The sequence below is a fragment of the Copadichromis virginalis genome, linkage group LG17, assembly GCF_057382275.1.
Source record: "Copadichromis virginalis isolate Kocher_CV1m ecotype Utaka linkage group LG17, C_Virginalis_male_GT1.1, whole genome shotgun sequence".
Lineage (NCBI taxonomy): Eukaryota > Metazoa > Chordata > Actinopteri > Cichliformes > Cichlidae > Copadichromis > Copadichromis virginalis.
The window spans coordinates 14,206,795-14,461,631 of record NC_140634.1 but is presented as its reverse complement, the minus strand read 5'-3'; the positions used below and the strand labels follow the sequence as shown (position 1 = coordinate 14,461,631).

At 40.3% G+C, this 254,837-nt stretch overlaps 5 protein-coding genes, 2 long non-coding RNA genes and 1 other non-coding gene across 14 annotated transcripts in view; 3 read left to right on the top strand and 5 right to left on the bottom strand.

The window, feature by feature from the left end:
• Positions 1-29,262: 29,262 nt before the first annotated feature.
• On the bottom strand, positions 29,263-29,564 carry LOC146689112 (uncharacterized). The gene is made up of 2 exons (XR_014916175.1): positions 29,528-29,564; positions 29,263-29,444 (listed from the first exon to the last, which is right to left on the bottom strand). It is a non-coding gene; the product is annotated as an uncharacterized LOC146689112 (long non-coding RNA).
• A 4,815-nt stretch (positions 29,565-34,379) lies between these two features.
• Positions 34,380-34,681, bottom strand: LOC146689111 (uncharacterized). Its single transcript, XR_014916182.1, has 2 exons — positions 34,645-34,681; positions 34,380-34,561 (listed from the first exon to the last, which is right to left on the bottom strand). It is a non-coding gene; the product is annotated as an uncharacterized LOC146689111 (long non-coding RNA).
• Positions 34,682-37,727: 3,046 nt separating this feature from the next.
• Positions 37,728-77,687, top strand: adcyap1r1b (adenylate cyclase activating polypeptide 1b (pituitary) receptor type I). 3 transcript variants are annotated; one of them, XM_085437677.1, is made up of 15 exons: positions 37,728-38,091; positions 40,360-40,428; positions 60,162-60,298; positions 65,295-65,391; positions 68,071-68,184; positions 68,296-68,399; positions 68,500-68,597; positions 69,363-69,495; positions 69,614-69,767; positions 69,849-69,909; positions 69,996-70,065; positions 70,149-70,240; positions 71,186-71,315; positions 72,013-72,054; positions 73,089-77,687. In XM_085437677.1, the coding sequence occupies exons 3-15, from the start codon at positions 60,242-60,244 to the stop codon at positions 73,479-73,481; spliced, it is 1,545 nt and encodes a 514-aa protein (XP_085293803.1). In that variant the 5' UTR covers positions 37,728-38,091; positions 40,360-40,428; positions 60,162-60,241; the 3' UTR covers positions 73,482-77,687. The 3 variants fall into 3 exon arrangements, with proteins under 3 accessions (XP_085293803.1, XP_085293802.1, XP_085293804.1); XM_085437676.1 differs by lacking the exon at positions 40,360-40,428; XM_085437678.1 differs by lacking the exon at positions 40,360-40,428 and having other exon boundaries at positions 73,102-73,354.
• Positions 41,380-43,909, top strand: LOC146689110 (uncharacterized). The gene is made up of 2 exons (XM_085437568.1): positions 41,380-41,705; positions 42,058-43,909. The coding sequence occupies exon 2, from the start codon at positions 42,062-42,064 to the stop codon at positions 43,907-43,909; it is 1,848 nt and encodes a 615-aa protein (XP_085293694.1). The 5' UTR covers positions 41,380-41,705; positions 42,058-42,061.
• Positions 77,688-78,853: 1,166 nt separating the features above from the next.
• On the bottom strand, positions 78,854-154,737 carry ghrhrb (growth hormone releasing hormone receptor b). Its single transcript, XM_085437679.1, has 13 exons — positions 154,443-154,737; positions 140,170-140,278; positions 109,920-110,030; positions 101,505-101,605; positions 98,353-98,450; positions 98,095-98,227; positions 91,363-91,516; positions 91,170-91,230; positions 89,588-89,657; positions 84,414-84,505; positions 84,169-84,298; positions 84,025-84,066; positions 78,854-82,311 (listed from the first exon to the last, which is right to left on the bottom strand). Exons 1-13 carry the CDS (start codon positions 154,542-154,544, stop codon positions 82,105-82,107), a joined length of 1,410 nt encoding a protein of 469 aa, XP_085293805.1. The 5' UTR covers positions 154,545-154,737; the 3' UTR covers positions 78,854-82,104.
• LOC146689108 (5S ribosomal RNA) lies at positions 134,304-134,422 on the bottom strand. Its single transcript, XR_014916228.1, has one exon. It is a non-coding gene; the product is annotated as a 5S ribosomal RNA (ribosomal RNA).
• Positions 154,738-183,131: 28,394 nt separating the features above from the next.
• cyldl (cylindromatosis (turban tumor syndrome), like) lies at positions 183,132-194,917 on the bottom strand. 4 transcript variants are annotated; one of them, XM_085437601.1, is made up of 15 exons: positions 194,735-194,917; positions 192,337-192,807; positions 190,861-191,118; positions 189,808-189,886; positions 189,556-189,731; positions 189,277-189,439; positions 188,297-188,438; positions 187,756-187,866; positions 187,585-187,676; positions 187,431-187,494; positions 187,189-187,321; positions 186,731-186,839; positions 186,540-186,658; positions 184,170-184,383; positions 183,132-184,084 (listed from the first exon to the last, which is right to left on the bottom strand). In XM_085437601.1, exons 2-15 carry the CDS (start codon positions 192,772-192,774, stop codon positions 183,900-183,902), a joined length of 2,283 nt encoding a protein of 760 aa, XP_085293727.1. In that variant the 5' UTR covers positions 192,775-192,807; positions 194,735-194,917; the 3' UTR covers positions 183,132-183,899. The 4 variants fall into 4 exon arrangements, with proteins under 4 accessions (XP_085293727.1, XP_085293726.1, XP_085293728.1 ...); XM_085437600.1 differs by having other exon boundaries at positions 194,761-194,917; XM_085437602.1 differs by lacking the exon at positions 194,735-194,917 and adding an exon at positions 193,547-193,601.
• The window catches only part of zc3h3 (zinc finger CCCH-type containing 3), an 81,841-nt gene continuing 21,159 nt past the window's right edge, over positions 194,156-254,837 (top strand). For both annotated transcript variants that reach the window (XM_085437598.1, XM_085437597.1), the window contains exons 1-5: positions 194,156-194,246; positions 196,744-198,112; positions 198,918-199,087; positions 240,237-240,387; positions 252,432-252,595. In XM_085437598.1, the coding sequence (XP_085293724.1) occupies positions 194,201-194,246; positions 196,744-198,112; positions 198,918-199,087; positions 240,237-240,387; positions 252,432-252,595 (1,900 nt within the window). In that variant the 5' untranslated portion in view covers positions 194,156-194,200. The remainder of the gene's footprint in view (positions 194,247-196,743; positions 198,113-198,917; positions 199,088-240,236; positions 240,388-252,431; positions 252,596-254,837) is intronic.

Below are 254,837 nucleotides of genomic sequence, written 5' to 3'. Positions count from 1 at the left end.
CAATATAGTTCGAGTTGAAAATCCTTCATGTCTAACATGTTCATTAGACCCAGGAATGTTGACTGTGCAATGACCTATATCTGATAACATTAAGACCACTCTTTGGCATTCAAATTTGTGTTGAATCTTAAGCACATTAATCAATTAAAGAATTCAGGATAGGCTGTTGTCAAGATACATGTTGCTAAAATGGTTGCGCAGTTAACCCTGTTTCCTCTCGACTCTGCTATCTGATAAAAATGTCTTGAAAAATAAGGTGTAAGATAGCGTCAACAAAATGGACAACTAAGTTCCCTAAACACAATGAGACAGGAACATGATTTACTGTATATAAGTCCAATGCATTTTAACATGTTAATACAAATAAACAAACAATTTCATAACATAATTATCTATCAAATCAAAGCTGTTGTGTCAAAAGCAAATGTCTCATTGGCTTACTTTACTGGAACGATATGATCAGTATTTGTTCCTTTGTGAGAGACTGTCTGTAAGGAAACAACATCAACATTGGCTTATCTGTGTTGTAGATTTTACCACACCACAGACAGACTGACCAGACAAAACTGTTCTGGTGAACCACAGCCTACTTTTATCTGGCGAGATAACATTGATGAGCCAACATTATCTGCTATCCTGTTGATCTGAACTTAAGCTGACCCAGGTCAACAGTCGGGGTTTTTTTTTGTAAATATTGTATGGTTTTAGGTATAGCTGTGCAATAATGAGGCTATAAGGCTTTGCTTGTTTGTTTTTTCCTCATATTTACAAACAAGCAATATCTAAGTTCAATCACTGATAATATATGATTATATGCTACAGACTTTATGTGATGGATTTTTCTTTCGATGACAGCTCCTCAGTCCTGTGACTTTGCTGAAAGTCATCTAATTACATGCAAGTGATTTAAATGTATATCGCTTTTCCTCTGTCATTTAGACTCATAGTCTACCCTGTCACATTCCTGCCCCCCACCCCCCCAGTGAGCAACATGGTTTGCAGGCGTGTGTGTGATCTGAATTTCAACATCAGTGTCTGTCTTCGAACAAGATTTCTTGTTTTCTCTCCCCTTGACTCCTCCCCTGAAATCAAACAATGCGATAACATCAGTCAATGGATTTCTAATCACAACAATGCATTGCGCAAGACACGCTTGCTGTAAAAACAGAGTTAATTCTGTCCTTGCAACTGCGACATACACACGCTCCCTTAAGATTATGTAATGCACTGTGTGGCACACATAGTACATATCAAACTCATCAGTAGATTTTCACTGCAGACCGAGTCCTCCTCCTGCTGCTGCTGTCATGGGAACAAAAGCTTAGTCTGAATTGTTTTTGGTTTCCAGGCTTATGAAACCTTGAATGCTTGCTGTTAATTTATCTCTGCTCTTACCTGGTCTTATCACAGTCATTTCACCTTAAGAGGTATTTAAAGCAAACATGCCAATATGTTATTATTGCTCCTGGGTAGTAAATAACACAATATAACTTAAAAATAGGATAAAAAAGAAGCTCATTTAAATTCTTTTGACATAAATAACCACAGACTAGTTCACAATTTAGTAAATTTAATCCTCAGTTTTTCTTAATGACAGATGCAATTTAGAAATGGAAAAAGAAAACCTTTCAAATGCTGTGCTATGTGTATTGTACAAATATTTTCAATGATTCCTGGCTGAATAGGTTGGGAGATTGTGAACTGATTGCAGTAAAATTCATAATACAGTTTTTCTTTGCTGGCAATTCGTAACATGGAAAGAATACATGGTGATGACGTGCAGCGAGAGACTACAATTGTGGTTAAGTTCATGTAAGGTCATTTTGAGGCTGTTATGGATGCAGTTAGGATTAAAATATATGATTATTTTGAAATTACGCTGGTGTATTTATATATACAAAACGACTGTTTAAAATTAGAACACATAATTGATCAAGGGATTCCATGCACTTTTGATTAAAAAAAAAAACTTGCATGGATTAAGAAGGAAAGCGTTAAGGAGGTAAGTATCTGGGTGTTTGCCTCATTTATGAATTTCAAAATGCATATTTGGAGTTGAGCAATACAAAAATGAGAACATTTCTTAAAGCAAACTGTAACATACCTGCAGGTGTTGTACATTTTCCTATTCCATCATTTTCAGATGGAGCGCACCACATCATTATTCACTTGTGGTTGTTCTATACTTTTCAGAGGCCCTCAGTTCTGCCTTATTGTCCTCTGTGTTTAGGAACCAGAGTGCACTGCTGACAGGAGCATTCACACAATTCTTGCCTCAATGTATTTACAGTGGCAAGTATACCTACATTAGTCAAGTGAAAGAGCAAATGATAAAATATTAAACTGAATTTATAAATAGATTCCAAAGTCCCTCAGACCTGTTCTAGATCTCTGCCTATTTGACCATCTTGATAAGACTTTCACTGTATGCTATATTCCTCACATCTAACTGCTCACATTAAATATGCTCTTGTTTCTCTGTCTCTCTCTCTCTCTGTCTGTGTCTTTGGTGTGTTTGAATAACACTGAAATTAGTTGAAATTAGTTGTCATTTCGTGATTGTCCCGGCCACATGTTTTAATGTCCTGTATTTCTTAAACAGTAAGTGTTGTTTGCACCCCCCACTAAATTTCCTGCAAACATTTCACCATTTGACTTCAGCATACCCAGAACTTTGACGGAGGTGAGATATCTAACAAGCCAGATGGTTCTGCACTCTCTTGGAAGAGACTATGATTCCAAGCTGACCAGTGGAAGTGAACTTCATAATCCAGCACCAGACAATTAGCCCTCCTTCACCTCCTTGACAGGTCTAAATTGATGGACTTCCCACAGTTCTGAGTAAAAGACTTCCTGCCTCCTCTGTCCACTGCTTCCTGAAAGTGGTTTTAAAAAGAGTTTTGAAAGGTTCAAAATTTCTGAAGTCTTGCTAAAATGAAGCTAAGACCCATTTATTGATGATACAACTTGGTTTTTACCAACAGAGTATTACCAAAAAATTAATCACCTAAGTTTCTTGTCATAAAATGTGGAAAATGCCGTCAGACATAAAACAACAAGTCCTTTGGCTCTATTAACCACACTCTGACAAATGTGTTTTTTATAGAAAACCCAACGTATGGACATCAAGACTCATCCATCTATCCATGTTCTTGTGCTCATGCAGATTTTGTAAATTATACTTAATTTAAAAAGTCTCAAGAGTCATGTTTCCTATAGAGGAAAAATAATAATCACATCAGGACTAATCAAAACTGTGATATATTCTGATCACCATCAGTTATTAATATTAATTCAAGAAGATGGTCATAGCTAGCCAATGTTAGATATTTTACTGGGTTTTGTGTGTGGGATATGTGGACCACACAGTATTGCAGATTTTAAACGTGTAGCAGTGAGAAAAGCAAACATTCTCTCTGTTCTAATTGAAATGCGTGTCAGTGGGGCCTCTTTGTCTATGCTGTTTCAGTCTACCATGCAGCTTCAACAAGCCCCACAGAGAGTAGGTACAGTAGCAGTAAAGCAATCAACTAGACTGGAGCTCAGGGCTTGAAAGGCACATCATCATATGGAACAGCATCGTCACTGGGGTGTGAAATCAAAGCTACACTCAACAAAAATATAAACGCAACACCTTTGTTACTGCTCCCATTCCCCATGGGATGGACGTAGAGACCTAAAATTCATTCCAGATACACAATATAACCATCCCTCCCAAACAGTGGTCACAAATCAGTCCAAATGTGTGGTAGTAGGCACATCTGCTATATTGAGATAATCCATCCCACCTCACAGGTGTGCCACATCAGGATGCTGATCTGACATCATGAGTAGTGCACAGGTGTACCTCAGACTGCCCACAACAAAAGGCCACCCTGGAATGTGCAGTTTTTTGCGCTATTGGGGGTCTGGGGACCCAGAACCGGTCAGTATCTGGTGTGACCACCATTTGCCTCATGCAGTGCAACACATCGTCGCATGGAGTCTATCAGATTGTCAATTGTGGCCTGTGGAATGTTGGTCCACTCCACTTCAATGGCTGTGCGAGGTTGTTGGATATTCGTGGGAACTGGTACATACTGTCGTATACGCCGGTCAAGCACATCCCGAACATGCTCAATGGGTGACATGTCTGGTGAGTATGCTGGCCATGCAAGAACTGGGACATTCTCAGCTGCCATCTGCCCTGAACAATGTGAACCATGATTCATCCGTGAAGCGCACACCTCTCCAACGTGCCAGACGCCATCGAATGTGAGCATTTGCCCACACAAGTCTGTTACGGCGACGAGCTGGAGTCAGGTCAAGACCCCGATGAGGACGACGGGCATGCAGTTGAGCGTCCCTGAGACGGTTTCTGACAGTTTGTGCAGAAATTGTTTGGTTGTGCAAACCAATTGTTCCAGCAGCTGTCTGGGTGGCTGGTCTCAGACGATCTTGGAGGTGAACCTGCTGGATGTGGAGGTCCTGGGCTGGTATGGTTACACGAGGTCTGCGGTTGTGAGGCCGGTTGGATTTGCTGCCATATTCTCTGAAACGCCTGTGGAGACGGCTTATGGTTGAGAAATGAACATTCAATGCACGGGCGACAGATCTGGTTGACATTCCTGCTGTCAGCATGCCAATTGCACGCTCCCTCATTGCTTGTGGCATCTGTGGCATTTTGCTGTGAGACAAAACTGCACATTCCAGGGTGGCCTTTTGTTGTGGGCAGTCTGAGGTACACCTGTGCACTACTCATGATGTCAGATCAGCATCCTGATGTGGCACACCTGTGAGGTGGGATGGATTATCTCAATATAGCAGATGTGCCCACTACCACACATTTGGACTGATTTGTGACCACTGTTTGGGAGGGATGGTTATATTGTGTATCTGGAATGAATTTTAGGTCTCTACGTCCATCCCATGGGGAATGGGAGCAGTAACAAAGGTGTTGCGTTTATATTTTTGTTGAGTGTATGTTGATTCTTCTGTTTAAGCGAGAAGAATTTCAGCGAGTAGTGAGTGCCCTTTAGTAATTCACTGGATCATTTTATTTTAGTCACTCTTCATACAGAAAACAGAACATATGTATGCAGAAAAAATAAAAACACTCTGCATGATAGCCTCCCTGACAAGTGTATTAAACATTATCTGGATGCTACTGTCACATGATCAGACTCTTTATCCTGACCTATGTGTTTAGCCTGTCGCTTTTTTAAAACTTCTCTCTCTCCACCTGGGATTCTTAAATATTAATAATGTATATTATAATTATGTTAGTTTGAAATTTTCTCTCTGTTCATTTGCAACTTTGTTTATAGTTAGATTCCTTTCACGTCACCAATCTCTCTCCCACTTTATTCTGTTTCACCAGAATGACTCGTCACTGCAGCATCTCCTTAATTTAATTTGCACTCGTCCCTGACCTCTCAGCTTTCTTTTGCCGCTCTAGTCTATGTTCACTGAAGGCACTTTACATTTAAGTGTCATGTCTGAAATTCATGTTCTCAGCCACGGGGCTTTGAGCTTGGTCTGTCCCTGCCGACGGACAGCACAGCCAATTTCATTAATCAAACAATCCACGAGAAAATGACCCCAGCCCAGAGGTACCTGAGTGAGAGGAGACGGTATCGAAACATAAACTGAGTACAACCGACTCAACTCAGACAAAATGACCATTTCTTTTCGTATAAAACTCTAAATTAGACTCTTTGTAATTATGAATCATTCAGTTAATCATAAGCCTTTGGTAGATATTTTAGAAATTGCACCCTTTGTTTCAACATATGCTTCGCACTCATTATTGTACTATTAAATATAATTATTAGTCATGTCAAAGAGACATTTCTTTGCACTTTAAGATTCAATTCTTACATATTGTAAGTGTGGCACATGCTGTAGACACTATTTTGAGGACGTGGAACACGACAAGCCACAATCCTCCTCAAACCTGTTGTTTATTGAAATGCCAGCGAGTCAACATGCACTACCTGACATTTCCAGTGGCCGGTTCAGAGCATGTGGAGAGGAGGTTACAGCAGTGTCATCTTTCATGTAAAGTGGCCTTTGATGACCAAGGAAAGGCTGTGGATTTACAGCCATAGTGTTCACAGCGAGAGAGCTCATCCATTTTCTCTGACCAAGCATGACTCTTGAGAAACCTTTTGTGTGTTAGAGATCAATTTCTATCCTGTCATTAAAGAGTTTCTACTTAAACACGGCTCAGTGTCTTGTTGTATTAGTTTATCCTGTTACAGCTTTTGCACATTTAATCTCATTGATAGTATTTTATAACGATAATGGTCACAAATCTCTCCTAACTGACTTACAAGACAGAAAGACTGAAAGCATTCTGCACAGTCCATTATTCCAATGAGATCAGAACAAAGACAAAGTCAAAACAAGACAGCGCAGGCAGCCTCTGCAACCAAGCAGACTGACAGATTATGTGTTTCATAATGTGCTGCATGTGATTTGAAGGAAATGTACCAGGAAGTTTAAGTTTGCATTAATGGATCAGTCACACTAAAGCATAAATAGGAAAAATCTGTTATTGTCTGGGGAGTGTACAAATGTTTGTTTTGCAATTTGCAAATTATTGCAAGTAGATGTGGTGAGCAACAGTTTTTTTTTTTTTTTACTTTATTTTGCCACATTCTATTGCAAGGGGAGTGCACAGATCACATGATGGGAGGCAATCTGTCTTCTACTGTCTGTGCTGATGAGTGTGAAGCATTTTTGATGTATCTTTTTGGAGCAGGGGACTCAACTTGTAATATGGATATATATAAAATAAAATTGCTGAGCACCAATGTCATTTTGCAATTTAGTTATCATCCTGTGAATTTCTGTTTAATGTGGTTTCAGACAGACGGCAACTGATTTGTGACTTTCACAATCACAATTAATCATAATTAATTGGAATATTAACACAAACATATTGCATGTAATTGCCTTCTCGCGTAGTCTAACAGCACACTAACATCTCATTGCTGTTTTATGAATGTCTTGATGCCAAAGAGGCTTTGAAGATGGCAACTAACTGCACGTGGTTGTACACTTCTCCATCTGTAAAATGAGCATCTCAAAAGCAACAAGAACGCATGTTCATTGCACACAGTTAAAATGATTTTTGGTGTTTTCCCTAGTGTGACTGTGGCATTATCTATAGATAGCTGTGATGTGCTGTGTTTTTTTTTTAAAATTACATACATATTTGAATATTAGACATCATGCACCATTATTTCCTGAATGAGATACTAACTGATCCAGACATTCTAAAGATTACTTGGCCTTAAGTCTGTTTGGACTAGAGTTTAGAGAACTGGTGCATCACCTGAGGATGAGCTTCTTAGGGCAAATGGTTAGATCCTTTGTTGTTAGCAGTGCAGGACTGTTTTGTGCCTCGGGTTTCTCATTGGCTCACACTCTTATGCAGCCATAGCACGCACATGAATGAGAGGCGGAAGGCGATTGTAGTTCCTATTAACTGGGCATTGCTGACTATCCCACTAATTGCTGAGTTTACTTTTGTCTGTATATCATATTTACGATTAAAAATAAAAAAATAAATAAAAAAAGATTAATCAAGTTGAATATTGATTGCTTTTCATATGGGAATTGATCCTGCAACATGAAATTTTGTATTGGAGGCATCGATATTTCAGGATCGCTCTGCACATCACTACCCCTCAGTCAGTGAGTGAGATGGTAGACAGTGGTGAAGAGGAGAGTTTGAGAGTGTCACAAAAACGCATAAATATGACTGACACCTGTAAACGAAGCAGCATCTGGCTAAGAGCAGAACCTGCATCAGCCCATCCAAGCTGAATGTCAACTTCCCATCACTACTACGCAACACAGAAATACCTTAAACCTGTGTCTTATTAGCCAGCAGCGGTATAACTACTATAGTTACAAAGACGTCCAGCTTTATATAAGTTTATTACTGCCTGTTCCTTGGTTTCTCAATCAGAACCTAAGATGGTGGCAAAACTGCTCTGCTCAAGACTTCAAAGGTAAAACTTAAATAACCAATGGACAAAGTCCATTTTTATATACATTATATTACTGATAAAAAATGTCTTCATTGAAGAGTTTCTGTCATACAGGTCCTGATGCATATATTCCAGATTGCTGGAGGTGATACTCAGGATGTAAGGCCACATCAATCTAAATGAAGATGGTAAATACAGCTGTACCTATCCTATATTGTTGTGACCATTACGGGGACATCAATCAAAAACACCAGGCCATTAAATGTCAGGGGACCAAGGTCATAGCATTCTTTAACCTTTGTCAGATGGTTCGCATGACAACAATAACTGAAATAAACAGGAATTCAACACACAACCTAGACCTAGACTCATGTAGACACTGAGTGGAATTCCAGGTGTGCCATTGGTATGCAGTGTGTTTGGTTTGGTGAGGTGTGCTCACTTTAGCCCATTACAGTGGGGAATGAGACACAGGCATCACCCATCATTACTGTAATTGGTTAAATTGTGGCTACACATACAAGTATTGCTCTCCACCTGCTGCCAATTTAAAAAGAACATCTGATGGATTAAAAAACCCCCCAGCATTTTAAATAAAAGTGTAAGTGGTAGAAGCATATGTTTATGTTCCACCTCCTAGAATGATAAACTTTGACAGCGTGTGCACTAGAAAAATGTGCTCCAGTATAACCCCAAAATACGACTAAAAAGTTAAAGGAACAACTTAAACATTTTTAACTTTGAGTTTCTGGTGTGATTTTGAGTACAGCCCTCAAAGAGTGGATGATTTTAGTTAACACTGTTCCTTTGTTTTTTTCTTTTGTTCTCAACAAATTAACAACAGTGTATTATAAATATAGACTATTGTATAATTGTGTAATTATATACAATTATAATTTTTGAATAACTGTCAATGTGTATTTTAAGCTATTAATTACTATTATGTTACATATACGATGCTGACACAGGAGAACATGAAAGATAATAACAATTTAAAAACACGACTGAAGGAGACCATACATAATACAGGAATCATTAAAAAAGTAAAACATTCCTCTTTATGTTTACTTAATATTTTAGTGCTTCTACCACAAACAACATAGGCTTCTGACATTATAGGAAAGAGAGAAAAAAACATAGAAAGTTTGATATGCTCCTTTGAAAATCAAAACATTAGCCAACAGACCAAGACTACAAACCTACACAGTCAATATAGCTTTTGCACTTAAGAAAAAAATCAAAGCAGAACATTTCTGCATGCATTTAACTAAAGTAAACAATCAGTTTAGTGCATACACACACTCACTACTTCACACTTTTCCTCCCACTTGTAGGGCTTCTCACCCATTGTGAGAAGTATGGGATCAGAACGATGCCACCTTGAAATGAAACTGAAAAAAAGAAATTGTGGGATATATTGTGGGACAAAACACGCAATAAGAGGCTCGCACTGGGATTCCGACCCGCATGTATTTGCATACAAGTGCTGACCAAGCTGCCATCTTTCTCTCATCCCGTCTTTCAATGGCTGCTTCAATTTCAGCTTGACCCTCTAAACCGCAGGTAAGTAATCATTTTTTGTCATCTTTCCTTGCTGTCGCTCTGGACTGGACATTAGTTTAGTTTTTTTTAGCTACATCTGGTGAAGTTGTGGTAAAATGCTGGTATTAGCCTATTCATCGTAGCAAGCTAGCCTAAAGCTAATATTTGCTAAATTTAGGGATACCCGTGTCTCTTTAGGAGTTGGAGGCCGTTGTTTTAGGAGCGGCACAAGATCTCATCAACAGGCAGTGTTGGGGAGTAACGTAATACATGCACCGGCATTACGTATTTAAAATACAAAATATGAGTAAATGTATCCGTTACAGTTACCGTTCAATAGATGATATTGAGAATACAGTTACTTTGTTGAAATAAATGGATTACATGGCGGTATCTTCCTGTTTCATATGCAAGGCCAGACCTACCCAAAGTGTGGGGCCCGCCCCCTGGGGGGGGGGGGGGGGGGGGGGCGCAGATCCATTGCAGGGGGGGCCCGGCATGAAAAGGGAAAAAAACCAAAAAACAAAGCTTGTACACTGCTAGCACGGGGCGCCCACACAAACGCAAAGCAGGAGATGAAGCATCGCTGAATATGTTTCCAAACCAACTTCATTCTAAGCCAAAGAGTAGAAAATATAGTGAAGCATGTCTGCCCTTTGGTTTCACCTGCACAAGTGCCGAGGTAGGTCTCCCCTGCAGAATTGGTTGTCCCTTCGTCGGGAGCAGCGCTGGGCTCTCCAAATCACGGACAAACAGTATCCCACATTCTTGATTTTTAGTTCACAAATACTTGTTGTAATGACTAACTACTCCTGACATTTTGGAGATGTTAGCTTGTTATACAGTAAAGTTACAGCGGGATACAAATACAGCTGGCTGATCCTGCCACGATTTGTTCCCTCGGTTCAAATCACGGACAAACAGTATCCCACAGTTGTTTAAGTTTTTAAACCCATTTTGCACAGAGAGGCATTTTTTGAAAAATGTATTGATATCAATGTATTGATGTTGAATATTATTACACAGGAAAAAAAACAACTACATGTAAAATAATCACACTGTGACGCCTCTGCCTTTCTAAATGGAGGGACAGTAACTGCGTGTGTAAATGTAAGCGTGTAAAACCTGAAGATAGAGACACTGTTACTGTTAATCTGACTATCTGCCATTCTGCAATTCATCTCATGTAAACAATAACGTGGCGCACAGCGTGACGTGAAAAAAGGCACCTATCGTTGACGTTGCGTGACAAACTCCATATTCCTTGTCCACACATAAAGGCAAAAAATGAGTTTTAAAAGATCTCCGTTTTCGGTGATTCCATACGACGTTTACGTGTGGACGAAACAGCTGTGTTTTCAAAATCACCGTGTACGTGCAGACGCAGCGTAAAAGAGTTAGTAGTTTATTTTCTTACTACCTGCAGATTACTTTTATTTGCTTAATTGTTTACTAAATGTTTGAGGTGGGAAATAAACTGCAATGGAGCAAAATATGGGTGTGTGTGGTTGGAGGATGTGTGTGTGTGTGTGTGCACGTGCGAGGGAGGGGGGGCAAATATTTTTCTTGTAAAACAAAGGGGGGCCCAGCAAAAAAAGTTTGGGAACCACTGTGTTAGGCTATGGTCTCTCTATTTTTGGTAATTCCACACCGGTGGAAACCCAAACAATGCACGCAATAAGAGGCTCTAAAAATTATTATACAAAAATGATTTAATATGAAGGCAATAGCAGAGTGTTACATGCATCACCCTAAACAATGTAGCCTGATGGGCAGTGTAGTCCATGCTGCAGGGAGAATGGACTGCCATACCCGTTATGTGTCTGTGAGCGAGGGAGGGAGAGAAAGGAAAAGTAGGAGCTGTCACGGGGCAGAAACGGGGAGCTGGAAGCATGTAAATATAATAATAACCACTGCAGCCAAAAAGAGTGCCTGACGAGCCCAGCTGTAAGTAAGCTATTAAGACTCGACTGTACACTGTGTTATTCCGAAACAGTAAGTTCCTTTCAACGCCTCTCTCTGTCTCCCTCTAGCAAAGCTGACCCAGACAACAAAGTAAAGCTAGTTTTCAGCCCAACACGGACCCGACGTATTAGCCAGAGGTCCCTTTACTATGGTTCGGAGCCGCGGACCTGTTTTATATACGCATGGAATAGTTTTCTATACGAGATCGCTGCAAAAAGTGCAGCTTTACTTAATGTCCACCTACTGTTACTCATTTATATTAAGATTTAAACATCTAGTTGGTATTGGTATGGCGAGTAGCCTTCAGTAATAGTAATAAATCACACAGCAGTTGTAAAGTATTCAGAATACATTTCTTCTATAATCTTTGGTGGAATACATTTTAAAAGTAACCTTCCCAACACTGTCAACAGGTTAGCACCTCATACCACAGTGCATCAAAGCAGTCTCATGAGCGCTGGGAAGGACGAGCCCAGAGCCCAAAACAGACAGTGCAGGAGATGACAAGGTTACTAATTGTATGGTGAAAATTATACTTTTAGGTATCTTGATTGGCAAAAGAAAAGTAAATACAAAATATTTTTCTCACATATAGGACATTTCCAAGATTTTTTTTCAAAACTTCTTCAATTTCTTTCATTACAGCTGTCCTGTGCCAGATGTTCTGTTGACCCACAGTGAGAGGCATCATTTCAGAAACACCAGGAAGACTGAAACTCATCGCCGGGATCAAGCAGGGCTCGTGATCTTCACCAGCAGCTCCCTCACAAGAAGGATAAACCCAGCATTTCATGAACACTGATGGAGACCTTTGCTTTGTGTAATGTTAGAAGTACTCAGATAATCCTCAGAGGGTCTGGACTTTTACATAATATAATAGCTTTAAGTCCTGTAGAAAGTTAAATATATGTTGTGCTCTCTGGTTACTCTGGTATGAATGACTCTGAATTACTTTATGATAAATAACACACTATTGTCAAAAAACAGTGAAAGAATTCCAGATCACAAGTTTTTAGTTCAAATACAAGTAACAACCTTAAAAACAAAATTAATTTCAATTAATTGTTTTTCACTATCATTTTTTTTTCAGTTTCAATACAAGATTTTTCAGTACATTTATTTCAGTTACAATATTTTTTTTTGGTTTCATTTCAAGGTGGGATCGTTCTGATCCGATACAAAGAGGTTAAGAATCTGTAGTGTTCTCATCTCTCATCTGCTCTGGATTGATTTTATGTAGCGTTCCAAGAGGAGAGCGAGATAATGAGATCACAGCATGCATTTTTCATGGACAGGGTGGAAGTGCAACAGTCACGGTTCCGAATCTACATTTCAAATAAAACTGCCGCCCACGTCCCTCGCAGAAGAACCTTTGCCTCCGAAAATGAACTTATCCTTCAGCGTTCGGCCTCCAAAGTGAAGACAGTGATCTTTGCCAATGGCAGGACAAAGGCTGGAAGAGACAATGCTGAGAAACTAAGAAAATCCTTGTTTTTCTTTAAAATGGCTTGATTCGTAACATACAGGACAGAAAAGAAAAGATGTGACGCCAGTGCTAGCATGAGGAATGCAGATCTGACAATGCTTTATCCTCTAGAATGTAATGATCTAAATCCTTAACTAAGAACATGGGAATGTAATCCTCAGAGAGCCAATGATCAACATTTTGCCGGTGAAATAGTTTCATTTGTCTGTTTCTGAGGATCAGTTTAGACTATTCAAACAGAGAGTTCTAACCTGTAAGCTGCCATCTGTAGGCAGCCTAAAAATTGACTTGCCGACATTTCCTCTTGCTGTGTGACAGTGCAAAGGAGACACACAATAACAGTGATTACATTCTGATAAAGGCAGTAATTTCATTGCAGTGGGCAAGGGCTGCTTTGTGTGTCGGAGCAGAGAGCATGTTTCAAAATCATCAGATGCCTTGATCTAAAGGTACGTCTCAGCACAGAGACACAGAGTGTGGAATCAGTCAAAGTTCACACAATTCTGCTTGTAGGCTTCACACTCCTCTCATGTAAGGATCTCAGCCAAACTGAAGCCTTTTACCCTTTTCAGTAAAAATGGGGAAACACAGTGATAGCTGCTTCTCCTTGTCCATGTTTGCTGTGTACAAGAATACATGACAGCTGCTGAAGGATTTATGAGGTTTTTTACCTTTAGAGCTCCGGCAGTTGCTGAGCACTGATATAGTGCTTTATTTATCAGTTATTTCATATACATACACAACATATTTAAACTATTTTTTGTATTTTTCTTCACATCTCTCTGATGGTTCTGATGAAAAACTTGACAGGACCAACAAGAAACAACCAAAAATGTCGATTTCTATTTACATTTTTTGCAGTGGTTTATCACAGTAAGATTGATGAAATTGTAACAAGAAGAAACATCCTTTCATATAAGTAAAAGTAATTGTTTTTTAAAGAATCTGTGGTGGACTGTTACCATTACAGCTACATGTGCTGAAATGAATTTCCCAGCTTCTCATTTGCTTTGCTTATTCCCCCCCTCTTCTTTTTTTTTTTTTTTTTTTTTTACAGAGATCATGATATTCTGGTCTCATATATCCTGAGTGATGGCTGACACATTTGTCTGTGCATTGCAAATTGCATATGGACATATTTTAAAAGCTAGAGTTTATAAGAATAGTAAATTACACAGGGATTAAATAGCTGAGAAAACAAACACACACACACACACTGACAAATTAACTCTGGTGCCACGCGTTTCTCATTTCTCACTCTGGCCTGTCAAGCTGGGAGATCAGCTCTTAATGGAAATGTTGACTGTTTTATTTAAGTGCCAAATGCTCTTCTCTTTGTTTGGACTGTTAATGTCTAACTCTTCACTCCGCTTTGCTCTGACAATGTCTATGAAAGGTTTTCTCTTTTCTTTTAATCCAGTGTTTTAGCTTGTTTCCCATTATTATGGTGTATTGGCTTTCTTCAAGTCACAGCATGAAGATGCACCAGATCTACACCCTAAGCAATTAAGAGTTATGGCCATACCAGTGAGGCAGACTTTGACCAGTACAGGGAGTGCAGAATTATTAGGGAAATGAGTATTTTGTCCACATCATCCTCTTCATGCATGTTGTCTTACTCCAAGCTGTATAGGCTCGAAAGCCTACTACCAATTAAGCATATTAGGTGATGTGCATCTCTGTAATGAGAAGGGGTGTGGTCTAATGACATCAACACCCTATATCAGGTGTGCATAATTATTAGGCAACGTCCTTTCCTTTGGCAAAATGGGTCAAAAGAAGGACTTGACAGGCTCAGAAAAGTCAAAAATAGTGAGATATCTTGCAGAGGGATGCAGCAGTCTCAAAATTGCAAAGCTTCTGAAGCGTGATCATCGAACAATCAAGCGTTTCATTCAAAATAGTCAACAGGGTCGCAAGAAGCGTGTGGAAAAACCAAGGCGTCAAATAACTGCCCATGAACTGAGAAAAGTCAAGCGTGCAGCTGCCAAGATGCCACTTGCCACCAGTTTGGCCATATTTCAGAGCTGCAACATCACTGGAGTGCCCAAAAGCACAAGGTGTGCAATACTCAGAGACATGGCCAAGGTAAGAAAGGCTGAAAGACGACCACCACTGAACAAGACACACAAGCTGAAACGTCAAGACTGGGCCAAGAAATATCTCAAGACTGATTTTTCTAAGGTTTTATGGACTGATGACATGAGAGTGAGTCTTGATGGGCCAGATGGATGGGCCCGTGGCTGGATTGGTAAAGGGCAGAGAGCTCCAGTCCGACTCAGACGCCAGCAAGGTGGAGGTGGAGTACTGGTTTGGGCTGGTATCATCAAAGATGAGCTCGTGGGGCCTTTTCGGGTTGAGGATGGAGTCAAGCTCAACTCCCAGTCCTACTGCCAGTTTCTGGAAGACACCTTCTTCAAGCAGTGGTACAGGAAGAAGTCTGCATCCTTCAAGAAAAACATGATTTTCATGCAGGACAATGCTCCATCACACGCGTCCAAGTATTCCACAGCGTGTGTCATGGTCCTGGGCCATGTGGGCCCAGTATTCGCAGTTTTGTGTGTTTTGTATTTCATTCCCTAGTCATGCCTTGGATTATTTAGTTAAGATGGTCCTTATTTGATTACCTCCTGTGTGCCCCTGTGTATCTGTGAGCCCTCGTCTCTCCTTGTGTTTATTTCTATGTTTTCCCAGCCCGTTATGTCTGTGTTCTCCCCGTGCTCTCTCTCCTCCTGTTTGAACCTCTGTACTTCCTGTTTTACTTTGACAGTCTCCCGTCAGTGTTGTTTACTCCTGCCATGTCTTGTTATGTTCATCTGTGTCAGCTGTGTTCCCATGTGTGGCCACTTCCCCTGATCATCCCTCTTGTGTATTTAGTCTCTGTGTTTCATGTAGTCTGTGTCGCGTCGTCTGTGTTACCACCCCCTGTGTTCCGGATCTCCAGCCATAGCTTTTCCTTAGTTTATGTCCAGTTTAGGTTTCTGTTTGAACTATTACTCTTATGCTGCCCTCACTCTGTTTTGTTCCTTTCATCAGCCAGAATAAAAGGCTCGCTTTTGTTTTACTCTACTCCTGCATCCTCGCTTGTGTTCGCTCCTGGGTCCACCACAGCGTGGCTGGCAAAAAAGGGTATAAAAGAAGAAAAACTAATGACATGGCCTCCTCGTTCACCTGATCTGGACCCCATTGAGAACCTGTGGTCCATCATCAAATGTGAGATTTACAAGGAGGGCAAACAGTACACCTCTCTGAACAGTGTCTGGGAGGCTGTGGTTGCTGCTGCACGCAATGTTGATGGTGAACAGATCCAAACACTGACAGAATCCATGGATGGCAGGCTTTTGAGTGTCCTTGCAAAGAAAGGTGGCTATATTGGTCGCTGATTTGTTTTTGTTTTGTTTTTGAATGTCAGAAATGTATATTTGTGAATGTGGAGATGTTATATTGGTTTCACTGGTAAAAATAAATAATTGAAATGGGTATATATTTGTTTTTTGTTAAGTTGCCTAATAATTATGCCCAGTACTAGTCACCTGCACACACAGATATCCCCCTAAAATAGCTAAAACTAAAAACAAACTAAAAACTACTTCCAAAAACATTCAGCTTTGATATTAATGAGTTTTTTGGGTTCATTGAGAACATGGTTGTTGTTCAATAATAAAAATATATTCCTCAAAAATACAACTTGCCTAATAATTCTGCACTCCCTGTAGACTCTAATCCTTGAGTGAAGGTGAATGTGAGATCATGCGTTCATGGAAATGCTGACTGTGTTACATATCACGAAAGTGTTGCAGTAAAGGTATCCCATATGGAAAAGATATATATAAATTTTATAAAGTTTGTATCTGTCTTGTGTGAAACTTGTATGAAAAGCATATAAGAGTGAAAACAGATATAAGATCCCTCGAAAAATTATATAATGAAACTTGTATGTTTTGGATACTTACTAAAACAATATATGAAAGTAATGAGAAAGTGGCCACTTTCATGAGTAAATCATGTAAGCCTTATATGATTTACTCATGAAAGTGGCCACTTTCATGAGTAATCACATATAAGTTTATACTATTTCTTTTCCATATGGGATATATTGTCATGTACTAGCAACTTGAGTTGATGGTGAGTGATAAGTTTTTGAAGTAGCATTTGTAGTTCACTCCATCCTCAATAACCTCTGTGCACAATGCACCTCAGCGTTGCTAACTTTCTGCGGAGTCAATTGCTACAAATTTCAAAAAATTGAGTCCAAATCTTGTGACTCATTTTACAGTGGCTATGCTTATCCTATACATTGGGCATTGTAATACCCAGACCGTATCAAACTATTAGGTTATCTCAGACTGCCCATCTGAAGTCAATGGGTTGATTCAAACAGAATTAAGCATACATTATACAGCTTGTCCCTTTCAACCAATACTTGTTCCATAAACTGCCCAACAGAGTGGTTTTTGTGTTTTTTGTTATATTTTTTGGGGGGTAAGACTTTAAGCACCATTTGGGTGCTTACAAAGTGGTTTTACACAATAATATAGTGCAGCCCTTCTTCAGCTTCAGTTGACATATCTTCACCACAGTGCTTAGAGATTCAAATAAGTGTTAGAAACAATACTTATTTCTTTAAATTCTGTTAATATCTTATTTTAACTTCAAAAGATTTTAAACTCTTTGCAAAGTCTGAGTTTTACAACAAGTATATAAAGATGAAACTGAAGATGAAAAATGGGAAGTGTCTTCTTACTACGGATGCCATTCTCAGGATATTTTCTTTCTATCTACCATAAATAAATTGCTGTTGTGTTTAATCTGAGTGACTGGTATAATCAGGAGTTCAATCTAGTTGGTTTAAATTTGTGAATGTGTTGCACACTGTTCCAAAAAATAGTAATGTCAAATGATTTTACTGTGTAGTTTACAGTTGTGTACTGTTTTTCTAAAATATCATTACATAAGTAGACTGTGATCTGACACGTCAAATGTAAAATAACATAGCATCACTGTAAATGTAATAAAACACAATTTACTTGTTTGTTAAATATATTTTGTTGTACATATGCATATTTAGATCGTAAAAATACATCCAGAAATGGCTCCCATCATGCCTTGGGACATGTGCTGCTGTTTAGATGTTCTTGTTTTATTGTTTATGGTTATGTTACTTTTAACTGTTATCTTGAATGTTGTGTTTACGCCGTGGTGCAGCGTCACTGACAGTTGTTGTTTTGTAGAGAGAGTGCTGTACCAAGAGTGACTTCTGTTGTGCTGTTGTTGAACCTTGAGGCACATTGTAGCACAGCAAGTGTTTTAATAAGGAACTCCCCCTACCAGCTTGGGGTTAAATAACAAGCTCAATACCTCTCTGTGAGCTTCTTTGTTAAGATTTCTCTGCATGCCACAATGTAAAACATTGCACGGACACGCTGTGCTAATTATATATTTTGAAAAAGAAATGTAGAGGTAGGAATTGCAATTAATATAAATAACATGATGCTAAGCATCGGCCAATGAATGTGAACTAACAACAAGGTCGCGGGTAACGCTGCAACCGTAAAAAAAACCCCTAATATGAAGGTATTTTACTGTGCATTTTACAGTAATGTTCTGTTCTTCTAGAATATCATTAAAGTTATGTAAATAGACTTTGACTTCACATTTTGAATGTAAATTAACGTTAAATCACTGTAATGTAATACAACATAATTGTCATGATTATTAAATGTATCTGTCTGTACATATGCATATTTAGATTGTTAAAATACATTCACAAATGTATCACGATTTCACAAATATCTGTCCGTTATTTGAAAGATTGAACTGTTGAATTCAAATGTAATGCTATGGAAAAGTATATAACATGATCCCTATAAGCTTGTGTTACATCACATAAGTATTATTATCGTTGCTAGTTAGGGCGATCGTGGCTCAAGAGTTGGCAGTTCGCCTTGTGATCAGAAGATTGCTGGTTCGCCCCCCGGCTCGGACACTCTCCGTCGTTGTGTCCGTGGTCAAGACTCTTCACCTACTAGTGATGGCCAAAGGGGCCGATGGTGCGATATGGCAGCCTCGCCTCTGTCCTAGGGCATGCAATCAATTATTATTTAAACCAACTGTTAACTGTATATTTCTGTACATTTACGTATTATGATTCATATTTCCACATTCAGTGACCTTGTTTATAGGTAATTTCATTGTTTGATCGCGTAAAAATGTTCCTAATTTAATGTCTAAAAGCACTTGGAAAAGGCAGAATCCCATGTCAAATTAGTGCAACAAACTCTATTTTCATTACTGGAAATAACCGTATTTTTATGGGACAGTTATTTTCTGTTATTTCACGGTCGTATTTTGGCGCCCCAGCTGCCAGAATATTACCGTTGTTTTAGGATGTTTTTTTTAACAGTGCATATAATCTTTTGTCTTGTATAACCACTACAAAAATGATGAACCTTGTATGTTAAAACTGGCCTACTGGAGCAATCTGGAGATATTTGTTGGGTTCACCTGTTGCTGGCTGTATTTTATTACATTTGGGGACAAAAAAAGTTTGTCTTGTCAGGTTTGATAATTATTGTACAGTACCCCTCCTGTTTAGCTGGGCACAGTCACCCTGTTTTTCCCCTCCTTTGCACTGTGCAAACTTGTCCAAAGCCAGTTACCCACCACACACTGAGGAAAATGAAAGCCAACTAAAGTTTAGGACTTTTTTCAATGAGCCCAAAACACAAGAGATACAGGCAAGGAATTATGGGTAAAGGACTAAATAATAATGGGGGGAAAGTATTTGATTTGTTAATTTTCATTTTGAATCACTGTGTATGCTTGTTCACTGGGAAGGATTGCATGTTTCTGACAAGTACCACCATGCAGCAAGACTGCTCATTAGAGTCTCCATGGCAATTGGGGGAGTGAGGAGGAAGAGTGGGGAGGCTTGTGAGGACCCATGCGGAGATCTCCATTGATCTGGACGAGACTAGCTGGAGAGGATGATTCACTCACTCGCTCAAAAAAGAAAACAAGACCACAGAGTGGTGAGAGATTATAAGCACAGCCCGGAGAACATTCTTTAAAGAAAACAGAGCCATGACTTTCTCAAATTCACACTTCAAATCACAGCTTTGTAACTGAAGACCTGACTGTGAAAGAGCCTGCTAATGAGACCGAAGGGCCATTTTATTAACACACTGGGTCAGTGTTCTTGTGCCATCCATACACAAGTTTATATGCATAAAGACAAAAAGTATCATTAGCAGCTATATTTTTAACAGGGACTTGACTATCAAATCACAAGATGTAAGACTTCATGAATAGACACAAGCCTCCCAAAACTATTCACTTGTCTGTCTCAGCCTCTACATCTTCTTGTTATTGAATTTTAAATCCTTCTCATCATATTCATGGTCTTGAATAATGAGTCCCCGTCATATTTTGAAGAAATCATTGTACTTCAGGTGAAACCAAACCATCCCTTGATACAATGTGCACTGGATGCTGGGAGCTTCCCATGATGCACTGTCTTTTCTCTACTCCCTCTTTTCACTCTTCATTCAATCATGAGCTATTATTAATCTCTGACTCTCTTCCACAGTGTGTCTTTTGTCCTGTCTCCCTCCCCTCACCCAAAATCCAATGCAGTAGATGGCCGCCCCTCCCTGAGCCTGGTTCTACTGGATGTGTCTTCCAGTTAAAAGAGTGTTTTTCCTTCCCACTGTTGCCAAGTGCTTGCTCATAGGAGCTTATCTGATTGTTGGGATTTTCTCAGTGTTATTGTAGGGTCTTTAGCTTAAAATATAAAGTGATTTGAGACAACTGTGTGTGTGATTTGGTGCTACATAAACAAAATAGATTTGAACTGAAAATTTTGTTGAAAATTGTCATCTCAAACCTTCTCTTGGCTCAGGTTTTGGTTTCCATTTTTGGTGTCTTCTTTCTGACACATGATAGCATTTATCTCTGCTAATCATCGACCCTATGTGTTTTTATTCTGAACAATTCAACTCCCATTTTCCATGTGCTAATGTATTTATATTTGCTTAACTACACTTCTACAGGAAGCTATGAGGTAGTTCAACTTCACTATCCCACCAAAATGTGGTAGGAATTCATCTATTAATTTATTTTTATTTTCACTTCTGTCCAATGTTGTAGCAATACTGCATATCATTTTTCCTTTAAAAATACCTGTCTGTTAACCTTGGTGTCATCCTAGACAGCTTACTGTTCTATAAATCTCACATCAATGATCTCACCCATTCTGCCTATTTCCATCTATGCAACAACATCCTTCTTTTTCCACCCAGTCTGCATCAATTCTTGTTCGTAGGCTCGGTACCGCTCACATTGACTATTGTGCTTCTCTCTTGCATGGTCTCCCTCAAAAATGACCTCCAAAAATGACCTCCGTAAGCTTCAACTGGTTCAAAACTCTGCTGCTCGCATTATTATCAGTAACCCCTCCACCAGCACATCACCCCTCTCCTTCAGGAATTTCACTGGCTTTCACTGGCTCACCCAGTTTAAATCTCAACTCAAAACATTTAAGTCTGCATATTCACTGTGATCGTATTGTTCATTTTATCTTGTGCACTTTTAAATAAAATGTATTATTTATTTATTTATTTTTTAAGGTTTCTCCCAACTAAACACTGGACCTTGGATAGATCATGTCTATATTTATCTGTTGGTCCAGCACCAATTCTGGACATCTATACGATATCCAAACTAGAAGCCTGCTCCATCTTGGAGATGTCTGCTGATCACTCTTCAACTGTCCAAAAATGACTAATGAACAACATCACCCTGTGCAGTGGTTAAACTTCGGAACCAAATATCATGTGTCCAGACTAACTAGCTGACCGATGTGTTGTTGAAAGTTTCTGGTTGTCTTGATAACCCTACCTTTACCACTCTCATTGGTAATACAGTGATCCTTCGCTATAACATGGTTCACCTTTCGTTGCCTCGCTGTTTCGTGGATTTTTTTTGTGCAATTTTGCATGCTTTTTGTTTGTTTGTTTGTTTTTTACAGCGCATTGTGTTCTGCATCCTGGTTGGCTGTAGACCATTGTCAATCAATCTCCTCCTTGTCGTATCTCCTGTCCAGCACAGAATGCGTTCATTTTGTCAAATTTACATAAATCTTCGATCGCTAGCAGTGTGACTCTGCAGTGCTGTACTGTATGTTTGTAAGTTTTCTCCCCAACAAACACAACAAGGTCGACAAAACGTTTTGCACCGTCAAAGACACCTGCAGTAGCAACAAAAAGGCAGAGGAAGATGCTAAACATTGCACAAAAAGTTGGACTTCTGGACATGCTAAAGGAAAGTAGAAGTTACTGTATTTTTCAGATTACAAGGCTCATTAAGTGAAACAAAACAGTCAGATATGTCAAACTTTACTCAAATCATTCTTCTTGCTTCTTCTACTTCCATACCATTGATCCATTAATGTTTAATTCTCTGGCAGCTGCTCTATTCTCATGTTCTGGACCTGAAAACAGGCTTTGATCTTTGGTTTCATTCTATAATACTGGACTTATTTTTTTCTATGAAGGCTTGAGGGTATTTAAACAAGAGATAAAGGTGTGAAAATGTTCATACCTGTCTGAGAAAAGTGTATAAAGTGTGTAGTGAGGGGTTTTACAGCCTTAAAACATCTATAATAATTGTAAAAAATAAAGCTGGCTACTTCGCTTTTACCTATCGTGAGTTATTTTTAGAACATAACTCCCTTGATTAACGAGGGACCACTGTAACTGAAATTGTGGAAAGTTTATTTTGGGTCACGTTTCTGCATGTTGCAAATAGTGTGGCTGTGAGGCTATAAAATTGACTTTAAAGTTTAAGACATCTTAAACAATCACAAGTCATCAGTGGTTCAGAACAGTGAGAGAACTGCATGGATGCAGTTAAAGCTTTTCTCAGTATTAGCATCAACAATGCGTGCTCTTGTAATCACAAGTCAAACTAAGCATATATCACACTAAACAAATAGCAGTATGTGCATCATGCCTTTAGAAAATATTGCATGTGAGCGATGATGTTAATGATAATTGGCCTACTAATATACTAAAGAATTTGAAAAAAAAAGTGATAATGATAATGATGCATCATTAATGGTATAAGTTTTCTTTTTTATATAGCAAGCCAATGTTACATTAACTGTTTCCTACACTTGTATCCATTTCTATTTAAGAGTTTAAGTGGAAGTACGTGGAAGAATGATCAAATATTTTGCTTTCTCATGGCCCATATGGAAACAATTAAAGAGATGCATCAATTCTTTTGGGAGAAGGCCATAAAATGAACACATACTACTACTACTACTACTACTACTAATAATAATAATAATAATAGTTATAGACAAACAACAGAGGCAATCGGAGAAATGTATGAAGTACGCAGAGATTACCAGTTTTACTTAAGAGGATAAGTTATCTTTTGGTCGGAAATCTAAATTGTTTAGTTAAAAAAATATGTAAGAATGTCGGTTCCTGGCCATTTTCCAAAAACAGGGCACAACAGAAAACAGTTTTGGAAACACTGCTCTGGAATGACTCTCTCCAGAGGCACTCACTTATGTAGGTCTTTTATTCACATTGTTATTTAAAGGATTGGATATCAAGAAAGCATTATGTCTAGAATGAATATACCCAATGTAATAAAATACCTTTCTTCACAGGATCATATTATAATAACTTTAGGATCTTGGTCAAATAATTATTTTATACATTTATTAGCGTGAGAATGAAAGCATAGCAAACAGAGACAGAGAGACAGGCGAGGACACTGAAGGAATTTTGCTGAAAGCTGCCTGGCCTTAAATGCCTCTGATCTTTTCAGCGTGGGAAACGGACATGTTGGAGATATTTCTTCCCAGACCTTCATAAATAACGGTGGATTATAACGCTCTATTTTTGTTCCATTTCTCTCTCCTTCTTCTTAGAGCTTCTCGTCAGACTCCCTTTCAGGCAGAAACTCTGTTGCTATGGTGATTTCAATCGCTGTTATTGCTACAGCATGATGAGGGGGATATGCTGGTGGAGCGGGAGATGCAATATATTTATATTCTCGAGCATTTACAAGCAGATGTCTCAGCCAGCATTTATTCTTCTGCTCTCTCTATAATTGCAACATTCCAGATCAGACATCAACACTGCAGGATGTAGAAATGAATAGGTAAAAAGAATATTAACCTATTCTCTAAGACATGAATTCATAAAACACTGGCCCTGCAACAAACTGTGGCAACCACTGTTGGGGTTGGTGAATTACTCAAAAAAAGAAATTACACATTACTCGTTACTTTTCTTAAAATACAGTAAGCTACTTAATTATTCACCAGAGAAAGTAATTTGTTACATTACTTGCTACATTACTTGTTACTAGGGATGGGTATCGTTTAGGTTTTATCCGATACCGGTGCCAAATCGGTACTTTTGAAACGGTGCCGGTGCTCAAACGGTGCTCAAACCGGTTCTTAAAGAATGGAGAACACAAAATTGGTCCAAAAACCTCTCATATTCAGCTGTTTTTTTGTAAAAAGATAACAATGTTAGCCTTTTCTGCAGCTATGGGGCATATATGGTATCACTCTTAGCTGGAAGCAGTGCTTAAACAATGGAAAAAATACAAACTTTGTCCAAAAACCTCTCATGTTTAGCTGTTTTCCCCTTTTTCTTTGGTCATTTTAGCCTTTTTGGCCAGGGTGAAGGGAGCATCTGCCATCAAACAATAAGGCAGCCGCATGTAGCTATGATGATGTTTGTCATAGCTACATGCTTGATGTTTGCTAGTTCACCTTACATGCATTAATGTAATAACGTGGTTAGCCTACTCAACATAAATTACACACGAACAACATTAAGCTACTCACGCAGAGAAGAACGGCTGCTGCTGCCATCCAATAAGGCGCATTTCTCAGCTTTAAAAAAAAAAAACGCTATGCGTCGCCAGGTGTTTCATCGGATTCGAGGTGTTACTTCCTTTGACAGTATCACAGTATCAGCTTAAAGCACTTGTTGCAGGCTGCTGAGTTTGCATATTTTGCTGTGAAGTACAGCCAGACTTCTGACCGCTTCGCCTTGGGCATTTTTAATCTGTAGCTCTGCATAAAAGAACGTACGTACCTGGACCCGCCTACTATCCTCGGAAACGTAAAATGATTGGCTAGAAGTGTATCACAGCTCAGGAAAAAAAAGCACTGAAATAAAGCACCGAAATGTGCGCTGCTTTTCGGTCTGGTTACTACCGTTTATGTCAGAACCGGTGCCATCATGGCACCGGACACCGGTACCCATCCCTACTTGTTACATACTTTGACCGGAAATGCATTGTCTCATAATACCACATATCAAAAAATAATAGCTTTATTTTAGGCTTTACTTATCAATACAAAGCAAAGTTGACAACCAGCCAAAAGAGGCTTCAAAGTGTTCACCTCAACGATTCTGCTTTAGAAACATGAAAAGGTACAAAATTCCACCCAAGATTCTACAAAGTTGACTGTTGTTGTGTTAGCAACACAATGCAGTTGTTTCTGTCCTGGATACAGTTTTGCTTCTTGCCATTCTGCTCTCATCCTTTTGTGTAATAAAAAGAAGTAATTTCCATATCCACTCTATAGACTGTGCCACTATTTTCCTCCTCTGACATCTGAACTGAAATCTGCTGATTGTGGTGCTAGTGCAAGTGGAATTAATAAGTGGAACCGATAAGCAAGCAGACTAACAAAACCAAAGAATTGAACTAGTGGGAACTGTTTTCTACAAGAACTGGTTCTTGATTCCCATCCCTACACACCAGTCAACAATTATGTCCCAAATACCCCCTTCCCAAGATAAGGACAAAATTTGTGATGCTATTCTACATGCACATAACTACGTGAGAAAGTGATTTTACTATTACTAAAGTGATATTATTAAAATATGTGATCAATACATAGAATAAGGGAATTTGCCACTTGTCACACTTGTAACAAAAAGTAATTAGCCATCAAGACACTCTGGCCCTTTGTTTCAGCCAACCCCTCATTGTCACAAGGTGTGGGGTAGGTTGGCCCTGTAGTTATCAATGAGGTTTCACAAAGAAAAATGTAATAAAAAAACAACAACAACTATTTCTTTTTTTCAGATCAGAGAAACCATACGATGCTTAAAGAATACAATATTATCAACATTACTCTGACTTGGTCTCTGTTTTAAGTCTTGATGCTTGCTCGATAATACAGTTATGGAAAGTTTCTGAGGTCTCCATTTTCAAGTTTCTAATCTTGATCTAGAAACCCTGTACCTCACTTACAAGTCACTTATGACAAATGCATACGCCTGGATTGCCAGGGGTATGATCTTTGCAAGATAAGTTTGTTAGAAGACACATGGAAGCCATACTTCCTTGGGCTGGCTGTTGGTTTATGGCTCAAAACAAACCATTCTGACCACTGAGACAACCATCCCCAAAAGTAAAGGAAAAGGCTGATCCGTGACACTGTGCACTGATTTACTGATGTAATAGTGGCTCTTTTAATTTAGAGAGGTCAATAAATGGGTACATGGGGTGTTTGTTCTTCTTGTGGATGTGTGTGACCTTTGGGTTTGCAGAAAGGTATGAGGTCAATTCAGTAGCTTCCAGCTGAAGGAAGCCTTGTGATTGATCCAAATCTCACTAGCTCTGTCTCCATAATTTTATCACCAGCATGAGTATAAGTAGATTTGTTTCTCTGAGCAAACCAGCTCTTCCCTTCTCCTCTTTATATTACATCACACTGCAGTGATGGAGTTTTATCAGTTCTTTATACTGTACAATGCTGCATTCCTCTTGCTCTAAACGATTTCATTCCTCTTTGGAAACTCACAACCACCTTTCTGTTTACACATATTGAAATAGCCGCTACCAAATTTTTCCCACCCCAGCATCCTGACTTACCCCCAACATCCAGCAGCACTCCACATCCCCTTGCAATGAAGTGGCCCAGTTTCCATGGCAACCCCATACACCAGCATATTATTCCCCTTTCAGAACTCAAAAGAGGATCAATTAGTGATGATGTCATTGCGTCAAGAGAAACACTCAAATCCCGATTTCGATTGCCTGAGAGCAGCCAGTCCCAGCCTGTGTGTGTGTGAGAGAGAGAGGGGTTTTAATGGTACATAGTAATTTAAGTGTAAATAACGGTTAAAAAAATAAAAAATAAAAAGCAAGGTTAGATTCTTCTCCTTGCAGCTCAGGCTGGAAGATGAAGGCAGACTTGGGGTGCCTGAGTCACCACCACTACACACTGTGTGGGAGGCCTGGATGGCAGCAGAATGGAGAACAGGAGCAGAATGAAATCCACTGATTATCAGCATGAGGGTTAGATGAAAACGAGACATGGAACGAAGTAGGAAGCAACATGTCAGGTGCAAGTATCACATTTCTCCTCAAGGAAAAAGTAGCACAAAAATGTGCTCCACGTCAACTAGTGACCTTGCTCTGCCATTTTTCTGATAGTACAAATTGATAAAATAACTCCCATCATAATTTTATAACTCTGCTGCAGCTCTCGCACCTTTTTCTTTCCAACACAAGAACAGAGAATACTGAGGAGATCTTTGGTGAGTTCATTGCACCAGTGAAACCAATAAGCCATGCTAACAGTGCGTGATTCCAGGTTATACATATATTTTTTATTTCTCTCTTGAACTGGATTTGGGTTTGGACTCTTTCTTTTTCCAGTGGACTGACATTTCTGCTTGTTTTTCCATTTTTTGGCAGATGAGCAGAGTTTTACAACAACTGCACTGGGCAAGCCAGTAAACTTGAACAAATATACTTTTAGAGACACTCTTCTAAAGGCTCACTGTGGTGGAGGTGGGGTCTCTGGCTCTGCTACAGTGGAGGGGTGGTGAAGTGGGCTTGAGGGGCAGTGCCAGGGTGGCTGGCAGGGCAGCTGCTGCCACTCAGTAATCAGACTCTCCCTTTTCAGTGATGCTGGGGCTTGAGAGAGGAGCTGAGTGTGGACTGGAGAAGCAGCTGAAAAGAATTCCTAATGTCAGGAAAAAGGAAAAAATATTGTGGCAATAAACACCACAAAACTGTCACCAGAGGCTACGTAGGGTCTATTCATTTCACACTCCCCCTTCTACCTCCAAATGTCATTAGTAAGGAAACTGGATTCCCAAAGGCGTACATAACTGTGTTTTGCAAAATGGATTGGATATTGATTGTGATGTGCAAATGTAGTCAGCGTCAGGCTTCTAGCTTTTTGATTTTTTTCAATAATTAAGTCTGTCTCTAATCATTGCCAAATAGAGGAATGTTTGTGCTGTGGCAAGGTACAACATTTGACCGTCACATGGTTAAAAGCAAAGCATAGAGTGTGATCATGAGACTGATCCCCACACTGTTCCACAAACTTATTAAACTGAGGTCAGTCCATCCCTTATAGCAAAGGCAACCTACTGCTTACAAGGCTCATCTGGTTCTTTTGCTGCATGCAGCTTACGAGCCACAGGTTAGAATTAGAGTTAACCATACATATATACTTTTTTTGTTAGTTTTCACTAGCAGTCAAAAACTAATGTGTACACTTATGTCTGCATTTTTATTTTGTTAAATACGAACAAAATTATTGCAGAAGCTCCCGTGTGTCTGGCCAGACAGAGAATACCAATGTGTTTGGCAGAAAATGTCTCTTTTGATGTTGAATATTGCAAAGGCCTGCCTTAAAGGGTGTGCAAGGCAGGAGCTAATCACAGCCTCAATTCTATGGATTTGCTCACCCATTCAAACATAAGTGTCAAAGACTGGTTGAAGAAAAAGAAAATGTGCCATCTGTGCAGCAAGTACAGTCGTGAAATTTCCTCACTACAAAATATTCCACAGTCAACTGTTAGTGTTATTATATCTGTGGAGGAGTGCGGTCTGTGGGTCCGCTACAGAGGGAGGGGTGGTGAAATAAGTTCAGAGGGCAGTGTCTGGCAGAGCAGCTGGGACCAATTCCCTAATCATGCTCTGCCTATTTCAGTTACGCCAGGACTGGGGACAGAGGAAGAGCTGAGATGGAGAACAATTTTTGTTGTGTAATCACACTGAAAATAATCCATCACTTCCCTGCAAACACCGGCTCTGCTTGTGTGTATATGTGTGTGTGTGTGTGTGTGTGTGTTGTATTATGTCTGTAACACAATTGTGTTACAGTAACAAAGTGGAAGCAATTGGGAACGACAGAAAAGCAGCCATGATGTCAGGCGCAGTGGCCCGTGGACATGGGATGGACTCAAGCGCAGATTCAAAACCGGAGGCCAGGGGTGAGGTGTAACGAAAAGAGACTTTATTTTTACAATGCTCAGAGGCTAACAGAAAGTGCAGACTAGAATCAATGAACATAAACTAGATGTCTGAGGCGAGAGAAAAATACTGTGGTGAAAACTAGATGGCAGGGATAACTGGGTGCAGGTACTGGGCAGGGAAAACTGTGGCGGGCCCGGGCACTGAAACAGAGGACAGAGCAGTCAGGGGAATCCCACAGAGGGTTGCGAGTGAATCTAAAAAATAGTACACTGAGCTGTCTTACAAGCTTGCAGGTGGGGGTTGCGTGGAGGGGGGAGGCACGAGAGGTCCAGGTGGGTGCTGCATGCAAGGCAGGGAGGCAGGCAGGAGAAAATGGCAGCTCCAAAACGGAGAGGGATTACCGGTGGCAGCAAACTGGTATCCAGGAGAGCTTGGTAGGTGGTTTTCAGAGGCTGACGAAAAAAACAGAGATACGGTTAATACACACGATTAGTCACCAAGGAACGGACATGAGGCCGAGAACTGACTAAAGTTGGCAGATAATCTGGCGAAGACCAGTTGAGTGCGCCGGTCATAAATACTGCTGGTCCGATTGCCATCAGGTGAGGAACAACAAAGACTCCACCCAGTGGGGAGGAGCTGATGCTGTGGAAAACCACCCAGACCACGACACTACCCCCCCATCAAGGGTCGACCCCCGGCGACCGAGCCACCCGCGGCCTGCGTCGAGTCCCGTAAAAAGCAGAAAGCAAAGCAGGATCCAAAATCAAGGAACGAGACACCCAGGACCGCTCCTCAGGCCCATAACCCTCCCAGTCCACCAAGAACTGCTGGACCCGTCCCCGCCGACGGACGTCCAGAATGCGCCGGACCGCGAAGGCAGGATGCCCATCCACGAGCCGGGCGGGAGGAGGGGGAGCGGAAGGAGGGCACAACGGACTCACGACCACCAGCTTGACCTGGGAGACGTGGAAGGTCGGGTGAATGCGCAGCGAGGAAGGCAGCTTCAACCGCAGCGCAGAAGGGCTGAGGACCCGCTCCACCTCGAAGGGTCCAATGAAACGCGGGGCCAGCTTACGGGATGCCACCTTGAGGGGAACGTCCTTAGCAGACAACCACACTTTCCGCCCAGGGGAGTAGGCAGGGGCTGCCCTGCGGCGACGGTCCGCGTACAGGCACTGGCGAGCAACGGACCGGCACAACGACCGACGGGTCAACCTCCACGCCCGCTGACAACGTCGGAGATGGTGTTGGACCGAGGGAACCTCGAGGTCGGCCTCCTGGTCGGGGAAGAGGGGCGGCTGGTAACCTATGGAGGCCTCGAAAGGCGAGAGGCCAGTAGCAGAAGACGTAAGCGAATTGTGAGCGTATTCTGCCCACGGCAGCAACGAGGACCATGAGGCGGGGTTGGAGGCAGCGACACAACGGAGGGTGGCCTCCAGTTCCTGGTTGAGCCGTTCGGCCTGCCCATTCGTCTGTGGATGAAATCCTGAGCTCAAGCAGGGTTTAGCCCCGAGAGCGGTGCAGAACGACCTCCACACTCGCGAAATGAACTGAGGGCCCCTATCTGACACGATCTCGCAAGGTATGCCGTGGAGTCTGAAGACCTGCTCAGTCATAATCTTGGCTGTCTCCGTTGCAGTGGGGAGTTTGTTTAGGGCAATGAAGTGTGCAGCTTTGGAGAATCTATCCACCACAGTGAGAATCGTGGTTTTACCTGAGGAGACGGTAAGGCCAGTGACAAAATCCAACGCAATGTGAGACCAGGGGCGATGAGGTATAGTGAGGGGTCGTAAAAGTCCAGCTGGGCGTAGTGAGCTCGATTTGTTACGTGCGCAGACAGGACAGGCAGCTACATATTCTTTGACGTCTTTATCAATAGTCTCCCACCAGAAATACCTTTTAAGGAGTGAGCCTGTTCTCCCCCCACCCGGATGGCAAGAAAATTTGCCCTTGTGGACCCAATCGATCACCTTAGGGCGAGCCACGGTGGGGACATAGCGTCGGTTCGGAGGGCCCGTGCCGGGGTCTGGCTCAGTCTCCAGCGCACGGCGGATGTCCTCCTCCACATCCCAGGCGACAGAACCGATCCTGACTCCTGCCGGCAAGATGGTGGGTGCATCAGACGGGTCACACACAGGGTCGAACTGGCGGGACAGAGCATCCGGCTTGGTGTTGCGGGTGCCTGGTCGGTAAGAGATGGAAAAGTTAAATCGAGTAAAGAATAGGGACCATCGAGCTTGGCGCGAGTTGAGCCTTTTGGCTGTGCGTAAATAGGTTAAGTTCTTATGGTCAGTCCAAATAGTGAATGGATGCTCTGCTCCCTCAAGTAAATGCCGCCATTCCTCCAGCGCTAGCTTTACAGCAAGCAACTCCCTGTCTCCAACGTCATAATTCCTCTCCGCAGGTGAGAGGCGGCGGGAGAAAAAGGCGCAGGGCTGAAGCTTAGCAGATGAACCTGAACGCTGGGACAACACCGCCCCGACCCCAACGCCTGACGCGTCTACTTCCACGACAAAAGGTTTACTATGATCGGGATGGATTAAGACCGGCGCAGAGGTAAACAGCTCTTTCAACCGGGAGAAGGCGGCGTCGGCCTCTGGACTCCAATGGTAAGGAAGCTTAGAGGAAGTTAGACGAGTTAGGGGAGCGGCTACTTGACTGTAATTCCTGATGAAGCGGCGGTAGAAGTTCGCGAAGCCCAAAAACCCTTGTAAGTGTTTTCGTGAGGTAGGTAGTGGCCACTCCGCTACTGCCTTCACTTTAGCCGGATCTGTCTTCACCTGCCCCCCTGCAAGAATGTAACCCAGGAATGACACAGATGGTGCATGGAATTCGCATTTCTCGGCTTTGACATATAATTTGTTCTCCAACAACTGCTGGAGTACGGCCCGGACATGGATTCTGTGTTCCTTGAGGTCCTTGGAAAAAATCAGGATGTCATCGAGGTAAACGAAGACAAAACGATCCAGAAAATCCCTAAGGACATCATTCACTAGGGTTTGGAAAACTGCAGGTGCATTAGTGAGGCCAAATGGCATGACTAAATACTCGAAATGTCCTAAGTGTGTGTTAAACGCAGTCTTCCACTCATCCCCCTCCCTGATTCTGACTAGGTGATATGCGTTCCTGAGATCCAGTTTGGTAAAAATGGTGGCCCCATGGAGGGGCTCAAAAGCGGAGCTGATGAGTGGTAATGGGTATTTGTTTTTAACTGTGATGTCATTAAGGGGCCGAAAGTCGATGCATGGACGGAGTGTGCCATCCTTCTTACCCACGAAGAAGAAGCCAGCACCCACGGGGGAAGTCGATGGTCTGATGAGTCCAGCCGCCAGTGAGTCTCCGATGTATTTTTCCATGGCAGCCCGTTCAGGGCGTGACAAGTTGTAGAGACGGCTGGAAGGTAACGTGGAGCCGGAAAACAAGGTAATGGCACAATCGTAAGGGCGATGGGGTGGTAGGGACAGTGCCTTGTCTTTGTTAAAAACTTCTGATATGTCATGATATTCGGGGGGAACCGCAGAGAGGTCAGGGGTGCAGTTCTCCTTGCTAGAGGGCTCAGTGGCCCCAGGTGGGGCAGCTGAGACGAGACAGTTGGCATGACAATATGGGCTCCAACTCACGACCCTCTGTCCCACCCAATCCAGGTGAGGATTATGATGTCTTAGCCATGGGAAACCTAAAATTATGGGCGTGTCAGGGGATTGTGAGGTGTAAAAGATCAGTGTTTCTCTGTGGTTGCCGGAAGTGATCAAGGTAACCGGTGCAGTGCGATGAGTAATGTAAGAAAAGACCTGATCGTTTAATGCCCTAACTGGAATAGACGGAGTTAACTCAAAAAGAGGGATCTGAAGCTGTTCAGCAAATCCCCTGTCGATCAAACTCTGCTCGGCCCCTGAATCAACCAGCGCTGATGAGACGTGGGCTCCCTGACCGAGTAAGAGTGTCACAGAAAGCAAAAATCGGGGCTTGGCGTTAACCCTGGTACCGCCCACCCATATCCCCGGACCTACCGGCGGGCGGTCTCTTTTCCCTTCTTAGGGCAGGAAGAAATCAAATGCTCACCGGAGCCACAATAAAAGCAAGAACGTGAACGGCGGCGCCTCTCTCTCTCCTCCACCGTCAGCTGGTAACGCCCGATCTGCATGGGTTCCGGTTCCGGTTCACCACCCCCGGTGCCAGCAATGGGAGTGGACGGCTGAACCGGAAGCGGTGGCGGGGGAGAAACGACCGGAGATGACCGCCGCAAGGACCGACGGGAACTGTAGTCCCTCTCCCACTCTCTCTCCCGCAACCTGCTGTCAATGCGAAGTGTGAGGGAAACCAACTCCTCAAAAGTAGCGGGCTCATCCCGGGAGGCCAGGTGGTCCTTCATCTCATCGTTGAGAGAGAGCAAATACACCCCATGCAGAGCCCGATCAGACCAGCCCGCCTCGGCGGCGGCGATGCGGAAATCGATTAGGAAGTCCGCAATGCTCCGCCGTCCCTGGCGAAGATGCAACAGCCTCCGCGCCGAACTGCATTCAGAGGTCGGGTGAGCGAAAGTTTTCTTAAACTCTCTCAAAAAGTCATCATAATGACAAGTCGGTAACGGATGTCTAGCTAGATAAGCCTCTGCCCATGTAAGGGCGCGATCGCGCAGTTTCCCGACTAAATAAGAAATCCGCACAGTATCAGAAACAAACGAGCGGGGTGAGCGACCGAACGCTAGCTCGCACTGAAGGAGGAAACCGCTGCATCCCCCCCGGCCGCCAGAAAAGGGTTCCGGCTCCGGGGAGGCGGCATCGCGGAACATCGGCGTCTGCAGAGGCTCAGAATCCGCAGCGGGCTGAGGCGGCGGCGGCGCGGGTACCGGTGCCGACGTACTGGGAATGGGTTCGGGTTCAGGGGCAGTGGCTGACTGAAGGTTCTGAACCGCGGATTGCATCTTCTCTTGCTCGTCAGTGAGTGAGTTAACCTTCGCCAGGAGAAACTGGAGCGCGTCCTCGTGAGTACCAAGAATGGCGCCCTGTTTCGAGACGGCAGTCCGGATTTGATCCGCTGAGTCCATATACTGGCCAGATTATACTGTCAGGCGCAGTGGCCCGTGGACATGGGATGGACTCACGCGCAGATTCAAAACCGGAGGCCAGGGGTGAGGTGTAACGAAAAGAGACTTTATTTTTACAATGCTCAGAGGCTAACAGAAAGTGCAGACTAGAATCAATGAACATAAACTAGATGTCTGAGGCGAGAGAAAAATACTGTGGTGAAAACTAGATGGCAGGGATAACTGGGTGCAGGTACTGGGCAGGGAAAACTGTGGCGGGCCCGGGCACTGAAACAGAGGACAGAGCAGTCAGGGGAATCCCACAGAGGGTTGCGAGTGAATCTAAAAAATAGTACACTGAGCTGTCTTACAAGCTTGCAGGTGGGGGTTGCGTGGAGGGGGGAGGCACGAGAGGTCCAGGTGGGTGCTGCATGCAAGGCAGGGAGGCAGGCAGGAGAAAATGGCAGCTCCAAAACGGAGAGGGATTACCGGTGGCAGCAAACTGGTATCCAGGAGAGCTTGGTAGGTGGTTTTCAGAGGCTGACGAAAAAAACAGAGATACGGTTAATACACACGATTAGTCACCAAGGAACGGACGTGAGGCCGAGAACTGACTAAAGTTGGCAGATAATCTGGCGAAGACCAGTTGAGTGCGCCGGTCATAAATACTGCTGGTCCGATTGCCATCAGGTGAGGAACAATAAAGACTCCACCCAGTGGGGAGGAGCTGATGCTGTGGAAAACCACCCAGACCACGACACATGAAGTGGTAGGCCACCTATAATCACAGAGCAGGGTCAGCAATGCTCAGGTGCATAGTACACAGAGGTCAAGAACTTTCTGCAGAGTTCATTGCCAGATACCTCCAAACTTCCTGTAGCCTTGAGATTAGCAAAAGAACAGTGCATACTCAAAATGTGCTCATCTAATGCAGCACAGATAACATCTTGGAGAAGCTCACAGCAGTCGTGAGTACTCAGACTATGCTCTTTGAACGCAAAATTGATAACATCTCGTAGAAGCTCACAGCTCTCCAACATTTAGATCGTAGTTTCTTAGTTTCAGTAAAAGAAATGTAATTTTTCACTGTACCAAAACATTTTGGACGATTTCATGCTTCCAACTGTATGTGAAAAGTTTGGGGAGGGGTCTTCCTTTTCCAACATGACTGCCCACCAGTGGACAAAGCAAGGCCCATAAAGACCTGGGTAAGTGAGTTTGGTGTGGAAGAACTTGACTGGCCTGCACAGAGTCCTGACCTCAAGCCAACAGAACAACTTTGAGATGGATTAGAGCAGAGATGGCCAGCCATGCCTTGCCATTCTCCAAGAATGTATATCACCTATCTCCAGCTTCTTGATTAAGGTAACAAGGTGAAGCAGAGTGGTGGGCGTATACCAAGGTCCAAGGTTTTCCACTTCCTGGATGTGCTGCTTGACCTAGGCCTGCAGTACCGTGCCTCCAGCTGCTTCCAGTCATCTGTTTCTGGTGCATTGTGGACAGCTCTGCCACCATCTGTGTCAGTGCTTGCAATGGCTGTTATAGGCTGTGAGTCCAATATTTTTTTCTGCTGTTTGGTAGTGTTGGGCACCAGTGCAGTATTTCTGTGTCATTGTGGGTTCCCTAACACAGACAGTCAGACACAACACTTTTGTTATACTTTTATTTATTACATTACACACTATCTTTAATGATTTTTTTAGACAATGCACAGTTCACTCAGTGTTATCCGTTGTTGCAGCTTCCCTGGCTGCCAGTCCAAGTGGATGTTGCACACCTCAGTTCTGGTGCACTACTACATGAATAGAAGTAATTAGACAATAGCTGGAAGCTGTGCCTTCCTTTGTCTCCTAGCAATGCCCCCTGTTCCTCTGTTCCACCCCTCCCCTTTAGCTGAGGCAAAACCACACCCTGCAACCAATAAATTAAAAAACAAAACAAAACAGAAAGATCCTCTTTAAATTTTGGCTTAAGAGAGGAGGTTTTGCAATCATCATCTGTTGCAGCAACCATTCTTTAGACACTGAGGCCTCAGAGGTGTGTGTCTTGTGTGGAATTTGCTTCCTCCGTCTCATTATGTCTCATTTTTCGAGCCTATCTCTCCTTGTTATAATGAGAGTGTATATAGTCTATCTGTCTCTCTCTGTTTATTTTTCCTTCGTCCTTTATGTCTTTGTGAACCCCAGCCTTATATCTTCCCACTCTGACGTCCCCAACAAATCTGTATCTCGTGGCTTTTCTTTGTGTTTTTGATTCACTTACTCAGTTCCATGTTTGCTGTAACATTTTGGACTATCAGCATTAAATGCTCATTTTGAGTTCGACTCCTGCCTTCTGTCCTTTTGGGTTCAGAATTACCAGCTCACACAGCCAATACATAACCTAATGTGGGAAAGGTCAACAAACATACAAAAAAGACATGTTTATTCTGTTTATAATTGAGGTGGTCCTTCCGAAATAACCACAGCATACTCATCTATATGTGTGGAGTTGTATCTAAATAAAATGCAAAACAGGTAAATCACCTTCACAGAGTGTGCAGTGCACAATCAGTATCAGAGAGGATTAACAGGGTAATAAGGCACAGAGAATGCCAGTCAGACACTGACGAGGGTGGGAAAAGAACAAAAGAGGGAAATAAAAACAGAGAAAATTATATGAAGAACAGGTCTTCAATTAAAACAGGAATCAAACTGAAAGAGGTGCCAAGAAAAAGCTGATAAGGCAAACTGAGAAACACACAAAAAATGGGAGAAGCCATTAAAAGCTACTGCCATTGTCTTTGCCAGTGTTCATCAAATGACTATCGTAATGCCACACCACCTCCTCCCAGTAAACACACCTTATAATCTTGGAATGGGAGGCATAATTAGCCTGTTGCAGGAAAGGCAGCCAGTTACATATAATATAAAATGTCTTGAGCAGCTTTAAACACATAGTGTACTAACACACAGTGTCTAAAATCATCTTACAGATTTTATGACGATTTCTCAAAAAATTAAGAGGATAGACTTTCCAAGATAATTTCCTGCAGACATTTTATAACGTGCAGATTTGTAAATGGACTTTATTAGCACAGCTGCTCACCTGCATCACACTTTGATACATTTATATTGAAATGGTCACGGTCGCTGTCCGGGGTTCTGATCTCTTTTGTTTGAGCTCTTTGATCCGTTCTGATGCCTCAGGAATAACACACACACACACACACACACACACACACACACACACACACACACACACACACACACACACACACACACTTTCTTCATGTTCCACCACATCTCTGTGTCTCTGTGTAGAATCAGATGAGACTAGATAATTTAACACACCCCGTTTATTCACATCCATCATGTAGAATTGGATTTCAGCTTCCTTGCGCGCATGTGTGAGAGTGTTTGTGCATGGATAAGAGAGAGGGAGAGAGAGAGAGAGAGTGAGAGAGAGAGGGAAGGGGGGGTTGATAGCGAGTGGACTAGTTGAAATGCGCGGCACATTCTTATGTGGAAGACGAGACGAGCAGGCAGCAGTCCTTGGGCCAAGCGACATATCAGCACTTAACAACCGAACAATCTCCACGCACGGCACGGGAAACCTCGTTTCATTCCTTAATCTCTGCCGCAAAAGCAAAATTACCGCATTCTTCCAAGCGGTAATTCTGCAACAAACCCAAACTGCATACCGGCTGGAAGTTGCATCGCCTGGAGCCACCGGGGAATCTTGTATCTTTACAGCTCCGCCAGGCTTGATTTGTCTCCTGTGGTGTGCGCGAAGGGGCCGCGGCGCAGGAGTTCTATTTGGAGCAAATTGATAAAATGGTAAGATTTGCGGGGGGAATCCACGAATCACATTTTAAGTGGTTAAACCTGCATGTAAAGGGAGGAGAATGGAAGTGAGCGTGCCGGGATCTTGCGGCATGTGTCGGATGATCTCAGTGAGGAGGTTGCTTCCTATCAGTGGCTGCCGGCAGCGCGCAGTTTGCACACTGCAAAGGAGAAGGACCATCACTAAGCAATGAATATGAGAAAACAGAAAGACAGGATATTGGAGCAGAAAAGCACCTATGTACAAAATAGCGCATTGTCTATATATTCGTCTGTGAACATGAGGAGTCTTTAATATATTCTGATTAAGTAATTCTTAAAATCAGAATATATTTATATATATTTAAAATCAGAATAATATGCATGAGCTCTTTTATGGATAAAAGAGTTATCCAGTCCTTCCTCTGTTATTAGAGTATTCAGTTCAATTACTCAAAGATAAGATTAATATTATCATCTATTCCATAATTTGGCACACACACATACAAATATATATATATACACACACGCACACATGCATATGCACATGTGTGTGTGTTTCTGTCTGTCTGAAATCCAGGCCTTTGGGTAAATGCTGTGTGTGACCTTGTAATGCAGCCTGCTGTCGCTGAATAACAATTGCGGCTTCTCTTCTTTCTTTGCCTGGCTGGTTTGGGAGGGTTAAAGCTACACTGAAAAAGCTATTCAGTCCCAGCCGCCTACATCTACACGTCTGTTGTGTCTGAATGATGGCAGAAGATGTGTTTTCTCTCAGAACTTGTGTTTCTTAATGATGGGGGGAAATATGTGTGCATGCAAGTCTGCGTCCCTCTGTTCCGATGACATTATAAAATGCTGTTGAGTTATTTATTTACATCTCGGAATGCTCAGCTGCAGCATCATTCATAAGACTCGCCACAAATGCGATAAGTAATGCTCTGTTTTTCTATCTGAACATGCGTGAGAACTGTTTAAATATCTGAGTTGGTTCATCCCAAAGAAAAAGTGTGTATGCAGTTCTAATTTGTTTAAATTTACAGGTCACATACAGCTCAGCATATCAGAGAAACCACAGAATCCTGTTTAGATTTGCTTGACCTAAGAGTAACAAACATTCCCATAATACCTCGTGCAGGAAAGTGAGGAGACATTTAGAGTGTAACAGCACAAGTAGGACCAGAGAGCTTTTCTGTCCTTTAGATCTCAGTGATGCTGACATTTAAATGACCCAATTAGCCTTGTTGTGTTGACTGGCCTGATCAGCAGAGGAAAGAGAAGAAAAAGTCAGGCCGGAGAAGGAGAAGATATTAGGCATCAGGCCCAGTCTCAGCAAGGCAGCCTTGTAACACACCCAGTGTCATGCATGAGCAAGTGTCATTTATAGTTGTATTGAGGCGATCCAGTTCCCATGCAAAAGGGTGAACACAATAAAAAGTAATGTTAGTTTTGAAATACTTGCCACATCCATGTCTGCAATTAATGGTTGAACTGAATGGCAAAGAGAGCACATTTTAATGGCTACACCATCCGATCAAATAGGAGTTTTCTGGATGTGATGTGCATCATTTAATGCACACAAAATCCACAAAATTTTACATTTGAACTTTATAAATTTGACCAAATATGGAGCTGCCAGCAGAGTTCTTCATATTAGTACATATCATTCTGGACGGTAATTGTTGATGTCACTTTAAACAGATTATGAAGAATGGGGGAGGCTTGGGGGTCTGCATTTAGGGGACACATTGAGTAAGGGTTCTGGCAATTCTCCCCAATAAATTTCGAGTATTGGAGACTTATCTTTTCTGCATTGTGGTTTAATTTATCTAAAAGAAAATAATTTAAAAAAAAAATGTAACCAGGATATGCTGTTGAAATTAAAGGCCTTTCACAATGAAGACCTGGTTATGGTAGCAGCCATACATACACAAAATATTTTAAAATGTAATGTAAATTTCAAGATCTAGATCATGATGTATACGAATGTCCACCACTAAAAAAAAACTGCCTTTAAAAAACATGTAAGTCTCCTTCACTGGGGTCCTTATCATTTTATTTATGCCTATATGCTAAATTCACCAGTTGTTAGAAACATCATATTAAAAGTTTTGCAAGTTATTTCAAGTCCAAGGTGCAAAGTAAGAAAATAGTGTTTTACCTAGACCTGTCAAAACCCTTGGTGTAACTGTTTAAAGGAGTGTAGCTGATAACTGGAACTGTGACAGAGAAAGGCACACTGAAAGTTTATCCACTATCGTCTTTTTGTTTTCTATGTGTTGTCAGTGATGGCCAACCCACCAAATCATAAGGAATGCAAGGGCACAACTGACACTAGACTCAGTAAAGACAGTGGTATGTATATACACTCTATCAAAATAATTAATCACAGGAAGAAAAATATTATACAGTGAGGTTTCCTGGCATTCTTGATCACTTTTAAATATTAATTGTTAATTTCCCTCATTGGATGTTCTCCCTGCAGAATACAGATACATAAAAGCCTGATTTACCTTTCTGTCCTCTTTTGTGTTTGCCTGGTTTTAGACATGAGCGTAACAAATTGGCACTTCTGTCTAATATCAGGCTGATTTGTTTGGGGAAGTGACCTGCCTGAATGTGCCTGAATGTCTTAATCAATTAACTTATAAACCTCTCAGTTTTGACTGTGGTTACTATTTTGGGGGATTTTTTTGATCATTCTTAGGACTCATGTACATCTCTAGCCACAACACTTGGGCTATAAACTCCAAAAACAGAAATCTACAACTTTCCAAGATAAAATAAACTTTATTAGTCCAAAAGTTGGGAAATTCACATTGTTACAGCAGCAGAAAAAATGTTTTATAGTGCAGTGGTTGTGTGTTAATAACAGCAGGTATTGAGTATTGTACATTGAGATATGTACAGCCTCCAGTGTTTGCATATGCGGTGTGTTTTCACGTGTACATTCACTGCTTAGTTGGTATTTAGACATTTGTCCTTATCCCACTTCCTTCTGGCTCATCCATGGTTATATAACTGCAGTTACAGTCATCACAAAAAATGTAGTGGCTGTATTCAATGAGATTCTTTTGTGTTTTTATTTTTGGTATGCAGGGGTTGCTCTAAATATTGGGAGGTGATCTTTCCAGCTCCCCAAAACGACACATGTGCTTTGCAGTTCAATTCAATTCAAGTTTGTTAATGCTCCAGGAACCTGTAACTGTAAATGACACTGAAGTAGGGTTGCAAAATTCCCGGAATTTTCAAAGATGGAATCTTTCCATGGGAATAAACGGGAATTAACGGGAATTAACGGGAATTTATGGGAATAAACGGGAATTTATGGGAATAAAGTGGGAATTTTCAAAATTGAAGGTTGGCTCTTCTTAGGGAACTTAAATATAGTTGAGGAAAGTATATTTTAGCATAATATTGACAAAAACAAACAAATGCAATTCAAATACACTTGAATATCCATGCCATTCCTTAATCACATGTACAGAGCACAAGCTTGCTGCATGGCTATTGAGACCACCTACTGGCACTGTGCATGCCTCCATCACATGTACACATGGACCACACTTTTGAGCCTGAAGGACAAAGAGTATTAAAGGCACACATTTGAGCCTGTGGACTTAACAAGTGAGGTAAGTTTTGATGATATTATGGGAAAATATATTCATTAAATGTTTAAATTGTGAATATCACATAAAATGTATTAATCTGGTAGATAGCAATCTGATAAGATGCTAAATAAAATGCTAGCATCTGATAAGATGCTAAATAAAATGCTAGCATCTGTTAGATGCTAAATAAGCCATAGTTAGTATAACATAAAGAAGATGCTAGCTTCCTCATTTGGTTGTTTTGTTTTGAAGATCATTCCAGTTGTTTAGCTAGCCTTACTATTTATATCTGTTTATTATCATATTGCAATTGTATTATTACGATCTCTTGCATTGCATTAGCATTTTTACAAGCTCTTGTTTTATTTTACAGAAAAATGCCACGTGCGCTATCTGATGTGTGGAGACATTTTACACCAGCTAATGTACAAGGGAAATCTGTATATATGTGTAAGTATTATGATAAGACGTACGTGAAGAATGCCACAAAAATGCAGCAGCACATTGCAAAGTGCAAAAAAATTCCTCAAGGCCCAACACATGCAGCAGCCAGGAATTCCACTCAAGGGGAAAATGAATCTGTTTCAGCTGTATCAGAGTCAGATACCCACTCATCAGCTCCTGGTCCCTCTGGCATCAGAGGATTCTTTGATTTTATGGATGACACTAGCCAGAAAAACGCAGATGAGTGTTTCGCTCGTGCAATCTATGCAGCTGGCTCACCCCTGATGCTGACATCCAATGTGTACTGGAAGAGATTTTTGAATGTTCTCCGACCAGCATACATTCCCCCAACCAGACATGCATTGTCTACTCATCTACTGGATGAAGAGTTCAGTCGAGTTCAAGCAAAGGTGAAACAGACCATTGACCAAGCTGACTGTATTTCAGTCATCTCTGATGGATGGTCCAATATCAGGGGACAAGGAATTATTAACTACATAATCACCACTCCTCAGCCTGTGTTCTACAAGAGTGTAGACACAAAGGAAAACAGACACACAGGCCAATACATTGCAGATGAGCTAAAAGTGATCATCAATGACCTTGGACCAGATAAGGTTTTTGCACTGGTCACTGACAATGCAGCCAACATGAAGGTTGCCTGGGCACATGTGGAGGAGACCTACCCTCATATAACTACTATTGGCTGTGCAGCCCATACACTAAACCTTCTCCTAAAAGACATAATGGCACTAAAAACAATGGACACTCTGAATAAGAGAGTGAAGCAAGTTCTGAAATATGTTAAAGGCAAACAAGTAACTTCCGCTACATTTCTGTCAAAGCAAAAGGAAAAGAACAAGAGTACTACACTGAAGCTTCCCAGCATAACGCGATGGGGTGGTGTTGTTATCATGTTTGACAGCCTTCTGGAGGGAAAGGAGTCTCTGCAAGAGATGGCCATATCCCAGTCTGTAGGCATCGACAGTGACATCAAGAAGGTCATCTTGGATGATGTGTTCTGGGAAAGAGTATCTAGCAGTCAGAAAATCCTCAAACCTATTGCAGCAGCAATAGCGAAGATAGAGGGGGATGGTGCCATCTTGTCAGATGTCCAGTGCCTTTTTGCAGAACTCAAAGAAGAAATCCAGACAATTCTGCCCACTTCCCTACTACTGAAAGCAGAGGAAACGGCTGTGGTCAAGTCATTGGAACAGCGGAGGGAGTTCTGCATGAAGCCAGTGCATGCAGCAGCATACATGCTGGACCCCAAATATGACAAGGGCATACTTTCCGGGAAAGAGATCAACGGTGCCTATGCGGTCATTACAGCCATGTCTGACCACCTGGGTCTCGATAAAGGCAAAGTTCTAGGCAGTTTGGCAAAGTATCGAACAAAGCAAGGCCTTTGGAAAGGGGATGGAATATGGCAGTCATGCCAGCACATATCTGCAGCCACCTGGTGGAAGGGACTATGTGAATCTGAGGCCCTTGCACCTGTAGCCTCCATCCTCCTCCAAATCCCACCATCATCAGCCGCCTCCGAGCGCAACTGGTCACTGTTTGGGAACACCCACACAAAGGTTCGCAACAGGCTCACAAATGTGAGAGTGGAAAAGCTGGTCGGCATTCGGGCAAACCTACGGCTCTTTGAGCCTGACACAGAGCCATCCTCAACAAAGCTGGAAAGTGACACTGAAGAGGAAGACTCAGAGTTGGATGCTGAGGAAGTGGACATGTTGTTGGATGATGATGAGGTCCAGGAAGAGTCTATTGACTGAGCAAAAATGAGAAAAGAGGATTGCTTGAAGGAAGATTTGAATGTTTAATGGGACGTTTTGGAGGATAAGTGGCATTTTTCATTTAACCTTTTGAATGGGACTTTGTGGAGATTTTTGGACAGGGGGCATTTTTGAATGAGCGGGGTTAGGGGATGGTAATATTGAACTCAACATTTCTGTTTTTATTCATCCATGAAACAAGTTATTGAAACGTGTTCTATTCTACTGTACTTACAAATAAATCTGTTTAAATATCTGTTGAAAACATTTTGCATGGAGGTTTTCTTATGATTTCTGTTTATATTTATGCTTGGAAATAATATATTCCCAGTTAGTTCTCCTAAATTCCCATTAATTTCCATAATTCCCATTATTTCCATGGACAGTTTCCAATATGGAATATTTCCAAAATTCCCAAGCTTAACTTACCATGGAAATTTACCGGAAACTTTTCGGAAATTTACCGGAAATTTTCCGCCCCTTTGCAACCCTACACTGAAGTAATGTTACTATTTCAATACAATATGTTGAGCATAGCATTATTCCAGGCAGGCCGCAAAGCTCAGCCACTATTACAGGAGATCAGCTGATTTTGTTTTACACATCCAATTGTCTGTTTCACATAAGGCGTTAGCTGTATGTCCCCAGTTGCTGCAAATCTGCAACTCACCACCCCATCTCTCTTTCTGTGCCTAACCTTTTAAAACCGGAACCAATGAAATAACTGCCAGAAATCTTTAATTTTTGATAATACAGTGTTTGTTGAACTTTTAGACAATGTAGATATATAAATTTTAATCTACATATATGATTTTAAATTTTTCTGTGTTTGCAATTTAGTCATTACAATGTGTCATGCAATTTATATCATTTTTGAGGGTAAAAAAAGTCACACTGATGATGTAGAAGTCTCAAAAACTCACAACACACATGTATTAAATATGATACACTTGGCTTTAAAGGGCTAAATATTGTATCTGGTGTCACTGTTTACTCTGAGCTGGGCTTTTGCTGCTCCACTCCATGTCTCCAGCATTCCCAGTATGGATGTGGAATCGTGAGGCGGTGTGTACAGTGAACAGACCCATACCAGGAAATGCAAGTTGCTAGAGGTGCAAATATCACTACGATCTTTTGACTGGTGAACAGTCTTTGACCAGCATCAGGCTCGTGGGTGGCCAAGGCTCATTGATCCACATGGGTAATGAAGGCAGGGCCATGTGGTCTGATTCAACAGACGAGCTACTGTAGCTCAAATTGCTTAAAAAATTAATGCTGGTTCTGCTAGAAAGCTGTCAGAATATACAGTACTTACCAGTTTGTTACGTGTGGGGCTGCATGGCTGCAGACCAGTAAAGGAGCCCATGGTGACCCTTGTCCACTGCCAAAAGCACCAACAATGGGCCTGACTGTCAGAACTGTTCCACGGAGCAATGGAAGAAAGTGACCTGCGCCACTAGGCCAGCACACACCCTCTCTGCCATCTTTGTGATGGCAGAGAGGGTGTTCTTCTGTTGAAAACCTGGCACTAGGATGCACTATGGCCAGTGGCGGCAGTGTGATGCTTCAGTTCAATTCAATTCAGTTTTTTTAATATAGTGCCAAATATCCACAACAGTTGCTCCAAGGTGCTTTGAGAATTTAAGAGGAAAAGACCCTAAAATAATAAAAGAGAACAGAGAGAACCCCAACAATCATATAGCCCTACAAGGACTTTGGCGACAGTGGGAAGGAAAAACTGTCATGGCTGTGTGCAGGCAGGCAGGGAGGAAGGACCCAGAATGCATGACTCACTGAGGAAAAGTTGAACTCAAAATAAACAGCTTTATTGCGGGTTGCAGACTGAACAGAAGACTAACTATACTGAGGGAAAATAAACTAACAGGCAGGCAAAACAGGTACTGGAACACACAGCAAAACCTGAGGGTGAGCAGACATTAACGACACGACAGAGAGCAAAGGAAAACACAGGGCTTATATACACTGGGGAGTAACCAGGGAATGGGAAACAGGAGGGAGACACAGCTGGGAGAAATTAGACTAACCAGACAGGGGAGAAGTAAAACAGAACACACTGACATCAGACTGGGACTATCAAAATAAAACACAAAACAAATCACAAAGACGCAGACTTGACACTGAGAGGCAGTGGCGGTCCTAGCCTGTTTGGCGCCCTGGGCGAACACTCCCCCCCACCACACACACACATATATGAAGAGAGAGAGAGTGTGCATTGTATGCAAACGGCTACCAAACAGCCATCATAATTCGTCATACAATGAGAACAGGACAAATCAACAATTGACTAATTAATATTAAAATCTGTAACATAATGTATTGTTTGGAGTTTAGTCTGTTACTGTTACTATTTTTACCATTTCTCCTTGGAGCAACTGTAACCCGCATAACTTCCTTAGGGATTAATAAATTATTCTGATTCTGATTGTTTCAGGATGACCTGCCATTATCCAATGACACATCTGCTTACCTGCATCTTTTGCTCGTTTTACATAACCTAATAGACCTACACCTTAGCTCACAGATTCACTTTGTGTAGGGTTTATTTCTGGGATTTCACACAACCCAGGATTCAAATCATGAATACATAATGGGCTTGGATTTACATCATTATGAATGAAATGTGCTCTATTTGGAAGCAGCCGGCCCCCCTCCACGAAAGTGGAGGGGGGGCAGACTGTGTGTGAGACTTTAAATCATCAAACTGTAAATTATAAATTTTAAATTGATCCCTTTACCCCGAGTCCTAAAGTGTATATTTATTTTCTTACTCTTCTTATATTTATTGTTTGTTTACTTGCACTGCTGTAACTGGAGCCTTGTGTCTCGTCTCTCTGGACTGTATGTAGCGGAGATGACAATAAAGTTTACTTTGACTCCAGCAGCGAGCAGGCGCACCGAGGGCTCTCGCGCTCACTTTTCGCATATAGAATTTCGAAAAAACATCGGTGCAAATTATAAGTCTGCATGATTTTTCTTTTTCTTTTTTCTTTTCTTTTGCAAGTTGGTTATTAGATGCCGCTCTAGCCAGCCAGAGAATCCCCCATCGCCCCGCCCTCTCCTCCCTGTGCCGCAAGCAGCAGGCGCACCTCGCAAACGGAGGGCGCCCTTACTCCCAGCAAATGGGCGATAGAAAACCGATCGGTGCCTATGACATTCCTACTATGCGCTGGCATGACGTCGGGGCAGCATGAGAATGAGCTATTTTTTTATTTTTTTATTTTTAGCCGATGCCCGTGATGTCGCCTCCCACCACGATGCCGCCCCAGGCAACCGCCTGTGTCGCCCGTATCAAAAACCGCTACTGCTGAGAGGCAGTCTGAAAGAATATAACACATGGAACCCAGGGACGACAGAGACTTAAAGAAGAATTAACATCAAACTAAACTCATGACCAGAACCAAACTGAAACATTGATTTATAATACTCATCAAAACAGGATAGCTAAAGAATCAGACATAAATCATAATACAGAAAAACACCAAAACATAAGAAACAGAAAATGCTGTGACAAAAACTTCCTTTTAACAACAAGAAATGACCAGCAGAACCAGGCTCAGGAGGGACGGCCATCTGCTGCGAACCAAGGTTTTCTCCTGAAAAACCTTGTATATACCTTGTGGATGTTACTTTGACATGCACCACCTACCTCAGCATAGCTGTAGACCATTACGGCCTTTCATGGAAACAGTATTCCCTGATGGCTGTGGCCTCTTTCAACAGGATAATGCTCCTACCATAGCAAAAATCATTCATGAGTGATTTGAGGAACAAATTGTTGGATTTATTGACCTGATCTTCAATCCAGTCGATCTCAATCCAACCAAGCATCTGTGGGATGTGCTGGACAAACAAGTCCAATTCATAGAGGCCCCATCTTGCAAATTACAAGGTTTAAAGGATGTGTTGCTAACATCTTGATGCCAGATAACCACAGCTCTCCTTCAGGGTTGTTTTGGCAGAAATCAACTTCAATATTAGGCATTCTGTCATAATATTATGCCTGTTATGAATTATGCCACACAGGAACCAATCAAATGCAAGGTAAATAGCTTTCTCTCTGTCTCATTGTGTTCACAATATTGTAATTTGAAAGTAATGTAATGTACTGGCTCCTAAAACACACCTGCCTACAGCCAGGTTTTTGTAGCCATGAAAATTGGCAATACAGTCTGTGACACTCACAGAGAATCTGGCTGTTTAATGACTCTTAGCTGTGGTGCATTTTGAGGATGTTTTAATGTTATTTAAACTGTTACTTTCTTTTGCGCTTTAAAAAGCCATTGCCTCGGCCTTGTGACTGCATAATTCCCAACAGAATTGTGGGAAAAATGGGACATAATAGGAGCGAGAAACCAGGCCAGTTTTCATACTGTCTTTTCTTCTTTGTCTCCCACTCTCCATCCCTCTCTCTGTAATGCGTGAACCTCTCTCTCTATCTCCAAAATAATGAAGACTAAGTCATGTCTGCGTATATTAATTCCTCCCATAATTCCTTGGGCTAAATATAGAGCCAGAGACTTGAGTGACTTAGTGAGATATTCAGTGGGAATTAGACAGTCCGGTGGTGGATTAACACATGAGATAATTAATCTTGAACCACAAAAAGAACATTTCATTTTTCTGAAAAGAGGAGTAAGCACCTCCTTGATTAGAGATAGAAAGAGAAGAATAGTTTTGGTTTGAGGTTCTCTCAGTGAGTAGAGGGGGATAAGCCAGTGCATGCCTCTTCTCCCGGCTACAACAGCTGTCAAGCTTGACCAGAACACATCCTGGGGGGCTAGACTGCTCTAACTAAAATCAAAGGAGGCTCACGCTTTTTGCAATCCTGCTTTTTCCTCCCTGTCTCTTTTCCTTCTAATGATACATCTCATCACTGAGAAAGTGTCTCTCGGCACCGCAGCAGTGTTACAGGTGAGTGATCATTAGGATATCCTTGCTTCTCCTTTTCCTTATGCCGGAGCGAACCAATTCCTCTTCTCCCGAGTGAATAGTTTTTCTCAGCACCCACATATTCATAATGCAGCTCTTTTTCGCCAGCCTGCTCCCCTCTTACTTTCTCCATCCCTTCTTTGCTTATTCTCAGTCTCTTGGGTGAAACTTTACACGAATGTTTATTCAAAGTACAGACCGCAGTCTCCACATTGTGTGTATGTTTAGTTTAGAGAGTGACTGTGCCTCTGTGTTCATAAGTGTGTGCTTTTTTTAATTAGGTATGTGCTCTTTAAACGAAGCATCAAACATTACACACATCCAGGCTGACACTGTTCAACATGAAAGCCGCTGAGACTCATTAGGACACTGATTACAGCTTGGGGAGGAGAATTCTGAGCAGCTGCTGAGCTTACAGGCAAACACCCACACACACTCATGCATTCTCATTTTATGTGTGTTCATGGGTAACAATATGTTTGTTTTTAAGTAGGACCAGTTTGGTTATTATTTAAACAAATGTTTGTGAGTTGATCACAGTTTGGTGCTATATAGAGATTGATAGTGCTAATAGATATAGTCAATTGGCTATGTGATCGTGTGAGATTGTGCCCTCTCTAGACTCCCTGCTGGCCACTGCCCACAATTTCCTGAGTTCCCCAGTGTTATCTTTCATGTGATGTTTGGATGCACAGGAAGAATGTGCACAAATTTCTATCAGGAGAGTTTCTATAGATAACTTCACAATGAATTACTGCTTTCAATTCTTGTTTCTTCTGTTGGGTATTGGACAGCAGTATGTCTCCCTTCATTAATCGCAGCTATTGCTCCTTTGCTCCTTTGCCCCTGGCTTTCTGCTTCAGTTGCTACCACAGTTGCACTGTGTGGAAATATTGTAAATCAAATTAATTTGATCGTTAATCACACAGTTAAAATGTTTTCCAGTAATCATCTTGCAAACATTTAGATCCAAGAGTTCAAGAATGAATATTAATGCTGTCTGCTTCCACTGCTTTTCAGATTTCTGTTTTCCTTTGCTCTTATTCAAAGTTTTTAATTTATTTTGTTTCTGTGAATCACTTTGTAACTTTTAGGTGAAACATTATAAACATTCTGTCATGAACTTATAGCTGTCCTTTCCAACTACGCTACTTATGTATTTGTGATTATTGACCACACCATTGAAAATGGTTCCAGATGGTCTTTAGGTGTTTTTGTAGATTGGAAATGTGTGGTTGGCCACAGCCATGTTGATTGATCATATATACTCACAGTTACATATATACAAACACAGTACATATGTAACTACAGTATATGACTATGGCAGTGTACTGACCAGGAGATGAGTACACTGTGGTCATAAAGGGATGGAAATAGTCATCAACAGTACTTGGGTAGTACTCAGTTTGTACTAAGGAGCCCAAAACGTCCCTAGAAAAAATACCCCACATTATTAGGCAGGATGGATCCATGATTTCATGTATTTTATGCAAGGGAAGATGTTTCCAATCTTTTATTGTCCAGTTTTAGTCAACCCATGTATTTTGCTTTTAGGTAATGGAAGGGGAAACCCGGTATGGACTTCTATTGCTGTAGCCCATCTGTGTCAAATGTTGCCTTTCTATCATTTTGAAGAAGTCTGGCTATTCTTTTCTGGCCTGGAGATTTGTGAAATTTGTGTCTCCATTATTAACACCATTATTACAGACTAACTTGTCAGCATTTATTTTAGACATATTCAAGCAGAAATGTTGCCATTAACCATTTTTGAACTACGGGTTGATTCTGTTCAACAGTACAGTCATTGCTCTCTGATGGGAAGAAGCAAAAACACTCCTTCCTCCCACGCATGATCATGTTTGTACTGAGAAACTGTAGGTCTGTTCCTCTATGGGTCACTCTATTTGTGGGAAAGAGGGGGTGGGGGTTATCTAAATGAATGGAGTTGTTGCTGTATGAGGCAAGGAGGTGCTGCAACAACTCTGTGCTTAAATAGGATTTTAACCATTCATAAAGGAATAAATGAGGAACTCAATATGCAGAAATCATTTTTGCTATTTTTATATTTGTATTTATGTTTTTATACTGTTGAGCTCATTTATGCAAGCCACAAATAAATCAACATATCTACAATTATACAGGGAGTGCAGAATTATTAGGCAAGTTGTTTTTTTGAGGAATAATTTTATTATTGAACAACAACCATGTTCTCAATGAACCCAAAAAACTCATTAATATCAAAGCTGAATGTTTTTGGAAGTAGTTTTTAGTTTGTTTTTAGTTTTAGCTATTTTAGGGGGATATCTGTGTGTGCAGGTGACTATTACTGTGCATAATTATTAGGCAACTTAACAAAAAACAAATATATACCCATTTCAATTATTTATTTTTACCAGTGAAACCAATATAACATCTCCACATTCACAAATATACATTTCTGACATTCAAAAACAAAACAAAAACAAATCAGCGACCAATATAGCCACCTTTCTTTGCAAGGACACTCAAAAGCCTGCCATCCATGGATTCTGTCAGTGTTTTGATCTGTTCACCATCAACATTGCGTGCAGCAGCAACCACAGCCTCCCAGACACTGTTCAGAGAGGTGTACTGTTTTCCCTCCTTGTAAATCTCACATTTGATGATGGACCACAGGTTCTCAATGGGGTTCAGATCAGGTGAACAAGGAGGCCATGTCATTAGTTTTTCTTCTTTTATACCCTTTCTTGCCAGCCATGCTGTGGAGTACTTGGACGCGTGTGATGGAGCATTGTCCTGCATGAAAATCATGTTTTTCTTGAAGGATGCAGACTTCTTCCTGTACCACTGCTTGAAGAAGGTGTCTTCCAGAAACTGGCAGTAGGACTGGGAGTTGAGCTTGACTCCATCCTCAACCCAAAAAGGCCCCACAAGCTCATCTTTGATGATACCAGCCCAAACCAGTACTCCACCTCCACCTTGCTGGCGTCTGAGTCGGACTGGAGCTCTCTGCCCTTTACCAATCCAGCCACGGGCCCATCCATCTGGCCCATCAAGACTCACTCTCATTTCATCAGTCCATAAAACCTTAGAAAAATCAGTCTTGAGATATTTCTTGGCCCAGTCTTGACGTTTCAGCTTGTGTGTCTTGTTCAGTGGTGGTCGTCTTTCAGCCTTTCTTACCTTGGCCATGTCTCTGAGTATTGCACACCTTGTGCTTTTGGGCACTCCAGTGATGTTGCAGCTCTGAAATATGGCCAAACTGGTGGCAAGTGGCATCTTGGCAGCTGCACGCTTGACTTTTCTCAGTTCATGGGCAGTTATTTTGCGCCTTGGTTTTTCCACACGCTTCTTGCGACCCTGTTGACTATTTTGAATGAAACGCTTGATTGTTCGATGATCACGCTTCAGAAGCTTTGCAATTTTGAGACTGCTGCATCCCTCTACAAGATATCTCACTATTTTTGACTTTTCTGAGCCTGTCAAGTCCTTCTTTTGACCCATTTTGCCAAAGGAAAGGACGTTGCCTAATAATTATGCACACCTGATATAGGGTGTTGATGTCATTAGACCACACCCCTTCTCATTACAGAGATGCACATCACCTAATATGCTTAATTGGTAGTAGGCTTTCGAGCCTATACAGCTTGGAGTAAGACAACATGCATGAAGAGGATGATGTGGACAAAATACTCATTTGCCTAATAATTCTGCACTCCCTGTACTAGGATGTGACTTAATACAAGTCCAAGTGTAAGAAACGTTGGAGTAGCAAGTGTGGAAGCAAGTTCCTGAGTGTGTTTGATGTCCTTTGTGATTGATAGGACAGTCTGACTTAAAACAAATAAACAAAAAATATAGACCAGAGATGCTGCTGACAGAAGGCTTTAATAGGGAACACGCCCACCGTTGTTCCAGTACTGAGGTGAAATGTAGGTCATATCTGGAGTCTTGTAAGTCAAGATGGCACCAGAATTTCCTGCATATCTCAATAATAATAATAATGATAATAATAATAATAATCAGTTTCATTTCTTAAACTACGGTTTATGATGTCAGAGGTTCGAAGCAGCGTCGGAAACACAACATGCTGATGGTGTACCAGCGCTCATGTCTATACTCCTGATTGTGGAGGAAAACCTTTGCTGCACAGAGTGGGACCTGTTGTTGCCACACTTAGACAATTTCCATGCGTACATGAATAAAGCAAAAACTCATCCATGAAACCGCAACTAATAAATCAGCAGACGTGATAAAACACTGCTTTCCTGGTGTTTAATTTCAAATCAACTGAAAAGAAAGACCAAGACGAGCGTATCAACTGCACTCGATGGAGCTGGCCTCAGGCAGTTCAGAGTGGGAGGTGTTGACAGTTCCGGGTGCCTAGTTGGAGTACTGGAGTATGGTTACACTGGCAGCAATCTAAATATTTACTCTATCTCTCATTCACTGAAACTGAAGCATGATTTAGGTTCAATGTTATGTATCAAATCACAAACATTTTTAATGTGCAGTGCGTTTGCTGTTTACAAAATCTCCCTAAATAGCCACACACATGGAGATAGGAGGATATTTGAGATGCTGTAAATGTTGGCTTTTTCCCACTGAGTTTTAGTTTCTGGTTTCATGGACTGCATTGGCGGGGCATACAATATGTTCACAAGGTGTGTTCAGACTGTATGCAGTCTGAGAGACAGACCTATCAAGTCTCTAGTATAATGAATTTCAGCTGAGCTTGAGTTACTTTATCTAAGTTTTTCTAAACTGATGGGACCGTAAAGGAAAGCGTTCTTTAAAAAAAGAAAGATTGTAGGTGCTTTCCTAAACAATCCAGTGTCATGGAAATGAAACTGAAGTGTTAGGTTTTTGTTTTTGTTTTTTTTTGTTTTTTTCTCTACACCTTGGTAATATATCATCAATGCTGTGATGCATGGTGTTGTGTAAAATAAATGAATTCATGGGAGATTGTGCTTTAGCACTTACCATGAAAGCTTTTCTAAGGAAGAGCATTAGAAGTGATTGAGGTGGCTTTGGCAATGAAGCAACTCCCATTCATGTTGAGTCTTGTCTGATGTGTGTGTGTCCTTCTTACTTTAAACTGCAAGTGAAGGTAGTGTTTGTGTGGCTGTGGTCTAACAGCAGGACTTGAAAACCGACTGATTTTAGGCTTTAATGATTCTGCTGTTTCTACTACGTTTTTTGGTGTTTATTGTCTAAGAGATAAATAGAAGCACATTAGAAAACTTAAGGGGCACTATTTACAGTGGAGCTCAAGAAGGAGCAGAAAGAGGTCCCAGGGCCACGTGGTCCACTTTAGATCCAAACTCAGCAGCTCTCTCAGCGGTTGCTCTTGACAACAGCAGAAGGAGGAGCTTGTGCTGGCAGGGCTTTGGTAGAGTAGGAATGCCAAGCTGCCAAGTTCTCCCTGTGGGATGATGCCCCAGGCCCAGTCCTGATACTTGGCTTTGTTCATGCAAGCCCTCTAAGCCTGCTGCGTCACGGTGCATCCATGAGGGCTCACACATGCATACACAAGAGCTCTTTACACGGACACAACCTGACCTGCTGGTTCATGTACAGTTTGAATACTCAGTCATTTGATAGCAAGATAGTGACTTTGTAATGGTTCACAACTGATGCTGTAGGGGAAATAATATTCTTTTCTTGGTTTTCAAACTGCATTTCCCTATGAACTCAAAACAAATATTCTGAACATATTTATGTTCTCTCCTTCAGCACAGATGAAAGGATGTTCGGTGTTTTTTTCTCAAAACATTGCGTTATTTGTGTTAATAATTAATTTTCTGCTTGTGAGTTGCAGATTCAAGATTTTTAAACTATGTCTTTAATGAAGGCCTACCGTACAGTCCACTGTAATGTCTCTTGCTTGGTCTCCAGTACTTGGAATGAAAACGTCCATCACTTAAGCTGTGCTGGCAGACTGAGTCTCTTCTGCACAGCATTCACGATACAAGAGTTCTTCTCTATGATAATAAATCTGAAAATAGAACTGACTGACAAAACTGTGCTGAATATGGATGAGTGAAAACCTGAGTCGGCAATTTAAATCCCACATTAACAACATTTGACGTACTGTAGAGATAATTATTTTCAAATTGAAAATATATATATATATATATCAAAATATTTAGAGCGCTATTGCTCTTTGTGTTGCAATGCAGTGAGACTAAAGATATCATGTGGTTCAAGCAGGTTTTGTCCCTACAGCAAGATAAGCGTGTTATGTTCAACATTTTCAAATTGATCCTCAGTGTAAGGTAAGGAAGAAAATTTACTGAATGATACTTTATTTTTTCTAAGAGAAGAAATGGTCTGTTTGATGAAAACGACTCTTCACCAACTGAGAGAATTTATCTGAGAGCTTTGTCTGAGAACGCAGTGACACAGCCATGGGTCTTTTGGGCATTCTTAACAACAATAAAGCTGTAAAAACATACCCCCTTTCTCATTCCCCACATCTTCAGTTCTCATCTTTCTGACTTATATCTTACTCTCAAGAGACATGAGTAGGGAGGAGTCCAGGCAATAGGAACTATGTGAAGCACCCTCGCCTTGCAGTCTCATTTTAAAATGCCGGTTTAATACGACATGTGGCACGACTGCAATAATAATTCCTTCCCCAACTACTGCTGCTCAAATATAAGTGACATTACTTTTTACAAATTCAGAACATGGTGTAATGTTACAAGATTTACCTTTTTAATATTGCACACACACACAAACTGTGATGGGCAAAAGATTTTTATCATCATAAGTAACTAATGAGATTGCAAGACTAGGCTGACCAACCTGTGCAATCCCTGGATTGATTACAAGAAGGCCTATGACTCAATGCCCCACACCTGGATCCTGGAATGCCTAGAACTATACAAGATCAACAGGACCCTAAGAGCCTTAATCAGGAACTCAATGGGGATGTGCCATAAAACACTAGAGGCCAACTTCAAGCCCATAGCACAAATCACCATCAAGTGTGGAATCTACCAAGGAGATGCTCTGACCCCACTGCTGTTCTGCATAGGCCTTAACCGCCTCAGTGATGCGATTCACATTCTTATATACGCACCTAATCAACGTCGTTGACAGGTTATGACAGCGTTCTTATGTGCCGGCACCGGTGTTTTAGCTAGCAAAGTGGCGTGGCTGATGTGGAGTGAAGCCACATTAATGACAACGTGTACAACCATTGGAGATGTGAGCAGGACAGTTGATGAAAAAAGTTTCAGTTTCAGTTTCAATTTTATTTCTATAGCACATTTAAAAGACCCAGGTACATCAAAGTGCTTCACAGACAAGGCGCATTTGTGGGGTTACAGCAGTAAAGGAGCAGGAAAATACAGTTATCAGCAAAAGAAAATACAGTTTTAAGATGGTGACGTGGAAACAAGCACGGACCGGGGAAAAGTTAAAAACTAAGTTGTTAGGAAGGCAAGCTTAAACAGGTGGGTTTTAAAACGTGATTTAAAGGATTGGATGGATTCCGACGCACGGACATCAATCGGCAAGCTGTTCCAGAGTTTTGGTGCGGTAAAAGCAAAAGCACGATCCCCTACTCTTCCGTCAAGACATTGGTTGCATTAAGAGCCCCTGGTTAGAGGATCTGAGTGCTCTCGTGGGGATGTATAGGTCAAGGAGGTCGATTAAGTAGCTGGGTGCCTGGTTATTTAAAATTGTAAAAGTGTATAAAAGGATTTTAAAAAACATACGGGGAGCCAATGAAGGTTGGCGAGGGTGGGTGTGATATGGTCATGTCTTCTGGTGCCGCTTAAAAGGCGTGCTGCGGCATTCTGGACTAGTTGCAGGCGTTGGATGAGGGAAAGTTGGAGGCCTAAATAAAGAGAGTGTGGACTTTATACCAGTTTTTAATAGGCCACGTAAAACTGGAGTTATGATAAAAAAAAAATATGCAATGCTTGGTTTTTTTCCTATCATTGTTTATATTTACTGTGGGAAGAAACAGTAAAAACGGCGTTTTATAAGGAAAACGCTCAAAAGCACTCTCCGCCTGTGAGCAAAAACAGCCCCCCTCCCAACTCCCCCAGCCTTTCCTATTGGTGGAAAAATGTACCATGTGGACCAATCAAAAAATGATATGGCAACATGGCATTTAGTTGTTTAGGAAAGAGGGAAGTTTTAGGAGTGACGGCGGTGTTTTGAGATGTGAGAGATTTGCGATGTTTAGCGCAAATCTTGTGTAGTTAGTGTGTAGTGTAGTCAATAGTTTTGTTGTGTGTGTCAGAACAATGAGGCGACTGCTGAATGTTACAGGTGTTACAGGAGTGATACATCTCCTGTTGTCAGGCCTGCAGGTATCAGGCTGTTGTTCTTCTTTATCTCATAGTGGACAGAAATTTTTTTTTGGAGTGGCACAAATAATTTGTGTGGCATCAGATGATGCAGAGCAGCTGAATGTTCTGTAAATAGTTTGAAATGTTTATTTAAAAAACCGCCTTGGCTGCATTTTTAGGTAAATAGCTGAAAAAAACGTTGTTGTTTGCAAAACTCAGTTACTTTATTGAAGAAGTGACTATATAATTAATTGCCCAACATTGGTCATTATATACTGTATTTTGCAGACAAAGAGTTACAGGACTCTCTGCCAGACCACAGACTCATAATACAAGTCAGAACTCTATAAAAGAAAAAAGAAAAAAAACAAGAAAGTTGTGTTTTCAAAATTGCAGTTCAAGTTATTTTTTACTTCCAATAGTGTTAACATACTACACAGGTCCTGAACAAGATTTGTTTTTAATTTTCATTGTAAGTGTGCTAAAGCAGTTAATTAAAAGTAGTCTAACATAAATGTAAATGCTGTAATTTGCTTATTTTAATAAACCATGTAACTTGGATAGATTCGATGCTGGCGTGCACACGTCTGCTGTTGCTCACAGTGGTTCAAGAGACCGCTCAGGGAGTTTGTGTTTTCGCTCAGACACATGAAAAATTAGAGGGAACATTGGTTACAAGTACCATGGGATCCCACAGGCAAATGGGAACAATGAAGAGGCAGGTAGGAAAGGTGCAACCACCAAGTACCAGGCAAGTCCTGAGGAGTCAGCTGAATGGCAAGAACAAGATCTGGGCTATAAACACTTTGGCCCTGCCCATTATCAGGTACCCTGCTGGGGTAATAGGCTGGCCAAAGGAGGAGATAGAAGCTGCTGACATCAATACAAGAAAGCTCCTGACCATGCATGGAGGGTTTCACCCCAAGTCCAGCTCTCTGAGGCTGCATGCTAAGTGGAAGGAAGGAGGCCGGGGACTGGTGGCCGTCAGCACCACGGTCCAGGATGAGGTAGCGAACATCCATGAATAAATCAGGAAGATGGCCCTAACGGACTCAGTGAATACCTCAGGCAGCAGAAACCCAAGAAAGAGGAGCTAGAAGAGGCACCATCATGGATGGACAGGCCCCTGCATGGTATGTACGACCGGCAGATAGAGGAGGTGGCTGATATCCAGAAATCCTATCAGTGGATGGACAGCTGGACTGAAAGACAGCACAGAGGCACTCATCATGGCAGCACAGGAACAAGCTCTGAGCACAAGATCCATAGAGGCTGGGGTCTATCACACCAGGCAAGACGCCAGGTGCAGGCTGTGTAAAGATGCTCCTGAGACCATCCAGCACATAACAGCAGGGTGCAAGATGCTAGCAGGCAAGGCATACATGGAACACCATAACCAAGTGGCCGGCATAGTGTACTGAAACATCTGTGCCAAGTATGGCCTGGAAATCCTGAGGTCAAAATGGGAGAATGACCGAGCTAAGATCCTGTGGGACTTCCAGATACAGACGGACAAAATGGTGGTGGCTAACCAACTGGACATAGTGGTGGTAGACAAACAGACGAGGACGGCTGTAGCGATAGATCTAGCGGTTCCGAATGACAGCAACATCAGGAAGAAAGAACACAAGGAACTTGAGAAATACCAAGGGCTGAGCGAAGAGCTGGAGAAGATGTGGAGGGTGAAGGTAACAGTGGTCCCCGTGGTAATCGGAGCACTAGGTGCGGTGACTCCCAAGCTAGGCGAGTGGCTCCAGCAGATCCCGGGAACAACATCGGAGATCTCTGTCCAGAAGAGCGCAGTCCTAGGAACAGCTAAGATACTGCGCAGGACCCTCAAGCTCCCAGGCCTCTGGTAGAGGACCCGAGCTTGAAGGATTGACTGCCCGGGAAGGGAATTTTTTGTTTTGTTTTGCTAAATTTGCAAGAAATTCTTCCAAGAAATTTGCAAGAATCTCAATTTGTGTGTAGAACTTTGAGATGAAAAATTAATTTAATCCACATTGAAATAGGGCTCAGGTTACATGGACGCTGAACAAGTGAACTACTGTGAATACTTTCTGGATTCACTGTAATCCTTCATACATGCATTATCTGACAAGCCGTCTTCAATTCAAATTACCATTCAATCCAGGGATAAATTCATCAGAGGATAGAGGATATGAGGAGGCACAAATTAGTGAAATGGGGAACACCTTACTATCACTTGTCTTGTTTCCTTTCAACAAACAAAAAATCACAGCCATAAACTCTATATTTCCTTTATTCTTGGCATACACATTAGAAATGTGCAGTGAAGTGAAATCACTTTAGTTCCTCGACTCACAGTGCATTGTGCACATGCAATACTGCCTTTGTAAAAACATAATGGTTGTAAAACATAATGGTCAGAGGGTCAGAGGGCCCGGTGGCGCCAGTGTTCGGCAGCCTCGCCTCTGTCAGTGCGCCCCAGGGTGGCTGTGGCTACAATGTAGCTTGCCATCACCAGTGTGTGTGTGAATGGGTGGATGACTGGTTGTGTAAAGCGCTTTGGGGTCCTTAGGGACTAGTAAAGCGCTATACAAATACAGGCCATAATGGACCTTAACACTAAAACAAGTCCAGATATCGAGGATTTATTTTAAAGTAAAAACCTAAACCCTTGACTCCTGCATCCTGCATGGTATCCTTTGGGTCTTTTACTTTGTGTGGGGTCTTTTGCTGCTATGGATTAGGTCCATTTGTCAGTTTTTTTCTGTTCTCATGCTAATTCTCTCTACCAGTGGACAGTGCCTCGAGGCATGAGGTCAGTGGCTTTTTTCATGTCGGTGAAAATGATGTCTTAGGGTGTGGTCTTTACAGTTAGCAGATCTCAGTTTTATTCAGAGGTTTTAGAAAGGTCTTTCTACCACTCATCAAAGCAATGTTCTATTGAAAGCAATCATATAAAACTATGCTAAGTGTCTGTCTATAACTACTAATGAGATGTAATGTAGACATGCTGTTTCATACTTTTCCACACTTGTGATTTTCAGATCCCAAGGTGAGGTGACATCCCATCACGTTTAGTGCTGGATCTTTTTTTGTAGAGGAAACTCCTAAGAAGTAAAAAAAAATGTCTGGTGCAAAGATCAATTCACTGACCCTCACCCTACTCTTCCTTATGCCCTCGGTAAGTGTTATTTCTTTACTCATGTCTTATAAATGGGTTTATGAAAACGTGTGCAGCAAGGATAACTGTTCATGTCAAAGTGCTTCTGAAACATTCTGTTTGCAGCAGGTGGAGATTCACTTCAGCAGTGTTTGCATATTAGATTGATTTTCACACACTTGTACACTAATTTACTTAGAATAACCATATGGAGTATCTGCATCAATAATTCATTGATCAGCATGTGACAGGAATAATGGATAAAGATGTATCCTCATCATTTATTCATGGATTGTTCAGCATTATTCCAGCCTGTTAACGGTGTGAGGAAAGAATGGCCTCTCCTGTCAAGGGACACAGAAGACAGTAGTTAATATTTACAAATCGTCACTATGTATGTAATCACTCATACCCACATACACACAAAATGAATGGTGTTTGAATTCAAAGGTGTTTGAAGGAAGGGAAATAAATGGAGAGCTTACAGTCTTTAGTCGTGCTAGTAGTCCGTGCTGCAGGGAGAATGGACTGCTATACCTGTTATGTGTCTGTGAGCGAAGGAGGGAGAAAAAGGAGAGTGGAAAAGTACAAGCTGTCACGGGGCAGAAACGGGAGCTGGAAGCATGTAAATATAATAATAACCACTGCAGCCAAAAACAGTGCCTGACGAGCCCAGCTGTAAGAAAGCTTTTAAGACTCAACTGTACACTGTGTTCGTGTTTTCCTCTGAAACAATAAGTTCCGTTGGAGCCTTTCAACGCCTCTCTCTGTCTCTCACTAGCAAAGTTGACCCAGACAACAAAGTAAAGCTAGTTTTTGGCTACGAGCCCGACACAGAACCTGACGTATTAGCCAGAGGTCCCTTTACGGTTTTACACCTTTACGGTTCGGAGCTGCGGACCTGTTTTATATAGGAGCGGAATAGTTTTCTATACGAGATCACTGAAAAAAGTGCAGCCTCACCTAATGTCCACCCTGTTACTCATTTTATATTAAGATTTAAAAATCTAGTTGGCATTGCTATGACGAATAACCTTCAGTAAAAGCAATAAATCACACAGCAATAGTACATTCATGTAGTTGTAAAAAGCATGGTAATATATTAAGTAATCCAAAGTATTCAGAATACGTTACTCTCATTGACAACACGTTACAAAATACATTTTGGGGCATGTATTCTGTAATCTGTACTGGAATACATTTTAAAAGTAACCTTCCCAGCACTGGGTATATGTGAGCACTTGGCAACAGTGGGAAGGAAAAACACACTTTTAACAGGACCGGGGTCATGGAGGGCCAGTCATTTGCCAGAACTAGTTGGTGGTGAGGGGAGGATGATGGGACAAAACACAGACTCAACAGGCCTTGTATCCTGTATCATGATAAAGCTACTACCTTGTGTGGATATCCAAAATAATTTACAATTGTTACAAAATTACCAAGTATGTGTTTAAAGTTATTTGAAGTTCTTTCAAACTAAACTTTGCAACTTTGTAAACATAAACCAGTGTTATGTTATTGGTACTGTTAGAATTATATAATAATGTACTGGCCAATGTTGTTTTGCTAACATATATATGCTTTTAAATAATATATATTTCAATTTGTCTGTTAAAACTATCATAACTGTAATAACTCTCTTGCCAGATATACCAACTTTATTTATGGTCCCCTTTCCTTTAATTCTAAATCATACATTTGCAATCTTCAGTAACCGTTGTCTTATGACTTGATTGTTTTGCTAGTGTGTATGTTTTGTAATGATAGCTACTGCTAAGCTCAGTTTAATATCAGTCTGTTTCAAATATTTTATTAAGAAACATGTACAATGCAAGTGAAAACTTTTAGATTGAATATAGTGCTTCAGTTGTACAAGTCAGTCAGTGAACGATGCTGCATATACCCACACAAACCAGTGCTAACCAAAAACGAGGAAATTTATTTAGCATCTTGTTCTGTATAACAGAAGACAGAGCAATGGTTGCCAAGTCTGTTCAAAACCCTTCATCTGGCACTAAGGACATATGGAATACAAATACAGGATTTAGAAAGTGTCTGACCTTCAAAGAAATCTCTCCTTGTCAACGTGTTTTTCTGCTGGAGCTGGTAAAAGAATGGAGACACTCCCTGGATGACAACCCCAATTCCCAAAAAGTTGCAATTCCGTGTAAAGTGAAAATAAAAACTGAATAAAATGAATTTGCAAAACTTATAAACCCATATTTTATTCACAATAGCACACAGAAAACGTATGAAAAATGTCTAAACTGAGAAAATGTGAGGGAGGTATTTAGGTGTGTTTAATAAATAAATAATATTTAATAATTATTTAATAAAGAATAAAAATCTCTTTGGTTAATTTAAAATAAATAAAATAAGTAATCTGTAAAATAGGGATTTAAAACAAATCCCTATTTATCCCTTCCCCCCCCCCAATTATTTAGTTTTTTGATGGGAAAAACCTGTAAACTAGTTCAACTTCATTCTGAGCTGTTGTAAGATTCACATAACAATCTACTGAAATAAGAATAAAAACCCACGATCAAGTTTAGTCAGACAAGCAACATACTAATATTTGATGCTGATCTGATGCAGTGTGACCAAGGGCAGACAGATATGATATAACCACAGGAGGTTACAGAGCAGAGACATAAACAGAGGAAGCCGAATACACTGTATGTCTTTGCCTCTCAAGCCACTTATCATTTTAATACCTCTGCTTCCTATGACTTAGTCTCATATGCACTTAGAGAGCAGTCCCAAAGTCTAAAATCGAAAATCTAAAAGCAGAATGTGGAACTCGTCAGGGTGGATGTTTTTCTACACCTCAGAGTTTAATAAAATTCACAGCCCACATTTCAATCACGTCCCTACTGCAAGCCAATGCAGTCAGTTTAATGTCTACATGAATGAAAATAAAAACATCATATTTTAGTTAGATGCTAAATCTAAAACACAGAGAATCAACAATTGTTATCCAATTGTGTGATTTATCAATACACAAAGGTTTGCTATATTTAGCAACAGCTGAAATGTATCTGTAGCCAAAATGCCCAATACAAGTGTTTCCATTTGTTTTACTGGAATAGATCTCTACTTTTGATTAATGGATGTAATTTTCAGCAACTTTAATCTGAGTTAAACAGACACTAATTGAAACACATGAGTGGATGTTCTTGACATTTTAACCAAGTGGTTTCAATTTCCTTTACTTGAAATGTACTTTAGTTTACAAATCTATCTATATAGTAAATGATTTTTGACCGAATCTATAAATCACAAAGCCTGATTATCCAAATTACTGGGATAATTATATTTATTGGCTCATTAGTCCATTGTACATCATCTCATAATTACAAGATAAGGTCTGAAAATTTTGTGGGTGTACATGCAGTGCACTATTAGTACTTACATCATCAAAAATGAAGCATATGCTTAAGTTCAATGAGGAAGATCTTTAATCACTCATCTGCCTTCTGTCCCTGCTTTTCTGTGTACATGTCTACTGCTTTCCCACACTGTCAGTCTCAACACTGACGTCATTACTCTAGTCCAGTCATCTTCTTGCAAGCCTTCTTCGAGCCTGTCAGCCTCCACTTTACATGATTTAAATTTGTGCTCTCCGTCGTTCTCCCTTTCAGGCTGTCATTCGTGCAACCCACCTCCTTCCCATCTCCACCTCACAGACACCTCAGTCAGAGCTCCATCCAAACCTCAGTCTTCATCTTCACCACCAATCTCTAGACTCCACAGAGTACTGTCCTAAATCCTATCACTGCTGGGATTCCATACTGCCATGATGGGTCATCGGAGTCTAATTGCCAAATAAATTCATTTCTATCTATCTCTATCTCAATAAATCATGTTGGGTTCTTCCAAGTGATCTCTCCTTATTTAACTTGGTTTCATTAATATTCACATACTGCAAATCACCAACACTCTTCTTTCAAGTCATCATTTACCATTTGAAAGCTTAAACAGTGTTTACTTGCCTCTGTCCTGATGTCTGAATACCTGCAAACCAGTGACTCATGAACATTCAAATGCAAGTTAGCTCTAATTATTACATCCATGTACACCTGTGTATATATCTGAGAAATCCCCATCTTCATTTTCAGTCAAGGTCAAAGAATTGTATTTTTAATAGGCTTACAGTTTGTTTTCAGAATCGTCCTACTGACAAGTGACAGTTTGTTCCTTCTGATTAAAGAACACCAGCTTCAGCTTTGCTCTATAGACATGATGGCCTGAAAAGGATGCAATCAAACAATGGACAAGCTGTATAAAGGAAAGGTTTAAGATACATGAAACTGAAAATTATTTCAAACCAATTATGCTACCTGGTAAATTAAGCTACAACATTTTTAAAAAATAATATTTATGTTAAATCATTACATCAAATAATAAATATTTATTAACAAACTGCACTCAGTGTATGCCAGATGTTTGAAGCTTATCCATGTTATTCAGCAGATTAATATTCCTCTTGAAGCTAACACGTGGAGTCTCCTGGACTGACGCCAGCACAGAGACATGTTCATACCTTGATCCTCACCATAGGGGCTGTAAATGATGTGCCCCTGGTCATAACCTCCATGTCTGCAGTCGTAGCCATGCAGTCATCCGTGTCTGGATGTCTGGAGAGCACAATTATAAACTTCATGTCTGTGGTTCAGAACAGATGGGACTAAAGCTTGGCAACGTGTGGTGTGAAAAAGGCTCATCTTTCCTGACTTGTTTTCATTGGAATAATGTCGTCCTGTGGGTCAGTTAGAATGGAGAGAGAGCCAGCAGCTCTGAAATGATTAGTTTAATTGGTTGGGATTTCAGACAGATCCCAGGACTTAGACCTCTCCCACAGTAGATTGAAGCACATGAGTGGCTAATGAAGCAACCAAGCACTTTGCCTTTGAATCTTTTCTATGTGCTCTTTAGCTGCTTGACTCTCTCTCTCTCACTCACACACACACTCTCTGTATGTGTGTGTGTCCCTGTGTGGGTGTGTATTGTCTTCTAGATTTCAAGCCAACAGGTCCCCTCTAACTGTGTGATCAAGATGGAGCAGGAGAAATGCATGGAAATGATGGCCTTGGATTCCAACAATCAAGAATTTGGTGAGTCTTTGTTGCCTTCATGATAAACTTGTATTAAAACAGAAGCATCTTTGGATTCTTCGTGCTAATGAGCTGGTGATAACTCCACAAACTGTAGATGACTCACCTGATCCTTGGAAAATGTTTTTTAAAAAACGAACCTCACAGTTCATAGCCTCTGTGCTTGATTTGAAGCATCGGATAACTAATGAGGCCACAGGAAGACTGTATTTTTGGAGCAAGGGCACGTGCTTTAGTTGTTAGTGTCTTGTGATGATGATTCTGAAAATGAAAGTTGATCGGTGAGTGACAGCTGTCTCTCTGGCTGATTAGATGATGAATGAAGGGAATATTAAAACTATGGGCAACTTGTGTCAGTTCTCCTTTGTGACCTTAGTTTCTGACTTAACTCTCACTGTCAGAAACTAACGGCGAACTGTTCCATATTCAACAACCCTTTGTCATATATATCCAGCCTTGCCTTTTATTTTGTCTCCACAGACCTTTAATAAAAAAAACATTTGTTATGTGTTGTTAAAAACTTTTTTGTGGTGCTAGAATTTAGATAATCTTACAGAGTAAACTAACATTAGCTACTTAAATACTTTCCAACTATTGTGCAACCATTCCCATATGGAAAAGAAATAGTAAAAACTTATATGATTCACTCATTAAAGTGGCCACTTTCTCATTACTTTCATATGTTGTTTTAGTAAGTATCCAAAACATACAAGTTTAATTTATATAATTTTTCAAGGGTTCTTGTATCTGTTTTCACTCTTGTATGCTTTTCATACAAGTTTCACACAAGACAAACTTTATAAGATTTATATATATCTTTTTCATGTGGGTTGTGGGAGTCTAGCAGTTGTTTTTGGTGTTTGCGTGTATAGATTTTAAATTGTAATATCATGGTTTCTTGGCATATTACAAACATTTCAGCAGTAGTTGAATTTGAGAAACAAAACATGTTCACTTTTTGGGACAAATTCACTGTCAAATACAAAGAGTCGGTTTAACAGACACACATATATAACCATATCATTAACGTATATGTGCACCAATTTTTTACAACTGCAGGTTTAATAATCTCTGACAGGAAAGCTCACTGATTAAAGCAGTGCTTAGACTACGTTGTTAGATCCTGATTCACCCCCCATTTCCTAATGGTCTGTGCTGTCTGTCTACTAGTCTGCAGAATGTATTGTTAAATCTAGGGCAGGAAGATGTTTTTGACATTCCTGGACTGTTAACCTACTGCCTTCTAGCAAATGTTAATTCAACTGGTCTTTAGGTAGACTTAGTCCATATAAATTTTTTCAACCCTTCCTACACTACCCAGATGATGTTTCATTTCATTAGCTGCATGTGATGGCACTAGAAATCATAGAAATAATTCAGTATTTCAAGTATTTCACTGATTAAAATAACAGATTACTTTGGAACATGTTACACCCATGAAGAAGAAACCTCTGGCAGAACTGGCCTAAGGGAGGGGCAGCACAGAAGAAAATCACTCGGGCAATTGAAACACACAAAGAAATGGCAATTGCACTGAACTGAGATGAGCTAGAAGCTGTTGTCATCATGAAATTGGCTTCAAAACACAAAAGCAAACTATGTAACCAGTACCACAGAACTTCAGACCAGTGCTAATATTAAAACTTTAATGATAATATAAGCATGGAATATAGAGCCCATTGTACTATTTGCAAAAAACAGTCACAACAACCACTAACAACAATGTCCTAAAAACAGAATTTAAACCTGATGTACCACTTTACATGCTTTCTGCAGGCATCTCTCCATTTCTAACTCAAGGTCTGTTTTAAGTGAGCTTTAGACATTCAAAATGCAACACTAAATTAACACTAAAAGGAGAGCATCTGGAGCAGAAGTTGAATGGCTGAGTTGATTGATTGATTATAATTCAAGCCAGGGTGTCGTTGTGCAGTTGCTCTGTTTAAAGAACCGTTCTTTATGTTGGTTCACTGCCCACTGTTCACTTTGAGGGGGCAGTGGAACACATGGGGACCAATTACTTAACATTTACTCACTGAGCTTCATTAGTTTGTGAATACCTTTTTTAAAAAGCACATTTTGCGGGGTTTAAATCGAGAGTTTAATTGAAATAAGTCTGTTTTTGTAGAACTTCCCTAATTGCAATGGGACAAATCATGGAACAGTATATATATATATATATATATATATGCTGGACACAGCTTTTTAGTGTTTTTCGTTAGAATGTTTGACATCAAACACACCACATCATCAAATTAGGGCATACCTCACCAATGTAACTACACAACAAATTATTAGTTATAGTTAAAGCTAAAATATCCAGTTGTTTTCCAGTTATCCTTTAAAACTGTGTCTAATTTAGAGTGACATGTAAATACACTCAAACAGAATAACAAATTAAAAGGTTACAAATCTATGAGACTTGCTCCTTGATTTCTGATGCAAACCGATCCCTGTATAAAAGTGTTGTAGAAAAAGATGCAACAGCAAAGACTATTTTTTACTACTATCATCATGTAGTAGTCTGATAATTGATTTATTTAGTCCAAAGACCAATTAGATGGAAACAAAGAAAAGGTACCTGGTCAAAATGTAATTTGATATAGTAGCAGTGATATGAAATGAACATATGGCTTTTTGGACTTGAGCACTGAGCTTTTCTCCCCGTCGTGTCCCCAGATTGCCCGTGGTTTTGGGACAATCTGACATGTTGGCAGCCTGCCAGGCTCGGGGAGGTGGTTGAGGTCAACTGTCCTGAACTCTTCTCTCAGTTTATGAGTGAAGAAGACTACGGTCTGTTTCTATACATTTATCTTTATATTTCAGACAGCTCTACTGCTGTAGAATTACATTGGTGTGTTTGGCGTGTTTACTGTAAGTAAGTAAAGGGCTCTGTGTCTGCAGAATTGGGAAAGGTTAGCCGCAATTGCACTCAGTTTGGTTGGTCGGAGCCCTTTCCCCACTATCTTGATGCCTGCCTGTACGAGGAAGGAAACAGCACCCACCCTGTGAGTTAAACAGCACCTCAGCATCTGCAACTGTGTCTAATGCACAGTTGTATTTGACATTTTCTACATGAAATGCTCTGTGTCTCTATCACCATTGTAGGACATGTATTACGTGTCAGTGAAAGCTCTGTACACTGTGGGCTACAGCACCTCTCTGGTCTCTCTAACCACAGCCATGGTCATCCTGTGCAGGTTCAGGTGAGAAATACTGTACGTCTTATAGGAGATAAGACTGACTTTAAACCAGATGAAATGCATCTGCTACAAGATCAAAACCACTGACAGGTGAAGTAAAGAGTACTAAGGACCTCGTCTTTGTAATGGAATCTTTCTGTGCCATTTATGAGTCAGCCTGTGGATGCTCAGTTTATGAAGTTGGTACAAATTGTTAGTGTGAGGATCTGACAGACTTGACTGTATATAAAAGATACGGCATCCATAAACTCCACAGGTTAAACACGCAGATACCTGCCAATAGGTCTTTATTATCGCACTACAATAAACACTGAAATTTCACTCACCAACACTGAAGCACAAACTATTTGAGTAGTCTGTTCTGCTTAGCAGTCCATATTAATTATCAGATAATGCCATTAAAATGTTTCCAAATACAGCAGAGAGGTCCAGTTCAGTGGTTCACAGTCAAAATGGCCACGCCCCTAACTTCAGATTTAGAAAAACCCAAATTGGTCATATTACTGGTATTACCTTTTGGACATTTTCCTATGGAAGTCTCTGGAGACTGATATGCTTTTGGAGCCAGCCTCAAGTGGCTATGGACACTAATTAATGTGGCAGAAGTAGTAGTACTTATGCTTCTAACACTGGTATCCTGTCTATGTGTTAACAGTGAATCAGTGTTTTGCAGAACAGCACTTGTGTGTGTTTATCAGGGAAAAGAAAATATTAGTTACAAAATAATCAATTTTTATCCAGAGTGTTCACATTTATTCCTTCACACAGGAAGCTGCACTGTACCAGGAACTTCATCCACATGAACCTCTTTGTGTCATTCATCTTAAGAGCTATTTCTGTCTTCATCAAAGACGGCGTGTTGTATGCAAAAGAGGACAGCGAGCACTGCTTCATACACACTGTGAGTAAAACAAGCTGCACATGTGCCAGTAAAGCAGGCTGTACTCATGCTGGTGATGGTTTGTGGCACCTTTGCTGACACTCTCTTGCACGTTGCTTTTATCTGTCTTTTCTTGAAGCTGGAGTGTCGAGCGGTGATGATATTCTTCCACTACTGTGTTCTTTCTAACTACTTCTGGCTCTTCATCGAGGGTCTGTATCTCTTCACGTTACTAGTGGAGACCTTCTTCCCTGAGAAAAGATACTTCTATTGGTACATCATAATAGGCTGGGGTGAGATGTCTTACATGCCATGCTGTCGTTGTATTCATATTTCCAAATGTCATGTTGTTTACTTGGTGATGTTGGTTTCAGGGACCCCGACGGTGTGTGTGACCATCTGGGCAGTGCTGAGGCTGCACTTTGATGATATAGGGTGAGTTATGAATAACACTGTAAGTAGAGTCTCATGTTTTTGTTGCATATGTGCTGAACATTTCATTTTATCATCTGCACTCTTAGCTGCTGGGACATGAATGACCATGCTGCCATCTGGTGGGTGATAAAAGGACCCGTGCTGGCTTCAATTATGGTGAGAAGCCAGGATGCAAAAACACAGTCTTTCTTTTGTCAAGTATATTTGTATTACTTTTATACAACTGGTTTATTCTACAGGTTAACTTTGTGCTGTTCATTGGCATCATCATCATCCTGGTTCAGAAGTTACAATCTCCAGATATTGGTGGAAATGAATCCAGTATTTACCTGTAAGTACTTGACATTAACATAAAGTTTCTTATTAGATGAGTTAAGATGTAAATGCATTTTGTTTTGAATGTGTTTAATATCTTATTTGTGTATTTAACATAATTTTATACCATTTTGTGATCAGTGCTAAAACATAACAAGTGTTTCATTGTGTAATTAATTAACAACAAGTACTTTTTACCCAATAAGGAGAGCGTTTCTCCCTATCTATAAGTTTTGGAACTGTCATGCAGTTTGCTTCACTGTTAATGAAAACACATTATTAGCACATTATTATTAGCATTTACTTTTAAAAAATTGAGGTATTTTGGAGACAAATTCAGTATTTCTGCATCTTAAAACTTTAACTTTGTCTTTCCATTTTTGTAGAACATATTTCACTTTTTACTTGACTACATTTAGTCACCTCACTATATACAATAGTAACCCCAGTGTCACAGACCCATTTGTGGATAGATCTGAATACATATGGATGACTATGTAGTCCAGCTGTCCATCCTTACATTTCAGGGGCACTGGAGCTTTGAGCAGTCTATCACAGGGCTATCACCATTCACACTCACATTCATGCCTACAGTCAATGTAACATGCATGCCTTTGCACTGTGGGAGGAAGCTGGAGCCTTGTGGGAGCTTGGGTTAAGCTCCATGATTCCTGGAACCCTATTATTTATTCTCCAAGTTAAAGTTCTGATTTGCCAGCTTTTTCAGAGCTCACGCTGATCTGATTGTGGGGGAAAGTGTTTAGTTATAGATATATAAGTTACAGATATGTTACTGACTGAATTTAAAACCTTGAAACCTTGAAATGGCATATTTATCCTCATGGATATATGCCCTACTGTAAATTTAGTCTTCTGTGTATGAGGACTGACACATTGGTAGAACAGCTCTCTCATTGTGATGGTGATGATGATGAGTGTGTTTCATGCGTTTGCTTTACAGGAGGTTGGCACGCTCCACTCTGCTGCTGATTCCTCTGTTCGGGATCCACTACACTGTGTTCGCCTTCTCTCCTGAGAATGTCAGCAAGAGGGAACGTCTGGTATTTGAGCTTGGGCTCGGATCCTTCCAGGTAATTATTTCTCCTGCATAGCCTAATGTAGGCAAGGATAATGCCTGTGTGAACTATTTTCAGAAAAAAACTTTCAGTCTATATTGTGGCAGTGCATCAGTTTCTTTCTACTCTTTGATCTGTTTTTATAGCTGTTGTTGTTGTTGTTTATGATCTGTATTTATAGGGAGACAACATCCTTAATATTAGCACAGAACCTCTGCCCACCCCCTATTCAAACTTTTTCTTTATGGGTGGCAGCCAGTCAGAATAAATTTGACTTAAAGAAAGTGAGAAGGAAGCTAAAACAACTTGTTTCACACAGAGGGTGAACTGAGGGGATGCTTCAAGGCCCAGTAAGATAATTAATAATAATTAATAATTTGAAGTCTTAAGTTACAAAATTCTGATCTAGTAGTGTCAAAGAATTAAAATCTGGAGCTGGAAATGAGCAAAGTAGGTCTAAACATTTTTTTACATTTATTTTCAAATCCAAAGTCAAAATTTAGAACATTTTGCTAGCAACATTTATAAACCTCCACTAGAAGGCAGCATCTTGCAGCGTGACTTATTCACCCTGCATATTCAGCCATCCATCCTGAGCTGAAACTGCCACATTAATGGTTAAAGTCAAGCAGAAGGATTCTTGACTGCATCGTGTTCACTTTAGATGAGTTAGTCTCTTTGTCTCATGCTCTGACTTTCTGTGTTTCTTCAGGGCTTTGTGGTGGCCGTCCTCTACTGCTTCCTGAATGGAGAGGTAAGTCTTTTTTATAGCAAGCTATCACCACAACACATTGGTGTTATTAAAGTACTTTATAACAGCACATAATCTCTCAATCCAAATATTTATACATGAGATCTGAGGTTTGAGTTATGAATCTCTGCATTGAACAGAAATGCACTTTATTTTTGGGGTCTCCACCAGATATTTCCTAATTAAGTCAATATTTAAAGAATTCAATTTGAAGTGAAAAAAATATCATTTACAGTCAAAACATTTTTACTATTAATATTCTTATTTTTTTAAATGAATTATGTCACCTTTCTGCAGCACACCATGGTCTGTCTAGAGTTTGATGCCAATCAAAATGCTCTTACACAAACACTTTGCAGTTCTGAAAACTACATAAATAAAGGATAAAAAAAGGAACATATAAATTTTAAAAAGTATTAAATAAAAAAGGACAGTAATAATAAAGTTTGATAAATAAATGACATGACATAATGGTAAACCAACAGCAGGTAAACACTGTGTGTTAGAGGAGAATAAATAGATGAAGTCTACAACATAATGTAGCAACACAGTGTAACAGCTAATGTGGCAGCAACACTATGACCCAGTGTAGAAAAATGTTGTACTGAACAATATTTTTTAATTGTAACTTTATCATTATTAATTAGTTCATGAAGAGACTTTTCCCTAGCTATGAATTGTGAAAGTGAGCACTGACCTCAGCAGAAAACATTGTCTCAGCGTGCCCTTATAATTTTAAAGATGTTGTGTGTCTTACATACACTTTCTTCAGTTTAACAGGTTGTAAAAAATACGAGGGGTAAAGGGAGTCTGGCACATTCGCATTTTCATCCCTTTAGTAGAAACTTTTTTTTGGAGCTCAGCACTTTCTTAGAATAGAATGCATGACTAATTTAACTGTGTGTAGATGTAAAACCATGAGACTGCATTTTCTGGTACAAGAAAATGACTGTTTACAGTCCACTCAGAAATGTAGAGCCTGAAGGCACTGAGCTTGTCTCTTTCCAGCGAGGTCCATTAATAATGACCTTGTGAAGTATATCCCTCAAGGTGCAATCGGAGATCAAGAGGAAATGGCGCAGCTGGACGGTGAACAGGTACTTTGCTGTGGACCTGAAGCACCGGCATCCTTCGTTGGCGAGCAGTGGGGTGAACGGGGGGACGCAGCTGTCCATCCTCAGCAAGAGCAGCTCACAGATCCGCATGTCCAGCCTGCAGGCCGAGACTCCAGCCACCTGAGCAGCGCTCTCGGGGACGCCAAGTCTGATGACGACACTGCCGCCTCCGGACCTGATGCCACCAAACCTACAATCCTCCCAATGACCAGCCTCACCAACCCGTTCCTCAATCCCTACCCCAACCCGTACCCCGATGAAATCATGATGGAAACCCAACTCACCTCCAGCGACCCAGAACAGCCACTTGTCTGAGTCCACATCCAATGAAATATGACCAAACAGGTCATGACAGGTGAATTGAATGACACATTCAGGTGCAGCCTGTAGGTTCACTCTCCCGTTCTGGAACCCCACTAAAAAGGCATGTGTGCCGGCTCTCTCTGTATATATTGTATTGGTGTTCAGAATTGTCTGGTGTTGCAGTATTTGCTTTGCAACACAGAGGGACCAAATAGCTCTACAATACAGTATGTATCCCATCACACTGATCATTCCAGTCTGTCTGAGGACACTTTGGTCTTCAGGTTTCACACTTTTCTCAAGATACATTTTAGATGACTTTACACTTAATTCCTTAATTAATCTCCTAGCGCCTGTGCCATGGAAAGTGATTTAACTGAAGAAAGTAAACACTGGTGACTCTGATGTAAATATTTTACTGGGACACGCCGCTGGATTTAAATATGAAGATTAGTTTCCTATTAGCTTGTACAAACTGTTGTCCTCCGTGTCCGACGCTTATCTCAACTGGGACTTTGGATTTTTTAACAAAACGATTGTGTTACACACTGTGGAGATGTGTGAAAGATGAGGTTGAAAAAATAATAAAATAAATAAATATTAATAATAATTTGTGTCACATGGAAGTGAAGCCTGCCCCAATCTGAGCATGTAAATTAAGGATAAGTGCTGCTGCTACTCCAGTTTATTCTGGTGTGGGTCCCTAACCCTAAACACCAGGAGTAATCTTTTAAAAGAAGCTGTATATTTAATACCCTGAACATGGAGGAAAGTTTCTCTTTTTCAGCCTCTTTATCAGTGTTAATGACTGAATCAGGGACTCTAAAGCAAACCTGGCCAGTTTCATTGGCATCATACTCGCATTCAAAACAATCCCTCTTTGTCTCCTCTGTTTCGGTGCATATAAAACACTGAAAAAGCCATCCTCTTTTTTTCTATCAATGACTGCAGCACCCGCGATGCACAAACAGTGACTGTGTGTAAGCTTAGTATTATCATTCGCAGCCTCAGCTGTGACAGATTTAAAACAATATAAAGGTAGTTGAAGACAACTTCTGTCACAGAAAATTTTCACCAATCAGTATTTACTAGATTATTATATGGACATATTTCTGTGTAATATGCCATTAAAGTTAAAAATATGTATCATGTTGATCTTCAGATGTGTCCACAGTGCTAAGGTTTGCAAATGCGACCACAAACAGGCCTTTTTTTTAATCTCTAGAAAGTCTAAGAAGAGGACACTGATGTAGTCAGCAGGTCTGTAGTTTTAACAGCCGATAGTACAGAAAATGTCAATGAAAATGAGCACACGACTGAAATGTCATGAGTTCAGTTGCTTGCATGAAACTGCATTTATTGTCCACGTGGGTTGTTTGTGAGAATTCAGTGTTTTTTGGATGTTGTTTTTTCTTTTTCTTAGGGTTATTAGTGTTTATCAGGCTGCTGTGGAGCTAATGTACTACATGTATCTCCTCCACAGCCTATTGCACGAGGAAACTGTATAAAACTATAATGGTCTAAGTGGAGATATAGACCATGAGAAACATCACAGCACTTCTTTTTCGGGCTAAAACCTTTGTATTTTTCTCCTTACAGAGGACCATTTGAAAAATCTGTTTGAATTATTTTGATTAATGAGGTTTTCTCCTCGCTTGGAACAGCTCTTTGTTACTGATGCTGTATGTGCTCATTCTGCTTAAAGACAAGTACGCTGAGATGGATGTTACTTATACCAAGATGGTAATTTTCTCATTCCAAAGACAAATGAATCGGCTCTTCAGTGAGTATTTGCACGGCCGTATCTGTTTGCGATGCTCAAGTTTGCATTGCAACTGATGTCACTGCAGATTTTTCCTTTTGGTCTGACTCAGCTATCCTCTAAAACCCCATGTTTGACTCTACTTTGTGTCTCCTAAAGTGCCTTTAAGCACAAAATAAGTATTTTGACTTCTGTTGATGAGTTCAAATAAAAGGAGATTTGTCTTTTCTTTTTGAAAAACTAAACTGCAAAGTAAAGGGTTTTACAAAGTGCTTTTACAATGCTTCACACTAATTTTAACCCCGGAGGCCTTCAAAGTCCTTAAAGCATGTTTAAGGAGACACAGAGAACATGACCAGTTAGTGTTGTCAGTAAAGCAGTGCTACAGTATAATGGCTTCTAAATATAGCGGCCATTGTACAGTGCAGCACAACATCACGTCTACACACTAATAAATGGTTAATTTAGTGGGCCGTTTTGGGGTTGTTGTTTTTTTTTCTGTTTTTTTTTTTTTTTTTTTGCTTAATGGCAGAAATATGAGAAAAAGTTCTCATGAGCCAGTAAAGAAAGGGGTTAATGATTTTTCTTTTTGATTTGTTGTTGGGGGATTTGCAAAAAATAAGACAGTTTTCTTCATTACAGGAGATAAACTCTTATCTATTAAATATGAAAGACAGACACGACCTTTAAAACTCAAAAACTGATTAAATTCTTTGATTAGCATAATGCATTTTTGCTAAGTATGTCACACATTATTTATGACCGATAACAAAAGAAAACCACATCTCCTCAGTTCAGCATGTTATCATAGTTTGAGCTGTTTTCCATATCGGCTGTTTGAATTTACACCATAAATATCATTCTGGTGATTTACAGGTAAGAAGATGCCTTATATTAAACCCCAAAAGTTAAAAATAATAATAACTTGGACTTGGACTAAAATCACTTAAACAGATATTTTAAAGTAAAGATAACATTGTCCTAAACAAATGTATGTTAAGGTTAAATGCTTTGGCTCATTTGAAAGTATGACTAAAAAAAAGTAGACATCTAGGTTATATATATTCATGCGTAGTCTTGTTAATGTTAAGAGGTTACAACTACAGGCAGTGGTTCTCTTAATAAACATAGAAATTCTCTACATGATATTAAAATGTAGCCAATAAATTCACATAGATACTATTTGTAACTGTAAGAGTGTCATTTTCCCCCCTAAACTTAAGGCGTCTTTGGACCTGCAAATATTCACATTTTCTGGGAGTTCAGATGAGTCAAAAGCAAAGAGAGAAAAGAAGGGCTGACCAGAAACTGTGTTGTCCTGCTAATCTGCTATGTATGCATTTAGTCTGAGCTAAAACAATACCAGTGCAGATGCAACAGCAGCCATAGGGGGGTCATACAGGGAAAGGGCTGGTCAATCACCACCTCTGCTCTGGTTCACTTGGGGTCTTCAGTTGAGCTCATCACAAACATTTTGACAATCTCACCAGTCCAGTTTTAAACCATATATTTATGATTTCCTTTAATGTTAAAATTAAAGTTAGAGCCTTATATTGCCAGTACTATGTTGATGTCAAACAAAGATGTTGCTGTTACTATAGGAACCTGTTGTTTTTGACAATGAAGTAGTTAGTTAAAGTGTTTGAAAGGTGTGTAATCAACCTTTGTGACTAAATAAACTGCAGTGTAAATGTGCAAGACAGAAACAAGCTGCTAGTGTACCTTGCAAAAAGTTTTTGTGGTTCAAAGTAAATAGCTGTCATTCAAAAACTGCGCTGTGATTGTTTTCATATTTTTATTTTTAGTAAATGGTGATTGTGTTTGCTAAAAGTATAAAGCCTCCTGTAATGCCTCTGTACTCTAATCGGCTGATGCATGCGCTTTAAAACGTTTTGATCTCATTTGACCAGCAGACGTAATCACAGGGGAGGGTCGTGCTTCCATGCCATTAAGGGAATCTGAGCTGTGTCCTTGTTTTAAATCCCTCCGACGAGTGGGTGAAGCAATTAATAAGCTAGAACACAGATATTGGGTTTCAACTGTGAATGCTTTATCAGATTGTAGTTTAAGTCCCATCATGACCCATTAAATACTTTTCCTTTGAATGTTAATGTTCACAAACATGAGGAAAGGTACAGTGCCATAAAAACTGCTGGGTTGTTTTTTTTGTATAGCATGACAACAAAGTTGATTTCTAATGAATTTCTTTTTTGACATATGCTGTCTCTTCAATTGTTTTATTGTACTGATTGCTATGGGGCTCATCATAGATTCAGATTGCTGAATGTAAAATTAACTTCAAGATCTCTGCTATGAGTCTGCTCCTGTCTGCTCATCAGCTCCTTTTTATTTGATCTCTCTTTTTTTTTTGGGGGGGGGGGGGGGTGCACATTAGAAGGGTTTTTTTGTACATCATGTAAATATCAACAATAAATGTTTTTAACTTGTTGTTTCAATGTTGTTTGTTAATGCTGTTTTGTATTTCAAAGATGTAAATCTTTGAAATACTATTATTATTTTTTAAAAGACTGCTGTTCATATAACAACTGAGCACTCTAGGATTTAATCAGGGCAACATCCAGAGGGGTCAGAGGGTGGCACCAGCCCTCTTTTATGGAGTTTTTTATACATTACCCAACATTTCCTGTAGGATTAGTATTTAGGGCCAAAGACACCACCAAAATTATACTTAATAATATTTCAGGGAGGTCCATTGTCATCAAAAGAATAATATTTCTTTCTGCACATTTACTACATGTTTATATTTAGTAGTATGACTCTGTTTGTTACACGACATTAAGCAGCAAGCAAGTATAAGATATACTACAATAGTCCCCTGAGATGAGTATTGTGGTTAATAGGTGCTATTTAAAAAAAAAAAAATGAAATGAAGTACAGTTGAAATAATTTGCTCTTCATTATCAGTTGGACGTGTAAACGAATATCAGCTGAGCCATCAGCTGATGTGAGCTGACACTCAGTCCAGCTGATCTACTGGGCCTGCGGCAGAGCTTCACTTTGTGAACTAATGCTATGCTTGATTAAAAGCCAGCCGTATGCTTATGTATCTCCTCCCTGTAGAAGCAAAGACCAAAGCAGAAACTTGCACACATGTAGTAAACTGGAACCTGCATGAGAAACATTCACATCACACTTATAAGTAAAATGGGGGGGGGCATTGTCCAATTCCTACAATGTAAATGAAAACAATCTAAACTGCAAGGTCCACACAACATACATAGCTTTTTTTCCCTCATTACAATAAAAATTAACTTCCTAATTATACAATTTTCAACAGAGCAACACATTTATCACATAGCTCAGCAAAAGCCAAAAGCATGTGGTACAGTATCACAGTCTTACTGGATTACACAGAGTTTGGATGCAAACCTACAGTCCAGCTGAACTGCTGGGAAACATCGAGCTATACCGCATGAGAAAAGGCACTATCCTGGTAAGTAGCTGATTAAGGTTATATGTCTTTCATGGACAACACTTGAAATGTATACACATGTACATATCTGTGTATGCAGTATGCAGTCTACATACATGCGTAATTCCTATTGTGTCAAAAGACAGAGTGATACCACATCAGTACTCAGTTAACATGGTAAAAGCAGCCTATCAATCAAAATTCTTTATTAGAGGAAAGAGGTTCTGGATCAGTGTTGGCATTAGCATTAGCTTAGTAATTAGTAACTAGACTTATCTGAACCTATGCTAATAAATAGGAACATGTACACAAACACTTCTTTTTCATTTTCAACATTTTGTAATATTACAGTATATAAGAATAAAAGTAAGTTACATGTATGTACAGTATGATACAAAAAATGCTGAATGTACACTGTATGTATAATTGTAGGGTCTACCTTACAATATAAAGCGCCTTGAGGCGTCGGTTGTGCTTTGGTGCTGTATAAACAAAACTGAATATAACTGAATAAACATCAACTTGGGAATTTTAAACATTTTAACTATCTTTTATTTACTATGATAAGAAGGTCATTTAATGTGGTGGTTGTACAAATCTGTAAGTCGAACTGCAAGATCATAAAATATATGTAAACTCTATTTGAAGTCTATTTACATTCACACAGAGACATTAAAACAATAATTTCACAATAAATAGATTTTACAGTGTAGTGCTCCAGATGTGCACAAGTGCACTGTGCAATGTGTAATGTGTATCGGCCTGTCTCTCTGAAACTTGATTACAATACAATACCCAACATTCAACATGCCATTAATCACTGTTCACTAGAGCTCTTAAATGCCACAGTGAACATGTATGTGGGACCTTTTAGACTTTTCTTTTACATCCCGTTTAATCACAGACATAATTTAAGTTGAAGGTACCAAAAAAACCAAAAAACAACAAAAAATCATCTGATTGAGGATCTATTTTATATTCAAAAAATTATTTTTTTTTAATAATTTTGAGACTGAGAAATTGTACCCCTACAAAATCTGCTTCCATGAATTTTTAGGGAACACATGTTTAGGTCCTCTTCTGATCTGTGGGCAAGGAACTCTTTATTTGTATTTAGTACATGAAAAACTAGCCTCAGGTCTAGAGGTGTCAAAAGTGTCTGCAACTAGAGTAGTGTCTTTTGTGAACATTTCCCCAGAGTTTTCATTTTTACAAGCAGCACCGCATGTCATGTGTAACAGCAAATATAACTGGCTATGACTAAATTGGGAACGTGAAGCTGCTGAGGGAGCAAGTGTTTTTTACTGCCAAGAAAAAAGACTCTAACATTAGCCAGAGCTCTGTAATCAGCTACTATCAGTGTTAGCTTGCTAGTCTGGTTACTAAGTTGCATCTAAATTTCAATGTGATGATTATTGTTGGATAGTTTAAATCAAAATGAAAAATCTGAACAGCTGCCTAATGTCTTCTGAGAAAGTGGCCAGTGTTTTAAGTCTTAATAAAATTTGAATTTATGTATCCTTGTACGATTGTGATGGGAACATTAGGGAACATTGGGGAACAGCAGTGTTCGGTAGTTGCATGCTGGCTTATTGTATTTAAACATAATAAATAAAATCACTTTTTAAAATAATTTCAGGCTGTACTTCAATACAGAAATCCTTTGTGTCTCTTACTTAATCTGTCATCACCAGAGACTGTATATAAGACATGTACACAGCCACCACAACAACACCCACTGGTTACTGAAGTCCTATTAAGCTTCAAGTTGAGCAATTTTACTGTTGCCATCTTGATGTTTCACTGACGACTTAGCTCAGAAATGAAATCAAGGATACCAGTGACTGACAAGCCGCTTCCAGAATAAGTCTTTTTTCTGACGCTGACAATGACAAACTTGAACAAAATTAACTTTATATTTTAATCATTGTGAGCTGAAACTACCGAGTCAGTGCATAAAGTGCCCCAAGAGGGAGCTAATTTATTTATTATTGTAAAGTCTACATTAAAATATATTAACCACCTTAGGTGATAAATAAAACTGAATTGAATTGAATTGAATTAAGCGTCATTCTCTCAAGACTTTTTGCAACCAGAGGAGTTGCCCCCTACTGGCCGTGAAAAATCCCAAATGTAAGGCACTTTTGCACTGGCATCACTTTTATACCCCAAAGCTATGTCCAGCATTTATATATAGTTTATAACTATCTAGTCTAATTAACATGTGTTATTGTTTACTTCAGCAGTGATTTAAAAACTAACTATTGTATGTACAGGGCTTTGGTAAAGTCTGGAGACTGAGAAAGAAAACTTATTCATGAGCTGTGCTCACCTTAGAATTAGCAAACAGAAGAATATTTAGTAAAAAGTACATGGTCGTTTCATCCTTACCCTGTTTTCATCTTCTTTTCTGTCTCTCACTAACCTGTTTTAAAAACTACGTATGCTCTGTATATCTGTTTTATTTTATTTTATTTTATTCTGCTTTTCCTTTTTTTCATATACTAAACTGTTACAGTGTTGAATGGTCACAACGAGGTCACTGGCTGCAGAAGTAATCTACAACATAAGTGAGAGGAGATCTCCCAAATATGATCATCTGCTGTTAGGGGAGAACCAATCAGATAAAAGGAGGAAGGAGCTTGTTTCAAACAGTGGATGGACAGCACTAAAGCCCAGTATAAAACAATAAGGATTGTTTTGAACTGTCATGCAAAGCTATTCTAGTATTCTCCAAATATAAAATTATGGAGCTAGAAATGAGCGTAACAGGATCAGTTTAATTCATGTTTTCTAATCAATAAATAGATTTATCAATACTGGACAACCACTAACAACTAAGCAAAAAGGAGTGATACAATTTTCAGAATTTTAGAAAGGTTTAAAATTGATTCTCCTGTAATTATACATTTAAAACTGTCTGTCTGGTGCCTGCTTGAGACAACAATGAATACATATGTATTTATTTATTTTTGCCCATTTCCTTTTAAGAGCAGGTTGGAAGAAAATAATGAGAATGAAAGCTAAATACTAAAACAGTCACCCACAAAACTGAGCAGTTCAAGACATGGTTTTGTGATAAACAAGGCAAGAAAAAAATTTGGTGGTTGTGAGTAAGATGTGGAGGAGGGGCCCCGGAGCATAAAAACAAAATCTGAAAAAAACAAAAAACAAATGACCTCTTGTTCTGCCAACATGATATCTAGTGTCATCATGGAGAAAGGTTTAATGTGAAATGATGTATAGGATGTTATGAATTAATGAGCTGAACTCAAATTAGACTTAGTGTACGGTAAGCCTACAAATCCCACACTTCTAAAAAAAAAATGTAGCATACAAATTAGGAGGTACCTTAAACGTTCAACAATCAGGCTCTGTGATTTAGTCTCTGCTAACCAGGCAGGTGTAGAAAAGGACAACTACGTGCTGTCGGCTGTTTTTCACACAGCCGAGACGTTGCTGTGTGTGACGGTATTGGTGAGGGCGTGTGTCTCAGAGCCTGGCTTATCTTTTGGGCTAGATTTGTCCAGGACAGATATCTGAGTGATTGTGCTGCTTTCAGTGAACAGGGTGCGCCGTCGTTTACTGTAGCTCAGGTAACTCTGAGTCTGCCACTTCCAAAACCTCTTCTTGAGCTCAGCCTGCACCTGAAATCAAGATGGAAAACATACATTCCAAATAACTGTTTTTAGAAGCAGGAAATACACAATGTACCTGCATGAAGCTTTCCAAGTGTTTTTTTCTCTACCATATAAAAGAGAACTAAACTAAACCAATTTTAGCCTTTCCAGTATGCACATTTTGTTAAATATGCCTCATCTAGTAAGAGATAGTAAAACAAAAAGTAATTATTTCAAAACACTACAAGTCTTTCTTGTTGCTACTCAGGTGCTTTAATCTGATTAGTGCTTTTCTAAGCACGATGATTAAATGGCATCTCTAAATAGTTCTCATTGTTCAGGTGCCTATAGATTGTGAGGTTCCTGACATCTTATTAGTTTATTCAATTCCCTTCAGTTTTATTTATACAACACAACAGTTACAGTAATTGTAATATAGTGACATTTTATGTAATACAGCAGAGAATCCCTTGAGTGGCACTTGGAAAGGAAGAAATTAAGCTTGTGCATTCAACAATCTGTAATCAGTCTTCCTCCTGCTTTCGCTGATGTAAGGCTGCTTTTCTGTTCTTTACATCCCTGCTTTTCTACACTGTCAAATTCAAATTCAAATTCAAATTTTATTTGTCACGTACACAGTCATACACAGTACGATATGCAGTGAAATGCTTAGACAACTGCTCGTGACCTAAAGAAAGAAAAAAAGGAAAAGGCTATGAATAAGATAGGAAATAAATATGAAAAATTTAAAAGGGTAAATTTAACTAACTCAAACTCAGTACTGTTATCATTACTCTACTCCAATCATCTTCTTGCCTGCCTTCTTTGGACCAATCAGCCTCCATGTTGCATAGTTTAAAGGATCAACCTTCATTTTCACCACCACCAGCGTCTAGATTCCCAGGGGTCCTGTCCTAAATCCTGTCACTGCCATGATGGGCCACCGGAGTCTGTTGGCCAAATACATTCATCTCTTTATCTCAATAGGATTGGAAGAATTGAACATTATCATGTTCAATTCTTCCAAGTGATCCAAGTGATCTTTGTTTATTGAACTCTGGCAGAACTAGGTTTGGGGGGTGGTAGTTATTGACTGCGACAGGCTGTCGGGGGGAAGGGCAAAAAGAAGCAAAAAATGGAGCACATAGAGAGATTGTGCTGGTAATTCCACTAAAAGCTAGATTCCTTCAGGATTGACTTGATATTGATTCCACCAACCCTACTTCAGAATACTGAATCTTTGATAAACTTTCTACGACCGTGGCACAGGGGGTTGGGAATCGCATCTGTAACCGGAAGGTCGCCGGTTCGATCCCTGGGCTCTCTGTCCTGGTCGTTGTGTCCTTGGGCAAGACACTTTACCCTACTTGCCTACTGGTGTTGGCCAGAGGGGCCGATGGCACGATATGGCAGCCTCGCTTCTGTCAGTCTGCCCCAGGGCAGCTGTGGCTACAACTGTAGCTGCCTCCACCAGTGTATGAATGTGAGAGTGAATGAATAGTGATATTTTGGGTGCCTAGAAAAGCGCTATATAAATCCAATCCATTATTATTATTATTACATTTAATTAAGGTTGCCGTACTGCAGCACTGTTTTGTGTATTTTATCTTTGATTTGCATCATCTGTGCAGTTTTATGAACCTTTTAAATGAAAGAAAAATCTACAGTCAGACTATATATGACTATGAAATAGTCGAGGCATTACATCTCCTAATGTTGTTTAGTATTTACTTTACTTACCTCACCATTCAAGAAACAGTAGAGCAGTGCCACCACAAAGCCCTTGAGAGTAGAGAAATAGTATTCAAAAGTATTACTTATGCTTTCATGACACATATTTATTCTTTTTTACCTTTATATGTTGATGTGTATTTTCGGTTCTACCTGGAAGGAACCCACACCGAGCTCTATGAAGATGCGTGCCTCTGTCCCTGTGTTTTCTGGCAGGAAGGCAAACACCATGTAATGCATCCCGAACAGTGGGATGAGCAGCAGCGTGGACTTCGCCAGCCTCCTGCACACACACATGCAAAACACAGACACATTCTACACATGCAGATTCACAATCCCTTGTGACTTTATATTTGTTGTTTATGCATTCACACGCAGCAGCATTTATTCTGTCTCACTTGAAGTGACTGGTATCATTGCCACCAACACCAGGAGACCTAAGCTTCTGGACCAGAATACGGATTACGTTGATGAAGATCATGAAGTTCACCTACATGAAACAAGTGGGAAGCACCAAATTAGTAATCTGTCAGAATATTGTTAACATTTAACTAGAGATGGAACATTTGGCTCTTAGGCTGAAGCTTGTTTCACTCTGTTGAAGCAGACTGGTCCAAAACACTGTGTTGAGGCTTGAATCAAACCTCTGTGACCATATGACAGATAATGCTTGAGGCTTCATACGTCACAGTGGAACACTGGAAGTGAGGTGATGGGTTCAACTCTTTAACATTGTTTCATTTGTTTTAGGGAAATGCAAAATGTTTGGTGTACCTTCCCTGCTTTGTAGTGTTGCAACAGATCTTTTGTGGCATTAAAAGTTGCCAAAAACCTTCAATCATACCTCCAAAACACTGATGTTGAAATACTTATCATCTTACTTCACAGTACAAACCTGTCATAACAATTTAACCCTTGTATGGTGTTTGGGTCTGTGAGACCCGTGTTCAGTTTTTTCAAAAGAAAAATTAAACAATTATTTTTTCACGTGTAAATGTGTTGTGTCTTTCCACTCACTCCACTTGATTATAACTGATTTATTTATAACATTTTATATAAAAGAAAAACGAGAAGCACATTAATTCATAAATGTGATCTAACAAAGGTAAAGGGAAAAAATTAACCATGTTTGCTGTTCATATGTCTTGTAATTGGGATGAAGTAAACATCTGTTGAGTAATTTAACATAAAATTGTTTGATAGTGTTAATTTGGAAAGCCAAAACTCTAGCGGGTCCACCAGACCCATGAACACTGGCTGAGTAACAAAAATACGAACACCACACAAGGGTTAAATGATGTTTTAAGTAGCCTGATAACAGGACGACACATTAAACACTAGATTTGCCAGGTGGGATCATCCTGACTATTTCCATCTAATTTCTTTTTGAATTTTAAAAAAGATCAATTATTGATTGATTATTGGTTTTAACAACTCATACTTACTTTGTTATGTCTAAAAACTTTGATATGTTTATTATGCCTGTAGCCAGCAGAAGTTATCAAGGGGTTAGCCTGTAAAAAAAATACCTGTTTTACCAGCATCTTCATAACTCTGCCTTTTACCTATTGTGCGAGCTACATTATAATCAATCTAGTCCCTTTAAGCCACTTCACAGTGGCATAATTATTGTAATTTCTGCTGCCTTTGAGGACAGATTTCTTTTGAAAAAGACATTTTTAATTCCATTAAGCATTTACTGGATTACATCTTGAGGGACTAGCTCGAATAACACCTTTGAGCGCAAATTCGATCACATCTTGGGGAAGTGCACTGCGGTCGTGAGTTCTCAGAACCTGCTCTTTGAGCAAAAAGAATGACAACATCACGGAACGTAAGTTTGGATAACATCATAGAAAGCTCAAGGCTCTCCAACAGGAGATTGAGAGACCAGTGTTGGACTGTTAGAACAGCTTTGAAATTCATATGAGTTGTTCGCACTAAAGTAAAAAGCACCATCACTTCATGTGGATACCCTCTCTGCGCCAGCTGCAGTTGCAAGGCTGGAGCCGAACAAAAAACACCCTGATAACGACTGTGTTTAGACTGTTCCTTCCCATTCCATGCAAGGCCACCTGGGTTGGCTGGAAGACTGTTTACTTAGCCTGGCAGGGCGAAGGACACTGTCTCAGCTGAACTCTGGACACACACACACATACATATACACTGATATGCACACACTCATCCCCCCTCCCTTTCCAAACGCCTTCGACGCTTATTCCCTTCCGATGCTGATGGTGGATCATGGAGACCAGCGCAAAGGGTGCAGGCCCGGATGTACTGTCTAAGTCGGCTGTCTCTCACCTTTTACCCACCCCTGTTGCTTGTCATGTGTTTCTTTGGCGTATTTAGAGTTTTTTTCATGTGCTATGTGCAGAGGTGTTTTTTTCTGTTCTCAAACTGATCTCCCTGTTGGAGCTCAGTCTGAGGGGAGTTATTTTTTTTCTGCTTATCTTTCCTCATGTGGTGCATTTTCCATTGTTATACCTCTCTGACCTGTCTTCCCCATGTGATGTTTGTGTAATGTATGTATGGTCAGAAGGGTAAGTCGGCGCTGGCAAAGGTTGGCAGCCTTAACCCAATTTCCTTCGGGGTCAACCTTCAGGATCAATAAAGTTTTATTGAATTGAATTGAATTGAATTATACCTGGATAAACAAAGAATATTAAAAAACTGACTTTGCCTAAATTGATTGCAGCTTCTACCCTGTGAGAGGAATGCTCTTTCACCTCAAAATGACTCAATATCATTCATGAGAGGATGTTTGACGGGTTTGATAAGTAATAAATAAGTAATTTACAACAGTTAAATGCAGGAAATCATGTTTTTGTACTACCCATTCAGGCCTGCAGTAGCCTAATTATTAATCTTTTATCTAATTACAACCTCTTATATATATATATATTTAAAAAAAAATCTTGTGAGTCTTTATGTCAAAATGTCTCTGAACAGTAAGTTTTGCTAGTCAACCCAGCATCCTGGAAAAGTGGTGTTGCATTAATTCCTACGGGTTAAAATGACTCCATCGTGGTTCCAGTGTTAAACATTTTATTAGCAACTTGACATTTCAAAATGTTGTAGCACTTTCATGTGTGGTCAATAATTCTTAGAAGGAAGATGCTGCTGAACGACACAGGAAATCATTCCTGGCCGTCTCCCTGCAGAACTCCTCCATCGAATACACTGTAAACACAGCAATAGTTACACCCTTTTTGCATATGCTCTTTTCTACTCTGTAATATTCTTGTCAATATTCTTGATATCTATTTATAACCACCCCTGTTAATCCTTGATATTTATAATTGAGTGATTTTTATATATTGGTGCTATTTCTTAAATTTGCAAAATCTGTAACATATTGTATTGTTTAAATAGTTTAGTCTGTTACTGTTACTGTCTTGGAGCAACTGTAACCCACACAATTTCCCTATGGATTAATAAAGTATTCTGATTCTTAAGATTTAATTTATCTCTTTTGTTTTGGAACTGGAATCACTGAATTGTGTGAATCATTTGGAAATTTGTGGCTGTTATAATTGCACATGAGCACTAGATGTAGACAGATACTAGTAGTATCTGCCTTTGAGACTTTGAAGCTTTGCCTGTTTTTTCAGTACAATCAGGAAGAAGCCTCAAAGTTTCACAGCGCTTCATCCACCCGTCTCTACATGGATGTATTATTCCTTAGTATTTTCTGTTTTAAGTGTTTAGTTCAAGTTATTCTGTTTTACACTCATATAAATGCCCCTAGATTTAGTTCATTCATGTGTCAGGATTTCCTCATTTAGCTATCATTCTCTCTTCCTGTTTTATTTTGGTAGCTGTACTTGTCTGTAGTGGTTTGCATTTACTGTTACATTCCCTGCTGTCTGGTTGTCTTGATTGTCTGCACCTGTTTTTCCCAGCTGTATCCCCTTTCCCTGATTGTCCTTCTGTGTATACATAGCGCTGTCTTCTTATTGGTCCTTTCTGTCAGTGTCTGTTATTCTCTCCTGCATATTTCTTGCCAGTTCTGGATTTTGTTTATTCTCCCAGTGAATTTGTTGCTTCTCAGCTAAAGTAAAGGCTTGTTTGCCTGTCTTCATATGTCTGCATTTTAGTCAAAAACGTTGAAATTTATGACAAAACATTGGCACTAAACATGGACCCAGAAGATCTCTGGGGAGATATGAGGATCTTTAGGATTTCCTCCCCAGTTTAAAAATCTATGGACAAGCCTCTCTCAGTGGGTTTGTCAGCTAGTAGGAATAATTTCCAGCTGTCCTAAAATGCTGCAGTCTCGAACAGTTTCAAGCATGTGTATCTCCATGACCCAGATGGAAAGACAATTGTAGTCAATTAATCCCATCCGGCCTTATTTACCAGAGTTCAATTCAGTCTCATCCCTTACATACCCTCAACTGCTGCTCCAGACAGCCAGCCCCACTGCAGACACCAAGCTGCCACTCACCAGTCTCAGCTCCAGCTGTTTCCCATTCACACAAGAGCAACCAAATAATGAAACATTTCTGCTGAATATCCCAGATGCACCACCTTTGGACACTGTAGAGCAGGGGTCCCCAATCCCAGTCCACGAGGACCGGTGTCCCTGCAGGTTTTAGATCTAACCCTGGGTCAACACACCTGAATCACATGATTAGTTCATTACCAGGCCTCTGGAGAACTTCAAGACATGTTGAGGAGGTCATTTAGCCATTTAAATCAGCTGTGATGGATCAAGGACACACCTAAAACCTGCAGGGATACCGGCCCTCGTGGACTGGAATTGGGGACCCCTGCTGTAGAGTCTTTCATTGACAACTGTTTGGTTTCTGGATCAAGATTTACTGTTTATCACCAATTATGATGGCCAAAATCCATTTTTGTGAGGAAGTTGACACTTACTGAGTTTAAGGTCATTGGTAAAATTGCAAAATACATGTATGAGTGGTTTGAATTTGACTTTCATGGAGCGATCTAAAAATAGCAATGCTGGAAACGGTAAAAGAGAGACCAAAAAAGCCACTGCACGAGCAGATGCCCTTAAAGAAGTCGAAAAATAATCAAGTAAGATTTTAGTGACTGCGCATGTGCAAGGAGAGGTTTGGAATCTAGACGTGATTCCCTTCAGTGGCAAGTCAAGGGCAAATTATATGAGTAAGAATTGAGAATTTGTACCCCCACTGTAAACACACATATACACACACCAACATATGATGCAATAAACTGAAACAAGTACCACAGTGTAAAGGCACTTTATAACACTGCAGAGAGAAAAAGTTATAATATGAACATATAATATAATAAATTCTAGAGTCAGGAGGGATATGAGAGCTGTAATAATAGTCTTAATGAAACAAACATAACACAATAGCAGGAAAACCAGAGAGATTCTGATTTAGTCATTTCTGTTGACCTTCTGTGCATTGACCAGGTAGAATATGACTCAACTCTCCCTGACTTGTTATTGTCGCTCCTAGTGTGAAGACAAGATAAGTGTCTGCAATAGCAGCCACAGAGTCAAAATGCAGGACTGTGCCAAGATTGAGGACTCTGATAATCCAGCAATGGCTCCCACTTTTACTGTACTCACCAGTAGTGATGCCGTTATTGGAGCTTTTATGATCCACCAGATAAAGGCCACATCTGTGTCATCCCAGCACCTGAGACACACAACAGGCAGAAATGTGTGTTACCACTGGCTTACAAGGCTGTTTATAGTATCTTTGAACAATCAACAATATATATTAAGCTTAAAACCAATAGTAATAAGCTAATACATTTTTAGTACTGTGCAAATATCTTGAGCCACTCCACATTTCTTCATAGTTTGCTTCCAAGGAACCAGATTTTCTTATAATAATGTCATTTGTGAAGGTGGTATTGACTGCAGTCCTGGCCATCTTCAAAATATTTTTTTTTGTTTGTTAAGCCACTTCCTACTAACATGAATCATACAGGTATAAAAATACACATAATTTATGGGAAGAACTAGTGTTGTGTTTACATATAACAGACAACTTTGCAAAAATCAATGTTATATTACAAATGGAGAGACAGACACCCTATTTGCTTTTTTACACTATCCACAGTGTGTCTTTTGTCCCGTTTTAACCTCCTCAACCCAACCTATTGCTGCAGATGGCTCTCCCTCCCTGAGCCTGGTTTTAGCAGAGATTCAATAATGTTAGGAGGGAGTTTTTCCTTCCTACTGTCACAAAGTGTTTGCTTGTGTCATCTGATTGTTGGGTTTTCTCTGTATCGTTGTAGGGTTTTTACCTTGCAATATAAAGTACATTTAGTCAACTGGTGTTGTGACTTGGTGCTATATAAATAAAACTGAATTGAATTAAACCTTAGATAAGCTTCCCCTTTAGATAATTTGTTACTAGCCTGACACAGGATGTGAGAAAAGCATCAGCCCCTTCAGTTGAGCCATCTGCTGTTAACTGAAGATTCACCAGAAATGGTCTCAGTTGAATGTTGGTAGCCATTCTTAAGGAACAGAACCAGGAGAAAAGACAGGTATGCACAATGGCACAAGGACTGCACTGAAACTGTCAATATTAGTGTAGTGATGAATCATCATATTTCCATAAAGAGGAGGTCAGGGGAGTATCTACAGTCATTTGTAAAACATGGTGGACGCTCTAATTTAGGTGACAGAGAATGCAAAAGCAGTCAATTTCCGAAGAAGAACTTTGGAGTGTTCTCAAAGAAGCCCGGAAAACTAATCCTGAAGTCAAAAAAAATTACAAGAACATTTGCCAAAGAGGTTTCAATGCTAAAGAACAAAGTCATAGCAAATATTCACTTTCAAGTTCATTAGAATTGTACAAACTTGTTAATTTTTCCTTGTATACTGTGTTTTCACTTGTATTCAAACATGTTCCAATAACTTTCTCCAACTATTTCCTGCTTTCATTGCAAAAAATAAAGAAATGAGTCATCCTCGAGAGTTTTGTACAGCACTGTGGGTGTGAATTACTGTACAAATGAATATATTATCAAAAAGCCTTTTTTTGCCACAAAGACTAGATCACAAAATATGTTATTTTTGTTAACATTTTATGCTTAGTCTAAAGTTATTTGAGTGACTATGTGTTACTATCATTTTTGTTATTTAAATTTTCTCTAATTTGACATTGTCTTGATTTCCTGCAGCCGTTGCTCACCCCCTGTTGTCGTAGAAGTTTCGAGTTAGAATCCAAGCTGTTATGATTACTGTCGGGAGACCTGGGAGGCACAAACAGAGTGACCTGATCATTAGGAAAAGAACTAAAGTGGAGCAAGAGGAAAAACAGGAAATCAAATGAAAGGAAACAGGGACATATGATAGACAGGGATGATGACAAGTGAGGTACCCACCCCAGCCAATAAGTATGTACCACCAGAAGTATTTCTTCTGGAAGACAAATGTGAGAGTGAGCAGTGTCTGCAGGTACATGCCCTCCACCAGGAGCCAGAAGTAGTTAGCCAGGATACTGAACTGGAAGAAGGCCACGGCTGATTTACAGGATGTCTGTGGGACAAAAAAACAAAAAGATTCGTGAACATCAGATTCATCTGAAGGGCTCATTTATCTACAGGGACAGCAACAATAAAAAACATCAATTTATGAGCCACAGTGATGTTCAGAATTATAAAAAACATAAGACTTTAGTGTTACAGGGAAACATCCATTTCCCTTCACATGTGCTTGAAGTCATGGGTTTTGCATTGTATTTATTTATACTCATTATAATTAATGATCAGTCTCATCCTCCTCTTACTAACACTATAATATTTCTGGAATGGTTCAAATATAGTTTATTATAATGGTAGTCAAACAAGACGGTCATATTTCACCTTAAACCTGCACCTCTTTAATAAACAGTAGGTGGCGGTTGCAAAAAGAAGTCAAGATGTATAGAAGATAATGGCCTTTAGCTTCTTCAGTAAACACTTTCCTGGTGGCTTTATGGTGTCAGTCACTAATTTCTGAGTCCTACTAAGTATAACATGTGCCATTAAAAGAGTGAGAGGACTCAAGTAGTAGACCGGTTTAACTTCCTTATTAACAAGCAGATGAATGAGCAACAGGGATTAGACCTCCTGATTGAGGAAGGGGAGCAATGCCAGAGTATTGTATAAATCTGCAGGTTGTTTACAAAGAAGAGGAGATAGCAATGGAGCTGCATTCCAGAGCTACCAGTTGAATCAAAAAGAAGGATAAATCATCAACTGTCATTAATATATAAACAACAGGACTTTAGCAACAAGTGAGTGACATCATAGCGGGGACCCCCATATGTAGCTGGGATTTCAGTTTCATTAACTAATCACAAAAGACTATTCACCTGAATCTGAATCCACCTGCAGCATCTACATTATGTATTGTCATGTTGCTCATTTTAAGATGGTATATCTGATTGAATTTGAATGGTCACTAAAACACACTGCATGCATAAAATCTTTTGTCAAATCTAAAAGAACCGACTTAAAAAGCATGCTGACTTTGACCTCGAAGTTCTACTTCTACCATCATTTTTGGTGTTGACGAATTCTCCCACATTTTTTAATTCACTCATCGTGTCACTCTCTTGTAAATGCTCTTTTGCTATTCCAAAATGGAAACGGGCTTTTAATGGCTAATTGAAGTTTATAAATTATATTACCAATAAATTGCCTTTGTCTTAAGGGACTTATTAAATTAACTTTATTTTATACTTGAGTCTTAAGATGAGGACTTTGGGATATTTATTTTGCTTGTAAATAATATTCAAGCCTGTTACTGTTTAACTAAACGTTATTGGATTTAGATTCCCTTAACTCCAGCAAAACTGGTACACTGTCTATATCTCAGAATAATTTTGATATTCTTGTCTTTTTCTGTTGCTGTGCGCTAAATGTCAGAACTCTGAAACAGCTGGCAGCCAAAATGGTGTTTGGGGAGCATGGCATCTGGGATGAAACACTCAATGCATCACAGAGTTGTTGGCTTTTGAGTGTTGCAGAAATCACACTCCATAAAGCCTATGTGCTTATGTAATCCTTAAAATTTGTTAAATAATCTGGTTATGAAGCTTTGTGAATTATTTCTTTCTTTTCACTTCCACTGATTGGTGAAAGCCACAGAGGGTTCTTAAAACGATGTCCCTGAAATAAGCGTTCTCGTTGGGTATAGTGAGTCTTGACCTTCTGGTCAGTTGACAGCTGGTGGAGCAAGTTAGCTGTTAGACCAGCAGGAAGGGACTTATCTGAAAACACTGGAGCACTTTTACACCATGTCTTGATAAATCGAACAGATATTTGAAGTTTACACATCTACCTTCTTGCCTAATTTACGAATAAATTCTTTACAAATCCTACCATGTGAATTCATGGATTTTTTTTTCACATTCTGTCTCTCACAGTTGAAGTGTACCTCTGGTGCAAATTACTGACCTCTGTCATCATTTTAAGTGGGGGAACTTGCACAATCAGTGGCTGACTAAATACTTTTTTGCCCCACTGTATTTCAAACATTACTTGTAGTTTTCGCTACTCTGTCATTGTCACCTTTCGGGTGTTGGACAAAATTTTGGGATACTTGGGTGAGCCCACTTCCTACTTCACACTATGAAAGCTAAAAAGCATGTTATATGCATATAGCATATTAAATTAGACTTGTTAGCAATCTGTTGCCTAATTCCCTGTATGTTTTTGAAGAGTAACCCTCAGTTAGATAGTTCCCACCAGAAGGGATGCCAACTATTCAAGGTGTTTTAGCTCTCCTGATGACACCAGACAAATGGATGCCCTCTTTAACTGTATCTTGGATATAAGATCTTGGATGGCAGAAAACTTTTTACAACTTAACCAGGACAAAACTGAAGTTTTAATTGTCGGTCCTGAGGCTCAGAGAGAGAAACTCTTGTCTAAATTAGAGGCATTTTCACTATGTCCTTCGCTACAAGTGAAAAACCTGGGTGTTATTTTTGACTCTGAGCTTGGTTTTATCCCACATATTAAACATGTAACTAAAATTGGATTTTATCATCTAAAAAATATAGCCAGAGTCCGCCCTATTCTCTCTCGGGCCAACACGGAGATGCTGATGCATGCTTTTATTACCAGTCGCATTGATTACTGTAATGCCCTGCTCTCTGGTCTTCCTAAGAAGAATATTTCAACTTTACAACTCTTGCAAAACTCAGCAGCTCGTGTGCTGACGAAGACCAGAGGGCGGGCCCACATTACACCGGTTTTAGAATCGCTGCACTGGCTCCCCGTGTGTTTCAGGATCGATTTTAAAGTTCTTTTATTGGTTTTTAAATGTCTTAATGGTCTTGGGCCTTCTTATCTCTCAGATCTGCTTTTACCATACGAACCCTCGCGGACCCTGAGGTTCTCTGGTACTGGCCTTTTGATTGTCCCTAAAGTCAGGACACATACTCACGGAGAGGCAGCGTTTCAGTGGTATGGTCCTCGTCTGTGGAACAGCCTGCCGGAGGAGCTCAGGGCCGCAGAGAACGTACATGTTTTCAAGAACAGGCTCAAGACCCACCTTTTTAATTTAGCTTTTACTTAGCGTTTATTTATTTTATGCTTATTTATTCTATCCTGTTATTCTATTATTAATTTAGGATTTACCTAATATTTGTTTGATTTTATTCTTATTCATTTTTTAATCTTCTTATTCTATTTATATTTATATTATATCCTGTTCTTATTTATTTTATCATTTTACCCTATATATATTGTATTGCGTCATATCTCCAGTGTTTCCTCGGAGGGCGCTCTCTGCACCGGGGCTGTTATTGACCGTGGCTGCTGGGTCTCTGGGGTCCTCTCAGCCTGGCTGGGGGGCTCCTTTGCCTCCCTCCTGCTGTGTGCCCAGCCTGGAGGCTGCGGTCTGTGACCGGCTCCCGGTGCAGACGGCTCCCTGTTATAGTGTTTCCTCACTTGGCTCATGCGAGCCCAGCCCAATTTTTACTCTTTAAGTGTGCGCGTGTGTGTATGTGTGTGTGGGTGGGGGGATATATGTGTATTGAGAGTGTGGGGAGTGAGTTGGAGGGTGGGGTGGGCTGCTTTTAACTATGTAAAGCACTTTGTGCTACATTTTCTCTGTATGAAAAGTGCTTTATAAATAAAGATTGATTGATTGATTGATAGTTTTGCTCTCCATTGCCTGTTTCTGTAATTTTCTTCTATTTTCTTCACTAGTTAGCTGCTAACCTTTTGTACATGATATTTGATACATCTGGACAGTTCGTAATTAATACATAATGTATTACTGATTGATAGATTTCACTGTGAATCCTGTTCTAGAACCATCTTCTTATCCATATCTAGCCTTGCCCACTGTATTTTTCTTTAAACCGTGTTTTTGTTGATGTCATGAGTAGGCTTTTTTCCCCTTCATATTACCTATTCATTGTGCCTCAAAGCCTTTCTACGAGTCATGCTGATGTTCTGGTGCTGGTCCCTCATACCGACACAAGAGGCACACTTACCAGCACTCCAGACAGCCTCATCAGGAGAAAAACACAAAGGGAAACACATTTATGCTCTCACCGGCTCTTTGCTCAGCCATTCCCAGCATTTCAGTCTTGCTCCTTGCTGCTCTTATATTAAGTTATTAACCTCATCAGAGACGATATCAAGAAAACCAAACACAGCTAACCAAACTCATTGCTACAGTTTAAAGAAACCTTGCAGTTGAAACATGGATATTTTATCTCCCTTTTTTCCTGCAACAGATTTACCTAGTAATTGTAAAAAGAATATGGCTGGATAGAAACAATAATCTAACCTGTGCAGTTAGATTAAATTAAAAAACTATTAAATTGGATTATTAGCAGCATGCAAAGTAAGGAAATTTGCATTTGGTTTATTATTTCTTTATTGTTGCAACGGGTATAAATCTCATACCACTGGAAAGCCTGTTTATTTGGCTGACCTGTGACAAGTGCTGATTGAAGAATGCGATACCATCCCACTGCTTTAGTGTGTCCAGATTGTGGCCAGCATGAAGATGTGGTGCCAGACTGATTCTGTGTATTGTTCTTCCACATGCTACTGAGACCCCTGTTTGTTTAATACATTGTTAAATTGCCAACATGTCTTGTTTCTTCTGAGAAGGTTTGACATGTAAAGTCTGAAGAAATAATTGACCAAGTTTAGTTACTTTTTCCAAGATTACTTGACAAGTTCTGATTATAGCTTTAAAACATGGATACTTCTTGTGTTGCACATTTTGGAAGTCATTGTAATTGTGGTGCTGGCAAAATAAAGGGCTATTTTGAAAGGACCACTGCCTTTCCCCCCCAACTATATTCTTAAGTAGAAATTGGAGCACTTGTCCAAGAAACCCAGAATTTCCTAGAGTATTTAAAGGTAGAATGGGAGGGAGAGCCTTCAGTTTTCAGGCCCCTCTTCTGTGGAACCAGCTTCCAGGTTGGATTCGGGAGACAGACACAATCTCTGCTTTTAAGATCAGGTTTAAAACTTTCCTTTTTGATTATGCACATAGTTAGGGCTGGATCAGGTGACCCTGAATCCTCCCTTAGTTATGCTGCAATAGTTCTAGGCTGCTGGGGGACTCCTGTGATGCATTGAGTATTTCTTCTTCAGTCACCTTTCTCACTCACTATGTGTTAATAGACCTCTCTGCATTGAATCATACTTACTATTAATCTCTGGCTCTCTTCCACAGCATGTCTGTTATTCTGTCTTCCTTCTCTGACACCAACTGGTCGCAGCAGATAGCTGCCCCTCTTGCTCATAGGGGGTCATATGATTGTTGGGTTTCTCTCTATGTATTGCTGCAGGGTATACCTTATAATATAAAGCACCTTGAGGTGACTGTTGTTGTAATTTGGTGCTATATATATAAAATTGAATTGAATTGAATTGAAGTACCACACTGACAATTAAGTATCATTTAATTATCTGCATCTTGGGTGGATAGAAAAAAATGTTCCAAGCTATATTTTTTATTGAGTTTAATTCATGCTGCAGAAGTACAAAAGGGACCAAGCACTCTAAAAACTGAGGAGTGATATTATGCTCATTAGTTCTTCCTTATTGCAAGAGTGGATCAGAGGGGGACCATAAAGAGCAGTCAGTGAGGTCAGTCCCGAAATAGTGGATGATATGTGTACATATCATATTTTTATTGTTAGTTTGCTATTTACACAGGCACTGTTGCCAAGTAACAAAATAAAAAATATAATAAGTTGTGTAATTTATTATTTTCCACAAGGAGTAACCTTCCCTGTGAAGGCCAGCAAGGTGGTGCGCTTTTATGTGGAGACTGCATATTTCTCCTTGTGCCTCTGTGGATTCTCTCTGGGGACTGCAGTTTTCTCATCTAACTGGTGACTGGTGAATGTAACCCAGAATGGATGTCTGCATACCTGCCTGTTGTACCTCCCTCTCAAACTATGACAGGACAGAGTCATAGTTTGAGAGCACCCTTGTAACCCTTCACTAGATAAGCAAAAGAAACAAAATCTTTTAAAAAGTGAAGTGTAAGCTGTAGTGCATTACTTGTTTTGAGTAATGACCCCAATCTTCAGGTTTTACTTTTAGTTAAGCTATGTTTCAGCTAGTTTATAATTAAAAAAATGCAAACATTTTTTTTTAGTTTTTAAGTTTCTGTATTAGTTTTACTATTTAAAATATTTAAAATAAGTATTTTAAATGGTCAATCTTACAATGTTCTGTATTGATGTTTCAATACAAATGAGACCTTTTGAAAACAGCTGACACACTGACACATAGACACATCCACATATCCCCCCATCTATCTCTGTCGTGGGGGAACTGGAGTCTATGAGCTATATGTTTAATGAGAATGGAATATCTATATCATTAACAACATGCATCAATGCCTCCAAACCCTAAAAACTAAGTCAATCTCCCACTTTAGCTCATTTTGTAACCACATAATATAATTTCAGTGAGGGTTTTTTTCTGTAACCTAGTTTTTAATGTGTTTTTCACTTGAGTAAAATAGTTTTGTCACACTGAATTTTAGTTTATTTTTAGATAACCATACTATCCTTAATCCTACTGCCAGTTTTCTTAAGTAAATATAGTGCCTTTGATGGGCATGGAAGATGACATACTCACTGTAGACATAAAGCAGTGGTCCATGTTTTCATCAGAAAAAAGGATAGCGTCTTTGATAAAGACAGCACTCGCTCTCAGGATGAATGAGAAGAACAAGTTCATGTGGATGTAGTTCCTGGTGCAGTGAAATTTCCTAAAGAGTAGAAGAAAAAAGAACCTTCAATTAATCTGTTTGGATAAATGTTCATATACTATTTTATTTCAGAGTCATTTAGTCTAAAAGAGTCTAATATTTTTCAATGAGACCTCCAGCATTACCTGAAGACAGTGAAGACAAAAATAGCTGATATAAGAGAGATGAGGGAGGTAGCGTAGCCAGCAGTGTACACCTGTTTGAAGTTGGAGAAATACGTTGTCTGAAAAAAAAGAGAAGTGAGTGGGGGTTAAGGGAAGGGATTTCAAAACTGCACTGTAGGTGGCAGACAGCTGGTGTTGTAAGCCACCGCATTTGTTCAACAAGTTGTTCACAGTGGACATAGATGGCTTATTTCACTCCTCTTTCAAATCATCTGCCTTCTCTGTCCAAAATGTGAACATTGGCGTCCTCGAAAGAGTGACCTTTTCCGTTTTTCATCCTGTTTCTCCCTAATTTGTGCCTTACCTTCTTTCCTACCCATCTTTGCTGACTTGATGAAAGCCCATTTGGGATAACCACGTGTTTTGAGAGCTTTCTTTACATGTATGTGTTCTTTTTATTTCCCTTCTGGCTTAGTGGGAATGCTTTCTGCCCAGTGTTGTAGTGTGCTGATTACTCCATGTCTGTGCTCCAGAGGGTGGTGGGAGTCAAAGAGTAGATACTGGTCTGTGTGTGTGGGCTTGGGGTAAACTTAAATGCTGACTTTTCCATTCTCCCCAGTGTGCACAGCACAGTCCAGAAATGGCAAACTATTATCCTAAACAGACACCAGCAAGTATTAACCTAACGCTCATTCACAACCTTCAAGTGTTCAATAATGTGACGAGATAATGACCCATCTGCTGTTTTATTATGTTTGTCTTTATGAGTTGTTCATTGAATAATGCAGCTACTATATTTGATGCGACCTGAACCAAATTTACTGTAATCCAACCCTGGAGAAATCTGTTTAGAAATAGGTGGAGCAGTTTCATTATTAACACTGATGACCAGAATACCAGCAACTGCATTAATATATTTCACCTCTCCAGTTATCCATGGCTACTTGATTAATTAGGAATCACATTCAAAACATGCTTGTTCTTGCAGTCCTGTGAAGAAAACGTAAAAAGCATGTTTCACAGGATTCCACACAGTTATCACCCGGATTGTTTGCACTGGCCAGCCCCCAAAATAGAGACCGGAAACACTTCACACTCTTACATGATCTAATTTGATTTGGACTGATTTGTCTTTCCTGGACAAGTTAACTTCATTCTGGGAGAGTGAAGCTTTATGTCAGGGGCTGGGTCTGTGACCCAACATTTTCAGTTCGCTCTGTATTTTTGAGTTCTTATGTTAAGTTTGTGATTATAAGTTCTTGTGTTATTCTTATTTAGGGTCTAGTTGAGTTTCAGTTCAGCAATTACTATCATCTGTGTCCTTGGTTTTTGTGTCATGTGTTTTATGTCTGTGTGTTCCATATTGTCAAGCTTGTGTTGTCATGTTTACATCCTTCAATGTTTCCTGATTTATTTTAAAAGTCTTATGTTTCTTTGTTCCATGTGTTTAGTTTTACTCTTCCCCTGTGGTGTCATTATGTTCATTTGAGTCAGCTGTTTCCCCATGTGTTTCCACTTCCACAATCACCTCCTGTGTGTATTTAAGTCCTGTCTTCCTTTGTTCAGTGTCAGGTCGTCTGTTTTCCTTCTCTCCAGCTCACATCAGGTTAACGCATTTTCATGATTCTCCTCAGTTCATGTTTTCTCGTCATAGTTCCTTGCATGTATAATTATTTTGCTTTATAATGTTCAGAATTATTTTCATGTCATGTTTGTTATAGTCAGTCCTTCACAGTTTAGTTTAGTTTACTTGCCCCTATTCGCCTTGCTTTATTTTGTAATGATGTTTACTTACTCCGCACACAGTCAGCTCCCGCTGACCGTGACGCTTCAGGCTGCTTCTGCTCAGCTCTGCTGAGAAATATTAAAGTGTTGGTTGGGACTTCTAGTCAATTGATCAGTCAGTTAAAACGTATTATGGATTTCAAAATCAAGTACCTGGTTTTCATATGTACATATTTTCAGTGGTATCACCTTTAATAGCAGGAAATTAACTAGACAAATTATTATTTTATCTTTCTCCTTTTTGCCAAACTTTTCAAGTAAACTATATTTGACAATAGCATAATAAAAATGGAAATTATGTTTTTGGTTATGCCACCTCAATATTTTTTAGCTGCCCCAAGATGGCGACCCCTATGAAAAAATTCTGGAGACTCCCTTATTTATTTTTTTTTATAGATAAGGACCGCTCAATTATACTTGATAAACTGCAGATTTGACATGTAGTGCCATCATTTTTAATTACATATTAGATATACATATGTGTTTGGATTGTTTCATATTGTGAAATGTCCAGCAAAACAAACTAAGTATATTAAATTTGTGTTACTCAAATGCTAAATGAAAATTATCAGTAGTTTTGTGCAGGGTAAACAGGTTAGCTAGAAACATCTGCTGATATCTTGTTAAATTAGGCTTTGTAAATCCAAAAAGCACAGCAGGTCACCTGATCACAACCTGTACACAAAGACAATTTACTGAAGCTCACATTAGAAAATATTGTGAGTTGTGATTCGTGTCCCCACACTGAGCTACTACAAGTAGTCTTAGGGTTCACCCAGCTGCTGAATCCCACTTGAACTCCTTACTGTATTTTTCTGTTTATATGTGGAAGCAAAGTCACCCTTTACAATGTAGGCAACAGAAAATATTTCTTTTTTATTCTTTTTTACTGCTTGTGTCTTATATAACAGATTCAATCTGACCACATTCTTTAGAATTAGCATTTAGTTCAGTTACCCTTTGTACAAAAATATCTGGTAGAATTATTTTTCAAGGAGCTACTTTTAACTTTATTTCTCTGAGTACATTTCAGAGCTTGCACCACTTCATTCTCACTTGAGTAAAAAAAGTTGATTCGGTACTTAAACGTTTACCATAGTATTTTTATAGTATCTGTACACAAGTAAAGAATATCTGCACTTTTGCCACCTCTGGAATCAACATAGCAAACTAAAATAAAATGAAAACAAACAAAACATAGTAAATAAATCACAATATATACCGACCCAGATGGTCTTCTGCAAGGCTGTAGCTGAAAAATGTGCAGGGTGCTGAGATCATTAAAAAAAACTTTAATATTTTTATCACAATGAATTCTTTTAATATCAGTAGAAAAAAAAATCCAGCAAATAGTCTTGGATCTCTAAGTGAGAATGAGCAATGTTTACCTCTGGTTCGATTTCTTCATCCTCTGGAATCTTACAGGCCTCTTCATAGGATGGGTAGAAGTCAGACCATCCTTTCTCAGTGCAGTTCCTATAGATATAACCTAAAACAACAACAACAAAAATACATGAAACTCAGCGGTTTCTGCCAAGGGAAATACCACCAAACTGTGGTGTTTCAAATTTGCTTGTTATGTACAGACAGAAGTCTCATTCAGCCCTTTTAAGTAGGGTCTTTTCTTATTTTTTTCAGTCATTCACATGTCAGTCCTAAGTGGCGTAACAAATGAAAAAATGACTGAGTTTAGTATTTTAGTTTTGCTCATTGTTATATTTTCTGCATAGTCTGTTCTTTATTTACATATTCTAGCTATAGTTTCTATTTTTTTAGTTTTCTGTGATGTTATATCCAGATTATGTTTTCTTTTTGAAGTTCAACTTATCACTTATTCCCCAAGGTTTTTTTTCCGTGCCCTTCTGTGTTCTCTGTTTCAAGTCTGCATTCCTGTGTCCAGTATGGAGGACCAGAAGTGCCACATGCATGCAAATGAAGAATGTTGTGCTTCAATAATGAATTGTGCAATAAAATATGCATTAGGAAATTCATTTAAAATTTCTTTTTATTTGTTTATTTATTTAAACAATTGTCCATGTACACAAAAAGTCCATGTGAACAAAAAGGCAAAAAGGTTATTGTGCCAGGTGTTATTCTTGGGAGTTGAAGAGCAAAACTCAAACAGTGAATTCACTTTAGATTGATAAACTGGAAAAAAAATTCCAATATAGCTGGATGGGGGTGTTCTTTGACTCAAGACTTTTGCACAGTGCTGCTGTGCAAATTACCAGCAACCAACCCCCTTTCTTCCATTTGCCAACCAAAAAGCAAATGGAAAAAAGTGTAAATGGACCGGGATTAGGGTTATATCCTTTGCTGTGTGCATCGGCACGTGCATTTTAAAAACTGGGACATAGATGCACAATAAGAAAACATTCATCCATCACTCTTATACACCAGCACCTCCTTATAAACACAGGAATGCACATGAGCACAAATATTCTGAGAGTTTATCAGAAGAGATACTGCACCACAGCTCTTAAGATTCAGTGGATTACTCCATCTTCCTGTTAATAGTGTGAAAATACAGCAGGCACATGACAACCACGTGTAAACGCTGATAATATTACCACAGATACAGTACATAACTACTGCTGCTACTAAAAATTACACGTTCACCATTTGAAATTTTTTTGTCTTCCATTTCAGTTGTTGTACCACTTCATATTTTCTTTCTAAAATTTATAACTGACAGCATATGCAACTAGTTTTGCAACTTTTCCTTAACTGAAATTTAAAATGTCAATACATTTAAACAGCTGTGTGTTTCACAGCTAAAGCGGAATTACAAATTCCATATAGAAAGCATCTACCTAACTAGTCAGAAGATTCAAACTCAGGATCTTCTTGCTGTAAGGTGAGGTGAGAGTGCTAACCATTGCACTGCTGTCTTGCCATTTACCAAGCTTTTATTGATTCACCAGTTTACACAATATAATTCTACCCAGCAGAACACCATACCACAAATATTATGGGTTATGATATGTCACTTACATTTCTAGAGCTGTGAACATCAGGCTGCTGAATTAGATATATATGTATTTGAAGCTGATTCCCTGGTCACTTGCCACAGTAAGTCAGTTCTAAATCATGCAATTCCAGTTCAATGTTTCTCTACTGACAATCAAAGTCAGCTATTCAGGATTCATACATAACATTCTATGTCACACGTTGATCCATGTGAGAAACTGCCTATTATGCTTGCAGTCATTTTGGAGCAGAATCAGCCTTTTGTGTAGCGCCTTCAGTCTTTTGGGATTCTGTGGATAGAGTCAGGTATTTATGTTTTGTTTTTTCTTTGTAACCATGTGTACACATGAATAGAATTTAAACAGTATGTGACTTCTTTCACAAGGACTGCTACTGGATCAAAGTGTGATGCTGCTTCTTTGGTGGCTGAGGAGTGGCCTTGTGTGGACAAATATTTAAAGTTTAAGGGACTGGATAATGTGATGACCAGTGTTGGTCAAGTTACTTGAAAAAAGTAATTGATAACTAATTACTTATTACTTCCCCCAAAAAGTAATCCCATTACTTTACTGATTACTTATTTTCAAAGCAAATAAGTTTAGTTACTTAGTTATTTTTAAAAAACACGATTTACAACCTGAATAGGTAATAAAGCGATAGATCTTTCAGCCCAATTCTACTTTTTCTGCATAATCCATCATACAAAATGTAATCAAATGGAAAAGTCTCGTTTTAAAACTTGTTTTATTAGTTTTAATCTTTTAACTTTATGCATCAAGCAAAAATTCAATTATATGCAACATTCACTGACTGGAAGAAATTTGTTTAACATTTAAACCTATTTTCTGCACATAAAATAAAATAGGTTTTTGGTGTTTACACTCAGTCTTTCAAATAAATGCAAGTAAAACACAGCAGAAAATAAATAAAATCAAAGACTAGCGGTCCTGTTGTTCTATTTTCACCTGTAAAGCAGGAGTTGGGTAGGCGGAGGTTTACCCTGGTGCAGGTGTGCCGCAGTGGTCAGTGGAAGAATCTGCGGGTTTGTCTGTGAGTTTCCCATTCCCTGGTAGCGTACTTGGTGCTTGCTCAGAAGTTAAGGGTTTTTTTTTCGCTGTAAAAAGAAGTTTTCTTCCCACGCAGTGAGCAGCGGACGCTAATGTTGTCACTTTTTACGGAATCAAACTCAAAGTAAGGTCAGTACTTCCACGCTTTAAACGCTGCATGATCATATGTTCTTCCGCACTCAATATATTATCCATTGTTGATCTGCACACAGCTGTTGCCACGAATGTCACACTCGCTTACCTCATTGTCATGAGACACTCTCGCAATTAATCACGGTTTTAGTAACACAGTAACGCAGCATGCTTACGGGAACGTAACAGTAATCTAATTACCTTTTTTGCAATAGTAATCCTTTACTCATTACTTGAAAAAAGTAATTGGATTACAGTAACCTCTGGTGATGACACTGACTAATAATGTGCTGGAATGCATAACAGTTGAAATCTACAAAGACTGTAAAGACTGGATGCAGGAAAAGTTCACAGGAAAATGCCAAAAAATTTAATTTGTGTAAATTTTAAAAATTAAAATGTTAAACCCAAATAAACATAAAATGACAGAGCCTATAATATATAAGAGCCTGTAACCTGAAATCATTAGAAGTTCTAGAATCACATCATATTATGGCATTCTTATAGACAATATATTTTCAAATGATACTGAAAATAAAGTAAATAGGTTGATTATTAATAAATAATATCAGTGACCATTGTCCAGTTTTTGCAGTTTATGATAGGAACTAAAAGCATAAGTAAATGAAAAGAAAATGAAGAATACAGATGAGTCCTCAGTAATTTCCTTTAACTGCTTTTTAACAGAACTGAGGTTAAATATGAGAACCAGGATATTAATTATGTATATGACAGATTGATTACCGTAATTGTCGGGCTATAAGCCGCTACTTTTTGCACAAGCTTTGAACCCTGCGGCTTTTAGTCAGGTGCGGCTTTTCTAAGGATTGTCCATGATTTTTGTGATATCATAAGAGGATTTGTTTTGTTTGTTCCGCTGTTGTACGGCACTACGTTGCCTGGCGGAAGGGAATGTGATCAGATACACAGTATCGGGGTTCAAGAGTGGTATGTTGGTCACATGTCCGTCCGCCAGGCAACGTAGTGCCGTACGAAGTAGCGCGAAAAACAAACTTCAAAGTAGTGCTACGTGTTCAGCGGGAGGCGTGGATGACGAACGGCGATAAACTTGCGAAAAGCAACTTATGCCCAACTCCACCAGTGAATTCTGACAGCGTGGAAAAGTGTGAAAACATCCATGATCACCAACGGATTTTGAAGGGCTGGACTGTTGCATGATGGAGAGGAGGACACCGCCACGGCCCTTCAGAGGGTGTTCGACTCTGACACTGACAACGAGGATTTGTTTGGTTTTGAAAGTGACAACAAAGGAAAGGAGCTAAGAGTGGATGACGAAGCCACCCTGAGCCTGTTCGTTTCCGACACTGGAGAAGAGGACTTTAGTGGTTTTAGTGCGCAGGAAGAAGAGAAAGATGGTGGTGAATGACTGACTTTTCTTCTTGTTAAAGCTGTGTTACTGCACCTGAGCCTAAAAGGTAGTCCGAATCTATTCTTCTGGTGTGCTGTAGGTTATTGTTATATACTACATTTGTTACTCGTTTATGAAGCACAGTACATGTTTCGTACTTGTAATTACCGGTACTTGTACGTATACCTAAAAAGTTATGCAAATATGTACCCATAACTTGTTTTTCAAAATATTAATAAAAGGGATGTGTCTCCAAACACCCATCTCTTTACTGACAATTCCCTTGCATATTCCTTTTGCATATTCTCTTACATATGATAAGTCAACATTGAAACACCTGCGGCTTTTAGTCAGGTGCGGCTAATGTATGTACAAAACAGGATTTTCTCTTGATTTTAGCTTGTGCGGCTAATATTCAGGTGCGCTTTGTAGTCCAGAAAATATGGTGGATTATTTGCCTTATTGTTTAATATAAATTGCCAATAAAGCAGTATAGTAAAAAAAAAACATATATATACTGACTGTCCATGGATTTTAAAAAAGGGTCTACAAAGTGCATGTAAAAAGAAATATTAACTATACAGAGATTAAATATGATCGATGGCTACTTCTTCACTGTAGCCAGGCTGACACAAAGTCAAAACTCTGCTCTCTATTATTGGGTTACTTGCCAAAGACATTTAAGCTAATAATGGTATAAGTACTAAAGGCAATGATAAAACCATTCCTTAAAAAGGTATCACTCCATCCATCTGTCTTAGCTAATTATTGGACAATCTCAAACCTACCTTTTATCGCAAAAATTCTTTAAAGAGAAGTTATAAAGCAGCTAACTGATCAATTACAGAAAAATGGTTGATTTGAAGAGTTTTACTCAGGTTTCAGAGCTCATCACAGCACAAAAAAAAGCATTAGTGAAGGTTACAAATGATCTTATGGCCCCAACAGTGGAGTCATCTCTGTGATTGTCATCTCAGTGTTGTGTTTGATACTGTTGATTGTAATAATTTAATACAGCGCTTAGATCAGGCCATAGGAAATGGCCTGATATCACTCCAATAGAGCACTTCGTCCTCAGACTGCAGGCTTACTTGTGGTTCCTAGGATATTTAAAGTAGAATGGGAGCAGAGCCATCAGCTTTCACCTCTTCTGTGGAACCAGCTCCCAGTTTGGATTAGTGAGACTACTTTCAAGATTACTTCCACTTCCAACCAATGTTCCCTCTAATTTTTCATGTGTCTGAGCGAACACACAAACTCCCTGAGCGGTCCCTTGAACCACTGTGAGCAACAGCAGACGTGTGCACTGTGGTCACGCCAGCATCGAATCCATCCAAGTTACATGGTTTATTAAAATAATCAAATTACAGTGGTACCGGCACATAAGGACGCTGTCATAACCTGTCAACGACATTGATTAGGTGCGTATATAAGAATGTGAATCGCATCATTGGCTGGACTATGGGATAAGGTGGCATCGTTCTAATCCCATACAGGAGCAGCCAGTCACTCACTGAATAACACTGCAAAACAGAATTGTTAACGTATTTATTTTAATTTCAGTTCAGGTTAGATTTCTTTGTGCACAACACAGATTTTCTGTGTGCAGAGCTTAGAGGGCACATTGCTTCCAACCCTAACTATATGCTTTTGATAAGCATATAGTTAGGGTTGGAAGTGGCCCTAAAGTGACCCTAAATCCTCCCTTCAATACATTGCAATGGGCCTAGGCTACTTTGGCTGCTTTGTTTACACTTTACACTTTACACAAGCTTTAAACATAAAATTGTACTTGTATTTTAATGATTTTGTCATTTTAGGGCATAAAAATAGCCCATTCCATAAGTCTGCACAGCGAGCAACATTTTAGTTGATTTCTATAAACTGTCACTTGCTGCCTGTGAATCCAAGGTTACAACAAAAACATAATATTAGAAACGTTTTTATTAGATAACTGTAAGTATTAATGGAGATGATGCAGGTGAAGGGTGCAAATGCTGGATTTGAATTAGCTGAATTCAAAGCAATGTTCTCCCACCATTGCCTGGAGTTAGAATAGTGGAGCTCAGCCACAGTGACCCTTATGGAATAAATGATGCACACAAGGTCACCAGGTATATGGTGCAAGTTTGTGTTTGTGAGAGGAGGATACAAAGTTTACACTTAAAAAAAAAAAATCTGTTTCACTATTTGAAAATGCCTGTCCGACGCTTAAGCGAGGAGAGTGTGGGTTTGAGTCGTGGGTGGATTTAGCGTTATCCAGCTGTATTAGCCTCAGTATAAAGTGGCATGTAGAGCCTGCAGGCCTGCAGCCGCGGCAAATGGCAGGATGTGAATGGAGGTTGAAGGCCAAGGCTCCAGGGAGGGCATTAGAGCTCACAATGCTATTCCTATCGAGCAGCGCCAACTCATTCCTGAAGGAAGGCTTATACAGTGAACTCTTTGATTTTCCAATTCATTATATTCTCCCACTGAAAAGCCTGGATCACCTGCACAGTTACAGAGCTGGACTTATCGGTACTGTCTGTGGAGGAGGAAATCCAGTGGGGTCCGAGAACCCACTAACACTGAGTTATTTGGTCATCAGCAGCTACCTCCGCCTCCTGATCCCTCCACGCAAAGTATACACTTTCACTCTGCATTTTTTCCTTTTTCTTTTTTTCATTTAAGCAGTGTTTTATTCAAGACTGGAAATTAGTCAAGTAAATCTTTTCTACACACAGCCTCTCACTTACTGTGCATGTTCTCTGCTGCAACTACTTATTCTGTTTAGCAACAATTTAGCAAAACAGCTGACACAACAAAAGGGCAGGCACTCAGTCAGCCAGTGATCTTAGAGCTATTTGATCAGTTCATATGAAAGTTTCATACCTTTAATTACATTCAATATAGGCACAACTCAACTCTTATAGTATGGACACCCTACAACAACAGAGCGAAAGCTCCAGCAATCAGACGACCCCGTGTGAGCAAGCACTTGGTAACAGTGAAAAGGAAAAATCTCCTTTTAATAGGAAGAAACCTTCAGCAGAACCAGTCTCAGGGAGGGAGGAATCTGCCGTGACCACTTGGTGGGTGAAGGAAGTGAGACAACACACATTGGAGAGAGCCAGAGGATTATTAATAATGATTAAATTCCAAGTGGTGTATAAACACAGAGAGGGAAGAAGACACATTCAGTACATCATGGAAATCCCCAGTTGTTTAGGTCAGTTGCAGTGTAACTACGGGGGGTTCAGGGTCACCATATTTTAAACCTAATCCTGTAAATTTCTGTCCCCTAAATCTAAACTGGGAACTGGTTCCACAGAAGACAGTAGATTCTTCTGCTAAAAAAGAAAAAAAGAAAACAGGTAAAATAACAAAAAATGTGATTCAAATTTAGTTGCTCTTGCTTGTAAGATTTCTTCCTTTTGCACTTCTGTAAGAATTTTACAGCAATGTGGAGAAGCTTCTGGGAGTGCATTAGAAAAGTTGCTTATCTAATGTACACTGTTTTCAAAGTAAACTGCAAGTTTATACATTGTTACGATCCATGATCATGTCCCATGTCTGTTTCCATGGTTCCTGCCATAAGAGTGTGTGTGGGTGTGTGCAGGTTTCCCTCCTAGGTGTGTGTGTGGTGTGCGGTAGCTGTTGAGACAGGTGGAGACTGGAGAAGTTCCAGGGATTATCGGATGGCCTCTTAACCTCCAACTCACCTCACCACTCCCCTTTTCTCCTCTGTACCCAGTAAAGAGCCAGCTGTTTACCAGCTTTGAGTGTGTGTTGCTTCAAATTCAAATTCAAATTTTATTTGTCACACACACAACCAGGTTCAAATCTTCCTTTTAGTGGCATCTAAAAAAAACAACAACATTCTTTTGTTGAGTTGGCTCACACACACACACACACACACACACACACACACACACACACACACACACACACACACACACACACACACACACACACACACACAGATAACATCAAGGAGGAAAACACTATACAGACAGAAGCAGGAGGATAAAAAGATCGCCATGACTGTTGGCAGCATTATTAATCACTTTGTTGCCCTGCCTCAACCAACGCTGATGGTTCTGCTGCAGTTCCTTGCAGTTTATATCAAGTTAGGATCCCTAACATAAGAACATTGTTTTTAGAGCATTAAAAAAACACAGCCAAGCATCTTCAAAATGTCAAATTTTGGTACAGTAGCAATTATTTAAATTAGCCAATTAAACCAAAGAAAACTAATCATTCAATTTGAGGTGAAATGGACTTACCTTGGTTATTAGGCAACAGCTGCCAGATGCCAGAGGCGCACGAGATATTGACCACCTGTCCCACCTCAGCATGATACCAGCACTGAAGGTTGTCCCAAACTGTTGGACAGCCTAACAAGGAAAGACAGTAATTACCAAACATTATAGAGTCTCAGTTAGCAGCACTAATACTTTCACAGCACAGGTGAGTAAACAGAAATATTACATATGGTCAGACCATCATCAAAACAAAAATATACTTGCTGGACAAAGACACAGTTCTTGTAGTTCTGCCTCTGCACACCATCAAATGCTTCAAGTCAAACAATTGCAATGTGACTGAAGTGCAGATTTTTAGCATTAATTCCAAAACTTTGCATTAAAAGCTTAAGAATTACAGGTTACAGATTAGAAATGACAGATTTTCGAGCTGTGTTCAAGTGCTCAAAAATTATTAGACCATTGACTAATATGCAGTTTCATGGGCAGGGAAGACCTGATCTATGAGCAGACATAAGTAGATATAACATATAAAGTTGATCAGATTGTTGAATTTTTATTTCACTTTAATTAGTAATATTAACATGTCTTCCTGAAGTCAATAACCATGTCCTTGGTTTTCAAGGTGTTGATCATTAAGAAGGACTGATCACACCACGAAACAAACTCATCCACAACAGGCCCATGGGAATCCTCTTCACCATGAAGGAGGCTTACAATGACTGTGTCATCTGCATATTTAATGAAATGCCTGTTGGCCTGTGTACTGCGACAGTCTTTAGTGTACAAAATATACAGTAGAGGAGAGAGACAACAACCTTGTGGTGAGCCAGTAGAAGAGTTCAGTTGTTTGGAAAAACAGCGGTTCACACACTGAGATCTGTCAGTTAAAAAGTCTAAAATCCAACCAACCAGTTTAAATCAAGTTTAAACTGGTTAAGAAGTTTATCAACTAAAAGATGTGGCTGGATAGTATTAAAAGCTGAAGAAAAATCGATAAATAAAAGCCGAGTATGAGCTTTAGCACCATCGAGATGGCAATAAAGGAAATTCAACAGAGTGACCACTGCATCATCAACACCTCTACGAGGCCTGTATGCAAATTGTAGTGGGTCTATAAGATTTTCTACTTGCTGCAGGATCTCCTTCCTGACAAGTTTTTCAAAGGACTTTAGGAGGCCTAAAATCATTTAATGATGTAGGTTTTGTGGTCTTAGCAACTGGAGAAATAATTGATTTTTCCCATACCTCTGGAACCTTCTGCTGCTGAAGTGATAAAAGAAAGATGTAATAAAAAAAATACTGCATAATTGCTCAGTGCATGTTCCAAGAACCTGGTCACATATACTTAAGGACCTGGACTTTTATTAGTCTTACTCATTTTAAAAAGATTTTCCACCCTTCTTTCATCAAAGAACAAAGCGGGGGGAGGGGGGCTCTGGTGCTCTCTATTAAGAAATCAAGTGTATTCCTAAAATTATAATTATCAATGAATCTCAAATTTTAAATACACTTAGTCATTGAGGGCTAGCAGGAGGGACCATGCGCTTACCTGCTGCTCCTTGGCAGGTAGCTCCATGCCCTCCTGGGTTTTAATTGCACCTTAGAACACATATGCATCAACACTACAATGAGCGGGTGGAGGGAGGTTTGGAGTCGTCTCCCACCCCCATTCTCTGCGGCCTGCTGGAGCGGGGGGGCTAGTAGGAGGAGTTGGCCGTCCGGCTGCGGTCTGGGGTGTGGGGCCTCCCTGCTGCTGCGGAGTCGGGGTGGTCTGCCTCTCCCCACCGCAGGGAAAAGGGTAACACCACCTGGGTCTGGGTGCAATTCCCCCCTCCAGGGGCAAGGGTACCTAGACCCGGTTTGTAGAGTACGCTTGGGGAGTGTGATTGTGTGTACAGCGTCTCTTTATGTCTGTCTCCACGTTGGTTGAGTGTGGAGTGAGTGCATATGAGAGCATGAGGGTGGGAATGGATGTTTGTGTCTGTGTGTGCCTGTATGTCTGTGTCTATATGTCAGGTTGGGTATCAGACGCCACCTCTCTGGGGACACCTCAGGCCCTCCAAGGTTTGGAGGCCTATCTCCACCCACCACCACTTCCCCTGCCGGTGGCGGACTCCCTCAGGTGTCGGTGTGTTGGTGGTTCTTTGTGTCTGGGGGTGGGCGTCCGGGTACACACCGGCTCACTCCTTGGCGGCCGCTTGTCGGGGCCTGGGGCCTGGGGCTCGCTCGGGCCCCTTTGGAGGTGGGGTGCCCCCGGCCTCTCGGCCTAGGGCTCGGTCACTCAGGCGCAGCTGGGGGCCGGCGGAGCTCACGGGCGCGTCACTGCAACCCCCCCTGGCTTCTGCTCCGCGGCTGCTGAGTGAGCCCTCATCTGGGACTCTCCTCAGCTCTTACTGGAACAGTGGCGCGGCTGCCCCTCTGTTGGTCTTCCATGGTCTCTTGTGTTCTGGGGGCCTCTGGATGTCTGGAGTTTTGATCTCCTCCATACCCGTTTCACACCCTGGAGGACGGGGCTGTGGCCCCCCCACACTCCCTAGCAGATCATTACATGGAGAAACCTTTGGAATGCAAGCATGCTGATCCACACAGGTATGCACACATGGGTATTCACAGACGCGGACTAAAGCTTTCTTGGCTGCTGCCTCAAAGCACACTGTGCGCTGTCTATCTTGCGTGCTGCACAATATCGTTTATTACTTAGTAAATACTGATATCTATGACTAGCTAGTTTATTGTGATGGTGCTTTGTTTTCTCTATTATTATGTTGCTCTTTGTTGTTTGCTGTCTCCTCTGTTTGTTTGTTTGTTTGTTTGTTTGTTTTTTCTCCATACAGGTGACCCAGGAGTTTTTTTTTTTTTTTTTTTTGTCTCTCTTCCCCCCCCTTCTCACCGTCTCTTCTCCCCTTGGGTTTTCTTTCTTTCTCTCCCCCTCTCTCTCTCATTCATTCCCCCTGTCCTATTTATTAAAAAAAAAAAAAAAAATGACAAAGGATGAACTGAAGCTCTGCCATCACGTAATGTCGCATACTGCTGTTTCTGATGTCATTTATAACAAAAAAAAAAAAAAAAAAAAAAAAAAAAAAAAGAAATCAAGTGTATTCCTAAAATTATAATTATCAATGAATCTCAAATAAAATCTATTCAGCTCATTGGCTAACTGAGAGTCTGAACTAAAACCAGGGAGACTTATCTTATTACAGTCACTGTAACAGTGACCAGTCATGTGTTTCATACCTGCCCAGGCAACCCTTAAGTTATTGCTACCCATCTCCGCCTCTACCTTACCCTTGTATTTTATTTTGGCTTTTTTAATTTCTGATCTGATCTCCTTCCTAATTTCTCTTACTTTCAAGATATTCCCTTCAATAAAAGCTTTTTTCCTTTCATGAATCAGCCTCATAAGGGCTTTTGAAGACCATGGTTTGTTATTAGGGAAAAATGCAAAACCTTTGAAGGGATAATCATGTCTCTGCAAAAGGAGATATAGCTGCAGACAACGTCAGTGAGTTCATTAATGTCTCTACATGATTCTGTAAACACCGACCACTCTGGTCGCACCTTTTATGGAACTGTAACATAGATCCAGAGTCTTATTGAAGCGCGTGGGACAGTTCACATACTGATAAAAACTGCTCAGTGTTTTCTTCACATCGCAGCGATTAAAGTCCCCAAGAACAATATTAGGGGCCTCAGGAGAGAGATTGTAGTGAGTCGATGACGTTGGAGATGGTGCCAGTCGCATTCTTAGGATTCGCTTTAGAATGGATGTAAACGACGGTGACGTTAATCTGTGGGAATTCCCTCGGCAGATAAAACGGCCTCAAAGACACAGAGAGGAACTCAATGTCAGGCAGACACACTTGTTTACGAACAGTAACGTTTTTACACCATTTCTGATTTATATACAAACACACCCCTCCTCCTTGAGATTTCTGGGTGGCTCCGGGGTCTCGATCCAGATGTATGGGAAACCCGAAACCCTTTAATTCCAGAGAAGAATCAAGGTCAGAATCCCTGTGAATGCCATTAGACATGTATCTCTGTAGTCCCGTAAATGTGCGACATTCAAATGCAGTTCATCCAATTTACTCCTCAGTGAGGAGTAAAGTGTATCGTATTTTCTTCCTCAATCGCTGACGTAGGCCTCCCTTCTTACCCCGCTTCCTTGCTTTGACTCTGTTAAAAACAAGAGTGCCCCTGTGGTTACCAGATAATCCAGAGCTGGAAAACACTGGAGGGTGAAAAGAGTCCAGAGACGGGCCTTTCCACCAAAGATCCAGAAGAAACTCCCGTGAGTATGTAACTGTTTGTCAGTAGCAATGACTCCAAACAACAGTCAGGATTGGCAATAAAAACATGCAAAATAAAAACCCCATCTTCGTTAAAAGAAGTTCCACAAAGCACAAGCGGATGCTGTAGGATTTCCTCATGCTCAAAAAAATAAAAACATAACTCAAGAATGAAATTAAATAAGTTAAAACACTGACACTGACAGACAGAGACAACCTGCTGGTCGCCGCAAGAGCAGCGAAAACAAACTGTGAAGTAGACTTTGTTTTCCTCACTGTCTTCCTCCCAGTTATTTTCAAGTTTTACTCTTCCCTCCATAGCTGATGTATTAAATCTTATTCAAAAATCAAAATCATCCACTTGTCAGCTCGACCCTCTTCCCACTGTATTAGTTAAAGCTTGTCTTCCCTCATTGGCTCCTCTCATAGTATTATCCACGCTTCCCTTAACACTGGAATTATTCCTCCACCCCTGAAAACTGCTTCTGTCGCTCCAATTCTCAAAAAGCCTGGTTCAGATCCCAATAACTTTGATAATCTCCACCCTATATCAAACCTCGCCTTTATTTCGAAAATCCTTGAGAAAGTTTTTGCCTTCCAGCTTCATTCATACCTCAACGACCATAATCTCTACGAACAATTTCAGTGCCCCTCCCGAAAATCTCCTGGAGCCACCATTCTCCCGAATTTCTCCCGATTTTCCACTCGGACAACAAAATTGAAAAACCATATCCCAGATTGGCTCAGGCAATTCCAGTTTCCAACAATGGCTACTACTGGTGCAGCTACTTAGTTTTAATATTACTCTTATTACTCTTTGTGGGTCACAAAATAAACTTTTAACATATTTTCAGGCGAGAATGTAGCTGTGTAAACTTCAAATATCTGAGCCGGGGAGAACAGCAAACTCCCGGCACATCGTTTTCAAACCCCCGCGGTCTTTCGCTACTCAGGTTAAACATGATATATAAGTCACTTAAATAACTTAAACATGTTATTGTTTTATGTGTTCATGACTAAATCAGTTTGGCTGAGATTAAAGTTATTAGATTAAATTAGATTAAATAAAACTTTATTAATCCCTCGGGAGGGTTGCTCCAGGGTTTTCACACAGCTGAGTAAACGTCAAACAGAGAACTGATTAAACAGAAGTCCAAGATGGTTGAGAATTTACGCCAGCGTCAGGTTATACTTTAGATCGCAAGGAGCAGACAGCAGAGTTTCACTCCACCAAGAGAGCTCATGACATAATTCTGAAGGCTAGACCGTCCAATTTCACAGTCGCTCACTTCCGGCCTACTCGGCCTTCGGAGGACCCGGCCCACTTAGACCACGAAGGCTGGGTCCTCAGGTGGACACAGCCTGTGAATTTGGACACCTCTGCTGTTTCCAGCCGGACAATAATAACGGTGACATTTAACCTATTTACCCGATAAGTAAACATTGCAAAATTCAAGTTTATTGTGTATATACGTATATGTATACCACTCCCCCCCAACAGCCCTTTTGAATGTCTCCCTAATTCTGAGGTCTCAAGGTTGGCAAGTATGTTATTTGGTCTCCCTAATAAGTCCCTCCATAAACTTCAACTTCTTCAGAATTCTGCAGCTCGGGTCATAACTCGTACTCTCTTAAGAGACCATATTACCCCAATTCTTCAACAGCCTCACTGGTTGCCCATAAAAGCCAGGATAAACTAAGATAAAATCTTAGTTCTCATGTTTAAGTTTATTCATAACCTTGCCCCTCCTTATCTCTGTGATCTGCTTCGTATCACCACAGTTTCCCGCTCTCTCAGATCTTCATCTGCCACTCATCTTGTTGTTCCTTCTGCTTGCCTTACCACTATGGTAAGCTTTCAGTCGCTCTGCTCCTCGGCTCTGGAACTCACTTCCTTCAGCCTTAAGAAATGGATTCTCTTCCCTTACTTAAGTCACAACTCAAAACCTACTTGTTTAACCTGGCTTACTCGCTTTAAAACTTGCTGTCAAATCGTGGGGGTTTTTTTGTTTGTTTTTTTAAATTTGTTGTTTGTAGTTGTATTTTGCTGGTTTCTGTATTTTAATTTATTAGAATCTATTTTAATCTACTGTTTTATTGATGTTGTTTTCTCTTTGTAAGGTGACCTTGGGTTTTAGAAAGGCGCCCTCAAATAAAATGTATTATTATTATTATTATTATTATTATCATCATCATCATCATCATCATCATCATCATTAGTAATTTTAAATACGAGTTCAAAAGAGATGCCTGTGCAAGTGAGAGGAGCCATCATTAGATTAGGAAAAACATGAACCATAAATCCATGAAAGAGAAAACATTTGGATTGGTCAACTCAAAAACTGATGTGTTCTTAAAAAGAATAAATGCCAACAGCATCAAAAAAGTGCATGATGATAGATGTATTTACATAGTAAAGAAAAAGCCTGCGAGTCATACAGTTGCATTCACAACTGGAAGTAATTCACTTGATCTTCATTAGTTTGAAACTGAAAGCTGGTTGTTTGTTGACTTTCCGGGCCCTGGTTGCCTTGGTAGCCCTTGGCAAAAACGTATTTACTACCAAGTAATATCTCAATCCATGCTGACATTGGTAATCGCTTAAGCTGTTTGCCAGGAAGTTGAGAAAACTTTATCACCAATTTGTGTCACCTGTAGCTGCCAAATGTCATTCACTATCCATAGTCTCTGGTCACCACAACACTGCAAATGTTCCCAGTAGGGTCAAAAGGTAAATCAAGAATGTTCTTGAGGAGGCAGGTGTTTCACTTTCAAAGTGTAAAATCAAGAGACACCATCCTGAATGTAAAAACAGGTTTGCAACAAGGTGCAAATTCCCTACAGCAAAATAACAGCATACTCTTCAATGGCAATGTCAGTCCTCCTTCAGCCTAGCCCAGCATGCTTTTATTAAAAGTAGTTATTAAATATAAAATTGAATGCAGAGATACCCACAAACAAGCAGCAACTTAAGGGAAAATAAAGGTTTGATAGACATCTCACAGGAGGAAATGCAGCATTTAGTAATGTCCATGTGTTCTAGGTTTCATGTAGTCAGTCACTGAATTTGGATTTTTATCCAATTATTAAAAACGATTTTATCTTTTAATATGATATTTCAAATCATGTGTGTGTTCCAATAATTTTGAGCCTCTGAAAATGTATAAGTATAAACATTTATAAAAAGCCTATAATTCCTAAACCCATCCAGCCATTCGTTCTCTTCTGCTTATCTAAGTTGGGACGCCTTCATGATTTCACTTTACACATATTATTCAATTTTTTTAAACATGAGAACATTAGTCTTTGACTAACCTAGAGTGTTACAGTGAAGGTTTTGTTTTTCAGGGCATCTTAAAGAGTAATGTGATACTTACCAGGTCTTAAAATGAGATAAATGCAATCTCAGCTGAACAATAAAGCATGACACATTTCACTCTGTCATTATTTATTTAGCAGAAGACAACACAACGTACAGAACCAGTGCGTGGAAACACTAAGCACACCGTTATTGCTCCAAGAGGAGTTAGGAGTGTAAAACAGCAGCCAGGTGCTGATAATTAAACGCACATGAGTAACTGCTCAACAGCAAGTGTGATGACCTTTATAAAAGTTGCTAATGTGGCTTCAGCTCAAACTCTACGGGTCTCAGTTAGTATGTTAAATATTTAAGTTCACGAGAGGACAATTAGAAAAAGATTAATCAAGTACGGCTTGTTGGTAAGACAAGACCAAAGTGGACATGTTTGACCATTATGCAGAGTGCCATATTTGGTGAAAACCAAACACAGCATATCTGCACAAACATCTCATAGAAACTGGCAAACATGTTGGTTGAGGAGATGTAATTTTGGGTTTGTTTTGCAGCCACAGGACCTGGACACATTTAAGTCATCAACCGTGAACTCTGTATGAAAATGATTCTATAATGGAGTGTGAGGTTGTCTACCCGACAGCTAAAACTTGGCTAGAATTTACAGTTAGTTTTTTACATTTTGATATACTTTGTTAATACAATTAACCTGAAATCACACAAAAACCATAAAAATATGAAAAGGTTAGATTTTTTTTTCTTTTACTCTGACGAACCAACCAACATGTCTAACAAATCATTTTCAAAACTTGAAATGCAAATATATATTTTAATTTTTTTAAATTTATGCACAAATTTTGAACACAACAAAGTTACATACAACTATTTATATAACAATGCAGCCAATACCTCGGATGTTTTTTGTACAATTATTTAAATTTCTTTACAGAAATGGAGACCCAGTGAAACAGGCTGCATCTTGCTGTTACATCATCTTAAAAGAGTCATTTGCTTTGGACACACCGGCGCACCTGTCAACTCCAGATACAACTATGTATAAACAAATGCTCAATGAAGCAACATTTTGAAGAAGAATGGGCCAAAATTCGCCAAAAATGATGTGATGGGGTCATAAAGTCATAGAGAAATGACTTCAAGTTACTGTCTGTGAAGGTTCTCAGTCATCCAGGTCATCGTAGTCAAAGGAGCTTGCAAAGAAAAGCGTCTGGACTTCTTTAAGTTGCTTGAAGACGTTTCACCTCTCATCCGAGAAACTTCTTCAGTTCTAAGGTCAAATGGTGGAGAGTCCCAGATATAAACCTAGTGGGAGAAACCCCCCACAGAGGGACAAAAGGACCCCCTGATGATCCTCTAATCGCCTGAGCCAAGGTGTGAAACTGGGCGTGGGTCCCAATCAGCCAGAGTTTCGGGTGTGTTCATTGTGAAACCTGGCCCCACCTTATCATGCGAATTCCTGAGGTCAGATGGCCCAGGATGTGAGTGGGCGTTAAGGCGTCTGGGAAGGGATCTCAAAACTGGATTATAGATGGCAGGGAGTTGGTGTCGTAAACCCCCGCCTCTGTTCAAAGATGGTCGCTCACAGTGGACATAGATGGCTTCTTTCACTCCTCTTTCAAACCATCTGTTCTCTCTGTCCAAAATGTGAACATTGGCATCCTCGAAAGAGTGTCCTTTATCCTTAAGATGCAGATGGACTGCTGAGTCTTGTCCTGTGGAGGTGGCTCTTCTGTGTTGTGCCATGCGCTTGTGAAGTGGCTGTTTGGTCTCTCCAATGTAGAGATCTGGGCATTCCTCGCTGCACTGTACAGCATACACCACATTGTTAAGTCTGTGTTTTGGCGTTTTGTCTTTCGGGTGAACCAGTTTTTGTCTGAGCGTGTTGCTGGGTCTGAAATACACTGGGATGTCGTGCTTGGAGAAAACTCTCCTGAGTTTTTCTGATACACCGGCTACATAGGGGATGACAATGTTGTTGCGTCTGTCCTTCTTATCCTCCCTCGCTGGTGTCTGGTCTTCTTTTCTGTGCCTCTTTGCTGACTTTAAGAACGCCCATTTAGGATAGCCGCACGTTTTGAGTGCTTCCTTTACATGTGTGTGTTCCTTCTTTTTCCCTTCAGGCTTAGAGGGAACATGTTCTGCCCGGTGGTGTAGGGTCCTAATTACTCCAAGTTTGTGTTCCAAAGGGTGATGGGAGTCAAAGAGGAGGTACTGGTCCGCAGAGGTGTGGACTCGAGTCACATGACTTGGACTCGAGTCAGACTCGAGTCATTAATTTTATGACTTTAGACTTGACTTGAAAAAATGTTGTAAGACTTGTGACTTGGACTTTTACACCAATGACCTGGGACTTGAATTGGACTTGAACCGGTTTACTTGAAAAGACTTGATATTTCACCCCAAATATAAAATTTAACATGCATATTATATAGAGATTGAAAATGTCATTCAGGGGTAGAACCACAAAGGATTCTGGGAACTCGTGGCAAGAGGTACTAGGCTTTTAATTGAAATCAGTCACACAGCGATAAAAAGAAACACAAAAATGTCAAGAAGCCGTTGTATTATTAACTGCAATAGCCGGTCACATGACAGCCACGGGAAGCCGACGGGTAAAGAGATCGGTTGTTATCGGATTACGTCGTTGAAGAGAAATTGTTCGAGCCATGTTTCCGAAGTAACAAAGAGGCGACGGATGGCCTGGATTGCAGCCATTCAAAGACCAAATATAACGTCCCAGAACACTCCAGCTCACAGGTTAGTCTGCTCCAAGCATTTCCACAAAGGTCAGTCTGCTGTTGTAGTTAACACATCATTTTCATAACATAATTGGTGATATAGGTTACAAGCAAGTCTGGCGCTGAACAGAAATTGTCGCTCCTTTGTTTATTGTGCATAAATAGTGAATTGTCCTGACACAATATTGCGTTTCGCTTCTGTTATTATGGTACATTGACAAAAACATATACTTTTATTCACAGGATAAAACAGGTTTTTTGTATCACTAATTGCCCAGTACCATTACAGCATACAGTATTATTGTCACTGCTACATTTCTGTAACGCGTACCAGAAATTATTTCCACTGCTAATTAATTACCGTTGAGCTCAAAGGTCCTATTAATAAACGGTTAACTAATGTGTATTTATGAAGACGATTTGTGAGACTGGTAAACTTATGATAGGTACGATGGTCTTTCGTTCTACACGGTGCATTTCAAGGTGTGAAGTTGGTCACACCCGATCCTCCAAGGAGCTGTTTTCTGACAGTCTCCACGGCCTCCGTTTTCTGGAGACTGTCAGAAAACGACTACAAGAAGACAGCTCCTTGGAGGACAGGACCAACTTCACACCCGATCAGATTTGCACACTGTTAGACCTCTGCCTCACCACTACATATTTCAAATACAACGAAGGCTTTTACACATGTTCCCTCTAAGCCTGAAGGGAAAAAGAAGGAACACACACATGTAAAGGAAGCACTCAAAACGTGCGGCTATCCTAAATGGGCGTTCTTAAAGTCAGCAAAGATGCACAGAAAAGAAGATCAGACACCAGCGAGGGAGGATAAGAAGGACAGACGCAACAACATTGTCATCCCCTATGTAGCCGGTGTATCAGAAAAACTCAGGAGAGTTTTCTCCAAGCACGACATCCCAGTGTATTTCAGACCCAGCAACACGCTCAGACAAAAACTGGTTCACCCGAAAGACAAAACGCCAAAACACAGACTTAACAATGTGGTGTATGCTGTACAGTGCAGCGAGGAATGCCCAGATCTCTACATTGGAGAGACCAAACAGCCACTTCACAAGCGCATGGCACAACACAGAAGAGCCACCTCCACAGGACAAGACTCAGCAGTCCATCTGCATCTTAAGGATAAAGGACACTCTTTCGAGGATGCCAATGTTCACATTTTGGACAGAGAGGACAGATGGTTTGAAAGGAGTGAAAGAAGCCATCTATGTCCACTGTGAGCGACCATCTTTGAACAGAGGCGGGGGTTTACGACACCAACTCTCTGCCATCTATAATCCAGTTTTGAGATCCCTTCCCAGACGCCTTAACGCCCACTCACATCCTGGGCCATCTGACCTCAGGAATTCGCATGATAAGGTGGGGCCAGGTTTCACAATGAACACACCCGAAACTCTGGCTGATTGGGACCCACACCCAGTTTCACACCTTGGCTCAGGCGATTAGAGGATCATCAGGGGGTCCTTTTGTCCCTCTGTGGGGGGTTACTCCCACTAGGTTCTCGGATGAGAACCTAGTGGGAGTAACTAGGTTACTTCTCGGATAAGAGGTGAAACGTCTTCAAGCAACTTAAAGAAGTCCAGACGCTTTTCTTTGCAAACTCCTTTGACTTCAAGTTACTGCTGCTAAAGTTGGCTCTGTAAGCTATTGAATCATGAGGCATACTCATACAAAAAAAATGTATGTAACATGAATGTTCCTATGTGTCACGTTTGTGCCATTCCATACAGTAAAATATTGTATGTCCTGTTGTTACTCCTGTAGCTTTGTTTTAGAAGTTCCTTCATTAGAACATTGAGATTCTGCAGGTACTACAGGATTCAGGATTTCCCCACTATGGGAAAGTGAAAAGGCATTTCATTTGGTGTCGTCCTCAGCCCTCCTCTCTACCCACACTCTGTCTCTGCTGTTCCCCTCACTTGCCTGATGAGCTCTCCCTGCAGTCTGCATTGCTCCAAGCGAGGGAGGCATGGAGACGGTGGCAGAGTTTAAAAGAGAGCAGTAATGAGGATTCAGTCTCTCCACCACCACGTCTCATACATCAAAGCTCCTTGCTCCTGTGTCAATTAAAAGAGCTATGCAAAAAGACACCCCGCCACTCATTCATAATAAAACACAGCTCTTGGCTAGTGCTGGAAGATTGGCTGCCAAAGCAGTGATGAAGCAAACATCGGACCCCCATAACCCCCACCACACCCACCGGCTTCTGCATCACAACTATTGTCCATGAACACATTAACTTAGACTAAGCATATGCTATTTTGAAAGAAAACAGCATGTTGTTAATCTAAATTCGTTAATGACCCTCCAAGTAATGAACTGCCACAAAGAGACTAAGGACTGGTTGGTACTAATGAATGCAGTGCTTTTATTCAACTTGGCGTGTGTAACTGCACTCCATAGGCAGGATGGAACCCTTCATATGTAGCAATAAAAGCATTACAGGATGACACAACAGATGAATGGCTGGTTCTTCTTACTCAGTATTATTAGTTGCGATTTGTGTTCTATTAGCAGAAAGTATCCATAGCAGAAAGACCTTTGTTTTTTCATGCTGTCAGTAATTACTTCCATCAGAGACTCCATAATTCTAGTAGGATCAATGGTCTGTGTGACAGATTGATGTAAAGAGCATCATTATGCTCACCATGCATGAACATCTTATTGATGCACACCTTTGCACATTTCAGCATAATAGGCCCTATGGCAACAAGGCAAACAAAGTCTCTGGTTTCTAGGTTTGTGTCACAGTTTTTTTCATTGTCAAACAATGTGATTTTTCTTCATCATAATAATGCATTCATACAGGGCTGACATAATAAAACAAAACAAAACAAACAAAGACAGATCCTAAGAGATGTGCACATGATTAACAAGTTACCCACAGCCTTAGCGTAATATTTTGTTGAACATTTGCAGAGATTAGTTAAACACACACACACACACACACACACACACACACACACACACACACACACACACACACACACACACACACACACACAGTAAGGTGGTGAGGTAAAGATTTTAATTTTGTTGCTGTGTTTTCTTAGATTTGTGGATTGGGATTTTTGTAAAGCGGCACCCTCCAGGGCTAAAGTAAGCTGCAGCGGGAAGCTGATAGGCATCACCTCTGCTAATTCAAGTCACTCAACTTGACCACTTGACTATGTTTGGGCTGTCTGTGCCTTTTGGAGCATTTCTAAGGAAAGTATGTGGTGATTATTAAGGCCTACTATTTGGCATCGGCCATCCAAGAAGGTTGTCCTACAATTTTTATGAGTGAATTTCTAACTTTTATTTAGTCTGTTACTAATTAGTAGATGTGGAACTATGTGTTTTGCAGTTTTACAGTTCATAGATACAGCCTACTAACCAAGTTTGCTACAATTAACTGATAAATATGCACTTTAAGCTCTCATGGGCACTTATGGCTCAAAACATAAGGGTAAAAAAGATCAATGAGAATTCAAAAAGCATATACAAGTAAACAATAACTGTCTGGATTAGCCTGACGAAGGTTTCATCATTTCTGACGACAGCTGAAGGAAAATTACACTAACTTAGTGTCAGTTAAAACATATTTCCTGTATACCCCTTACACTGTCTTTACAATATCTCGAGATTATTCCTATCTGGCTACAACTACCCCCTGCTATAACTGTCCAGTGTTTCATGGTTCAACAAAAAGCATGTACATTGCTGCTGCTGTGACAGTACTACTGATATTACAAAAAGGGACCTTTGATACATGTACCACAATATCTGCCCTTTATTATCATTGCATTGTGATGCAGATTAAGGCATAAAACCTTCATGTAATGAGTTTGCATAAATTTAATGTGTAAAGAAAGTACCTATATTTCCCAACAGTTTTCACTAGCATTTTCATTTGCAATAGCGGTTCATTGCATGAAAAACAATTTAGCTACTATAATTCATAATTTTTACACTTGGCAAACCCACAGTTTTCCGCATCAGTAAACCAACAGTAGCTTACTTGTGTCAATATTAACACAATCAGATTATTTTGACTGTTAATAATTTAATAATGAATTTACTAAAATGTCAATGAATAATGTCAATCTGACAATCGGGGATACTACTATTACTAAGACATATGAATGTATTTTAGATTTAGCTACTCAAATTTTCTGGAAAATTAAAAAAAAAAAAAGAATTATTTGGAGAACTCTGTGAAAGTAAGGAACATTAGTGATTGTACAAGAGTTTATGCAATAGAAGTATTTTGGCTGTTTACAGTCTGAAGCAACTGAGCAGCATGGTGTAAGTGTATCAAGGTAAGAAATAGGACAGGGCTCCAGAGTCTAAATACTGGTGGTTATGATTACACTTAACAGATGGCTCACAGAGACTTTGAGTAAGGCTCTGTACCTCCAGGAAGAGATGTAAAACTGAGAGTTCCACAGAAAACGGTTTGAATGGTGTAATAACTGGCTATAAGAAAATTGAGAATGAGAGGATTGTGCAAAGGTGGAAGTGACAGAACAGAGAAGCAGGAATAGCCCAAACATCAAGCTATGCAGACAGACATCAGGAACCAGATCATGTAGATTTTTCTCCCTTTAGGCTAACTGCTGTAGTATTAATATAGATTTTATGAATAGTATATAGCAAATTTAAACTGTACACCAAGCCTAAGCTGAAGTTTTAGAGGAAAACATTTTTTTTTTTTTTGGGGGGGGGGGGGGGGGTGTAACAAAACAAAGTTTAAAATTTCAGCTGCCAAATCTCTCTGCCAATGGACAGCTGAAAGAAACAGAAAATGGTTTTGGTGTGCTTTACATGTCCTGTTTTAACCTTGACGGCCAAATTGTCACTCTAATGATTACAAATCCTTTATTTATTCATTTAGGAGCCCCTGCCTTATGTTCTGGGCTTCTGTAACAATGTAACACAGTGCATTGTTTCTAAATCTCTAATTCATGACTCATATTGCAATGTGCTGGCTATTTGCACTCCCCACCTGATTTAAACCAAATTTGTACATCAAACGTTTAATGTAGCATCACAGTGTGTATTTTTTTTTTTTTTTTTTTTTTTTTTTTTTTTTTTTTTTTTTAAATGACATCAGAAACAGCAGTATGCGACATTACGTGATGGCAGAGCTTCATTTCATCCTTTGTCATTTTTTTTTTTTTTTTTTTAAATAGGACAGGGGGAATGAATGAGAGAGAGAGGGGGAGAGAAAGAAAGAAAACCCAAGGGGAGAAGAGACGGTGAGAAGGGGGGGGAAGAGAGACAAAAAAAAAACTCCTGGGTCACCTGTATGGAGAAAAAAAAACAAACAAACAAACAAACAAACAAACAAACAAACAGAGGAGACAGCAAACAACAAAGAGCAACATAATAATAGAGAAAACAAAGCACCATCACAATAAACTAGCTAGTCATAGATATCAGTATTTACTAAGTAATAAACGATATTGTGCAGCACGCAAGATAGACAGCGCACAGTGTGCTTTGAGGCAGCAGCCAAGAAAGCTTTAGTCCGCGTCTGTGAATACCCATGTGTGCATACCTGTGTGGATCAGCATGCTTGCATTCCAAAGGTTTCTCCATGTAATGATCTGCTAGGGAGTGTGGGGGGGCCACAGCCCCGTCCTCCAGGGTGTGAAGCGGGTATGGAGGAGATCAAAACTCCAGACATCCAGAGGCCCCCAGAACACAAGAGACCATGGAAGACCAACAGAGGGGCAGCCACGCCACTGTTCCAGTAAGAGCTGAGGAGAGTCCCAGATGAGGGCTCACTCAGCAGCCGCGGAGCAGAAGCCAGGGGGGGTTGCAGTGACGCGCCCGTGAGCTCCGCCGGCCCCCAGCTGCGCCTGAGTGACCGAGCCCTAGGCCGAGAGGCCGGGGGCACCCCACCTCCAAAGGGGCCCGAGCGAGCCCCAGGCCCCAGGCCCCGACAAGCGGCCGCCAAGGAGTGAGCCGGTGTGTACCCGGACGCCCACCCCCAGACACAAAGAACCACCAACACACCGACACCTGAGGGAGTCCGCCACCGGCAGGGGAAGTGGTGGTGGGTGGAGATAGGCCTCCAAACCTTGGAGGGCCTGAGGTGTCCCCAGAGAGGTGGCGTCTGATACCCAACCTGACATATAGACACAGACATACAGGCACACACAGACACAAACATCCATTCCCACCCTCATGCTCTCATATGCACTCACTCCACACTCAACCAACGTGGAGACAGACATAAAGAAACGCTGTACACACAATCACACTCCCCAAGCGTACTCTACAAACCGGGTCTAGGTACCCTTGCCCCTGGAGGGGGGAATTGCACCCAGACCCAGGTGGTGTTACCCTTTTCCCTGCGGTGGGGAGAGGCAGACCACCCCGACTCCGCAGCAGCAGGGAGGCCCCACACCCCAGACCGCAGTCGGACGGCCAACTCCTCCTACTAGCCCTCCCGCTCCAGCAGGCCGCAGAGAATGGGGGTGGGAGAAGACTCCAAACCTCCCTCCACCCGCTCATTGTAGTGTTGATGCATATGTGTTCTAAGGTGCAATTAAAACCCAGGAGGGCATGGAGCTACCTGCCAAGGAGCAGCAGGTAAGCGCATAGTCCCTCCTGCTAACCCTCAATGACTAAGTGTATTTAAAATTGAGAGGTGGGCAACGACGTCAGGGGTGAGGTATACACCCTGATGGTGATTTGGACTCCGTGATTGTGCCCACCCCCAAGATCCTATATGTATGTGTAATGAGAGTGTGAATAATGTGAATGTCTAAGTTGTGGGATAAAATTGAGGCAGAGGCAGCCAGAAGGGGACAGGGGGGGGGGGGTAGCCTCCTCTGCACCCTGGTGACATACCCCCACTCCAAGGCCCTGCATGTGTGGGTGGTTGTGGAGGAGCGGGAAGAGGGAGGCAGCTGGAGATGGGGAGGGAAGGAAGGGAGGGGCAGGTAACCCCTCCCTGGGGCCAGCTCCCCCGCTGACCCCAGTAGGCACTCCCACCCTCCGCGACCCGCCAGGGAAGGGGGGCCCAGGCCCATCAGACCGGGGCCCAGTGCAGTAGCGCCCCCCGGCTCCACAGAGCCCTGGACAGTCCACCCAACCCCACCACAGAGAAAACTGCACCCACCCCACCAACCACACATCTTCCAGACTACATAAGACAATAGACGCCCAGGCTGAGATCTTCCTCCACCTCTCCTGTATCTCCCCCTCTTGCAGAGAGTTCCTGAGAGAAGAAAGCTCCTGCAAGATGTGACCATCCCCCCCACCAGTTGAAGAGCCCCCCAGGCGGCTCGATGCACCGGCGGCACCCTGCTCCAGGGCCGGGCCCCCATGCACCCACCCGCCCACAACCCCGGCAACACACCAACCAGGACCCGAGCCCCCGAGGCCCGGCCCGGGCCCCCGCCCAGAGACGGAGCACCCCCAGAACCCCACGCCCATCCCGGACCCACCCAGGGGCAGCCAGGTTGCCAGGTCAGTAACCCACGTCCGTCAGCACAGACCCTCCCCTAGCCCCGCTGCACGCAGCCGCGAGGAAACAGTCACCCGAGAGCCAACAGAGCCCTCAACCGGACGTGACCGCTACCCCGGGTTGAGCCCCCCAAGGAAGATGCCTCCGGGGAACCCCGGAGTGTGTATTTTCTACTGTCAGATTAACTCGCTACATGTTATAACTTAAATCTTCTTCCTTTGGGTTGTTGAATATTGATCCATGATTTCTATTGTTGTCCTATGTTGCTTTGCCAAGAGCTTTTCTTTTTCATGTGCCTCCTGTGTTCGCCTCTCTGCCACATTGTTTGTAAGAGTTCAGTCTCGGTTCGTCTTTTAGTTTATTTAAGTTTTACTTTAAAGGGTGGATTCTGATCTAGACAATGGATGTAGCTACGACAGCTGCTTTGTGAAGTAACATTATGAGGCTTTGATATTACCATCTTAGTGTTTTAAAGTCAGGTGTGATCTGATAGTGGGTCTGATAGTGAAACCCACATGCATACTGGCTTGTCAATCAAGTCATTAGCCAATGTGGCTTGGATAATCTAGGGTCAATCAGACTCCGTTTTTTACTCATTATGATCCAAAATGAGTGACTGAGCCCATAAACTCAGGAAAGTGATCAAGTCTGAAGGCTGTTTTCACATATTCTATAATGCCTTCATAATACATGTTCTGTTTGTGTGAGATATAATAGAAATGACTACTTAGTGGTCACGTCTTTTGGTGTCCATATCTGTGTCTGCAACAGTGTATAATAAAGGCTTAACACTGCAAGTCTTTCTGCAACAATGTATAAGGTACCATCTTGATACAGAGTTATAGTGGTACACTGGTCCCCATTAAAAATAAAATAAAATTAAGTTTAAGTGAAAATATATAAATGCCAGAATTGCATACTCAGAGAGTAACACTAACCATTAAGTACAGTCACTGGCTACACACATTAACAACAGCACTCCACTAAATGATCTGAGCACTTGGTAAATCACTAAGACATTTACTTCAGTGGCTTTAACAATAGCCTCCAAAGAGCTATTCATTTTGGGGCTAGACTAACCTGTGAGAATGATTAAAACTGTATAATGACAATAAACTAATTCAAAAAGTTAATATTCTCCATTTAGGCTTTGAAGTGAATTAGTATTGTGAGTGATCTCGCCTAAAAAAACAACCAACTCCCTTTTCTGACCATGTAGAAAGAAAACCAGATGTGGAAGTACCGACTCTGTCCAAAGTGCCCCTAAGGCAGGGCTGTAGAGTGCGACCAAATTTTTCAGTGGTGCGACTAAAAAAAAATATTTGGTTGCACCTGTGCGACCAACTGTTTTGCTGTTTTGCTTCCACGACTATTAAAATCACACTCCATGCACAGCTAGCTCTCTCTCTATCTCTCTCTGTACTTCAAGAACAGTTTCCCGTCTCCAATCTCCGTTTTCTGTATTATTCATTCGCTTATTACCCACCAGTCTACCGTTGTTTACAGCGCTGTCGGCTGCTGTCTTTTTCTTTTCTTTTTTTCACTTGAATGACCTCGGACAAGAAAGCCTATTTTTTCTGTTGTTCAATACTGAAGAAATTTGAACTTTATATGCAGAACATTGTAGAATATTTTTAAGGTTATCTGCTATAAAAAGCCAGACCAGGAAAATCTCCTTCATGTTTTTCTGTGTTTTATTCTCAGTTACTTTCGCACAAAGGCATCTGCCGTGATGTTCACAATTCTGATGAAGTCAGTACTGATAAATGATCAGAATTATAATATTTCTGACTGTCTGAGGCTAAGTTGAATCGAATCGGGACTTTGAAAACCGGAATCGAATGGATTATAGAAATCAGTGATGATACACAGCCCTAGTGAGCAGCCTAGGCACGACAGAAGTGGATGTAGCTGTAATAGGAAAAGAACTATTGCTAACTTTTCTGTTATGTTAAGGCCTGATCCTTCTGAAATTCATAGCCAGTGCTCTGACACGGTGTCATCAATCTTTGAATGCTGAAAAAGCACAGTGTATCCAGAAAAACACATTATATTATATAAATTATTATAAAATTTGTGTGCGCCTAACTTTTGTGCCGGTACGCCAAACTTTTTAAAGTTAGGCGTACCGGTACGCCCATGGCAAAAAGTTAGTCTAGAGCCCTGCCCTAAGGTTTACATTTCAACATGGCAATCCTAGCAGAGAAGAAGAGATTTAAACTATTCCATCCACAGCTCTTTGAATATGTTTAATTCTCCTGCACTCTACAAATTATATTTCATCTGCAAATTGGGTATAATCCTTTCTTCAAGATGATCCAACTCCTTACAACAAAGTGCAGAATGAGAACAGCTAATACCTCACATTTTATATCTTCCTTACAGACTCACTACTCTTGGGATTCTTTCCACTTTGTCTAGACACTGCCTTTTCGTTTTCGAGAATGATTTATGTTCCAGTTTTGTTTCTTTCCTAATATCATTTGTTATTCTTATGTTTGTTAGGATTTGGACATGCTGGGGTTTGTTTTTTTCTCCCTCTCCAAGATTTCTGATTTCTGTCAGACTTCTGGGTTCTCTCATCGAGCCACCATATTTCAGAATCAGCTGTGGCAACAGTTCTTTGCTAGATCATTGTCTCTGCTATTGTGGTAACGTGACCTGTTCCTAGTGACTTCAGATAATGCATTTCTTAGATTGACAAATCTAAGTTTCCTTGTTGGTCTCCAGTATTCCTGAGAGTTACATTTCACCCTCCAGAAGAATTGAGCCACTGCCAAACACTTGCTCACCTGCTTCTGATCTCACTTACCTGGACTCCGCTGTTCCACCTGTGCACCCGCCAGCACATTCTCCCCTGCTCAACAGCCGCAGTAAACATAGTCATGCCTACAGTGTGACAAGTAAGCTTCACCTCCCACTATTGATGATTCAGTATTTGTTATCAAGCCTGGCCTCCTTTTAAAATTTGGTCTACCTCCTAATGCGCTATAATCATCTGATAACAGTTCATATGATGGGAAGGAAATGGTGGAGTGGTCTATAAATTTTAAGGAGCTTAGTTATGGACATTGCTTTTTTATCATCACATTCTTGTCTTTTGGTGAGACAAAAATAAAAGTAAACCGTGTCCAGAGCAAATTTGACATGTAACCAGTGTAATATAAATAATAAAAATGGCAATAATGTACTTCAGTTCATTCATGATGCATTTCCTGTGGACGAGAAGCACAGAAAGAAGTGCCTGGTGACACTTAATAACCTGATTAGATGTCATCTAAACACATGTGCTGGCTTGTACAAGAATCCTGTAAATTGCTGTATTTATTTATATGTTCCATCCATCCATCCATCTTCATCCGCTTTATCCGGGGCCGGGTCGCAGGGGCAGCAGCCTAAGCAAAGAGGCCCAGACCTCCCTCTCCCCAGCCACCTCCTCCACCTTATCCGGGGGAATACCAAGGCGTTCCCAGGCCAGCCGAGAGATATAATCTCTCCAGCGTGTCCTGGGTCTGCCCCGGGGCCTCCTCCCGGTGGGACATGCCTGGAACACCTCACCCAGGAGGCGCCCAGGGGGCATCCTTGTCAGATGCCCGAACCACCTCAGCTGGCTCCTTTCAATGTGGAGCAGCAGCTGCTCTACTCTGAGCCCCTCCCGGATGGCCGAACTTCTCACCCTATCTCTAAGGGAGAGGCCAGCCACCCTTTGGAGGAAGCTCATTTCTGCCGCTTGTATCCGCGATCTCGTTCTTTCAGTCACTACCCACAGCTCGTGGCCATAGGTGAGGGTAGGGACGTAGATCGACCGGTAAATTGAGAGCTTCGCTTTTACACTCAGCTCCCTCTTCACCACGACGGAACTCATCCCCGACCCAGAGTGGGCACTCCACCCTTTTCCAGCTGAGAACCATGGCCTCAGATTTGGAGGTGCTGATCCTCATTCCCGCTGCTTCACACTCGGCTGCGAACCATTCCAGTGCGAGCTGGAGGCCCCCACCCGATGAAGCCAACAGAACCACATCATCTGCAAAAATCAGAGATGAGATTCTGAGGCCACCAAACCGAAAGCCCTCCGCCACTTGGCTGCGCCTAGAAATCCTGTCCATAAAAATTATGAACAGAACCGGAGACAAAGGGCAGCCCTGGCGGAGCCCATCACCTACCGGGAACGAGTCCGACTTATTGCCGGCAATGCGAACCAAGCTCTTGCAACGGTTGTATAGGGATCGAATGGCCGGTAGCAATGGGCCAGACACCCCATACTCCCGCAACACCTCCCACAGGACACCCCGAGGGACACGGTCGAATGCCTTCTCCAAGTCCACAAAACACATGTAGACTGGTTGGGCAAACTCCCATGCACCCTCAAGTATCCTGGAGAGGATAAAGAGCTGGTCCAGTGTTCCGCGACCAGGACGAAAACCGCATTGTTCCTCCTGTATCCGAGGTTCGACTAACGGACGAACTCTCCTTTCCAGCACCCTGGCATAGACTTTCCCAGGAAGGCTGAGGAGTGTGATCCCCCTGTAGTTGGAACACACCCTCCGGTCCCCCTTCTTAAAGATGGGGACCACCACCCCGGTCTGCCAGTCCACAGGTACTGCCCCTGATCTCCACGCAACATTGCAGAGGCGTGTCAACCAGGACAGCCCTACAACGTCCAGAGCCTTCAGGAACTTGGGGCGGACCTCATCAACACCAGGGGCTCTGCCACCAAGGAGTTGTTTAACTGCCTCAGTGACCTCGCCCCCGGAAATTGGCGGGTCATTCCCCTCATCCCCAGACTCTGCTTCCTCCTCGGAAGACGTGTCAGATTGAGGAGGTCCTCGAAGTATTCCTTCCACCGCCTGACAATTTTCTCAGTCGACGTCAGCAGCGCTCCGCCAGCACTATACACAGTGCAGGTAGAGCACCGCTTTCCCCTCCTGAGACGTCTGACGGTTTGCCAGAATCTCTTCGAGGCAGTCCGAAAGTCTTTTTCCATGGCCTCTCTGAACTCCTCCAACACCCGAGTTTTTGCTTCAGCCACTGCCCGAGCCGCATTCTGCTTGGCCTGTCGATACCTGTCGGCTGCCTCCGGAGTCCCACAGGCTAACCAAGCCCGATAGGACTCCTTCTTCAGCCTGGTGGCTCCCTTCACCTCTGGTGTCCACCATTTGGTTCGGGGATTACCACCACGGCAGGCACCAACCACCTTGCGGCCACAGCTCAATGCAGCAGCTTCGGCAATGGAGACGCTGAACATGGTCCATTCGGACTCAATGTCCCCAGTCTCCCTCGGAATGCTGTTGAAGCTCTGCCGGAGGTGTGCGTTGAAGATCTCGCGGACTGGGGCCTCTGCTAGACGTTCCCAGCACACCCTCACTACGCGTTTAGGTGCACCAAGTCTGTCCAGCGTCCTCCCCCGCCACCTGATCCAACTCACCACCAGGTGGTGATCAGTTGACAGCTCAGCCCCTCTCTTTACCCGAGTGTCCAGAACATATGGTCGCAGGTCTGCTGATACGATTACAAAATCGATCATCGACCTACGGCCTAGAGCGTCCTGGTGCCACGTGCACTTATGGACACTCTTATGTTCGAACAGGGTGTTCGTTATGGCCAAACTGTGATTAGCACAGAAGTCCAATAACAAAGCACCGCTCGGGTTCAGATCAGGGAGGCCGTTCCTCCCAATCACGCCCCTCCAGGTCTCGCTGTCGTTACCCACGTGAGCATTGAAGTCACCCAGCAGGACAACAGAGTCTCCAGGTGGAGCACCCTCCAGCACCCCCCCCCATGGACTCTAAGAAGGCTGGGTACTCTGAACTGCCACTCGGCGCATAAGCGCAGATGACAGTCAGGACCCGTTCCCCGACCCTAAGGCGCAGGGAACAAACCCTCTCGTCCACCGGGAAAAACCCCAACGTACCGGCAGCAAGCCGAGGGGATATTAGAATACCCACCCCAGCCCGCCGCCTCTCACCAGGGGCAACTCCAGACTGAGACAGAGTCCAGCCCCTCTCCAGGAGACTGGTTCCAGAGCCCAAGCCATGCGTAGAGGTGAGCCCGACTATATCTAGCCGGTACCTCTCAACCTCACGCACTAACTCAGGCTCCTTCCCCACCAGAGAGGTGACATTCCATGTCCCTATTGCCAGTCTTGGCAGGCGGGGGTCAGTCCGCCAGGGCCTCCGCTCCTGGCCGCCACCCAGCACACAATGCACCCGACCCCTATGGCGCCTCCTGCGGGAGGATGGGCCCATGTCTCCTCTTCGGGCTGTGTCCGGCCGGGCCCCATGGACTAAGGCCCGGCCACCAGACGCTCGCCCTCGGGCACCCTCCCCGGGCCTGGCTCCAGGGCGGGGCCCCGGTAACCCTATCCCGGGCAGGGTAAACTGTTCCCTCTGTGTCCTTTTCATAAGGGTCTTATGAATCGCTCTTTGTCTGGTCCCTCACCCAGGGCCAGTTTGCCATGGGAGACCCTACCAGGGGGCAAAAGCCCCCAGACAACATAGCCCCTGGGATCCCTGGGACACACAAACCCCTCCACCACAATAAGGTAGCGATTCAAGGAGGAGAGGCTTACAGCACCAGGTATTCCCAGGCAGTCTCCCATCCAAGTACTAACCAAGCCCAGCCCTGCTTAGCTTCCGAGATCAGACGAGGTCAGGCGTGCTCAGGGTGGTATGGCCGTAAGCTTATTTATATGTTAAATTGTATAAACCATGTCTTTAGTAATTACATTTAATATAGGAAAAACAAATGTGAAACAAGCTACACTTGTTTTATCTCCGCAGCATGTTCTCAGTTTGTACTGGACAGCTAGACCAGCTGTGTGTGAAGGTTCAAATGAAAGAGCAAATCTCCTTATTCACTTGCTCATTTCATTCAGCTCTGCCATTACTGAATGATGGCTTGGGGATAGAAGCTCCTCTGATATTTAACTTTGACTCTGTCTCACTGTTTTTTCTTAATTGTTCTCTTTTCATTTTGTCTTGTAAGCATTATTATTATTATTATTATTATTAATGTGGCTGGGTGTGGTTTGTGGCTCAGCTACAGGGGAGGGGTGGAGCAATGGGTTCAGGGTGTGGTGTCAGGGAAAGCTAGCCCACACGGCTGTTCTCCATCACCTGGTCATTCCTCCCTATAACAATAATAATAATGCTAATAATATATTGTGTATGCATGGGGCTTCAATTAATATACAACCCTTTTGGTCTATCTAAACTTTTTGCTCTAGGTAAGGACGCTCAGCTAAACAAAATTTAACAAATGGTATCATCCTTCCAAACAATAGTAAAGCTGGTGACTTTTATTTATTTATTTTTAAATCACCCTTTTGCAGTATTTGATTATTACTATTAGAATTGTGGCTGCTTAGACTGACAGGTCTGGTCACTTGTGGGATTATAAAAAACAACATGTTGGTGGCACAGAATGTTAATTTTGAAGCTTTGAGATGAGATTTTCCTGCCCTTTGCAAACTTAGGTGCAAAAAAAACAAGGCATGTCAGCTCCAACCATGATGCCACAGGTCATTGGCTAACAACTTGTGCTGACAAATTGTTGGCCAACGAGTGTTTCATACCACAATCAATCCATCATTTTGAAAAGATTTACAAAACAAACTGAACTATTTATTTAGTATGACCCCAAACAAGAGACTGACCCCATAACATCACCAGCAAAGAGACAAGGTACTTTCGGATTGGCTTCATTTTTCTGACTGAGAAAGTATGTCCATGTTTTATGCTTTATGGCGAAATGCTAGAGTTGGTGCTTAAAAGTGTGAATTGTGTAATTGCAAACGATAGTTTATTTCACGTAACTTAAGCCCATATTTTATAATTAGTATCTATATGGAAAGTACTTGACTGCGAAAACAGTTCTAAGGACATTACAAAATCATCCTTATAATTTCCCAATTGGAAGCAGAACATGTAACTCTGAACTCTTTGAAACAACACAGCCATCTCTGACTCAGCATTGCGAGCATCACATGGAGGATTGATTTGGAACACATGCTCTGCCAGAGGATGACTGAGGATGACACCCTCTTTGACCTTCCAGATGTCAACTGTCTTTGAAACTATCTGTCTCACTATAAGGAAACAGCAATCCAGAAAAACCAGAAGACAACCACTAACCTCAAATCACTGTGTGTTGCTTCATGACATTATAAGACAAACATGGACTACGTAAATCAACAGTACTCATTTCCTAAACGGAAAGAAATTCCAGCATTTTCTAAAGTCCTAGGGTGGGAAAGGCTCCACAGAAAAGACCAACATCAGAAATGATCATTTACATTTTTTTCCAAGTTCTTTCAGATTTATTTTGACAAGACTTTCATCCCACAGCTGCTCAGCCACATGCTTGAGAAGTAGATGCCTATGCTCTATAAGATCTCTCTCTCTCTCTCTCTCTTAATTTACATAGGAAATATCACAGTATTCAGTCCATAACACCACAGACCACTGGTATCCTATACTATTCTTTTCGAAATACACACTGCATAGCAGTAATTTTCTTGTTTTGATTTTAACACAAAATTCCTTAACTTGAAAATAATTGATTGTTATTGGTAGATGTTATCAGATTAAATGAAAATGACGTACATACTTCATAACAGGACTTCAAATTAAATTAGGAACTTGTAATCTCTTACTGTATTAAATTAAGACAAGGCTGAGGAAAGTGCGATTTTCTTGTTTTGAATTTTTTCCCCCTGATAGTACAGTGCTAAAACTTTGTGTGCAAGTGTTTGCTTAGTTGAAATAATTGCTTAAAAATAATTCCTTAAATATAATTATAGATTTCAAAACAGCTTTGACAGAGCAACGCTTTTAAGGTAATGCTAAGGGGTTTTTTTTAATAGCATATCATAAATAATAGTTAGATATTTAACACACAGGCCGGATCTGTTTTATCTATTTAACAGTCATAAAACCAGTGTCCCTCACAGATATGAATCCATTAATCTTCTCTTGCTCTGTTGGATTGATGTATAAACATATAATTATTTTAAAAAATGTAATATTTTAATAATAATAATAATACCAACTTAAAGTAAGTTTACATTTACAATTTAAAAAGTGAACTACAAAACACTCCTTTAGCCTTAATTACCTGAAGTTCTACCATTTAATGAATTTTTGATCCCTCTTATTTTTCTGTTGTTCTTCAGTATTAAATAACATTATTACTTAATTAGTTTCCGTCTGTCTGATGACATCACTACTGATATTTCCACATAAGATTCATTGTGTCAGTTTTTTCGTTCGAGGCTTTGGTTTATTTTGTAAAGTTCCAGCTGTTTTTGAGTAATGTAATGTTCTTGGATTCCTGCTACACAGCCGGCATGACAGAATAACGTGACGACTATGGACCCAGCAGCTCTCAGCCCCTCATGATTTATGACAGGATTTATACAGTGCAGAAGTTGTGCAATGATTGGTTGAAAAGCCCCAGTAAGGAATACCAGGGGGCAGCTAATCACAGTCTACAAAGACTGGTTTCTGGCCTTCCTTGGTTATTGGATTTGCTACATCAGTTGATAAAGATGAAGGATTTTGTCATCAAAACTTTTCACCTTTGTCTACCTGCTACAGCTGCCCACACCGCTGGCCATCTCCTGGAAAGGAGGCTTCAATCTCTGAAGCCTGGACAATCACTTGAAATATGTTATGTTTTAGACTGTTTTGTTGTTGTTGTTGTTGTTGTTTTTGTTTGTGTGTTTGTTTGTTTTTCCTGGACATGCAGTCCTGCACAGTATATACGTTGGCCTAGATATCAAATAAACATTAAAAGGAACCAATGTTTTAAATATTGCTTGATTAAAAAAACAACATCTCTGTCATCTTTGGATTTTTACTGTACGGTAAAATCAGTATGTATGTTTAACAGTGACATCATGGAACATTTCAAATTGTTCCCAGGATGGCTATAATTTTATGTGACATGACTTGAGCCCATTTAGCTTCTGATGGCCCCAAATGTAGGTGCTACCAAGGAAAAGGGACTGTCAAGTGTAATGCTTGTTTTGTGTTTACACTTGTTTTATTTAGGGGGTGGAAACGGCAATGATTTTTTTTTTTATTTTGTTTTGAGGTGAGACGGTATGTTCTCCCCCCCAAAAGAAAGACTATGTAATCCTTTCAGTTTGTTTGTTTGTCTGGCTGCCTGTTTTTTGGCAGTTTAATGTCCACAGTTTTTAAGATATCATGCTCAGATTTTGTGTAATGGTAGATACCAATAACAGCTCAAGGTCAATCAGGTCAAACCAAAAACCTTAGCTTATCCACAATTTTTTATGGGTCTTCTTTAAACTTTACAACAATATGCTAGGTGTTGGGGGACATGAGTACCTAGGTTGGCTAAGCATTTGACCTTGACCTTCATCGTAGGTTACCAAGATCAAAGCTGACCTTGGAAAAAAATCTCCAAGAACCCATATTTAGTAATGTATCATATGAAAGGGCATGGAGAGAGCTCTACAACACACTTTTTATTTTTTTCAGTACAAAATTCTATGACATTAGAATGATCACAAAAATACACACTGCGTGAATGCTTAAAAGCTCAAAATTCTCATGTAATGATTTTGGCCAATTATTTTAGCCAGTTCTGCTTTAATCATGTGGGTAAAGATAACAAAATACCATTTTAGTATGTAATGCTTCACAGTCATTGGTCAAAAGTCAGACATCAGCATGTTGTTATAAAAGCAGGCTGACGTCAGCAAACGGTAATAAAAACATTGTGGGGGGGCTGTCGAGCGCTCAGAGTGCTGTTGTTGTAAATGGTTTACATACAGTTAGCCACATATATATTTGGTCACTGACACAAGCTTTGTTTTTGTGTTTTTTACCTGTTTACTGAAACATCCAATTATAGTTGTACAGTTATAGTTATATATGGACATAATGTGTCTCAACTTTCATTTGAGGGAAGTTTTGTCATGGTTCTGGGTCATTTTGACCCAGCTTTTTCTGTTTCTTATGTGTTGGTGTTTTTCTGATTATGATTTATGTTCTGATTATTTAGTGATACTGTTTTGATTATGGTTATTATTATTGCAGGTTTAGTTCCGTGTCAAGTCTGTCTCACTCTGTCTAGTCCGTGTCTTAGTAAAGTCGTTTTTCTTGTTTTACTTTGAAGGTTCATGTTCATGCCTGATGTCAATGTGTTCAGTTTTACTTTTCCCCTCGTTAGCCTAGTTTCTCCCAGCTGTGGCTCCCTCCTGTTTCCCATTCCCTGATTACCGCCCTGTGTATAGAAGCCCTGTGTTTTCCTGTGCTCTCTGTCGCGTCGTCTGTGTTACTCCGTGTCAGTCTGCATTACTCTGTGTAACCCGGTGTTCATTCTGCGGCTCTCTGCCATCTTTCTCTGTGCATTTTGCTCCTCCTCCCGTGAGTGTTTGGTTTCAGGTTAGTTCTTTAGTTTTCCCCAGTTTAGGTTTGTTAGCTCCCCGCTCTGCTCTTCCTGTTTTTGCCACTTTGTCACTTCTGTAAATAAACACTCACTCGCACCCCAGCCAGTACCTGCATTTTGGATCCTTTTCTCAATACACTACACGACTGCTGCCCCAGCCGTGACAAGTTTAGGAGTTTCAGCTCCTTAACCTGTGCATGTTACACCCTCTTTAAAAACCAAAAGTCAACCAAAAGTGATTGAACGATTGACTCAAAGGCAATTTTATGCGTGGATGTGGGCAGTTCTTTTGTTATATCTTAATCAACTAAGCAGATAAAAGGCATTGGTTTTGGAGAGAAGGAGTTGATTTGGTCAATTGTGAGAATGAAAGAAAGCAACTCAGCAATGAAGAAAGACCTGGAAGTCCACAGAAGACAACAGTATTTGCATGGTGAAGAGAAACCCCTTAACAACAGCCAACCAAGTGACCACTCTGAAGGAAGTCGGCATCCATATCCAAGTCTACCATAGAGAGAAGACAGCATGAAAGTAAATGCAGAGGGTTCACTGCAAGATGCAAGTGACAAGCCTCATGAATAGAAATTATGGATGCTAACAACAACAAAAAAAATCCACCAAAATTCAGAAAAAACATTCTTTGGACAGATGAAATCAAGCGCAACCTATACCAGAATAATGGCTAGAAAAAAATGTGAAGGTGTGGAACAGCTCATGGTTTAGGTGTAACTCTATAAAACATTAGAGCATACTGTGTCGTGTGAAATTTTGAAAATGTAGCAGTATTATAAAATATAACTAAAAAGGTGTTTTGGTTATTCTTCTGAAAAGTTTGGAAGCATCACAACATATGGCTTATCTGCCTTATATGAAATCTAAAGAATACCATTCTAATGTAACATTATAGTAAGTGTTAGACCTCGTTGAGACTGTATATTTGTCCCCAGTGTGAAATGCTTTCTACCATGAAAATATCTGTTCCCATTGTGAGATTAAAACACGGGCTGACCTGTCTTAGCAGAGTGGTTGTTCTCCTCCTGCTTGAGGATCTGATAACATTCTTCCTCAGCCTTCATGTGCTGAACAACCAGAGCGCAATCTGGGTGGATGGCCTCTGTCTGAAGGCGAGAAAAAAAGCTTTCATCACAGTCCAGTAACACAGAAAGACACACAGAAGTGCAGAAATACCATAATTTTCTTTTACATGACATGATAATGGCAAAGATAATGTTATTAATCAGTAGTTCAGTAGTGGTTGTGTTTTGGACTTTGTTATACTATTGACCATATATTAAAGAAATATCATATGGAACCTGTTGTTGGCCTCTCCCAAAAGTATTACTTATTTTTATTAAAGGCTTTAATAAGACACATTGTAATGTAATATTCACCACATAGAACAATTCTTTGAGATAGATAGATAGATAGATATATATATATATATATATATATATATATATATATATATATATATATATATATATATATATATATATATATATATATATATATATATATATATATATATATATATATATATATATATATATATATATATATATATATATATATTTATTTGTATTTTGCCAGGAACGCTAGAATCTCAGCTTAAACCTCACAAATTATTTCAACAACCACCAAACACAAAATCGCACTTCCTGCACAGCTCTCTTCCCCTCTCAATGTACTTCAAGAACAGTTTCCCATTTAAAAATCTCTGTTTTCTACATTATTCACTTGCTTTTTACACACCAGTCTACCATTGCGTACAGACAAGAAAGCCTCAGTACCGAAGAAATGTAAACTTTTTAAAATTATGACAAATTGCAAAACTCTTAGCTGTGACTCAAATAAAACCTCTGTAACTTTGCACTGCTTCAATCAGGTAATGTTCATATGATGATTCATGGTTTTCTTCAGTTTTCTTCAGGGTCTTCGGAGGAGGGGGACAACCTGTCTATCTCTGGGGGTGAGGTCACTGAGGCAGTTAAACAACTCCTTGGTGGCAGGGCCCCTGGGGTGGATGAGGTTCACCCTGAGTTCCTGAAGGCTCTGTATGTTGCAGGGCTGTCTTGGTTGACACCAATGTTCCCTAACCCTGCTGGCACGGTCTCTGCGCACAGAAAATCTGTGTTGCGCGCAAAAAAGAAATCTAACCTGAATTGAAATTAAAACTAATACTTTAACAATTCTGTTTTGCACTGTTAGTCAGTAAGTGACTGGCTGCTCCCATATGGGATTAGAACAATGCCACCTTATCCCATAGTCCAGCCAATAATAATGTTTTTATTAGTTTTTATTGTGTTGATAAGCCACGTAAACCCAGACTTATGATAAAATTATCTGCAATGTTTGGTTTTCTTTCTGAATACTATCGTTGTTTATATTTACTGCGGGAAGAAACAGTAAATACATTTTATAAGGAAAACGCTCGAAAACGCCTGTGGTCAAAAACAAAAACAAAAAAACCCCCACCCTTTCCTATTGGTGGAACAATGTACCATGTCGACCAGTCAAAAAATGATATGGCAACATGGCATTTAGTTGTTTAGAAAGGGGGACGTTTTAGGAGTGACTGCGGTGTTTTGAGATGTGAGAGATTCGCGCAAATCTTGTGTAGTTAGTGTGTAGTGTAGTCAATAGTTTTGTTGTGTGTGTCAGAACAATGAGGCAACTGCTGAATATTACAGGTGTTACAGGAGTGATACATCTCCTGTTGTCAGGCCTGCAGGTATCAGGCTGTTGTTCTCCTTTATCTCATAGTGGACAGAAATTATTTTTTGGAGTGGCACAAATAATTTGTGTGGCATCAAATTTGATGCAGAACAGCTGATTGTTGAAATGTTTATTTAAAAAACTGCATTGGCTGCATTTTTAGGTAAACAGCTGCAAAAAACTTCATTGTTTGCATAACTCAGTTACTTTTTTGAAGAAGTAACTATATAATTAATTGCCCAACATTGGTCATTATATACTGTATTTTGCAGACAAAGAGTTACAGACTCTCTCCCAGACCACAGACTCATAATACAAGTCAGAGCTTTATATAAAAAAAGAAAAAAAAGAAAGTTGTGTTTTCAAAATTGGAGTTCAAGTTATTTTTTACTTCCAATAGTGTTAACATACTACACAGATCATGAACAAGATTTTTTTTTTTAATTTTCATTGTAAGTGTGCCAAAGCAGTTAATTAAAAGTAGTCTAACATAAATGTAAATGCTGTAATTTGCTTATTTTAATAAACCATGTAACTTGGATGGATTCAATGCTGTGACCACAGTGCACACGTCTGATGTCGCTCACAGTGGTCCAAGGGACCGCTCAGGGAGTTTGTGTGTTCGCTCAGACACATGAAAAATTAGAGGGAACATTGGTTGACACTGCTCTACAAGTTGCGTGTATATCAGGGGCGGTACCTGTGGATTGGCATACCGGGGTGGTGGTTCCCATCTTTAAGAAGGGGCATCATACTTCTCAGCCTTCCCAGGAAAGTCTATGACAGGCTGCTGCAAAGGAGAGTTGGTCCGGTAGTCAAACCTCGGATACAGGAGGAACAACGCGGTTTTCATTGTGTCATGGAACACTGGACCAGCTCTTTACTCGCTCGAGGATACTTAAGGGTGCATGGGAGTTTGCCCAACCAGTCTACATGTGTTTTGTGGACTTGGAGAAGGCATTTGACCATGTCCCTCTGAATGTCCTGTGGGAGGTCCTTGGGGATTATGGGGTGTCTGGCCTATTGCTACAGGCCATTTGATCCTTATACAACCATTGAAAGAACTTGGTCCGCATAGTCAACAATAAGTCAGACTCGTTTCAAGTGGGTGATGAACTTCGCCAGGGTTGTTGTTTGTCACCAATTCTGTTTGTAAAAAGACAAAATTTCTAGGCATAGCTAAGTGGTGGAAAGCTTTCACTTGGTTGGTCTCAGAATCTCAGCTCTGCCTTTCGCAGATGATGTGGTTCTGTTGGCTTCATTGTGTGATGGCTTCCAGCTCGCACTGAAATGGTTTGCAGCCGAGGATGAAGTGGTGGGAATGAGAATCATCACCTCCAAATTTGAGGCCATGGTCCTCAGCAGGAGGAGTGTTCATACCAGGTCAGGGATGAGTTCCTGTCCCCAGTAGAAGAGTTGTCTTGTTCGCAAGTGACAGCAGAAGGGAGCGGGAGATCGACAGATGGATTGGTGCCACAGCAGCAGTCAAGCGGACGCTGTTCCAGTCCATTGTGGTCAAGAGAGAGCTGAGTGTAAAAGTGACATTCTCAATTTACCGGTCGATCTATGTCGCTATCCTCAGCTATGGTCACGAACTGTGGATCAAAAAAACATGATCACGATACAAGCGGCAGAAATGACCTTCCTCCGAAGGGTGGCTGACATCTCCCTCAGAGATAGGGTGAGAAGTTCAGCCATCTGAGAGTGGCTCAGAGTAGAGCCGCTGCTTCTCAACATTAAAAGGAGCCAAGTATACCATGCCCAGTCTCTTTGGTACACCATTTGACCTTAGAACTGAAGAAGCTTCTCGGATGAGAGGTGAAACGTCTTCAAGCAACTTAAAGAACTCCAGACGCTTTTCTTTGCAAGCTCCTTTGACTCTTTGGTACATAGTTGGCCTTTGGTCCAGATGGAATCTGGAAGAAGAAGACAAGGTCTCTCCTCACTGTAACAGCACCATGTGATGGATCACTGCCACACCTGCTCTCAAGAAACCACTTGAATAGGACCTGCCGGACAAAGTGGAGTAAGATTCACAAAAGCCAGATATCATGCAGCAATCCAAGGAAATTTAGGAACAAATGAGGAACAAAGTAACTGAGATTTCTCAGGTTATAAAGCTGTTTCTAAAGCTGTGGGACTCCAGGAAACAACAGTGAGAGCCATTATCCACAGATGGCAAAAACGTGGAACAATTGCGAACTTTCCCAGCCAACCAAAATTAGCCCATGAGCGCAGCAACGACTCATCCAAGAGGTCACAAAAGACCCCAGAACAACACATCCTCACATGCCTCAATTAAGGTCAATGTTTAGAAGGGCCTGCATCGCACAGTTACAAGACAAAAACCACTGCCAAGCAAAATGAACACAAAGGCTCGTCTCTGTTTTGCCAGAAAACATCTTGATGATACAATATAAAAACAACATTGTTAAATAAACATAGCACAGTAATAAAATAGCAAAAGTAGTTGATCAAAAATAGCGCATTATAATGCAAAGGATTCAGTTTGATGCGGAAATGTTTATGACATCTTATATAGTGATTATTGTATGTATTTGTCACAAAAAGAACTGTTGTACAGTTTTATGGCAAACCATAGTTTTTTGAGGAATCCTTTATAGCAGCTTTATACCTTAAATAGGTCTGAGAGAGAATGGTAACAGATTATTTGTCAAGACGGAGAAATGTGAATTGCATGTGACAACAGTGTCTATCCTGGGCTGTATCATTAAGCAGGGCAACCTCAAACCTGGCCCAGACATGGTCCAAGCGGTGGTGGACTGGCCAGAACCCTCTGACTGGAAACAGCTCCAGTGTTTTCTGGGCTTCATTAGTTTCTACTGTTGTTTCATCCGAAACTTTAGCCAGATCGCTTCACCTCTCACACACCTAAATTCTTCTAAGGTGCTTTTCAGTGGGACTAGGCTGCTCAAACCATTTTCAGTAACGTTGAGCAATGCTTTGCCTCACCTCCTATCCTGTCTTCACCTGTCTCTAACCAGTTTATTGTAAAAGTGGAGGCTTTGGACTCGGGAGTGGCAGCTGTCCAACAGTATGAAGGTAAGCTTCATCTTTGTGCCTACTTCTCTCATCATCTCTTCCCCAAAGAATCGAACTATGATGTAGGGGACACAAAGGATGGGTGGAAAAAAGGCAAAAAAAATTATAGAAAGAGAAGGAAGGGATTGCTTTCACTTTTATACATTTTAATTTGTATGTTTTTTATTTTGGATGAGGCAAGGTTCCTAAGGGAAAACTACTGATACTTGATTGTGTGACTTTTTCATGAGGTCAAACATAACTGGGCTGGCTTTGATTTTTCGTTTTTATGGGCCGATGATTTTTTTTTTTTTGTAAACGTATAAACAATGAAGGGTGGTGGATTGGCCAGATGCTGGCCGATGTGTAAAAATAACTCAGTTGTTTGGTGGTGGCTATGGCGGAGCTTCCACAGAGGCCAGCAGGTGGATGAGGGAAAGGGGAGGCAGGTGGAGGAGAGACTCGAGGCGGCCGCCGGTCCGAGTGTCAGGTGAACTGAACTTCAGGTAAGAAGTTGTGACCTGCAGTCTATCTGGGTCAGATATAAACCAAGTTTAGGTGTAGTTTTTTTTTCGTTGTGCTGACTTTTTACAGTCAGTTACAATAACTCGCACTGCGTACTAGCTAGCATGATGGAGTTTCTATACAGCTGGGTGGGTGCTATGATGTTACTGATAGTGAACTTTATTTTAGTCATAAGGTTAGTTAGTAGAGTTGCCAACTGTCCCGTACAAAATGGAATCATCTGGTATTCAGAGAAAATATTGTGCGTTTAATATTGAGCTGAGAAGGAACACAGCTAGGATGGAAAAAGACACAAAGCTGGATTTATTCTGTCGTTATGCTGTCAGATGCCTCTTCTTCTCTCATTCTCTCCCCCTCCCTCTCCTGTTGCTACTTCAATCATGAAACTGATCAATGATCAGCTGATCGGCTTTTCTGACGCAAGTCCTGTCTCTCTTGTTTGTTTATCACCCACTTTGCGCCAAAAAGAGGAAACCAGCGGATGCTAAACAACAGCAGCACGTTTAAGCTTGATCAGCTGTTGTTAGAATTTATTTAATATTAATTTCTAGTATCAGCTGATGTTTGCTGGAGCCACAGCTGTAAAAGCTGCTGGTCATGATATCGGTTTCGATATGTGGTGAGAGGGAAACATGAAGATGAAACCAGGAGATGTCCTTACTGAATCATCAGAGCTGAACAGGTGATGGAGAAACACGTTTACCTTTTAGGTGACATGAATGAGTTGAAGGGAAGTTATGAACTGTTTCTGAGAGATAAATAACACCAATATCATTTTCTATGTAGCTAACAGCTGGTAACTGTGTGGGGGCGGGTCTAGCAAAGTTTTGCCATGGGGCCAGGTAGGGCATTAACAAGGAGAGGTGGGCACAAGGAAATACTTTTCTTTCTTATTCTCATTTAAAATGTCTAGCTGTTATTAAATAATTATCTGAATCTTACAACCAAATTTTTATTATGACCTAAAATGTATAGAAATCATACATATACCAACAAGACGGTGTACATCACTGTCACAACAGTGTTTGTTTTCATTCAAAGGCTTTATGGCTTTTCCTAGAATACCTGGTGGGCCGGTCTCTAGTCCAGCCCTGAGGTCAAGCTAGAAGATTTAATGAATATCTCACCAGCAGATTTAGTCAGATTTTGTTTTTTGAGATTTTGGTGACAAAATGAAGTGTCAATTTATCTTTTGACATGGTTTCAACATTCTTCTTCCCAGTGCACATATTTACTTCATTCTCCCTGTGACGGCTTAGAGAATCTACTATTCAAAGTCAAAGTCAAAGTGAAACTTTATTGTCATCGCTGCTATATACAGTACAGGATATAGAGAGACGAGACGACTAGGCTCCAGTTCCATAGGAAGAGTAAGAAATAAATATACACTTTAAGACTAAGGTAAGGGGAGTAAATATACACTTTAAGCTAAAAAGGATCAATAACAGTCTAACTTTACAATTTACAATTGTAAATTTACACTAGCCTTGAAGTGGTTTAAAGTGACCAACGTGGCAGCGTTACAGTTTACAGTATGAGTGATTTAAAGTGACCTTGAGTGAAATAAAGTGACCAACATGAACAATATTCCTAAGTGTAGGATTGTCCATAGAGCAGCATCTGTATTTACAAAGGCAGTGGTATGTGGAGTGCAATAGAGTCCGTTAATGGTTTGTGTGGGTATGTGTGGTGGGGGGGAGTGGCTGAGCCGGTAGTGAGTTCAGGACTCTGATGGCTTTTGGGAAAAAGCTATCTCGCAGTCTGGATTATCGGGCCCTGATGCTGTGATAGCATCTGCCAGATGGGAAGAGGGACAAAAGTCCTGTCAGGGGTGTGAGGGGTCAAAAAAGAATACACCATTAAAAAAAATACTGAATTTGCCAAAGCGCTATCAGCCGCTGCCTGCTCGTGGAAGCGCCACGAGCCGGAAGTCCTTTTTTATTTTGGATGAGGCATTCAGAGGTTGGAGTCTTGAAATGAACCCCTGGGATGAACTGTAATGAGCACCCATGACAGCAAAAAATGTGGGTGTTTGACGTCCTCTCAAAGCGTTGACATTTGCTGTCAAGGCTTCTCTATTTTTACTTATATTCACGCCTTCTCAGGAATGTGAACAGGAGGACGTCAGAAGCTTAGATCTAAAAAAAATCTGAGATTATAGTAACATGTGCCAAAAATGTAGATTCCAACAGCATCTGGAACCTGTGGTTAAATTTGTGTCATACTTTGCTATCAAGTGAATAATTTTTTTTTGTTTGTTTGTTTGTTTTTTGAATGTGTGTGTGTGTGTGTGTGTGTGTGTGTGTGTGTGTGTGTGTGTGTTTGTGTGTTTTGTTTGTTATTTTTGGCATGCAATTGATTTCTTCGGATGTGTTTGATTCAAACTGTGTGAAGAAGCTCTAGTGGAACACCTGCCTGTAGATCAGATGGTGACACTGCAGGGGAGTGTGACATTTAACCTAGTGCTCTCACAGCAACCCAGTGACCTAAATTTTTTCCTTTTTTTTTCTCTAGTTTGCATAGCAAAAATCCTTGGGCAAGATACTAACGCCAAGCTGCTCTCAAATGCATCCATCAGAGTATGATTGTTTGATAAAAAGCACTTATGTAGAGGAGAAACCAAGCATAGAAAATGCTTTATAGTTCTGTAAGTGCTTTGAGGGGTTGGAGTAAAACAATGCTATATAAGAACTAGTCCATTTACCATATAGAAAATACTAAGATGTAGGGGGGAAAGTACTTGTGTGAATGAGCTATGCTATATAAAGTGTTTCAAGTGTGTAAAGAGAAAAGCACTATAAGAAGAACCAGCCTACTTATTATTTTACAAGTGTTTAAAAATCTACATTTTAAGGCCACCAGATGGCAATAGGTTGGGTTGGTTACATGATAGTTCTCGATGAATACAAGTAAATGGTTCGAGCCCCGGCTCGGACAGTCTTGGTCGTTGTGTCCTTGGGCAAGACACTTCACCTACCGCCTACTGGTGATGGCCAGAGGGGCCGATGGCGCAATATGGCAGCCTCGCTTCTGTCAGTCTGCCCCAGGGCAGCTGTGGCTACAACTGTAGCTTGCCTCCACCAGTGTGAATGTGAGAGTGAATGAATAGTGGAATTGTACAGCGCTTTGAGGTTCTTGAAAAGCGCTATATAAATTGTTGTTTTTGCCATAAAAAAAGTTTTATTTTACCCAGAAATTGCTAGAATTCAGCTAATGCATGATGACTGGTGAGTTAATGATTTACAACGGGACATATTCCTTTGATGGCACCAGTTTACACATTTACAAATATACAGTACAAACCAGTCAACAACAGAAGCTTACACGATTGTGTATATAAGAATTGCTCGATTGTGCAGGTTGAAGGTAACGTGTGTCAGGACACATGCTTGAAAGTAAACTGGTGCTCTGGCGTGAGCTCCCTTAGATGTCAGACTACAATCCTTGTATAAAAACCTTCTTGTTATATTCCGTCATTAATAAACATAGCTGGTGGAAAGATGGCCTTCTATTTTCTATTTTAAGTACTGTTTCTATCAGCCCTTTAAACATATTACTGTACACGAGGGAGGAGAATTTACAGTGAAAATATTAAATATTCCCGTAACGTTTTCCATCTGGGTGGCCTGTTAACTCCTACATCATTAATAGTTCAAATGTCCGGGAGTAACACGTGAGTGCGCGTGGCTGAAGACTTGATCTGGCAGCACAGCCTCACTGTGACACAAGACAGTGCTTTCTTATCTACTCTGTAGGCTTATAGAACAAGCCTCTTTTATACAAGCAAGATCGTAACATGACATACTGTCTGATGGAGCAGCACGGGGTGTCACTTTCGAATGTAGTGATGCGCAGTGAACCTGGAATAGCTCATATGAGCAACACAAGCTTGCTGATGGTTTCTCTCCTTTAACAGATGCCGAATAATAGACTCACTCAGAGAGAAGAGCGTGAGTGCCATTTGAGCAGCACTTTAATTATTGTAACTCTCCATCCTATCTGGCAGCAGTTTATGCGGCTGTGGTGTCATTTAAATCCAATCACTATCTAAAACAGGTCGTTATTGCAGGCACCTCCAGCCAATTTTTAGTCAGTTCCACTTGTTAGCATTCCTTTTTTTTAACATACACTGGTCCCTGAGTCTGTCTGTCTGTCCTCTTTGTTAAATGTCTCACATGTTGGTAAACATGCATGTTTGCCTTATTACTAAGGGTTCATATTCATGTCTGTACAGCAGTTAATTTGCTCATGTTAGCACAAAGACTGTAAATGAAACAGCAAACCCAGCTTCATCTAAAGCTAACCCATAGATCCAGAGACCAGCCCTTGTCATTTTCACTTTAACACTTTGTAGTTTGTTTAAGATCTGTAATATTTTGATAGAAACCTTTTGCTAAAATTGTGATCTAAGGCTTTGGGAAATACTTAAAGAACTCCAGCTCTATCCATGCACTTGTAGTTGATGAAAGAAAGTCGAGGTGCTTCCTTACCTCTGTGATGGTATATTGATTAATGTGAGTTATATTTTACTCCGTTGTTAAGGTCAAATAAAAAAACTTGAAAAGGACACATGTTTATCTTACTGTAGGTTCCAGAGGAGTGCAAGGATTAAATCAAATTTTAAAAAATATTTTTATACTTTTTACATTTTTAAATTATCTAAATTGCTGGCGTTATATACTTTATTTATATACTTTCTCTAAAATCAGACTTTCTTATAAGATATAAAAGAGTGAACCATCTGTATGCTGAAAATCAACTGTGAAGTCAATCTTTTCATTTCAAGGCACAAAAGTCCTTCCTGTCTTTTCAGCAACTGAGTTAATGTCACTCATTATTTGCCCCCAAAAATCAATTGACTGCCTTCGGTTTCAAAAAAAAAAACGCAGCCATCAGAAGGGCACTAACAGGATGATGGCACATTTCCTCATGTTGGCTTCTCTGCACTGGTTACATGTGGCCTTTAGAATTGATTTTAGCATTTTACAGCTTGTTTTTTAAGGTAGAGCTTGCCTTGGGCTGCAGACAGAGGGTAACAGGTTATTTGATGTCTAATGGGAGAGGCTTCTGCAGGCGATAGGAACGTTACAATCTATAACTTGTTACTCAAGACCTGCTATTAGGATATTAAAGGTAGTTCTATTTGTATTTTTCAAATAGAAAAAAAATGAATTGAAATCTCCCTCCATGGCATGCAAACACCACGTCTCCCCTCCTTGGTCTTTAGTGTTTGTATGTGGCCTGTCTCTAGCCACATCCAAAAAATGCAGAATTCATCTGAAGAAAAATGTCCTTCCTGACCACTGTAAATATTAAATATGGAGGCTTCCACAAACCAAAAACCTGCTCCTATGTTTTTTCAATGGATTGACAATAAGTTTGTCAGAGTGCATCAATTTCTTGATATAACAGACATAATTACACAGTAATCTATGCATATTTATGAACACATTATACTTTTTTTTTTGTGTTGTCAGCGTTAATCTCATTAAAATGACATTAACGCCATAACCGCATTAATGCGGCAAATCTCTGTTAGCGAGTTAGTGCAGATTGGCCCATGCATGGGGCTGCACAGCATCAATGCGTTAGTGCAGTTAGCTCGTTAACGCCGTGCAGCCCCAAGCACGGGGCGATCCATGCTAACTCGTTAACGGAGATTTTCCGCGTTAATGCGGTTATGGCGTTAATGTCATTTTAACTAGATTAACGCTGACAGCACTACTTTTTATATTAAATAACCTAAGAATTTATTGAACCCACCTTTATGAACTTGGCTGATACATATCATTCTAATATAGCAGCTTTCTTCTCCATCAGTTAAATGCAGTGTTGAATTTTCTTGGTAATTTTAAACCTTCATTATTTACGTTCATGTTTTCACCCACAACAGGGAAGAAGAAGACAGCTGTAGTTGTATAACTCCCTTCCTTGTTATGTAGTGCTTGTAGATCAGAGGAACCGTGTAAAGCCATTAGTAGGGATGTCTGTGGCCTCACTGGTGTGCACATGCACTCAAAATGGGAATGTAGTACTGAAAAACAACTTCATGGAGATCAAAAACTAACATTTCAAAGCTGTACTACACTGTACTGTACTGTATGTGTGCCTCCTATTATCAAACAAACTAGGAACAATTACCTTATTCTGCACTGGGATATCTTTATGATTTACTTTTTAGTCCACATTATTCCCATTTTGGTTCAGTCAGCATTCTCATAAAAATCTCTGGCTAAAATTTTCATCTGTTATAGAGACAGACTTGCTGGATGACAGAAGAATCAATATTGGACTTACACCAGAACACCTCTTCACCTAAAAGCTATTGCCTGGTGCATATGTACTGGTTATGGTTCATGGTAACACCTTGCATGATGCTAAAACCATTTAGACTTGTGCTTGAGTGCACTCAACTTGCTAATGTACAAGTTACAATTTTCTCTGGATTTTATGTTATTAATTTTTCTTTTCATTTTTTAATTGCATCATATGGCTCAGTAATGTGTATAGACAGTGTTTGGAATCCAGGAACAGCTGCAACAGTACAAGTTCTGACAATGGGTCTGAGCATTATATCTCCATACCTAACAGCATTTAGAGTATTTATTGGCTAGCCTATGGAGGTTTATGTCCTTCAAAGACATGCCTCCTCAGGACCTCATGGCAACCTCTCTGAGACTGTTTCTGTCTGGTCAGAAACATGCACACGTAGCCTACTGGAGTTTTTGTAGGTCAGTGCAAGTGGCAATGCTCCTCCTGTTTTTCCTGGTACAATTCTGCTGCTTGACTGATGCCCTTCTACAGCCCTGTCCAGCTCCCCTAGTGTTATGACCAGTTTTCCGATATTTCCTCCACACACTTGAGATTGTACTGGGAGACACAGAATACATTCTTGTGACTGCACTTACGAATGTGCAGGTCTGGAAGGCGCTCGACTAGCTATATAATCTCAATCGGATGCAGGCGCCATCTCATGTTTGCAGACTAAATCAAGATCAAGTGTTTCCATGTGGTCAAATGTTTTTCGACAAAAGCCTTTGAGTCAGATATGGATGGCAGTGATTTTGAAAGAGAAATATGAAAAACCCAGGGTTTTAAGTAAAGACTGTTACTCCACCTTACACTGAAAACATCAGCAATAAAGTAATAAAAGGCAGTCATTTTCTGTTGAATAAAGTTTTCCAGCTGATCAGTAACTCACAAAAGATACTGATCTGCTGCCATCTATAAGGAAAAAGGGGTTAAAGGCATCTTGAGTCCATGACAATCTGATCTTTTCATCTGGAGCAAAGAGCTAATAAATGAAGAGGCAACACAGGATTATTATGAGCATTCGGGATCAGGGAAAAGACACAAATCACTCCATAGCACCAAAAGAAGAAACTCCACAATGGTTTTGAATCAAAATTCATATAAGGACAAAATGCAAAAGAAATGTGCTTCACACTAAATTGTTTACGCCATTTGAATTTCAAACCCCACATGCATAGTAGAAATGGGGGGAAAGGGAGAAAATATTTCTACGTTCTCATTACTGAAAAAACTTTTTGAAGCCAAAAGCAGAGAAGACTCAAGTGAGCAATGAGGGTTAATGGAGTCACAGGAGATACTATTTATTCAATATTTATTTGAGCTATACGAGTTTGTTCTTTGAAATCCAGTCCTCCTCTTGATGGCTGAGGTACATCTCAAATTCTACTTTTTCGTTATAAAGGAAAGAAAAATCAAAGCAGAAAAACAAAAGTCAGACAGACATGCAATGCATGCATGTATTGGTTCTTAAGTCACATGATCCGTGGCGATTTGTCACCACTGGAGACAAATTAGTCATCTAGCAAGTAATTATCATCCTAGTTCGAATCAGATGTGCCAGACAAACATGAACGCAGCAGGTCAATATCAGAAAACAACTCCTAATCTACACATTCTGTGATTATGATGGATGCGATGTTTCCACCTTAAATTTTTAGAAATACTCATGCAAATATTAGTGATTTTCACATAAGATCATGATTACGTTGGAAGCAGAAAATTATTATAACACTTTAATTTATAAAATTGTTTAAAACATGCTTTTCTATTTATGACAAAATAAATGTTTGATGTTAGAATATTGATGCAAATGTATACAGTGCAGTTTGATTTAAAAAAATATATATATTTTACAATTTAGATGTTTAGTTTAGCTCTTTACAAAAATGCCAGCGTCATGTATAACTCACCATTTGCACAAAAGTCCATCTAATGTAAAATGAATTTGTTTACAACAAAATATGGAGGAATCTGCTCAGGTAACATTTGGGGAGAGTAACGTATATGATGGTGTAGCAAGTAAAGCTCCCATTTCAACAGCATTTAACTATTTAACTATTAGCACTTACTCAATAGATATATCAGCCATCTGTTTTCATTGAGGTAGTGACTAATGGCTAATTGCTAATAATAAAAACCATTAGGCAGCAAACCTTATCAATCCTGCCTGCCTATAATAATAAGACTAAAATGTGTTATGTTTCTTTTAAACTCCCAGACTGAAGCTGAACAAGAGAATCTTAAAATGTCACAAATATAGATTGTACAGTTACTATCGTTTTTGGGGTTTTTTATTGTTCATATTGTATTTGTATTCTAAGCTTTACACACACAAAATGTCTGTTAGTCTGTAACTTCTAATTTAAAGGGGCAAAGATCCCTAATTCCCTTTCCTCAATGCTCAAACAAAGGCTACACTCATGATAAACCCAATGTACAGTCCCACTACTACAATGAAATAATTCATAAATGTACAAAGTGAATAAAAGTAAAAGTTAATAAAAAAAAAAAAAGTAAAAGAATTGATCTTATTTGATTGAAAAATAATTTTCAAATCTTTTAAGTCATGTCAGTATAAAAACAATGTGACTGAAATCGTGTTAAAATCACCCACACAGACACATTACTTCATGTTCCAACTCTCCTTGTGATAAGACAGATGAGGTTAAGCTGTGCGTTTGGACTCACCGTTTCCCAAACCGCCGACTGCATGAACAGACCCAAGTAAAGAAATGCGTCCGTCCATTTCAATCGTGAGCTTCCAGTGATAAGCATGCTCTGCGATGACATCTATGCTCGCTTTGCAAAGTGCATGTAGAAAAGTAGAAAAAACAGATTACAACAAACTATTTCCTCCTTAAATTTCCACGACTGTCAACACCCAATGAACTGAGCAGCCGGCTGACAGTTCGCCGGTATTAATGCCGCCCGGTCTCTCTCCAGTGTCCGGTGAGTGAGACAGTGCGCATTTACACGCAGAGAGGAGCCGGTGCTGGACAGAGCCAAACAGTTTGCGCTCCTCCCTGAAATGGAGCAGAACACACAGACGCAGATGCGCGCTGACAAGAGGGAAAACAGCGAGTGGAGTCTTCACGAGCAGGGAAAACGGTGTGTTTATAGGTTCGAGGTTTGTACTCTAATTGCATAAACGGATAACACAGGATAACTTTCAGGCTCCGTACTGCCATGCAGATGTAGCTCCTGAAAAATGTATGCACAAAAGTTTAAACCTCATTTTGCACTGAATACCTGTTTTAGGAAGGGATAAACATGTATTTAGAGTTGTTAAGATTTAAATTATGGTTCTGTTTAAATACCCAAATAGTACAAAGGTTTTGCATCAAATTGTACTCCAAATACCCAAAATAAAAGTTCTACAGAATCATATCCATAATATTACTGAATCATAGTTGCTTTTTGAGTATTGTGCGTATCACTTTACAATCCCCATTCCAAAAAGGTAGTTCAGGCTGTGTGGAATGTAAATAAAAACGCAATACAATGATCTGTAAATCTCATAAACCCATATTTTATCCATGATAGAACATAGAATGTTCTAACATATTTCAATCAAACGGGGAAGCACTGTATACAACCGTGCCTCTAGAAGTACAGCAGGTTGTTTTCTAACTGGACTGATGGGGGTTCCAGCCCTGGATGCTCCAGTCTGCCTGCAAAAGTGCTTCTGTGCATATCAAACTGTTACAGACTGCCAAAATCTCACTGCTTTTATTTTGTTTGTGTTTTGGTTTTTTGCTTTAGCTTGTGAAATGGAACGGTGATCATGTCTGGATTCCATCTGAAATACAGACCTGAAGACAAAAAATTACAGTACAATATTAAATATTAAGTAAAACAGAATATATACAAAGTGTCTTTGCAGAGTATGAGATGCAAAAAATGTTTGCATGTATCAGTGTTTGGATAGTTTTTTTCGTCTTTTTTTTTAATTTATCGATTTGTTTCATTATTTTGCAGAGATCTAGTTTCTTATTCAGTCTGTTCCTGGTTTCAGTTTATTCCTTATGTCCCCTTGTATTCTTGCTTCCCTTATGTTTCCGTATCTGTCCTTGTCTCATCTGTTTTGTCCTGTAGTCTCATGTGTGTTTACCTTTTGATGTTTAGTCTGTGTTTCTATTTCCCTCAAGTTCAGCCATGGGTCTGGCTTCTGTTATTTTCTGTTGTCATTTGTCCCTCTGTCTCATCTTCCCTGATTTGTTCTCTTCTGTGTTCCCTGATGTCTTAATCTCATCCATACTTGTCTGTCTCCCATTTCCCTTGTCTAGTCCTCCTGTTCTCATCTGTTAAGTTCACCATACTTTCTCATTCAGTCATGTGTTTTCTGTTTCCTCTGTCAGTCATGTCTGTTTTCTTTTTTGTCTATATCAAGTTTGTATGGCTCAGTCTCTGTCTCAGTTTTCTGTATTATTTTAATAGTCCCTCATACTGTGTGCACTGTTTTCAGTTTAACTACCATTGTCTCGCCCCTGCGGTTAGTGTCAGCTGAGCTCCCACCTGTTTCCTCTTCCCTTGTTACCTGTATGTATGTGTCTCAGTCTCCCTTTGTCCTTTGATGTGTTTTCCTTCATACCTATATACTGTGTGTTCCTATATCCTGAGGTTTTTTTTTCCTTTTTGTTTCTAATTTCTGATTTTTTTCCCTGTAGTTTCCTAGTTTCTTAGTCCTGGCTTCCTGTCCAGCTTGCATTGTTAGTTGTATAATTCATAGATAGCTAGATAGCTAGAATCTTTATTGATCCCACAAGCAAAAATGTGGTACAGCAGCATGATAAAGAGAAAAAATGTACAGTCTACTAGTACATAACAACACCTGCATTAAGGTATAATACAAAAATCTGTTTAGGATCTTGGAAAAAGAAATAGAAGAATGTGATTCTCACAATGCCACCAATACCATCCAGGTGAAGAGTGAGCATGCTGCAACAGGTATATAACAGTATCACCTACCCCCACAAGAGACTGGCAGGCAAACTGAAGACTTCATTTGCGAGCTAGGTCAAGCAATAAACAGTCTCCCCAGCACCTTCATGACATGTGACTTCAAAGCAACTGGTCTGAAGTCATTAAGGCCAGAAGAGGTGGCTTTCTTTGTCTTCCATAGTGCTGGTACTTTTTCCTGCAGTAGACTCAGGTTTGATTGCTCAACAGGTTTTTGAGAAAATGGTGAGAAGCTTATTTATTTATGCCTCCTGGGGTACCGGCTGTAAACAAGGGCCCTCCCAAAGCCTCTGTCTTGAGCCATTCGGTCTCATGCAAGGTGTATCACAGTTGCTCGGTATCCCTTTTGGGGGCATCTTCACCATGCATTCTTTGGCCTTTCTATTTTACTCCTTTCTTTCAGGTTCTATGTTAGGACTTGTCTGGTAATGTTGTTGCCTTGTTTCTTGACTTGTCTTATCCATCTCCATCTTCTTCATCCGATCACTTCCTATGGAAGTACTTTGCTTTCTTTCCCCCTGTGACTGCAGATCTTGAAATGTTTAAATATGAAGCATTTATGTGGAACAACAATTTTGTTAATTTTTTGTTGTTTTCCTCCTGATTACCTTTTGCATGTCCATCTTTATTTTGACTGTCATAAATCACAACATGTTGGCACCCACGCAGAATACATCACAACTCCTGAGTTATATACAGAGTCAAGGCAGACCTTTTTACAGTAAATTATAATATCTGTCATATAGACCTGCATTACTAAATGAAAAAATGACTGGGCCAAAGTTTTTGTCAGCCATGACAGCCATAAGAGGTGTGGCCTCTTTTGGAATCAAGTTAACCAGCAGCGCAGACCGATTACAGTCATTTACCTGCAGTCATTACCTAAATGAATGTTGCCTTTTATTTAATTTGGGTGTTGTTTTGTTTTGCTTTAAGGCCTATTTTCCGATTGTTTAAGGGCTTAAAAATGAAACCCACCTTCCTGGAACTCCAGTGGAACAGAAACAGAAAACAAAAGCTCTGAAGGACTTCAGTGATCTGACAGCAGCAAAAAATAAGAGTCTCACTGTTTTGTTTTGTTTTAAGTTGTTTAAAACTCTATATGCAAATCAAAGAGTGCTAAAATTCATTCTGAGAGATGTGAGTAGACTGGGCGATGTCTTAAGGAGCAGGGTAATGTGATCCTTTTCTGCAGGTTTCTTAGTGACTTTTTATTGAACTACCACAGTCTAAATGGCTTTTGATAAATGTGTGAATAAGTCAATGAAAGAAAAAGAGAAAAACAACTTGTTCTTCGTTGATTCAGAATGTCAACTGAAAGGAGATTTTAACAGAGTTCCAGTGCACAAAGCCTTCTTTGCAAAGATGAATGCACATTTGAGAGTTCAGTGATGTAAAAAGAACAGGCACTGGTCTGCATTGATGTGGAGAGCACATGAGGCAACTCAGTGGTTTGATAAGTGCAAACATAATGCAAATCATATATAGTAGCCTTCAGAATCTAGATCTCACAGCTAAAACAAAAATATAAAAGGGACTGGTTAGATTGTTGTCTCCAACATCATTGGAAGAATGGTGTTTAACTCACTGGGATGGACACTCAGAGAATCAAGGAGGACTGAATCTCTCTTGACTGAGACACTATTTGTATTTTATATATTTATTTTTAAATTGTATTTTGGTTTCTACATGTTGTAATTGAGTCTTATGTTGTCCTTCATCACTGCACAATGAATCCAGTTGGTAGCATAACACAACTCCAGAACAAAACTAAAAACCCTGTGTCAAACAACCAGGACCCTGACAAAATCAGTTACGAAATATGGGAGAAATAAACTTGTCTTATTAATTTTTATCAGAATATTCTTGCAATTCCAAAGCTAAAAACTGAAAAATTGAAAGTGAATTTTCATGACAAATTTTCAAAATACAGTTTGAAAGCAAATAAGTGCGCATATTGCTCCCACAGCATGTTAATGTGGACTTGTCGACTTCTCATGTGGACCGTCATTGTGTATTCAAAGCAATGACTGAATGGAAGCTCAAGCAGTTTAATCAATATGATTAAATGCAGTGTGGCATAAACACACATAGCCCTTTTCCACTAGTACCTACGCGGGTCTCTGTTTTTCGGGTTTTCAATTAGGTGGTAGTACCTGATACCAGCTACTTTTTTAGTGCCTACTCAGCCAGGGTTCCAGTGATCTAAGTGATCTGAAAATTGGGCAACAACAGATTGCATTCTACTGATTGGCTAATCAGTGGCATTACTTGATGAGTCATGAGACAGACTGCTTGACGAAAATAAAAACCATTGTCAATCACTGTCACTGTCAAACCCAGCAACAAGGGAAATGGCTACATAAAAACTGACACCATGATCCCAGAGTCTGACAAAAAGCAAAACACCATGCAGCAGTTACACCATCGTTTCGGTGTCCACCATTGTTGTAGTGTTCAAGTCACATACAAATGAAGCCTCGGGACTTTCGGTCACATTGCTATAATGACCCTACACTCACAGAGTTGAGTCACATTGAGTCAAGCTGAGTAGGGACTAGTGGAAAAGACCAAATAATGAGTGAAAAAAAGTGAGTGAAGAAGAAACACGGGTATCCTGGGAAGCCCCTAGCAGGCTAGGATTATTGCAGCATAACTAATAAAAGATTCAGGGTCACCTGACACAAAAATCAATCCACAAATGTCTCTTCTCTGTGTCTTCTCTGTAGGTATACACAGTACCGTGCCACTACAGCCATACCCATAAGCCTAAGGCTGCTGCAAAGACCAGATTAGCAAAGCTAAAAGCCTTGTTTTAACTGTCAGGTTATATTCAGTGCTTTTTGTTTACTTTTGAGCAGTCACATGAAATGCTTGTGAAAAAATAATATAATACAACAGATAGTATCTGTTTCTCATGTACACTGTACATTTACTTATAACAGGAAGTGGTTTATGATAGATTTGACGTTCCCGGCAGTGTCTATACATGCTGTGTTCCAGGAGCACAGTAAGAGTGCCTTTTCAAAAATGTTTTGCTGCTCTGGAAACTTTATATAAACAATTCTAGTAAAGTTAAACAGTGCAGGTTGACAGCAGCGCCGTGTCTGTGTGTTTGTATGTGCGCGAGTGTGTGCGTTGGAGGCACCTTGCATATAGGTCGGCGGGTGACAGACGGTGCTTTTGGCTTTGTCACCAGACCACCTTCTCACAGGTGCTGCTGTCTGCGGCACCTGTGACAAGGAGAAGAGTGCCTGAGGGTTCTTATACAGGGATTAGGCTGTACATATGAGTTTACAGTACAGTAGGAGAACAATTGTTAAGTGTACATTCAATGAGTTATATCATGGAGCCAGAACAAAGCTCAAGGTAATGTGATTTTGTACTGTTTTTAGTAGATGTGTGCTATGTCTTTGATGCATTGTCAAGACAAAAATCTGACCAGAACTCACAAGTAAGCAATTTCAACTAGCAAAACAGTTAATTTCAAAGAAACATAACAGACATTCTAACTGTATCAAAAGTACTTCAAATGAACATTTTGGACGCCACCTCTCTAATTACACTCTAGCTCTAGCTTTTGGTGCTCATAGGCAAAAACACAATGACTCCTTGTTATGATGCTACCTGGCATCAACCTTTTGTCATTATTTTAATGATTAGATCACTTACCCTTAATCATTGTTATGGGGAGCTTCATTAGACACAATACTTGTACAATAATAACCACTGCAGCTTCTGGCTACTGAAAATGTGACTTTATGAATGAACTAATCTTAAAATAAAATAAAAATACCTGGGTATCTGTGAACAAAACTCTGCCGTGGGTGATCCCAAGCCCTGATAAGAAAGGAGCCGCAGGTGCACATAGGGCTAGCAACTACACATAAAACCGTAAAACCCAAACTGCTACAGAAACATTGACAAGAGAACATCAAGTAGGCTTGATTTTGGAATGAGGATCTTCAGATCTAAAATTACTGATAAAGTCAAGACTTTTGGAAGCCATGGGACCAAAAATCTTTCTTTAATGCACAAGCATCAATATTCATACATAGACTGTGAAGAGTTTACTAATATATATATTTGATACAATCCTGTTTATTATAATATTATATTATATTATATTATATTATATATGTAATATCTCAAAACAACTTCCCCTCTCACCCATATGGGCAGTGTATCCTTCAAGCTCGGGTCCTCTACCAGAGGCCTGGGAGCTTGAGGGTCCTGTGCAGTATCTTTGCTGTTCCTAGGACTGCGCTCTTCTGAACAGGGATCTGGGATGTTGTTCCTCGGATCTGCTGGAACCAATCGCCTAGCTTGGGGGTCACTGCATCTAGTGCCCCAATTACCACTGGGACTAATGTTGCCTTCACCCTCCACATCTTCTTGAGCTCTTCTCTGAGCCCTTGGTATTTCTCCAGCTTCTCGTGTTCCCTCTTCCTGATGTTGCTGTCATTCCCAAGTACTTGTGGCTGTCTTCAATGTCATTCCCATTTGTTATATTTTGCCACAAAAAACATTAGCCGCAACCCAAAAGTGTCTGCCACCAAATTTCTAAAATTTCACGAAATTCCCTGTGGTTATACATGTGTCCTCTTGTAGATGCCGAGACAAGCAGAACACGGAGCCTCGATGACCCCCAGAGTCATTATGAATGCAAATCAATAAGGTGTTCTTGTACATATAGTTTCAGTCATGTTTTACATATGATGTCCCAGTTCATCTCTGTAAAACACACAAAGTTCATTTTTTTAACACTAAACCACCAGGGACTCTGTGTACATAAGAAGCACATATATGAAGCTCAAACACATACACACGTGTGCACACACATCTTTCTAATGCACTCATCCTGAAGTACAGATGAGTCATTTTCTGTTTTCTCAGTCTGCCTGTTGAGTAGAATCCCAGTTGGCTTGCACTGTACAAAGTAATAGCTATATCAACAGTATGTGAAAAACAACATTCATGTGACAAAAACTACCATAATTACATTTTGGATTACTAATGAATGTTAGCTAGGATCTGAACTGTGTGTGAATCCCACCCAGAAGGTTAGTGCCTATATTACTGCCAGATTTCAGCAGTTCATTTGGTGTGTACAAAAAAATGTTCTTTAACCTTTAGCTTAGGGCTGACCTCTTTTCTGTTTGTCCAGATTTGTTCCTTTGTGTACTGGTGGTGACTTTCAAACAACCTTCCTGTGTACAGTGTGTGTTTTCATTGCTAGACACATGCTGTTTGCAGCTGCATGGGGGCATGCAGCTCAAAGAGACACTACAAGGCTGTGAACCCTGAACGGAAACTGATGGGACTAGCTCATTCAGATGTGTCACGTATCCGCTCATCACCTCAGGACTTCATCGTCGCCCATATGTGACACTTACTTCCTCCTAAAGTTCAAAATAAAAACCTCAGGATGATGTCGACCCATATGCGGGGGAAGGTTTTATGAAGATAAGTAAGGTGATTTAAGGGTTGAAACAGAGACAAAGTATTTATTTTATTATTGCTGTTAGACCAGACAGGCTTTGCTGGAAGGCACTGCTCTAATTTTTGCCTTTTCATCCTTATGTTGCCCGATATTTAATTCCTGTCTTCATGTTTTACTGTTTTACTCCACTGATGCCTCCTAATCAGTTAAAAGTGCTTTCAACGATTTCTGAAGCACTGTTATTAATATCAAATAAAAATATGTTGTAAATGAACAGATACTGACAAAAATAAAGACAGCTACTGACATTTACTGACATTTCCCCCACATTAAACAATTGTGCGTGTGTGAGTGTGCACACATGTGAGTAAGGCTCGCCCCAAACATAGCAAGGTACCGTCAATGTGGAGGAGTGTGCTCACTCCAAATTTGTGCTCAATTGAGTTGGGGGTTTAGATGTTCAGCTGATATGTGGAGTGTTTTACAAATGATTTCACAGAGCTATTTGAAGGCTGGATTTAATTGTACTGCTGAGAGAGGTGTCCAGCTAGAAACACATTTAAAGATGTTAAAGAGGGTAAAGTGGTTGCAAGGCTGATTTGCAGGAAGAGAGGTGCAACACATTTACACCAGAGGAATAATAATGCAATGGTTTATCTGAAAATCACATTATTCTCTATTAGTTTTGTGTGCTGTTTGTCACTAGAAATTGAACTGAAGGCTAAAAAGTGACCATTTTCTGCTACTTTAAACAGCACTGTGTAAACGATTTGAGATGCCCTTCATATTTTTATAATTCGATAGGAAAATGGGAAAAGAGGGGAGCAATTTATTCAAACATGTAGAAGCATACATGTTAATACAATATATAGTGCAAAAACTGATTTTCTTTATTACTGCTTGAAAGTCATTATTTAGCAGGACCACTTTTATTCTTCACAGTCGGTACTCTCTTAGGCAAGATTTCTTGTAATTCCTTTAAGTAGTCAGGAATAGTTCACCAGACTACTTTAAGGACATTCCAAAGCTCTCCTTAAGATCTTGTCTTACTTTTTTGTTCCATTCTCTGTCAAGATGATGCCGCTCTGTTTCACTAATCTTGGGCAGGCTATTCAATGCCTTTCCCTTTCACGTTTTATGTGACACAACACTGGTTCATGCCTTGAGTTGAGTGCCTTTTTATGCTTGAATTTTTGTATGTACGCACACACACACACACACACACACACACACACATTTGACTTAGCTTGTTACTGACTTACTTATCATTCTCCTGTGACCTCTGGCATAAGATGGCAACAGCAACAAACCATTTTTGCTCAGAGAACTGCAGCTCAATGAATAACTTATCTTTTTCAGATCATTCTATGTAAACCATAGAGATGGTTAACAAGCACTTGAACTTTTGCCTAATGAAGTGGCCAGTGAGTGTATTTCTGATATATTGTATTACAACTATTTCCTTGGCTAAAGTTGTGTGTGTTAGCATTAACAAATCTCACTGTGTTAATATGAGTTGTGTACCTATCATGTTACAGATGAATTAACAACATGTCACAGAAGTTCATGAGTATTAAAGCTCCAATAAAACTCTCTGCCAACACATTAGCGTCAGTGCACTCACACAGCTGCTGCATGTAGTTTCATTTTAAACTAATGTGTTCTAGCCACATTAACTGGTACAGCGAGATCCCCTGGCCTCAGTCATAATCACCACTACAGTCTGTCTCAATCAGCTTCTGCAGCTGCCAGTGAATGAGAAGATAAAATCAATGTTTTAGCGTTTTTCTGCCTGAGCAGCAACACCTGAGGGTGTAGTGACTCACACTGTGGTCTCAATCACAACATCTATTCAATTCAATTCAATTTCAATTCAATTTTATTTATATAGCGCCAAATCACACAAAAGTCGCCTCAAGGCGCTTCATAGATACAGAGAAAAACCCAACAATCATATGACCCCCTATGAGCAAGCACTTTGGCGACAGTGGGAAGGAAAAACTCCCTTTTAACAGGAAGAAACCTCCGGCAGAACCAGGCTCAGGGAGGGGCGGCCATCTGCTGCGACCGGTTGGGGTGAGAGAAGGAAGACAGGATAAAGACATGCTGTGGAAGAGAGACAGAGGTTAATAACAGATATGATTCAATGCAGAGAGGTCTATTAATACATAGTGAGTGAGAAAGGTGACTGGAAAGGAAAAACTCAATGCATCATGGGAATCCCCCGGCAGCCTACATCTATTGCAGCATAACAAAGGGAGGATTCAGGGTCACCTGGTCCAGCCCTAACTATATGCTTTAGAAAAAAGGAAAGTTTTAAGCCTAATCTTAAAAGTAGAGATAGTGTCTGTCTCCCGAATCCAAACTGGAAGCTGGTTCCACAGAAGAGGGGCCTGAAAACTGAAGGCTCTCCCTCCCATTCTACTTTTAAATACTCTAGGAACAACAAGTAGGCCTGCAGAGCGAGAGCGGAGCGCTCTAATAGGGTGATATGGTACTACAAGGTCATTAAGATAAGATGGGGCCTGATTATTTAAGACCTTGTATGTGAGGAGCAGGATTTTGAATTCAATTCTGGATTTAACAGGAAGCCAATGAAGGGAAGCCAAAACAGGAGAAATATGCTCTCTCTTTCTAGTCCCTGTCAGGACTCTTGCTGCAGCATTTTGGATTAGCTGAAGGCTTTTCAGTGAGTTTTTTGGACATCCTGATAATAATGAATTACAGTAGTCCAGCCTGGAAGTAATAAATGCATGAACTAGTTTTTCAGCGTCACTCTGAGACAGGATATTTCTAATTTTAGAGATGTTGCGCAAATGGAAGAAAGCAGTCTTACATATTTGTTTAATATGTGCGTTGAAGGACATGTCCTGGTCAAAAATGACTCCAAGGTTCCTCACCGCGTTACTGGAGGCCAAGGTAATGCCATCCAGAGTAAGAATCTGATTAGATACCATATTTCTAAGATTTTCAGGGCCGAGTACAATAACCTCAGTTTTATCTGAATTAAGAAGCAGAAAGTTAGCGGCCATCCAGGTCTTTATGTCTTTAAGACATTCCTGCAGTTTAACTAATTGGTGTGTGTTATCTGGCTTCATGGACAGATAGAGCTGGGTGTCATCTGCATAGCAGTGAAAATGTATGCTATGTCTTCTAATGATACTGCCTAAGGGAAGCATGTATAATGTAAACAGAATTGGTCCTAGCACTGAACCCTGTGGAACTCCATAATTAACCTCAGTGTGTGAAGAGGACTCTCCATTTACATGCACGAATTGGAGTCTATTAGATAGATATGATACAAACCACTGCAGCGCAGTACTTGTAATACCTACAGCATGTTCTAATCGCTCTAATAGGATATTATGATCAACAGTATCGAACGCTGCACTGAGGTCTAGCAGGACAAGCACAGAGATGAGTCCACTGTCAGAGGCCATAAGAAGATCATTTGTAACCTTCACTAAAGCTGTTTCTGTGCTGTGCTGAGCTCTGAAACCTGACTGAAACTCTTCAAATAAACCATTCCTCTGCAGATGATCTGTTAGCTGTTTGACAACTACTCTTTCAAGGATTTTTGATATGAAAGGAAGGTTGGAGATTGGCCTATAATTAGCTAAGACTGCTGGGTCTAGAGATGGCTTTTTGAGTAAAGGTTTAACTACAGCCAGCTTGAAGGCCTGTGGTACATAGCCGATTATTAGAGATAGGTTGATCATATTTAAGATCGAAGAATTAATTAATGGCAGGACTTCTTTGAGCAGTTTTGTAGGAATGGGGTCTAAAAGACATGTTGATGGTTTGGAGGAAGTAATTATTGAAGTTAACTCAGAAAGATCAATTGGAGAAAAAGAGTCTAACTTAATATCAATGGTACTAAGAGTAGCTGTAGATAATATTACATCTGTGGGATGATTATTGGTAATTTTTTCTCTAATGATAAAAATTTTATTTGTGAAGAAGTTCATGAAGTCATTACTAGTTAACGTTAAAGGGATGGTTGGCTCAAAAGAGCTCTGACTTTTTGTCAGCCTGGCTACAGTGCTGAAGAGAAACCTAGGGTTGTTCTTATTTTCTTCAATCAGTGATGAATAGTAAGATGTTCTGGCTTTGCGGAGGGCTTTCTTATAAAGCAGCAAACTATTTCTCCAGGCTAAATGATGATCCTCTAGATTTGTGACACGCCATTTCCTCTCCAGATTACGAGTCATCTGCTTTAGGGTACGTGTTTCAGAATTATACCACGGAGTCAGGTACTTCTGATTTGAGGCCTTAGTTTTCACAGGAGCTACAGTATCCAGAGTCGTACGTAGTGAGGAGGTGAAATTATTAACAAGATAATCGACCTCTGTTGGGGTAGCGTTCAGATAGCTGCTTTGCTCTGTGTTGGTACAGGGCATTGGAGATGATAACAGTGGGTGGATTATATTCTTAAACTTAGTTACAGTGCTTTCAGAAAGACATCTACTTTGATAAAGTCTACTCTTCACCGCTGTGTAATCAATTATTGTAAAAGTAAATGTTATCAGGAAATGATCAGACAGGAGAGGGTTTTCAGGAAACACTGTTAAATGTTCAGTTTCTATGCCATATGTTAAAACAAGATCTAGAGTGTGATTAAAGTGGTGGGTGGGTTCTTTTACATTTTGAGAGAAACCAATTGAGTCTAATAACAGATTAAATGCCATGTTGAGGCTGTCATTTTTAGCATCTACATGGATGTTAAAATCACCCACAATAATTATTTTATCTGAGCTCAGAACTAAATTAGATATAAAGTCTGAGAAATCAGACAGAAACTCTGTGTAAGGCCCAGGTGGACAATAGATGATAACAAGTAAGACTGGTTTCTGAGTTTCACAGCTGGGGTGGACAATGTTAAGCATCAGGCTTTCAAATGAATTAAAAGTCTGTCTTGGTCTTTCATTAATTAATAGGCTGGTGTGAAAAATTGCTGCCACACCGCCCCCTCGGCCTGTGCTTCGAGATTTCTGGTAGTTAGAATGGCTCGGGGGTGTTGATTCATTTAAACTAACATAATCATCCTGCTGCAACCAGGTTTCTGTAAGGCAGAGTAAATCAATTTGTTGATCAATTATTAAGTCATGTACTAACAGAGACTTGGAGGAGAGAGACCTAATATTTAATAATCCACATTTCACTGTTTTACTCTTTGGTTCAGATGTGGATACTGTATTGTTCTTTCTTTGTGATTGTTTATGTTTAAGTTGTTTGTTGCTGGTTTTTAGTTTGTTTTTTGTCTTTTTGGAAGCTGACACAGTCTCTATGGAGATGGGTTTTTGGGGGGGTAGCAGGAGGAGAGAAGCTGCAGAGAAGCGTGTAAGACTGCAACTCTGCTTCCTGGTCCCAACTCTGGATAGTCATATTTTGGGGGGTTTAATAAATTTGTCCATATTTCTAGAAATGAGAGCTGCTCCATCCAAAGTGGGATGGATGCCATCTCTCCTAACAAGACCAGGTTTCCTCCAGAAGGTTTGCCAATTATCTATGAAGCCCACATCGTTTCTGGGACACCACTCAGACAGCCAGCAATTTAAGGAGAACATGCGGCTAAACATGTCACTCCTGGTCTGATTGGGGAGGGGACCAGAGAAAACTACAGAGTCCGACATTGTTTTGGCAAAGTTGCACACCGATTCAATATTGATTTTAGCGACCTCCGATTGGCGTAACCGGGTGTCATTACTGCCGACGTGAATTATGATTTTACTGAATTTACGTTTACCCTTAGCCAGCAGTTTTAAATTTCCTTCAATGTCGCCTGCTCTGGCCCCTGGAAGACAATTGACTATGGTTGCCGGTGTCTCTAGCTTCACATGTCTGAGAACAGAATCGCCAATTACCAGAGTTTGACCCCCGGCGGGTGTGTCGCCGAGTGGGGAAAAACGGTTAGACACATGAACGGGTTGGTGGTGTACCTGGGGCTTCTGTTTAGGACTATGCTTCCTCCTCACCGTGACCCAGCCGCCCTGATTCCCCAGCTGCTTGGGACCTGCCGGGGAACAGCTAGCGGGGCCTACGCTATTTTCGGCTGCACCAGCTACAGGGGCCTGGCTAGCTGCGGGTGAATGAAGGGTGCGAAGCCGAGTCTCCAATTCAGTAATCCTGGCCTCCAGAGCTGCAAATATGCTACATTTGTTACAGATATCATTACTGCTAAAGGAGGCCGAGGAGTAACTAAACATCTGACACAATGAGCAAGAAAGTGCAGGAGGGACAGGTGAAGTAGCCATGGTGCTAATGAGTCGGCTACGAGCTAAGCTAGGCTAGCGAGACAGTACAGAGACAGTGAGTGAATACTTTGGCTATAAATTAGGTAGTGAGTACACAGAAAGTGTGCTTCGGAGGAAGCACGTGAAGATTATACTATGAAAGAAGAATGTATTTAAAAGTTGTTAATTAAATCGCTAAGCAAATAAGCTACTCAGAAACACCACTGTGTTTGAGCAGGAACAGGAACAGGAAGTGATACTCTACCACAGAGCGAGCGAACACCAAGTGACAGCGCCACCACCAATCAAGAGATCTGCACATCTCACAGTCAATCCAAGCATCAGATTAAAAAGGTACCAGCTGTGACCCTTAATGTGGTGTAGTAACATACCCACTATTTTTTTAACTGGCTACAAATCTGTTTAAGACAGCAAACTGAAAAAAACGTATTATTTTGATTTGGTCAGGATCACTTGTCTCAGTAACAATGAAAAGCTTAATACTTTTGTGTATCACTGATAAGAACTGCAGCACTCTCCAGTATCAGTACCTCTTCTCAAAGCCCTAACCCTAACCACATTGGAACTGCTCTCACAACAAAAACATCATTAAAAAGAAACATGATCAGCATTATTTTCACAAGGACCGACAGCAACAACAGCAGCTGTCCCCACTGACTGAGAGTAACCCTTCAGAATGAAAACTCTGTTTTCTTGTTTTTCATTAGACTGAGGTCAGCAGTCACAATGAATCACAAAAACTGAAGTGCAGGTAAAAAAAAAAAAAAAAAAAAAAAAAGAAGAGAAGAAAAAGGACAGAACAAAAATGAAAAAAGAGAAAATATGTAAAAATCCATCCATTTACTAACACTGAAGACAAGGGTTGTTGGCCTTAAGAAATATGAATGGAAATGTGAAAATTTAGGGCACTCAAGTGAGAGTTCTGTCTTAAAAGATTTGCACATTTTGTTTGTTTTTAAACATAATTTTAAACAATGAAATTCAAACTTTTCTTTTTTTCTTAAGTGTCTGTCAGGGCTGGAAGGCTGGTGCAGGGTGTGGACCCAAATGCAGATACAAAACGAGGCGTGAAACCAAAAGGGATGGTGTTTTACTTAGGCTGCAATGAACAGTAAAGAAAAAAAATGGGAGGGAGCTAAACTATAACTAAACTGGGAGAAGCTAAACTAAACCAAATTATACACTAAACACAGAGAACACAGAACATGATAACAGGAACATGGTGCATGGTGAACAGACTACCTGACAAAAAACAAAGGGACACTGACACAATATATATACAGAGAGATGACGAGGGAAGTGGGAACACATGGAGAACACAGCTGGAATGAATTGACATAATAACACAGGTGAAGCAAAACTAAACACAGGAGGAGAGACTGCCAAAATAACACAGGAAAAATGCAGACTAAGACATATGGGCTTGACACTGGGACTGGGGTAAGAACAGACATGGGGACAAAAAGACTGAGGAGATAGGGAGGGTGAGAGAGCCAGGGACACAGACGGGTGAGAGAAAGATAGCTGGGGAGAACACATATGGATGCACATGTGGTAGACAGGGGAGGCATAGAATGGAAGCCTTGCATTTACAAATTAAAAATTATATCAAGAAATTTTAGAAATGAAATATCGGGGCTGCTGCTCTTGATCTGAAACTAAGATGAGTAATGCAATTGCACCCAAGCACACAAGTAAACTAATAGCCAAAAAATAAGTTTTGTGAATGTCAGAGTTTTGACATTAAATTAGTTCAGATGCTGCATGGTATGAGGGATAGGATTAAGGGAACCTTTAAAAACTTTGACATGAATACATCTAATAACAATAAATACATCAGTCCTACAAACAACTATAGGAAACATTTGATATGGGTTGTTAGTGTTAAGTTGTCCACTGTCCTGCTCTTTAACTGATTGTTTGGGGTGTTTCATAAATAAAAGACATGAAGAAGTCCATCTGTCCCTATGTTACTGTGTGTTATATGTAGAGTTTGCATGTTCTTCTTGTGCATGCAGGGGACTTAGTGGAAAAGGTTCACAATCTCTGATCTGGGCTCATTATGGCTTTAGGTCCACTTCCTGAGCAAAAAGCAGGTTTACTCAGCTAAAGTTCTCCCTACATTCCTATCTATGTGCAGGATTACTGTGACAGGACTTGGCTTCCATAAGCCAGAGGATTTTCCCTCAAGAAAACAGGAGAGTGTAAATTGATGGGCTCCAGGAGGGTTCTCCAGAGGTGTTGTGAACAGAACTGAACAGGCCTTTAAAGGTGAGTGAGTTATTCACAGAAAACTGAACCTGAACCTGAACACAGAAAACCTGAACAACACTACCACAAGAGCAGGTTAACAATCTGGCAGTGTACAGTGGTAAAGCCAGAGTTCAAATACTGAGCTTGATTGTTGATGGACGACAGACAGGCCTACCAAGAGTTTCCAAAGACCATGCCCACTGATGGAAGAAATTGGTTAATGACCATTCATGGTCACACTTGCTCAGACGGGGAAAAGGGATGGAGTAGCAAAAAGTAGAGGGAGAGCGAGAGAGATAGCGAGAGAAAGCAGGTGCCACCACAGGAGGACTCATACGACAATGACACAGCCAGGTGTTGCTGATCAAATGTACTTGATTAAATGATGTCAGCAAGTGTGACTGCCTCTATAAAAACACAAATTCTGGCAGTTTTCTGGTCTGGACCATTCAGCTGTGTGTGAACACAAGGCCACAATCTTCTCAGGAGTGGACATTTGTGCAAAGTCACCCCAAGGTCACACTGTGCAGTGCTCAAAGTAAACTAACAAAGACAAGCTCTGGAAAATTAATTTATCACCCCTGCTTGTTTAGATGGGTTTCCAGGATAAAGCTTCTTCTATTAAAAATAAATAAAATAAAAAAAGAAAGAAAGGAAGAAAGAAACATGGCAGCACAGCTTAGGTTTGTAAGTTGCATATGAAGAAATGACAAGAGTTTTAGGGTACTGACACCCAGACATATGAGACAAGAGCCGAGTGTTTGGCCATAATACACAGCATCATGTTTGGGGACAAAGAGAGGTGTGATGATTCTGCCTTGTTTTGCAGCCACAGGACCTAGACACCTTGAAGTCATTGAGTTGACCGTGAACTCCTCTTTATACAAAGTATTCTAGCATCAAAGGTGAAAAGGAAAAAGTCTTGGTACTGCAATGGCCCCATCAAAGTCCAGACCTCAACCCAAGTAAACTGCTGTGGTGGGACTTAAAGAAAGCTGTACATGAAAAAACTTCATTGAGCTGAAGAAATGTGGCAGAGAAGAGTTGGACAAGATTTCCACATAACAATGTGAAAAACTAATAAAGTCTATAGAAAACCATTACTTTAAGTTATTGCTGCTAAAGGTGATTTTACAACCTATTAAATCATAGGGTGTACTGTTTTCCACAGGACTTTGTGTAGTCCTGTGCGCAGTCTTTTTCACATGACTGTATTACAGGAATTCATAGAGGAAATTTCTTCAAATTTACATCCAAGAAGCATTACTTATCTGAAAGAGATTTGTACATGAAAGCAGCCAAAATTCCACCCTGTTGTTACATTGTCTTATAAACAACTAGGAAACATCTGATATGAGTTGTTAGTGATAAAAGAAGTTAAAGCAAAGGCAATTGTCCACTGTCCTGCTCTTTAACTGATTGTTTGGGGTGTTTCATAAATAAAAGACATGAAGAAGTCCATCTGTCCCTATGTTGCTGTGTGTTATTATATGTAGAGTTTGCATGTTCTTCTTGTGCGTGCAGGGGACTTAGTGGAAAAGGTTCACAATCTCTGATCTGGGCTCATTATGGCTTTAGGTCCACTTCCTGAGCAAAAAGCAGGTTTACTCAGCTAGTTCTCCCTACTTCCCTATCTATGTGCAGGATTACTGTGACAGGACTTCGCTTTTCCCTCAAGGAAACGGGAGAGTGTAATTTAATGGGCTCCAGGAGGGTTCTCCAGAGGTGTTGTGAACAGAACTGAACGGGGCTTTAAAGGTGAGTGAGTTATTCACAGAAAACGGACCTGAACACAGAAAACCTGAACAACACTACCACAAGAGCAGGTTAACAATTTGGCAGTGTACAGTGGTAAAGCCAGAGTTCAAATACTGAGCTTGATTGTTGATGGACGACAGACGGGCCTACCAAGAGTTTCCAAAGACCATGCCCACTGATGGAAGAAATTGGTTAATGACCATTCATGGTCACACTTGCTCAGACGGGGAAAAGGGATGGAGTAGCAAAAAGTAGAGGGAGAGCGAGAGAGATAGCGAGAGAAAGCAGGTGCCACCACAGGAGGACTCAGACGACAATGACACAGCCAGGTGTTGCTGATCAAATGTACTTGATTAAATGATGTCAGCAAGTGTGACTGCCTCTATAAAAACACAAATTCTGGCAGTTTTCTGGTCTGGACCATTCAGCTGTGTGTGAACACAAGGCCACAATCTTCTCAGGAGTGGACATTTGTGCAAAGTCACCCCAAGGTCACACTGTGCAGTGCTCAAAGTAAACTAACAAAGACAAGCTCTGGAAAATTAATTTATCACCCCTGCTTGTTTAGATGGGTTTCCAGGATAAAGCTTCTTCTATTAAAAAAATAAATTAAAAAAAAAGAAAGAAAGGAAGAAAGAAACATGGCAGCACAAATGAGGTTTTTATGGTGATTCTGCCTTGTATTGCAGCCACAGGACCTGGACACCTTGCTGTCATTTGGCTGACAGTAAACAATGAGTAATTGAGTATGTTTGTTTTTGCATTTTCACATGATATTTTGATGAAGTTTGAAGTCCCTTCACTGTCCTTTTACTAGGTCTGTTCTTATGTGTACTTTGGATTTATTTCCAGCTCAGCTAAGCATGAAGTGTGTTGTGATCTTTCTGAAAGAGCTATTTTAAAATATAATATTATTTTAAAAACAAATGACAGGTTCAGTTTCTGAAAGTAGGTTTACAAAAAGTTCCCAAAACTTCACTACTGTCCATAAGGAAGTTTATTTTAAGCCAGTTTATTTTCTAAACACAGACTGACTGATGTCATAAACATAAACCTTTCTGCTGTGTTGTACCTTTTGGCACTACCGTGTTACAGTTCAGAAACCTCATTACATCTCCTCTTTGGGCTTAATGAGGATATCAGGTTGGCTCCCAATTGTGGTCTCATCCAAAGTCTGACTCATATACCTTTTAGAGAGGATGCACTGAGCTCCTCTGTTTAGATGTTGTTTCTCTAAAGAATTGAGCTTTCTGTTTTGTCACTGTTGCTATAGAGTTTCAGAGGTCTTGGTTTAATCAAATGAATGAGTCAAACCATACACATTTCCTCCCTTTCTAATGGTGTCTCTTAATTGAACACTCAAAGCCATGCATTCATCATCATTATCGCTGAAGGAGATAAACACATTCATTCCATTAGAATGGCTGCCATTAATTACCACTGCTTTAAGGTGCAGCATTACCTGGAATTGTCTGTCATGTGCATACAAGCTCACCGCATCAGCATTAACAATAGAGCAATGAAGCTGATGAACTACAGTGAAGTTGTAGAAAGTTATGAAGAGAGGTAAAGATTAGTGAGCAGAGTATGGATTCTGGCCACAAATAAGCAATACAATGTTTGTAAAGATTGCAGTTTCGTATGTAGTAAAATCTTATTTATATAGCACACAAAAGCTTTGTCTCCTAAAAGTGTGCCCACTTTAGACTGACTCTGAAAACTACAGCTTCATCTCAGCTAAGTCCAGTCACTGCACTATACCCCTCATCCCTGCTAGTGCTGTTGGTACCATTTGGAGCATTTCATTGAGATATTGGTCCAATTTGTGCAAGAAGCACGAAGAACTCCTCTTGAAGCAGGAACTGTTCCTTAGGCAAGAAAGTTTTTTATAATACAGTTCAGAATAATATCATAGTAAATATTGACTTTCATGCACACTAAAGTTCTACAAATTATTTTTTTTTAATTATACACTGTATTGTCATATATGTTTGGACATGTTTCAAGACTGTTGTACACTACTGCATGTGTAGATGCTGCTTGCAATCTACCCTTTCATCCAAATATGACCCCTTGTAGTTAAAAACAACAACAACAACAACAACAACAACAACAACAACAACAACAACAACAACAACAACAACAACAACAACAACAACAACAACAACAACAACAACAACAACAACAACAACAACAAAATCCCACAACTTTATATCTTTGTAGGTTCTCAGTCATTCAGGTCATGGTAGCAGCAACTGGACTTCTTTAAGGTTTTTTTTTTAATCCATTTCACATTGCAGAATCCAGTGACTGATGTCAGAATGACTGTCCAGCCTTAGTACTTAGAGATGAGGAGTAGTGTCGCATTAGGAAGTTGGCAGGAAACTTTCCCTTTTTCTGTTTGCATTGGTGATAGGCAGGCTGACTGAAAAGATCAGGCGAGTGTCTCTGTGGATGATGACTGCAGATGACATTTTACTCTGTAGAGAGAGCAGGGAGCAGGAATGGTGAGCATGTGAATGTGGATTCGTTTCAATTAAAGATCCACTTTTCAGTCAGCCAGTGACTTGATTCAGATGTGACCTGCTCATCGGCCTTGTATATACCTTATCTGAGTTCTAAGCCATTGCTGACCACCCCACGCCAAACTCTAGAAAAACATACAGTGTGGGGTTGACATGTTCTCCCTATGTTTGTATGGGTTCTCTCCAGGCTTCCTCCCAGAGTCTGAAGACAGGAGATTAGTGAGGTTAGGCTAATTGGTGATTCTATATAGCCCATAATGAATGTAAGTGCAAATGGTTGTCTGTTGTTCTGCGTTATTCCTGCAACAGACTGGTGACAAGTCCAGGGCACACCCTGCCCCTCACCCCATGTAAGCTGGGACTGGCTTTGACCCCCCTTCGACCCTAAATTGGATAAGCGTAAGAAATTGGAAGGATGTATGTTTTTCTAAGTCCTAGCAATATAGAAAGTAATAATTCTAACTGAAACAAATAGAAAAAATGCATAGGGGCTAGGGTTTGGGTTACCACCTATGATGGTTTAGCTCTCAGAGAGCTAATTTACTTTTGCTGTATCTTGATGTGTTGGTTTTAAGAAAGCAATAATACACTTTATTCTTTACAGTTGCCCAAAGTACTTTAGAAAGGCTGTAGCAAATTGATCCCGATTTAGGGAAAAGTCTGGGCAATGTTTTATTAGAAATATAAAATGAAATTGAAATTGAAAACAAAAGAAAAAGAAAAATATTATTAGTGAAAGGAATGTTTGGTGAGAGCTGGAAGTATCTCAGTTAAAGATGCCGAGATTAGTGTTGTGAGTGCCAAGCCTGGACCGAATTAGAAGTGAACATGTAGGAAGGCCGTGGCCATTTGGAGGGACAAGGACAAGAGAAAGAGTCAAATGTCCCCAGGTGGTGATCCTTAATGCAAAGCAGAAGATCGTGTATACACCTGCACCACAACGGTGCACCAGCTAACATTACCACGGGCAAACTAATGTCACTAGAATGACTAAAAGCCTCCCAAAATGTACTCAAGTACAATAACATTTTGAGATGATTCTACAGTGTTGGTAGAGGTTAGTGCTTTCTGATTGTTTTCTTCAATTTTATTTCTTCATTTGGCAGATGTAACAGATCAGTCAGGAGAGTCTTTTTCATTCCAGACCTAATTCACAGAGATTTTCATGGTTCTGCCTTTGAAACAAGAATGCACCTTTGACTAAATGCATGTCCCTCAAAGCAGCAATATTAAGGTTGCAAATCAGTGGCTGCGTTATTCGCATGACACATTAAGTAGGAAATTACCAGTAAGCCACCAGTTGCATCGAGGATCTGCAGTCTGTGGGGGATCGATCTTTGGTGTCTCACTAAAAGCCACATCCCTTGGTCCCATTATGGTTAAACTCATCTCTGGGTTTATTGTGATGGATAAATCAGCTACAGCCCCACTGGGAAGGTTCTCCCTGAGTATGATATACACACAACATGCTTCCTTTATCAGATTTCACGCACCAACTTTCTATAGCCTGTTTTCAATCTTCTGCATCACACACAGTTCACTCCCCTCACAAATCTCAGCTGTCATGGGTGTTTGCTGAAGACTAAAGGCGAACAGAGACATATAAACCACTCAGGGGAAAGAAAAATTGAAGCTGCAAATTACAGGGCTAGAGTTAACCTTTCCATCGTTAAATTATGCAGATGTAACATCGCCAGCCAATAGTGTTTATAGATGGATGCAGATCAGAGTCCCACAGGAGCTGACATACAAATTAAAAAAATTATCTAAAGATCATCACATCCACTGTTGCGGATGAATGTCAGGCTGGGATGACAGCCAAAACCTTCCCAACCCATAAAGAACACTGTATTAGGCCAGCATGTGTGCTCTAATGACACATTTATGAATGTTAATACTGATAAGTAATTGGAAGAGCATATGGGTATGAAAGCCATAACTGACGTGCTATGGAGACAGGGAGCAATAAAAGCCTTTTTCTCATGGGTGAAGAGGAACTTTTTGTATTAAATGTGGGACTCACAGCCGAATGCTGATGTACGTAAAAGCCTTTAATGCAGGTGTTAAGTAAGTGATTTATTTAAAGAAAAGTGGCCAAAAACTGGCATAATCAGAATTTGAAAAACTCTAATGTATAAAATAAAATAAAAAATATTACAGTTTAATAAAAAATAAAATACATTAAGACAGAATGAAGCTGAAATGACACAGTAAGTCCTTCATGATGTGACTCTCGCTGATTCGTCATATCCTGCTGTCAAGAGGCTCAGGAGAAAGACATCACAGCGATTTCCAGTCAATTAAGAAGGATATTTGGTGTTCTTCCTGTTGGAAGCTTCCTGACTAAACACAGAGAAGATGAATGTGTTCAGATCGGAAAAGGATAACCAGTAAACACCATGTTTTACAGAGTGTAGTGCTATATTAGTAATGGTGGACAGTGTTTGTCTACTCAGGCTTGCATGGCAGCCACTGAAGATTCAAAGCGTTTATTGTCATGTGTACCAAGAAAAAGCATTTCTCTGTACAATGAAATTCTTTCTCTGCTGTCCACACACAGATGCCGGTTAATATGTACAATAGATAAAATACTGAAGAAGAATCTCATTTAACCACCACTGAATGTAGCGCGAGGTGAGATCTGGCCCTGTCTTTTCTAGGTATCAGCAAAGAAGAGAATGTCATCCAGCTGATAAATTTAAACCATTTATTAAAATAAAACAAAAAGGACGCATCAATTTCAGTAGTCCTTGTTTGTCCATACAGTGATGTGAATAAAGTGTTTGCCCCCTTCCTGATTTCCTGTTTTTGTATGTTTGTCACACTTTCAGATCATCAAACAAATTTAAATATTAGACAAACATAGCACGAATAAACAAAAAATGCAATTTCTAAATGAAGGTGTTTATTATTAAGGGGGTGAAAATCCAAACAAACATGACTCTGTGTGAAAAATTGACCCCTAAACCTAATAATAGGTTGGGCCACCTTTTGCAGCAACAACTGTAATCAAGCATTTGCAATAACTGGCAAGAGTCGTTTACAGCCCTGTGAAAGAATTTTGGCCCACTCATCTTTGCAGATTTGTTATAATTCAACCACATTGGAGTGTTTCTGAGCATAAACCACCTTTTTAAGGTTATGTCACAGCATCTCAATTGGATTCAGGTCAGGACTTTGACTTGGCCCCTCCAAAGTCTTCATTTTGTTTCTCTTAAGCCATTCAAAGGTGGACGTTCTGATGTGTATTTGGGATCATTGTCCTGCTGCAGACCTGAGGTGTGCTTCAGCTTGAGGTCACAAACAGATCGCTGGACATTCTCCTTCAGGATGTTTTGGTAGACAGCAGAATTCATGGTTCATTTACCACAGCAAACATTCAGCAAAAGGTTTGGTGTGGTTTAGTGTGATGGGTTAGGGCAAAATAGCCCTAGCCCATCACACTATCACCACCATATTTTACTGTTGGTATGTTCCCTTGCTGAAATGCTATGTTACTTTTAGCCACATGTTATGGGACACACACCTTCCAAACGTCATCAATCCACAGAGTATTTTCCCAAACATCCTTGGGATCAGCAAAATGTTTTCTGGCAAAACTGAGATGAGCCTTTACGTTCCTTTTGCTGGGCAGTAGTTTTTTTTTATCTTGGAACTCTGCCATACAGGCCATTTTTGCCTAATCTTATGGTGGAGTCATGAACACTGACCTTAACTGAGGCAAGTGAGTCCTGCAGTCCACTCCTAGGAAGGTTCACCACTGTTCCACTTTTCTGTCAGTCGTTGCTGAGTCGTTGTTTTTTCACACAGGGCCATGGATTTTTCCCCCTTAATAATTCACACCACCTATATATACAGTGGGGCAAAAAAGTATTTAGTCAGCCACCGATTGTGCAAGTTCCCCCACCTAAAATGATGACAGAGGTCAGTAATTTGCACCAGAGGTACACTTCAACTGTGAGAGACAGAATGTGAAAAAAAAATCCATGAATCCACATGGTAGGATTTGTAAAGAATTTATTCGTAAATCAGGGTGGAAAATAAGTATTTGGTCAATAACAAAAATACAACTCAATACTTTGTAACATAACCTTTGTTGGCAATAACAGAGGTCAAACGTTTACTATAGGTCTTTACCAGGTTTGCACACACAGTAGCTGGTATTTTGGCCCATTCCTCCATGCAGATCTTCTCGAGAGCAGTGATGTTTTGGGGCTGTCGCCGAGCAACACGGACTTTCAACTCCCGCCACAGATTTTCTATGGGGTTGCGGTCTGGAGACTGGCTAGGCCACTCCAGGACTTTCAAATGCTTCTTACGGAGCCACTCCTTTGTTGCCCGGGCGGTGTGTTTTGGATCATTGTCATGTTGGAAGACCCAGCCTCGTTTCATCTTCAAAGTTCTCACTGATGGAAGGAGGTTTTGGCTCAAAATCTCACGATACATGGCCCCATTCATTCTGTCCTTAACACGGCTCAGTCGTCCTGTCCCCTTGGCAGAAAAACAGCCCCATAGCATGATGTTTCCACCCCCATGCTTCACAGTAGGTATGGTGTTCTTGGGATGCAACTCAGTATTCTTCTTCCTCCAAACACGACGAGTTGAGTTTATACCAAAAAGTTCTACTTTGGTTTCATCTGACCACATGACATTCTCCCAATCCTCTGCTGTATCATCCATGTGCTCTCTGGCAAACTTCAGACGGGCCTGGACATGCACTGGCTTCAGCAGCGGAACACGTCTGGCACTGCGGGATTTGATTCCCTGCCGTTGTAGTGTGTTACTGATGGTGACCTTTGTTACTTTGGTCCCAGCTCTCTGCAGGTCATTCACCAGGTCCCCCCGTGTGGTTCTGGGATCTTTGCTCACCGTTCTCATGATCATTTTGACCCCACGGGATGAGATCTTGCGTGGAGCCCCAGATCGAGGGAGATTATCAGTGGTCTTGTATGTCTTCCATTTTCTGATGATTGCTCCCACAGTTGATTTTTTCACACCAAGCTGCTTGCCTATTGTAGATTCACTCTTCCCAGTCTGGTGCAGGTCTACAATACTTTTCCTGGTGTCCTTCGAAAGCTCTTTGGTCTTGGCCATGGCGGAGTTTGGAGTCTGACTGTTTGAGGCTGTGGACAAGTGTCTTTTATACAGATGATGAGTTCAAACAGGTGCCATTCATACAGGTAACGAGTGGGGGACAGAAAAGCTTCTTACAGAAGACGTTACAGGTCTGTGAGAGCCAGAGATTTTCCTTGTTTGAGGTGACCAAATACTTATTTTCCACCCTAATTTACGAATAAATTCTTTACAAATCCTACCATGTGAATTCATGGATTTTTTTTTTTTCACATTCTGTCTCTCACAGTTGAAGTGTACCTCTGGTGCAAATTACTGACCTCTGTCATCATTTTAAGTGGGGGAACTTGCACAATCGGTGGCTGACTAAATACTTTTTTGCCCCACTGTAAATTCCCCTTTCGCCCCTGCAGGCGGACTTTATCCTTCAAGCTCGGGTCCTCTACCAGAGGCCTGGGAGGGTTCTTGCGCAGTATCTTTCCCAAGATCTGCTGGAGCCAATCACCTAGCTTGGGGGTCACTGCACCAAGTGCTCCAATTACAACTTGGAACACTGTTAACTTCAGCCTGCACAACTTCTCCAGCTCTTCTCTGAGCCCTTGGTTCTTCTCCAGCTTCTCCTGTTCCTTTTTCCTGATGTTGCTGTCATTCGGTATTACTACATCTATCATTACAGACCTTTTCCTCTGCTTGTCCACCACTACTATGTCCAGTTAATTAGCCATCACCATTTTGTCCACCTGTATCTGGAAGTCCCACAGGATCTTAGCTTGGTCATTCTCGACCACCCTAGGGGGCGTCTCCCATTTAGACCTCAGGACAATTACTCTGTTCCGTAGTAGGGATACATAGTCAGTCTTGCCAATGATCTCACTGAGGGGCTTCAGGCAGAACATCAGTGGGACAGCACATCTCCTTGGCAGATCCTGCACTGGCTTGTGCTATGGGCTTGAAGTTGGCCTCTAGTGTTGTCTGCCACATCCTCATTGAGTTCCTGAAGAAGGCTCTTAGGGTCCTGTTGATGTTGGGTCCTTGTACAATTCTAGGCATTCCAGGATCCAGGTATGGGGCAATAGAGTCATAGGCCTTCTTGTAATCAATCCAGGCAGTGCACAGGTTAGTTAGACTAGTCTTGCAGTCTCAGCTGACTGCTCTGTCTACCAGTAGCTGGCGTTTACTCGTTTCCTTATATAAAACTTGGTCAAGAAACCATATGGCAATTGATAAAAAAAAGAATTGAATCAATAAGCATATTCGATAATGGCATTAGTATCATTAAACCCCTATCAATTACCATCCCTAGCAAGCGCATAACTCGAGATTGTCTGATCATTGTTTTTCTCCAGCATAGCCTGACTAGAAATGTTATGCTGGCTTTGATAGGAAAAAGGTCTGCTGCTTTAGGTTCTGTGTGTTTTATTATGCAGTCAATAGCTTCTTTCAAAAAGCCTAGGAACAGTTCAACTATGCTGCTCAGACAAGCACAACTGTCTCCTTTATGTAAACACACACTTGCAGAATCTATACTTTTTTGCATAATAGCAAATATGCTTGAATATGCTGAGTATGTTTGACTATAAGGAGCCTGTGCTGTTGAGTTGCAGGGCTATGTATTAGGACTCAAGGCTGCCCTAACTGCTGCAGCCATCCGTGCCCTCGAGTATACCAAAGAATCCGACTCATCACAAAGCACAGCTCAGCGCAGCACTCCTAACTAATGTAAAGGTCATTCAGAGAGCTGATCACAGCAAGATGAAGGGGAAGCACGGTAGGCAGCAGGATCAAAAGCATCCGGAACGAAGACAAATATCCAGTTAGGCACCGACTGAAAGAAAGATGAGATAGGAGTCAGAGCTGAGGAGACGCTTGCACTTTAATGGAAGAAAACTTGTGTGTATTCACATCACAGCAAGTAGTAGTACGCGCAGAGTTGGACTGATGAACTGAGTGAAGCGGCGGTTGTTGGACTGCCAAGTACACCTCAAGGTCAACAATAGCAGTATTTTGTTGTCCATGTAGTTACAACAGGCATTTTAGATTCCAGCTAGGATCTGACTGTAAGACTCTGAGGTGTTATTTCCCTGCTCGTTCTGCGTTCCACTATTTTTTTTTTATTCACTAAAAGAAACACTAACATCAATGAAGTCAGAAAGAAAAGCATTGTTAATGAGAGCACTGACAGTGAAGGAAACGTGAATAACAGTATGGCTATTTATTGTGTGAAAAGAACAATATGAAAGGAATAATTTAAAGAGACAACACAAGTTAATCTTTTGAACATGCTGTGTGATATTAAAAAAAATATTTTACATCCTGTGAGACTATGTTCAGGCTCAAAGTGGAAAAAAAGAAAAGAAACAAAAATGTGTCAAGACTTATGCATGCAAGCTTACTCTTGGGAGAAAGAAACAGAGGTGGAAATGTTTTTAAATGGTAAATGGCCTGTATTTGTATAGCGCTTTACTTAGTCCCTAAGGACCACAAAGTGCTTTACACGACATTCAATCATCCACTCATTCACACACACATTCACACACTGGTGATGGCAAGCTACATTGTAGCCACAGCCGCCCTGGGGCGCACTGACAGAGGCGAGGCTGCTGGACACTGGCGCCACCGGGCCCTCTGACCACCACCAGTAGGCAACGGGTGAAGTGTCTTGCCCAAGGACACAACGACCGAGACTGTCAGAGCCAGGGCTCGAACTGGCAACCTTCCGATTACAAGACGAACCGCCAACTCTTGAGGCATAGCAGTTTGTTCATCAAGGAAGAACACACTTCCCTGCACTCTTGAAAACCAAAACATGACAACAGAAAATACACGAAGTGGCAACAACTGAAGCTTAAAATGAAGTACCAAAAAGTGAATCTCCTCTAATGGATAGTTGAGGCTGGTTCCAAAAGGAAATCAGTCCTCATGGACTCACATGTTAAAATTCCTGAATACGGTGTCAGTTGAACAGGCCTAGACACTAGTCAGCAAATGCCTGGAAATCACCGGTCACTGGGGTAAAATGGTTGATGCGTGGTTGGTGGAGTTTGCATAGTTGTGAAGCTGTATGTGTATCAGCACACTGTATGTCCAACTCTTTTAGTAAAGACAGATGATGAAAGGTTTTATTGATTGCATTTATTTATTTATGACATCTATTTTACTGAATATCAGAAGTAGTAATAGTAAAAAATAGAAAAAGGTCACAAGTTCAACCAGGACTCCCAAGCAGCCAGTCAAGCACAGTTTTCCACTGTGATATTATTCCCAACATCTTTTCGTCTCTTAGGTTGCTCACAGAAACATCTTTGTCAAGAATAAAATCATTGTTTCATTTTCAGGTGTGAAATTTAAATACCAGAAGATAAAAAAAATATATCTAAATATATAAAGAAATCCAGCCAACATCCAAATCTGATGCCAAAATAACAGCAGCATATAACATAAGCTTTTAAAATAGAGCTGGTTAGATGGTATTCTTAATGAACCGTACTGAATCATCACTACTGTCTACTTTGAAGGGTTTTTCATCAGCAAAACTCATTTACTTTCACTATACAAGTTGTAAATAAAATTTAAAGTAATTACAAACATCAGCAGTAAACTGTAAAACTATTTTTACAGTGCAATATGTAATTTATGTCCAACACATGCTGCAAGCCAGTAATTATTTTCTTCAGATTATAGTGCAAATTACTTAGAAAGCAATGTCAGTTTATCCTCTACTTCATGCCATATTAGAAAATTATTGTCGCTATAATTTTTTTCCAGCACCCAAGCACCACACACACATTTAAGATATTTGCATGTTAACAAAAGAAAAAAAAAACAATGCAGCAAAAAGAAATTACACAAATAGCAAAACGTCCAGTGTGCTCAAGTTCCATCAGCGATAGAGGCACATAGTGGTGCTTTGGTACAGGTACATGTAGGCATCACAGAAGAGACGCTTTGCTACACCTTTCATATCTCGAGGTGCCTGGTTGGCCAGCTCGGAGGGGGACATTTCCAGGTATTCACCAACCTCGGGGCAGGGCTGCACCTCTGGAATGTTGTAGCCATCCATCTCTCCTGAACGCAATACACACAAGTGAGCCAAAATGCACTCAGAGCTAACTTGTGTATGCATATTAAATATGCATACAAATATGCATACCCTGTCTGTCTGCCATGCTGTCGAAGAAGATCCAGTCCTCAGTGTTTGGTCCATATTTGACGAAGGACACATAGTGGCTTGTCTCGATGCAGAGCACAGCGAACAGCTCCATTTTGTCTCTGATCATAGTGTGAGGGTTTTTACGTCCAACATAACCCTTTGGGATTTCCAGGGATGCTGGTTTATGGCTGCGACGCTGAGGATGGGAGTGCACCTGAAAACACATACACACTATTAGACCTGTAAATAGTCACTATTTTATATCTATGTAGCCACTGTTAAATTTCACATTAGTAACTTTAGTTCATTGTCTATAAATGATCCCTAAACCAAAGGAGATATTTGAGACAACTCTATAATGTTGTAAATAAAGATCCTATAATAGTATAGACACAATCCCTACAATCAATCACCGATGAGCAAGCATTTGGTGACAACATGAGGGAAATAAAGTTTTTTGTTAAAACAGGAAGAGACCTCCACCAGAACCAGGGTGAATGATGGAAGGAATGAGAAGAGAGAAAAGAGGAGCACAGAGAGACTACCAACACGAAACAGGACAAAACACATCTCCCCAAACAGCTTTAGCCTAGCTAAAGTATGACATTATTAGCTATCTCTGCGTCCAAATGCTCCTTTAGTTCCCAAAACCAAACAAGCACTGGGGCACCATTAAAAGTTTAAAGCCTCAGATTCTTTCAATTCCAATGAAATACCCAGTGGGACATTTTCCTAGGCTGGAGGATCAGGGGAAAGAGAAGACAGAAAAGAGAAACACTGGAGAGGCCACTAACAACAACTGGGAAAAAAAAATACGCATTACAGGTCCCAAAGCACATCAGCCCTGTGCAAAAATGTAGCATGAGGGCTAAATTGGTCTCAATAAAAATATATGTTGATGGTTTATTGGCAGAGACAAATTAGACCATCTGGGAAGAAGAAGAAGTAGACGGCGAAAATGGATAAAACATGAGCTGAAGCAGTGTTTTAAGAGAAAGACTGCAAAGCCTGAACCTTCTAATATATGCTGAAAAATTCAAAATTTTTGAAAATGGTGTGTTTAGCGAAACTTCTAACAAATAAAAAATATATATAATTTTTTATTTATGAGTTTTAATTTGTATCAAATTTGATTCAAATAACATGTTTGCAATTTATTGCTTAAAAGTGTATTGTTAGATGTATTTAGGTTTTTCTGGCAAAAACTATGACACCGATGTTGCTGAAGTCACAAAAACTCATTTACCAAATATCATCCACTTGATGTTACAGAGCTAATTGAAAATACAACAAATAAATTCAATAATAAAATTGAAATTGAGAAATATTTTTCCTTGATCAGCTGCTTACAGCATTCGTTTACCACCATCCAGTTTGCTCTTCCTGAATGGAGTGCTAGCAGGTGCTCCAGAAGAGCTTTCTTGCACATTTTGCAGAGCATTGTGCTTTTTACTAAATCATCATCAGAGCCTCACACTCAGCTCTCACTGTTAGATATGTTTGGGCTTCAGTCATTGTAGTCATGGGTGTTGCTATATCACAGATATTGTGATGTGACATTTTTATATCATGTAAAAATGTATGTATTCAACAACATGACAAGGCACAGCTCTAGTCACGCACTACTTAAGTGGATGACCTAGTTATCTGTGTACGTCCTTCATTTGCTATCTGTATGTATAAGAGGAAAGGAGGAAGACTTCACATACACTAGCCTACACTAGTTGATGTCTGACAAAAATTAATTTAAATATTTCATAAAATATTCAAATTTTCGCACAGTGTTTCATTTAGAGGCTTGATAGTATGCCACTGAACTGATATAGTGTTTCAGCAGTACTTACTAGGCAGACGGTGAGCAGGTGATGTAATGCACCAAGAGCAGAGTTAATTAGCTGCTGTTCAATTCAGTGCACAAACTGATTCAGAAAGCAGCCAAGCATAGATTTTTATATATAGACAAGCAAAACAACACCATGTGTTGCAAAGCCAGATAAATACACAATATTATACACAATAATTATACAGTAATAATAAAAAAAATCTGAACAGGTAGCTAACAAATATCTCTCAAACCAACTGGGATTTCGGTCTAAAATTTGATGACCTATATTAAGTCAAAGTTCTAGTTTTAGTGCATGTTCAACACTGACAGACCACTTGTTTGCAGTACAGATCAGCCTTGATTGTGATTTAATTTGTTTCCTCTCTATATCTGAGTCCTACCTCCTAATAGCAGCTAAATCTGATGAAACTGTGGTGAGGTGGGAGGTTTCACATGGAGAAATGACGTCAATACATTCCCTCTACCGTGACAAATTAAGCCAAAGACAAACAAAATGATTCAGGTGTTAAAACAATGTGACAAACCTGTTTTGAACACTTCTCGCAGAAGACTTTGAATCCTGTCGGGCTGAAAAGGGGATCTTTAAAACAGTCGACGCACTCAACCTGTGCCAGGGTTCCACACAGCATGCACTGCTGGGGACCTGAAAAACACACCGTGCGTTGTATTCACTGTGTTAAATTTAGTCGCTGTGAGTTTGTATTCTTAATCTGACCTTCAGAGAGGAGGTCAGTGACATCCAGCTCCAGAGAGGGGATGATTTTGTCAAACATCTTGAATTTCTTCCCAAAGCGAGGCATCTGGAGGATGAGGCAGGACGGCACCTGGAGTGATGGTACGATGAAATAAGATGAAAGACCACACAGACTGAATACGCTCAAGTGATCAGATTCCAGGTGGTCTGCTCAGAAAGCTTCCCCACAGAGCCATCTACTGGAGAACCAACCATTACAAGTCTGTCTATTACATGTCTGTGAGAAAACAGCTAAATCATTTTTGGATTAATCTGTGGGGGGAAAAAAACAGTTTCCATTTTTTTGGTAACTGAAATATTATAATACAGGATTGTCCTTCTATTCTGATAAATATCGTTATATTTTTAATTTGTTAAGCAATAAAACAAAAGTGAAAGTGGGACTTTAAAGTTTGTGCCTAACAATGAAGTGCTCTCACCTCTGCCAGCTTAAGACCTGCACTGTGGAAGGAATGTTCTAGTAGCTGCTGCACTGTTGGCAGAACTAGTCTGTGGTTCTGGTCCAGGAAAATCTGATAGCAGTAACTCTCCTGCACTTTACCTGCAGCTGATCTAAAATGGGAGAACACACAAGAATAGTCTGCATTCCAGGTATGAGTCTCAAAATGCATTATACTATACAGTACAGCAGGAGACAGTAATTTAGCTATAGTAAGTGTACAGTTTTAGCAGAGGATCCAGGGCGAGGATGTGGTGCATGATGACACTGAGGAACTCCTCTGGATCTGAAAGACAAAAGTAACATGAATACTTCAAACTCAACCACTTAAGACAAAACAAATGCCTTCCAGAAAAGCTTTCCCAAATAAGCAGACCCTTCTCATCTGTGGTGAATGATTGGCTGTAGCCATGTTTCTGCAGCTGCTGTCGTAGCTTCATGATGTGTCTTCCTTCCACAAAGCCGTTACTGCAAACGGCACACACAGAACTTTCATAACAGCAAAAATAAAATGCAATCCATGTGATGATTTGATCAAAACACAGACCTGCGGAGGGGGTTGACTATGTCATTGAGCAGTGTTCTCTGAATTGGGGCATCTTGAGGTGTTGTTGATTTGAACAACATGGAGTCCAACACGGAAGAGCAGGAAAACAAACTGAAAGCAAAGAAAGAAACTAAGTTAACATAAAGAACTGTACATTCCCTAACATTATGGATTTTTAAAAATATAATAAAAAGTCAGACTGGAATCCTTTCAGTATGCTTTGAAAATGCAGTTAAAGAAACTGCTTTCATATTAGATTTGCTATGTTAAATGCACAACTGGTTTCATCTCTGTACCCACACATTGAATGTACAGTACAGCATTCAATTGCAGTAGCTGGTATACCAACAATATAGTAGAAATGGAGACACCATCAAACAATTTCTAACCAGTAGAAGCAGGACAAGGCATCTGCACTGATGATGATGTCAATGCTAGCTAGCTAGTTAGCTAAAAGCCATTACAGGTAAATTCGTTTGTTGGGGAAGCTGTGCATTATTTAAAACTGTAAAACCACAGGATAATAATTTATTATGCTGACCTGAAGAGGGCAGCGTCCATGTAGCAAGAGTTACAGTGTCCTTGAATCCCCTTCATTCGTCCAGTCAGAAGCTGCTTAACCTGCTCTGTGCTCATAGGCGGAACAGTCTGCAACTCAGCTGTACTGTGGTCTGTTTGATCCACTAAATCAAAACATAAACAGCAAATATGTGGTTATGTATATAAACAGATAACAGATATAGATGTCCAAATGGCTGTTGTAAAGTGTATGCTACAGTCAGCTGTTGGACAAATGTGCAACTGGAGCACTGCATTTGATGCTGCTGCTAAAAATGCTTCAAAAATACAAACAGTAAACACTACTGATACTTTATATTAAAAAAAGACAAGTATAGAGAAAGACAAAATAGAAATGCATGTTTCAAGTAAGTAAAAGGAAACAAAGTTTAATTTTTGCAAATTAATTCTCCCTCTGCTGCCAGAAAAGTTCAAACTCAACCAAAATGTAGTTTGTTTTGTTTTGTTTTTTGCTGTTTTCAGTATAAAATAATCCTTTGTGAACAAGGGGTCACTCACGGCCAGTTGGATGTAAACTACATTGAAGAAAGCACCGGGACACTAATTACATCTACAGGAGCTCAGCTGTGGAGCTCCTGGCACAGTTTTTGTGCTGATGTTAATGCCAGAAGAACTTTGAAACAACAGAGCCACTTCATTGCTGTGGTTCCTAAACACATGCTCTTTGCAACAATAACACTTCTAGTAGATCATGGAACATCTGAGAGAGGAAGAAGTTCACAAACTTGCTGGAGTGGTGGCATCCTATTATAGTACTACACTCAAGTTCAGTGAGAGCTTTAGACCAACAAATTATTTCACAAATGTTTGGAAAAACGGACTGCGTGGCTAGGTGCTCGAGTCTTATATACCTGTGGCCTCTTGAATTCAAAGGATTAAGCTTAAGAGGTGTGGCCTAATACATTTTTCCATAGAGTGTAGGTTTGTCCATCCTGTACTAACCAGTGTTCTCAGGCTGCATTTTCTCATTGTGATTGGATGATGTGCTCTGAAAGCGTGAGTCAGGCCGGCATGAGCTCAGCTTCACAAACAGGGCTCTCTTCACAGGACATTTGAAATAACGCTGACCTTTAAAAGTACCATCACTCACTCCTTTGTTCTCATCCTGCAGATCAGAATACAGACTGATTATACCAATGTCTGAAATTTAACCCAACATTAAACGCAAACTAAAACATAAATATGCAAAACAGTTTTAAATGATGATGAGTAAAGACTTACCAGTTCCAAGCCAACCATAGTTTCACTTCGATCAGGCAGCTTGCCTATCCAGCGAATAATTCCATATGTGTTGCCTTCACCCAGAGTCACTTCTACCATAGAGTTCAAACTCAGACCCATATAGAGATAATCTGTATCAGCTTCTGGGGGTGTGTCGACATCCATGCTCTCTCCCTCTGCAATGAAAAATGTGTTTGGCTGAGGCATGATGCAAATGTAAAACAAACAAACAAATGTAAAAAGACCTCAAACCTGCAATCAGCTCTCCTTTGATAACCGCTTCTAATGGAACTCTAACTTCACCCCCCGTCTTCCCAGATTCATCTTTGTCCTGAAAACACCAACAGACAAAGGAAATATTACTGTCCTATACTCCACTACTACTGCTGAAGCAGTTTTAGAGAGTCTTAACAAAGTTTGGTTGTAACTGTAAACTCAAAGAAAAGCAGGAGCACGTAAATGACAGAATATCATCAGACAGGATAATTATCAGTGCACTGCTATTTTCAATTGGATTCAGATCCAGACTTTTACAGGACCATTCTGGGACAATGGCATGATTTAAATTACTCACTCCAGTGAGTTCTGAATCCCCATCTCCGATCAAACATTAAGCTATTATGAATCTAGCTATGACAATGTTAGCATTAGCATTTAGTAAACACTAGTCAGTCTGATGAATGTAACTTAAGACTGTGGTCTTTGTATTTGTGTTCTGCCACATGGATGTATTTTGTAGAGTGAATATCCTAAATGTGATTTTTTTTTTTTTATTAATCATTATAAAAATAAGGCATTATTTTATAAAAGTCATTTTCACACACAGAGCAGCTGTCAGTCGAGTGACCTGCACAGAATGTGAAGCTGGGTTTCAGCCAGTTAGACCCATTTTACAGCGAGATCTGTAAACAAAACAAAATCCACCAATCCAGTAGTACATCATACTGTATGGCACAACTGAAGCAGTAAAGTCATATACATGTAGCTCATGCTGGTTTATGTTCAGACACACAGCTGCTGATGCCAGGATGGAAAGGTAAATGCTTTAGCTCCTCTAAATTGTCAACAGAAATGTAATTAAGTGATTACTTTTACTAGATGAAATGATGATGCTGTAAATCTCAGGTGTGTTTCATAACAAAGAGTTTGCTTACAATTTAAACAGGTAATTATTTAGTCCCTATTATTTGTTATTATTTCTTTGAAAACATAAAAATCTGATTTTGTAGAATAAGCTTTGTGGATTTATGGCACAAAATTACATTTGATATGATTTTGGAATTAAAAAAATGGAATATTACTTACCGTGGAAATCTGAACGAAACATTGTCCACCTATTTCCAGTAAATCCAGCACCATTCCATAGCGAAATTTATCATCGATGAAGCAAGTAACTCTGTCTCCCAACTCTAGCCTTTCTGACTGTAGGGATGGCTTATGGACAGGGGGTAATAAAGAGCTGACTCTGTTGAATGGGGTAAAAACGCCACAGTTTTTGTCACACTTGAAATATCTTTCACCCCCATAGGTCCCATCACAGTAGCCCTTTCCTCTGTCTGGTCCCTGGAGAAAAAGAAGCAGAGCAGATTAAAACTGATGTCACACAAGACCTCAGTTAAATTTCTCTACCAGTTGTTCTGCTTTGCAAACTGCAATCATGCTGTGCAGTTGTGGAGTTGAATGGCTCCACCTGGCTTCAGCTTGTGAGGTTTTTACATTTATACGATTTCAATTAGTGTACTGTTTTACAATACATTTTGAAACTTATTCAAAATAGTGACCTTACAAAGAAATTGATGCTTTTTCAAGCATGAAGCAGTGCACCCTTTCAACTTTGGATTGCTTGTGTTGTCTCCATACACCACTCCACAATGACAAAGCAAGTTAAAATACTCCCAAAACAAATTTGAGGGTATTTTAATGATTTATTCAAAAATAAATGGTTGAAGTATCATCTTTAGAGACATTTTTACAATACAGACATTTTTATGGTTCATACTGGCTCTGTCAGTTGTCCTTGATATGTTTCCACAACTTAAATTTGTCTGTGAGACAGGATTGTATCTGACAATCTCTGTGGCAATTTAAGTGCCCAAAAAGATGGCAACCCCCATTACTCACAGCTGGATACATTTCAAAATCTTTGTAGCTCTGCTTGACCAGCCAAGCTAAACCGGGACATCAATAATGTGGCAGCTCATCCAGCTCATGATCTATCACAATTCATCAGGTTATTGCCCATGAGATGACAATCGTGACCTTGACCCATAGTACGTTTGAGTTAACACCCATTAGGTGCTCAGGATCTTGATGCACATTGCCATGAAAACTTCTCCGGATCTGAATCCAAACGAGGTTCTCAGAAAATATATATATATTTTTAAATGACTGTGCATTCATGCTTTCTGAAGAACTGGGCTGAGCTTGAAAGAAAAATACAAGGGAGAGTTGAGGAAAATGTGCCAAGCTTGTAAGATTATTCTCAAAAGACTTACTCCTTTCAAAGGAACTTTAATCCAGTCCTGAGCAATGGGTCTAAATATTTATGAATCTGGTAATGATTCAGTCTTATTTACTTATGTTTATAAATGTTCAAATCACTTCAAAAACCTGCTCTTGCCATTTAATTGTAGAGTAGTATGGTGTGTATATTAACAAACCCAGTTTGAAACACTACCACTTGTCTTTGCTTGGAGGCAGAAATCTCAAACCAAAATGAAACCTATAATATGTGTATATCTTCTGGATATGCCAGAAGGAGTAAGAAAAAAAACATCAAACCTGTAGTTCGATTCCAAAAAAGGATCCTGGTATGGGACAAGAAATAGATGCCTTTTTTATTGGTCCAATGTAGTGAATGATGCCTCTGAGCTTCTTCCCAGCTTCCTCCACAGTCACTTCAGTACCTATAGCAAGTTGCATTGCTGCTTGTAGATCATGTCGCTCTCTGAAACACCTCAGCCTCTCAGCTTCATCAGGCAGTGCCTGCAGCAGCTCAACTTCCTCTACACACAGCTGCTCCATGTCGTTGGCCTCCAAGTCATAGTCTATTCTAGAGTAGTTCATTAAACACATTCGTAGCTTTAATGGAGGGGGGGATTTTTTCATTTCTGAGATGTACTTATTTTCAGGCATGTAAACAATACTTCCAGCTTTTGCAAAACTGATCCATTCTGGCTTTTTTGTTAAGATGAAGTACACATTTTCTGTTGATGCCATGTTGCCGAGCCAGGAGATGTAAAGGGGTACCTACTGTACAGAGACACACAGAAAACACACACAGCACAAATGTGTTGTTCAGACAGGTGTGAAAACAAAACAAAAAAACAATATACCTATTATCAATTTTGACACCAGCACTCAAGCTAGCTGGCTAACGAGCTACAATGTCAACTCTACAAATAAGCAGAGTTCAAACTGAAAACGGAGTCAACATTGTTTATAATTCTAAACCTTCAGACCGTCTGCATCAGTCTCTTCAGCGAGTATTTATTTATAAAGAAACCTCCGTTAGCTTTACCTTCAATTATTCAGCAACTTTAGAGATTGCTTTCCTTTCTGTCTTCTCTCTTCGTTTTACGTCCAATCAGCTGCCTTAACTTTCACTTCCTCTTTCATTTCATTTCGCAGCAGCGTCACTGGTACTTTGTTCATGACAGTTCATAGAAACATTTTTGGACCAGACGAATAAACTTTTGGCCCAAAACTACTTCCCCGAAGGGAATTCTAAACTTTATAAAGCGCAAATACAGAGACGCTTCCCGAAATGACGAAATGATGTTTTCAAATCGGTTGTCAGCCAGCTGCGCATCAACGATAGCGAGGTTACGAAATGAAGCCCTTAGTACTGTCTTACAGACAGCTAACGGCTTTGTCAGTTGAATCTGACAATCCAGCCTCAAGAATGCTGACTGCATGTAGTACATGAAAATTGAAGCTTGTTTTTTTTATACATGTGTGCATATCAGATAAATTCTGGGCAATTAATTACCTTGTGGTGTGTGATCTGCCTTTGGAGCTTCCTTTTATTGTTGTTTGTTTTTGTAGCTGAAAGTCGGTTCATAGTTTGTTCAGTCATTGTGTTTGTTCTCACTGTGATTTCCATACAAGAATCAATACAGAAAAGTGGTCTCTTAGTTGTATTGTATTTAAAAATGTCTTACAATTAACGTGTCTGAATAAGCCTGGTTAATCCAGGCACAGTAATGGGAGTCCTTTGCACGGAAAGTAGTTTCTGGAAAGGAGGCAGCTGGTTCTTCTTGCTCAAAGCACGCATCATGCATTGCCTTAACCAGGCAAAGTCATTTAGACATATGGCCTTACACATCTACATATACATGCAAAGAGAAACCACAGCCTTGATAAAGCTGAAGACATTTATCTTTGTTTATTGTGTTTTAGTAACATTTTAAGTCTCCAATAAAATTAACTCTGCTCACCACAACAGTAAATTAAATAAATAAATAAATAAATAAATAAGAAAATTCTACTCATTCTTACGGCCCACTTTGAGTTAAATGTCAAGCCTGTAAGTCAATACTGAGGATAAACATCGATGACTTTCTTCAGACTGTGATTGGCCAACATGAAATACGTCATTCTTAAGGGCGTCGCCATTTAATGACGAAAGGTTGTGGTCGTAAACATGGAGGAGAGAGAAGCACTTAAGAGACAAATTGACCTTTTACAAAGTAAGTCTCTCCCGGTAAATGTTGACAATTGTAGTTGTTACAGGCGGGTTAACAAAGGCTGTTTTGCACAACACGGCTGCTTGAAGCTTGTCGGTCGTACGCGTTTTGTTGAAGGATAACAGTTAGCGTTGTGCCACCTCTACGCAGTAACATACTTTTTAACGATATTCACGTGTCTTAACAGAGCCGTTAGTGTCCTTTGAAGAATGCTTCCTGTTTGCCTTTGGAAGCAAGTAAATGGCTGTTTATGTCGGTGTCAGCTCCCTGTAACAGCATAAAGGTTCAGTCCTGTTTATAGTCCCCCGCACTAGTGATGACAGCACAGCGCCATAACAAACCTGGTTTTAATTACTTAACTTTAAGGCATAGTCGTACATTTATTTACATAAAGTACTAAAATAGTTACCGGTATTAAAAATTTGCTAGATAGCATAGCGACAGAGCGGAAAACAAGTGTATAATCTTCCAGAAAAGCATAAAAAACTCACTGCTACAGATTTTTCAAGTCTCTTACTCGAAGGAAGTAATGAGAGTTATTTGAAAGATGTTCTTTCCTTCCTGACACTGGTCAGTCTCCAGGATTTCCTATAGGGATCTGTAGAGTAAACTCAGCGAGTAAAGGATGGAGTATTATGAGCCTGTTCCGTTGTCAGTATGCTCTGACGCTGATTTGCATAGTGTTCCACTGTTATATTACAATTAACTGGGGAAGTAAACGGTCACCAGAATGTTTCCAGTCATCAGTCATATTTAGCTTAAATGAGTAAAAAGTGTTATGATATTTCCTTAAATCCTTAAATTACGTTTTGGGAAAAAAAAAAGCCCAAAAGATTTCTTCTCCCTTAAAATAATTATACTAATATCACCGGCTCTGGTACTGTAGAAATTTCTGACTGGTTTCGATTCATGATATTTTAGGTATAGCACTCAAAATATCATGTTCCTTGTTCCTTTTGTATGCTTTCTTTGTGTTATGGTTACTATCTGACCACCTCTGTATTTGTATTTTGAGTTAAAGATGATTAAGAGTGATAGATGGTCTCAGGACACAGTCAACCGCAGATAGACTGACAGACGTTGTTGTCAGTCCAGATTGGAGGGCATACATTTTAAGAATTCAGTGTGTGGAAATCCTGCCAGCTTAACCTGGAAAAGTGAAGTGATGTCATTGACTAAAGAAGATATATATTTTTCCCAGTTATTTTCTCTTAAATTCGTTTCATTTCGTTTTGTTTTTATTGACAAATTGGCTGTTTTTCATTTTTTGGAAATTTACAACTTTAACATTGTCAATTGTATTTTTCAGAACATTAACTCGCCTCTCACCCATTATTATTTTTCTTCAGTGTCACTAATATGTGATTGTTCTAAACAATAATAAAGTGAGGAAATTTTTTTTTTAAAGCATAAAAACAAATAAAAAATACTTTCTCCTTATCAGTGCCTGTGTCTCTCTAACCAGTCAGAGAGCTCCAGACTGCGTTCCTTACTTACATTGCTTTTTCACCAGAGACCAAAAGAGTTATGGAAATGCTAATTGAAGAAGCTAATCAAGTAGTTAATGTAATAGTTAATTAAGCAGCTAGTAAGAAATGGAAATTGAAATTGAGGAGCAGAGTCATTATTTAAATGTCAGAAAAAACACATTTGTATTCCTAATTTGCTTTTTTTAATCCATTTACTTTATTTGAAAGTCATTTTTTACATTTGTTTTGAATTCAAAAATGTTTTTAGTGAGATTTTTATTGAAAATTATTTTTTTCCGTTTAAAGCGTTCATCAATGGATTGATAATTAATTCAGAAATACTAATTTATAATTCCTCCTTCTATTTTATTCTATTAAGTTAACAATATCATGAACTTTATTAATGTCTAATTACATAATAGAAGTTCACGTTGTTGTTTTTTTAAGATTTGCTAATTCATGTTTGATTGTACAATTAATTATTAAATCACAAAATGCTTTGTTTTGATGTCTGTGACACTTGTGGTGCTCCATAGCTGCTGCTGTGTTGGTGGATTATCAGTATCTGCTGTTATTGATCCAGTTGATTGGTATTGGCCTGATTAAGTTTGTCAGTTGTGGATATTTAGCTTTTTTTCTTTTCTTTTTGATTTAGTTTGAAAAGAATGAGTAATACAATACATTAGGTTAAATAAAATGCACCTGGGTTCCAGCAGGTTCTTACAAAGTTGTCAAACATTTAACAATGAAATCAAGAATATGGAGGTCATAAAATGTGTTTTATTATATAGAGATTTTCTTTAGGTGTTACATTTTCAGATGTTGGCCACTGTAGGCTAAGCAGCCTGATGGTAGCCCTATACAGTAAATGGTGAAAACTACAAATCAAATTCAAATTAAATTCTTAAAAACATAACTTAGAATTGAGAAATGGGGCATAAATTGTGTTGTAGAGCTAATTTTAACGATTATTTGTTTGCATATTTTTGTTGGACTTTTTAAAATACTTTTGCCTGTTTTCAAATTTCCAGATCTCATCAACAAACATAAAAGTACCCATGGCGATACACCATTTACAGGAACTGAGCAGAGCCACACACAATCTTCAGTGCCAGCCAGGGGCCGAGGTCAAAGTGCATCTATGATCTACCCTCCCAGCTCCAGAGGAAGACTCTATGCTCCTCAGAGCTGTGGAAGTTGGAGGAAAACGTACTCTCTGAGAAACAAGAACCCTGAATCCTCTGCTGGACATCCCTCAGCTTCTGCCTCCTCCACTGTCCATCACTCTCATAGCATGTCACTGCCCAGCCTCAGCACGGGAAGCAGGACTGCCACTTTATCATCAGGGATATCTCAGCTGAAGAAAAAAGAACATATAAACAGCACAACAGAGAGTAGAGTTGTAGCAACAGAGAGAAAAAACAGTGATGCTCTTGGAAAAATGGGGTCAGCAGCAGAGTTTACGCAGAGGGTTGACAGCAGGAACACAGGCCTGCAGGGAAAGAAAATTGGTGTTTCTTTTGAAGTGGCCTCTTCAGCCACAGCCAGTACCTCAGCCATTCAGCAGAGCAGCTCCCAAGTAAAGATTGGACCTTCCCTGAAAAGCATAACCAGTACAGACACTCAACAGATTGTTGCTAAAACATCTCAGGTAACTCTCACTGCTGGTCTCTCTACTGCATTACAACAAGCTTCCTCTAACTCATCTTTACAAAGCAGCAAAGCCCAGGTCAATACTTCATATTCAAATAAATCAAAGTTCACTTGGGTAAAGGGTCAGAGTGCTGCAGGAGCAGAGCTCAAACCACTGAGCTCTGTTTCAACACCGTCAGCAGTTGTTGCCCCAACATCTGTCTTGAAATCTGGAGTTGCCATTGAAAGCCCCCCTTCATTTGTAGTTGCTAAGAGAACCGCTGCTAAGAAGTTACCTCGAAAGCTTAGCCAGCCCACTGTAGCTGCCAAGACCTCAAAGTACCGCTGGGTGTCCTCTGCAGGAGCCCAAGCTAAGACATCTCGTAAGCCTCCATCTCCCAAACCCTTGACTCTCACACAGAGAAGTCTGGACAAAGGAGAGGCCACAAGGAAACTTAAACCAGGTTCTTCTCCTTCTGTAAAATTGAAAAAAGGTATTGCAGTGTCCTCTGCTGGCACCTCACAGAGTAGCCGCTATCGCTGGAAAGCAGGGGGCCAGAGTACATCTGTGGCAGGGACAGCAGGAGCAACAGCAAACCGCCGTAGATCTGCTTTCCACTGGACAGCTGAGAAAAGTAACAAAGGATTGAAAGGAGGGATTTCTGTGCCCCTAAGTTTACCTCAGCGCACCTCCATGTTGTCATCCTCCTCGCCTGGAGGGTTCAAGCTCCGCAGCAGGATGAAGATTATTAGAAGGTCTACTATCAGGTGAATAATGCACATGACATGATGGCTCTTGTTAAGGCTTTTTACTGCCCTACCCCCTAATATATACTGCATCCTTGTCAGTAGGGATCAGCCAAGCGTTCAGTGTGTCTTTGCTCATGTTTGGAGGATGTTTACACCGATAAGGTGAAAATGATTTACCTAATACTAACCTCTGGTTTCTGTTTGAGAAGGAGGGTTTAGTGAAAGCTCTGGATTTGTTAAGTCCAACATGAGATTTCTGTTCTAGAGCATTAATTTAAACTCTGGTTCAGTTATTGGGGTAACTGACATTCATCTTATTATCAATCAGATTCATGGTTACTAGGATATCTTTAGGATAGCTTCACTTACCTTAACACCGGCTAATCCTACTTGGTAGTCACTTGAAGGTGGGTATCAGATGCAGATGCAGAAAGACCTCACATTATGCCTCGAGGGTTGCAGGGCATAAAACTCTTATTGATTGTGTGCTGTTAGAAATGACCGTGGTGATGTGCCCCAAGAAGAGGTGGTTCTGTGATAAACTTTGTGTTACTGTAGTAATCACTGTTTAAATATATGAATCTAGACCTGCATGGTATATTCCACTGATGTTTTTCTTGTTCCCAGTAAATGGGCACATGCATGTCTCAGAGTGAACATACTCGGAGTTGATATAAGGAACTTTGAACAGCTTTTTTTGGAACTAAACATTCAATTTCCCATCTCAGAGTTCATTAACTCAAAGTTTAGGATTTCTTATGTTTAATAGTTTTTTACTCCTCCTGACTGTCCTGTGTGTCTGCCTGCTGTATTGTGACCACAGTGGCAGTGGATCAGAGAAGGTGAGCCCACCAGCTGTGAAGCACTCTCCCCAGGGCAGAATCTATACTTTGGCCAGGACTCCCACAGGAGTTAGGAGGACACCCACCAGGGAGCTTGTGTCGTTTGGTAGACACAAGTTGAGGCGGCTTTCCCCTGTCTCATCAAAGACAAGTAAGAAGCACACACTACAGACCAAAGTAGAAAGTTGTTATTTTGCTCTGCTGTAAAGTTTGCTTTGACTAATTGCTGACGTGTCAACCATACATGGATGTTTACGCAGAAAATCCTATAGCTGTGGGTGATAAATCTTCTTTTAAACACGTGCGTGTCCTCACCCATTATTTGGTTGAGAGCAGTAATATTCTACAGCCATTTGGTGGTGCTGTAACAACTCCAAGCCGCAAAGTCACCAGCTGCATATCAAGCAAGCATACCTGTTTTGCTTCCTGGAGTTATTCATTATGCTTATGTTTTGTGTGCACTTTGGTCATGGTTAGGCATATGCTTAGTTTTAGAAAAACATGGAAAAATAGGGAAAGATGTAATTTATATGAAGATATAATAACAGGATAGAGTCCAAATAGAAATGCATTATGTACTGCTGTCTACCACACCTGCAAGAAAAACAAACATACACGACCTCGAACACAAAAATTTGAAAATGCTGATTTATATATCTGTGTAATCTTCTTGTGGGGTGTGTGAATGTGAGAGAGAGAGAGAAAGAGAGTGTGGAGTGTAAATGTGTATGTGTCTTTGCCACAAAATGTACTTGAAAATGAGGGTGGGAAGCCGCAATAACGTCTCCCAGGAGTCAGAGGCAGGCAGAGATGGATCCTGGAGAACTGGGCTATTTGCCCCCTCGAGAGTACTGAAGACCTAAGGCCACACATCCCAGCTAGCGAAGGAAGCTGCCCCTAGATGGGGTGCCCACGGCCAAGAGGTGGGAGTCCCAGAGGACAAGAGGCGATGGGCAGTCGACCCCGCTAGAATTCTCACCCAGGACATGGCAGACCTCCCCTCAGACAGGGAAGAAGTCCAAGCCACCCCAGACCACCAAGAGAGTGGGTCCATACCAGAACATCCTGTCAAGCATCCTGGAACCAACTAGTACCCTCATCCCAGGAAGGGGGAGCTGATCCCCTCCCTCTATGACCATGTCCTACAAGGCCAAGGATCAGCAAGTCCCAGACCCAGGCCCAGCCATCCACGCATCCACCCTTCCACCCATTAATGATACACAGAGATACAAAATCAACATATTGATCAACATAGAAGTGCCAAAAACTGCAGACAGTCCCCAGACATCCATGCTTGAAGGCCAGCATGTGAGGTGAAATTAGCATGTTTACACCCTGCTGCTGCTGGAAAAAGAAAAAGATGGAAAAAAAAGTTTGTGGTCTCTACAGCTAATTTGCCCTTCTGTTAGACAGAGGGTGATTTAATTATTTATTTTTATTACAACTCACCTCTTTGTGACTCTACAATGTAGTAGTGCCTGAGCCAGGAAGGGTGTCCGGTTCAAAAATCTGCTAAATCAAATATGCAGAGACACTTGGTGTAATGACCCCCTGTGAAGCAGGGAGGAGCATTTTATTAAGGCTCTATGTTGATTGACTGATTAATCAGCCAGGGCTTGATAGCAGTAATAGCAGCGGTAATTTACAGATGTGGAGGCAGGCAGCACCACTGATTGGCTGATTAATCAGTCAATCAAGGTAGGTGTCTGTGCCTCGCACCAGTGCACTTCATGACTTAGTTCATCACCTTGGCAATCCATGTTCCTGTCTAAACTTTGTAACTGCTGTCTCCGAAAACACAACATCATGGTGGTGGCTACATCTATAAATTGTATATAGTATCTCACAGTTATTGTTAATAGCCAGTCTTTTTATGGTTCATTTTGAGAACCTGTCAGTAGCTAACCACAGAGCAGGTGCTCCAGAGGTTCTAACAGTAAGAGGAAAACATCAGTTTATCATGTTTGCATCGTTGATATGTAGGATAATAGAAATAATGGGCAAAACCAAGCTTCTTTCTGCTTGCTGTTTTAGTTTTTGTTCAACATGCTTCTAATTGATCCAGTGTGAACACAATACATACTCTACCAGCCAGTGTCGGCTTTGTAATGTATGTAGAACTGGTACAAAGCTGCTAGTTAATTGAAGCCATGTCCAGCAGAGGGCAGCAGTTTCCATCCATGTCATCCTTGTAGGGGCTTTGTGTTGCAAGCTGTCACAGGGAGGTGTACAGGCAGACTATAAGAGGGGGTGGGTTAATTGATTGCCCAATTCAGCGGTGATGGCGAACAAGTGCCGATAGCGGGTAATTTGCAGAGGTGGAGGCAGGCAGCACCACTGCTATCAAGCCCTGGCACCACTCTCCTTCCAGTAGATAAAAAGGAGCTAATGCATAATTATCCTTTTGCAAATTGGATTGTTTTAACGAACTGTAGAATATAGGCCTAACCTGATGGAAAGCAATCATTGTTTTTACAGCCCCAACCCCGCTCTCCCTCCATTCCCCCCTTCCTGCTTCCACTTGCCCCTCGAACCCTCCGGTCATTTTGTGTGTACCCTACACGGCTCATGGCCATCTTCGTGTAATCTCCCATACTCAATGGAGTCAGAAGACATTAGAAAAACCATCACTATTAACATTAGGCTTTATTCGTCCCCATGGCTCTGCATCTTAAATTCTGTTCCTCTTTTTCTGATGCTTTAACACAACTTTATGCTCTTTTTCCCACACCTCCTAAATCATTTTGTCTTTTCCTTATCTTCATCTTTGCCCTCAGTTTTTTATATCATGTGATACAACAACAGGAACACATGCATCTCTAATTAAAGATGGACATTAGAGACTGAGGAAAGGTGGAATGTGGATGAGTGTGGAAGAAGATGGAGTGAGGAATGCTGCTCTTAGCCGTCTGTGCTTCTGATAAGAGCTGCTAATAAAGCGCAAATTGAATTACTAATGATGGGAAGCACATTCCCTATAGATGAGCCTGTTTAAAACCGACCTCATGACCACTCACACATGCATGATAATATACTCACAAACAATGTTTCTTAATTTCCTGCTCGGTATGCTAGTTTCAGCTTCCTGTCCACGTTCAGGGGACCGTGTTTTCTGAGGTGCGTGGTTATCTGAGGTTTAATTTAAAGAGGGCATAAACCTAAGTAAGCAGTTAGGACTGTAATGAATTGAGAGGTGTGTGTGTGTGTGTGTGTGTGTGTGTGTGTGTGTGTGTGTGTGTGTGTGTGCTTGCATGCAGTCAGAGACAGCCATGTAGCCCAGATAATCTAATAAAGCAGATAAATGTCAGGAGCGGACAGAACACAGAGAGGAAGAGTGCTGAGGCGTGCGTCTTCAGGCCCCATGTGACAGGCTTCTGGAGCGCTTTAGGTCTCTATCTCACTCCAGTTTCTTCCCTCTCTCACCATCTCTCATCCAGCCTTGCTCAGTCGTTCCCCTCGTTTTGGCTGTCTTCACTGCTCTTTTAAAATACCTTGTGATTTTATTTTATTTTTTTAAATCCCAGCGCAGTGGAGCATTTTTGCAGACTACAGGCGTTTTAGGTCTGAACTGTCCAATAAAGCCTTGAGTAAAAGAAACTTTTGAACTTTAATTTTCTAAAAATAAAACGACACTTATAGATCAACAATTTGGCATAGAAACTATTTTTGACATAATATTTATACTTGTACTTTTTCAAAACAAAAAACAAAATGACTGTTCCTCCCAGTCCACACACAATTCACTTCAAGCAAACACATAAAGAAATTTTCATAAATACAAAATGTTCAATGGTAATTGTCCTTGTGGAAGGTTTGAACGGAGGTTTGCCTGATTGTGATCTAACTTTCTTTTTTTTTTTGTTCCAAAACGGGGTCATTAACTTTTGGGCAGGTTCATTAATGTTCATTTTAGTTGTTCATCCTGTTACAAACTAAGTAGAAACTGCTTCAGTTCTAATGAGAAAATAAGCAATTTTCTACATCACTGTGAACGCTTCCCAAAATGTTGCAATCTGCCACATCCAGTGAAAAGGTGTGCGTTTAACCTCTGTGCATTTAGTGACACAAATGTTTTTGTTGTATGCAACAATTGGGTGCTTTTGTGTACAGAGCGGGTTTTGCTGCTTTCTTATTAAAACGCTCAACTATTTTCTTGAAGCATTCCCTACTCACTGTATTTATTGGACATGTTGGCCAAACAGAATGTGATTGGGTTAATGATTTCAGTGTGTCTTTGTGAGCTGGATGGATATACAGCCATGCTGTCCAGCCTCGATCTCATGGATGACTAAGCTGGATTTTTTATTTTTTTTTTTAATGATTCACGTTACAAGGTTCTTCTTAGCCTTCATGGTTTTCCTGCAGTTTGTGGTGCATTTTCAAGTGGTTGAACAAGTTAGTTGTTATTTCACAATACACACAGAATTCCACACTTCTCTTCACATATGATTTCTTCTTGGTTAGCGCAATTTTGAGCTAAATCTTAAGTATTTCCAGACCCATGCTGTCAGATTGGTGACCTGTTTGTGTGTTGTAATTGGAATGTCTCTCTTACATGCCTCTTTTGCTCTCTCACACAACATAGAGGCCATTATCGCCGCAAAAGAATCCTCTTTTCACACCCCCTGCTCCTGCAGAGATCCAGTCACTGTGCCAACACTGATGCCATTTGTTTTGTCCATAAATAACATGCACAGCTCTGCATTGAGACCCTGCTTTCTTGGACCTTTTCTACTTTATGCATACATCTCATTCAATTTACTTTATGTGGACACATGCAAACAGAAAGTATTAAAGTTCCTCAAAGAGATGCTCAGCCCTTGAAGAGTAGAGCATGACTGATCCATTCTATCCAGGTATAATCTTTTCATTGGCAGTGTGTTTGGGGAAATGTGGGTGGGAAATGCTTTCCAAGTGGTATTGCATGGTGGATAAAAAATCGGGTGCTACATATCTGTATTCATAACTCATCAGTTAGTTAGCTAAAATACAGTCCCAGACCGTGACAGAGCCTCCACCATGTTTTTCAGGTGGCCGTAGATCATAGGTGTCAAACTCTGGCCCGCGGGCCAAATTTGGCCCGCAGCCTAATTACATTTGGCCCGCGAAGCCATACCAAAAATACTATCAGAGCTAGCCTACTGGTATTATACAGCTAATATATATATTGTTTAGTATTAAGCTTTGCTTGCTCCATATTCAGTTTTTCAGCAAAACGTGTTTGAGTCCATAAGAAAAGATTCATTCTTATATCTGGAGGAATAAATATATTTCAATAAATATATTTCAATAAATATTAACGTTAGCCTGCGACTTTGTTCTAGTTTTGAATTTTGGCCCACTGTGTATTTGAGTTTGACACCCCTGCCGTAGATGGTCACTGTTGTGCCTCTCCCCAGACCTGTTCTGTATGTCATACAGACATACTGTCATACTGACAATGATTTAAACCAACAATATCAAATCTGGACTCCTTGCTCCATAAGACCTGTTGCCACTGAGCTTTAGCATAGTTCTTGCGTAATTTAGCACACCTCCGCCATTTTTCCCTGTTTCCCTTTCTTAAGATTAAGTTAAAGGGCTGTCTCTCTTCGTAAGGACATGACTTCCAGATACTGTTAATATGTTGTAGATAGTTCTTTAGGCCTCTGCTTGTTTGGGTTTCAGTTAATGTCTTTGAAATTCACCTTGGTGGTGCAAGATTCCTATTTTATAGCTATTCAAATACGTTATCTTTGACATTTTCTGTTCCTTCTGTTTTTAGAATTGTCTGTTATGTGTATACACGATATTGGTTCTTCCATTTGTGTGATGTATTCCAACGAAGTTGAAACTAGCTAGTCTGCAGGGAAAACACCAGACTTGATTGGTGTGGTGTTTTTCTTGCTGTGCTACAAACAAGCTAGAAGGCCACCCTAACCAGATAGAGATGTGGTTCATGGGCGAGTTGGGAGATTCAATACGGGGACTGCTTGTACTGCTTAGTTATTTATCATGTACTTAGCAAAGTAATTAGCAAATAAAATATATGCAGAGAATAAATTTAATGATCACCAAGCCCTCCATCTTCTGTTGCTGAAGTACTCCACTTCTTTTGGACTAAAACTGCACAGTAATCACACAAATATAGAAACCTTTTTGGGTCCTGACACATGTACACGCTATCTGCCTGTCTTTTTTTTTTTTTTTTAAGCCTTGTTTATTTTTGCTTGTTTATTTGCATCACTCTCTGGTTCACACGTGCTCCAGTTTCTCCCACTTTTCCTTCACACCATGGCCACTTGTCCTGCGGTCTTCTCACACTGACTCACTTTCCTGCATTTGCACACACAGCAGCAGCTTATAGAGGGCAAGAGATCACCGCTTGTTTGGAACTGAAAGCTGTGTGCTCACTGTCACTCCATATAACATGTAAAGTAACATGTGTTTTGCACACTGATGTTTCTCTGAACTCTATTCTTTAAATGATTTTAATAGTTTGTGTGTGTTTATGTGTGTGCATTGTTGTGTAGGTCCCCCCAAACAGCTGCCTACATACCGCTCTCTAAATGCCATTTCCCTGTGCTCCCGTAGTATTATCAGTTGGCCCAAAGTATGGACATTAAACTAATGTGCGTGCGCGCGTGCGCGCACACACACACACACACACACACACACACACACACACACACACACACATGCTCATTCTGCTCATTCCTCTTCACTTTCTCAGGCTCTCTGTGTCAAACAGGTGGACCTCTGTCCTCTTTCTGTCTGTGCTGAACTGTCTGTGGCCTTCTCTCTCTCTCTCTTAATGCCTGTCACCATTTGTCTCACTCACACACATTCTCTGTAAGACATGTGCGCCCACACACACAAACAAAACACATGTCCACAACTGTAATGTTGCCTTAATGATTTAGACACAGGCTCATGCAGTTGTTGCAGACAGAAAAGAAGAATAAACCAACAAGAATGTCAGTGTAACTTCCACTTTTTACGTCTGGCTAAACAGAAGTAGTGCCATGAGACCTCTTTGTGGACTTTTGTAATCTTCACACTTTTCTGTGCATACACATAAAAGGCAGAATTGACATCTGCGTCTGCATGCATATATATATATATAAGTAGTATAGCTATTCAATTGCATGAATGGTCCAGTTTCTCATGTAAGATTGCATCCTGCACATTACTGGCTTAGTATAGCTCTGTACCATGGTGCACTGTAACATTTGGCATTTTGATTAACCTCCCAGTGCCCAGAGAGCTGTACATGCCAATGATCTGTCTGATCCCTGAACGTACGGTATGCCCACATGAGTAACTTCACCCTAACTTTGCTGTAAGGCCTCTCCTTCTCCCCTCTCTTGGACTCTCATCAAACTGTCAGCTGGCAATAATTAAAATTTTCACTCATTTGAGTTTAACATGCCTCTCTGGCCTTCTTGAGGACACTGCTAAATGACAACAGATTCAAATTGCTTAAGGCGTGCTCCAGATAATCCAATCATTGAATCAATATTCTGTTATTATTTATATTTTTTATAACAAGTTCTAAGATTATTTGTGTGGTGTTGTGAAGGGGTGTCTTATTTTTTGTCGGGTGGGGTGGTGGGGGCGCAGCGGGTGTTGAAAAGTGTCATCAATGCTACCAAGTCCAGAAACTTTATCCTGAGATGATTGTGACTCCTTTCCAGTTAAGGAGGTAAATGTTTTCTTGGTATCCAGAGGAGTGGCCCATGTGCTGGGCTGTCTGAATAAATCACAAACCCAACAGGAGGCACACAGCGCACTGCTAATTATTTGAGAACACGTGGCAGGCTATATGGGTGTCGCTTATTGGTAAATGGGTTGGCTGGACCAATGGGTGTTGCCATATTTAGCTATGACAGTATAGACTTAAAATCCTGCCAATAGTAATGTGTACTAGTAATAGTAATTGTGACAATGATAATAATATTGATGTAATTATAACAATGGTGGCAGTAACTAAATAGTCGATACATTAGCAGGAATATTTAAATGTAAGGACAGATTTTCAGGAAAACTTTACCAGATGTGCAAAATAGAAACAGATTTTTGAAATTGTCCGGTGTATAGATTGGGATCCATGTACTTTTGGAAGGATTAAAATCAGACATTTGTCATTATATTTTCACAAATACATTTGACACTCAAATGAGAAAAATAAGGAGATAACATCTCGATGCTGTCAAGAAAATATCACAAACTGATCTAGATATTCTTCTTGGATGGTTTAGAGGGAAAATTTCAGCACTGGTGAAACTTCAGAAATTGGAACTGGCAGTATTTTTTTTTTTCTTTATTATTTACCATTTAAAATTTTCAAGGGACTACTTGAGGGTTTCAGCCAGTATGCTACAAACCTAAGAGGCCTGATTAGCCCACATGGATGCATTTTGTTCAAATTAATGGCCTGGAAAACTGTTTTTATTTCCCAACCAGCAAACTGGCCAACCATAACTTTAAACCACCATCCAAATATTGTGTAGGTTCCCATCCTGCCAAAATAGTTTTGACCATCCTGACATGGACACGGGACCTCTGGGAGGATCTTTTAGTGTCTGCCACATGGATGTTGGGTAAAATGCTTTGGCTCCTGCTGGGTGCAGGTTAGAGGTTCTTTGGATCAGACTTGTTCCAGTGCATCCCGTGGACGCTGCATCAGAATCCTTGAGCCCTTTCCAGGAGAACTTTACATTGAAAAGATCAATGTTATTTCCTCCACCATTCAGGGGTTTGTGTTCTGGCTGCTAATTGTTTCACAGCTATCATTACAAATCAGTATTTGGATGTACTTCTCACTTTAATACTTTAAAATATCTGAATTTGTCATGCCATTCTTAAAAACAAAAACAAAGGGTGAAACTAGAACTCCGGCAAGAAAAATCCGTTTATTATCAGAATACTGAAATACTGCAACAAAGTTTGCAGACTCATATAACAAATACTAAATAAAACAAACTGACAGAAGTAACTAGGTCTCCATTCATTCTTTAACTTCAACTGATTAATCAGTCCGAGTTATTCCTGTGCAGTTAGGGGTGCTGTTGTGTTACATAAAGATGTATTTGTCATCGTAACAGGGAGGGGAAAGTCTGGGGCTGTTAAGAGCTGCTCCATAAATCTTCACCTTTTGTTAGTTGGTAAAGTTGGCCGGCCACTCGCCCTGCTGTACCCTGACCCTATGACAGTAACATTATCCGGCCCCGCTCCCCTCCATATGTCTGCACACACTGACACATTGCCTCAGTAAGTGCAGGAGGTTTGCTTGGGAGGACGAGAAAAGATTCTGAAGTGTGCTTGGCACGTTATGTCCACCAACTCAGACACAGTATTAGCAGATGTAAGCGCACAAGACAGGAAAAAAAAAAAACCCCAATGTTAAACAAACATTATGTTGCTAATTTTAGACTTTCTGAATTGTTTTATCATGATATTCTCTACTGGATCAAACTTGGCAGTTATATTTTATCTTGTACTCTGCAGAACTTTTCATTTAATCAGGATGTAGACCACACGAGATAGCTTAAAATGGGGTTTCCACTGGATAAAAACAACAGAAAAGATGCTTTGAAATCCAAGGAACTAGTTAGGGCCTTGTCCCCTGATTTGAAGCAGGGGCACAAGTTCTGGGGACTGTAGGGACTTCTTTCGCCACCCAGGTTTTCTTATTAGAAGAGACTCAGATCCATTTACTCACAGTGAAATTACCAGCACAGGTCAAGATGTAGCACAAGGCTATATGTGTGACTTCCTCTAAGTCCCAATGTACAAATAAATCTAATTATTTGGTGCAAAGCAGTGTTTTAGTGTCGCGAGAGCTCCCTCGGCCCAGGTTTTAATAGTCAATTTAATTAATTTAATTTTTTTTTTTTTTTTTTTTTTTTTGTGTAGTGCCAGATGACAGCAACAGTCGCCTCAAGGCGCTCTATATTGTAAGGTAAAGACCATACAAGATCTTGAAGATCAGCCTTGTTTTTGTGCTGAGGGAGGTGTAAGCAGGGACAGGTATCAAGACGGGGGGGGCAACTGTGTAGGAATGCTTAATGCTTGAATAAACATGGCTGAGTGCATTACTTTTCCTTGTAGTACATGCCAAATGTTGGTTGATTGGTAGTATTGTTTCAATGCCTGAGGAAAGTCCAGCTTTGTTCTTAGTGTGTTGTTTCACCCAGCTCTGGTTCGGCCCCCAGTCTTTTCACTACCAACTAGATGCATGATTCCCACACTGTGTGAATCAGCAATGTTGTACTGTGCAATAGTATCATTCTAAGTTACAAATCTTTGATGGAACTATATCCGAGTCTCAGCTCATAAAGGCTTGCACATGAAAACTGAGGTAATCCTAATCAAGGCTGGAGTATTTCTGTGTGGAGTTTGCATGTTCTACTTGTGCTTGCATGAGCTCTGTGGTTCTCTACGGCTGTCTTCCTCCCACAGTCCAAAGGAAGGTTAGGCTAATTTGCGAGTTGTGAATCTAAGTGTGAATGGGACACAGAATCTGTCTCTGTGTTTACCCTGTGACAAACCAACAACCTGTCCAGCATGTGTCCCCCCTCTCGACCTGTGCCAACTGGGATAAGCTTCCGCTGTCACAGAGGGATAAGCATAAGAAATGGATAGATGGATGTCATATATAGTAGATTGTTAGCTCTGGGTATCAAATGTACTAAAACCTGGTATCATTTTATTTCTTTACATTATAGTCTACTAGTTTTAGACTTTTTATTCAGACATAATAATTACAAAATATTTTAGGCATTTAACATTAGGAGAGGTGTTGGACCAGTAACAGTGAAATTTTCTGTTGAACCTGTTACTGCAACTACCATCTAAATTCTTATAGGCACTATCACTGCAGAGGTTAACCACATCTTTACTCCATTTATCTACTTATTTCTATTTCTCTACTTCTCTCTACCCTACAGTGGAATAAAGCTGTTTCCCATATTGATGGGGCTTGACTGTATGTCTTAGTAGGCTGGTAGAGCTAAGTAGAGATTTAGTTCTTCTTCTACTTCTTCTACTTCTACTTCTACTTCTTCTACTTCTACTTCTTCTACAATTTCATCCATATGCCCTTCTCAAATCTGTCTGCTCTACCTGAGTCTCCATACAAGACTCAAAGCTAAGCATCAGGTTCTCAAGTTCAGGGTCCAAGCTGAGGAGAAACCTGACCCCTCATCTTGAAGATGTTTTTTTTTTTTTTCTCCTTCATCCAAGCTTTCCAACTTTCCATTTCCATCCACCTACTGGCCTGGACATCTGAACCCCTGCAACTCTATTCTGGTCTGAGTGAGGTATTCACTGGCCGTCTACTGTCTAGCCCACCAGTCCCTAATGCTTTTTTTCTGTCCATTTAAATATCCACATTACTCTCTCTCTCTTCACCTACCTTTTGATCAGTTTTTGGTGTCTTTTTAATTTCACCAGTGCTGCTTTGTCTGATGGATAGATTGAGGGGCTGAACTGAAACTCAGTTCTAATGATGTAATCTGCCAAATGTAACCCTAACCCTGCTCAAACAATTAGAGGAACATTTGAATCACACATCAGATAGTAATGAATGAATCATAAAAGTTGAAACTGTTGATAAACTTTGTGTGGAGAATAAAATTACTTAATGGCCATTACACACCAAAAACATTAACCCTTTTGATGGCTAGATTCAAAGTGACACTGCAAGTCAAAATTTACCATTAAACTCACAGGCTGATCCAACTTGAATCATAATGTGGCTCATGCATTCCTACCTGGGTATGCTCCTGATGAGATGGCAGATGGTGTCCCAGAAGATCTCCTATCAGGGCATCAATAAGCTCATAGGCAGCCTGTGGTGCTATTTCTCAGTGTTAGCCTTGAGGCAATTCAGTTCAGTTTTATTTATAATATATAGGACCAAATCACAACAGTTACCTCAAGGTGCTTAAACACTGCTTAGCTGTGCACTCACACACAATGTTTCAAAGGTTCTGAATTCATTTCAAGTCTGGAGAAAGTGATGGCCACTCAGTTGCATCAATGCCTGTCATCCTGGAACAATTTACATACTTATCCTCCTGCACCTGGAGCACCCAGGGTCCAGTGCACCAGCATATGTTCTGACAATGGGTTTGAGGATATTGGCCATGTACTTAACAACAGTCAGGGCAGTGTTAGCTAACATTCTTTCACATCTGTCATGTATGGTCAGTGTGAACCTGCTGTCTCAATGGAATAGGGTGCCAGTGGTGGACCTGGCAGGTTTGTTCCTTTTTCTTTTTCTGGCAGGGGCCAATCAATATGCATGATGGTGAGTCTTGAGCACTGGTGCAAGTGAAGGATGTTGGGTTCTGTGCCACCATCATGGAGTCTGAGTCTATCAGTTTGGTCAGAAGTAGTCTACTGAATTCCTGGCAGTGCTCCCCCTTTTCCTCCTTGCATAAAGTAGCAGACACAGGTCCTTCTGCTGGGTTGAGGTCCTTCTGTCATCTTGCTTGTTTAACAGCCTGCTTCCTGGTATCTCCTCCTTACTCTTGCGAGTGTGCTGGAAGGAACTGCAAACATGTGAGGGGTTTGAGGAGTTGGACTACCTGTGCAAGCTGAAGGGGCAGTACCATCTCATGTTACCAGACTAAACCGAAACTAGAGAAAAATCAGTCAGGATGGGTAGGGAAGGGATCAATGGTCTGTGGTACCAGTACTATCAATTTCTGTGTACCCATTGCTGTTCCCGTCCTCCTCCCACAGTCTAGGATGTGGTTTGGTATTTAATAATAGATGATTGTTTTGTGTTTGTCAGTTGCTACACTCTTGTTAAAGTCCTTTAAGATAACTGCTAGGCATGTATTGATTAGCTATGCCTGGGTTGATTGTTTTTATAGCCTGAGAAGACACTGCATTCCCCTCATCACCACCTTCACACACTTCTTCAGTAACTCATCAAGAGTCCCCTACTCTCTGTGTGTTTGAATAATTAATGCTTAAACTCTTTAATTAGGGAGATTTGCTCTGAACAGATGCAATGTAATTAAGTCTTCAACTCTATGTGTGGCTGGAGTGAAAATGTATTTGGTTTTATTTGTTTTTCTTGCCCTATACAAACTGAAGACACAATAAAATATAACTTATCATGTCCTGCTTGTTGAAACATCTCAGATGATTTCCAGTATGTGTTCAGCTTTGGTTTGACTCTCATTGTGTTGGCATTCATGGTAGTAAACGTGCAACTGCTCTGGTATGGCAACTCTGGTAGCTGTAATGGGTGGAAAGACTATGAGCTCCGAGTGTGATATTAATAACCGGCACTACACGCCAGAACAATGATGAAAGATTTGTCAATCATCATTAGTGTAGTAATGACAGCACTCTGACCCTGCATTCTAATGCTAAATGTTTCATTATTCACCATGCATGTTTTCTTCCTTGTCACCTTTATAAGGGGGATGTTGTTTAAGGTATTGTGCTGCCACTAACACACCAACACGTGTGGTATTTTATTTTGGGCACTGAACAATGTGATTAACACAGTGTGTGTACAGACGGTGTTTAGCTTAAGGTTGTGGTTAAGGATGTGATCAGTTTTAACAGTTTAACAGTCTAATTTCATACTTGTCAACTAGTCAGACATTTGGTTTTAATTTTGTGTTTTCCTCATGTTAAACTGGTTACCAAATTAGTTCCCAGGACTATCATGGGTAAATGCTACAAAATGCCTCATTCATTTTTACAGTACAATTTCTAGTATTATTTTTATCTTTGTAACATTTTCAACTTGAAAGATTTTTTCAATCATTTCTTTAATTTAATCTTTTATTTAGCCCTTTAAGACCTACCATAGAACCAAGTCCGCCAGAGCTTATATTATATTTTTACATGGTGTGGTGCCATTTTTGGGAGCATTTCAAGTTGCTATACATCAATACAACAATTATAGCCCAGATTTTAATAATATGTATTCATTAAGTGCATAGTAATTACATAAATTGCAAAAAAGTGCAATAAACTACAAAAAAATTTAAAATCGTTTTTGCTTTTTTAACATATATTTCTAGTTAGAGAAATTTAAGAGGCTTATCCCTCAAAACTGTAAATACAAAAAAGTTGCACAAAATAGTTTCCTACCACAGGAAATTTATTTTGAGTGTCTTAGTTTTATTTTTGAAATACACCAATTTTTATATATTGCAGAAAAAACGAAAATAAATATTATACTGCAAATTTGCATATGCATCAAAATAAACTATTTCCAGCAGTGCAATATGAGTCCTAAGCATCCCAGAAACGATACAGAAAGTCATAAAGTCAAAGATAACTTTTAAAAACACCAGTATAGGCCCTGAGGCCCTGATGGTTAAAAAAAAAAAAACTACATTTCCGCGAAAATGATGTCACTTCCTGTTTCGGGCAGGTAATGGCAGACATGCAAAAGTTTGCGCTGACGTCTATTCCAACGTAGGAAGTGTTATGAACAGCTGATCGGATCGGCAAAGCGTGTTTCTGGAATATTATGTTTTTGTTGCTGCAAGTGCTTTTTATGCAGTTTTTGCAAAGCTATATGTGGAAGGAAACTGTGACCTATGACAAGCTGATGGCATAAGATGTAAGTACAACTCCTCCGGTTTCATATGCAAAAAAAAACTATTGCGCTAGCTTACGTGGTTGCAGAGCTACCGGGATTTAAAAATAGTTACGCAAAACAGAGCGTGCCCACTCCGACCGGCTTTAAAGGGTTAATTGTTACACAGCTACTGATGCTGCACTTGTAATTTGATAAATTAATTTCACTGTTGCATAGCAGAACAAAAATAAAATTCTCTATAAATATAATAATTTGATGACCTGTTGATGATTAGTTGGTCTGCTCCAAATATGAAATCCGGCCGGTGGTGGGTTATCAGCTGTAGTCTGCTGGCAGTGATGCTGGTTTGACTGGTCAGTGGAAGGCAGCTGGCATGGATTCTGTCATGTCTTTTTGGGCCAGCACAGAATTAGCAGGGACCTGCAGAATTTGGGGTCAGTACTATTTATACTCACCTGTGAGTGGATCAGAGTGTACAGCCAGATTGAGGATTCACTCGTATGCACCACCCATACGCTCACCAGAGTGTCCTCCTTCTGCACTGCTGCCAATGAGCTGCAGAGGGGGCTCTGCACATGTGTGCTGCTGCCTCAGCATGTTAAGCAGCTGATGAACTTGTCCCTCACTCAAGCTGAACCTACAACCTCTAACTACACAGCAAATGTGCTTATGGTTTGACATCTAAAATCACTGGCAACCATGGCAACCATTATAAGGATCCAACTTGACACTCAACTTTATTAATTTTTAGAAGATCATGACCAAAGTATTATTTCTTAATAATTTTCTAACTTTTTTGCCAACACGTAAAACTCATTCTTGCAATACTTCTGGTTCAGCTTCCAGCAGTTATGATTTAGTCACAGATTTATCTCACTCTCATTTGTTTCTCACTGGCAGATGAGAATCCAGAGAGTAGTCTCTTTCTGTTCTCTTCCATGCGAATGGTGGGGGATGACTGCAGCTAGTAAACATTAGGGTGTCGTGGAAGGATGTAGAAAATATAGTAGTGGTGTAGGGTTGTGCGATATGACCAAAATCTCATATCCCAATATAAGATATTTATCGTCCTGACAACGATATGAATCACAAAAATGTAACATTTTCTGTAAATTCTGTGAATCTCGGGCAACTCGACTTGCGTGAAGTGTTTTCAGCTGGGCGTCCTTTACCTGGAGTCGAGTATTTTAACCGATGCATGAAACTATACATTTTTAGACATAAGTAGTAACGGCCACCATTTTCTTTGAAAGTTTGAGTCTAAGGTTTAGTTTTTTAGCACCTGACGTGATTCAGTTTATTTTGAAAAGTCTCAACAGGATCTTGAGCTTTATTGTGAAAGTGTTAACTGAAAAACAAACAAGCAGAGAACTTACGGAAATTAATATAGGCACTACAGTGACCATCAAAAAGATGAAAACATATTGCTGCAAACAGTTTATTTTACGACATCACGAAACAAACGATAGCGTAACAGGAAACGATAGATGTTTTTATATCGTCATCCGGTATATGTTGTTATATCGAACAGCCCTTTAGCGGTGTGGAATTAACACAGAGCCAGTGTATAAAAGGCTAAGATCTGACCTCAATATAGGACTGCCACAAACGATTATTTTGATAGTTGACTAGTCACCGATTATTTTTGCGATTAGTCGACTAATCAGATCATCATCCATTGGACGTACAGCGTACAGCTTATTGCACCAGCATGCATCTGCTCTTATATAACTATCATTAGCTGACAGCTTTAAGTGTTTCAGGTATGTGCTAACTAAAAATAAAGACAAGATGATAGTTTATTAAATTTTAATGAAATTTGCAGATTGTTTTGGTGAAGTTTAATAAACTCCTTGCTATCTAAAATATAACAGGACACTGGAGTATATTCTCGAGCATCTCACACTTCTGATGATCAGTTGTCTGCTTGAAGTTTATTCAGCTGTATAAAAACTATAACTTTAATCTCAGCCAAACCGATTTACTCAGGAACAAATAAAATACTAAAAAAAGCCAAACAACAACATTCTTAAGTTATCTAAGTGACTTATATTACATGTTTAACCGGAGTAGCGAAAGACGTTGGTGGGTTTGAAAACTATTTGCCGGGAGTCCGGTGTTCTCACAGGCTCTAGTGAGCCGTGCCCCCGGCTAGCTATCGAGCTGGTGGGTAACAGACCTCGCCGAAAACGTCGGAGCGCTTTTGAAAATATGTGGTGTCTTGATAAACTGAGCAGATATTTGAAGTTTACACAGCTACATTCTCACCTGAAAATATGTTAAACGTTTATTTTGTGACACAGAAAGAATAATAAGAGTAACATTAAAACTAACTAGCTGCCGCCATTGTTGGAAACTGACCTCGGCTGAGCTATGAATTCTGGGACACAGCTTCTTCTTCTTCTTCTGGGTTTAACGGCAGCTGGCATCCTTGTACATGCAGTGCTGCCATCTTCTGTTTCAGTCCGTTATTACACTCTTAAATCCTACTACTTATTCCTGCGTCTTTTGTGATCTTACAAAGCTTCAAACAACACGTCGCCTATTAAATCAGTCGTCGACGTAATCGTGACTAGTTGACTAATCGTGTCAGCCCTACCTCCATATCAAGTCTTTTTCAATGTTGTGGGACAAAATCTTTGGTACTCAAAGCTTCCTGGTTTATTATTTTGGACCGTGTGCTATTGAGTCATCACATTTGAGCATAATTTAATTAAAAGCAGGTAAACAATCACCTGGAGAACAAGAGGTATTGCTTTTTTCTGAAATAAAATCTCAAAGATAACCAGTTAACATGTCATTTTATTACCTTTTATTTTAAGCACACACTTGAACAGTGATGGTATTTCCCACACATCTACAATCCGGAGGAAGTACACTTATCGCACTTGCATCGCTTGCAAGTATTTGTGCAAATGTTTCTGAGCTCTGTAAAGGGCCTTTGCTGCTTATTGCTTTTTCTTCTGCAAACATGACTTATCATGTCCATTGTGAGTAATAACTGAGCAATATGATCAGCTGCCTCTCAAGTGAGTCTCTGGCACACAAACCTGCGACTGTTCTTTCATGCAGTGTCTGATTTGAGTTGCTCTGCATTGCACAGCAGGAGGAGGTCTGCTGGCTCAGTCCACTACAGAGGACATGTAAGCCAGCTGTGGCTGGCTGATTGAAGAGACTAAATGAGAGCAGAGGCATTGTTTGTATAAGTTAATTTCATTGCAGTTGTTCTCCCAGAATGATTTCAATGAATGAATGTTAAAATAAGTTCCTAGAATATCCTCTGGAAACCTGTCCATGTAAACTCTGTCTTTGGAAAACTAAATTATCAGCAAAGGTCTTGTCCAGATATCTACTGGCCACTCTGAAAGAGGCCCAAGAATTGTCCATTGCCCTCAAAGTTAGTACACTAGATCATGTGTTGCTAGATTGTCGAATTCTATATTACTAGGGCTCGAGTTAATGGCTTGAATTAATGCAACTTGTGACCATCATGATCCTCTAGTTACCACACTAAAGTGTGTTTCAGGAAACATGTTTTCAAAAGAGCATCACTGAGATACATCCATCCCATATCCACATTACCTCCTCCCTTTGTCTCTACTTCTTAAACTTTTTAGGATTTTTCAGAATGATGCAGTTGGTGGAGTTACATTTTTAAGACATGATTTTCCTTTATGCCATCACGATGTGTAATTAGACCCAAAGTTTGTCAAACTGTTGATCATTTCAGTCTGAACAAACAGAAGTTGTCAGGTAAGATGAAATCAACTATTAAGGATTATCTGTGTGAAGAAAAAAATGTGCAGGAGTATAATGCATTGCAAATTCAGTTGGGTCAAAAATGGCTTTATTTCAAGTAAGTCTGTACTACTGTGGGTATATTTCATTTGCAGGCCTTATGATCCAAGTAAATAGTTTTATTTATGAAAGCAGGTATTGAGTTTTATTGTATTGAAGCTGCATGAAAGCAGGCTGACTAACCCAGAGCATGATAAATTACCAGGCTGGATCATGAATGTTAACACAGAGAAACATTTGTACATTGGCTTTATTAGATAATGCAATTCACTTGTTGTGAAAGTCTCAAAAGAAAAGACATGCAGTCTTTTCTTTTTTCTTTTCTTTTATTGTCTTAGGCTTATTCTAGTCAGTGCAAAGAGAGTCAAAGAGAGTCATTTTATTTTCAATTCTGAAATCAAATTAAAGCAGTGTCTTTTTCACAGTGGGACACTTTGCTGAGTGTCTGTGGTGGAGAGAAGCGTGACTGTGTGAAAGAGTGCAGTATTGATCTGGGGCAGTTCATTTTCTGCTGTCTCTGGTGAGTTGCTCTGGGGGAAATGGCTAGTTTGTCTCCTGTCATTATAGCTTCAGAGTTAAAGAGGAGTGAAGAAGGAAAAAAGAAAAAGGGAGTTGGGGGTAGAAAGCCACTTGACTAAAAGAGAGACAAGCATCATGGCCTCATAGACCAGCGTTGCCACAGACAAATCAAACTGTCCTCATTTGAGTCTTAAAATGTTGTGTTTACACAGAGAAAATATGGATTATGTCCTCGTAACTTTGTGTAGATACATGGTATATGTATCTAGATGTGGGGGTAATATTGCGTGGGTTCTCCTGAAGAAGGCAGTATTGATCGTTTACCATTAACTGTCCCCTGCTCCCTTGTGAATTGCTCTGGGGGAAGTGGTTAATTTACCTTGTGTCCAGAGGGCTTCTTCTCACCGCGTGTGTGTGTGTGGTTAATTTGTGTCCAGTCTTTGGGTGGCTTAGGTGTTAAATACCTCACTCTGTCTCTGTGGAAGAACACACAGATATCATTGATCATCTTGTTCAATGACAGTAATCCTGGCCAAATGGCCTCCATTAATAGTATAAACCCCGACATAAACACAGAAAGTAAAGAAAGACCCAAGTAAAGAAAGAATTATTCCTAAATTGTCTGTAAGAAAGATTAATCTCTGTGATGACTGTCCTTAAAATCACAAAGTGCAGAACTGACTTGCAGTGCAGAACTCCCAGTTGCTACCATAAACCTGTATTGGGTATCTAACCTAGCAACCAGCTGGCAACAACCAGTTGATAAGAGAAAATCTGTTTACCCTGACCAGTTGGTTGTTGAATGCAGTTGCTGTTAAATTAGTTGCTAAAACCGCAGTCAAGCTGACACAGAGACAGAGTCAATGCCCCTGACATCCACAGGTCGCTAGGGAAATTCCCCAACTGGTTGGCTAATGGTTGCTGGAGGTTCAGTCCAGAATAGTTTGCAAGGAAGATGTGGACTTAACTGCAAATATTTGCACTATTATCTAAGGGTTGTAAAACTCATTCAGGTATGGGCGACTGTTTTCAGTCTGCTAGTGACCAAAACAATCACACGGAGATTTCAGTTCAAAATTCTTACTGTGACCAGTTAACCTGACAACACCCAGCAATATCCAGCCATAGAGATTGACAGACCACGCGACTTTCGCGCATTGCATGCCGTGAACTCGTGGCAAAACAATCCAAGTACCTGCATCAAATGCAAGCATTTGCAGCACCGCAAAACATTCATTCTTGGGTGCGACTGTGGCTCAGGGGTTTGGGAAGCGCATCTGTAACCGGAAGGTCACCGGTTCGATCCTTGGGCTCTCTGTCCTGGTCGTTGTGTCCTTGGGCAAGACACTTTACCCTACCGCCTACTGGTGTTGGCCAGAGGGGCCGATGGCGCGATATGGCAGCCTCGCTTCTGTCAGTCTGCCCCAGGGCAGCTGTGGCTACAACCGTAGCTTGCCTCCACCAGTGTGTGAATGCGTGAATGAATGAATAGTGGCATTGTAAAGCGCTTTGGGTGCCTTGAAAAGCGCTATATAAATCCAATCCATTATTATTATTATTATTATTATTATTCTTCGGTTCCAATGCTTTTTCTTTGCCCCCCAAAAAGGTATGTACAAAACGAAGGAGAACAGTGCCGGTCCGTACAAAGACAGACTTGATGAAAAGTCAAAGAAAAGATACGAGGAAAAAAATCAAACCAGTGAAAGGGTCAGACCCTTACGAGCACACAGAGGGACAAAATACGTTAGCGTGCTGCCCAACTTTCACCACGCTCATATTTATAATTATACGGTTCTTGGAGTGAGTGCATACACTTGTGAAGTTTAGTAACTTCAGGTCACTGCAACAAGCCCAGGTACAGTTTACCGACGGATGGGTACAGGACCTTGAAATGCACCGTGTAGAAAGTAAAGACCATCCTACATATAAGTTTACCAGTCTCACAAATCGTCTTCATAAATACACATTCGTTAACCGTTTATTAATATAACCTTTGAGCTCAATGGTAATTAATTAGTAGTGGAAATAATTTCTGGTACGCGTTACAGAAATGTAGCAGTGACAATAATATTGTATGCTGTAATCGTACTGGGCAATTAGTGATACAAAACAACTGTTTTATCCTGTGAATAAAAGTATATGTTTTTGTCAGTGTACCATGGTAATAACAGAAGCGAAACACAATATTGTGTCAGGACGATTCACTATTTATGCACAATAAATAAAGGAGCATAGCGCGACAATTTCTGTTCAGCGCCAGACTTGCTTGTAACCTATATCACCAATTATGTTATGAAAAATGACGCATTAACTACAACAGCAGACTGACCTTTGGCAGACTAACCTGTGAGCTGGAGTGTTCTGGGACGTTATATTTTGTCTTTGAATGGCTGCAATCCAGGCCACCCGTTGCCTCTTTGTTACTTCGGAAACATGGCTCGAACAATTTCTCTTCAACGACGTAATCCGATAACAACCGATCTCTTTACCCGTCGGCTTCCCGTGGCTGTCATGCGACCGGCTATTGCAGTTAATAATACAACAGCTTCTTGACATTTTTTGTGTTTCTTTTTATCGCTGTGTAACTGATTTCAATTGAAAGCCAGCGTGCGCTAGTACCTCTTGCCACGAGTTCCCAGAATTCTTTGCGGTTTTACCCCTGAGTGACGTCACATTTTCAATCTCTATTGGCCAATCGGTCAGGAAATAGACAATTTTCCCTAACAACCACAGGTTGCCAGGGGGTCACTGTGAAGTAGTCACACTCGAACGTCAAGGAAGGTGGTAGGGAAGCAGATTATGCAGACATTTTGGGTTTCCAAGGTGAGCAATTTATTTGCAGTTAACTTAATTTAATGTATAACTTAACAAAACTTTCCCCAAATCAATTCATTTAACAAAACTCAACATAACATGGCTCTGGTGACACAGCTCACCTCTCCTCTCTCCTGCATCTGGTAGAGACTGGCTTTAAATAGGGCCATCAATTTCCCTCCAATTGCCCAGCCAGTACCACTCACTCAACTGAGGGATCTAAAACTCTACTCAGGTTATCTAAAAACACAAAACCTCTACACACTTCTAATATGCACATTTACACAACTAAATGGCAGTATTAACAAAAGGAAAAACATTCAACAAATCCCTTTAAACATTAACACAAACAAAAGGAAGCATCTCTCTGGAAAAAGAAACCCCTTCACATGGTTTGACCTGATGATGTCATGTGTGACATGATCAGGACTTTAAAATGAGGAAATGCCAAGCGGGCGTTTCCCCACACCTGACACTCATGATGACTGAAAAGACAAACAGAGTAAGTATGAACAAATGACTTAATCTGTAACATAATAAAGTATAAAGAAACATAACTTAGTATTTGTCTTAATTTGCAGAATGTTTGATTTGCCGGCAACAAAACGCTTACACAAACAAACCCGGGATAGTGAGTGAAGCAATGTTACTTGACAAATAGCAAATCATAGCAAATACATAGAAACAGAATAATGTGTACAATGTGCAAAAAAAAGGTAAACACATATGGGACAAATGGAGAGAATTACAACTGCTTCTCCACTTTGTCACACCCCCCCCCCCCCCCCCTTAAGGCACTCACTCCTCCATGGAACGGGACAGAAAATCGGCCACCACATTCTTGTGCCCTGGTCTATACTGGATCCTGAAGCGAAATGGCTGTAGGGACAGATACCATCTAGTGATTCTGGCATTAGAGTCTTTCATTCTGTTCATCCATTGTAATGCACGATGGTCAGTTTCCAAAACAAACTCATCACCCATTAGATAGTACTTCAATGTATCCAGAGCCCATTTTATTGCCAGTGCCTCTTTCTCAATAGTGGAATATTTCATTTCCCTAGGAAAGAGCTTACGGCTTATATACACCACTGGTCGTTTATCCTCACCCTTACCCTGCAGCAACACTGCTCCAAGTCCTTCTCCGGAAGCGTCCGTCTACAAAGTGAATGGCCGGGTAAAATCCGGGCACTGCAAAACAGGTTCACTACACAAACAGTTTTTAAGATCAACAAAAGCTGCATCACACTCGGCAGTCCATTTAACCTTTGTGGGGCTAGATTTGCGAGTAAGGTCACTAAGGACTGCTGCTCTAGCAGAGAAGTTGGGAATGAAGCGGCGATACCACCCCGCCAGACCCAAAAACGATTTCACTTTCCGTTTGGTCGTAGGAGGTGGGTAGGCACTCAGGGCTTCAATCTTTGACACCTGAGGGCGGATGACCCCACCCCCGATGACGTAACCCAAGTACTCCACCTCAGACTTAGCAATGTGACATTTGTGTGCATTTATGACAAGCCCGGCTCTCTTAATCCGTTGAAAGACATCAGAAAGATGCTGAACATGATCCTCCCAGGTCTCGCTAAACACCACAATGTCATCAATGTATGCTGCAGCATACCCATCTGCACCTCTCAAAACCTCGTCCACCAACCTCTGAAATGTGGCTGGTGCACCGTGCAGACCAAAAGGCATTGTTCTGAAGCGATAAAGTCCACTGGGAACTCTAAAAGTTGTCAAATCTTTCGAAGACTCAGTCAAAGGTACTTGCCAGTAGCCCTTGCAAAGGTCTAATGTCGTAAGATACTTAGCGTTCCCCAAACGCTCAATCAGTTCCTCTACTCTTGGCATCGGATAAGCATCAAAAGCAGAAACAGCATTGAGTTTAGAGAAATCCACACAAAATCTCTGTTTAGGGTCATTTTTCTTCGGCACTAGAACCACTGGACTACACCACTCACCTCTAGATGGCTCAATGACCCCCATGTCAAGCATGTCTTCCACCTCTTGTTTTAATGCTGGCATCAGCTTCGCAGGAACCCGTGAGGTGGTGTCCCTAATAGGTTTTTGATTGGGACAGTGGAGACGTATCTCATGTTGGATGAGATTGGTGCAACCTGGTTTGGTGCTAAAAAGATCAGCAGGCATAATTGCTTTCACCTCTGTCTGTTGTTTGGAAGTAAGATGACTCACATCAGGAACTAGTTGTTGACCTGCTGGAGAAGGAAAGAACAGCTCCCGTGGTTCCTCCTCTTCGACCACGGCACGAGCCCAACACTCTAGTGAAGATGCTGGCCGATCACACCATTCTTTCAACAAATTGACATGAAATATCTGATGCTTCTTGCGACGCTCAGGCATGTACAGTTCATAGGTAACTGGACCTACTTTCCTACTGATCACATACGGTCCCTGCCACTTGGCAAGGAGACTGTTCTCAGATGATGGAAGAAGCAGCAAAACCTTTTGTCCCTCTTGAAAAATCCTCCTACGAGCTGCTTTGTCATAACTCTGCTTCTGACGTTGTTGGACACCAACCAGATGAGTATTGGCCAGCTCTTGGAGCTCCTCAAGCTTATCTCTCATTTTCAGTACATATGAAAGAACATTGCATTGTTTTCTGGGATTTGGAGCCTCCCAAGCTTCTTTCAACACATCAAGGGGACCCCGGACAGCGTGGCCATACAAGAGCTGGAAAGGAGAAAACCCTGTGGAAGCTTGAGGTACCTCTCTGTAGGCAAAGAGCAAGAAAGGAAGCCAAGGCCATCTGTTTGTGGGTGGTAGGGAGTTGTCTTAATACCTTTGATCCCCAGCAATCTATAGACTTCTCTCATGAAGTTAGATGTAAAGTTGGACCCTTGATCAGTAATGATTTCTTTTGGGATGCCTACCCTCGAGAACATTTGTATTAAGCAGTTGGCAATCTGACGAGCTTTAACCTTTTTTAAGGGGAAAGCCTCGGGATATCTTGTAGCGTAGTCACACACTACCAAAATATACCTGTGCCCTGCACTGCTCCTCTCTAATGGGCCTATGATGTCCATCGCAACACGAGAGAACGGGTGTCTATGACTGGCATAGGGATCAGGGGAGCCCTGTCACCTTTCCTTCCGGGTGCTGTTAACTGACACTCGGGACAAGACTTGCAAAACTGCACAGTGTCCGTAAACTGCTGTGGCCAGTAAAATCTAGTTGACATACGAGAGAAGGTTTTGGCTTGACCCAGGTGTCCTGCCCAAGGGACTGAGTGAGCTAACTGCAGTACTGTGGATCTTAAACTCTTAGGCACAACCAACTGGTCTCCAACCCTACTACGGCGATATAATAGCTCGCCCTTTAGGAAAAATAGCTCTCTGCCTCTCTCAGTGACCTCTGTTGCGTTTGTGACACTCTTTAAAAACAGGGGAGCTAGAGATGGATCCTCTCTTTGAAGCTGAGCTATTTCATCAGGTACGACTAGTAATTCATCACATTGTGGCACTGGAACTGGTTCAGTGAACTTTGTCCCCCTCCTTAGCCTGTCGTCTCTGGGCTCTGCTCTTTCTTATGCGACCCTGACTTAATCCTTCAAAATCAGGAACATCACTGTTAGCGAAAGGAAATTCACCCCAACCTAAACCTTCTTCCGCGTGATGCTTATATTTTGACCTGGTGACTGCTACCATAGACTCAGCTGTAACACTTGGGTTGATTTCCTCTCCCCTGGCTATCAGATCTCGCAAAATGGGAAGATCACGGCCCAACACAACCTGATATGGCAGTTTACTCATAACTCCCACGGAAAGTAAATACAGCTTGATGTCATGTGTGACATGATCAGGACTTTAAAATGAGGAAATGCCAAGCGGGCGTTTCCCCACACCTGACACTCATGATGACTGAAAAGACAAACAGAGTAAGTATGAACAAATGACTTAATCTGTAACATAATAAAGTATAAAGAAACATAACTTAGTATTTGTCTTAATTTGCAGAATGTTTGATTTGCCGGCAACAAAACGCTTACACAAACAAACCCGGGATAGTGAGTGAAGCAATGTTACTTGACAAATAGCAAATCATAGCAAATACATAGAAACAGAATAATGTGTACAATGTGCAAAAAAAAGGTAAACACATATGGGACAAATGGAGAGAATTACAACTGCTTCTCCACTTTGTCACAGTCACCATATGTTCTCTAGGCCTTAGTCACCTGAAATGGTTTTCCAACAGTCTTGAAGGAGTTCCCAGAGATCCTGAGTACTTGTTGACCCTTTTGCCTCACTCTGCGGTCCATCTCATCCCAAACTATCTTGACTGGGTTTAGGTCAGGTGATTGTGGACGCCAGACCATCTGGTGCAGCACTCCATCATTCTCCTTCTTTATCAAATAGCCCTTACACAGCCTGGAGGTGTGTTTCGGGTCATTGTTCTGTTGAAAAATAAATGATGGACCAACTAAACACAAACCAGATGGGATGACATGTTGCTGCAGAATGCTGTAGTAGACATGCTGGCTCAGTGTGCCTTCACTTTTGAATAAATCAAAGAACACCCCCAGATTTGTTACGAAGGGAGTTCTGGACTTTTCCAGAAGTCCAGTTCTTCTCAGCCCCTAAAGAGAAGAACGAGGGTCCAAATAGTATAACCTCAGTTTTTGTTTTTTTTTTTTTATCATTTACATTGAAACATTTTAATGCCAACCATGATTTAATGTCATCAAGGCAGTCTGGCAAAACTTTTAAAGAGGCTGTAGAATTCTTTTTAAGAGGAAAGTAGAATCATCTGCATAACAGTGAAATGAGAAATGAGAATATATAAAAAAGTTTTTGAAAAGAAGATGTTGGCAGAGGGAGAAAGCAGATGTTTGTTCCAGAGCAACAGAATGAAGATACACACTACCCGTCAAAAGTTTAGACACACCTTCTCATTGAAGTTTTTTCTTTATTTTTATTACTATCGACATTGTAGATGCATACTGAAGATATCAAATATATGAAGCAAGATATATGGAATTTTACAGCAAAGAAAAAAAAGATAAATAACTCTAAATATGTCTTATATTTTAGATTCCTGAAAGTAGCCAGCCTTTGCTTTGTTGACAGTGCTGCAAATCCTTGGCCTTCTCTCAATGAGTTTCATGTAGTCACCTGAAATGGTGTTCACTTCACAGTTGTGCCCTGTCAGGGTTCATTTTTGGAATTTCTTGCTTTCTTAATGGGGTTGGGACCATCAGTTGTGTTGTGCATGTATCACCTGCTTCTGTGCATGTGATACATAATAGCATAGCTGCTCTTCTACAGTTAGGCTTGTATACTTAAATTTCACGACCCCACATCTATTTTAGAGACAGTTATTCTACTGCTGTTCCTCCATTTGTCTGTCTCACACTGGAATATGTCTTTTATTGCATTCCTGTTTTAACGTGTTTGTGTATATATAGTGAAGAGTTTGGAATAACCTGTGTTGATTTACCTCAGTAATGATGTTCACAAAAAACATTTCCCAAAATTGCATGTTTTTTTTTTTTTATAATGCTGATTTGCTATTACAGCATGGAGCTTCATGACACAAGGCTTCAGGCCACTGAAACCTGGAATGTCCTCTAGCAACGAACTGTCTGCAACAAAGTGGTGTGCAGTGAGCAAATTGCTTTCTGTGTGGATGCTCTTATGTTACAGATAGCTGGCTTAACCATTGTTAAAAAATGCTAAAGCCAAAACGTACCCTAATTATTGTGATGTCAAACATTGACTTTAGCCAACAATAAATTAGCAGTACAACATAAATGTACATAACTAAGCAATATTTAAAGGTAGAATGGGAGGGAGAGCCTTCAGTTTTCAGGCCCCTCTTCTATGGAACCAGCTTCCAGTGTGGATTTGGGAGACGGACACTACCTCTACTTTTAAGATTAGGCTTAAAACTTTTTTTTTTTTTTTTGCTAAAGCATATAGTTAGGGCTGGATCACGTGACCCTGAATTCTCTCTTAGTTATGCTGCAATAGGTGTAGGCTGCTGGGGGATTCCCATGATGCATTGAGTATATCCTCTTCAGTCACATTTCTCACTCAACATGTGTTAATAGACCTCTCTGCATTGAATCACACCTGTTATTAATCTCTGGCTCTCTTCCACAGCATGCCTTTTATCCTGTCTTCCTTCTCTCACCCCAACTGGTTGCAGCTGATGGCCGCCCCTCCCTGAGCCTGGTTCTGCTGGAGGTTTCTTCCTGTTAAAAGGGAGTTTTTCCTTCCCACTGTCAAAGTGCTTACTCATAGGGGGTCATATGATCGTTGGGTTTTTTTTCTGTATGTATTATTGTAGGGTCTACCTTACAATATAAAGCGCCTTGAGGCGACTGTTGTTGTGATTTGGCGCTGTACAAATAAAACTGAATTGCATTTTGTGTAATCGACAAAATTAAAGGAAGATAGAAACGGTTAGCCAGCTAGCAGTAACTTTTGTATGATAATGTTGTAACTTTGTTGACACTGGTATTTAGGTATATGGTAGAATATAGAGTACATAATATGGTATACTGATCCCAAATAATCAGGACAATGCTGTAGTGCAACATAATCGACAGTCATGTAAGTCTTGGCAGTGCTTTTGCTGATGCTACCTCGCACACCGAATGTGAGCAACAGAATGCTTATACAGCATTCTGATGAGGACAGTTAACCTAATTGCTGCAGGCATCATCCGTAACAACACATGCTGTTTGCAGAGAACTTTTCTAGTCTTGTTTTTTTCTGAGTTTTTTTCTCTTTTTTTTTAGTTAAAGACATAACTGACTGAGCTTGTCTTGAGATTTACTGATATTATTAATACTTGACTTAATGACAACTTAAAAATCTGATCAAGTGACTGGAATCTGTTTCTATACAACCTGCTAAATAGTGATGGTTGCAGTATTTATTTTTTATGTTTTTTGGTGTGAAGCATGTCTCATGGATAAAGTAGTTTATTTTTCAGCTGGTCCTGATCATACTCTCTGGTGCTGTGCTCAGTAAGCAATTTTAACATGACGCAAGAATTGAAGCATTTATCTGTGACTTTGAAGGACCTTTAGCAGTGTTTTTGCTGCTGTGTTGTGTATTTGTGAGTGGACCATGCCAGTGGTTTGGTGGCAATCTCTGCTTCTACCAGATGCCAACTTCTTCTGGTTGTGATCAGCATTTTAGCAGGCTGATGCCAGCTCTCCCTTGGCCCAGAGGGACCAATTAGATTCTGGCAGCTGCACCCAGAATGCCACCATGGAATGAAGCAGGGGCTATGGGTGGGTTAGGATGCTGCACTCAAAAAGGACAGATAGAGCTGCGGACACCTACGCAGACATGGCGAGGAATGATCCATTAAAACTAAGGAAAGGAAATTGTAGTGATGATTGGTGATGATTACAGGTGGAAAGCATTCAAGAGGGCCAATTTTTTTTTTTTTTTTTTTTTTTTTTTTTCGGGGGAGGGGGGGTCTTCCATAGAACACATGGTTGTTTTCTCTATAGGATGGGGTAGTGGAATCCTCTCAGGCTCTTCCCCTCACCAAATTGGCAAGCCAATAAGAGACTTGGCTGTGTCTCATCACCCACCCCCACAAACCCTTAGTTTTCACCCTGGTAATGCAGTGCCTTTACTTTACTGAGCTGATCATGGCATGGGGCCAGACTGTACTATCAAATGCAAGTTGTGTATTATCCCAGCAGGCAGTCTTCATGACTTTGACAGTCAGAGGTTGAATATCACTGTCATTGCCCAGGGCCATCTGTAAATCTATAGTCTGTATATTACTGGATACTTAAAACTTTACAGTAACACAAGGACACTTTCTGTTCATGTATGTAGCATCCTTAGTAAAAATAAATAAATTAACAACTTTGATTATTATAGAGGGAGAAGAAGTCCTAAAAGAAGGAGGAAGATTTTAATATAGGAGTGCTTACAGATGTTAATGTAATTGGCATCCTAAGAAAATGCCTATACATTAATTACAAAATCAAACTGTACTACAAATATCTGAAGTTTAGCTAAGGACTAAATGTAATATCCACAGAATAATCACAAACTGCAAAAGTTTCAGTTAATGAAAGAGCCCAAAATGTAAAAGTTTAGTGTCTGTACAATTATCTTTTTTTCTTTTAGCCATACATGGAACATGCAGAAAGGCATCATTTAGTTCTTTCGTAAGTTTCAAACTCTTGCCCGCATTGATGTTTGCTGACTTTGAATGAGTGCGAAAAGTGTAAAGCACATCTACTGTAAATGCTCCATTTTTGCACTGGCATTATCTGTCCTATCCGGGTCCCTTTCGACAGCCTGACCACCTTTTTCCACAGCCTTAGCTCTCTCCCCTTCTCTTTTAACTCTAACACATTCATGATGCTTGTGTGTCTCGCCGTGGGCTTGTACATCACCTCCTTGTCTTTCATTCTGTGGCTGAAACATAAGTTGAGGGCCGGTGTCCAACCGGCTGACTGGGTTCCATCACTCACTGGCCCAAAAGAATCGGCAGCATGATGGATGTGCGTCACGCTGGCATCTGCAACCAGAACCTCAGTACTGCTTTAAATCTCTACCAGTGAGTCACCTCTGCTTCTTGTGTGTGCAGTGACTGACAAACTGCAAGACCCTGCATGTGTCTTTAACCCATCATTCAGTAAGACGAATCAACTAAGTCAAACCAACACACACAAGCTCGTGTCTCTTACAATTCAAGTGCCGGTCCTTCTCCAGATGCGATATCATAAGAAGCACAAGATATTTGTGGGCACAACAGCAAGACCTTTCAGACTTTTTAGACACCAGGGAGGTGCAGAGCCCCTCTCAGGGAGTCTGAGGTTGGCAGGAAAGAGTGTCTGCCCGTGCCAGATGACCTTCATGGTCAAAAACACCCATTAGTTTGTGTCACCCATGACCTAAGGGATACACTCCTGGTAGTCTTCTTCAAGAGCTAATAGACTTGATGTTAGGGACTAGGATTTAAAGCAAGAATGCTGTTAGATATTGATTGAGAAACACTGCCAGTCTCTGGTTTAAAAGAACAAAGAAAGAAACCAAAAAAAATTGAAAAACATAATAATATAAAATGCAGAGAAACAGTCCGGTTCAGTAAACTGTTTTAAAGTAATCTAATGAAAATTCAAATATTATAGAAGCTTCTCCATCGATTTGTATGGAAGGTTTTGCAGGGTCCCTGTCCACTGCCAAGGTGCCTTCCCATATGGAAAAGATGTATATAAATCTTATAAAGTTTGTATCTGTCTTGTGTGAAACTTGTATGAAAAGCATACAAGAGTGAAAACAGATATAAGATCCCTTGAAAAATTATGTAATGAAACTTGTATGTTTTGGATACTTACTAAAACAATATATGAAAGTAATGAAAAAGTGGCCACTTTCATGAGTAAATCATATAAGTTTTCACTATTTCTTTTCCATATGGGTTGGTTCACCACTCAGGACCTTAACAGTGGTTTTGTCCTGGTGGTCACTCTCTGTGCATCCAGGATCCGACTCCTCACACTTCAGGAAGAACCTGGGGTTATCTTACCATGTAATCTTGTCACCATGTTGACAGCTCAGTATTACTGATATAAAATATTTCATTTCCAGACACCTGGAGATGGCTACATCTTGGTTAATGCTGCAATATAAAAATCCAAAACAGAAGAGCATTTGATTAAAAGCCCATTCGCTTTCCCATTCTCATTCTTTTCTTTAACTCAATCACTTTTTTTTTCTTCTTCCTGTGCCGTGGGCTTTTTCAGCTGTTGATGTGTGTTGCTCACATGCCTCATTGAATCTTAGGTTGCCCTTGAGAGGTGTTCCGTTTGCACTTCAAAAAGGGTTTTATAAGATACAGTACATTTTAACCTCACTCTTAGTACCCACACAAACACACCTACTCTATACTCACAAAGACATGCACATATAAGATATGGTATAATAGCAGTCCTTAAGTGGACTAAGCCCCAGGCACTTCTTCTTGATGTGTCTAATGGGATATGTTGACTGACAGCCAGACTTTGACCCTTTGACCAAACGTAACATGGTGTGTGTACCTTGGGACACGTATGAAGCGTTTGAAGTGAACCTGACCAAGTCCCAATCACCACTAAAGATTTTGGCAGCTTACGGGTTTGGGGTCAGGGTCAAGGTTGAGTTCACAGGAAATGTATGTTTTCACCATGTTGTATTTACATTATTAATGTTCTTTATGGCCACAAGGGCATACATGTACACTGGAAAAACACACACAGGTGCTATTAACATTTAATTATTCATCAAGGATGTTGTCAAGCCTACTTAAATATTATTCAGCATTTGAAAAAATACTTAAGGATTGTGCTGTGTTTTCTTCTTCTTGAAGGGTGGCCACAACAGGTCATCGGCCTCCATGTCACTCTGTCCCCAGCATCCTCTTCTTTCACACCAACCCTCCGATCTTTCACTACATCCATAAACCTCTGAATTCTTCCTCTTTTCCTTCTGAATGGCAGTTCTATCTTTAGATTTTCGACCCCTCTCTCTTCCTCTCTCTTTTCAATATGTCTGCTCTTACGTCTTTACTTTTCCACCTGTCTCCCTTTCATTCACACACATGTATTCTGACTTTCATTCACATATCTTCTTCATTACTCAGGAACCTTCTCTCTCTTCAAGATTGTCTTGAACAATCTTGTTAAAAATTCCACTGTCCTCTCTCTAACTATCCTCTGTCCTCATCTCTCGCTCTCTTTCATTTTATGCATTCATCAGCCCCTAGTCCTTTTCTCCATCTTTACTCCCCAGCCTCACATACAATTTACTGTAAGCTGTTTCCTTTGTCTTTGCCACCGTAGCTGTATGCCTAGTCTCCCAGAAACTTCCTGACTATCCCCTTTTTTCTTTGCTAAATTCTTCCTTTGAATACTGAATATTTTCATGTTCCTTCTCATTCAATAACCAAGTCTCCTTATCCTCTTCCTCTATCCAAAGGATACGCCAAACAAATTCTTTGGATTTTCCCTCAGAACTACAGCTGTAGTTTTCCAGTCATTTGGTAACTCCACCCTACCACCCAGAGCTTGTCTCAACTCCTTCTTGAACTCTTTGAATGAAGTCTTCTTTCTTCAGCTGCTTCTTCTCTTTTTTTCCGTCTTTCTTGCCTGTCCCGTTTGGTACTCTAGCAATCAGAATTGTTGTCTGAAGGCCAGGAAAGATGCCCAACTGATTTATTTTTTCAAGTGGAGAACATATGGCAACGCCATATTGGTCCACTTGATTGATCTATATTATTATTATTATTATTATTATTTTTAATTTTAAGTTATTACAAATTGGACAGACAATTAGACAGAAAGGGAGAAAGAGAAGGAAAGAAAGGAAGAAAAAAAACAGAGCGGAACGGGGGACAGTAAGAGAAGACACTGACAGAATCCATTGGATCACCTGTTAAAAGAAGAAAAAAGGAAACAAACAACAAGCGAACAGTTCAAAAGGTTTGTCCATGTAACGATCTGCTAGAGGGTGTGGGGAGCTATAGCCCTGCCCCCCAGAGCATGAAGCAGACATGGAGGAGACTCAGGACCGGACATCCACAGGCCCCCCAGGGTCCGACTGTACAAGGAGGACCACTGGAGAGGCAACCGCATCACCGCGACCCAGTCCCAGAACCCCCCCCCCCGAAGGGGCACAACCCTTCAGAAGTGTAAAAATATCACTTCGTACCTTTCTGTTGGGTTTGGGCTGAAATGCTGGAACTAGATAACTGAAACTTTTACATGCACTTTCAAAAACAGTATCAGAAACAGTGTAATGTAGCTGTTCTTGTTTTATACCATCTCATGCATTTGTGCTTGCACTTGGCTGAATGGGAGGATTGCCATTCCTCTGGGCAGCCTGTTTCCCAGGTCAGCTGGATATGTTACAGCTGATAGCACCACTATGATGACGGACGAGGCCACAAGCCAGTAGCCTTCCCCTTTCTCTCCCTCACCACACTCCCTACTCCACAAACCACATTCTCCCCCTTGAACACCCCTCTTTGTGGTGACATCACCAACACGCTGGTTGACAGCATCTGCTAATGGCACTCACCACTAATGAGTATTCATCTAAAAAGATTGTAGGTCCATCATACAGAAATACTTTGGTAGATAAAACATTGTACCACTTGTATCCAAGTGTTAATTTGGTCATGAACTGAAGAGCAATTTGTTAACACCATCTGTCTGTCATCACATTTATTGTAGAACTAATTCTTCATCTAGTTTTTTTTTTTTTTGCCAATTAAAAAAAAAAAACTTTTTTAATCTATGGGAATCAATCCCGGGTTATAAAGAGAATAAATTTACATAATTAAAAATACACACATATCCTCGTGAATTCTTAAAATATTTTTTGATCTTTGAATTTAGTTAAAAAAAAGACTGTAAATGATTAAGGTGATGTCCCCACAGCAGAGAGTGAAATAGCTCCTGTCAGCAAGGTTTAAATAAATCTGCCCAAATACTTCTAATTTATTTTCCCAAACCACGCGGAGCCGCACTATAAGGCCCCTGCTCTAAGGGGTGTCCATCCACACAAATGCCAAAAACAGAGGTTTCTTAGCAGTTTGCTGCTCCAAGGTGATCAGTGTTACTTGCTTCAGCAGTAAGTGGTTTTAATAATGTGCCTACTCAATCCATATAAAGCATTAAACAGACGCAAGCACACGGATCACATGTCCTGAAACAGTGGACATAATAGACCCTGTTTATAATTTTGGTTTAAAAACGGATAAAGATAAACTCTGCCTGTCCTGACAGAGAATGCTTCAAGTATTAAGTGTTACATGGAAAAATGTGAACTTTTTATCATCTGTTGGCACATTTCCCCATCCTTCTTGATTTTCCTAAAACAAGATGCTAAACTTGTTCACATGCAACATAACCTACAGGGCTCACATTCTGCTCATACTTTGTGAGCGGATGATACTGCTGTCTTGGGAGTTACGAGATGCTGTAATTCCAAGACCATGGAATGCAGTTCTCTTGGTAGGGCGGGACATCAAACTCTGACGTCTCTGGCTCATCTGTCAGAGAGTGTCGCTGGGTGTCAAACACGCAGAGATCATATTATCATAACTGTGTTGACTTCCAGTGGGTTATTAAATTGTGGTAACTTGCTTGTTAAGTCTGATGTTAGCATGGCACTGCTGTCTTCTTTCAGAGAGATGGAGCTGTGGGAGTCAGAGGATGAGCCCCAGGGGACGGGAACATGTGATGGCAAGGGGAACAGGCACTGTCAATAATAAGATTTATTATCCATCGGTTAGTTCCAGGGAGGGGGCAGAAGGAGACTGCTGTTCTCTGGAATTAGCCGTCAGGTATGGAGAGGCAGACTGCTGGGTGATCCCTAAGAGGATGCAGGATTGGAGGTTCAGAGTGGTGCACTGTCGGGATGCTGAGCTTAGGATAGAGTGTAAAAAAGAGCATGGAAGACAAGTTTTCTTAAAGTCTAGTCTATGATACGGGGCTCAGTCATCTTAAGGATAGAACTTGAGCTCAACACTTTCAGATCCACTTAAGTGATCTGTCTCTTCATGTTGATGAAGTGGGATCTAAAATGAAAAAAGTGAATTTGTCTGCTGGACTGTTATAATCAGAGGGACGAAGTGAAGGGAAAAAAACCTTGATTTCTGGTTTGAGGTGTTGGTTCACTCAAATTTTCAAATTTTAATGCCGTAGATATGCAAATTGTTATGGGTCTATTTAAGATTTATCCCGTTTCTCTCATGACTGCGTTGCAACAACGAGCCAAATGCCCAAAGAGCAAGAAACACAAAACACCTAAGCAAGAGCTTTTAAAATTAAAAGTAAGTCTGTTTAGCAAGGTTTGGTGTTATTCTAATATTGAATACTAGCCCTCCTCTCTGATGGCTGCTTTTACTCTTAGTTTTTTCAATATGGTATATAGTTCAACTACGAGCATTTCAATTATCCGTTTTGGGATGTGTCTAAATGAGTTATCAGTGTTGTCAAAGGGTCGTAAAATACCTTAATGTCTGAAATGCACAAAACCACATTTAAACTTATTAACATATTTAGCGACAATAAATGACTGAATTTCACCTGAACAACTGAATTGATTGCAAATTCAGTGTAATGGTCTAAAAACCATAACTAAAGCTGCTTGAAAACCACAGACTTTGTGATACCGTTTGCTTGGTTGCTTTAACTGATTGACAGAAAATAAATAAATGCAGTAATTGGTCATGTCATGCCTGATGCTCGGTCTACTTAATAGGGATAGAAGTAGCATTGTTATTATACTAGGTAGACATATACTGTCATTAAACAAACTTTCACCTCTGTACTGGGCCAGAAGCACTAAACAAGAGTATCCTAAGGGATAAGTGGAAAACTATGTTATATAGTTAATGTGGCTCTGACTAGAAGGCAAACCACGTGCAAAAGGAGCGATGAGTGCAGCGTGAGGTGACGAGAGTAGATTATCTGTAGATTCACAGCAGCGAGTCAGTGAGAGATGGATGGATGGATGGATACGAGCTGCGTGCGTCTGCAAATGGTGGCTTCACAGTGTAGGGCGCCACTTGCAAGGCAGGCCACTGTCAGAGGTCTATTAAGGGAAGATGGAGACCCCAGGTGTATGTATGTGAGTAAGTGTGTGTTTGTGTGTGCGTGTATGTGTTCACATGCTCATTGGTCATGGTCCTATAGTGGAAGATTGAAACCCCATTGCTCCAAGAGCCACTCAACCAACACAACCTGCAGTGGTTTACAATCAGAGCAACACCGTCCATCCATCCCTGCTGACATGCACACAAACGAAAACACCAACAGCACAACTCACTATAGATGTCATTAAACAACAGCAGGAGTGGAACAGCTGTGCGACAGCATCTTGGACACGGTTGATGTCATGATGTTTGCAATGAGTGCTTAGAGACACATTGAGGTGTTAGTTGGGAGGGAAGGTAGGTGAAAGTGGGTGTATGAGGTTGCAGGGTGGGAATCGTGGCAGCACCTTTGACAAGCCCTATTTGTCATCTCCCAGGATGCCCAAATAGCTCAGACTGGAGTACAGATGGATTGTGGGAGAAAAAGTGACTAGAAGCCAGGCAACTAATCCTGTACAAATGACTACCCCCACCCATATTCCCCCTCTAGGGCTACCTTTTGTACTGTCTTATTTTTAAGCTAGGTCTTTCTCGCTCTCGCTCTCTCTTATTTTAAATTGACTTAATTTATTTCAGTTTTGTCATGATATTTTAGTTTTTTGACATGACAAAAGTAAATTTAATTCCTGTTTACAACAGGGCAATCACTAATCAGAATGGATCTCAGGATGGAACTACACACACAGAAATGATTGGTCTGTGTTGTTTAATTATTGAACATTATTGAACATCTTGAATCATTTAATAAAAAAATATATGTATTATGGTCGAAAACCTGTTAAAAGAATATTTTTATTGCATTGCTAACAGTATAATAATACCCATAACACTTTATATTGAAAGACTAAAGACCCTACAATATTGGAGAGAAAAAAAGCCTATGAGCAACCACTTGGTGACAGTGGGAAGGAAAAACTCCCTGTTGACAGGAAGAAAGCCCCAGGAGAGCAATGTTCACACTGGGGCAGCTATCTGCTGCAACTGATTGGGAGTGAAAAGCGAAAAGAGGAGAGACAGCAAAGGGAGATGAGACAAAATACAGACTATATTAGAGACATAGTTTAATAATTACTGATACTGGTTTAAGACGGTGAAAAAAAATCACACCCAGTACATCAGGGGAAGCCGCCAGCAGCCATCCGTAACTAGCCCATAAGCATTACCAAAAAGGAAAGATTTAAGTCTGAGCTTTAAAGTAAGATCGTGCTCCATTCCCCAACAGCTTCCGTGACCTCGTCAAAGTCCTTGATCCGAGGTACATAAGCACTTCAGTAAAGTCAAGTTGCCTTGCTTATATGACGCATGCCGGGCCAAAGTAGAGATGGATGTTTGCAGTGTCGTGCATTATGCCTTGATGACTGACTTATGGACGAGCAGAGATACGCCCTACATGAGCGCAACCATCCATTTCATTAACAAAGACTGCACCCTCTATTGTCGCTGTTTACAGACTGCGTACTTTCCAGATGACCACAGGTCAGGTGGTATATCGTGATATATATCGTTATCGTGATATAAAATAATTCATATCGTGATAAATCTTTTTTCCATTGCAGTCAGCTGGCACAGAGTGGGTAATGAAATATTTTTCCCACTGAAAACCCTGCATCCAGTTGAACAGAATCACCTTTTTTTTTTTTATTCTTTACATGTATTATTGATACAATTTGATTGTTGATACAGTGTGAAAGCCTTTTTTCTTTTCTTTTTAACACACCAGTCATGTCCTGTTGCACCCTCTAGCAAGGAAAGGGATGGTGAAAAAATGCTACCTTTTAAAAAATAAATAAATAACAAACTTAAACTGCTTGGTGTACTAATGTAGGGTGTGTGCTTGTGTCTATGATCGTGTTGTAAACCTGTTGTCAGTATTTCAGCCCCCTGCCTCCCCCCTTCCTGTGATTTGTTGAACAGTAAATGTGTGTCTGAGATAAATTCTCCAGCTGATCCAGAGCTGCATCATGGCTGACAAATGAAACCAGCATCTCCGAACAGGACGAAGAATGAGGGGGAGGTGTGGCGAGAGGGAGAGAGGGAAGGTTGAATGAGTAGAAGTGGAAATGGAATCATTTCATTATTCTTCACCACAGACCTTGTGACAGTCACGGTTTGTTATTGGGCGCTAATTAAAACAGCAACAATCCTAACAACTGGCAGTTAAAGACTTGTAAAAGAGGTGATGGGAAATGAGTTCTGCACTGAGTGCATAAACTCGTTCCTAATTCCCCCCTCTAACACCTCTCTTCACTCTTTTCTTTACTCATTAGGAAGACTGAGTGCTGTCGCTGACCACTGCATTGAATGATTGGTAGAAGGGGGAAGAGAGTGCAGATAATGACTTCTTTTTTCTTTAATAGTTTGATTGAATACACTGAGCAACTGACTCATGTTGCATTAAACCTTTTTTTTTTTCTTGTCTGTGGTAGTGGGAGATTGTTGCTTTTTCTTCAAATATCATTAACATTAGCACCATTAAATCCATGCTTGCTGTCAAATTACTTGACATAATTTGTGAAGAAGAAACAGATTAAAAAAACATTAAAGTTAGAAAATCCTCATTTTCTACAGGCAGTCATGGCTGCACTCAGTGATTAAAACGTAAAGAAAATGGGTGTAGGTAACTGAGTTTTACCAGTTTGACTGAGTTCTATTTATGACCACATGTGGTCATAAATAAAAGTGACTAAAGTGTTTTTGTAGCCTGATAGATGATGGGCTCAAAGAACTTTTGATGAAGGTCAAACAAAGTTTCTTCATGCTGCTTATTGCTATCACAGTGATTTTGGTCAGTATTTAAGCCACTGTCATCCAACCAGTTTGAACACTGAATTTCAAAAAAACTTATTTTGAAAAGTAGATTTCACATGAATGCTAAAATTGAATTCAGCAACAAAAGCCAGGTTCAATCTATTTTTCTTCTCAAATCAAATCAAATCAAGATTTATTTCTATAGCACATTTTAAAAACAACATCAGTGTTGTCGAAAGTGCTTCATAATCATCCAAAAAGAGAATGAAAGGTTAAGAACAAAGCATTAACAAGCAAAACAGATCAACAAATAACACAGTGACAAACATAAAAAGCAAGCCAGATTATAGCCAAACTTGTTTGAATTCACTCTTCTGAATAAAAACAATTGCATAACATATAAATACATAAAGCCACTTTTAGCTGTTCCCAGTTACAAGGGGATACCACAAAGGGTAGCTCTGCATGTCTGAACTGGCAGACTTTTATCCCTTCCTGACGTATTGCCAAAGGGGGATCTGTGTCTCTTGCTAGAATTGAACCAGTGTGATTTGATTAGATTAACTCTATTACAGAGTGATTCAGGTCTATATTCAGTGTAGCTAATTGTACTGAATGAACAGATTTTTCCATCAGTGGATTACTTTTTCTTTTTTCTTCCCTTGCATATTCCAGGACGACAATGACAGAATTTATTGTGAAAGAATGGTTCAGGGACCATAAAACATCATTTTCACTCAATCCTTGGCCACAATTGACTCCAGACTTCAACGGCATTGAGAATCTTTGAGATATGCTGCAGAAGACATTATGCAGCAGTCCAACTCTCTCATCATGAATACCAGATCTCGGGGTGGTGGTGGGGGGTAGGGTTAGAGTTAGACTGCAGACTGTGATGAGACCATTGACAATGCTGAATGGTTGAAAAGTTGGCTTGAAAAGGAATGTGAACACCAGCACGTTGACCACGTCAAAGACTCACTCGTAATGTACAGACGAGTAACCCAAACAGTGGTTTTAGTCTGCAGGTGGCATTATTTTAACACAGCTTCAGGCTTCTGCAAAGAAGTTCTTTATGTTGTATTTTCTCTCTTCTCAGTGGCAGAGGCTAAAATGAAGAACCAACTACAGCACAACCATGAATTAGAATACACTACTACATTTTTGACACTAACCCCTGCTGTTATTATTCATTATTGGGTTTTCATAATAAAAGGAAAGTAAAAAGTAAGTAGTTTTTCAGAAAAATACATTTTATAGAATAGAATAGAATAGAATAGAATTCAACTTTATTGTCATTGCACATGCACAGGTACAGTGCAACGAAATGCAGTTTGCATCCATCCAGAAGTGCTTTAGTGATATAGATATATTACAATATATATTAGCAATAATATAGATATATGAGTATATTACAGAAATGGGTCTATTATGGTATGTTATAATGTACACGGTATGAAGTATGTTGTGAATATTCTATAACTATAAGTATGTACAGGCTGTAGTGAGTACAAGCTATGTACAGGCTATGAACAGGATATAAATATGAAAAACTATACAGAATATGAAATAAATAACTTTATCTGACATATTAGTAACGACTGCCAGTAACTACAGAATACAGAAGTGTGATCAACAAAAAAAAACCTTTTAGAGGTATTCACAATGTCTTTGCAATTTACCTTCAGTGCACAGGCCTTTGTAGTGGCTGATGTTGATGTGAACAGGGACTCCAGCGATCCTCAATGCAAATTCTGTTCTCTGTGCGTCAGCCAGCTTAGGCCATCATAAAATAACTTGATGGATAAACAGTCAAGATAAATAAATAAATAAATAACAACACTAGAGCCCCCCAACCCCCTTTCCGATCTCACTGCTCTTATGCCTCTTCTCTGATGGATTTGTAAAATGATATAACGAATGAGACTTAAAGTGAGAAGGAAGGAGGGAGGCTGGGTAGGAGAAATGATGGCAGCGAGGAAGGAGACAGAGCATATGATTTATTAGACTCATAAAAATTCTGCCTTTGTTATTCCCTCTCATTTTTATATGTGAAGCTTATTAAAGAGCACACCTGCCAGAGTTCTCAGACAAACTTATGTGTGTGTATGCACACATTATGCATTCAGAATGATGTCAATGTGCATTTGTTCACACTCACTACCTGGATGCTTAACTCTGGCTTCTGTTTCTTAATCATCCCTGCCCATAGATGCCAACTCTTCCTCCCATCGTAACCCCGCCTCCCAAAGGGTGTTCAGGACACGCTACAAGATGGTGACCCATCTGGGCTCCAGTGCCATGCAGACCCGCTATTACAACCCAGCCCTTTCCTGGCGTGCCAAGAGGCTCCAGTCTGCCAGGTAATCCACGTTATCAGATACTTCCTCAGGTCTGGCTTTAATGTGATTCAGTCTCTAATATCTTTCAGTGCAGAGTGAATCCCTGTCTTTTATGTTACAGTCATGTGTAGCATGAGTGGTAGGGGTCGAAAATTTATGGTGTTCATTTTTACACAGTAGATAACCCAGAGAATAAACCATTTACAATAGTGTGCTCCTCACATTAATTTATACCAGCAGGGAACACATCAAATCCAAGACGGATACAGAGAGAGAGAGGGAGCTGGGTGGTTGGGTGTTTTTATTTATTTATTTATTTTTTAATGTCATTGCAGCCCTCATCTCTCACTTTTTCTTTATCTTCATTCATCAATCTTTCATCTTTGTCTTAGTACTTCTGAGTTCACAGTGAATGCATGTTAATTGGACTCACTGGTTTTATCATTCATCTTTTTTTGTCCATCAAAATTGTCATTAAAAATGCAAACTGTTTCATTTCCAGAGTCACAAAGAGATCTCTTTATTGGTGTTTTCAAATAGATTCATTGTATACCACATTTGAAAAGTTGGAGCCAGAAAGCTATGTCAGTTAATCAGCTAGTCATTGCAGCACCCATATTTTAAGCCCTCTAACAAAGAGAATGGAGGTTGTTTTGTGTCTTTTTGATATGGTGCTAAGAGGAGGTCAAACTCCTCTTTATGTGATGTGATATCCAAGGTTTTGTCACTGAGAAAAATTCACTCTTGAATAATCTTTTCATAACCGAGACTTGTAAGCTTAGCTTAAACACTGAAATCCCTGAAAACATGGTTGTTCCAAGGTTTTCCACAATTATGTTGTTGCCTTGGTTCCCAGGGCGATGGTGGTTGGGTGAGGTTGTGTATTTTATTCTAAATGCGACTGGGATTTACAAAATTAACATGTTATGTTAAAGAACAAGTGAAACTAGCAGTTCAGAAAAAAATCAAGAAACATTTTCTCATAGACTTCTTCACAGTCAGACCTCGTTTTAAAATTAGTGGGTTCCCCCCTGCTGGCCAGTTTCAAGAATGCATGTTTAAGACGCCTAACACTAAGATCTAAAGAATAAAGAATGTGATATATTTTTTTTATGTGTGTAAGATTATGTCCTATGTTTTTTGTTTGCCAAGACTTGGAAGAACAGTTTAAATATAAACCATAATTCAATTCTCTGGTTTCCTAAGAGTTAGATTAGGGGTGGTTTGAAACCGAGATGACATATCTGCTTCATTTCTTTGTTGCAGTATATGAGGTTAACTTGTTTTGTACACATAGAAAGAATAAAGGTTTGGCCCATGCAAAAAGTTTCAGTTTAACATAACAAAGTTTAGAAAGAATCAAGTTCAACTTTATGCCTCTGAATTACATAGTGTGTCACAGACCTTAGTGAACAGATTTCATGCTGCTCTGTAGTGCTAGAAAGGAGTTCGATATGTCTACAGCTGTCACTGTTGGTAAGTTCAACAGTGCTGTCTTTGTCATTTAGATTGTGCGATCTTGTAATTTGTTCGCGTAGCCACTTGTAATGAAATAATTTTGTGTATTTGTTTTGTGTGTTGATGATGAGCAGAGTTAATTTGTGCAATCCAGATTTGGTGAAACAGAAGACCCTGGACTGTGGCTGGACTCAGCGTCTGGTGACTTATTACTATTCATTTAGCTGCTGCAGTAAATATTGATTCATCAAGGGATTTTCAATTTGAGCCCCCTGACATCCTGTGAAATATCACCACATGTGTAGAAGTGAGGAAAGAGATAGGGAGGGAGGGGGACCCATCGGGTCCCCAAGGAGACTCGTACCCCCACCCCACCCTCATACCTGCTCCTTTTTTATGCTTTATCTATCTGTTTAACTCCAAAGACCACCACCACTTTTATCAATTTGAAGCTATTGAGTGCAGCATGAGCTCATATTCTTTGCTCTTAACTACTGAGTACTCCTCTTCATCTTTGGCCTATCAGACCCGTTGGTCTCGCTTCATACCTTCTCAACTCTTATCTCTGCCTGCCACAGCTGCATCTTAGAAAACATACCATACATACCGTACCTGACCGCTCAGTAGTCCAGAGGATCCCAATGTGTTCAGATAACCTGTAGAGAAAAGCCATTGATTAGATATTTAAAAGTGATGTGGTACCATTTAATTCATTTTTGACATTCTTGTTAAGACTTAATTCACTGATATGCATATATTAAAAAAAATATATATTTTTTTTTTGTTTTTTAAGAAAAAAATCTAAACACATTTTCCCCTAAAGTTCTGTCTGCATTCAACAAAAATGATTTCAAGGACTGAACATAAAGCTTGCCTAAATAGCATGCACTTGTAGGCGCATTTATCTGTGGTTTGGTAAAAGTCATTGAGAAACATTTCTTATCTTGTCCAACAAAAATAAAATAAAGGTGAACTTTGTGTATCATATATGTTGAGAGTCAAAGTGTCACTGAGTTCCAGGCCGAGATTTGTGAGCAATGTTTTGGTTGCCTTAATTAAAAGCACAGGGATGTCCTGGATACTATTATTGTTCCCACTGGCCTCTGTTCCAATCACCCATCCTAGCATTGACTTGTTTAAACTTTTGAAAATTGTTCTTGGTGACACATTTTAGAATGGGTACTAAGAGTGTTAAAGCTGAAACATGCACCTGCAACACTGAGAATATTCTGCTTCATGGGCATCTTGCATCCCCTAAGGATTTTTTGAGGCTGATGATGGTGCCTCTATTGAGAAGGGGGGGGGGGGGGGTTGCTTAAGGAGTTTAATTTAACTAGTTTTACTTAGTTTTTGGTTTTAAAAAACAGTTTATCTGTAAATATGTGACTGGTAAAACTGATTTTATTTTTTTAAACTTGTCCTTCTCGTCCATTTAGTTGCACAGATGTCTTGCTCCCAGGCCCACAGGAAGTGAGGTTGCCTCTGCCCAACATACCATTCTCTCTCCTAGTTTTAGCCATAACAGGCATGGTGTGTGATTTAGAGCTGGGTGACAGTTTGAAGGGGCGGGGGAATCGGCTGCAGTATTTCAGGCTCCACCACCAGAAAATAGATATAATCTCAACATTAACTCCATTAATAGTATCAGGAGTTGAATTAAGAAAGCTGTAAAGCATGCACTCTGGAGGATAAATTACAGCCCAACCCTCCTTTCATCTCCCTTGCTATTTTTCTCCCCGCGAACCACTCTTTAATTTTCTGTCCCCCTATGTTTGCTCTGTTGCTGTTCTTTCTTGTGTTTTATGTCTTTCTGTTTGATAAAATTTCATGTCAGTCTTGCAAATGCCTCCATCTTTCTCTTCTTTATTTCTGGCATAAATGTTAAGGCCCTCATGCATATACATACATACATACATACATACTTTTGTGTATATATGTATGTATATATATATATATATATATATATATATATATATATATATAATATGTACACACACACATCTGGTCCGGCGCTCATCTCCTTTAGTGCTTCAGTATTGATCAGTACAGGATGTAAGAGACTGGGCAATAAAGTGAAGCAGCGCTCCCTCTTCTTCACTTCTCTCTTCTTTTCCTGCATTCACCACCCCATTCATTCCGCTTTATACCGCAATTCATTCCTTTGCTCATTACTTATCACATTAGTCATCCACCTCCCACCATACAGTTGTGTGTTAAGATTCTCTTCTGCTGCTTTTTAATGCTGAGTTCTCAATAAATATGTTTTATTGTTACTTTCTACACTACAGTCAGTTCCCCTTACGTTGGATTTGAAAGGATCCTGATGCGTAACTCGGCTACTTTGGTTTCCTTTAAAAGTGTGAAGAAGCAATGCTCTCGGTTAGAATTAGCCAGACAACTGTTTTTGCTGTGCTCTGTTTCAAGGGTAACTGTTTCCCAATATGAGCTTACTAATGCTGGGGTTGCAGACAAATAAGACAAGGGCAGCATTATTCTGAGCAGTTGCGCGACCCTCCAAATTCTTCCTTGTCACTAAAACAAAAGTCGGATCATTCATCAACGGCACCGGTAGTGCTGAATCGCGCTCTCCTTTATCTGTGCATTGCATGGTCAGAGCACCGCACATACACACACCTGCATACACATATACAGAGTCAGACATACTGGATGGTCTCAAGAGAGTTTCTTTGTAGCCTTGCCCTGTCCTCTAGTTCTCTTGTTTTTTCACACCATATTTTTTACAGGTTTTTTTTTGATGAGTTTAAGATCTTTTACTGTCTGTGACCTCCAATCTTTATTTTATGCTTTCTAGCACACTTAAAAGTGTAAAGATTACATAAACTGTGCTTCAGGGCTGAACAAATTTGTTAATTTGTAGAACTTCAATCTAAAAGTAAATTTAATTGTCCTATAAATTAATCAAGCAAAAACGCCTCCCCATTCTCTTTGAGCTCCTCTTATGTCTGTGTAATTTTAATTTGTTTGTGGTTTTGACTGTTATTGTTCTGCTAGTTATAAGATATTTAAAGAAAATTTTATTTTCAGTTGGTTTGAGAAATTGATTATCACATTTTTACGCACCCCGGAAAATGATATTTTGAGATTTTAGCAGTTCTGTGCAGAGAGAGAGATGAAAAAGAAATGTAAACTCAAACCACAGTTTGAAATAATTTTTACTAGTCACAGAAAAAACTTGTTGGTATTGCAGGCAGGAAAAAAACTGCAAAGTACAGATTTTTATCTCTATCTAAGCTCTCCCACTAACAAAGGGGCGCTGCTGCTGACACATGGTGAAGTGAACAAAGACCGGCATGGATTATTTCATTGTCACAGTATCTGAGCCGCCTTGTAAGCTGTCATCGGATCTGTGAGCTGCATCAATTGGCTGTATAAGTGCATTGTACAGATGGAGATAGCTGCTAATTATTATGAAGGAAGGACCAATAGAAACAATTTCACTCACCAAAACTGAAGCATAACTTCTTTTTATCGCCTTACCATAGCAAGTCATATTATTTGTCAGAATATGTCATTAAAATGCTCCAAGAAGCACCAACAGCACAAACACAAACTAGAAAAATTTGCATTTCCTGCGAAAATGCAGTGTGGATGCCTTAACGGCTGAAGATATCTGCTGAAAAAAGCTGAAAAAGTTGAAAAAAAAAAAAAAAAAAAAAGATATGCCCTGAGCAGGATTCGAACCTGGCCCTCCTGATCAAAGGGCAGCTATTTATCTCACTGAGCCAAACACTTTCTCACAAAGAAAAGGTGGAGAGATTGACAATTGTGCTAGCAGAATTTGGGCAAAAAAAAGGGGTGAAAATTCTGCTGAAAAGAGTTCCATCAGCAGAATTTCTGCTGAAAAGAGGTGAATGAGCAGAATTCTGCTGAAAAGAGGTTTTTGCTGAAAAAGAGCTGATAAAGTTTGGATTTGTGCTGAAAAGGGGTTAAAAAAACTGAAAATTTTGCTGAAAAGGGGTGAATAAAATGAAATTTATGTTGAAAAGAGTTTAAAAAAAGTTTAACTGTTAAGTGAAAGAAATGTTGCCATAAGCTGGATTTGAACCCAGGCCTCCCAGTCTGAGAACAGATGCTTATCTCACTGAGGTAAAGCACAGCTCAGCCCATCATGCAAAATCAGTGACCACATTGATAATGTGTTCCATTCATTTCAATGGTCAAAAGTCATAACACACATCAGCAGAAATAGCAGAATTTTTTAAAGTTTAAACATAGCATTTCTGCTAAAACTTAGTATTTATACTAAATAATATTTTTTTCCTGCCAAATCATAGCATTTGTGCTGGAACACAGAAAGTTCCACCAAATCATACAATTTGTACTAAAACATTATTTATGATTTAGCAGAAACATTGGGACTTGGTAGAAATACTATGATTTACATGAAATACTTTGACTTAGCAGAAGTACTACAATCTAGGAAAAAAGTACTAAAGCATAGCAGAAATTCTATCATTGAGCAGAATTACTAGGATTTAGAAGAAATACTAAGATTTGGCACAAACACTGATGTGGCTCAAGAACCTTTATTGTGCAGTTATACTATGATTTGGAAGAAATACTATACTTTGGCACAAATACTATGATTTGGAAGAAATACTATGTTTTAGCACAAATACTATGATTTGGCTCAAATACTATAACTATCCTCGGTCAGAAGGAGAGGCTGACATCCAGGGATTAGATTACCACAGGTGGAGTTTATTGCGGTCAGATGGATGGTACAGGGAGGTATGGCATACAGTAGGAGGATGTGGAGAGGTGATATGGTGTGGTTTCTATGATTAAGAACAGGGTATGCATTACAACATGCATACAGATTAAAGATTAAGAAAACTGGTAACAAATTCCTCCACTACAAATCAGTCTGATGCCACTTTTTACAGGGTTCCCGTTTACTAAGGCACTACCCAAAAGGCGCCACAAGAGGGCACTCCAACACAAGAGATGACCTATTTACACTGATGCACTTAGTAAACAGCCCCTACTTAGCCACTACATAATACAGTGATATTACAGTATACAAATTCACACGAATACTATGATTTGGCAGAAATACTATGACTGAGTAGTAATACTATAACATAACAGATTTCCTAAAAAAACCTATGAAATTGCATTAATTCTATGACTTGGCAGAGATACTACGTTTTAGCACAAATACTATAACAACGCAGAAATACTATGACTTAGTAGTAATACTATAACATAACAGTTCAATGTTCTTGCACAAATACCACAATATGGCAGAAATACTATGTTTTAGCAAAAATACTGTGATTTGGTGTAAATACTACGATTTGGCACACATACTATATTCCGCAGATACACTATAACATAACAGATATTCTACGACTTAGTAGTAATACTATAACATAACAGAATTATTAATTGGGCACAAATACCACGATTTGGCAAAAATACTATGATTGGGTACAAATACTATGATTTGGCAATAATACTGCATTTTAACACAACTACTGAGATTTGATTGAAATACTATGATTTAGAAGAAATACTATGACTCCATACAAATACGATGCTTTGGCACAAATACTGTGATTTGGCAGAAATACTATGACTTAGTAGTAATACTATAACATAACAGATTTCCTAAAAAAAACTATGAAATTGCAGTAATTCTATGACTTGGCAGAGATACTACGTTTTAGTACAAATACTATAACAATGCAGAAATACTATGACTTAGTAGTAATACTATAACATAACAGTTCAATGTTCTTGCACAAATACCACAATATGGCAGAAATACTATGTTTTACCACAAATACTGTGATTTGGTATAAATACTGCGATTTGGCACACATACTATGATTTGGCAGAAATACTATGCCTTAGTAGTAATACTATAACATAAGAGATATACTATGGTTTTGCAGACATACTATGTTTTTGCACAAATACCATGATTTGGCACAAATGCTATGATTTAGCAGAAATACTATGATTGGGTATAAATACTATGATTGGGCAGAAGTACCATGTTTCAGTACAAATACTATGATTTGGCAGGAATACTCTGGTTTAGCAGAAATACTCTGATTTAGCAGAAGTACTATCTTTTGGTAGAAATTCCTGCTAAAAGGTACTATTTCTGCGTTTTAGCAGAAATACTGTAATTTGGCATAAATACTATAATTTGGGATAAATACTATGATTTGGCACATATAATATATTCAGCACATATATTATAAAATAACAGAAATATTTGGCCCCAAAACCATGATTTTGCACAAATACCATGATTTTGCAAAAATACTATGAATTGGCAGAAATACTATGATTTAGCAGAAATACTATGATTTGGCAAAAGTACTTAGATGTAGTAGAAGTACTTTGCTTTAGCAGAAATACTATGATTGAGGAGTAATACCTAAACATAGGAGAAATATTGATACACAGACACACATACACAGACAGTAAAGGGAACAGGAGCTGTGGAGAGTCTGGGCTTGGTATATGTAGGTCAGTTAAATTAGCTGCACCTGCTGTAGTCAGCCCTTACACACACAGACACAGAGAGAGGTGTGAGTTTTCTTCAGTGTATTTCTGACATTCAGGATTCCCCTCGAACAAATGGCCATAATTTCCTAACCGTAGAGGTTAGAACGGTCATTCAGGCATCGTTTTATTCAGAAGAGATGGGGGAATCTTCAGGTCTTCATAATTCAGAGATAAAACATAAATTCTTAAAGATATATGACTTGTAATACACTGTAACTGAGTAGAGGCGAAGCAAAAACTGCCTTGACTTGCGCTCAAACAACCTTTGGTAACTCTAAATCTATATGGAGCATCAAAATCATTCTTTCACCGTAAGAAACAGCAGGCTTTGGTGAACAGTCATGGAAATTTTCAGGGCTCTGTGGAAATCCATCAAAAAGATATGACGAGAGAAAAAAGTGGTTCATTTCCAGAGATTGAAATCTGATGAAATCTGAGCGAGGGACAAATTTCCTACCCTCAAACAAGTCCAACTCATTTCAGAACGGTAATAGGTGAGAAAGAAATTCTTGAATTGTGAGCGTCAGGAGTGTCTGAACATATACGGGGACAAGCCTCATGTCTTAACTTCGCTTCGTTAAGGAGATATGACAATTTGAAAATGCCTCTCATTAGAGAAATCCAGCGGTGATTTTGAACAAACTCTCCATTGAGTTTATATGGAGAGTTTTCTGACTTTGTGTTACTCTGAGGAGATTTGCAAAATATCTATGAGTCCCACAACAATGATAGTGACATTTTCTGAAAGCCAGTAAAAATACCTACGTTTTGGTGTATAATTTGTGGGGCTTGAGTGGAAATTGAGCGAGTAGCAAGAAGTTGTTTGGACATGAAGAGAAAATTCAAACAGTTTCACTGTCCCCTCTGAGTTAATTGCATAGCAACCATAGCAACGCATGTATTTTCTGAAAAATCACAATTTTGCAACTGAAAACTCAAAGAGGGATAAGATTAAAACGGTAGAAGATCTGAAAAAGCTGAATCATACAGGAATAGCCAAATCATTTGAGAACATTTTAAAGTTTGAATGAAGTTTCTAGGTGAAAGTATGAGGCAGTAGTTAAGTTTCAAAGACAAGAAAGTTTTAGCAGAATTGTGGAAGTTTCCCATTCATTTCAATGGGACAAATTAAAGGAAAAAAGTGTAATATTTTAAAAAGTATAATAGTAATAAACACCAAAAGTCATAGCCGGCATTAGCAGAAAGAGCAGAACAGTTTAGAGTTTGAACGGTGAAAATAGCACAAAAATTGTGGAAGTAGATCCACGGCAAAAAGTGTACGGAAACACCCGGAATAATAATAAAGAAGAAAGAGAAACAGGATCTCAGTAGTGTGGATGCCTATTAAGGCATCCACACAATTACCAGAGGTGAGACCTAGCAGGCCCTGTGCTGGACCGGCAACATCCCCAGTGACAGCCCTGTGACAAAGCCTTGAGAGCCTCAAGTGGCCATTTAAAGAACTGCAGTTAAATGCTGGCTTCATTTTTTGTGTTCTCTGGAACTTACTATTATGTTATTTGTGTATAAACAAGCCATGTGTGAACCAGTGTGACTCATTATGTGCACTTCCGTGTGTGCATGCAGTTCAGAGCTGCTCTCATTTTGTCTAAGAAAAGACGTTCTTTTGAGATGTTTTGTCTTGGTGTTGCCAGACGGTTTACCAGCCCAGTCTTCAGCTTTGAGAATGGACTACATTACCCCCAAGTGTCCTTAAAGATGAATTATAAAACCCACACAAGATTACGCTCATCAAAAATGAATCTGTTACATCACAGTGCTGCCTACTTAAAAGTAACTCATTAGTTAATATTTTCATCACAAGAAAATGGTATTGCTTTTTCAGAACTTCAGCACCAGCAACATTTTCCTCCTCCAATGTTGTAGATTAATTGAATCTTTTTAAATGGACTCCTGTGAAAAAACTATTCAAATTCAAAAAGCACTTTATTACAGTAGCAACTATTCTATATGCGTAGCCTGACTGCTTTCATAGGAATTAAAAGAAAGAAGAAAAAAAAGAGGATAAATAGCAGCCATATGCTGTGTTATCAAAGGCGGCATGTGTGTTAAGTATCAGTAAATATGGCACCTTTATCTAAAAAGGAAAGAGTTTTTGTAGTTTTCTCATATAGAATATTCAGGTGTGTGTGTTAACACAATGACACAATATTCCCAGGAGTGGACATCCCAGTGTCTTCACCCCAAGTTCAGACCAAGCAGTGCTGAAATAAATTGCAGAAAAACCCAGTATCTAAATCTCTGACTCAGTTAGCACGTTAAGAGTTAAAGTTCATAACTGTTTATAACAATTAGAACAAGACTGAATATGTATGGTCTTGTTTGGAAGTGTTTCTAGAACACAACCTCTTCCTTCTAAAGACAACATGGAAGCAGGGCTTAGCTTTGCAGAGTTGCATCCATCTTCCTCCTCTCACCCCTACCCGAGCCTGGCTGAGTTCTGCCATAGGTCTCTTCCTGTTAAAAAGGAGTTTTTCCTTCCCACTGTCCACAAGTGCTTGCTCAGTGGGAGTCATCTGATTGTTGGGGTTCCCTCTTTATTACAATTTATAGACATGACTGTTATTATAATGAACATAAGGATTGAACAAAGCTTGAACAGATCTTAGTTTGCAAGATTAGAGGTGTGTACATCAAACAGTTATAATTTTTGTGCCAAAGGGAAGAACTGCTCTGTGATGGGGATGGCACACATGAAAGTAGTCATGCACAGACATGTGAAATCACTGGGACGATTGCTCTGACACTTAGACTTGTATGAACATATGAACCCGGTGAGAGAACATCCTAACGTCACCCCTTGACTGCAGCCCTGTATCAGGGTTAACTGCCGTCTGTGTTAACTGTTCATGTCATATCCCCATTAACCTCCATTGTGGCTCCCTAGGCCACCCAGTCCTTGTTTAAGCCTCCCTGGGTGGCAGTCAGTGCTCCAACATTAGCCTCCATTACAGCTCCCCTGGCTGCAGTTGCCCTGTGTAGGGCGTCCACTGATCTTGTATCAGTGAAACTGAGTGTCTGTGCTGCTGAGTTATGGCACACAGTCTAATAGAGCGTGCATGTGAACACAGCTGATGGCTGATATTATTTGCAGCAGTGCAGCAGCTCTGCACGTGTTAAGCATCCATGTCAGTTGTTTTGTGCGCGCCATGCGTTTGGGGTAACCCTCTCTCTCTTTTCTGTAATGGGAGGCATGAACTCTCGCTCTAAACCCATTTCCAGCCCATCTGAAATACGGCAGCAAATTACCTCCAGCGGCGCCCTGCACACTAGCCCAATCCGCCCCAAATAGAAGTGACAGGACAGCGCAATTTATCGCCATAACCCCTGCACCGCCCCACCACAACCCAGAAGCTCCACACACACTGTGGACTCGCACGTACAGATGCCGCACACATACACAGGCCAACCGAGGGACTCCTGAATCTTGAACCTGTGTGCAGAGGCCTGCGATTTTGTGTACTATACATACCATAGTAGGAATGTGTTGTAATTCTGTGTGTGTGTGTGTGTGTGTGTGTGTGTGTGTGTGTGTGTGTGTGTGTGTGTGTGTGTGTGTGTGTGTGTGATCTCTACACTCAAGTGTAGGGGCCAACCGTGCTGCTCTGGCCCCCTGCCCTGCCTATTATCTCATTGATTTCCTTCTCTCCTCTTTTCAATTCTCTCCATTTCCACACTACCGTCCTTTCCATTAGAGGAGCAATTTAACAGAGTGCTGTGACATGGGAGAGAGAGAGAGAGAGAGAGAGAGAGAGAGCGAGAGAGGGGGGACTACAGGATGGGAAACATAAAGTGAAGAGAGGGGTTATACTGAGAGAGCTGGGGAGAAAGGATGGGTAAAAGAAAGAGGGTGAGCGGAAAGTCTTCTAGCAGATGGTTTTCGCTCAAAGCAATGCATGAATGAAAATTTTACAGTGTATTAACTGGGCTGAGTGGATAATTCCAAGTAGCAATAAACCAGAATTGGGAGTAATTTGATTTCCTCAAATGTTTCCTTATACCATCTATTCTTCTTTTATTTGAATCCCTCTTTCTCTAAGGAGTTTCCTTCAGAGCCGTCTTCGAGCTCCCCACGACAGACACCCGTCATCCACCCAGCAGTGGAGAGGAAGCAGCATGTGTTGGATTCGTGGGTCCTTATACCGTGTGTCAGCCAATAAGCTGTCCCGCACCGTAGCAGCGAACATGTCCATCAATCGAACAGGTATATGTGTTGTGTGTTCAACAACTTCTGAAGTTCAAAGAGGACTAACAATTCACACAACCACCGTGGAAATTTATAATGTGCCTGAATGAGCCTGCCTCAGTGTTTTCCTCTCACAAGCAGATGTCAAATACATTTTCCTAATTAAAATATATTTAAAAGAGACTTAATTTCCACCATTGTAATCTGAGTATAACAAGGGCACAAATGTGACCGCTTGCTTCACATTGTATTTAAATTACCAAAAAATGGCTGGGCCAGTATTAGGCACTATGTTCACATTTTCCCCTCAGTTCTTCCTATGCTGAATGACACTGTTGTCTTTTTTTTTGATTGGTTGCCACTTGCAAAGAAGGTTATAAGGTTATAACAGGAGGTGGGTAAAGCTACTGTTGTTTTGAGAGTGGTCCTCTCCTCAGCCACTTCTCCTACAGAGACATGGAGGCATGCCCACCCAACCCAAGATATAATCTCCTCAGCATATTCTGCGTCTTTCCTCGGGTTCTCTACCAGTTGGACATCCTAAAATGCTTCACGTAGGGGGTGTCTAGGAGGTCTTTCAGTGTGAAGGAGTCCCTCCCAAAGAACCAAGCTCTTCCCCTGATTTCTATGACGGAACCCAGACACCCTTCAGTGTCTGGGGAATGCTCATTTTGTCTGCCTATCTCATTCTTTCAGTCACCGTCTAGAAGATGTGGCCATAGGTGAGGGTAGGAACATAGATTGGCCGGTAAATAAACCGCTTTGTTTCCACACTCAACTCTTCTTGCCTCTCCTCTTCATTTGTTTTCTAGCTGCAGAAAATTTAGTTCTTAAAGTACAACACTTCTCACTGCTATATTCATGGTTTGGACATATTTCAGTTGACATAAAATTATACAGATTAGATACCCTGCATTTAAGACATTTAGTCCAAGAACATGGCAGTAAGTGTACAGAGAGTGTATATTCACATTTGTGGCTGTAGCACCGTTCACATATCCTCTAACAGACTTAGGGGAACTGGCTGGATTTGCCATCTGAAATAATAAAGTTGTCATCTGTCAGAGAGGTGAGGGGGAGGGCCTGGAGAAGTGAATGGGGGAGATTAAAGCCTGGATCTGCCTCCACTTTCTTCCTGCTTCTCTACCTCTCTTTTACACATTCTGCTGTGACTAAAGCTGCAGGTGAAATTGAGAAGCTCCAATCAGTTCAGCTCGTGACCAGCATCACAACACAAATTCATGCATCTAGAGACACGTCTCGGGTGTCTTCCAAGTAGGAGTTGTGATTTCACATCTTTGTAGCAAGCTTCATATTTGTTCTTGGTACAGAGCCTCCGGACTGTAATTCAGAACACACGCTTGACAAGAGACTTAACAGCCAGAAAAATGCCAAATTTAGAGGTCTGAGTAAGATTAACTGCCGTTTGTAACCACACCCTGCCCATCTCCTTGTCGTCTTATTCATTCCTCATTTTCCTACACTATTTGTGGCGTGCATTGGGTACATAGTGTTTGTAATATTCTCAGACAGAGCTGGATGACGCATTTGGATTTGGCACTAATGCGTCAAACCACCCGAGTATAAATAACCAGTCACATATTTAGTTTTTATTGCTTCTGGCTATGCAAAAGCACATACAGATAGCTTCCTTTCTGTCATATCTATTGTAGATACTTTGAATACTTTAAAATTACTTTAAAATTGTTACATTTAATGCAAGACTTAACATCAGAACAAAGCATTTTATAGAATTATAGTAAACAAAACCAAAAGCTACCCTTAAATCTTCATTTATATATGTGCTGATGTATTTATTACTAGGACGACTAATTGCTTGTAGATGGTAGACATGAAGAGAAATGGATTAGAGACAATCTTGAAGGAAGAATATGTGAATATTGTTGTGGAGGTGAAGCATGTCAGACAAGATCATGAGTTTGAAAGGGTAATGTTGAATGTTGCCACTGCATTGGCACCACAGATTAGATGTCAGTCAGAAGAGAGAAAGGAATTCTAGAGTAAGTTGGATGAAGTGGGAGCGAGTGGTGATTGGAGCAGACTTTAATGGACATAAAGGTTCAGGAAGGAGTTGAAACTGACTCTGGATGGTAGGGAAGACTTACCAGATAGAAAAAGATGGAAATGTGTTAACAAGTGAAGAGAGGTTATTGAAAAATGGAAGGAATGCTTCAGGGAGCTGATGCATGACTAAAATGACAGTGAAGAGGGTGGCTTTTCAACAACAAGGGTGATGTGG

Bases quoted from the DNA above. Each gene is read 5' to 3' on its own strand.
- cyldl (XM_085437601.1), bottom strand. From the start codon at position 192,774: ATGGCATCAACAGAAAATGTGTACTTCATCTTAACAAAAAAGCCAGAA. The intron at 191,119-192,336 runs GTTTGATGTTTT...CTTTTTCTCCAG, and splicing joins TTTTTGGAATCGAACTACAG to GGACCAGACAGAGGAAAGGG. The intron at 187,867-188,296 runs GTCAGCATAATA...CTTTGCTTTCAG, and splicing joins ATGGACGCTGCCCTCTTCAG to TTTGTTTTCCTGCTCTTCCG.
- adcyap1r1b (XM_085437676.1), top strand. From the start codon at position 60,242: ATGTCTGGTGCAAAGATCAATTCACTGACCCTCACCCTACTCTTCCTT. The intron at 60,299-65,294 runs GTAAGTGTTATT...ATTGTCTTCTAG, and splicing joins TACTCTTCCTTATGCCCTCG to ATTTCAAGCCAACAGGTCCC. The intron at 65,392-68,070 runs GTGAGTCTTTGT...TCGTGTCCCCAG, and splicing joins TTCCAACAATCAAGAATTTG to ATTGCCCGTGGTTTTGGGAC.
- LOC146689110 (XM_085437568.1), top strand. From the start codon at position 42,062: ATGCCACGTGCGCTATCTGATGTGTGGAGACATTTTACACCAGCTAAT.
- ghrhrb (XM_085437679.1), bottom strand. From the start codon at position 154,544: ATGTCATCGCAGAGCATGCTTATCACTGGAAGCTCACGATTGAAATGG. The intron at 91,517-98,094 runs GTGAGTATGTCA...TTTGTCCCACAG, and splicing joins ACCACTGCTTTATGTCTACA to ACATCCTGTAAATCAGCCGT. The intron at 91,231-91,362 runs GTGGGTACCTCA...TGTGCCTCCCAG, and splicing joins GTACATACTTATTGGCTGGG to GTCTCCCGACAGTAATCATA.